Genomic DNA, 281,189 nt, shown 5'->3' with positions numbered 1-281,189 from the left:
TGAAGACCCTGCAGCTGATGATTCAATATCTTCCATGCTTCCGGCACCATTTTCTAAAGAAGAAGCCTTTGGAAGTGTGAAAGAAAATGGTATTTAATTAAGTTATGCGTTCAAAATGAAAATTTTAATTAAATTATAGTGTTGAAATTTGAAACATCACCATGGCAATTTCTTTTAGAATAAGAAAACTGGAAGCTATAATGCTTGAAGGAAGTGAAACAATGGCAGGATAATACTTCATATTCAATTAGTTATATAATAACGTGGTTCGCACCTATCAACCACGCTTTCTCCAATTTATAAGATACATTAAAATTAGATCCCTTCCAACTATTCACAAGAAACCAAGCCCTCTCGGGCAAAGGAATGATATCAAATTGCCCTGCCCTATATATAAATAGATAATAGAAGACTAAGAAAAAGACCTTCCAAAAATAATAAAATTGTTATGAGAAAAAAGTTATCTACAAAAAGAGATTCTTATATAACCAAGTTACTTTTAATTATCATCGTATAACATTTATAGTTCGGTAATGAACTGGTAATCAAACAATATTCCCCATCCTGTTGAGGTAAAAACAAAAAAGCATCAGCTGGGACATCAAGGATGACAACTTCAAGAAAGCAAACCATGCAGTATAATGAATCAATATATATATATATATTAGTCACAAAGCAGTTACTTCACCAACAATTTTCCATTTTCCCAATATTCCCATACCGTCTACAAAAACATAGCAGCTAATAAGATCAAATAATGACATTTCTTGGTTTACGCTCTACAAGATGCTCTTTTTTTTTTTTTTTTTTTTTTTTTTGGGTAAATTCTCTACAGATGCTTAACGTCAACATTTTTATTTAGGTTATGAGACCAAAAGGATAAAAGAACTTAAAATAAATATAGATAAGATCCCCTTTAAATTAAATAGTTAAAAAAGCAAACATAAATATCCAATCATGAATACATGTTAGAAAGCTTCCTCTTGTCAAAATTTGTCTATCCATTAATTACATCAACCCACATGGTAGCAAAATATGACGATATGATAAAACATTGAAATATGTTTAATTTGTTACATGATAATTGTACATTTATCAAGTCAATAACAAAGCAGCCTCATTTTAGTATTTTGAACTACATGAAACAGGTGCAATGTGCATGAGTTTCCAGCAAGAATAGGAGGATTTTTCTGACATATATATATGTATATATATAAGATAACCTCCGCTATGAAAACTCAAAGGCAAGGCAAAACATAGCAAGGTAATCTGTTATAGATCTATGTGAACCTATAATTTGTGGCAATGGATTACAACAAAATGCAATGGTATCGAGTCAGGTATTCAAAAATGACTTCTTTAAGTAGAGGTTATTTATTTCCTAAGCATTGAATAGTGAAACATCTCAAATTCAGATTTTCAAATTCTTCCCTTTTCTCACATTTTCTTAGGAAACAAACAGAGGCATATAATATAGAACTAAAAAAACAAGGAAATAAATTTAGCACATAACAAGGAGTACTAGCAAGTAACAAGTTAAATACCTGTTCTTTAGAAACCTCTTTTTGTTTCTCAACCAAGGCATCGATTAAGACAAGGTAAGAACACTCTTCAATAAAAACCCATCCATCTTTTCCATAAACCTGAAGCAAAGGAAAAAAAAAAAAAAAAAAAAAAACTTTTTTCATCCAAAACTCCAAAAAAAAAAATCTTGTGCTTTCCAAATAACAACTCAAGTGAAAAACCCACTTTCAAGAGTTCATTGATAGTTTGAGAAACCAATTTATCAGGAAACCCAAGGAGAGCCATGGCATCCAAGGCTGCATCTAAACGTCTATCACCCTTCTGCAAATAACAACACCCAAACAGAGAAAAAGAAAAAAAAAAATTTAAAAATTTAAAAAAGAGAAAAACAACTTGAAAATAAGTGTGCTCTGGAGAACAAGCAAAGAAAGAAACATGTGGGTCAAACAAAGAAAGATTCACAAAAATGGTAAAAGAAACTTTTGAAGAAGAGGAAACAACATGGGAATGGATGGGTAAGTGAAGGAAAAGCAAGGGAAAATGCAAGAAAAATGTATGAGCCTTATGCGAAATGACAATGCAGAAAATGCAAAAAGAAGTGTATTTTTAGGATTAAAACCCTGGTTCGTCGTCTTGGAGGCATGTAAAGGTGCTCTCTCTATAACTTATAGCTCTGGTTGAAGAAGAAGGAGAGGATTCTGAAAAGTTGGTGGGTCTGTGTTTTGCAGCTATTCTCAGAATGGAAAGGAAAGAAATAACGTTACCATAGTATTCATCATATTTCCTGTATGTCTCATACGTGTCAATACTTCATTGATAGAATATCTACCATAGGAAATTACAGTCTAACCCTTACTTTTCATAGAGTTCTTGAGTGTTACTCCTTTGAAAATAAAAATAAAAAATAAAAAATAGAAAGAAAAAAAGAAAAAGAAGAAGAAGAAGTTATGTTACCAAAATTGCATGAATCTCCTCTTACAAATAGAGCTTCCACTGCAAGTTATATATATCTGCCTGTTACAATATTTTTAAAATGGCACTTTTTATTTTAAACAGCATAATTTTTAAAATAAAAAGTATTTTAAAAAATCTTATATGACAAAAAGTAATTTTTTTTACTCAATTCAATATCACTCTTTATTTTTCAATTTTCAATAAACAATAATGATTTACTTTTCATTTTGTTTTCTTTTTCTTAGATTCTCTTCTTTTTAAAAAAAAAATAAAAAATAAAAAATAATATAAAATCAAGTATAATTATAATTATGCATTGGAAATTGTAAAATAATAAATAAATGTATTAAAAATTTTATATAATAAATGGGTTTGGCTTTTATATTTGAAAAGTTAAGTTCGTTCTTCATTCTAACTTTTCGGAATTTTGTTGAAATTATCAAAAATGAATATTACTTTTTAAAATAGAAAAAAAAAATATTCAATACACAATGTGTATACACCCCTTTTTTTAATAGGATCTTATCATAAATGTATACTAATAGTGTATTGAATAATCTCTTTTAAAATAGAAAAATATAAATTTTTAAAAAGCGTGCTAGAAGTGCTATTAGTAAGTATATTAAAAAAAAAGAAAGAAAAGAAATTATGTTTAAAATATTATTATAGAATTTGTTAACATGACATATAAATTACAGGCTTTTGAAATAAATAAGATATTTGTTTGTTACACATTTCTATTTATTCCAAAAAAAAAAAAAGGAAAAAAAACTATTTGTAACATCAAAAAAGTATAGATTACAAATTTAAGAAAATCTTATGTAATTTATCCATATATTTTGAGATTCCATATGCGAGAACAATGGAAAAACAATATTGGTTTTGGATGCAAAAGGTGGGGACTTTGGTGAACGGTTGTTCTTATTTTCTCCTTATCTAACCTTTTCTTTTCCCCTTTCTGTAAAATTATATTACTTCATGTTGTTCGTTTTTTACTGGTATTCTCTTTCTTGTAAGTGTTTAAAAGTATATCCACTAACCTTTCTTTCTCTTTTTTTTTTTTTTTTGGGTCTAAGAATATTTTGCTTTTTTCTTAAAATGTTGTTTTTGCATAGAAATATTGATTTACTTGTTTTTGCTTCAGGTAGGAAATATAAACGTAAGAGGTAGGTGAGGCCATTTTCTTTTTCTTTCTATGGAGACGACCTTAATTTATTTTCATATAAAAAAAAAATACACTTTAATTTGAGACGAGGAAAATTTCCTCTTGGCTTTATTTGTCCTATTTTCTTCAAAACAAAGAGTTAACTCTCCTTTTTAGGTCTTCAGTAGCCTTTTTAAATTCAAAATTTAAATTTAAGAGTCAACTTGACATTTAAATTGTAGAAAGCAAATTAATTTTTTAAGTTAAATTAATTAGTACTTTCATTTATTACTTAACATTTTCCTATACGCTATCTCTATACACTCATTTTTTATTTTACATATTACCGTGCACCTATATGTTAATTTAAAGAGTAGTGTTGGAATGATTAGGAAAATATCATTTTTACTTTTGCGAATTCTTTAAGCTACTTTTGATAAAGAAAATATATATTTTTTTAAAAATAAAAGTGTAAAATATTGTTATAGAATTTAAAAAGAGAAATTTTCTTTTGAGGAATCCATGAAGAGAGCTGAGCAATGAGGGTTATTTGGCCACAAAACGACTGTGGATCATCAGCAAAAAGGATGCATGGAGAAATCGAATATGGACCTATAAGTGATTTTACAAGTCGAGTGATGGCTCTTTTTGTAAGTTAGGAAAGTATTTTCTTATCCAAGTTTCACCATTTTGTTAGCATTTGAAAATTCATTAAAAAACGCAAAGATGATTTTAACATAATTCATGTGGGAAATATATATCTTGGGGGGGAAAAAAACAATTTACAGATGTTTAAATATAAAAGTAATACATTATACACCTAGGTCTAGGGATATTCAAATTATTTCTTTATTTTTGTCCAATAAAATACATATTACTTACTTGATTAATGGCAAAAGAAATAAGCCATCAATATTTATTATTTTTGAAACGATTTTTCTTTTTTTCTTTTTTTCTTGTTTTTTCTTTTTTTCCCTTAAAGAATAATGAAACCATTATTTCCTTTTACAAATATTGAAAGTTGAAATTTTTAATTTTTTTTGGAAATGTTTACTTGTTCAGAGCATTTTTAATGGTTTTGTTCATTGAAATTTATATGATAAGTGATTTAAAAAGTATTAATGCTTAGATAGTATGATTGCTATTAATTGATAATATCTATTTTAAATTCTTCTCCAATAAATTATATTTAAAATTTTAAATAGAATGAATTGATATGTTAAAAGAAAAGATAGCTAACACCATTTTTTTTGTTTTTTTTTTTTTTTTAATATAACCTCAATGGAGATTTTATACAGCAGTATTAAAAATGATGTTTTTAAAAAACTATTTATTAATATGATGTAACAAAGCGTTTTTCAAATAGATAGATCCAATAAACTAAATTAATCATTTGAGATGCTCTTAATGGATATAAAGCATTGTATAATAATATAATATCCACGTCTCTTTACTTGTTATTTTTATTACTTGTTTATTTTTTTTGAAATTATTGCGTGCATAAGCATAAGCCTGTTACAACTTGCAAACGATAAATTAGTCAAACTTCCGAATAGGATGTGAATGCCTTACTATTTCAATACAATTTTCATTACTTAGCAAACTTGTGGTACCGGGGATCTACAAACAAAAAACAAAAAAAAGAAGTTGTGGTACCGGGGAATTTTTTCGTTTTGTTTGTTTCTGTAGCAATTTCATTCGCAAATCAATCACAATGCTCATGCCCATGGCAATGGCATTCTTTTTTATTATTATTATTATTATTTTTTTTAATCACAAGTTGAGGAGGGATTTCTTACCCAAGTTTGATTTGAAAATGTATTCTCTGTAGTGCAACCATTGCCACCACTAGACAATGAGCATGTTTCGAGGCAAATTAAATGGAGCAAATTCAAGTCACCAAAACTACTTTAACATATCGGTTGTAATTGCCAAAGCAAATGTGCAATGTTTCCACAACTCGTAATTAAATAATGAATTTATTAGTTGTTGTTTAATTGCTTTATAGCCACAACGCATGGTATAAAACTTTACAATTTTAATTTAACTAAATTCTGACAATTATCATACTTCATAATTTCGAATAAAAATTTAAACACACAAGATATTTTTTCTCTTACTACATTCCTACACACAAAAAATAGCTTATAAGATCGTTCATCAATCCTTTTGCTATTTTTGTTCTAAAATTTTATAATTATTAATATAGTTCTTTTTGGTAAAAGAAATTGAGATTTAAAATGGAATTAGCTACATCATCAACCTAATATTTAATCTCACTGTCGATTATCAATGACATCCAAATGAATAAGTGGAATAACCAATAACTAGAAAAATATAAAAAAACTTAGCATTCACAGCCGATAGAATGAAACCTCAATTCACCACAGAAAAAAAAAAAGTAATTTTTTTGCATACACATGTAAAATGTCCTGCCTATCAACCATCATCTAGTTTCACAAAAGCCTTAAGCATACTTCCCTATGAACAACTAATTAGAATAGCCTAAAACAAAATTCTGATAATGTTTTTTATTACATTGGAAATCATAATCAAAATAATAAAGAAGAGAAAAAAGGAATAACCCAAGAAAAGGGGACAGCAAGGATAATTCATTTGGAACTGAACTCTTCTATAGTATTTCTTACCTTCTACATGCAGACATGAATCAGGAAACACGGCTGCTTCTGTTGCAAAAAAGGATCAATGGAAAAATCAACTCTCCAGCTCCAGTAGATTGATCATCGAATCTGAGAAGGAGAACATAGCAAACCAGAAGCATCCGCTCCAACAACTGCAAGATCACAAACAGTGCAGAGCTGTCCTTCCTGGCTTGGCACAAAACGTGAACTACAATATGGACATGATACATCCTTCTGCCCACGGTAAATTGGTACATATGTTGCTCCACAAATCACAAATGGGTTCCTGAAATCATAGTCCAGCTGAGAAGCATCAGTCATATTCCTCTCTGCAGCCTGCAGCACTTGTCTGGCTGTCCTTGCTTGGTTCTCATTGGTTGGGTTAGTCTCCAGAAGCCGCCTGGCAAAGTTAGCAGCAGTGGCCAGGTTCTTTGCCTTAAAACAAACGCTCATTGCATTTAGCAAGGCAAGCCTTAAGTGAGGCAGTTGAAGATTGCAATGCGTAAAATAAGCTGCAAGCTCCTGCTGGCGTACTGGATTATCTTTAATTTCCCTCCTCTTCAGCTCCATTTGCAAACCTAGCACATACTCTTTGACAATAATAACCAACTCCTTAACTTCATCAACTTCCCTCCTTGAGTCAACGACAACCAAAGGAATAGTATGTAAGATACTAATAAACAGCCGAAGACCTTCAGTAAACTTCCCAGCAGTTGTAGCCTTGTATCCAGCTTTGAGTTTCTCTTCCAACTGAGAGAAATTGAACACAAGAGCTGGCGGTCTCCTAACATTTGGGCTAGCAGATTCACTCCACCCTCGCTCAACAGCAAGTGTTATAACTGGAGTAGATGAAAATGCACGTAGATAGGTATGGCTTCCTGCCTGAAGATCAAGAAACATGGATTTCAAAGGAGCAAAGTTCTTTATTCCAAGTTGCCTATTCAGTAACCGCATTGCAGTTTCAAAATTGCCTGCAGCTGCATGTTCAGCAGCAAGAGATGATCTCTGGGTCCAAATCTGGCTTACAGGCATTCCAGGAGTTGGAGCAACAAAAACTGAGGACCGTGCATTGACAGAAGCCCTTGGAGTGTCTGCTTCAGGGGGAAGTTCCAAATCTTCAAGGTCCCAACCTCCCTCTTCCTCATTTTCTTCACCCCCTTCTCCATCTTCCAAAATTGCAGTAACATCCCCATTTTGCAAGTCATCCGCATCAACCATGTCCAACTCCTCACCCCAGTCACCATCAGCAGCCTCATACTCTTCATCTGCAGTACCCCTGCCAATGTTATCCAGACCACCATCAAATATGCCTTTCATTACTCTCAGAAGTGGCCAATCACCACCGCACATCACTGGAGTTGGGGGCATCAGAAGGGAAGGTACTTTCCCCTCAGGTAGAGATGGTAGATTATCACCCAACTCCGCAGCTAGCCTTTCAGCCTCCTCCTGCAGCCCATGAACTTTAGCTGTTATGTAAGCAAGTGGCAAGTGGCCAACATTCTCCAAGATCTTAACCCGTTCTCGCACATTACCAAGATACAGTGCATTGTGGAACTGGCCCATGACATCATTCTTAACCTCAGCAATTTTCAGCATCTTGGACAGCTTCTCCATATTACCCGTTACAAGATAAAGAAAGGACAACCTTTCAAAATTTTTGGTCTTCTGATAAGCATATTCCACGATACCTGCATTGCCTTGGCGAAGAGCCTCCACCCCCAGTCTATACCAGTGATCTTTCTCATCAATTGCCGTAGCTGATGCAACTGCTATTTGAATATTCCCACTCTCCAGTGCCAAATTGAAACGAGTTCTCTCATCTTTTACAAAATGAAGAGCAACTTCAGGGAAACCCTTTTGCTGCAGATAAGCAATCACTGCTTGTCCACAGAGTTGCGAGCTCTTTATCATGCTCATCACATGATCATATCTCTTCCTAAACAGGGAAAGCTTGAAAATGTATTCAGTAGCATCAACAACAATGGCCCTATTTTTCCCATCCCGATCCAAACAGAAGATAGTGTTTCCAGAAACCTTTGTAATGTATATTGGAACATCAAGGGTCCTGATTATGCCACCGTCTCCATTTGGGAGGCAGTATTTAATATGATTGAGAGTTGTGTAAATAAATACACCATTGTCATCCCAAGCACCACTCTTTACACGGATGGTCTCATGAAGAGTGCACTGGTGGACAAGCTTCTTGCTAGCAATGATAATAGCATGTTTGCTAAGCAAGGCAACACTTTCCATATCGTTTGACCAAACAACATATTTGATGAAGGGAGTTTGCAGATCACCAAGTACCATCCTCTGTTGGAGATCAAATATAACAACTCTGTCTTCTGCCCGGCACAGCAGATTACCAGTTCCAGCATAGAATATTGCATCGGCAGCAATAGGGAGCAAACTCTTCTTGACAACCTCATTATTCAGATTTTTAACCAAGACTTGGTTGCTGCTTTTGTCAAGAACAGCAAACCTATTACGAGCAACAAAAACAGCTGACCCTCCAATACCTCTCCTTGCGTCATGCACGCTATCACCCCTGCTAATGCTGTCCTTAGGTATGCAATACAACTCATAAGATCCTCCATCCACATCGGAGCATATAAGAACAGCATTTTCGGTAGGACTGTAAGAAAGGGTCCTAGGACTTTGATTTAAGCTAGTAGAACCAGGGCGTCGAATTTGAATAACTTGTGTATCCCTCTGATTTGAAAACTCATAGTACCGCAAAAATCGATCTTTAGCATAGAACAGACTATCCCCACTCACCGCAAAGGCTGGCCGTTCTCGCTCTAACTTGAAAACAATCATTCCACTGTCATGACCTGCAGCCAACAGATTCATCTCTGGATGAGATGCAAGAATCCAGAAGCGATCATGCTCTCTGCGGAAAGTTTGAATTCCAGTTCGCCTTGTTACATCCCACACACGGATGCTTTTGTCCTCCGAATTGGATACAATTATGTCCTGTTTGGCATGGAACATAACACATGACACATTATTCATGTGCCCTCTCAACGTATCCACTTCCCAAGCTTTAGTATCTGAAATTATACAAATAATTAACTTAATAACATTCCAAGTACATAGTAACAATGAAAAATATGTAGATGATAACAATAATAATATGGTTCGAAAACAGTTAAAGAAGGTTACCATTCATCCGCCATAATTTAACCTGGCGATCATCTGCTCCTGAGACAATCAGAGGCAGCGTGGGGTGGAATGCAGCCCAGTTGACACCTCGGTCATGACCCTCCAAGACATACTTAACAATAGCATCAACACCTCCAAAAAGATCTGTATTCATCTGACTTAGTCTCAGTATGTCATCAGCAGGAGAAACAGTCTTCTTTCGCAACGCACCAATATCCCAAACGCGTACAGTCTGATCCAGGGAGGCTGACACAACCAGGTCCTCTTTTGGGTGGAAGGTGGCACACATAACATAATGATTGTGGCCCGTCAAGACAGAAATACATGTGCGTGATTGCCAGTTCCATATGCGAATTGTCTGATCATCACTTGCACTAACGATCCAGGGGTACTCATGATGGAATTGCACAGTACGAATATAATCAAGGTGTCCAAGGAGTGTAAAAAGACACCTATGCATCTTGTAGTTCCAAACTTTAATCTTGTAGTCATCCCCTGTAGAAAACCAGGACTTTATTATTACATGAGCTTCACTTGTAGCCAGAAATAACTTCATTATATCATGTATTTTATTAAAACAGCAGCTACCTATAAGGCATGTACAATGCACACGCTGAATTGGAACACCTTCCCCATGAAAGCAACAGGCATAAACAATACTCCAATAGGATATTTTATATGCCAAGAAGATCTGATATATTGTCAATTTTATTTATATTCAAGCATTGAAATTCTTAATATACATACACTCGGACCTTTGTGTTAGTACTATTAAAAAAAATAATAATAAAACAAACAGAGATCATACTTATTGCATGGTACAATGCACACATTGTATTGGAATTCCCTCCCGTGTAAAAGCAACACAGGCATAGACGATACTCCAAATAGAATATTTTACATGCCAAGAAAATCTAATATAGTGTCAATTGATATATATTCAACCATTAAAATTCTTAAAATAGATACTCCCTCACCTTTGTGTTAGTATTATTGTTAAAAAATAAAAAATAAAAAATAAATAAAATAAAGTAAACAGAGGTCATACTTAGATCTGTAGGCTATAAGTTCCATCCCATAACTAGACTAAATATAATCTGGTTTCATTCAATTTCCCCGCCAATCATGATAAGGAATTGATAACTCTATTGAATTAAAATTAACCATTCAACTGTTAAGAAAATATATCATGGAAAACGTCCATTCTTCATTGACCAGGACTACAGAAAATAAATCCTCTGAGTTAGGTATATTTCATCCTCTTCTGTTCTTTTTCCCACCATGGAGGAAACAAAAAAAAAAAAATATATATATATATATACATATATATATATATAGACAAATTGTCATTTCTATCCTTCAATACAGCCCTCCATCCCCAAAAGAGAGCAGTAATCCAGATCCCTACAATTCTAACAAATCGAAAAAATCGAAAGGAAGAGAAAGTTCCGCATCCATTTTAGAATAAACGACTTAAACATAAGAGTTAGAAAACACATGGATCAATCAAAATTCAACAGTCACTAAAAATAACGTTCAGATTCACAGTTATAAATCGAAAGGGAAAGAATGTAAATAAAACGATAATAAAAAATTTGGGGAACGGCAATATGAATTCCTATTGCATAATTAAAAAAGCACAGAAAACAAAAAAGAATTTATGAAATTAGGCACCTCCAGATACAAATAGCGGCTGAGATTTGTGGAAATGGACGCCGCGGACAGGCCCATCATGCTCATCAAATCGATCAATCAGAGTACCCATCCGGTAGTCCCATAGCTGGATCACACCGCTATGAAGACTCGCAAGGATCCATGGCCGTTTACTGTGAAAGCTCAGTCCCTTCACTCTATTACTCTTAGTCTCGAACTTCGTCAACATCTTGGACCCCAAACACTGCATGATACAATACAATCCGAACGCATCAAAATCCCTCCCAAACAAATCCAACACAAAGCAAAGCTAAAACGGAACAAAAATCAATTGCAATCCACATGCTTCGCGAACAAAACCGCAGAAAAAATCTTTAAAATTCACAGTTTCAAATTCTCTTTTATCTTCGCAAACAGATATTCTCGCAGAACAGAAATGAAAAATATAAACAGATCTAAATCGATATGTGGCAATGGCAAACTTTTACCTCAGATCTGATCAGTATGTGAGGGGATCAAAAGGCTTGGTTTCGCATCCACAGTGCCAGTTCCAGATTAGAAGCTATGAGAGAGAAAATTTTTAGAAAGAGAAACTATTTAGAGAGAGAGAGAGAGAGAGAGAGAGAGAGGAAGGTGGATTGTGAAATAATCGGGGAGCGACCAAGAAATTTTGCTAATTTAACCAGGAAATTAGGAAATTTTCAGTCGCGGCATTTTTATTATATCTTTTATCTGTATTTTTAACCTGTCTAATTGTTTAAACATGACCGTTTGATTTGGTTTTGACGGTCGTGATAAGTCCGGTTTATGTCATAAAAGCAATAGGTATTCTTTTTTTTTTTCTCTTTCTTTTTTTGTTTTGGTTGATAAGGAAGAGCTAGTCTTAAATCTTAAGCAAGATTCCAAATCAAAAATGAAAAAAAAAAAAATGTTTTAAGCAAGATTCAGTTTTTTTTTTTTTTTCAGTTGTTTGTTAAATGGTTTGGAAAATTCTTTCCAAAAAAAAAACAAAAAATGGTTTGGAAATCTTTTGCACAAAACCTTATTTGTAATTTGTAGGTTGAAAAAATGCATTTCTTTTTCAATCATTGTGTTGTAATTATTAAAATAACTGTGAATTTTATTAGTAGAGAAAAATATATATATATTAAAAAAACCAAACCACCCCTTAACATTTATTTATTGTATTATCAAAGGTTTTTTTTTTTTTTCGGTTGAAATATTCACAAAATGTTTCCCTTGCCCCTGTGGTGACAAGATTGGTGAAGGTTTATTCTAGGAATTATCAGAGGCAACTTAAGCTAAGAAATCAGCTATAAGTTGTGAATTTGAGAGAGTGTACGACTTTTTTAAAAATTTAATTTTAATTTTATGTTTTTCTTTTTTGTTTTTTTTTTTTTAAAAGAAAAGAAAAGAAAAGAAAATTGTTTTCTTAAGAAACATTCAATTACCAGGCCCGCCATTGGCCCAGGGAATGGGCAGCTCAATTTTCTCTCTTCACCCATTACATAAAAAAAATAAAAAAATAGAACACTAAGCCCTTGGCCATGTTTTATAAAATAATTTACAATTATTTTATTTTAAAAGAATATAATTAGGTACCGATCGGTTATATTTACCAAAATATAAAAATCCCTTTGGTAAACATATTGTTTTTGTTTCTTTATACCCAAATTTATGCTTATCTCAAATATTTATTGGTGTTAAACAGTTAATTAGAAAGAGATAGAATTTATTAGACATATTAATTAACTATAAGTGAGTAAAAAATAATTTTAAAAAATTAAATTGAACACAATTTTAAATTATATTATTTTTTATTTTTTCCATGTATATAATTATTTGAGATATTCAATAAACTAATTAACACAAAAAAAACATTTTAAATAAATAAAATATACACAATCAGATAAAATAAATAAATAAATTCCAAAGGACACCTTTAAATTTTTCAGAATCAAACAAGTTCTTGCACACCCTTCTGAGATCCATAGCACAAAGGTCCAAAGTTTATTCAATTAACTTTCTAGCTATGAAATAATTAAATTTAAATAGTGACTACAATAAGGACACTGATGCTGGAAATACATGAAATAAATAATTAGACTATAAAACAAAATGTATGAATTCTGACTTAATAAGAATGGAAAACGAAAGAATTGACACTGCTCACATTTTTTCAACAAAAGGATATGAAAGGGTCATAACAGGATGTTCCACTATGCAAGATCTATACTACCTCACTATTACATGCTATTCACATCTGAAACTTCCTCAAATTTATCTTGGTGTTGACAGTTTAAAATGAAAGTTAGAAGGAAAAGCTAGCTGTTGTTTATCAATTATCAAGCAAAAGTATACAGAAATCAAACATTGTTTTTCAACTTGAGCAAAATCTACAGAATGTATCTTACAGTTTCAGGAGACATAGCAAGATAACCATCTAAACAAAGTGATCCTGATTATTTTCAAAAATTGAGCCATGCACATATATATTCGTCCTTGTGAATCAGAGCTGTGCTCGGTGACACATTAGCTTTTTCAACAGCAAAGGACAGAGATGATGGAGAAACTACAGAAAGAGAAGCAATATTTGAAAAACTTAAATTCAATTAAGTAGACAAAATTCTCTTTTAAGGAACAAGCGGATAAGTGGATGTTAAGCTTCACAGAATAATTGCTTTATTATATGAATTCATTCCCAATGCATAATAACTAGGAAGATGGCAATAAACCTTTTATTATGGTCTCAAGAAACTCCTCAGCCTTCAAGACCTACTCTCCTACAACAGAAATATATTATGATGCACAGTTTTTGACATGTCCAAATTAAGTGATAGAAAAAGCCATGAGAAAAAGACAATGAAAGTTATTCTGCAAAAATAACAAACAACAAATGGATATAAACAGTGCACAATTTCTAGCTACAAACACTTTCATTAAACAACTACCCAGACAGCCTTACCTAAATTCAATGTTTGTCCCAAAAAGACCAAATCATTTAATTGTATACATGTCCTAAGTAATATCTAAAAAACATACTTTTCTTTGCATAACTACTTTTAATGAGAACTTTGGAAGCATAGAGTTGCAAGACCTTTTTGCAACATCGCCTCCAATCCGGGTTATACCCCATCTTGTTTGGCCTCCAAATAACTAATAAAATAAATTATTGATTTTATCATTCATGATATTCTCAAATTTTCAATAGGTTATCAACTAGAGAGTGTTGTAAAGTACTAAAATAAATCTCTAAATTTCAATAGGTTATCAACTAGAGAGTGTTGTAAAGTACTAAAATAAAATAAATCAAGTTTGGAAGTAAGAAACAATAATGCGCTCAATACAAAAACCTGGGAAGCTGCAGGAATGATAAGCGAGGTCACAAAAGAGTGATATCCGATGCATGCATCAGAAAGCGTCAAGCAGCACTTGTGGTGCTTCAAGGTGCATCCTAACACATGATAGATGATGGTGATACATTGGTTGAATATGAAAGAGCCTGTGAATGGACATCTGTTTATTGACAAGAACGATAAGGACTACAATGTATGGTCACTTCAAAAACCATCAAATGACGTATTGAAACCTATACACAAGACGGAAAGCATGCAACAAATAAACTTGAAGCCAAAATTACAAGCATCAATTTACAGGAAATTTAGAATGCATTATAGCCAAAAAAACCAAAAAAAAAAAAAAAAAAAAAAAAAAAAAAATTCAAATGGACTCACTTCTCATAATTGTTCATTAACTCCTGCAAGAAACTCTTCATCTAATTGGCTTTCTTGCTTCCTGTGGATCACTTCCTATATAATGACAAGAAAAGGAAGTCTCAATTCAATTAATATTAAAAAATTAAGGAGCATATAAAATCTTTGGACAGCTTACTAAAATCACCAAAATAAATAAATTTTGAAAAAATCAGAGAAATTTTGAAAAAATCAGAGTATAAAGATTAAATATCATTTAACTCCAGACAGTCAACTACTTATATACACTACCCTTTAAATACGCATAGGTAGCATGATAAGTCACTTTTGAACCAAAATTGAAACCCCAGAAAAAGACCCAACTCAAGGACAGGGAAGGGTGGATTGTAAACACCTTTAATTTTAAGTACATGAGAGAATGTAATCCAAGGTAGCATGGAGAAGAAGGGAATAGAAACTTAAAAGCTGCCCAAAAACCCTATTGCAGTTTTCAGCAGACAATTGAAAGAAACACACTCTCTCTCCCCAATAGTTTAGGAACATCAGGATCTCTAGGTGGCCATGTAATTCCTCTATTTCATCAACTGCAGGTTTCAATCCCCTTGAGGATATCATTAGCTGAATCAGTTTTTTTCCTAAAGGGAAAGTACAAACAATAAGAAGTCAAATATCAATATAAAAAATAAAAAGAAAAAGAAAAAAGGAAAAAACAAACATATATATATGCTACGTACTCACATTCAAGAAAATCAAATAAAATTTCATGAAGTGTATACGTAGATGGGGAAGAGAGAGAGGTACGTTGGTCTTATGGACAAGGCAACCACTATGCTCATTACAGATATAGCTAATTCCTCATAATCTTTTTGAAAGATTACAACAGTAAAGCCAAGCAATTGCTAGACAAAGTAGGGCTCGGAAAGAGGTCAACCATAGAAAACAAATGATAACCTACGTAGAAAACCATTCTTTATCATCCTCTGATTCGCAGGTATCAGACCTTGCTGCTACTCTTATCACTCTTATCCAAAAGCCCCACATTTGCCAAAACATTTTCAACAACCAGCTTCTGAAGCAGTTCACAAGAGAAAACAACAATAAGAAACTGCTCAAAAATAATTCTTATGTGAAACTCAGTATAAGATACTTATCAGATTCATATTTTGCACTTTCAAAGTGAAAATGGCATTTTCACCAGTAAAATATAACATCAAACCACATAGCAGGATAGATAAAAGTGGACAATACTCTGCCTGAATTGACCAGTTAGAGAAATCATTTTAATACTACATTGGGTTACCATGAATTCTAACAGCTAAGTTGTTAAAAAGTGGATACAATCCAAGTACCCAACAATATCAAGCCAGCCCACAAGTGACTTTAGGTCAAAGTAAAAGAACAACAACAAGGAAATAGCACTTACTTCTATTGGATTTGCATCCTTTAACTTATATATCAATCAATCCATTTCTACAGTCTTTTTGAATGCTTTCTCAGCATCTGGACTGGCTGCACAGATCAAAGTTCTCCTGTTTTATTAAACCCAGAAACACAATTTTACTATAGAGGGCCACCTTGAACAGGGAAAAATTTTTAATACTCCCAGAGCACTGAGCCTTTAGAACTCCTACCTTTCATTTATTGACATGTGGCTGACACAAGGATGATATACACGTCAGATGGCTTCCTCAAAAACACCATTTAACTCCTCTGAACACCACCATTTCTTGTCTTTGCGTTCGCTAGTCCGCGACCTCCATTTAAGGTTTTTATTTTTATGTTTTTTTTTTGGGTGAATCCTCCATTGAAGTTCTTTTTTCTGTTTTATGGATCTCCATTGAATCCTCTCGATAAAGAAAAAAAAAAAAAGGACAAAATAGAAAATTACATAAAAGAAATTTAAAAAAAATATCAGAGGACAATTGCCGTTGATCTTGTTTACTAAAGTACTTTTCTTCCGTATTTAATCTGGAAGTGTACTTTTCTTCCCTGTTTTTTGTGTTGCCTTAAAACGAATCCCTTTTTTTTTTTTAATTTTTTTTACTGGTCTTTCACCGGCTCTTATGTGTTTAGTGTTATGTTGATGTGAGGAATCGATTTTTCCTGAATCCGTAAAAATTTGCAATTTAAGAGAACAACAAATGGTTGCATAGGCTAACAAGAGACGAGTACTCAGGAAATTCTTAGTACCCATCAAATTTATTTATGTTGTATTCTGATCTTTTATCTCTGTTGCAATGGAGAAGGTGGGAGTAGCAAACGCAGCATGGAAAGAAGACGGCGTTTAGCAGCGTTAAGGGTATCTTTTAGGAAGCCATCTGACGTGTAAATCATCCATGTGTCAGCCACATGTCAATGAATAAAAGGCAGGAGTTCTAGAGACTCAGTACTCCGGGAGTACTATAAATATTTCCCTTGAACAGATTCAAGAATAGTAAACCATAAATTTTGGAATAAATTATTTCAGCATCAAAAAAGCAAAAAAGTACCACATCTTATGGCTGTGAACAGTGAATGATCAGTACAGTTAATTCACCAATAGTCCCAACCAGCAATGGGCTATTGGAAAGCAATAAACCAGTAACAACACTCCTTTTCACACTATTTTGGGCGAAAATTCTGGTATGTGACATTTAAAATATATTATTATTATTATTATTATTTTTTAAATATTCAAGTTTGACAAAGCGACTTAGGGAATAGAAAATCCCATTACTATAAATCATTAATACTAGCTGGTCTCAACATGTCAACGTGGATTCAGTGTCTGACTATCAAAATCCACAGACTAATGTAGTTTGTAATGTAAACAAAAAGGACATAGAACAAGATAGAGACGATCAAATAATAACTCAAACAGAATACGGAAAAAAATAATAATACAAATAAAAAAATAAAATTGCTTGATTTTAAGGAAAATCAAAAGGACTTGCTAGTCCAACAAGCCCAGGATATACACGATGGAAATGGACCAAAACTCTTTTTTTATCTTTCTTTTTCGTATTATTTATTTTACTTTGTTTGATTTAATTACTTTTGTAAAGATATTAATCCTCTTTCACTTTTGCTTCCCACCTACAAATTAACTACATTTTAAAGTCAAAGAATGTATCACACACCGATCATCTTCTTAACGATAATTTTTTATTTTCTTGATTCTTCTTTGTTTTTTTCCTTTTTTTTGTTTTTGTTTTTGCATCCTTGAAAAAACTACAAATTACATGAAGAAAGATCAAAGCAGCCACGGACTGCAAACATAAAGAAACACCTAATATACAACAGAGAAGAAACACATAACAACAAAATATACCACGGAATATAACTACAAGACACCAAAATCTAACTTCAAGGTGGCAAACAACCTTCCAAGAGAATCTCTGTCTCGAAGTCTTGTGGCCAAACAGATGGACAAAAAACCAAATTCTGAAGGGAAGCAATTTTAGTCTTACACGCCTTGTGAGCAGCATGATTACAACTTTTTGAAATTCAATGAAATGTGCATGAAGAAACACCAGCAAGTACACCTCTGATTTTGTCCAGTAGTAGGATACTCTCCCAACATAAATTCAAAAAAAAAAAAAAAAAAAAAATCCCATTTGAGCCCTGAGATAACATTCGCCGCATCACCTTCATACACATTATTCATCCAAACAGCCCATGTAGTAGCATTCACCTAAGCTAACTCAGTAGAATAGGTTTCCAAACATTGAAACCATTGGCCGACAACCATTGATGATGCATTTGTAACGTTTTTAAACGTTTTCTTTATTGAATGATTTGGGTTAGTGGGGTTAGTGGGGAGTTAACGTGCTTTAAGTGGTTTTTACGTTTTGGAAAAAGTGAAAAAGAAAAAGAAAACAAAAGGTTTTTATTTTTTAATTAATTTTTGAAAAACCTCTCACTCTCCCTCATGTTTTTTTGAAAAAAAAATAAGACAAATGTGTTTTTCTTGCATATTATTTTTTCTGATATATTTTACATAGGAAGAGTAGAAAAGATTTAGTATACTAAAAGGTTCGAAAAGAAAGATTCGGAGGTGCTAAATCCGAGAGTTTTTCGATTCCGTTGTATTCTGGGAGACAACCGTCAGAAAAATATCTGCACCGATGGAACCGAAATTGTCTTAAGGACACTGTGGTATCACATGGGCCTCGGATCAATTTATTCTTCATACACAGATCAAAGCTAAAGGACTTTTAAATTGTATTTGTATTTATTTTGTCAATTTTTCATACTTTATTTGTATTTTATTCCATACAAATATTTATATATTATGCATATTCTAATATTTTTGTATTACAGCATTTCTGGCAATTGTTACTATTATTTTTTAATCTATTAAAAACTGTATAACATCATAAACCAAAAGACCTAAAAATAATAGTTTGATACTTATTGAGGAATTGTTTTTATATAATCATCGTTTCCCAATCAAGCATATAAATATTTTTCAACTCCAAATATATAAGTTGTCCTTATTAGCAAAAAAATTTTTTTTGTATAATATATAAGTTGTCCTTGAAATAATCATCAATTTTTTAAAAAGATTGATGGTAATTTTAGGATTTTTTAACCTGTGAAAAATGCAGGGGTTAAAAACCTTATAATTTTGGGATCTCAGCATATTCAATTGCATTACCATTTAGGCAATGTATGTCATTGTTATAATTTGGTAATATTCTCTACTTTGACTTCTCCAACAAGGACTATCAAAATCTAGCGACTGCATTTCATGGTAACGGACTCCCTTTTTTTTTTTTTCTAAAAAAAAAGAAAAAAAAAAGCAAAAAGGTAAATACAACCGACAATTTATCAATGAATCACATTTTATGATAGTTGACCTTATAATAGAAGAAATATAATTAAAAATTTGATATTGCTAATTTTTAACATTTTCCATTAGAGTGCTAATAATAAAATTTATCTATAAGAATCTACAGCTAATTTTTCTTTTTCTTTTTTATTTTTTTCCCTCATGATATAAAATAAACATAGAGCCCAAGTCATAGGATGGAATCCAGTAATTTAATAACAAAATAAAGAAGAGGAAGAAAAAAAGAAAAGAAAAGAAAAAAAGGATGCTTCACAATTCATACATGACACTTCCTCTCATACAATAATTATAAATATTATTATATGTTGTATATGGAAACATATATATTTACTAAAAAAAAATATGGAAACATATGTATAACATACATAAATATTTTATATAATGAAAGCCCGAGATCTTATAGTTGTGAGATTCGCCAAAATATATATATATCTCATACAATAATTATAAATATTATTATATGTTGTATATGGAAACATATATATTTACTAAAAAAAAATATGGAAACATATGTATAACATGCATAAATATTTTATATAATGAAAGCCCGAGACCTTATAGTTGTGAGATTCGCCAAAATATATATATATATATATATATATATATATTATAGGTGAGGTTCACATTGCACTTTAAAGGGCCATGAAACATTGCAATCGGTGCAAGGAGACTATAACTTTTTCAATACACATTGTCTGCAACGTAAGACACAACCTTCACCAGATTGGAATGCTACAAGACTCAATTATGGCTACTAATTACATGGAAAATAACCTTTTTTTTTTTCTTTTTTTTTTTAACATCAATATTCATCATCATAATCTTATTTAACATGTTTCAATTATTATTAAATCTTTCAACAATTACGTTTTGTTTTTTTTTTTTCGATGATCTCTTTCAACAATTACATAAGTATCATCAATTAATTATTTTATCAAATTATTTACGAGAAATATATCAGGTTTCATCCAAAAGTTCATTTAAAAAAAAAAAAATTTGATTACTGTTTTTTTATATTGAAAAGACTAATATATACATATATATATATAAATACAAAATCAGTTTTACCTGTTTAAGTTCGCCAAACATTTCAACCGAACCCAAATAAGAATCGACAATTTCCACGTATCAACAGCTTATAACACTTGAAAAGAACTAATATTTAATCTCACTGTCGATAATCAATGGCATCCAAATGAATAAGTGGAATAATCAATAACAGGAAATATAACAAAACTTATCATTCAAAGCCGATAGATTGAAATCTCAATTCACCACAGAGAAAAGCAAATTTTGCATACACATGTCCTGCCTATCAACCATCTTCTAATTTCACAAAGGCCTTAATCATTCTTCCCTATAAACAACTATTTAGCATAGCCTAAAACAAAATTCTGGTAATTTTTCTTATTACATTGGAAGTCATAATCAACTGATTAAAGAGGAGAAAAACGGAATAACCCAAGAAAAGGAGACAGCACTGACAATTCATTTGGAATCGAACTCTTTCTATGGTATTTCTTACCTTCTACATGCAGATTTGAATCAGTGAAAGAGATAGCTTCTGCTGCAAAAAGGACAAATGGCAAAATCAACTCTCCAGCTTCAGTAGATTGATCATCGAATCTGAGAAGGAGAACATAGTAAACCAGAAGCATCCGCTCCAACAACTGCAAGATCACAAACTCTGCAAAGCTGTCCTTCCTGGCTTGGCACAAACCGTGAACTGCAATATGGGCATGATACATCTTTCTGTCCTCGGTAAATTGGTACATACGTTGCTCCACAAATCACAAATGGGTTCCTAAAATCATAGTTCAGCTGAGAAGCATCGGTCATGTTCCTCTCTGCAGCCTGCAGCACTTGTCTAGCTGTCCTTGCTTGGTTCTCATTGGTTGGGTTAGTTTCCAGTAGCCGCCTGGCGAAGTTAGCGGCAGTGGCCAGGTTCTTTGCCTTGAAACAAACGCTCATTGCAGTTAGCAAGGCAAGCCTTAAGTGAGGCACTTGGAGATTGCAATGCGTAAAATAAGCTGCAAGCTCCTGCTGGCGTACTGGATTGTCTTTCATTTCCCTTCTCTTCAGCTCCATTTGCAAACCTAGCACATACTCTTTAACAATAATAACCAACTCCTTAACTTCATCAACTTCCCTCCTTGAGTCAACAACAACCAACGGAATAGTATGTAGAATACTAATAAACAGCCGAACACCTTCAGTAAGCTTCCCAGCGGTCGTAGCCTTGTAACCAGCTTTGAGTTTCTCTTCCAACTGAGAAAAATTGAACACAAGAGCTGGTGGCCCTCTCACATTTGGGCTAGCAGATTCACTCCATCCACGCTCAACAGCAAGTGATATCACTGGAGTAGAAGAAAATGCACGTAGATAGGTGTGGCTTCCCGAATGAAGATCAAGAAACATGGATTTCAAAGGACCAAAGTTTTTTATTCCAAGTTGCCTATTCAGCAGCCGCATTGCAGTGTCAAAATTGCCTGCAGCTGCATGTTCAGCAGCAAGAGATGACCTCTGGGTCCAAATCTGGCTTACAGGCATACCAGGAGTTGGAGCAACAAAAACTGAGGACCGTGCATTGACAGAAGCCTTTGGAGTGTCTGCTTCAGGGGGAAGTTCCAAATCTTCAAGGTCCCAACCTCCCTCTTCCTCATTTTCTTCCCCCACTTCTCCGTCTTCCAAAATTTCTGTAACATCCCCATTTTGTAAGCCATCCACATCAACCATGTCCAGCTCCTCACCCCAGTCACCATCAGCAGCCTCATACTCTTCATCTGCGGTACCCCTGGCATTGTTATCCAGACCACCATCAAATATGCCCTTCATTACTCTCAGAAGTGGCCAATCACCACCGCATATCACTGGAGTTGGGGGCATCAAAAGGGAGGGCACTTTCCCCTCTGGCAAAGATGGCAGATTATCACCCAATTCAGCAGCTAGCCTTTCAGCGTCCTCCTGCAGCCCATGAACTTTAGCTGTTATGTAAGCAAGCGGCAAGTGGCCAACATTCTCCAAGATCTTAACCCGCTCTCGTACATTACCCAGATAAAGTGCATTATGGAACTGACCCATGACATCGTTCTTAACCTCAGCAATTTTCAGCATCTTCGACAGCTTCTCTGTGTTACCAGTTATGAGATAAAGGAAGGATAACCTCTCAAAATTTTTGGTCTTCTGGTAAGCATATTCCACAATGCCTGCATTGCCTTGGCGAAGAGCCTCTACCCCCAGTCTATACCAGTGATCTTTCTCATCAATTGCTGTAGCTGATGCAACAGCTATTTGAATATTCCCGCTCTCAAGAGCCAAGTTAAAACGAGTTCTTTCATCTTTCACAAAATGTAAAGCAACTTCAGGGAACCCCTTCTGCTGCAGATAAGCAATTACTGCTTGCCCACAGAGTTGAGAATTCTTTATCATGCTCATCACATGGTCATATCTCTTCCTAAATAGAGACAGCTTAAAAATATATTCCGTAGCATCAATAACAATGGCCCTGTTTTTCCCATCCCGATCCAAGCAGAAGATAGTGTTTCCAGAAACCTTTGTAATGTATATAGGAACATCAAGGGTCCTAATTATGCCACCATCTCCATTTGGAAGGCAGTATTTAATATGATTGAGAGTTGTGTAAATGAATACACCATTGTCATCCCAAGCACCACTCTTTACACGGATGGTCTCATGAAGAGTGCACTGGTGGACAAGCTTCTTGCTAGCAATGATAATAGCATGTTTGCTAAGCAAAGCAACACTCTCCATATCGTTTGACCAAACCACATACTTGATGAAGGGAGTTTGCAGATCACCAAGTACCATCCTCTGTTGGAGATCAAATATAACAACCCTGTCTTCTGCCCTACACAGCAAATTACCAGTTCCTGCATAGAATATTGCATCAGCAGCAATCGGGAGCAAACTCTTCTTGACAACCTCATTATTCAGATTTTTAACCAAGATTTGATTGCTGCTTTTGTCAAGAACAGCAAACCTATTCCGAGCAACGAATACAGCTGACCCTGTACCTCTCCTTGCATCCTGAACACTATCACCCCTATTAATGCTGTCCTTAGGTATGCAATACAACTCATAAGATCCTCCATCCACATCTGAGCATATAAGAACAGCATTTTCAGTAGGACTGTAAGAAAGGGTCCTAGGACTTTGATTCAAGCTAGTAGAACCAGGGCGTCGAATTGGAATAACTTGTGTATCCCTTTGATTTGAAAACTCATAGTACCGCAAAAATCGATCTTTAGCATAGAACAGGCTATCACCACTCACTGCAAAGGCTGGCCGCTCTCGCTCTAACTTGAAAACAATCATTCCACTGTCATGACCTGCAGCCAACAGATTCATCTCCGGGTGAGATGCAAGAATCCAGAAACGATCATGCTCTCTGCGGAAAGTTTGAATTCCAGTTCGCCTTGTCACATCCCACACACGGATGCTTTTGTCCTCTGAATTGGATACAATTATGTCCTGTTTGGCATGGAACATAACACATGACACATTATTCATGTGTCCTCTCAATGTATCCACTTCCCAAGCTTTGGTATCTGAAAATGATACAAATAATTAACCTACTAATATTCCAAACACAAACAGTACCTATGAAAAATACATAGATGATAACAATAATAATATGGTACAAGAACAGTTAAAGATGGTTACCATTCATCCGCCATAATTTAACTTGGCGATCATCTGCTCCTGAGACAATCAGAGGCAGTGTGGGGTGGAATGCAGCCCAGTTGACACCTCGGTCATGACCCTCCAAGACATACTTAACGACAGCATCAACACCTCCAAAAAGATCTGTATTCATCTGACTAAGTCTCAGTATGTCATCAGCAGGAGACACAGTCTTCTTTCTCAGTGCACCAATATCCCACACACGAACAGTCTGATCAAGGGAGGCTGACACAACCAGGTCCTCTTTTGGGTGGAAGGTGGCACACATAACATAATGATTATGGCCCGTCAAGACAGAAATACATGTACGTGATTGCCAGTTCCATATGCGAATAGTCTGATCATCACTTGCACTAACAATCCATGGGTACTCGTGATGGAACTGCACAGTACGAATATAATCAAGGTGTCCAAGAAGTGTAAAGAGACACCTATGCATCTTGTAGTTCCAAACTTTAATTTTGTAGTCATCCCCTGTAGAAAACCCAGTTGTTTATTACTATATGAGTTTCACTTCTAGCCAGAAATAACTCCATTATATCACGAGTTTTATTATAACAGCTGCTACCTATAAGTCGTGAACAATGCACACACTGAATTGGAACCCACTCCTCATAAAAGCAACAAAAGGATAAAACAATACTCCTAATAGGATTTTGATATCATACAATGCTGATTTGATTAACATTCAAGCATTAGAATTCTTAAAATAAAAACTTTCAGAACATTCTAAAGAAAAAAAGATTAAAACAATAGTGATCATACTTAGATGATTAGATTTGTAGGGTATAAGCTACATCTCAGAACTAAGCTAAAAATTGTTTGGTTTGACTCAATTTCCTAAGCATTCATGATAAGCATAGATAACTCTACTGAAAATTAAAAACAACCAATCATTGGTTTGACTCAAAGTCCTAGTCAACCATGATAAGAGTTTATAACTCCACTGAAAATTAAAATTTACCATTCAATTGCTAAGATAAGATATCATGGAAAACATCCCCAGAAAGCAAGTTATATAAGATTTCATTGACTGAGATTTGAGAAAATAAATCCTTAATTAACTTTTCTCGGTGTATTTCATGTTCTGCTACGGGAAACAAAAAGGTAATAGATATAAACTGCCATATCCGTTTTTCAATACAGCTCTCCATCCCCAGACAGAGAGCATGAACCCAGATCCCTACAATTTTAACAAATCAAAAACAACATAACGTTGGTATCAATTTAGAACAAACGACTTAACCAGAACAGTCTAAAGACAGACGGATCAATCAAAATTCAACAGTCACTAAAATAGCGTTCAAATTCATAATTGTAAATGGAAAGCAAAGGAAATAAAAATGATACTAACAAATTTGACAAAAGGCAGCATGAATTCCAAATTGCGTAGCTCAAAAGCACAGAGAACAAAAAATAACATATCAAATGACGCACCTCCGGACACAAAGAGCGGTTGAGATTTGTGGAAATGAACGCCGCGAACAGGCCCATCATGCTCATCAAATCGATCAATCAGAGTCCCCATCCGGTAGTCCCATAGTTGGATCACACCGCTATGTAGACTCGCAAGGATCCATGGCCTCTTGCTGTGAAAGCTAAGTCCCTTCACTCTATTACTCTTAGTCTCGAACTTCGTCAACATCTTGGACCCCAAACACTGCATAATACAAAACAATCCGAAAGCATCAAAATCCTTCACAATACCCCCAAAAAAACAAAATCCAATCCAACACCCAAACGTAAAATCTTAAAAATCAAAATTCACACCGCACAAAAATCGATTGCAATCAACAAAATTCACTTCCAAATCAACAAATTCATTTGCAATCAACAAAATTCACTTAGCAATCTGCACGCTCCGCGAACAAAAGGCATCAAAATCTTAAAAATTCGCAGTTTCGAAATTCTCTGATTCTCTCAGACAGATTCTCTCAAATACAAAAAATGAGAAATAGAAACAGATCTAACTAGGAAATCTGGCAATGGCAAATTTACCTCAGATCTGATCAGTATGCGAAGGGATCAAAAGGCTTGGTATCGCATCCACAAAACCAGTTATATATGTATATGTGAGAGAAAATATTCAGAAAGAGAAATTTTTTTCAGAAAGTAAGAGAGAGATAGATCGGAGGAGGTGGAGAGCGAGAGAACGAGGCTTCCTGTTCCCTCTTAGATCTGGGCCTCGCGAAGTGTATCTGTGATCCTCTGGGCGAGAAAACAATTTGGACAGGGAGTGATAGGTAATTTGACAAATTAGGGAGGGTACGATAGAGAATTTGTAATTTTTCACTCGCTGGCACTTCTCTTGTATATTTGTTTGTATTTTTTCTTCTGTTTCATTGTTATAATGATGACCGTTCGATTGGTATTTGACGGATGTGAAAGTTTGGTTTTTATGTCATCAAAGTATGATGGAGATTTTTTTATTTTTTATTTTTTTGGTTTGGTGGGAAAATTAAAGATTTAGACTTAAATCTTGAAGCAAAAATTCCAATTCAAAAATGTAATAAGAAAAAAATTAAAATGTTAAAAGCAAATAAGTGTTCTTCTGTGGTTAAGATCTTCGTTTTACTTCTTTGTTAAATGGTTTGGCAAAGATTTTTCGAAACCTTATCGTCTAATTTATTGCCTGAAAAAATAATGCATTTCTTTTGGATCTAAAATTTCACCATTTTAGGGGGATGTATTCAATTTAGAATTTGAAAAATTTTAAAAGTTTTTTAAAGTTTTGAGGTATTCGATTTAGATTTTAAAGGAGTCCAAACAAATCTATTCAGATTTTGATGGATTTTATAAAAGTCTATTAAAATCTAGATGTATTCAATTAGGACTTTATAGAATTCTTTTAAAATCTAATGATATTCAAAAAGTCATTGATTTTAAAATACTTTAAAAAATAATGGATTTTAATGGATTTGAAAGGATTTTAACAGGGAAATTGTGAAGAAAATTGTCAATATGAAATCCACCTTTAAATCCAAAGATTTCATTGGATTCTTACAAAATCTTTATGGAGTCTGTAGAATTTCATAACAATCCATAAAATCCTTTAAAGTCTATAATTCATTTTAAATCCATCAAACTCTAAATTGAATACATCCCTCTTAGTGTGTGTGGCAATTATTAAAGTGTGAATCTTATTAATGGAGAAAAATTACAGGAAAACGTACGTTTATTCTTATATGCTCAAGAATTTTTTTTTTTTTAATTATTCTCAAAAAAAATTTCCCACCTTAACAATCACATGCTAAAATATTATTTTATTTTTCCATCAAAATATGTAATATAGATACATAGGTATAGATATATATAATTCTTAAAAAACCGATCTATTACTAGGCCTAGCTGACTATTGGCCAAGTGCATGGGCAGCTCAATTTAAAATCACTCCTGCCCAAATCCAATTACAGAAAATATCGATCAATAAGCCCTTGTTTGACTATTTTTCATAAATTATTCTTTGATTTAAAAATAATGAAAATAACTATTATATGCTTTTGAAATGATAATATCAATTTTTTAGTAGACGGTCAACCAAGTTCTTATACACCTTTCTGAGATCCAGAACGCAGTGAAGTGTAATAAATTAATCTCCAGCTATAAAATAGCAGAGTATAATTAAGTAGCCACTATATAGAGGACACTAATATTGGAAATACATGAAATATATAATGAGATTCCAATTTGTTGGTTCTGAAAAATAAGATAGAGAAATCTCATGTTGTATTTTGCATGCTAATAATGCATTATATACCAACTCCATTTCCATTCATGAATTACTTTATTGTTGTTGCTTGCCCTGAAGTACTTGGACAATCTCTTCCGCTCTTGATTCGATGCCTTTGAGATACTCTGTAAGAATACGCTGCTGGTAAGAACCGCCTTCCTGTATGTTTGAGAGAGAGAGAGAGAGAGAGGAAGAACAAACAGATTGTCAACATTTGATGACAGAAGCAGTCGAAACTACAATTGGCAAAGATCTAAAGAGAAAGGTACTGTCACACCGTTCGGATCAGAGTCCGCTCAATTCTTTTCTTAGTTACAGCATAGAAATCTTCTGGTGAAATTTCTCCTTTGCCAACTGTCATTCCATTGATCAAAAGCTTGTTCCATTTTTCCTCAGGAGCTGCAGCACAGAAACAACCTCTATGAGGCAGTAGATCCATCTAATTTGGAATGGAAGTTAGGAGGAAAAGCTGTTTATCAATTACTAAGCAAAAGCATGCAGAAGCCAAAAGCCTGCGTAAACTTTTTTGCAACATCAGCAAAATCCGGTTAACTAGAATTACAGGAAATACAGCAACAGAAAACAGCCTAAACTAAGTGATCTGATCATTTTGAAAAATTGAGTCATGTGCATATTTGTCATTGAGGTTCAGAGGTGTACTTATTAATACGTAAGATCTTACAACAACAAAGGATGGATATGATGGAGAAACCATAAAAAGAGTTCTTTCTCTGTAAAAGGAAAAAGTAAACAGTGACAGGAATCAACATTAATCGCCACAGAATAATTGCTTTATTATATAAATCCATTCTCAATGTATAATACAAAGAAAGATGGCATTAACCTTTTATTATGGTCTCAAGAAGCTCCTCAGCCTTCAAAACTTCCTCACCTACATCAGAAATGTTAAATGACGCAGAGTGTTTAAAAAGTTCATATTATGAGAAAAGAACAAGGGAAGTAATTCTACAAAAATGGCAAATAAACTGATATAAACAGTACAAGTCTTCTGGCTACAAAATGTAAAAGATCGTCACTAAAGAGACCATCATTAAACAAGTGCCTTACCCAAATTCAATTGTTGCCCGCAAAAGACCATATTATTAATTAGATACAAGTCATAAGTAATATCTAAGAAGTCAATAAGGATATACTAACCTTTCTTTGCATAACTACGTTTAGACAGAACCTTGGAAGCATAAAGTTGCAAGACCTTCTGCAACATGGCCTCCAATCCCGGTTTGTCCCCATCTTCTTTGGCCTGTAAATAACTAATAAAATAAATAATTGGTTTTGTTATACGTGAAAAATCTCAAATTTTGAATAGGTTATCATCAAGAGAATAATGCAAAGCACTAGAAGATTCAAATACATCAGGTTTGGACGCGAAAAACAATTATGGTTTCAATACAAAATCTGGAAAGCTGCAGGAATTATCAGTGAGGACATGGACAAGTTAACGTCCATGCCTGCAGTGGGAAAAGTCAAGCAGCACCTAGCATACTTCAAGGTGCAGCCTAACTCATTAGAGACAATGGTGATAAAATTAGTTGAATAAGAAATGGTTCGCGAATGAACTTTTATTTATTGACAACAAATACAATAACTATTATGTAATAGTATCACTTCAAAAAGCGAAAAATATTACGCTAGATAATTCAAACCTGTACAAGGAGAAGGCATGCAACAAATAAACTTTAAGCGAAATCTACAGGCATCCAGTGCTACATGGTTCAACCCAAAGGAAATTTAGAAAGCATTTTACGGGGGAAAAAAAAAGGCAATTAAACTTACTTGTCGTAATTGTGCATTAACTTCTGCAAGAAACCCTTCATCCAATTGCCCTTCTTGCTCCCTCCGGATTACTTCCTAAATCAGAAAAAGAAGTCTCAGTCTAATTAATATGACGCAATGCAACAATTTTTAATTTGGTACAACAAATAAGAGAGGTGCATATCCAATATTTGGGAGAACTTGCTCAAATTACCACCAAAAAAAAATTTAAGAAAAGCGGAGGAGTTTAGTGAAATAGCATTTCACTCCAGGACACTCAACAAGTAATATTATAACGTGTCACTAGCTGATACTCATCTGATACATGCAGGTACATATCCAATATTTGGGACAGCTCACTCAATTACCACCCTAAATAAAGTTATGACAAGCAGAGTAGTATAAAGATGAAAGAACATTTAACTCCAGACAGTCAACTACTTGTATTTTCATGGTTTGCTAGCAGATAGTAGCTCTCTCTTCTTTAATACATATAGGTTGCAACAATACGTCACCTTTAAGCCAAACTTTCAAACCCAGAAAAACACTTAACTCAAGGAGAGGGAAGAATAGATTGTAAACAACCTTAATTAGAAGAGAGAAAGTAATCTGAGGTGGCATGGGTAAAGGAATAAAAATTTAAAACTTCTCCAAAATCCCCAATGTAGTGTTCGACAGATGAATGAAAATAACACTCACTCTCTCCATTTGTTTAAGTGCTTCAGGATCTCTAGGTGGCCATGTAATTTCCTCTACTTCATCAACTACAGGGTTCAGAATCCCCTTGAGGATATCAGTAGCAGAATCAATTTTTTCCTACAGGAAACGTAAATAAAATAAGAAAGAAAATATTAAGAAAAAGAATAGTACATGCACATGGAAGAAAATCAAATAAAATTATCATTGTCTTTCTATGGATAAGAGAGAGAGAGGTACATTGGTCTTGTGGACAAGGCAATCCACTATGCTCATCACAGATATAGCTAATTCCTCATAATCTTTCTGAAAGATCACAACAATAAAGCCAAACAATTGTTAGAGAGAGTAGGAACTGGAAAGAGGTAAGTCCTAGAGAACAAATCAAAACCTAAGTTGAAAGCCATGCTTTATCATCTTCTGATTTGCAGGTATCAGCTCGTGCAGCTAGTCTAATCCAAAAGCCCTCGTTAAAAGCCAAAACATTTTCAACAACCAGCTTCTGAAGCTGTTCACAAGACCAAAAAAACAGTAAGAATTCCTCACAAATATTCAAATGTGAAACTCAATGTCAGATACTTATTATTAAACACTTTCAGGTGAAAATAGCTTCTTCTTCTTTTTTTTTCTTTTTTTACCAGAATATAAATCAAAACGCATAGCACAATGCATAAGCGTTGAAAATATTTTACCTAAATTGACCAGTTAGACAGTTATTTCAATTCTATGTTAAGTCAACAACAATTTTAAAAGCTTAAAGACACAACAAATAATCATGCGATTAAAAATAAGAGACTCAATGTCAAAGTAAAAGAACAACCAGAACGAAATAGCATAGCACAAATATGCTTACTTCTTTTGGATTTGCATCCCTCAACTTATCTATCAGTCGATCCACTTCAACAGTCTTTTTGAATGCTTCCTCAGCATCTTGACTGGCTGCACAGATCAAAGTTCTCCTGTTTTATTAAATCCAAAAACGCAACTTTACTATCGGTGGCTCCTTAAACATATTCAAGAATAAGCAAACCACAAATTTGGAATAAACTATATTCAGCATTAGAAAGCATACATCTTATGACTGAGAATAATGAATGATTAGTACCGGTTAATTTACCAACAGTCCCAACCACCAGTGGTTGATAAGAAATCAATAAACCAGTAAGAACAATCCTTTCTCGGATTAAAATTTTGGCATGTGAGTAGTTCAAAAATAAAAATTGATATAACAGTAACAAAGAAAGAAGAAAAGAAAAAGAAAAAAAAAAAAAAAAAGATCAAATCTCACGCCTGTCTATCGTTAGTACCATTCCAGCTTCAACAAGCCCAATCAAGTTAAAAGGCTTAGAAAAGCGACAATACCAACACACTCTATAACTATATGAACGGTCTGATATTTCTTGCACTAGGTTAAAAAAAAATTGGAGCAGAGAATTACCTTCTGTTTAAATCCTTCAAACTAGTTGAAGAAAACGGTCTCAGACCCATCACTCCATACATTCCAATGCCCCATCTCATGAGCAATGACCTAAACCCCCCAGGGCAATGAAACGACACCTGCACAAATAAAATCCTCCTCGCATAATTACTTTTATAAAAATCCATTAAAAACCATATTTCCCGTAGAATTCGACAATTTTTTCCATTCTTTTTTTTTTTTCCTCTTCATTTTCAATTTCTAAATTTTTCTAGGCATCCAAACAGTAAAAGTAAAAGACAAAAATGTTGAAGAAGAGTGTGCAGTAGAAGAAGGAAGAGTGGTGTACCTCGAGACGTGCATGAGAAGAAGATGAAGAGGTAGATAGAAGTGGAGGTGAGGAAGTTAATGGCATCGCCATAAACGTCTTAGCTGCCATTGGAGGCAACTGGCGGGAGAGGCCGAGCTACTGACCGTTCAATTTCCTACCAAATCTTTTCTTTTTCTTTTTTTATTTTTTATTTTTCTATTTTTCTGGGTTGGGTACGCAACGCTGAGGCTAGGGTCGTTTATGAAGGCAGCAGATTTGGGCCCCAGACCATTAAGCCCCACTGAATTCTATGTAACTTTTGGGCTTATATTCCTGTTTCCAGACTTCATAATCATTGGCCCAACAAGCCCATCTCTAACACAAAACTCTGTTTTTTTTCTTTTTTCTTTTTTCTCTTTTTCGTTTTTTTTTCTTTTTTTTTTTTTTTCCCCTTCCTTTGGTGGACTTAAATTACTTTTGAAGAGATACGAATCAATTTCGATTTTGCTTCCCACCTATAAATTGACCATTCTAAAGTCAAAGGATAAATATCACATTGATGGTCTTCTTAATAATTTTATTATTATTATTATTTGTGTATTAAAAACTGTGTAACATCATTAACTAAAAGACTTATAGTTTGATCCTCAGAAGTCAGGAGGAATTTGTTTACATAAATCACAGTTGCCTAATCAAGTACATAAAAATTTTCAATTCCAAATACATAAGCTATCATTGAAATTGATCATCTTTTTTAAAAAGATTAATGGTGGTTCAAGGATCTTCTGATTCTCTGAACCTATAAAACTGACGGGTTCAACTTCTAATTTTGGGATCAACTGAGCATACTTATTTATAAGAAAACAAAGCTAATTTTTCTTTCCTTTTCTTCTTCTTCTTATTATTATTATCAATGTTATTATATATATATATATTTATATATTTTGCGTCATGGATGGAATCTAGTAATTTAATAAGAAAGGAGAGGAGAGATATAGGAAAATAAAAATGATGTTTCATAATTCACATATGAATTTGCCAGTTGTGTTTCGGAACAATAATTCTGAGTGCAATTCCCACGTCTTCAACACAAAAAAAATATATATATATATATATAAATAAATAAATAAATAGGCCTAAAGTATCGTATTATATATCATATTATATACATATATATATATACATATATGTTCCGTATATATAAATTTTTAATCATTTATAATAATTTTTTATTTATTAAAAATTATCAATAGCATATCAATCTGAAGATCTCATTTAATATATATATATATATATATATATATATTAAACATATATATATATATATATATATATATCTTGACAGCCTGATATAATATAGAAGTGACAATGCATTTTAAATGACCACGTGACATAGATATCAGTGCAAGGATATACCTTTTACATACATATACCTTGTTTCCAATGTATGGAACCCTTACCTTTTTCACCATTACTAGAATCGCATTGATAACTGACGCAATAAATGCGTCGCACAAAATAAATAACGACGTATCGCACGGTGTCGCCTAACGTCTTGTCGCTAAATCTATAAGACAACAAGCGACGCATTATAAGAGTCGCATATCTTTAAGTTTTTAGCGACTCATATTTACTTTTAGCGACGCATTAATAGAGTCGTCTATTTAGCGACGCATTAATAGAGTTGACTATTTAGCGACGCATTATTAGAGTCACCTATTTAGCGACGCATTAAAATAGTTTACTATTTACCGACGCATTCGTAGAGTCGTCTATTTAGCGACGCATTAATAAAGTGACTATTTAGCGACGCATTAATAGAGTCGCCTATTTAGCGACGCATTAATAGAGTTGACTATTTAGCGACGCATTAGTAGAATTGCTTATTTAAAGACGCATTAATAGAGTCGCCTATTTGACGCATTAATAGAGTCGTCTATTTAACGTCGGATCGACACTTTTAGCAACGCATTATTTCTTAATGCGTCGCCCCTTTTTTTTTCAATTTTTTAAAATTTTGTGAAAAGTGATTAAAATAGTAAAAATATAAAAATAATTAAAATAAAAAAAAATGAAAACTAGCTTCATCCAAAATAAATAGAATACAAAAATTTTAAATAAATATTTTGTCATAACAAATTAATTATCAAATAAATTAAATATCATCTCATTGATATATTTTTACATAATTTGTAAGCTATTGTATTTTTCATAACAAATTTAATATTAATTAAACTTCCATGAATGCATATTCATTGAGATGGAAGTTGACCTCTTGTTGACGATATTACATCCTCATACTACATATGGAAACATTAAAAAAGTTATTAGCACTTATGCAAAATAAATAAAATATTAATCATTATTAAATTTGTAATTTAGTATAAATGAAAATTTAAAAAATATTACCATTGTTCTTAAGATTTGACGAATCACATTTCTCCCCTCACAGTCATTACAAACATAGTCACTCTCACATTCATCCTTATTATCATTTTCATCGACACTTGGCAACTATATGACAAATGGATTGTGAGCCATCTTTGTATCTCCAAGAACATCTTCTTCAACAACCGTACGATGTTGTGGTGAAGCTAAAACAATAGACCATCTTGATTCAAGTTAATCTTCAACACAAAATACTTGTTGAACTTAGCAAAATAATGTCAAGCAATATCACAAACATAATTTCTAAAAAAGCAAGATTAATAAAACCCAATGAACCTAAGCTGCAGTTAAAATGAAAAAAAAAAAAAAAAAAAACAACCCACCTCATGTCAAGAAAAAAGAAACTCACCTAAACGATGGAAATAAAGAAAGAAGAAAACCAAAAAATCATGAGGGCGACAAAGAGAAATCTAGCTTCTCGGCCGACGACAACGTAGGCAAATGAAAAATGAAACCTGGAATATCTCACTCTTCAAGTCTCTCTTAGATTGCTTCCAAATCTAATATCGATTAGGTGGTGTACTTGATGTAGTTTTAAAAAAGAAAAAATGGATTTAAAGGAGTGCGTAAAAATTTAAAAACGCGCCAAAAATTTTCAAAAAATGGCAAGAACGCGCATTTTCTCCCAATTGCATTTTTTTTCTTTGATTAATATTTTTATTTTTCAACTACAAATAAAAACTGAAAATATTTCTTAAAAATGCGAAGCAAAATATCGAAGATTGCTGTTTATTTTTCTGTTTTTCAAGTACACCTTTATTCTTTATAAAATTTGCATGTCTTTCAAAATTTTTATTTTTGTTAATTGAGAGAATAGGCGACGTATTCTCTTCAAGAAGGATCGTCTGTTCTTGAATTTTGGGATCAAGCGACGTATTATGGTTGAAAAGGGTCGCCTATTTCATTTTTTTATATTTTTTTTATAATTTTTAAATAATTTTTTAATTGTTCATCTACAAATATATTCATGTAGCAATCCAATGAAAATAAATTCCATTAATCTAAAAATAGAAAATAGTTTTGTCAATGCTCTTCTCAGTTATACATATATGTGTATAGATGAGACAAAATATCTCAAGACCTAATTTAAGATAGGGTACCGAATATAGAATTCTAATTTAACAAGCATTTATTGACCAATTTATCTAGATAAGTATGTTAAATGAGCTTAACTTTCATGTGTTTGTTGTCATTGATAGTTTACTTGTTTTTAAAAATTGAAACTCTATTAAATTGCTTTTTCTTAAAAAAAAATAAAAAATAATTGAAGGAACAGGCGACGCAATTCCATTAAAACACGTCGCCTATTCCATTTTCTTATTTTAATCTATAATTAGTTTTGTTGATTGGTCATCTACAACTTAAAAAAAAAAGAAAAACATATTTACAAAACTAAAAAATTACTAAAAATAACTTTCAAATTGAAAAAAAAGTTAAAAATTGGATGGGTGAAACGGCGACGTATTTGTTTAAAAATGCGTCGCCTTTTATTCTATTTAGCGACTGTTTCTTAAAAGACTGCGTCCCCTAAAACTATACTAGCTAGTTCTTATTGTATTATTTGGCCTGGTGGTGTGGTGATTTCTTGAGAGTGTAGGAGGTCTTGGGTTCAATTCTTGTTATGGCCCTATTTTGATTTTATTTTTTTAAAATGTTTAAACAAAAAAAATTGAAAAAAAAAAAAAGAACAGGGGACACATTTGTTGAAGAATGCGTCGCCTGTTCTTGTATTTGGCGACGCATTGTTTGAATAATGCGTCGCCTAACACTATGTTAATCAATTTTTGCGGTATCAGTACATATAAGTCATTTGGCCTGGTGGTGTGGTGATTTCTTGAGAGTGTAGGAGGTCCTAAGTTCAAATCTTGTTATAGCCAAAAAAAAAAAGAACAGGCCACACATTTGTTGAAGAATGCGTCGCCTGTTCATATATTGGCGACGCATTGTTTGAATAATGCGTCGCCTAACACTATGTTAATCAATTTTTGCGGTATCAGTACATATAAGTCATTTGGCCTGGTGGTGTGGTGATTTCTTGAGAGTGTAGGAGGTCCTAAGTTCAAATCTTGTTATAGCCCTATTTTGATTTTATTTTATTTTTAAATGTTTAAGCAAAAAAATTGAAAAAAAAAAAAGAACAGGCCACACATTTGTTGAAGAATGCGTCGCCTGTGAATAATGCGTCGCCTAACACTATATTAACCAATTTTTGCTGTATTAGTACATATAAGTGATTTAGCCTAGTGGTGTGGTGATTTCTTGAGAGTGTAAGAGATCCTGGGTTCAATTCTTGTTATGCTCCTATTTTGATTTTATTTTTTTTTAAATATTTAAACAAAAAAATTGAAAAAAAAAAAAAAGAACAGGCGTCGCCTATTCTTGTATTTGGCGACACATTGTTTCAATAATGCGTCGCCTAACACTATATTAACCAATTTTTGCTGTATTAGTACATATAAGTGATTTGGCCTAGTGGTGTGGTGATTTCTTGAGAGTATAGGAGGTCTTGGGTTCAATTATTGCTTTTATTTTTTTTTAAATGTTTATACAAAAAAATTGAAAAAAAAAAAAAAGAACAGGCGACGCATTTGTTGAGGAATGCGTCCTGTTCTTGTATTTGGCGACGCATTGTTGAAACAATGCGTCGCCTAACACTATATTAGCAAATTTTTGCTGTATTAGTACATATAAATGATTTGGCCTAGTGGTGTGGTAATTTCTTAAGAGTGTAGGAGGTCCTAGGTTCAATTCTTGTTATGGTCCTATTCTTGTATTTGGCGACGCATTGTTTCAATAATGCGTCGCCTAACACTATATTAACCAATTTTTGCTGTATTAGTACATATAAGTGATTTGGCCTAGTGGTGTGGTGATTTTTTGACAGTGTAGGAGGTCCTAGGTTCAATTCTTGTCATGGTCCTATTTTGATTTTATTTTTTTTAAATGTTTAAACAAACAAATTGAAAAAAAAAAAAAGAACAGGCGACGCATTTGTTGAGTAATGCGTCGCCTGTTCTTGTATTTGGCGACGCATTGTTTCAATAATGCGTCGCCTAACACTATATTAACCAATTTTTGCTGTATTAGTACATATAAGTGATTTGGCCTAGTGGTGTGGTGATTTCTTGAGAGTGTAGGAGGTCTTGGGTTCAATTTTTGTCATGATCCTATTTTGATTTTATTTTTTTTAAATGTTTAAACAAAAAAATTGAAAAAAAAAAAAGAACAGGCGACGCATTAATGCGTCGCCTGTTCTTGTATTTGGCGACGCATTGTTTCAATAATGCGTCGCCTAACACTATATTAACCAATTTTTGATATATTAGTACATATAAGTGATTTGGCCTAGTGGTTTGGTGATTTCTTGAGAGTGTAGGAGGTCCTGGGTTCAATTCTTGTCATGGTCCTATTTTGATTTTATTTTTTTTAAATGTTTAAACAAAAAAATAAAAAAGAACAGGCGACGCATTTGTTGAGTAATGTGTCGCCTGTTCTTGTATTTGGCGACGCATTGTTTCAATAATGCGTCGCCTAACACTATATTAACCAATTTTTGCTATATTAATACATATAAGTGATTTGGCCTAGTGGTGTGGTGATTTCTTGAGATAGTAGGAGGTCTTGTGTTCAATTCTTGTTATGGTCCTATTTTGATTTTATTTATTTTTAAATGTTTAAACAAAAAAATTGAAAAAAAAAAAAAAGAACAGGCGACGTGTTGAGGAATTGAAAAAAAAAGTTGAGGAATGCGTCGCCTGCATTGTTTCAATAATGCGTCGCCTAACACTATATTAACCAATGTTTGCTATATTAATACATATAAGTGATTTGGCCTAGTGGTGTGGTGATTTCTTGAGAGAGTAGGAGGTCTTGGGTTCAATTCTTGTCATGGTCTTATTTTTATTTTATTTTTTTAAATGTTTAAACAAAAAAATAATGCGTCGCCTAATACTATATTAACCAATTTTTGCTGTATTAGTACATATAAGTGATTTGGTCTAGTGGTGTGGTGATTTCTTGGGAGAGTAGGAGATCCTGGGTTCAATTCTTGTCATGGTCCTATTTTGATTTTATTTATTTTTAAATGTTTAAACAAAAAAATTTATTTATTTTTAAATGTTTAAACAAAAAAATTTTAAAAAAAAAGAAAGAACAGGCGACGCATTTGTTGAGGAATGCGTCGCCTGTTCTTGTAGTTGGCGACGCATTGTTTCAATAATGCGTCGTCTAACACTATATTACCCAATTTTTGTTGTACCAGTACATATAAGTCATTTGGCCTTGTGGTGTGGTGATTTCTTGAGAGTATAAGAGGTCCTGGGTTCAATTTTTGTTATGACCCTATTTTGATTTTATTTTTTTTTAAATATTTAAACAAAAAAATTGAAAAAAAAAAAGAACAGTATTTGTTGAAGAATGCGTCTATTTGGCGATGCATTGTTTGAATAATGCGTCATCTAACACTATATTAATCAATATTTGCTGTATTAGTGCATATAAGTGATTTGGCCTAGTGATGTGGTGATTTCTTGAGAGTATAGCAGATCCTGGGTTCAATTCTTGTTATTGTTCTATTTTGATTTTATTTTTTTAAAAATGTTTAAACAAAAAAATTGAAAGAAAAAAAAGAACAGGCGACGCATTTATTGAAGAATGCATTTGTTCTTGTATTTGGCGACATGCGTCGCCTAACACCATATTAACCAAGTTTTGGTGGATTAGTGCATATATGTCATATGGTCTGGTGGTATGGTGATTTTTTGAGAGAGTAGGAGGTCTGGGTTCAATTCTTGTTATGACCTTATTTTGATTTTATTTTTTTTTAAATGTTTAAACAAAAAAATTGGAAAAAAAAAAAAAACAAAAAAGAACAGGCGACGCATTCTGGCGACGCATTGTTTGAATAATGCGTCACCTAATACGATATTAACCAATTTTTGCTGGATCAGTATATATATGTCATATGGCCCAGTGGTGTGGTGATTTTTTGAGAGAGTAGGAGGTCCTGGGTTCAATTCTTGTTATGGCCCTATTTTGATTTTTTTTTTAAATGTTTAAACAAAAAAATTAAAAAAAAAAAAAAAGAACAGGCGACGCATTTTTTGAAGAATGGGTTGCCTGTTCTTGTATCGCTTGTTCTTGTATTTGGCGACGCATTGTTTAAATAATGCGTCGCCTAATACTATATTAACCAATATTTGCTATATCAATACATATAAGTCATTTGGCCTAGTGGTGTGGTGATTTCTTGAGAATGTAGAAGGTTCTGGGTTCAATTCTTGTTATGGTCCTATTTTGATTTTATTTTTTTTTTAAATGTTTGGATAAAAAAATTGAAAAAAAAAAAATAGGCGACGCATTTGTTGAAGAATGCGTCGCCTGTTCATCTATTTGGCGACGCATTCTTTAAGTAATTCGTCGCCTAACATTATATTAAGCAGTTTTTGTTGCATTTGTACATACAAGTTATTTGACTTGATGGTGTGGTGATTTCTTGAGAGTGTAAGAGGGTCTGGGTTCAATTCTTGTTATGGTCCTATTTTGATTTTATTAAAAAATCAAAAAAAAAAATTGTGAAGAGAGAACAGGCGAGGCACAATCTTATTGGTGCGTCGTTAACTATATATATATATATATATATATATATATATATATATATGTAAAAATCTCAGTTTTGGTGCACTAATATTTTTATTGACTGTTATTATTAAAATAAAATTAGATTGATTAAAAGATTTAAAAAAAATTAAGTGAAAAGAGAACAGGCGACGCACAATCTTACTAGTGGGTCGCCTGTTACACGTATAACAAAAAAGAAAAAAAAAAACCAACCTCAGTTATATTGCTCTAATATCTTTATGGGTTATTTGTTGTTAAATTAAAATTAGATTAATTAAAAGAACTAAAAAAAAAAAGTGGAGGAGAGAACAGGCGACGCACAATCTATATAGTACGTCGTATATTTATTGAATTTTTACTGACGCATTAACCTCAGAGTCGCGGTTTTGTTTTTTCAGACGTGTTTGTTTCGTAGCGTCGCTAAATGAGTGTTGCTAGATATCAATTTTCGCGTAGTGCACCAGATTGGAAACAAAATCCTCATGTTTCATGCAACATGAATAAATCATGGTTTTCTAATTCCATGGAAAATTACAATTTTTCCACATAAATATTCTTCTTCATCATCTTATTTTAACATGTTTCCATTATTTTTATTTCTTTCAAAAGTGACAAAAGTCTCATCAATTAATCATTTTCATCAAATTATTCATAACAAACGATGTCACATAAATTTGTTCAAAACAAATATTACAAGTTTCATCTTAATAAACATTTATGCAGGAGAGTCCAGTGTAAAAATGTTATCACACAAAGTAATCTTAAGTTTGAATTCAAACACCTTTAATATCATTAAAAAAAAATTATGATTTAGAAAAAAAAAAAAAAAAAAAAAAACCGAATCTTTCAGAATATGTATATACATATACAAAGAAAAAAATTTATATATATATATATAAAGAAAAGAATTTTTTTTAACAAATGACCAAACACATTAACTAAGTTATTCAACCACCTTTCAAACCCAAATTATCTTTCACGTGTTAATCAAACCCAATTTTTCTCCAAATGGATGGCCATAGCGTTATTGCACCCAAACCTTAGCAGTATTGCACGCAAACCACCCACTTAATATTGCGAAAAGAAGATGCGAACAATAGTTTATAGGGGCTGGAAAAGTTTTGGATAATTAGGATTCTCTTTATGCTCCCAAACCACAACCATGTGGAGAAAGTATTGGAACTATACAAAAAAACCAAGAATAGTAATAAAAAATATGGCCAATTTGTTCCTTCCTTTATATCCTTCATAAACCCCACCCTTTTTTGATGCCCACAACTTGCAAGTCTGTAATTATTCTTTATGTTCTTGATTTAGTCAAGATCATCCATATCTAGACCTGAAAAAAGTGATATTTGTCCTTTAGCAACATTGCTTATCTCTTTATGAGCAATCTTCTCAAACTTTCTTTCTTTTCCCAATATTTGATTAGAACGTGCTTTTAGTCAAATTGTATGACATAAGGCTAACAACCGTCTTGTTATTATATAGTTTTCCATATCTTTTTCCAATCCACATTGTTTGAGGCCCCCACTATCAGAAGCACAAAAACAATTCAATTGTCCCCGAATAAGAGAGCATTTTTGAAGCTAACAATATTGCTGGTATTAACAGCTAACATCGATGGTATTAACATTTTGGGCAGTGCTGTTTGATAATTGATGATACTAACACAACACTTTAAACCATGAGTATAATTTATTTAATTATTTTTATATTGGTGGTGGAAGGTTCCTACCTGAATTTATTATATGAGAAAATGATGGTTTTGCCATTAAATTTCTGTATTGGGATGGCCAGGAGTATTCTTTCTTCATTTTTATTTTTATTTTGGGTAAATTCTTCATTTTTTATTTAGATGTAGCATGGGGAGTCACATCATAATATTTATGTGAGATTTAAGAAAATTTATGCTTTTCTATGTAAAGATCATAAATATTAAATAAAGGTGCAATATCTTAAACAACCTTATTCTTTTGGTTTTGAAACCCAAAACATAGATGGTTAACTTTTCTTTCCTTCAACTGGGGACTTTTTTTGGTGAATACCTTAAATTGGGGTCTAAGAGCTAGCTTGCTTACCAAATAAATTTTCATTGGCGTGTCCTCAAATTAATTTGGGAGATGTGGGGACCAAAAAGTTTGATTGTGATGGCTTTTGTCACCTCCAAAAGTTCCTTTTATTAGTATGCTGTTTGACAATAATTGATGCTTAAGAGTATAAACAATCACAACAATAGATTTGTTTTTTTTTTTGGGTTAATAAACAATCACAATGATTTATGATTAACAATAAATATATATTCTCATTGGTTATTAGACTAGTGTCCCACCCCATTTATCTTTTACCTAAATTTGGGATTCAATATTAGACTAAAGGCTTATGCCCTAGCTGAGATTTGCATACATTTTAGACTCCTAAATTATAGGTTTGCGAATAACTTCTGGGATTATTTTTCTCTTTTTTGGTGATTATTCAAGAGATTTTTTGTTTTTTCTTAATTTTCCTTTCATGAAAAATAACTAAGAGAAGTTGGATTGCTTTCTTTCAATCTTTTTAATTCCATACCCTTTTTCTTACCAAAATAATCGACAAAGCTTGCCATTGGTTTGGACATTGACCATGACAGAATGCGGCTAATACAAGCTTTCTGTAAAATTAATATGGTTGAATGCTGTTTGGCAAGTTGGGAATTTTTGGATTCCTGTATCTGTCTTACTATTCTTTTTTCTTGGAACTTCTATTAGTTGTCTAGACATTAAGGGTTATTGGTTTGAAAATAAACTTCTTGTATTATTTTTCTCTTCTTAAGTAATTAATTAAGAGGTTCTTTTTTTAATCAAAATAATTAAGAGAAGTTGGATTGCTTTCTTTCAATCTTTTTTTAATTTCATACCCTTCTTCTTGCCACAATAATAGACAAAGCTCGCCACTGGTGACCATGACATAATGCAGCTGTTACATGCTTTCTGTGAAATTAATATAGTTGAATGGTGTTCAGTAAGCTGGGAATTTCTGGATTGCTGTATCGAGCTATCTTATTATTAAATGACATGCATAAATGTAAACAACAAGTATCGATGATAATTATAAAGTGTCACGAGCTTATATAGAATTTAGCTTGCTAGTCAGAAAGTTATTTTTTCAGCTTCTAAGGTTTTATTTAGCATAATTTTTGCTTTTTCAAAATGTTTATTAATAAAGATATTATTTATTAATTTTGTATCAGAAATGCTTTTGTAAATCATAAGTACTTCTTAAATATTATCCAAACATTTTTAAAAATAATTTTTAAATGTACTTTTGACTTTCTCGAACTTACGCAAATAAAATTTAAGTTGTGATTCTAAATTTGTCATGTCATATATAACTTTTACACCAACCCCTTTTAATAATATTCTACTTTTTGAAGAATATGCATTGCTACCAGATGGGGATTGTTATTTATCATTATCGATAATATATTAATGAGTTTAATAACATGAATTGGTTTCATATAAATCCATTTTGACATTTTAAAACAAACAATTTATATGAAAAAGTGAATATATAATAATAACTAAAAAATTTGTTACATGGATTAAGACATATGGGATTTACCAGTACTATTTACGTTTTTAAAAAATCATTATTTACTTCCTTTTAAATTTTTAAATTTATTCCTTTTAAATTTTTTGAAAGAGATTTATATGTCAATTTTTTTTTTTTTAAGTTTTTACTAGACAATTTTAACACTTAAAGAACTGTATTGTACAAAGTTATTTAATTATAATATATTGATTTTTAATTTTTCATTAGTGTTTAATTATTAAAATTAAATGATAAAAACTAACAAATAAGTGAGTTAATAGATATTAAAAAACTAAGAATAAATTGATGATAATTTTTTAAAAGCATAAAATTTAAATGAAATAAAATTAAAATTAAAAAGATGTAAACAAAATTTCTCATTTTCTCAAAAATATCGAATGCATGAAAACATATAAAATGACATCATTGGTATGTCATATATATTTCAACTGAAACATTTTTTTCTTTCGTTGAAATTTAAGTTAAAGCTTCTTAGTTTAAATGACCCTCTAAGTTTTAACCATCATAATCTTTAATTCATAATCATCTTTCTATCGAGTATAAGAGTATTCTATTACCAAAAAAAGAAAAAAAAACTATAAAATTACATTTAATATACAGAATAACAATTTTTTTATAAATAAAAATAATTGTTTATAGGAATAAAAATTAAAAAAAAAATTATTTATTTGATAAAAATATTAACTTAAAATTAAAATTTAATCTTCATAAATATTATTTCAAAAATATTCAAATTTAATTAAAAATTAAATTTTATATTTATTTATATATTATAATCAATATAAATCTAAATATATCATGATATTTCAAAATTTATTCGAATTAAAACATAAAAATAAAAATTTTGAAAAAAACATTATTATTCATATATATTTATTTCTATAAAAATAAATATTATGAAATTCAAAAACTAACCAAGTAAATAAATATTTTATTTCTGTTTTTCTTCCAAAAATCAAACGTGAAAAAAAAAAATTTAAAAAAGTACAGTATGATTAGTATGCTAAATCAAATTCGATTGTCAGATTGCATAATAAATACAAGAGAAAGAATTTGACAATTTAATACGTTAGCTCTGGTCTCTCATGAGCTGACACACTTCTCCATCAGCATCACACCCCTCTCATTTCTTGTATTATAATATTCAAGTTAGGAGAGCAAAAGGCTGAGAGGGTCAATAAATTGGCAGATAAATGCTTTCCCATCCCTACCATCTCCATCTTCCGACACTCTCCCAATAAGATGGAAATGCCATTTTGGATGAAATCTGAATATCTGTATATATATATATATATATTAGCGAATAAAAATAAAGCCCTGGTTGATTATGGTTCTCTCTTTCCCATAGAAAGAGAAAATACTTGAGAAGGAGAAAAAAAAGAAAAAGTGAAAAAAGCCACTGGCTTTCTCCTTTACACACAAAGTGTTAAAAAAATAAAAAATAAATAAAAACCCTACATCCTTAGCTGTTATCTTTGGTCCCCATAATGCTCAAAAACCCATAATCCTTTGTCTGCCTTTCCTACCCCACCACACCACCCCACCCCCCCCCTCCCTCGCTCGCTCACATAAAGTTACCAGAGTCTCCTTTCTATAACAATCAGAAAAAAATAATAGAGAGAGAAAGAGAGATCAGAGAGGGGGAAAAAAAAAGCAGAGAGAGAGAGTTTTTTTCTTTTTTCTTTTTTCTTTTTTTTTTTTGTTTTTTGTTTTTTGTTTTTTGTTTTTTCATTTTTGGTAGTGAAAACTAAGAAATGAAGATCCGGTGTGACGTGTGTGATAAAGAAGAAGCTTCAGTATTTTGCTGTGCTGATGAAGCAGCTCTTTGCAATGGTTGTGATCAACGTGTCCACCATGCAAACAAGCTTGCTAGCAAACACTCTCGTTTCTCTCTTCTCCACCCAACTTTCAAACAATCACCTCTCTGTGACATCTGTCAGGTTTTCTTTCTTTTTTTTTTTTTTTTTTTTTTTTTTTTTTTTGGCTTTCTCTAATCTTTTAAGACAATGAAATCTGGGTATAGTTTGTCTGTATCAATTGGAAAAAGGAAAAAAATCAATACTAAAGAATCTAACAGGCACTGAGTTTGGGGATCCATCACTGCAATTTTGAAAGATTTTGTTATGGGTCAATATGTTCATCAAGCTGTGTCAGGAGCATTAATTCTATCGCATTTACAAGCTCCATTAATTCTTCATAATGGATGGTATTGTAATTAACGACTTTGGGTTATGATACTTATGTTAAATTACTGTTTATAAGCTACTAGAAAGCGGGTTTAATATGTTTTTGTCTTTGGTTTGATGGAATATTCATTGTGGGGTTTTTATTTTTATTTTATTTATTTATTTATTTATTTATTTTTGTAGGAAAGAAGGGCATTCCTCTTTTGTCAAGAAGATAGAGCAATTCTATGCAGAGAATGTGACTTTCCAATTCACAAAGCCAATGAACACACACAGAAACACAACAGGTTTCTTCTCACAGGTGTTAAGCTTTCTGCTACTTCTTCTCTCTACTCTGCCTCCTCATCATCATCATCATCTGAAGCACCAGTCTTCAACACAAGTAGTTCACCCTCGTCCACGAAGAGACACAAAATGGTTTCTAATAGTGAAATTCTAAGCTCTCCATCGACTGAGAAAACAGTAATTCAATTATCTGCTAGTAGTGAAAATGGGTCATATTCAACAAGTAGCATATCTGAGTATTTGATGGAAACGCTTCCTGGGTGGCAAGTGGATGATTTCCTGGATCCTTCATTTGCTTCTAATGGTTTCTGTAAGGTTTAATTGCTAGACACTTTTAATACTAGAAAATTGTTGATTTGGTTAAAAGATTGTTTATTTATTTATTTATTTATTTTATGTTCACGAAGAAAGTATTTTTGTTTGATGTTTATTTCTGGGATTTGGTGCAGACTGATTATGTTATTTCATCAGAAGATTTGGCATTATGGGTACCTCAAGTTGATGTTTTTGATACAGCAAATAACCAAGAAAAGACATATCATCATATGGTGCTCAAACCAAATTGGGATGAGAATTCTTTCATTGTTCCTCAAATTAGCCCTCCATCTTTCAAGAAAACTAAGCATTTTCAGTAGAGAAACTAATGATTTTTACTGTTTGTGTTTTAACTTTTCAGCAAATTAATACTCTGTTTGTTGTACCATTTCTGGTATCAGGTAGCGAGGGACTGATTTGTTATTTGAGGCCAAAAAAAAAAACAAAAGGTTGTAATATATAGGTCTTCGTTTTGGAAGTAATTAAAATTGTGGACTAATTTTCAGATTTTTGTGGTGCAGTTTTATGTTTTTTCTTATTTCGAAAACTACAAATTATTGGGTAGTGGCAGCTTCAGATAATTTCCCATTTTTGATAGAAAATTATTTTGTCGAATATTTTCTTTGGTAAATTTCAAAATGAACCCTTTGTTTTTACAACTTTTGTTTAATTTGAACTCAATGGCATAACAACACCTAAGGATGGAAATTTTTTAATAAATTGATTTATATCTAATTAAACAGTTTATTTAGTAAAACTTTACTTGCGAGTGAAAAATAATTTATTAAATTTACCCTTTTAATAAAGGCTTTGACAGATTTATATTCATAGCAAATGATAGTTTCATTAAATGAGAGTCATAATGCGTATAAACTACGAATTGAGTCTTGACTAACGCTCGAAACAATATTAAGATATGAGGGGTGTAAGCTATAATCTTAAACAGTAGAGTCATATTTGTATAAAGTGCAAAAATAGATTGGATTTCACTATTGATTTTTCTTTTTTTTAATGATCAATGGACTATTGAAATTAACCATCCGCAATAGCCCAATTTCCTTGTCCCAAATTGGAACACTTGTACCAAAACTTTAATAAACATTATATGCTCTTTTCTTTTTTTCTTTTTTTTAATTTTAGGTGAACTCAAAAACTTTAAATGTTCATGGAAGTACATGAAAAATGTTAGAATTTGCGGTTCTAGAACATATATAATAAATTTCATAAATCATAAATTACTAACCTTCAAATGCAATCATTGATAAATTAAATATTTAATCCGGGTAAGTCAATAGGCTCATAAAAAGAGTTGGTCATCCAGTTCAATGAACCAACTGGGATCTTATAGAAAGTGTGTAACTAAGGACCCTATTACAAAATAATAAAGTAAGTCAGTCCCATTAATGGCATAAATATGCCTTGTAAGTGAGTAATTGATTATGCTAAATCTACAAATTATTTATTTATTTAACATTCTCTCACTTGGACTGCATAATCATCATCATATATAATCCAAACTCACTTACTGTAGAATCTCTCGAACCATAATACAATTTCATCTAAATATATAGCATACCGATAGGATACAACAATATACTGGATTAGGCAATAGAGATTCTTCTTCCAAAATATGATACCATTTCAACTAAGTACTTCGCATGCCATAAACTCAGTCTAGGTAGTAGAGATTTACCTAACTACTTGCAATCCTCCAACACACAATACCATTTCATCCGAGCACATTGTGTATTGACAGGATACAACAATATACCCAAACTAGATAGCAGAGACTCATCATAGTACTTGTGGATCAACATACATGTATACATAGACTAATAGTCTCAACAAACCTGTAAATATAAGGAGAAATAATATGTGTAATAAATCATCTCATAAATAAATAATAATCCACATACATCAATGTATTAAAATACTCAAAGAAATAAATAATATTCAACATGGATATTACTGCAGAAAATATAACAAACTTCCATTGACCCATAGCAGTCTTAACTGCCTAACTATCCCATATGGGACACATGCTCCTCAAATATGTCCACTGATAAGGCCTTAGTCAGTGGATTCGCCACCATGCTGTAAGTAGGCATGTGTACAATAATAATGAGGCCCTCTTCAACTTTCTCCTTAACCACAAAATACTTTACATCAATATACCTCGCACCAGGGGTACCTTTTAAATTATTGGAGAAAGACACTGCTGCAGTATTGTCACAATACATTATAATAGGCCTCTCAATGGAGTCAACCACTCCCAAATCATGAATAAAATTTCGAAATCAAACTGCATGACGAGTAGCCCATAACACGCCACATACTCTGCCTCCATAGTCGAAGATGCTGTCACAGATTGTTTGGCACTCCATCAAGACACAGCATCTCCTGCTATGATAAATATATATCCAATAGTAGATTTCTTATCATCCACACAGCCTTTATAATTTGCATCACTATAACCAACTACATCAAGCAAGTTGGTACGTCGATATGTCAACATATGATCTTTAGTACCCTAAAGATACCTTAAAACCTTCTTAACTGGTTGGTAATAAATAGGACCAGGATTGCTCATAAATCTACCAAGTACACCCACAGCAAAAGCTATATAAGGCTGTGTACAAACTTAAGCATACATCAAACTACCCACTGCTGAAGAATAGTGAACATTTCTCATCATCATCCTCTCTTTATCATTCTTAGGACATTGATTCTTAGAAAACCTTTCACCATTTGTGACCGGTACACTTCAAGGAGAACAATTATGCATATCAAATCTCTTAAGGATTCTATCAATATAGGCTCTCTGAGACAATTTCAACGCATAATTAGTCATATCTCAAACAATCTTGATGCCCAAAATAAAAGAAGCCTCACAAAGATCTTTCATATCAAAATGGTTGCACAACATCTGCTTTGTCTCAACCAACAGGTCAGTGTCATTAGTAGCCAAAAGTATGTCATCAACATACAATACCAGAAATATAAAATTGCTTCCACTGACCTTAATATATATGCATCTATCAACAACATTCTCCTTCAAGTCATTTTTTTTTAGAACCTCATCGAACTTTCGAAGCCTGCTTAAGACCAATTTTAACCTTACAAACCAAATTACCATTCCCTGTTTGCTGGAAGCCTACTGGTTGAATCATATATACATTCTTAAATAAATCACCATTCAGAAAAGCAATTCTTACATCCATCTTATGCAATTCTAGGTCAGAATGCATCACAATCGCCATAATGATTCTAAAAGAATCCTTTGTGAATACAGGAGAGAATGTCTCTGTATAATCAATTCTTTCCTTCTGACTAAATTCTTTGGCTACAAGTATAGCCTTATATCTCTCCACCTGACCATTGGAGTCCTTTTTAGTCTTAAAGACTCATTTGCATCCTATAGGTACCCACTAGTAACTCAACCAAATCCCAAACATCATTTGATGTCATGGATTTCATTTCATCTTCCATTGCATCCAACCAAAAATTTGAGTGCGAACTGCTTATGGCCTTCTCATAAGTGATAGGATCTGAATTATCACTTATGTCAAAATCATGCTCCTGCAAGTAAACCTCATAGTCATCAGGAATAGCTGACCTCTTAGTCCTTTATGGCCTTTTCAAAGGCATATCAGCATCCACAATAGCTGGAATATCCTATTCTTCAATAATGGATTCTTCCTGACAAACTACTGATTCATTAACTACTGGATTAATAACATCTCTATCAGGAACAACAACACTAGGAATGAATATATTTTCTTTTCTCAATTGAGGCTCCCTTGAACCACTACTATTATCAAACCAAAATCATCTTCAAAATAAACAGCCCTGTCTGATTCCACAATTCTGATAGTGTGAGAGAGATAAAAGAATCTTGAACTCCTAGATCCTATACAATAGCCAACGAAATATCCACTTATAGTTTTAGGATCCAACTTTTTAATTTGGGGATTATAAATCCTTACTTCAGCTTTACAACCTTATACTCAAAAATGGTGCAAATTAGGCTTTCTTCCTGACCACAACTCAAAAGGAGTTTTAGGAATGGATTTACTTGGAACTTGATTCAAAATATAAGCCGCCGACCTTAAAGATTTTCCTCACAAATAATCTGGCAAACTCAAATTTGCCAACATAGATCGCACCATATCCAATAAAGTGCGATTTCTCCTCTCAGCTATGCCATTCTACTGAGGAGTATCAGGTATTGTATTTTATGCATCAATGCCACATTCATGTAAATAAATTGCAAATGGCCCTGGGTTTCGTCCAGTCTCATCATATCTTCCATAAAATTCACCACCTCTGTCGGACCTCAAAACCTTTATTCTTTCATTCTTTTGAAACTCCATCTTTACCTTAAACTCCTTAAAAGCAACCAAAAAATCTAACTTCTCATGGATAAGCTCAACATGTCCATAACGAGAAAAATCAGCAATGAAGGTAATAAAATACCTATAATCATCCAAAACAATTGGTGTAAAAGGTCCACATATAACAGTATGGATTAATTCCAAAACATCTCCACACCTTGCTATCTTATCATTTCTAACCTTAGAAGGTAATTTCCCTTTTACACATTCAACACAAGTCGGCAAGTTGGAAAAATCAAGATTAGGAAGTATTCCATCCTTCACTAACATTTCCATTATGTGCCTCGAAATATGTCCTAAACGCTTATGCCATAACATTGAGGAATTATCATTAACTCTCGGACGTATAGAAGCAACAATAGGGGCAACAATAGAATTAACAGAATAATTAAGACTATTATTAAATAAATCAAGTCTATATAAATTGCCACATAAAGCTTCAAAACCAACAACTTTACTATTCCTATACATCTCAACTTTGTTATTTACAAACAAAAAACTAAAATCTTGATTATCTAAAAGTGAAATAGATAATAAATTCCTTCTTATTGAAGGTACATAAGAAACTTGATGTAACTCTAAAACATATCCAATGGCAAGCTTCAACTTGATTGATCCCATGATATCCACCTTCACTCTTGAGCTATCTCCTATATAAACATGCTCCTCAAGATTGGTTGGACCCCTTAGCCTTATCATTCCCTGCAATGAATTTGTAATATGAATTGTTGCTCCAGTATCAAACCACCAAATATTCATAGGCACATCAATAATATTGGTTTCAATCATTAAAATATTATCTTTCTTTTCTTGATTTCCCTTTAAATGCCAACAGTTAATCTTCTTGTGTGCAACTTTATTGCAATAGCTATACCTTCCATTGAAGTACTCTTTCCTTTCTCCTATGTGATGAGCTCCACCCCTTGGCCCTTTAGGCTTCATACCAGTAAATTTCTTCCTATTAGGCTTGAATCCTTGTCCAGCCTTTATTTTCTTTTGGAAAAACTTCTTGGACTTATCTACCTTATGTGATACTATAGCAACGGATCTCGACTTGCTTAGCTTAATATCATCCTCCTCTTTTACAAGAATAGCAGTCAATTCCTCCAAGCTACAACCTTCCTTCTTAGTATTCAAACTAGACCTTATGTTATCAAACTAAGATGGAAGACTCTTCATTATAGAATAGGTCAAGAACTCCTCTCCAATATCTATCTTAAGGTCCCTCAGCTTATTATAATAAAGAAAAAGTAATATAATATGGTCCCTTACGCCTTTAATTCCATCATACTTAGTATTATTCAAAAGGTCCAAATAATAATGATTCTCATTCATATCAAACTTGATAAATTTCTTTCCTATCTCTTCAATAAGTTCCTTTGTAGTTTCCACCTTTGGAATACTTGCATAAATTGATTCATCCATATAATTCTCCATCATCATCATGTAGCACTTATTAGAATGCCTACAATTTTCATCAGTTGGTATCTCTGGTGAATCTATCTCCAAAGTCAAATCCAATTTCATAAAGGTCAAATTCATAACTAACATCTTCTTCCACTTCTGATAGTTTGTCTCATCCAATTTCATCATGGCAGTCATAGGCAGAATATTCGGAGTGCTACTAACTGTAAAAATAGTAAACAAAACAAAGCATTTAATATATATAAAACAATAACTATTTTTCAACCCCTCAAAACAAAGCATAAAATCAATATCGATAGGCTCTTTATAGCACTAAAGATACCCTTTCACGAGCCAAGGACAGTCAATCAAATGCATTGAACTAAATCACCGACAGGGTAAATTAGAACCTGCGATTCGTGGTATTTAATCAATTTCTATTGCCATTCTAGACGTCATACAAAGCAACTAAAACCACCGACATGATAGCCTAATTACCCGTATAGACCCTGTTTAATAAGTGGGAGAAAAACAACATATTGGCAATTTCATGAAATAGGCAAATTTAAAACATCTCATCCATTATGCCAACATACATTATATTGGTACACATAATGCAGATAAAATAAGTCTCACGATAGATAAATACCTAAAATTTCATACTACTATACTAGCTAGGCACAAAGCCTTTTTAGAGAAAGCTAACACGATACAATTCACCAAGCATAGATATTTAATTTAATTCAAGAAAATTAGAATAGAATAATTAAACAAATAGATAAATAAATATATAACAAATTTTTTTTTTTTATAATAATGAACAATAGATGAATAAACAAATAAATAAATAAACAAACCAATTTTATTTATTTTTTTTTTTTGGGTATTTCGGCTGCTGGTGTCAGCAGAATGCACCATACGACCTGTCGTTCAGGTCTTCTTCTTCCCACAGCCCGATCACGGGTCCACCCGGTTTCCTGTTTAACGGGTCATGCCACCTACATCTCAACCTACCTGTAAATCACGATTTCCCCAACTCAATTTGAACCAAAACCCCAGAAAATTTAACACCTAAACAAGATGAAATTCGGCATTTAAACAAGTTTCATACCCTATTTCGAATTGTTTCAGCCCAAATTAACTCAAAAATTATAACATTTAATCCAGAAAGGAAAATACAACAAAACCCAGGTCTTAATTCGAACTAAAACAAAATTTACATAATTTGTGCATATGAACCCGACAACTAGTTAAAGGAAAATTTTCAATTTTTTTTTTTTTTTTAATGAAAAAGCAATCGGGCATGTATATACAGACTACATAATCTTGAATCTTATAATTTACACATGTATAGAAAATCAAGAAAAGAAAAGAAAAGAAAAATTAATGTGAAGCAATGTAAATCACATATTTGAGTTCTGGAACCACAGATTCATAAGGAGAAAAATAATTAAAAAATAATCATCGTGTAATCAATTTACACAATAAAAGACCAATGGCCGAATAAAACATATAGTAGCAATCCGAGTATAATCAAAATACAATGAAGACAAATTGGAAGGAAAATTTATTATGCATATTAACCAGATTCTGATACCAATTGTTAGAATTTGCGGATCTAGAACATACATAATAAATTCCATAAATCATAAATTACTAACATCCAAATGCAGTCATTGATAAATTAAATGTTTAATCTTGCAAAATAGAAAACAACGTAAAGTAGTGCCTATGGACATACTACTTTCAAATCATTTTCAGATCTCTGAAAACTATAATCTCAAAAATACTGTATATCATATATCTGTTTACTTGTCATAGATTTTTTTATAGTCTATGTAAGTCAGACTTATTCATTAATTTTTAATACACACAAAATAATAATAATTAAATAATATAATAATAATAGAAAAAATATGGATAAATCAATAGGCTTATAAAGACCCCCATAAATAATTAATTAATTATACTAAATTCACTAATTATTTTTTATTTAACAAAAAATACCAATAATGATCTACAATGTTAGGCTTCTGCCCTATTGTATACAAATCATTTCACCAACAGTGTACGAAAATACAAGGTTTTTTTTTTTTTGTGGTTGTTGTTAATGAAATACAAGTTAGAATAAGTATAAGAGAAAAACTATATTAAATATAGCCGACCTATACTCAAAAAACAAAAAAAATATAGCCGAGCTAGTTCGTTGTCAACCGACAGCCAATAATTTCGTAGTCTAAAATGTAAATGACGAAAATCGAACTGATTTTGAGTAATTAATTAATAAGTACTGCCACTTATCATCAACAGACATTTAGTAACATATTAATATTTTACTTTAAAATTTTAATTTGAAAAAACTAAACATTTTTATGGGAATTTAAATTGTCAGATACCATTTGAATTCATTGATAACTAAGTAATAATAAGTTTCTTAATTAATATATGAATAATTACCAAAACATTTAACAAATGATATATATATATATCAATATGTATTATTGATTGATATTTTTATATAATTTATATATAAATAAATATTTTTTAAAATTAAAATGAAAATTAAAAATTTTATTAAATATTACCATATTATTTATTATTTGGTAAACAAATTTAATAAATATTTAAGTAAACTAAATTTTACCCTTTATTTATATCTCTACTCAAAAATAAAAATTAAAAATTAAAAAAAGGTAAAAAGAAAAAGAAAGTACCCCCTGCAATCCTTAGGATTAACGAAAATTCAAAAAAAAAAAAAAAAATCATGTTTCGTCTATTCTTCTTTTCCATTTGTTCTCTTCAAGAATTTTTTTTCTTTTCCTATTTGCTACAACAAAATGGCATCAATTTCTGTTACAAGAAAAGCAGTTTGGTTCCAAGTACCAACCTGAAAAAGTGTAAAAGCGTGAGGATGTGAAACGTATCTTTTCATGAAAAGCACTTTCTAAAGCTTTTGCTTTAAAAGTATAAAACATAGATATGTCATGGCACATGGAATAATAGAAATGTTAACCAACTTGGGCATTGTCTTCCAAAAAATAATCACGAAAATAAAATTAATATATAATAGAGAAATAAAACACCTTGCAAAAGGAAATTGCATTGCTCCTTAAGCACAATTATATTGTTTCTATACACGGCAATGAACATAGGACCAATCACACATTCTGCTGCATCTTTAAAAAAAATAAAAGCAACATCTTGCGTCTAAGTTCCCAAATGTGATAGTTCCTTCTTTTTTTCCCTTCATTTTTTTCCCCCCACTTTCTCTATTTTTTTCATTTTTGTCCCTTATTGTACAACCTCTAGGGAAGAGGAACAAAATATTGATATACCTTTTACACAAATACATACAGGCAAACTAATGAAAGAATTTAATCTGCACCCACTTTTGCACAGAATATAAGAAACAAGTAAATGACGACAAACCCTGTGGAAAAAAAAAAAAAAGAAAAAAAAGAAATGTTAATATCTCACTAAATAGTATATACCCATAGAAGAAAGCAAGTGATCTTGGCTTAAGCAATTGTGTAAACCTTCGTTGGAGGGTGCAACTCAGCGTCAAGAGGTAAATGCAAAAAGCCTATCCGCAATCTTTGTGCGACAAATGGGACACTCAGAGCAAGCAAGTGAACAAGATTTACATACTGCAAAAGAACATAAAGGACCATTACCGCTATATAAAATGAAAATGGAGAGTAGTTAGTAACATTGTGCAAGCTCAAAAATAACTTACAACAAAAATGCCGACATGGCAGAAGAATTGCCGCAGTTGGTGACTCAAAACATACTTTACACACATGGGAATTAGCATCTCCGTTTGCTAGGTATTTTTGCTCCTTTTCCTTCATCTCTTGCATCCGAGCCTGAGAATAAGTGTAACATGTTCAAATCCTCTGGTAGTCCTCAACTTAAATGGTAGAGCAGCAAATTTTTTCCAACAAATGTTTTCTATGAGATAAAAAATAAATAAAAATAAAAAGATATTTTCTATAAAATCCTCATTCTCGTTGTTCTATTTTAGACATTATGGTTATAAACTTGAGCTTCCAATGCCAATTCCAGAGCTAATCCATTGAACATATTGCACAGCCTAGTCAATCATCAAAAAAAAAGAAAAGAAAAAACCAATTATGGGAAGACAAAAATCCCAAGCAAGAAAGGCAGACACTGTTTTGGTAACTCAGGACCTCATGAACTCGGCAAACAATATTTTGTAAATTTTACATAGCAATTGCCTTTTCACATCTTTTAGTATGCTTCCTGTTATATGTCCTCAAATCTACTAACATCTTACTGCATGTTCCCTTCAGCCTTGGAGCCTTGGTTTAGCTAAACTTCAAATAATTTTTCAAAAACAAATGGATCCTGGACTCAAATGAATGAAGGACTAAGAAACAATCTCAACAAAATAAAGTTAAAAGATATATGCAAAATATAGTGATACCTTAAGGCGGACAACAAGAGGTTCTTCTTTTGGAGGTTCATCAGTTGGTTCAGAAATATCTGAAATTTGCCTCTCCTTAGGAACTGTAGAACTGACAGTGTCATTCATTTTCAGTTCATTCATATTTTCTGATGCTTCGCTCGGTCTCTCATCACCATTCATCTCCGGAATAGCACCCTCTTTCTTCAACTTTGCAACAAGCACCCACATGTTTGCTAAATCATTCTCCAAAGCCTCCTCCCTTCTCTTTGCCTCTTCAACCTTTTTCCTGTATTCCTCTTCTACAAATTCCTTTTCAGCAAGGGCAGCCTCAAGAGCTGTCTCTCGCTGTTTCCTTGCCTGGAGTTCCATCTTTAAATCTTCTGGATCAAGATTCCACGATTCAAACTCATCACAAGGCATTCCTGATAATTCATTAACACGACCAGAGAGTCTCCCTTTCCTCCCAGGTCTCATTCCATCACCATACTTTCGGTTAACACCATTAACATTTTGTGCAATTGCATTTCTGGAATTGGCCAGCTCTCGAGCAGCCAACAATTCTTTTTCTAGTTTTGCATTCTGCAGTGAGAGCTTTGTCACTTCACCAGCCAAATTCTTCAACTCAACAGCTGCAGCAGAGGCTAGTTCCTTAGCATATGAAGCTTCTTCGGCCAGTTTTTGATTCTGGACTCCTAAACCACTATTTTCCTCGGAGAGTTGAACATGTTCCAGCTTTAATTTTTCATTCTCAATCTCCTGAAGAAAACAAACAAGAACATCAATTAATTCCAAAGGAGCATCCATGACATGCGAAAAAAGTCTTGCTTTCTAACACCTTAGCAATTAAAACAAACACCAAGCAAATGCAAATAAGTTTAGCAAAATAGTTGATACTAATCTTGCTTTGACAATGAAACCTTCATATACCAAAATTTACAAATAAATCATACTGCCATGGACCTGTTACATAATGAACCATAAAGACAAGGACTATAACATTCACATCAAAATATGAGGATGTTGAAGAAATAAAATCTTGTGTGAAGAATAAAATCTTGTGAAGAAACTTCATATTTATGCCACTATAAAATGCAACAGTTAATACTGATCCAGACTAAGCACCTGTGATTGTACTTTCTTTTTCAACTCTTCAGCATATTCCTCGGACATACATTGTTCAGATGACAGTGACTTATCACCACTTACTGAAGCCAAACGCTGCTCTAGTATATTTATTTTTTCTTGTAAATCCTTGTTCTCTGCACACTGCAAATAACCAAATTAACAAATAGCGTTAGTTTCAAAATCACACATGAATGATAATTTTTTTTCCCAAAGATTAAATCTTTATTTAACTAGTATTTTAGCGGCCTCTTTTATCAACAGCATCACCAAAGGCTTCAAAAGTATTGGATGCAACAAAATAAAATCGTATTAGACAAAACACCATAAGTAAAAGAATGGTATTTTGACCTTATTCTGCAGTTGCTCTTGGAGAATACGGTTGTCAGCGGATTTTATCTGCATGCAAAATTATGCTTAGAAAAATATTCCTATTGTTGCAGTATAATAGTAATTCTTTTATCTTAATAGCACATAAAAGAAGTGGTTTTTCCTACATATGTCCATCAAAGATTGCAACATAAATGATAACAAAGGACTCACCTCCAGCTCGAAACCCTTTTCATTACACTGGGTCATCAATCTTTTTACTGTCTGTAGCAACAACCAAAAGAAGTAAACATAAACCGACATATTTATATATGATATGACAATCAAACAACACTGCTTTTAAATCATGTAACAACAGAATTTAAATGAGCTATACAAACAAATTGGAACCATGTGATTGACAAAGAATTCAAAGCTACCTGCTGCATTTCTACCATAGATGCACTAGCAATTGATGCCTCACCACTTTCAACAATACGCTGCTCCAAAACCCTCATTTGCTTTCTTTTTTCTTGGATCTCACGTTCCAAATTCTGAATCTGTAATTGAGAAAGAGTAAATGTCAGATTAGTCATGAAGACATAATAATAAACATCTAAAGTGACTGCTGGAATTTAAAGATGTGGGATACAAAATAGAATATCACTAGTAGACACCTTAATAAGAATGATAAACAGGAAAGAGATAGAGAAAAAGAAAAAATAACTCTTATGGTAAATGAAGATAAACTGAAAATAGAAATTACTTAGAATATGCATACAACCACATTGATTTAAGTTAAGAAACAAGAATCAACATAAAGTTGACGAGACCAAGATGATGAGAATGTAGTTGAAAGAAGAAAGATATACTTGAGATTTCGAGCTATCCGGATCATTAGAAGATTGCTCCACCAATCGTTTCAAGGTGCTTGTGCTGAATGCAATCTCTCCAGCAAGCATCTTAACTTGTTCAACAAGAAGGTCTATATGATCAGACATTGACATCCCACCCTAAAATAAAATATGACAGTTAGAAAAACATCAAAATATAGATGAGAAGAATTTTAATTTTGGACACAAAGCGATTCAATAGAGATATACAGAACCCTAAAATGAGAAGCCACAGAAATTCCAAGAAGGGATTAGTACATGAACTTGCAGTTCCAAGACAAATGTACTAATGCAGAAGTTCCAAAAAATTCCAGCAAAAGGCATCTAGGATTTCTTGATTCAAGACTACCAAAAAATTACTCAAGAATACCAAAACAAAAAAAACAAAAAAAATTCCAGGAACTAGGAAGTAATTTTTCAAGAACACCTCCACATGATCTCTTGTAAACACATGAACAATCAAACAAAATTTTGTCTATGCGTATATCTCTGTTTGAGTGTGAGGGTGTATGTGTACAACTGTGTGCATATATGTGCATGAATGTGTGTGTGTGTGTGTGTGTGTGTGTGTGTGTGTGTGAGAGAGAGAGAGTGAAGACTAGGGAACTTGCTTAAAGGTAAGTAGTTTTCAGTAAAGTTCATTGGTAGAGCTTCAATAACAGGTAAAAACAAAACAAAGCAGAAGAATTATGACCAAGCTTATTTTTGTCTCATTATCCCAATCATAACAAGTCTCACCACAACACAATAGAAGTTTTTAATGGGATCTCACCACCAAGCTTACAACGAACACTACCTCTTGAAAACTAAAAAATAAATTCCCATCTCAATTGAATACAATTGAAATAATATTTTAGCAGCCACTTCAAACAAGAAACTAAAGAAATCTATACAACCCTTCATATGGATTGATGAAATAATGTTCTTAAACAAAAGACAAAAGTAACAAACATTTTGTCCTTAATAAGCAAGACTATTAGGCCATTGCATTTCCTAAAGAATTTAGGAAAAACAACTATTCATGATAACCCCACAGCAAAAGATAAATTCTATAAATAATAAAAAGATATGTACTTCACATATAAGCAATTAAAAACAACAACTATAGCAGGAACATACGGCAAGCAATTTTGAACCACTGATAAGTTCACCCGCTTGAGTTGAATCAGTAACGGTACTACTAGCTGGTGAGAGTTCTTCATTCCACCTGCTGGAAGATCTTCTATGCTTCAATTCATAAGATGGATCTGAGGCAGGACAAGGAGAGTCCAGATTCTCATTCTCAGCAAGTATGGAACTCTCACGGCTTCCATCCAGTTTCTGACAAAGAATAGGAATGAAATATTATTTCATATCATGTTTTCCACACTAGCAAACAAGTGGAGGTAGTCAAGTTTGGAAGAAAGTAAAAACCATTTACAAGAGAAATTAAAATCTGGAAAGAATTATAGAAAGCTAGAAAATAACTGGAATTACAAAGGTGAGGCAATTAAATTGTTACTTTGCTTAAACAAAGCAGCCAAGCAGTCACAAGTCAAATGTTTATCCATATGGATGTAAAAGATCACAAATCAAAATTAACTCCAAAAATCTTGAAAATAAAACTTCTACCATGTCTAATTTCCCTCAGTATGAATGAATATCAATTTTCTCACATGCCTAAACTAATTTTAAAGTTGGGAATCAAATTATAAAGCCCACAGTACTGCAAATAATGAACAGGGATCAAATAAAGTGCACTTGTTTTCTTGTAAATAATTGAAAAGGGAACTCACATCATCATCACCAACAGAATGACTCCGTTGGTGGCTGGGTATATCACTCAAACATCCTGGAATTGTATTCTTTGAAGAAACAAGAATGAGCTTTGTTAGCCTTTGAATTCTACTCATAAGAGCAGCCTTCGCTTCCTCTTCTTCCTCAAGTCTTGACTGCATTTTGAATTGACCTTCTTCCAACTATTTGCCAAATATAATAAACATGATGAGTAAATCTTAACCAGACTCATAACGTATCATGTCAAAACTACATCATATGAATAGAAAAACAAAACCTTCTGCCTTAAGGTCATAATCTCCTCATGACTGACACCAGCAAGCATACCCTTCCTTAGCTGATCAAGTTCTAGTTTAAGAGTAGAAATTTCTTTTTGATACTTCTTAATCAAAGACTTTTCATCAATTATCTGAAAAATATTCAAACAAGCAGAAAGAATGAGCATCAAGTTTTTTTATCAAAATAAACATTGCCTTTCAAAATCTATTCATATATTGAGCTAGAACCAAACCTTATTCCTTGATGCATATATTTCTACTCGTTTTGCCCTGCTTGCAAATTTCAATGTATTATGTGTTTCCTCCATGTTGCTTGATGCAGGAGTTACGGTGCATATAAGCTGGGAATATCATATAAGACAAAAAAGAAAGAAATTTAACGCCTCTTGTTGCAAAATGATTCAGCACATCAATTGACCAGGCAAATACCAAAGCTTAAATTAAACGAACTGTTCATTCTAATATCAAATTTCAATAGAAATAAAAATCATATACTTGTTTTCAATAACAATATAATGATTGTGACAAATCAACTTACTGAAACATGCCCATGCCCACTTAATGAAGATTGTAAAAGACGAGTAAGCTTAGAATCACGATATGGAACATGAGATGCCTTTCCCTCACTCAGTTTTCCTATCACCTTCACATTGCAACAACACAGGTAAATAAATCAACTTCTAAATGATTTTTAAATAAACAGAAATAATCATAAGATAAGGTCATCCAAACAAATGTCAGCCAAAAATGAAAATTATATTAAGCATAATGTTGCCAAGAGAAATCATTGAATCCGTAACTACATTTTCAAATAGTTATCAACACCTATGCCAAGAGAAATCATCGAATCCATAACTACATTTTCAAATAGTTATCAACACCTTTCATGCCTAGGCTTGATGTTCCATGGGGGGCAAAAAATAACAGTGATGAGATTATGTTATTGCCATTTTTAGTACATATTAAATTTTGAGGCACCTACAGTTCCAAGAGTAAGAAGACTCTTGTTTATGTAAGATCCTTCCTTTCTCCGTAGCCCAGTTGTTTCAGTTTTCGAGCTTTCAGATCCAGCTAGATCTATCAGATTCTGAAGAAAGATAAAAGCAATGATTCAGACAAGACTTGGACAGTATATGAACATTGCTAGAGTAAGAACATCACTTCATTTGAACCATACAAGTTGAGAGAAGATAACTCCATCATATTCGTCACCATGGGCACTACTTTCAATCATCTGCAAATACAGTGGCAGGTAAATGTCAGAGAGTAGGGCAGTATGTCAATTCACAAGTAACTAAATCAAAACAAGTACACATTAAAATGAAAACCAGCTATGTCCTGACTACTGTTCAATGTCTCAAAGTCATTAAAACTAGGTAAATACTTCAAATAATCTGTTTCAGAAAAATGAATAACAATTAAAGAATCTCCACCATTGTTCATTTATCATCAAAACTGGCAACAGGATAAAAAAGTAGAAAAGTGAAATTATCATCAACGATGCACATGCACTAGGGGGCTCTGCACATGCATACTTCTAAGCCTAAGAGATTAAAATTAGTCTTCTATATTGATGAAAGATAGATCCATAGTCTGAATCTAAGATTGATATGATCAAATTAACATAATTTATATGGACTGAATACAATTTCAGTAATAATAAATCAGGAAACAAAACCAACTCAATCAACGTAAAACCATAACTTGATAGTTGAGAGAAGAACAAATGCAGATACTATGTAAAATTCTAACCAGTGTGAAAATGGTGTGACTTCGGCTACTCAACAGATTAAAATTATTTGATCCCACATGACGATGCTCTGCATTATCAAACACCAATCAAAAAAATAAATACAAATATAAACCCATTGCCTAAAACTTTTGAATGTCCAACATTCTTAGAATATTATCATTGCAAACAAATTATCCTTCATGAAAATACCTTCCCCAGCAGCAATAAAAGAAAGTGCATGCCCAGGGGACAGAACAACTTCTTCCTTGATACCTTCAACATAAGTACCCTGATAGTGGAACACAATTATACCAACAAACCATAAATTCATCAAAGTTTTCAATTTAATACCATACTTGTCGATGTAAAATGAGGAAAAGATAATTACAAGTAAAAAAATTTCCTAATGGGTAACAAATCTTACATAGTGCCTAGTGTAGTCTATGTCATATTTGATAGGAAGTAGAATCCACAATTCCAAGTATATATTCACATTACAATAGTTTAGACTCATTATTCTAAGCAATGTATAAACCGGCAAGAGTGATAATCCCCATTACAGAAAACAAATGGTGATCTCATATTTCATTATGAATTGAATTAAATAAATTTATTTATATCCCTATCACCCTTAAAAGACCATTTTTTTCATCTCCTAACTCCATAGTACATCCTTAGCATCTATCAAACAGTAATCATGAAAACTAATTCTTTGAAAACAAACTCCATCAAAATTTTATAACAAATAAATTATACCTAACATTATAGTGAATCAAATTTAAAAAAAAAAAATCATAAAACATATTATTAAATCAATGAGATGCAAGCCACAATTTTTAAGTCCAAAAAAGCATAAGCTAATCTACAGGTGAAATAGGAAAAATAGAAGGAAGACAATAGAAAGCAAGTGAGCCATAAACAATAAATGATAACAGAAATAAGGCAACACAAAAAGATTGTATAAAAATTTTGATTAGAAGGTAAGATACAAACCTGTGCATCTTCTCTAACACGTAAATTTTGACCCGTCGGATCAAGCAAGTCATTTATCACCTGATATCAGAAGCATAACGCCAAATCAACTATATATCACACATGAAAGTAATTATTTTAACATATAACATTAGCAAAAGATACACTCCATATCCAAAAAGATAAAAAGAATGTGCCTCAGAGGAGTAAATTCTTATACCATTAGTGTTGTAACTGAACCAAAAAAAAAGCCACTTATATACCCAAGTTTCATATCATGAAGTTGATCTGCATAATACAACTAACCTCATTATAGATTTCAAGATATGACACGCGCAGTAAAAACTCTCTTCCTGGAGTCTGTCATGAGCAAGCAGATATTTGTTAGTCATGACAGCAGGCAACTTATGCTAGCTTGTTGTCAAAATTACCAAAGACAGAACAAAGCATCCATGACCAAGAGCAGAAAGTCAGTAACCAATAATAAATATTACAAGATACAAAATAAACAATACAAATTCCAAATCTTGTGCATAAATCTCTGGACCGTCAAATAAGTAGAAGTGCAATAAACCAAGTATTAAAATATAATTTCATATGGACAGTGGGAGTTCAGTCAATAAAGTAGAAAACTATTGCACTAAAAAGTAACACATTTTATATTTAAAATTATAATTTTACAAAAACGACTGGAACATGCTAAAGACAACTATACTTGTGTAAAATTCAAATGGCCAACAAAGAGGAGAAGAAAAGAAGATCATTAACACCCATATTATCCCAAATATAAAATTCAGATAAGCGCTCACATCTTGTATAATGCTGAATACATCCTTTATAGCCAATGGTATAATCCCCGGAGAATTTTGATCTCCCTGTGCAAATTACAAGAAGAAACAGGTCAATTCAACAGCATTAAACACATGCGTAGATATATGACAGATAAAATAACACTGAGAATTGGGGACAGAAACAAGATAAGCCATATAAAACCAAACCCCTAAAATTCCACATTTGGGGTTTTCTACATTGGCATTGGGCACATACATGCATAGTGTGTGTCTTCCCACTACTTGTCACACCATAAGCAAAAACCGTGCCTGCAATTGAGATAACAAATATATTAAATCCATTCCGTTTCACAATGTAATTATGGCCAAAACTAGAAATGAAATAAAATTACACATAGGAGTTTCCAATTCAGTTACTCAGGTTTACCTGTGGAATTAAGATAAAAAATTCTAGTTTACCAGATTTCCAACTAAATTGTTCAAATCTTGATTGCTATCTTTTACATTTTAAGAGATGAATTCATGAATTGGCCTCTATATTTCTACGAAAGGAATATTGAATACCATTGACACCCTCCATGGCAGCCTTTACTACAGGTTTAGCCGCTACCTCATATACGTCTTGAGAATTAGTATGCTGTCCAAAAACTTTATCTGCCACAACCAAAAAAATAAAAAAATAAACCAAAAAAATGAAAATTATAACTCCAAAATGCAAACCAATTCCAACAGCACATTAACTAGCCATTTGCATTTTAAGAGTTCGCCAAAACAAAAATTAGCTTCAAATTCAAATCACACAACTCCCAAATTCTAAAAGAAAACACACCAAATGCATAAGCCGTAGCAGGATTATACTCATTCCTCACAATCTTATCCCCGTCCGGGTACCACGCAATCTCATCTCCTCTCTGATACTCTCTGTCACTGCAACCACAAGTTCCCAAAAACAAAAACCGAACCATTCAATCACATTACCTGAAAATAAAACCACAGAAAACAAAACAGTACCAAATTCTCACAATCCCAAACCCCATAGATCTGATCCAACAACCCTTAGATCTACCATTACCTGAGAGGCCTAAACCGAATCGTCACCGATATGCTATCCCCCGACCTAGACGTATCCAACGGCTCCAACATCAGCTCTTCGGGAGCAAATCCCACCGGTGTGCGACCACCATAACCATGCGAACCATATTGCATTGAATCTGAACGACCTCGACTCGGCGTCATGGATCGGGACCCGAGTCCACCGCCCGAGTTGAAATACGAAGATGCAGAAGAGGAGCAGGAACGAGGCATTAGCCTGCCGTTCATAAACGAAGAAGACGAAGAAGTGGAAGAGTACGGCGTCGAAGGTTTCCGATGCGAGAACGGCGAGCTACTCCGTGCTCGAGACGACGATGCCATCTGAGTCGGTGACTCGGACGAAAACACTTCAAACAAATAGAAGAAGAAAAAGAGAAAGAAAAAGAAGAAGCAGAGAATGTGTCAGAGCTCACATGGTTTGGCACACAAAAGCGAACAACATCGTTTCCTTTTCTTTCTTTTTTTTTTTTTTTTTCTTCCTCTTCTATTTTTTAAAAAAAATTATAATTTTATTTGCTTCGAAGCTTTAAGCTACTCTCTCAGTCTCTATGAGAAAATGCAGAGAGATAGTGTCTGTGAATCTGTATGTGAGAGACGAAGCTAGTCGTTTCGTCTTCTTTAAGACAAAGAGACTTGCAGTCTTGCAGAGAGAGGGACTCAAAGCCCGTTTTGAGTGGTGTATGTGTGAGAGAGAAAGAGAGAGAGAGAGAGAGCGATGTCTTGTGATTGTTGAAGTTTGAATTTTTTTATTTTTTTTTTAGTTTTTTTTTATTCTTTAAAAAATTTGAGTTAAAAATGTTTCAAATTGAAATTACTGTGTGATGACGTGGAGGGTCTAGTTTAAATTTGGTGGAAGCACCCCGCGCATTAGCGATGGCGCTTTGAAAAATACGCGTGGAATTGAGCGGGAATAACTGCGGCCGCCGATTGGCCTAATTTTCTTTCACAAATAGTCGGTCTGAATATGATGATAAAACTGTGCGTTTTGTTCCGCTGCGAGTAGGTGACATTCTTTACTCCTCTCCTTTTGTCCCCACGTGTCCGTTCTGGGCTCTTTGGTAATTCAGCATGGGTCAATAGAGTAAAATGAATTCGCCTCAATTTGCCAATACATCCTCGACATCGCCGAGTCGATTAAGAAAACAAAAATCTTAAAAAGGGCGTTGAGCTTTGCGAGGTGGAAAAGCAACGTGTTGTTTGGCAGCGGAGGATGAAAAAGGCGACACGTCACATTGACTCGTGGGATTTCCGAATATAAAATCCAGTGGGTCCCATTCTTGTTGCCTTAAACATTTCGTTTCCAAATTAGTGGAATATGCATATAATTTGAATTCTTGTTTTGTGTGTTACTTGTCAGTCACTACTTTAAATGGAAGTATTTTTAAAAATCCAACTAATATTATTTAGTTGTTTCACGGATAAATTTTGAACTGCTCATTCTTTTTTTATTTTATTTTTTTGGGTAATAGAATTGCTCATTCTATATATCATTTATTGATGAGTAAATACTTAAATTTACTGTAACAAAAATTTGAAGTAATTAATTAATTTTAACCTTACCCTTCTATCAACTTTATCTGGAAAATAACAATGAAGGAAAACCTTATTGCTAAGCACTTCATCATTAATTGGATGGTGAGTGGGTGACAACCTAATTTATAAAGTTTATGTTTTCTTGAGCAAAAACATATGATATAATTATAGCTACCAATTCTATATCTACAACATTAGATTCTTTTTTGGTCTCTCTTTTTCTTTTTCTTTTTTGTGATGAAAAGATTCTTTTTTATTTTGTCTCATGTGTGGATATGTTATTTTATTTTGTTTTTGTTTTTATTTTGTCTTCATCTTATGGTTGATTTTTATCTTGTAATTCTATATTGTTTAATTAATTACGTGCAAATATGTTTTCAAAAACAAAAACTAATTATTTACAAAACCGTTATTAAAAATGCATTGTACGAATGTCAATGGTAATAAGATGCCGATAAATGATTCTAAATTTTTTTTTTAACATTTGAAAATTAAAATGTTAACCTTATAATGAGAACGTTTTATTTATTAACTATTGATTTAGGAAAACCAGTCACAAATCGGTTGGATTTTCTTTTTAGACATTGTTGGTCAATGACCAATAAAAATGAAGAACAATAATAGGGATATCGGTTAGTCTACTAACATGTGTGTCAAATGTTATTTGTTTATCTTTAGTTATAATTATTCTTCCAATAACTAAGTCATATTAATATTTCAACCAATAAAATAATAATACATGTACACTTAATTAAGAAGTTAGTAAACTTTTTGGTATCATAACATTGCTCTAAAATGAATTATGAATAAGAGCAACCGTAGCAATACCCAAAAAATAATTATTACTACCAATAAAAGCAATGCTAGATGTAACATGATATGATTGAGTTAAATAATGCCACATGCATATTTCATACATTTGATATATATATATATATATATATATATATATATATATATATATATATATATTTTGAAAGATCATTTAATAAATATTTTGATAGAGTTTGTGAATTACTTGGATTGAAAAAATATTATTTGTTACTGTTGTTAATAAAATCTACGTTGCAAATAACAGTTTAAATAAATTTTTTTGATAAATAAATAGTTATCAATTAAATAGTTTACTTTTTATTTTTACAGTTTTAATGTTAAAAAATAAAACAAAATAAAAATATGTCCCAACTAAAATATAGTCTCTTCAAAAATTATCAGCTACAATGGCAAATAATAAAATTTAGAATACTTGTATGTTACTCCACCTGATTACTCTTACAATCTTTTATATTTTCAACAAAAAATCATATATAAATTAATAACGGTTTTATAAGCTTTATTTTGCATGTCAACATACAATAAACTTATATACTTTTTATTATTTAAAAAAGAAACATTCATCGCTATTAGTATTATTATTATTATATTTTTTTATGACATTGAAGGTAAAAAAATTCGGATCATTATTTTTAAGAAAGCATTAATCAGTGGAGTTGCCCGTAGGCACAATAACAGCCACTAATTAATGGAGTCCCTGAGTAAACATTGAAAGGGTAACGACATGGCTCTATAGCATATAAAATAAAATGTGCATTCCAATTCACTTTTTGTGTTTTTTGGCTGAGCAGTTTCACTTATTTACCAGTCTCTCTCATGATAGTTACATAAAATTATTTATGAAGTTTCTCACTTTGCTGGATTATGTCTCAAGTTTTAATATTATTTAATACACAACACATGGTAAATGTTTAACAAAATTCATGAAGTCGATCAAAAATAATAATATATAAATATAAACGATGGGGTCCATAAATATCAAGTCTCATTATCATTTAAGTAGGAAAATATTAAATCAACAAAAATTGTATCAATACTATTAAAAGAATTTAATTTATTTATCACAAATTTAATTTATCCATGAATGTTATTTGACTTATATCCACACACACACACACACACGTAAAAATAAAATAAACATAATTCTATAACCAACAAAATAATTGAAAGTAATAAATTTGCCTTCACATCTACGATTTTTTTTTTTTTTTTGGGGTAATATCACATCTAAGCCTTTAATTGCGTAAACAAACAACAAATTCTTTAACGATAAATCAAGTAATCTACAACTTCAATAGTATTACTTGAAAAAAAATATATACATAAACAATAATTTCATTAAAGATAAGTCAGGTAATCAACAAATTCAATAGCTTTACTTGAATAGAAAAAATATATACATATGCAAAATCAAATAGTGCATAATCTTTTTTGTAACAATAATATTAATAATAACAAAGACCCAAAATTATTTTTTGGAAATGCTTGCCCAATTGAAAGAGACAAAATCAAAGATCAAGTTTACAGGACAAATTGAACGGTGGGGATGGAAGATATTCTCCCATGTGATGGGGTGGGATGTGGGGGTATCTTCACCTTCCTGACTTCACAAGCAGGACTAATGAAAGTGACGCCGAAGACAAGTCGTATTGATTTCGCGGTGGACCCATTTTCGTCTTTTTGTCATCCTCGACGGGCACATTTTTGATGCGGTGGTAATAATGGTATTCGAATCAGGAAAGGCGCGTGAAATAATACATAGAGTTGATTGATTGATCAACCACCGTATCTGCCTCTCGTGAATTTAATATCTGGCATACCACCTGACTTTTGCTCACGTACATGGTTATTAACATGCATCTATTTGCACTCGATCTAAAATAAATAAATAAATAAATAATTGAATTGTCCAGGAATTGTGAAATTGGTTTTTGGTTGCTGGCCTCTTTCGCCAACCACATGAATCACTTATTGTATTTTCTTACCTGACTTGATTTAAAAAAAATAAAAAAAACTCATTAAATATATAAGAACAGAAGTCTCTGGCAAATACCATGGCGTTGAAGAAACCCCTGAAATAGTCAACTTTCTTGCTAAATCAAATCATATTTGTTTCAATAGTTAGACCCTCATTGGCACAACTTGTGGAATACTAATTTTTTTTTTTTATTCTTTTAAACGTTTTTAGGCTCAAAAACAACTCATAAAAGCGTATTAGAAAGGATCTCATAATTTCTTATTAAGAAACAAAAGTTGTAACCAAATACAATACAATTAAAAGTTATTTCAAATAGGGTTTTAAACTTACATACTTCATTTGTAGTTTTTTTTTATCTTTTAAATATTTGTATTTTTTTATTCAGCTTTGTTAAACAATTTTATATTCCCCCCTTCTGTTGGTAATGGCACAACAATTCAGAATTATTGTTATTTCTCTGTGGAAATTAGAATAGGTCGACGAACAAATCAATTTGAAGTTGAATATTTTGAGAAAATGGCTTAAGTCATTTATATATTATATTTCGAGACTGTGAATAAACGAAGGTGGAGTAAGGCGGCTTCTGAATGTTCAATAATGGAGATTTTGTTTTTCAGGTTAAAAAAATAAAACATAACGTCAAAAATTTTGTTTATATCATCTTCGCTATATGCCGACATTTTGTTCTTAAAACAAATAATATATAGAAATAAACACCTATTTCAAGTTTTCAACGAATAAGCTCTTGAAATTTGTTTCTTAATTTATGTAAAAGATAAACTATTATATAATCCAATATTAACAAAAAAATAAAATAAATCTATTTAAATTTTTTTTACTATTTAAAATTGTTTTCAATCCGGCTCTGGAAGAGATAGTACAACAATAACAGATCATAATTTCACTGCCACATGTAACAGGTGAATTGGGTGATGCTTGATAATGTTTTGATTGGAGTGCATAGTTGGAACTTCGTAGTCATGTCTGTTATACGGATTCAAATCCATGAATGATTTTGTGATTTTTGTCCACTAAACAACGTGCATATGTTTTAATTTTTCACTTTTTCTTTTGTTACTAATTATAAAGTATGTATTCACCCCAAAAAAAAAAAATAAAAAAAATTATTTATGTAATTAAATATATAAAAATAATATTATTATATAATCTGTTTATATATTGTTTATATATGTATCCGTATTAAAATTGATAAAAAAAAAATATTAATTTTATTATTACATTATTACAATAAATTGATTTTTTTTTTTAAATATCGATTTTTGTACAGATCTATATGCTATAGGACAACATTTTAACCACGTCCTATATATATATATAAATATAAACAATTTTCATCTCACTTTTTCCTTTGGCATAACTTTTTTTTTTCCCTGCAATATCTTTAATGTGAGTTATAGTCATAGGTTGATCATTGACTCATGGTAATTATATGACATTGTTAATTACCAAAGATAACAACATTTTTTTATATGTATATATGTGTGTGTGTGTGTGTGAAATACAAGAAGAAATTAGTGGTTCATTTATATGTAATAGCTAGCCGACAATGGGGTCAAGGTTTTTATCAAAATTGAAAAAAGAAAAGAAAAGAATGTACAATGGGGTTCAAGGTTTGAATGGTGTATATTTCCATCATTTTTACTTGTCTTTTATTTTCGTTTTTTTTCTTATTATCTAATCAGCAAATATAGTTGAAGGAAACAATGAACCTTTTTTAAAAAACTTTTTGGAACCTCAAATTCCACCCAATGATTCAGATTTAGACCCTTAAATTCAGATAAAGAGAAAGGTAAGATGTCTTTGTGGGTCCTAAAACAACATAATCCCATAGATTGCTCTATTTTATCTGCCCAACCTACCATAAAAGAAAAGGAAAAAAAAAAAAAAAGGAAAAAGAAAAAAGAAAATTCAATTTACTCAAAAAAAAAAACGGAAGAAAGGCATGCCCATTTGCCAAGCTCTTTTTTGCTTTTTTTAAAAAAAAAAAAATTATTACTTTTTTTTACATTATCTGTTTTGCATCACTCAATTTCTGTTCCATGCAATTGCTATTCGGTATGTGCATGAGTGCAAGCCAAGGATACAAAAAAATGGCTGGGTCTCAGCACTTAATTGCTCCTAGTAAGGCCTTCTTGTTTGGCATATGTAGTGGGACTTTTCTTTTGATGCTTTTATGGTGGTCCTAGTGGATGGCTTGTGAGCTGTGATTGATACCAGAAGCTATTTAGCTATCACACCCCTCTACTTTGTGGTAGTATATTTAACAAGTGGATCACGTGCAACTGGGCCTATTTTTGGCAATTGCAACGTGGGTTCCACTCCAATCAGATTCCTTCCAATCATTTTATCTGGCTTGGTAAGCTTACAGGGAATTATGTGAAACACATTACCAAAAAAATAAAAGAATTATTTGAAACACTATGTAGGGAGCCCCAAGAAGAAAAACGAAACTCAATTCAGGCAGATTCCAATTCAGGCAAATAATAAACAAAGCAAAAAAAAAAAAGAAAAGAAAAGAAAAAAGAAGGTATTTGGGATTCTTATCCCAATCCCAATGATTTGTCAGCTTTGCTACATACATGCTTCAGATTATGTTATGGGCCTTCTGGCTTTAACAATGAGAAGACTATTTTGCCAAGTTGTATACTGGGCCTTATATTAACGGGCTTAAACCCAATGTTAGTCCGTTCACTGCTACCCTCACAATCTTCTTCCTTTTTGCATGGCATCCCTAACTTTAGCAAGGCTTTTTCGGGGCTTGTTTGGTAGTATGATACCGGGAGTCACTGTAAAAGAGTTTAAAGTCGTTTAGGTGTTTGTTAAAATTGTGAGGTTGATTATTTGAGAAATTTGACAATATAACAAGTTTTAGAATCAGATTTTAAGGTGAGCATTCGAAGGAAAGTTCTATCCATATAAAACATATCTGCTGCATTATAATATATATATATATATATATATATATATATATATATATATATATATTCATTTTAAAATTTGTTTTTGCTAGCTATACCAATAATTTTTACCTATTTTATCTTTAATTAAATTAAACGGATATGCACTACAATCCATAATTTTCTTTAAAAATAAAAAAATATATATCCCAACTTTTCAGATACTATATTCTAGAATTAGGGTTCTATATAAAATAATCTAATTATACGGCAATGCCCAACACCATGCCTACTCTTTTCTTCTTGTAACTTAACCCAACACCCAAGCAAAAATTTAATTGTGTAATTCAGTTAGAAAAGAAACGGAAGAAAAAAAAAAAAAAAAAATCATCTGCGAATGCTTGATTGGTATTATTTACTCTGTTGGTAAATTAATTAAACCATTTGGTAAGAGTTGGAATACTTAAAGTAAACATTCAAAAGCATCGAAAACGTAGATCCAACACACATAGGTCTCAATCAAGAACCCACAAAGCAGATGTTCAAATTTCTGCAGTATTAGGACCATACAGAGCCATCAAAATAGATTTTCAACTTCCATTGGTAAGCAATTTTTAAAAGCAAGAAAAACAGAATACATGAAGAACAACACCATTCTTTTGAGTTTTGGTGCATTAAATCTTTCGGAAATTTTATTGGCTAATCATATTGTCCACTTCCATTAATCAACAGAGATTCCGGCCTCATTCTTTCTTACCAATCCCATGAGACATGGTAAAAATGTTAAAAATTATATTAATAGACCGGTCAATAGGAGTATCTATTGTTTGTTATCCAAATAATTGTAAAAGACTTGGTCAATAGGAGGTCTACTACTTTATCTATGTCTTAGGAATCTATTGTGGCATGTTTTAGGAGTCTGTTATGAGCAGGAGTGGTCAGTCCACGTTTAAAACTAGTAGTGGTTTGTTGCTTTTTCTTAGCTTGTGTATTGCCTATTTAAAGACATTTAGTTTAATCAATTTATGCAAGAGGTTTTCATATGTCTCTTATTTCTTTCTATTATTTTTATTTTTAAAAGCTTGCATCAGTGGTATCAGAGCCAGTACGGTGAGTTGGAGAGTTTCAATAGTGAAAAGCTTTACTTGTCCATATCATACTTATTTCTTTGTTAATTGCAGCAGTAATAAATGGCCTCTGAAAATTTTGTACAACCATTATTTCTTCGTTTTGATGGTCATTATGATCATTGGAGCATGTTAATGGAAAATTTCCTTAGATCCAAAGAATACTGGCAGGTGGTTGATTCTAGTGTACCAGAACCAGTAGCCAGTGTTGTTCTAACAGAGGCACAAAAGACAGAGTTGGAAGGCCTGAGGCTAAAGGATTTGAAGGCAAAAAACTACTCATTCCAGGCAATTGATCGTGCTATCTTGGAGACAATTCTTAGCAAAGATACTTCCAAGCAAATATGGGATTCAATGAAGAAAAAATATCAAGGTTCATCAAGAGTGAAACGTGCACAACTTCAAGCTTTGAGAAAGGACTTTGAAACTCTACAAATGAAGTAACTAGTTACTGCTCAAAGACTATGGGAATAGCAAACAAGATGAGATTCCATGGTGAAAAAATGGAAGATGTGGCTATTGTTGAAAAAATCCTATGTTCATTAGCCTCAAGGTATCATTATATTGTTTGCTCCATTGAAGAATCTAAGGATATTGATACACTCTCACTTGATAAACTGCAAAGTTCTTTAATAGTTCATGAACAGAAGATAAACCGTAGCACAACCATAGATGAGCAAGCTTTAAAGGAATCTACTTATGCTCAGTCCGTTAACTCAAGAGGAAGGAGTAGAGGTAGAGGTAGAGGAAGGGGAGGTCAAACGAATAGAGATGGAAGCAGGCAATATTCAGAAGCTACTGATGATCAATCAATTGTTTATGGAAGAGGCAGAGGACGTGAATTTGACAAATCCAAAATAGAGTGTTACAGGTGCCATAAGTTCGGTCATTATCGTTCTGAGTGTGTTACGAAATTGGGAGAAAAACAAATAGCAACGAAAACAAAGAAAACGAAGAACAAACACACAATTTACGTGGAAACCCTTGACGGAAAAAACCACGGGCAGGGAGAAGCAAATCCAATATCGAAAGATTGGTACAAAGGTGAGCCAAATTTTGAGATACCCTAAAAATCCCCAATTACAGCCGAACAAAAATATATATATATATATAGTACGGAAGAAACCTTAAAATTGAACGGGTCCATATCGCGGGGGCGCTGCCCCCGCACCCCCGTCGGGCTCAGTGGTGGGCTACGGTCTCGGGCCTATAGGCCCGAGACCTCCGTTTCCACCACAGAGCCCCAAATTTTTCTCCAAAATTAGTTTCACCAAATAGGTCGCACCGCAAGCTTTTCGGGTCGGGTCAACAAGAATTCGGGTCACTAACTCTAACAATCTCCACCTTGACACGAATTCCATATAAGGAAAAAAAAAAAAAACATACAAAACTCCAATCTTCGATAAAAGTTGCCATCCTCTTCCATAAAAGCCCCTAAAGGCAAAGCTCAACAACAAACACCAACCAAGTCCAAGCAATGCTCAAACTTGGCTACTGGAAGTGCCTTGGTCATCATGTCAGCAGGATTATCATGAGTACTCACCTTGCTGACAACAATATCTCCACGAGCAATAACATCACGTACAAAATGATACCGAACATCTATATGTTTTGTCATCTCGTGAAACATCTGATTCTTAGTGAGATAGATAGCACTCTGACTATCACAATTGATGACCGTACTCTCCTGCTCAGAGCTCAACTCACCTATCAACGCCCTTAACCAAATAGCTTCTTTCACCGCTTCAGCTATAGCCATATATTCAGCTTCTGTAGTTGATAGTGCAACTGTTGCTTGCAAAACAAACTTCCAACTGATAGAAGTATCTCCAAGAGTAAATACATAACCAGTAGTGGACCTCCTTCTATCAAGGTCCCCAGCAAAATCTGCATCAACATATCCATTTACACCCTCCTTACTTCCACCAAACTCTAAACAAGTGTTAGTAGTGCCTCTCAAGTACCTTAGAATCCACTTGACAGCTTGCCAGTGTTGTTTGCCAGGATTAGCCATATACCGGCTCACAACACTAACAGCATGTGCAATGTCAGGACGGGTACACACCATAGCATACATCAAACTACCAACAGCACTAGAATAAGGAACATGTGACATATACTCAATATCTCTATCCGACTGTGGTGACATATCAGCAGACAATCTAAAATGAGTAGCTAATGGAGTACTTACAGGTTTAGCGTTCTTCATTCCAAAACGCTCCAGAACTTTCTCAACAAAAGATCTTTGAGTCAAGAAAAGTTTACCTGCAGATCTATCTCTCTCAATCTCCATACCAAGAATCTTCTTTGCCGCTCCCAAATCTTTCATCTCAAATTCACCACTCAATTCTGCTTTCAATCTGTTGATATCGGATTTCTTCTTGGCCACTATCAGCATATCATCAACATAAAGCAACAAATAGATAAATGAGCCATCTTCCAACTTCCTAAAATACACACAGCTATCATATTGGCTTCTAGAATAGCCATGGCTAACCATAAACCCATCAAACCGCTTGTACCACCGACGAGGGGATTGCTTCAAACCATACAAGGACCTTTTCAACAAACACACATGATCCTCTTTTCCTTCAACCTCGAAACCTTCGGGTTGCTGCATATAAATTGTCTCCTCAAGCTCACCATGCAAGAAAGCGGTCTTCACATCTAGTTGCTCCAACTCTAAATCATGCATAGCAACTAGCGCTAACAAAGCACGAATAGAAGTATGTTTAATGACAGGGGAAAATATATCATTAAAATCAACTCCCTGTACCTGTGAATACCCCTTCGCTACTAGACGTGCTTTGTACCTCGCATCTTCAACACCAGGAATGCCTTCTTTCTTTTTGTAGACCCACTTGCATCCCACAATCTTCTTACCCTCTGGAGGTAATGCCAACTCCCAAGTGTGGTTCTTATGAAGCGACTCCACCTCTTCCTGCATAGCAATTAACCACTTTGCAGAATCCTCACATGAAATGGCTTCATAATAGTTGCAAGGATCACTGGGACTCTCGATCTCCTGTGCTGCAACACAAGCAAAAGTGACATAGTCAGCTAAACTAGAGGGCTTCTTGATCTCCCTGCGAGGTCTATCCTTGGCAATCGAATGCTCCTGCACCTCCTCAATTCTCTCTTCTTCCACATGAGTGGGTGTCTCAAATGGGCCTGAAACTGAACCATTCTGTGAAGTACTTACTTCCTCCACCCTAAACTCCACCTGCTTTGGCATACTGTCTGAAACAACGAGCTCCTTTTTTGGATGCAGCATTGCCATCTCATCAAACACAACATCCCTGCTAATCACAACCTTAGATGACTTTGGATCAGGAAGCCAAACTCTGTATCCTTTTACACCCTGCGGGTAACCAAGAAATATGCCCTTCTTCGATCTAGGCTCAAGCTTACCATCATTAACATGAACATAGGCAGGGCATCCAAACACCTTCAAATCTAAATAATTAGCAGGTTTTCCAGACCATACCTCTTCAGGAGTCTTGCAATCGATTGCTGCCGATGGAGAACGATTCACCAAGTAGCAAGCTGTAGCAGCTGCTTCTGCCCAATTCCTGTGCTAACCCAGAATTCGACAACATGCATCGGATTTTCTCCATAAGAGTTCTGTTCATCCGCTCAGCCACACCATTTTGCTGCGGAGTTCGTCTAACTGTGAGATGTCTAACAATCCCTTCGTTTCTACAAAACTCATTGAAAACACCATCACAGAACTCCAATCCATTATCTGTACGAAGGCGCTTCACCCTTCTTTCCGTCTGCTTCTCTACCAAAGCTTTCCATTGCTTGAAGATAGCAAATACGTCATTCTTGTGCTTCAAAAAATATACCCAGACCTTCCTAGAGAAATCATCAATGAAGGTCAACATATATCTGCCACCACCCTTAGAAGCAGTACGTGCGGGTCCCCAAAGATCTGAATGAATGTAGTCTAGAGTACCTTTGGTTTTGTGAATTCCAGTACTGAAGCTAACTCTCTTCTGCTTCCCAAACACACAATGTTCACAAAACTCCAACTTCGAGATACTCCGATCACCAAGCAAACTCCGTTTGCTCAACATCGCCAAACCTTTTTCACTCATATGGCCCAATCTCATATGCCACAAACGAGTAACATCCGAATCTGACATGGACACTGAAACAGCAGCCGACCCCATTACCACAGAACCCTGTAGCCTGTATAATGTACCAACCAGGCTAGCTTTCATCACCACCAAAGCACCCTTCAGAACCCTCAAAACTCCACCTCCACCAGAAAAAGAACAACCAGACTTGTCCAAAGCAGATAAAGAAATTAAATTTTTAGACATATCTGGAACGTGACGTACCTCAGATAGTGTTCTGATAATTCCATCATGCATCTTCACCCTTACAGTTCCAATGCCGATGACACAGCAAGGATGATCATCTCCCATCAGCACAACACCTTTATCCACCGGAACATAAGAAGAGAACCAATCCCTATGGAGACAGATGTGAAACGAACAGGCTGAATCCAAAATCCATCCCTACTTGCCCGAACTATCCTCAGTCACTGAATAAACATCTCCATCTTCAATTTCCTCATGTGCGACACTGGCTTCGGCATGTTCCTTACTCTTTTCATTATTTTTATTCTGAAGCTTACGACATTCAGTTTTGATGTGCCCCTTTTTCTTACAGTAGTGACAAATAAGGTTTCTGAACCTTGACTTCGATCTTGGCCGACTACCACCATTGTTATTTTGATCTCTAGATGATGTTCTACCTCTAACAATCAAACCCTCTCCTCCGGAACTCCCAAAATTATTGTTATCCGAACTGCTGGTCAACTCCTTATCAAACAACTCCTTAGAATATAAAGAAGCTTTCACATCCTCCAATTTTAGGGTTTTATTACTGTAAATCAAAGTCTCCCTAAAATTTTTATACGATGGAGGTAAGGAACGCAGTAGCATTAGGGCCTGGTCTTCATCATCATATTTAATGTCCATGTTCGCCAGATCCAACAAAATAGTAGAAAAGTCATCTATGTATGTTTTAATAGATGTACCTTCAACCATAGAAAGGGTGTATAGACGGTGCTTCGCAATCAGTTTCGTTGTGAGATTCTTTGTGATGTACAAAGATTCCAACTTGTCCCATAAGTCCTTTGTTGTCTTCTGATCAAGGACCTCCCTCAAAACTTCATTGGACAAGCATAGCTGAATGGTGGATAGGGCACGCTCATCAACCTCGGCTTTCTTTTCGCCATCCCACGAAGACGGCATCTGCTCCTTGCCAACCAACGCCTTGTGTAAACCGTTCTGTGTCAAAATCGCCTTCATCTTGACTTGCCACATGGAGAAACTCATGTTGCGCTCAAATTTCTCAATGTCGAACTTTGTTGCCATGATCGAAAGAAAAAAAATTCCCAAATAGATCGACGCGGCTCTGATACCACTTGTTACGAAATTGGGAGAAAAACAAATAGCAACGAAAACAAAGAAAACGAAGAACAAACACACAATTTACGTGGAAACCCTTGACGGGAAAAACCACGGGCAGGGAGAAGCAAATCCAATATCGAAAGATTGGTACAAAGGTGAGCCAAATTTTGAGATACCCTAAAAACCCCCAATTACAGCCGAACAAAAATATATATATATATATATATATATATATATATAGTACGGAAGAAACCCTAAAATTGAACGGGCCCGAGACCTCCGCTTCCACCACAGAGCCCCAAATTTTTCTCCAAAATTAGTTTCACCAAATGGGTCGCACCGCGAGCTTTTCGGGTCGGGTCAACAAGAATTTGGGTCACTAACTCTAACAGAGTGTTATACAAGATTGCCAGCTGATACAGAAGAGAGGGAGAAGTCAAATTTTGTAGAAAATGAAGAAACAGAAGAAACATTATTGATGGCCAATCTTGAGCCAGATGTTTAGTATGTAGATACAGGCTGTAGTAACCACATGTGTGGAAGTAAGTCTTCTTTTTCTTCATTAAATGAAAATTTCCATACTGCTGTAAGTTTTGGTGATTGTTCTACTGTGAATGATATGGGAAAAGGAGACATTAAGATAAAGACCAAAAATGGTTTTGAAGAAATTATTTCTCAAGTATTCTATATTCATGATTTGAAAACTAATTTGTTAAGTGCTGGTCAGTTACAAGAAAAAGGTTATGTAATAACTCTAAATAAAGGTACTTGTAAAATATATAATCCTTCCAGAGGGACTATTGCTGTTGTTCAGATGAGTCAAAATAGGTTGTTTCCACTGCGAATCAAAAATCTACAAACTTGCTTAATGGCTAAAGAGAAAAATTCATCCTAGCTTTGGCATTTTTACTATGGTCATTTCAGCTTTAATGGATTAAAAACTCTCCAACAAAAGCATATGGTTGTAGGTCTTCCTTAAGTCTCAGATCCTAACCAAATTTGTGAGGATTATGTTGTTAGCAAACAACACAGAAACTCATTCCCTCAAGGAAAATTATGGAGAGCAAAGAATATATTGGAGATAGTTCACTCTGATATTTGCGGGCCCATAAATCGATCTTCAAATGGAGGTAAAAAATATTTAATCACTTTTATTAATGATTATAGTAAAAAAACTTGGGTATATTTTTTGCAGCAAAAATCAGAAGCTTTTAGTGCATTTAAAATCTTTAAGGCATATGTTGAAAAGGAAGCAGGAAAAGCCATTAAAACTCTTCATACTAATTGTGGTGGTGAATACTCGTCAACAGAATTTGAAACTTTTTGTGCTGAGCAAGGTATTCGAAAACAACTCACAGCGGCATATACACCTCAACAGAACGGTGTATCAGAACGAAAAAACATAACTATCCTCAACATGGTGAGAAGCTTGTTGATTAAAGGAACATTCTGAAGAATTTTTGGCCTGAAGCAGTAAATTGGAGTGTTCATGTATTAAACAGAAGTCCTACTTTTTCTGTTAAAAACATGACACTGGAGGAAGCTTGGAGTGGGCGAAAACCAGAAGTAGATCACTTTCGAATTTTTGGTTGCATTGCATTTGCACATGTTCCAAATGAGAAAAGGAAGAAGCTTGATGATAAAGGTGAAAAATGTGTCTTTATCGGGGTAAGTGAAGCATCCAAAGCATATAAATTGTTCAATCCACTCACAAAGAAGATAATTATCAGCAGAGATGTGATTTTTGATGAGGAAAATACATGGAATTAGAATGAAACTAATTCAAAGCAACAGCAGATTCCAGTTACTCTGATGAAGCTGAAGATATGAATGGACAGCAGGTGCAATCTGGTGAAACAGAAAATGGATTTGTTCAACAGCTACAATCTTCTAGTGAACATGAGACAACAAATGCTATGATTTGTGATCAGCCACACCAAAGAAAGAGACCAGCCTGGATGATAGATTATGTAAATGGAGATGACCTATCTGATGATGATTCAATTGCTCATTTTGCTTTATTTGCAGATTGTGATCTTGTCACTTTCAAAGAAGCTGTCAAAGATAGAAAATGGCAGAAAGCCATGGATGAGGAAATTAGATCAATTGAGAAAAAACAAGACATTGGAGTTGTGCTACCTTCCAAAAGGTCAAAAATCCATTGGTGTCAAATGGCTTTACAAAACTAAGCTCAACAAAGATGGTGAAATTGACAAGTTCAAAGCTAGGCTTGTTGCGAAAGGCTATAAGCAAGAATATGGTGCTGACTACAAGGAGGTGTTTGCTCCAGTTGCAAGGCTTGATACTATTAGAATGGTGCTATCTATCGCTGCCCAGAATTCTTGGCCTACCTATCAACTGGACGTGAAGTCAGCATTTTTGCATGGAGCATTGGAAGATGAAGTATATATTGATCAACCTCCTGGATTTGAGAAGCAAAGACATGAAAATCAGGTATACCGATTAAAGAAAGCATTATACGGACTGAAACATGCTCCTAGAACTTGGTACAGTTGTATGAATGCTTATTTTGATAAAGATGGTTTTCTTAAATGTCCTTATGAACACACACTTTATACAAAATTTGGAGATGATGAAAAGATGCTGATTGTGTGTTTATATGTTGATGATCTTATTTATACGGGTAATGATAGATATATGTTTGAAGATTTTAAGAAATCTATAATGAATGAATTCGAAATGACAGATTTGGGATTGATGCGTTACTTTCATGGCATCGAAGTGGTGCAATCATCTGTTGGGGTCTTTATTTCACAGAAAAAATGTACTCTGGAAATTTTAGACAGGTTCAAAATGAAGGATTGCAATTCAGTCTCGACTCCCACTGAACTTGGTTTAAAGCTTACAAGGAAAGAAATAGGTAGAATGATTGATGCTACTCTTTACAAGCAAATTGTTGGAAGTCTTATGTATTTGACATCAGCAAGACCAGATATTATGTATGCTGTGAGCTTAATTAGCAGATACATGAAGAATCCAACTCAAGCTCATCTTTTGGCAGCAAAGAGGATTTTTCACTACATAAAAGGTACAATAGATTTTGGAATTTTATATAAAAATGGTGGAAAGTTAAAATTGACAGGTTTTTCAGATAGTGATTATGCTGGAGACTTAGATGACAAAAAAAGTACATTTGGTTTTGTTTTTATGCTGAATTCTGGAGCTGTTACATGGTCATCCAAGAAGCAACCAATAGTGACTTTGTCAACTACTGAAGCAGAATTTGATGCAGCAACATCAAGTTCATGTCAAGTTATTTGGTTACGAAGAATACTAGAAACTTTACATAACCAACAACAAGGTCAAACTTTAATTTATTATGATAATGTTTCTGCAATTAAGCTTTCTAAAAATCCCAGATTGTATGGAAGGAGTAAGCATATTGATGTGAGGTATCACTTCTTGCGTGATTTATGTAAAGATGATGTTATTAATTTGGTGTTCTGTAAAAGTGAAGATCAGGTTGCAGATATTTTGACCAAGCCTCTCAAGTCTGCTGTTTTTGGGAAGTTTCGAAACATGCTTGGAGTTTGTTCTTTGAAGGATGCTATTTAAAGAATGGAGTACTGCAGAACATTAAAAGTTGTTTTCCTAAACTAATTTATGAAGATATCAGTTTAAGGAAGGGTGTTAAAAATTATGTTAATAGACCGATCAATAGGAGTATCTATTGTTTGTTATCCAAATAATTGTAAAAGACTTGGTCAATAGAAGGTCTACTATATTTATGTTTTAGGAGTTTGTTATGGGCAGGAGTGGTCAATCCACGTTTAAAGCTAGTAGTGGTTTTTGCTTTTTCTTAGCTTGTGTATTGCCTATTTAAAGGACTTTAGTTTAATCAATTTATGCAAGAGGTTTTATCTTTCATGTGTCTCTTATTTCTTTCTATTATTTTTATTTAAAAGCTTGCATCAAAAATCCCTCGTTTCTATATAAGAAGGAAAAACACGCAGCACATGTATCTAACGGTTTTTTTTTTTTTTAAATTTTTTTTAATACCTAAGTTTATTTAAGACATTTTATTCATAAATATTGTTGAAATACTAAAAAATTATTAAAATTGTAATGTACTAAAATCTGATTCTATATATGAATTTAAATACCTGAAATACTTTAATTAATTAATATAATACAAAATTCTGCTTACCTTTTATTCTATCAACCAATCATGCTCAAATTAAAACTCTTAATTAAAAACTTGAATAAAAATTCTAATATGAATCAATTACTTTAATATTTAAGTAAATGTAATATATATATATATATATATATATATATATATATATATATATATATATATATATATATATAAACAAATAATCTTTTGGCTGAAAAACAAAAAATAAAAAAAAATCATATATAACGCTTTCTGCCATTTTATTAATTTTTTTTTAAAAAAATATTTTAAGTTAAGTATTTTTAAAAAAGTATTGGTTTTTTTTTAAAATTTTTTTTTAAGTTTTGTAAGTTCGTAACATAACTACAATTAAAGTATTTTTTTTAAAATAACTTATATATACCATATTTATTTTAGTAATTGTAAAATTTATAGTAATTCAATTTAATAAAGTACCAAATATTTATATGTAATTTTTATATCTTACAGCACTTTTATTAATATAAGTTATCAAACACTTTATTAAATTTTTTTATAATCTAAGTATCACTAAATTAAGCCTAAACCACACACACACAAAAAAAAAAAAAGGGAATAAAAAACGTTTTTCTGCATATGCAGTTTAAAAATAAAATAAAATGAACAAAACAGCTTATAAACAAAGTTAAGTGAGTTGTTTATGAGTAATTTTATGCAATTCATATGTTGAGATGCATGAGTAGACTTGATTGAATTTTATAGTTGGAAGGCCAAAATATGCTATTTGAAGGTTAAAATGTAGGATAAAGATCTTAGGTCCCCTGTTTATATCCTTATTCTTGTCCATCAACATATAACATTATTTAAAAATATTAATATATAAATAAAATAATTCGGGTGACAATCTATCATTGAAAAAATAAATAAATCAAAGATAGCAATATATATATACATATGTATATATATATATCAATGTTAAAATATAGTTACTTTTTTATTAATTAATTAATCTTTAAAATCAGTTAATTTTAATATAGGATCTATTTCAATTAATTGTATTAGAAAAGGTTGAAAAAACAATAAATACAATATTGATTTATGTTATACAAAAACAATATTAAAATAAAATATAACATGAAAATTATAAGGCAAAAATAAATTGATCATTATATTAAATAAGTATTATATAGAAATAGATCATTAACAAAATAACATTATTCCTTGTTAATTTTTTTTTTTTCCCTTGGAAGTCTTTTTGGCCCTTTTCTTTTTGTCCACGACGAATACTTTATTATCATACTCCATTCCTTATAGAGGTGAAAAAAAAAAAATTGCTCCACTAGGATTTCATGGTCCACGTTCTCTTCTAATGTTGTCCATGATAAATTCATTATTCGGACTATCACTTTAGCTACAAAAGTTTTATTTATTTATTATTTTTTAAATTAGGTCATGACGCTGGGCAAGCCAGTGCTGCAGTTTGACAAGATCCGACTACTACTAAATTCATATACTCCTTGGATACAAGCCGTCTGCTGGAGGCATTCTACCAAACCTGCACATAGAAATCAATATGTTCTTGAATGCTTTAAACAACGGGTTTAATTAATTGTTTTTCGAATTTTTACATATATTTTGATAGAATACAAAAAAAATAAAAATTGAACAGACCTTAAATAATTGAAAAATGATATTTGTTACCGTTGATGAATATTACCAGTTAAATTCATATACAGTATTTCACTTTTTCATATTAAAGTTTAATCTTTTAAAAGTTAAAATTAATCTAAATATAATAAATTATTATTTAATAATGATATTCACATGAATGATATAAATACCAATGTTCAAATTAATTTAAATATAATTTATTAAATATTTTATTTTTCTTAGTCAAGTAATTAACCCAAGAAATTTTTTTTTTCAATGCAAAAATAATTATATATACAGCCCTACAAGCATCTAAATTACCAAAACACCCCATTGATTTTTAATATCTTCTTCTTCTTCTTCCCTAAAGTGAGCATCCATCGTTTCCAAAAAAATAAAATCAAGCAGTCACTCTACCAGTGTCAGAGGAACAACAACGATCTGCTGGTGATGGCCATAGGATCTCTAGCAAAATTCCAATGATACTCCAATGCCAGTCTATCTTTTTTTATTTATTTATTCTTTTTTAGGTTTTACGGACGTTTTATTTATTCATTTTTTGAAGGTGTGCTTGGCTCTTTCACTTGCTCAGACTTCATCCTTATTTAGTTAAACAATTTTTTCCCTGTACATATAAACAAATTAAATAATTTTTTGATGATTCTGTGAAATCGGTTTTTGAGCTTTTTTAGAGATATAAATGGGTGTTTAATTCTTATTTTCAAAGAGAAAGAGAGAGAGAGAGAGTTGGATGGTGGTGAATGTGAAAACTTTAAAAAATTGAAAACTTTAAGTTTCATTAATATATATATATATATATATATATATATATATATATAAAATAGAAAATTTTGGTATCAATGGCACCAAAAAACTATCAGTAACTTATTGGAGGTCCGATAGTAACCTCTGGCAGATTGGCATTCCTCCGGCGCATGGCTGTGTTCGGAGAAGAAGAAATTAAAATAAAAGCTAAAAATACGAAAAAATTCAATCGGAATGTTGTTATAATATAAATTTTTAGAAACTGTATAGAATTAGCTTTGCATTGTAATTATAATTTCTCTTAACCCCATTTGGAATCAACACATCATCTGTATCCTATATTTGGAATCAACGCACGTCTGTATCCTAAACAAGCTATGGACGTAATGGCTGCTATTAACGTTATTGTAATGGATCCATACAAAGATATCGAAGCAAAATTGAAGGAGGTCCAGCTTCATCATATCATTTTATTTATTTATTTATTTATATATATCCAGCTTCATCATATCATGCTTTTATTATTATTATTATTATTATTGGAGTTGATGAGTTAAAGCAAGTTTATACTCCTGCAAATTTTGATTGTGTTCCATTAGTTCAATCTTAAAATATAAAACTTACTTTTTCTCACCTTTATTTTCAACTCCCTTCTTTCTTTCCAATCTCCGCCGTTCAAATTCTATGTCATCCTCATTGTCGTTGTCGTTGAGAACCCGCCATTGGCGGATGAAGGATCGTCAAGCGGTCTTTGAATGCTTGATTTTTGTAGGAGAAAGTGGATGTTCCTTTGAGGCCTTTTTCTTATGGAGTGAATTGGATGATTTTGGTTTTTGGCGTAAATTTTATGTTGTTAGTTGTTATTTGATTCTTGTAATGCTATTTGAATGTTGATTAAAGAAACTTGGTATCAATATAATTATCAATGGTTGACAATATATAATTAATATAGGCGAAATTGAAGAACTTTGGCGCCCGGGAGGTGCCATGACTAAAATTTTGAATGTTAGATTTACATCCTTTGATTTTCTTAATTTGATGAGACTGAGAAAATGAATTTTTATATAAAACATGGATGTACCATGGATGGAAGAATATTCTTATTTCGTTGTTTATAAAATTCCTCACACCTTTGCCCTTTCCCAAGTCCAATTTTGTTCCTAGAACTTCTGTTCTAAGACCTGAATTTTGATTTAGTTATGATTAAATTTCTACACACCTGATTTGGTTAGTGCACTGAAGCTGACATTTTTATTGTGCGAGTAAAATTACTCGGTTACTGGACTGAAGTATATACATATATATATATATATATATATATATATATAGGTTTGACTCATTTTAATACCTAAGATCGAAAGTTAATTTGATGAAAAAAATTTTTATCTGGTACCTATCTTTGAAACACATGCTGAATGATACATATAGTCTTATGCGTACTTCATTGTTGTGCTACTTTAGTATAAACGCTTGCAAAAATGCATACAGAAACACATATAGTATAGCCTCCCACAATTAAATCATTATGCTACTTTGATTCTTATTTATCTTATATTCTTACAAAACATATTATATTGTCATTTCCCAATTATTTTGGCCTTGCCTGGATATATGTTAAACTCAGCACCATGTTTGGTTGATGACACTTTAATTTTGATTTTAGGTTTTAAATTTTAGCACTGGTCCACTGGAAGGATTATTGATAAAATAGCATTCGACAGCGAATTACCTCTATTGACCATGATCACATAGGCCATCTCATAGGATTCACTGGTGTATTTATATTACTTATATCATATTCAGTTCTTATCCTAATCATAGTTGTCAAACGTATATCCTAGTCTGTGAACATCATTATTAAATCATATAAAAGCTCTAAAACCTTTCTAGACAGTTAAAATTTCATTTTTTTGAGAAGAGAAGGTGATAATGTGTTTTGTTGACATTATTCCACTATCTATAACATTCACTAAAATAATAATGCAAGAATTATTAAAATATTTATTAAATAACATGATGGATGAAGTGAAAATATTTAATTATTTATTTTTTTAACTTATTTATATAGTTAAAAATTTACTTGTTTATATTTAGGTTATATAAATATCCTAATAAATAATATCTTAAAATATAAATAAAATCAGTACGTGTATAGTATTATTGCCACTGCATGGCTCAATGGCTCAATTTGGAAAAGGTAACATATTTATGATTTTCACTAGAATGCTAAAGAGAATGGGACTTCCAACTAAACGACACAAGTCGGCAAGTTGGAATTTGACCAGGCAGAGGTAAAATAATGGAATATATATTATTTAAGGGGGGAAGTCATGGTTTTAGAGTTTATGTTTTGTACGTACTCCTAAAAGAAAATAAATTTTTAACTAATGCAATTTGGAAAGAAGATGAGTACTTTTTTATGGATAGTCACCTCCTTAGGAAACATTAAGCTTCTCTTCCCCACAAAATCATAACCTAAAACATCTTATGCAATTTTAATATATAATACTAATTGTGATAATGATATACAAATGACCAAATACATATATATATATTGAAAAAAAAAAATCTAATTTTCAGGCAAAAATACAACGTAAAGAAAATGGGTATAAAGATATATAAATATACTGGTCTAGTTTCTATCGTTAAGACCACAAAAAAATAATAAATAAACAAAACGAATATTGTTTATTTGGTGAATGAAAAAAAAAAAAAAACTGATATTGTTACTGCATAGATATATTCCACTTGTTAGTATAGTTACAATGTTCACATTCTCGCATATAAGGTTTTGAATTTAACTAACTTTTAAATATAAAAATAAAAAATAAGGGTGGAATCCCCCCTATCGGTTATTAAATATACTTTTTCAGTTTTTTTTTTGGCCAAAAAAAAAAACTAATTTAATTAGTGAGATTTTTTTTTTGTGGATTTCAATATAATATAAATATTATCCAGTTGTTAATCTCAATTAAAAATATTTCATCTTAAAATATATAAATATTATTTCAATTCGATAATTTCAGCTTTTAATATAATATAGAAATATATATATATATCATTGAAGATATTCTTGCTAATGTCAATTTTTATTTTTTGGTAAAATATTGCTAATGTCAATTAGATATTACTAGAATTAGAAATTTCATTCCCAATGTTAATATTAATGTACTGTTTGGAATTTATTACTAAAATAGAGAGAAAGAGAGACTGAAAAATTCTTTTACACATTGGTTGTGCTCTTCAAAGAATTACTCCATTACCATTGGGAGGTTCCTCAAATCAGAGATGTGCTAGCCTGGGAGACTTTGAAAGGAGTTATTGGAGTTACAATGTGTATATATATATATATATATATATATGTTCGTCTGCTAGGTGAAGATGTTCTTTCCAATTGAAGCTTAATTTGGTTATAAACTTTTTATGTTGTTCTTTTGGTTTAGTTTCTAATCTCTGTAGTAAGCCACGTGATTTACATAAATTGTTACTTTCTGACTTGCTTAATAAAATTTTTAATTTCTATCCAAAAAACTAATAGTAATTAATATATATGTTAACAAAAATAGTCTTTTATCTCCCTGACACTGATTTTTTTTTTTTTTTTAGGTCCCTTAAATATAGGTTATATAAACAAATAACCGTAATAAGGACACCCATGCTGTGGCGCATTTACCGTGGGGTCCGACGGCAAGTGTTTTTGTTTTTTTTTTTTTTTTAAATGATTCTGTATGTGTAGAAATTTTAAGATAAAAAATCTTATAGATTATGAGATTTTACTAAGGTATACAAACCAATCGATCTTTACCAAAAATATACATATAGATACCAATAAAATATAACAATTAAAAAAAGGAAAGAAATTAAGAAAGATTGAGTCCTTTTGTGAGTTAGTTTTCGTTTAAGAAAATAATAAATAATTTACAACCCTAATCTTGTTTTTGCCTCCCATGCGTATGCATTCATTATTACCTACCCATCTTACCTCTCTCTCTCTGCTATTTAAAGGAAAAGCACCGTCCATTTCTTTTAGACACTTCGCAAATTCCCAATTCCATCGCTTTTCTCTTTTCTGTCTTCCTTGCGGCTCACCCTCCATACCTATTATATAGAGAGTAGGCTCCAGGACCTCCAGGCTATATTCTGGAATTCAATGATTTTGCGGGTTTCAAATTTAATCCCATTCTCAATCCTGATCAGTTCCTCTGTATGTGCTAGCTTACTCCCAAGAGCTGCAGGCTGACGATTTTTTTCCAGTCAACCACTTGGTACCAAGGCACGGGCATATATATATATATATGATTTTTCATTTTAAAAAATTGTTATTATTATTATTATTATTTTCTTCATTTTAAATCTTTATTATTATTATTATTTTTTTTGTGCGCGTGTTTCTACAGAAACCTCCTACTATTTCTGTGGAAAAAACAATAGCGATTCCACAAACGGCTGGTGTATCAGTACACAAACTTGAACTTTTTTTGTTTTTTTGTTTGGCTTAAATACACAAACTTGAACTTGATATAATGAGGAGAAATATTAAACATAAACATGATATTGTAATAGTGATAATTTAATATACCATAGCGGTGGTATTCCAGCTGGAGCATTCACCACTTTTGAAAAGAAAAACACCAGCGTCCTTGGTGATAACCAACTTGCTATCTACCAATAAGTTAATTATTCGCCGCTGAGACCGCCTAAAAATCCTTGCTCTGCTGCATGCCCTTTCTCTCAACCATTATAATATTTGTGTTTGTGTTTCTCTTTTCTGCGTTTCCTTTTTTTTTTTTTTTTTTTTTAAAGTGTAATCTTTGATTTCAATCACATGAGAACAAGGGCTATATTTTCAGTTCTTTTGATTTACTGATTTTTATCTCATTAATTTGGAAACAAACTATATAACATATTTATAGTATAGGCCTAATTAATTAATACTTTACAAAACTTAATAAGAATATTAAATCTGTCCAAATAATCCCTAACTCAAGAGGAGAGTGAATAAATGCTAACGAGGGAACAAAAGCCAAGGTAGATGAGGATATTTAACCTCAATGCCAATTAACCATACGCTGCTACGACAAATTAAAATATAAATTAACAAGGAAAATATAACAAATGCTGTCAATAGGATTTAAATATTTAACAACACACAATTAATGTATGCTGCCAAAACATTTAATAACATTGTAAATTTGTTGTTAAATACCTAAATGTATGCTGTCAATGTATTCTTTTAACAACATAAGCAATCTGCTATCATGCAACGCCATCCGAAAAATGCCCTAATCAGTCTGATTCACCAATGCACAAAGGAAATTAAAAATGGGATTTTCCCAATGATTTCTCGGCCTTCGGCATCAAATTCTGTTCTGGGCCTCCTGGGCTTTACAATATAAGACTCTCTTTTATAACCCAAGCATTATACTGGGCCTTATGGGATCCAAGTTTTATACTTCATTTTATATATTTTATAATTTTTAATTTTTTTGTGATAAATTTTCAAACATGCCATCAACGTGACCATGAGTGGAAAATCCACGCTCCATCCTCTTATCTAATACAGAGACTTTGAGACACAGCAAAGCACTGATAATACTGAAAGAGGAGTAATGATGGCGTCTCTTCACCATCCCACAAGCCCGTTTCTTTTTCCATGGCCTTCAAATGCTAATAATAAACATGGTCTTCTTCTTCTTCTTTTTCTTTATCTCTTTCTTTCTGTTTTTCACACATTCAAGGTTGTACTACTTCACATTCTTGATGGCTTTATCATAATTAGGAATACCAAAATCACAATTACTCACATTTTAGCCAGATTGGAATTGAACCATTTAATAGCTTTGAGGAATTAACATGCATGGTTTGGTACTGATGGTTCAGGGTTTTATATTTCAAGGAAGGCATTTCCAGAATCTGGATTAATGTATGGTGCTTCGAGCAAACCAATTCCAAGAGCAAAAAGAGCAAGACCCAGAAGTATGACTACCCTTTGCAGCAAAAAGGAAGACCCAAAAGTGGATCTTCCAGTTGGTGAGCGGCTTTATCTTGGGCTGGACTTTGGAACTTCCGGGGCAAGGTTTGCTCTCATTGACAAACAGGGGACAATTCATGCTGAGGGGAAGAGGGAATATCCTTTGTATCTGGTACCTTTTTTTTTTTTTTTTTTTGGTAACTTTTTATTTCTTAAGAATTAAAATAGAACATCAAGAATCACTTGGCATCAACTTGACAGATTAACTTAGGCAGCTCAAGGAGTTGTAGATTGAATTTTGTTTTAATGTAGAAGAAAATGACAGATTTTTCAAAAATTCAGTATCCCCAACTGAATGTTTTATGGCTCATTATTAGTACTCTACAATATTGGGCGGGGTTGTTTTTTAAAAAATTTGTGGGAATTTCTCTTGAGGGAAAACGTTTGGTTAAAAGGCCAAAGTAATTGAGAAGCTTGTGCAGAATTTTTTTTTTATTATGTTAAATCTACACGAGAATTCTGAACCTCAATTTCAGATGTCATGTCTCAAAGCTCAGATTGAATGAATAGTTTATATGCTGAGTGGTGCTTAATTATTTATGATCAGGGTAAATTGAGAAATTGAGAATTATTGTCCAAGTAATTGAGATTTGAGAAGTATGTTTTTGTTATCTAGAAAGAATGAAGAAACAATGGATTGGGCACGCTCGTGGAAAGATACGCTGTTCTTGCTGCTAGAAGATGTTCCATATTATCTCCGTGAACTTACAGCTTCCATTTCCATTGATGGGACTTCTGCAACTACTCTCATTGTCAACAGGTGGATGCCTTAGGATTTCGTTCTTGCTCTTTGTGTTTTACTTTCCTTGTCAAGTCTGCATTTCTATTGAATCTGAATTTGGTGCTGCAGCACCACAGGAGAACCATTATGGAAACCTTTCCTGTACAATGAGAGTTGCTCTGATGCTTTACCAACTGTTAAGTCTATTGCTCCTGAAAATCATACTGTCTGCTCTGGTTCCTCTACTCTGTGTAAGCTAATTTCATGGTGGAACCAAGAAGATTCAGATAAGAAATCTGCAATACTGTTGCATCAAGCAGATTGGTTGTTATGGCTTCTTCATGGAAAGCTTGGAGTGTCTGATTATAATAATGCTTTGAAGGTATTATATGATGATTCTTTTTCTGTTAGGATCTTATCTTTTATTTTCTTTTCTTTTCTTTCAGCGATCACTCATAAAATTGATGTGCTTAACTTGCATAATCATTTATTTTTGTGTGCATAGGTTGGGTATGATCCCGAGCTTGACGCCTATCCATCATGGTTGCTCTCTCAGCCATATTCACAACTTCTGCCTTCAGTCAAGGCTCCTGGAACTTCAATTGGTCATATAAAAGAGGATATTGGATCACAGTATGGTATGTTTTCGTTCAAAAAAGTGGAATGGTAATAAAGGCTATGAGTTAAAACTTAAAAGTTTTGTTTTTGGTTTACATGTTCTATAGATGCATAAGCAACACTGATAACTGAGAAGTACCGTAAATTGTTTGGAAGTTTTCTTTTGGGAATTGTTAATATTTTAAAAATTGTTTCAATTAAAAGAATTCATTGGATCGACATTGGTGTGTCTATTTGGTTAGTTTGCTTTTCTAACCTATATCTGAAAAGATGCCTTCCAATGGAATGGCAACTGACTTTTGAACCCACTAGGAACTTCTTGCATGAAAGAGCATGTGTTATACATAGTAAATTATGTGTTCTCAACCTATTATCATGGTAAGAATCTTGTCTTGCAAAGATTAGAACACATGTTGGTTTTAACAGCTCGAGTTCTTAGCTATTTGGAAGAGAGATAGTTGTAGAAATAAGTGCTAATGCAGACAGAAGAAACAAGTGTAATTTTCTCTCTTTGATTAGTTTTTGATCTTAAACAAACTGCAGGTTTTCCAAAAGATTGTCTGGTATGCACAGGAACCACTGATAGTATAGCAGCCTTTCTTGCAGCTCGTGCAACACAACCAGGGAAAGCTGTAAGCGTTCTTCTGGACTTGATAGTAGATACTTTGTTTGATGTGAGATGGCCAAGTTATGCATGACACATTGGAAGACTTGCATCAGGAAGTGTGTCATTTCTAGGGTTCACTTATAGCCTTAAATGTGCATTATAGCTCATTATTAATGCAAGAAGAATGTGAAGAATACAATAGATGAATAATGACTAGGCTTTTATCTGAATAATGTCTGTAATTTTTATAATTAGGTTACTTCTTTGGGTTCGACACTTGCCATTAAACTACTGAGCACTACTAGGATTGAGGATGCACGGTTTGGGGTGTATAGTCATCGCCTTGATGATAAGTGGCTTGTTGGAGGTGCTTCAAATACTGGTGGAGCCATTCTCAGACAAATTTTCACTGATGAGCAGTTGGTGGCACTAAGTGAAAAGATAAATCCTGTTGAAGCCTCTCCTCTAGATTATTATCCTCTTCAAACAGTTGGTGAGAGATTTCCAGTGGCAGATCCTAAGATGGCTCCTAGGTACTTAATTTATTACTTTTAATACTCCTTGTCTTAACCAGGACCATCACTTGTTTGTGACTAACTCTGAGTTATATTCTGGTTTTACATATGTGCTTGAATGTTACTCTATGAAAATGTGCTCACATTTTGCATCTTATTATACTTATAATATGGTTACATTTTTTTTGCTGCTGAGAAGATAATTTCTTCATGTTTAGTTTCTTTCCTGGAAGCCTAGCATGACCGTCTACTGCACATTGATTCATGAGATAAACTATAAATAAATCAGTTGGAACTTGGAACTAGGAAAGGCCTTGCAACTTTCACAAGATTACATGCTCAGAGCTTTGTCATTTTTGGTTTAGATGTCTCGTCCCTCACATAAGCAATTAATGAGGAAAAAAATTTGCAATTTTGAATTGTTTTAGATTTTGATGTATTCTGGCTGAATAATGCAATGTACCCAAAAGCAGACTTCCCTAGCATTATAGCTTGATCAAAGCAGTTCTCTTAGAGAAGAATCTTCATTTAGCATTGTATTTGTTATCAAGTTTGTGAAATATAAATCAAAATTATTTAGTTTTGAGTTCAAAGTCGGTGGCATTGTTGAGCTAAATAAACATTTTCGAGATCAATATGCTGAAAATGGGAGCATTTGTGAATCAATTTGAAAGCTACTCTTGCTATTTAGGTGACAACTAGAGTACTCTGCATAAAGTTTTATTGCTATGTGAGCTGAAACTGGTTTGTATGCTTACACTATAAACTTCCTGCCTGTTCAAATAACCATAATTCACAAATAATGCAAATAGCTACTCAAAAACAATAATTACTTTAACTCTTGCACAGGTTACAACCACGGCCAGAAAGTGATGTCGAGTTCTTGCATGGGATATTTGAATCGATTGCACGTATAGAGGTATCACGATGTCCTGACTGTTCAAACTTTTTGTTCCATGTAAAGCCTCATGAAATTAAACATTCTTGGCAATTGTATGACATTCAGGCAAAAGGTTACAGTTTGCTGAAGGAATTAGGAGCAACCCAAGTTGAAGAGGTATTCACGGCAGGAGGTGGTGCAAAAAATGAGAAGTGGACAAAGATAAGAGAGAGGGTACTTGGTTTACCGGTGAGTTGTGCAACTCAAACGGAGGCTGCCTATGGAGCTGCGCTATTAGCGTTGAAAGGTGCCCAACAAAACAAGTAATCTCAGCTGAGACTGAGAGCTGGTTATGCAAATGGACAATATTGCCTATGATCTCCATTTTTGGGAGTTGAAGGTTTAATTAACTAGAAAACCAAGATTTTTGAGTGAATTTGTACAAATTTAGTTTGTTAGTACAACATACACTGAATTTGTCAATATCAGCGGCCTGTAGACATTTTAGATCCATTGGTAGCAACAATCTATTAGAAATATAGGTGTCACGTATTTAAAATTAATATGCATTTGTGTTGTTGTGATATAAGATATGGTTGGGATTTACTTTAAATATAACAAATGGTAATGTAACATGTGGTAGCTGGGAGTTCTAATGTGTGGAGTGGTAAGTCCTGTGGTCAAGTGGGTGATGCAAGCCCACCATATTACAGGTTCGAGAAGAGGCAGGCTCCAAACAACCAGGAGTGGTATATAATACGAAATAATGTTTTTTATTATTCCCCATCAAGCCAATTCGTTGTTAGATAATAATCCATGCTCAAACCAAATCTGGTCCATCTACAAGCCAATATGTCGTTAGATAATAATCCATGCTCAAACCAAAATCTGATTCATCTACAAAATCTGGTCCTTTCCTTTTTTTCTTTTTTAAATCTCAATAACTAAACAGTAACATTCAGCTTTTGGTTTGCCAATAGATTTCATCTGGGAATATAAATATTTCAAAAATTAAAAAGTATGATATCGATTTTTCATCTGTACAAAAATGAACTGTTATATATATATATATACACATTTTCTTTTTCATGAATATATACGGTAATGTTGAATTGACTGTTCAATTGGGTCCTATCTCTTAAGGAAGAGTGGAATGGATCTGAATTAAATCTTTAGGAAAATCTGGGGCGATCCGAGGTGTCAGGTTTTGTAAAGTGATCTAAGAAGTGTGAGAAAGCTTCAGCATCAAGTGGGAGTTTCCGTACTCGCTTGAAACATTCGGCCGTCACACGCGGCAAATCAATATCCATGCATTAAATGCCCCCGCATCTACGTTATCATTACTAAAATCTTTTAACTCTCTCTCTCTCCCCGTCCTGTCTCTTATATTTAATGTTTTAGAATTTTCCATATTTAATTTCTTTTTAATGATGGTATATATATTTAAGCATCTCTATTTTTTATTTTTAAAAAATAAATTTTCGATAACAAAAAAACATCTTAAAAAATTTTTAAAAATAAAAAGCGGAACTTATAATATCACCCCCACACCACTTATTAAATTTATTTTTATATTGAATACAAAAATATAAAATAATAGTGGAGTGTGAGAAAGGTACATAAAAATATTTTTTTTTATTTGTGTTGATTATCATAAAATGATAGTAATGTATAAAATAAAATGTAATATGATATGTGAAAAAATTAAAAATTTAACTTTAGATAATCAAATTTACTTTTTATTTTAATTTGTAAATCTAAAAAAATTATGAGAAACTTAAAAGTAAAAGTTGGATCTCTATTTCGTAAATAATGAAATTAATAAAGAATTTGTTGGGGATACACCCTTGCGGCGATGGACGAGATGATGTTATCATTTTACTATCCACACGTTATAATTTAATAGATTGTCCAAACCATAATCAAAATCATAGCATGAAATTAATATTTATTATCTCAATAATAAATTTTATTATCAATAAAAAAAGTTATACTAATATTCAATAACACCAATGATAATAAATAATAAATTTTTATCGCTTATTCAATTATAACTGATATAACAATATATATTTAATTTAATTTTTACAAAAATAATAAATTAAATCAATTACTAATCATCATTTTTATTGAATAATTAGCAATTATTTATGAGAAAATTATCAATTAATTATTACAGATAACAAATCTAATATTCTAAAAATTGTAAAAATATAATTGAACTTTATTAATTAAAAATTCTAATTTTTACATTAAAAGTTATTTTAAAAAAATTGTATGTCATTATACAAGTATTAGAAATTTGAATGAGTTTATATTATTGTTGATATTTTAAAAAGATATGTTTAAAACCCTAAAAAAATAGAAACCCAAAATTATTGGTAGTTTTAGTAATATTAGTTAATTTTAAAAGGATAAAAATAAATGATATCAGCTATACTCAATGGCTAGGTTCTTGTAGCCCTATATATGTGGTATGCTAGGCATGGATGGTTTCCCCTCGGGAATCTAACCCTTAACTTATCATAAAGAATGCATCTATTAGTCAAAACTTTTTTTCCATAAAAAAAAAAAAAAGATCAAATTTTTTTTTCTTTTTTTTTTTTTTCTGAATGACTTCTTTTATTTTATTTTGGTGAACGACTTCTTTTACTTATATTTTGTATGCTAAGATTTTTTTTATATATATTATCCTAGGTTCGAGTTGATAGGGGTAAAAAAATAATAATCTCAAGCAATAAGGTTCTAAAAGAACATTTTTCACAACATTAGAAAACAAAAACATTTTCACGAAGAAAGTTTTCACTGAGTTTTTTATTTTATTATTAATAATGGATTATATTAAAGAGGCATCATCATCATCAAGCGTGGGAGAGCCATCGAGGCCTGTCTCAAGCCAAACAGAATCAGAACTACAATTCAACTGAGTTGGGTTGACAAAGAGAATAGTCTTGAACCCTCTCAGCTGCTACAAGAGCATTAAAAAAGGATGAAATTTCTATTTTATAAAACAAGGACAATATATCAAACGTCTCCAGAGGACAATCTATCCGAAATCTCAAATCCCAATCTGTTTTTATTTTTTATTTTTTTAATATCTCCAATGCCAATACATCTAAGGGGGAAGACATTCTTTTTATTTATTTAAATTTTTTTTTTTATAGAATGAATTTTTTATCACCTATATTTGATCAATTAATTAAGCACCTATAGAATTGGCCTTTTGAGTTTCGCATGTAAAAGGCATGACATATATATATATATATATTTATTTATTTAAAAAAAAGTATAATAATTGGAATTCGGAAATCTCATCCAAAGAAACAATAGAACTAGTCATATTAGATTTATCTGTCTAAAAGATTTTTTTTAAAAAAATAACATTAAAAATAGGATTTAAAACTATATACATATCATTTTTTTAGTGAATAAAATATATATATATATATATATATATATATATATATATATATATATATATATATATGTATATATAATTTTTTTCTACAGTTTGGACAGATAATACAGCTTGAAATTATTTATATTATGCAAGAACCGAAAAAAAAAAAAGGAAAGGAAAAGCACGAAGAAATTAGAAAGCTTGTGAGATTGAGCTGAGCGTCTAAAGCCACGAAGGAACTTGAATTAGATTTCATGATGCTACTGAAGGTGATGGTAGAATTCTCACGTAGGCAGAGCAAAGAAAGAGAAAGGATATATACTGGCCAAGAGCTATAATAAGCAATAAAAACAATCCTCAATCTTGTTCTCTACCCTTCTCTCTCTCTCTCTCTCTCTCTCTCTCTCTCTCTCTTTCTCTAACCCATATTTTAGTATTTTTTTTTTCCATGGCTGAATCGGAAGTTGCAAAGCTTTTGAACCCAGAAGCTCAAGAGTTCTTCCCTCAAAAGTCGACCCATTTGTCACATCCTCCTCCTCCTCCTCCTCCTCCTCCTTATCCTCATCTTCATTTTCCACCTCCACCTCCAGCAGTATCAAACCCATTCTTCTACTACACCACCACCACTACTAGTACTGCTCAATCTCCACCTTTTCACACTACTTTCTACTACACTACTAGTACTAGCACTGCTAGTTATGGCTTCCAAACTGAACCATCAATATCACTCCTTAGCCCACCGCAAGCTGAAGCTGATCATCATCTAATTAGAAACCAAAAATTGCTGAATGGACCAAAATGGGATAAAAATGGTGGGCCCGTCTGCAACAATATGAGTCGGTGTTTGTCCGGTCGAAGAGTTGGAAGAGATCAGGAGGTTCCTAGGGGTACTCATCAGATTAATAGAAGAATTAGGGAGCAGTTGAGGCACAACAAGCTGTTGATGAGGAGGGAAGTTGATGATGGTCATATTCATCATACTCGTAGTAGCTGGAAGTACAACAACAACGAGAACGATAATAGGAGGAATAATAAAGTGGAAACTTCCACTAATTGGAGTGTGGCTATTAAGAAGAAGAAAAACAAGTCTGAGGTTTTGCCTATGATTCGTGGTGGAAATTATACCACTCTTATGATCAGAAACATACCTAGCAAATACACGTATTTTATACATTTACCCTCCTTTTGTCTTCTTATTACTTTTACTGATTAATTTCTGGTTATTGGGGTTTGTTTCTTTTTCTGGTTTTAGATCTTTTTTAGTGCTGGGTTTGAGTGCATGTTGTGCTGTATATGCGTCTCTTGATCCGTTTTACCTTGCCTTTTTATTTTCTGGGTTTCAGATTAATTTTCTGATTCCGAAACACGTATGTTATGTTTGTGTGTGTTTTCATTATATATACACATTTAATTTTTTTTTTTTTTGTTTGAAGAAACCCTTGGTTCTCTTTCATGATGGTGATGGAGATTTTGAGCGCTTTGTTTGCTGATATATTTGCATTAATGGTCTTCCCTAGGATATATTATTTTCTCCCTTCTATTGTTAATTCCTAATAATTATTTATTTATTTTGTTGCCCAAGGATTTTATAAAGTAAATTAGCTTTCACTTTCGTCCTGATTTTTGTGTGCGCGTTTTTTTTTTTTTTTTTTAATTGAATATCATCAGTCGGCAAATGGTGTTGGATTTTCTGGACCATCATTGCATGATGGAGAATCGAAAGGTAGCGGCGGCACAAAAACTGGACGATGCGGCAGAAGAAGATGATCATCATCATCAAAACCTGTCAGCCTTTGATTTCTTGTACTTGCCAATGGATTTCAAGTAATTTATTAAACCCCATTTATCGCCAATGGTTTCCATTCTTGCATATTTTATATGCAAATTAATGTAAAATGTATATTCTGTTATACTAGCAGCTAGCTAGTTCAGCAAGTAATTAATAATAATGGGTAAGTTTGTTACTTTGTTAATATTGGCAGAAGTGGATTGAATAAGGGATACGCATTTGTGAACTTCACAAAGGCAGAGGCAGCTTGGAAGTTTTATGATACCAAGAACAATCAGACGTGGGACCATTTCCAGTCCTCCAAGATACGTGAAATAGCTAGAGCTAGACTCCAGGTACTAATTATATATATATATATATATATAAATATAGGTTCATGAGATGAGTAAATAATTAATTAGATTATTATATATATATTTGGTCATGTTGGTGGTTTGGTGGTGTTGCAATCAATCATATTCAGGGAAAGGTGGAATTGGTGAAGCACTTTGAGAAAATGGGATTTCCATGTGAATCAGAAGAAGTATTACCAGTATGCTATTGCCCAGCTAGAGACGGATCAAACAAATGGGTTAAACAAAGGACAGTTGGTAGAAGACTTGTCTGCATCGGCAGCAGCAGCGTGGAATTATTAGACAACAAGCAGGCTCAGCCAAAAGCTGCAGGAGAAGAGACCACCAAACTTGCAGCTGGTTACTCTTCTTCCATGATGACATGACACCCAACTTATCAAGCACCACCACCACAACAAGATATGTATATGGAAATACCTGATCATCTTGATGGCTTGCCTTGCCTTGGTGAACTTTTATTTTATGGTTTGGTGGGAAATATAATAATATAATATATATATATATATATATATATATATATATATAAGAAGAGGGGGTGGAACTTGGCACCTGATCAGCCAAATGATACCATTTAATCTTAAGGTTGGAAGAGGGCAGGTGGTGTGATCCACCCTTCTAATAGTAGTCCGGGGATATGGGGATTTTCTCTGTTTGGGAAAGATTGTAATGAATGGTGTTTACTGTTTAGTCACTATGCTACGTATGTATGTATGTTGTGACTTTTTGGAGTTATATATATATATATAAATGTTGAAATGAACGTCATTGGTATTTTCTCAATTTTATATATGGAGCAAATTGTCGGGAAAAAGGGCAAAAAAAGAAAAAGTACTTGGAAAACGAAATGACCGGGGTGTTGCGAGAATCGAACTCGCGACCTCTCGCACCCGAAGCGAGAATCATACCACTAGACCAAACACCCTGTTGGTCATGAGGACCAAATCCGTTACGTAATAAAATAATTCTATAATAATAAATAATACATAAGAGATAAAATGTGGCAGAAGCCATTTAAGGAGGCTTTGGAAAACGCAAAACAAAGAAAAATGGCGGCAGCGACGCCCTCATCGCATCTGCTGATCCAACATCTCCTCCACCGCCCTCCATCAAAGCCGTCAGCATCACCTCCTACTCCTTCTTCATTCTTTTCGTATTTTCTGAAACCCCAACTTGTCATCTCCGACTCTAACTCCATTAACCCTTCTTGCCAATCCCCACTCTGCTCTTTCCCTACAACTGGTAGTAATTCCACTGCTCCTATTTTTTCTTCTCTCCCTCGTTTCCCTTGTCGCTCTCATCTCTCCTCTAATTCTCTCACTCTCCCTCTCTCTCCTTCTCTCATCAATGCCTCCCACCAATCCTACTCTGTATCCTTAGAAAAAGAAGCCCAAGAACTTGAACTTGAAAATAAAGATCACGAGGAAGATGAAGAAGAAAAAGAAGAAGAAGAGGATGAGTTGGAAATTGAGGTTAAGAGCGAAAATTTGGACTCGGTAGAAGATTCCCATATGAGTTTGGATTCTTTGCGTCCGAACGGAAATGGGGTTAAACTTCCGAACCTTACTGTGAAGGAAAAGAAGGAGCTTGCCTCCTACGCTCATAGCTTGGGGAAGAAGCTCAAATGTCAGCTGGTTGGTAAATCTGGTGTCACTGCTAATGTTGCTACTTCTTTCATAGAGACCCTCGAAGCCAACGAGCTTCTCAAGGTAATTTTTATTTTTATTTTTTACTGCACTTTCATTTCTGATAATTTTAGTTGATTTCCTAATTTTTGAGTTTAGAGGAATTTGCTCTTTTTTTTTTTTTTTTTTTAATGGATTATTAAGTGGAGGATTTCAATTTCTGTGGAATGATCACTTGCATTGTAGTTGAGATGGAAATAAGATTTGAAAAATTATAACTTTGTTTTCATTTCCTACCTAGTGCTATGAAAAAAAATAAAAATAAAAATAAAATTGAAATCCAAATTATAATTTTTGTGAGCAGATTAAAATACACAGGACATGTCCTGGTGAGCTAGATGATGTGGTGAAGCAGTTGGAGGAATCAACCGGTTCGGTGGTTGTTGGTCAGATTGGCAGAGTAGTGATCCTTTATAGACCAAGCCTTAGTAAGTTGCAGGCCGAGGAGAAAAGAAGACAGGCTCGTAAGATTTTTGTGAGACGAAAGCTAAACTACAAATCATTAATGCCGGTAAGGAAGCAAAGGAGGCAAAAGTTCTTCCTGATTAGATCGCTTTGAGTTTTATTTATCTTATGGTACTTTTTTTGCAGAAAATTCTTGTTGCCTATTGATTTGGCTCTCTAATTGTGTTGGAAAATTTTCAGACAAAAGAAGCAAGACCGCGATTGTCTAGCCGTGGAAGAAGGGGAAGCAGCAGGGTTTAAATGACCCCTTCATGAGGGTAGCTACTTACTGTTACTACCTTTGCTAAAAATATGACCTTTCCTGAAGCTGCCCACGTATGGATATTTTAATTGGTAAGTTTTTTTCAAATTCGAATGGATGGTAGAGAACTTTATTTGATTGATAGAAGGATGGATATCTATATGTTCTAGGCTTCAAGAAAGAGTATTAATAGTGAGAAAAAAAAAAAAAAAGGGGGAACTTTTGGCTGGAGGGTAGGGGGTTGAAGGGAAGGGAATTAGAGGGAAAAAGTTGGCGAGGCTGAATCCTCCTGCTTATATGTTTTCGTTTCTTTCTCATATTCCAGGTTCGTAGAAAGCAGAAACTATCGCTTTACCGTAACTATTCAATATCATTCTGTTTCCTTGAATTGGCCGAAGTAGCATTAACTTGGAAACTAGAACTGTCTTATGTTCTTTAAATGCAGCATATTGGGGAACGCAAAGAGCAGTACAAACTTATGTATCTTAAATGCAATCGATACTTCATTGGTTTTCTATGATTTTTTTTGTCAACTAGTTTGAAATTGACTCAAAAGTCTCGTGAAATTTGTACATGACCTAGTTTTGTGATCAGATTATCTCAAATCATGATTAATAAGGGTTTTAATTGGTTGTGGAAGTTTAAGATAGGATCATATTAATTACATTTATTTATCCAATGAAAGCTGATAGTGGGAGATTTCATTTCTTGCTAATTCTATCAAGCTGAAAAAAGAAGAACATTTACATTGGAGAGGTTTTTTTTTTTTTTTTTGTTTTTTTTGGATAAGAATTTACGCTTGAGAGTTGATATTAAAGAAAAGAGAAAATCAGCAATAATTTAGATTTTATCTGCGTTCATAACAAATCTTTAAGATGGTACTGTTTTTTACCCACGGCCATTCTCCATGAGGCAAATTTGAGGAACAAAAATAGTACTACCGTAAAAGAAGAATCTTACAAGAGCTTCAACACACAAAGTGGTAGTATCAAGAAATTTGCTTACTCCATTCAGAGTTATAAGTTACAAATACATTCTTCTCAGGTACATAACGATTGCAACAAGTGATCTAACCAAGAACCGGCCTGCATTGTAATTCAAGGACTTAAATAGAGGGGATGCATACCTTATGCCTTAGTCTCGATGAGACATCAAAGAATAATGACAACCTAAATTTTATGTCTATTGACAAAACCACTAATAATTGGCAATGCCATTGTTATAAACACAAGTTTTCATCCTCACAAAGGTGCTTATAATACCATTTATCACAATTGTTCAAAACAGACTCCTAAGCTAAACCGCTTTTAGCTTTTCTAGCTTACACTGAGACATATCTTCAGAGTGTAATACACCATCAGGTGATAGAAGGCGTCGAAGAGAGAGGGAAAAACGAGCCTGAAAAATTAACAATTAAGATTAACCCAAAAAAACAAAAAAAGTGACTCAGTTGGATTTATAAAAATTTACATTTGCAGAAGATAGCAATGCGGGGGATGTGGGGCTTACCCATTGAAATCCAGCAAATGCATACCAGCAGACTGGCAAACCATAGCCTTTACTGCTCACAAACTGGTGATGAGAAAATAGGAATGTGATGTTTATACACAGCAAATAGACTAACTCTTAAAATAGACACCAGAAGATCAAGGTAATGGATCTCTACCATGAGCAGAAGTGACCCCAAACAAAAGATTCCAGTCATCGACAGACTTAGAAATTTTAGATCTCGTCCAGCCTGGAAAACAAAAAGAAATTCTCACTCTGGAGCAAATATTGTGCATGCTCTTTCTGCTATGCAGCCAAAATTATGAACAAGGCAAAGCAAGAAAGTTTACACATCAATCTGCACAAACTGATATATGCGAGATTGTGCATCTTCCTACACAAGTACTCCATGCAACATTGTGCATGTTATTGCTTTTTTACTTACAGTACCATGGCAGCAACCTGCGTAACAAGCTATAAACACGAATCTAAATGCCAAGCTCTGAGGCGCTTAGCATAACGCATAAAATGGTCTAAACAGGCTGAATCACAATGAGTACATCATAGACAAGACTTCCATCGAGTTTAGTATTTCACCAATTAATGATTAAGAATTCGGCAAAAAGGATGGAAAAAATACTAATTTCTAGGAAAATTTTAAGACGTTCACACTAGGACAAATCAAACATACCAGCAATGTTCCCTCGAGACTGTGGGTGGGGGGCGTCACAGATAAAGCAAGAAAGTACGGTATCAGAACTTTGTGCATCTGCATGGACATTTAAGAAAAATATGAAATTGAATCAGATATTCCAAATTACATGATTGTAAACAAAACATAGTGAAATAGAATATTTTCATTTTACCAAAATCAACTTTTACCACCCATAACTCAAAACTCACAAAAGAGAGTAACATCATAATTAAAATAAACATGATTTATCAACAAAACAGTAGAGATAAGGCATTCCACTCGATAGAAATAGCTAGACATACACAACTGTCTACTTCACATTTGAGGCCCTAGTTATCAGTTTCTAGACCTATCAAATGGAAAGACACTTGAAAAGAATTAGCTTGCAATTCCACTGATTGACAAATGAATATGGAGCAGAGTTATTATAAATTGCAGAGCATCTCAAATGTGGAAAAATTATGTATTATAACTTATAAGCAGTCATCATAAGCCACTTAAAATTATGGTATTGCTATTTTACTAGTTCAAAAAGAAAGAACCAACCTCATGTATGACCTCCTGATCAGGTGTAAAAATATTGGGGAACAACCAAGGAATACATGTTCCAATAATTCCCAGTGCTAAGCCTAGTATAGCCCCAATGATGACAAGTGATTTGAGCAGCATTCTGGCCTGTATGACATCTTAAAGTTTTCAAAATGATTTTGGTTAGAGAAATGTAGATATAGATCTGTCAAAGTGTCACATATCCATGAATATTTAGGACGGAGAACAGAGACGTAGCATATTTATTGCAACAGAAAACACAAGCAACCATTATGGTTTCAAATTAATGAGGGAGCAACTGATACAACCAGACAGTAACAACAGAATTTAAGAATTACAAACCTTTTCCAAACTACGGTTGACTCCATGTAACAACTCGGGCATAAATGATTGTGCTGTTTGAGAGAGAGGTTCACCCCATACAGTACACATGCATAATGTTTGAATCATGACCTAGGGGAAATGGTTATTCATAAATGAAAATGACCATAAGTTTTCTACATAAATAAGGCTAAGCAGAGAATGAAACAAACAATATTTTAAATGTGAGAAAGACACCTGATGAGCAGCCATGGTGTGGGTACCCATGGATGTAGCAACATAGGTAAGGAGAGAGTAAAAAGCCACCTAAATATTGAAATGTCTCAGATGCATAAAATTAATCAAAAGAAATGAGAAGTATCAATATAATTGGGGAAAATGTAACCTTTGATATCATCGTTACAAATACAGGAGCAGCGAGCTCAACTATTGTCAAAAGTTCTTTGGGTGAGGGAATAGAGAAGGCAAAAGCATTATATCCTTTCTTGTTCAGAGCGTCAATCATCATATATCCTGCTACAACCTAAACTCAAGTTTGTAAGTGGTGATACAAAATAGACAAAGTGATTACAGATTTAATTTGGATGTGTCTTTAGAATGCAAAACTAAAAATCTATGAAAAGCCAAAGCGTAATAATATAATATACTAAAGTTTATCCACGATACCTGTGATACCATTGTTGCCCATGCTGCACCAGCAATGCCATAGCCTAAATATCTACATAGTAGTATATCACCAACACCATTTATAACAGTAGCTGCTGCCAAAGCCTTTAAAGGTCCCCAGGAATCTTTCATGCCAAGACTGGGAAACAGAACGCAAGCATCAGAATATGAACTTGATGAAATAACAACTGTTCTTAGTCTAATTATAACTCAAATTAAAAAGTTTGTGTGACATAATTTCGCTATAATCAAATCATAATATGGATTTTGGTTTCTGAATAGCTAACTCGTATACTTATTGACTCATATTTGGTTAGATATGAAATGTTTATTTGGTGTGAAATTTTCTTATATTTGATGTGCATTTTCTTCTTCCACAGAAACTTTTTTAGAGATCTTTATCATACTTCCTTGAGAATTTGTTGGTGACTTCAAAGAAAGAGACCAAATAATATTTTTAACCAAAAATTATTTTTCTTCTTGAAACTTATAAAATATCTAATGCATAGGAAAAGATAAATAACCTCGCACTTTGAGCAACCAAACCAATAAGAACTGCAGGCCATGCCAAGCTTCGAATCTATCAACAGAAAATATTCTGTCCAATTAAAAAATTGCCTAAGCAAATAAAGCACAAGGGTATATCATGAAATCAAGTAGGATAAAGGATTCTATCATGGCCATAGAAGAAAATCAAGTAGAAGTACAAGCCATGACAAGCAGCGATACAAGCAAAGGATATATTACAACAACCAGGGAGAGAAAAGAATCCAAGTACCACAGTTAAAACTGGACAATCTTCAACTGGTGGACCTTCGATTTGATAAATTTGAACAATAATAATGAGTAGCAGATCAGTGGTGTCTTAATAAGATTACTCACAGTTTATCACAGGAATACATTCAAGCATACATGATTTCTCAAATGATTATCACCAAAGGAAATCTAACAAAAAATTAGAAAGTCGTGGCTTTTATAACATATCTATACTTCCTATCTGTTCATTGATTATATGGCTAACAAAAGTTTGAGAGAAAAAAAATCTTGCGATAGAGGAATCACAAAAAGAAGATAACACAATATGTATATGTATATATATATTTATATACACACACAAAAACAAATTTATATAATATACATATACAGATGGAAAAGTACCTGAACATATGTGTTTGATGCAGGTATAATATCTGCATTCTTTGCACCAGCAAAAGCTGAATAACAAAACAGAACATTCTTCAGTTATTGGAATTTCTTTGGAACTCTCCCCGCATCTAACTCTCATCATCTACTATGAAATATATTCAACTACCAACTAGCCAAACATAAGCACTCTATCTATCCAAAATATAAAAAGGCTAAAAATATATACTAGTCTTAATTACCAGTTAGTGCCCATGGACCCCAAATTCTTGTGAACAAAAGCATAACCGTGCCACAAGCCAATCCAAGAAACAGCAACATAGATATGTGATGTTGCACTTCATTTTTATCCTGCACAACACAAGATACTCAAAAAGTGCAACAGAGGTGAAGAGCATATGCAGATTAATGTATCAAATGATTTAACACCATACAATTCATAACCAAGTAAAGAAGGAAAAGAAGAGAAGCAATGATTGGTCGATGATTCAATAATGTTGTATGTTAGTAGCATACTAATAACAAATGTTGTACAAACATCACAAACAAACTAATTTTTTCCCACATTCATCATATAGTTCATGAGTTGTTTTAATGGGTTCGTAATGCCAATTTTCAACGGCTACATAAAAAAGCACAGAGATGGCTAGCACCAATCATTTTTTAAAACTCAGAGTTTCATCTGACACAGAACATGCAGAAATAATTCTAAGAAACTGAAAAAAAAAAAAAAAAAAAAAAAAAAAAAAAAAGAGAAATACACAGAAATAATCCTCCTTTTGTATTTTTTTCTTTTTTTTTTTAATTTTAATAAAAAAAAATGAAAGAAAAAAAAAATTCCTCTTGTGGCTGGTAAGACAAACTAACCCGTCTGGCAAGTGAAGTGGCAACCATATTGGAAGTTGCAATAGAAAGAAACATGAATGTGTAACTCATATAATCGCATAAAACTGTTCCAGGCCCTGCATTTACAAATTCAAATAAGAAAAGTAACAGAAAATTTTCTTTGCCAAAATCAGGAAAAACAAAAAGCTCAGATTCTTAATCAAAGCTAGAAATCTAACAAAAATTTCAAAGAATTACCTAAAGCGGCGAGCTCAATAGAGCTTCCCTGACCGATAACCGCCGTATCAATGAGACTCATCAGAGGTCCGCATATCCAAAGCCCCGTCGCAGGTCCTGTAAACACAGCAATCTCTTTCATCTGATTCCATATACTCTGATTCTCCAAGTCTTTTCTCTGCACTTCCACAACCAGTTCACCTTCCTCATTGTCTTCATTGAAGACCAAAGCAACGATGTTTTCATTCCCGCTGGAAATTCTAAAATCGTCTTGATCTTTTTCATGGCCAGGGCTAACGCAAGCCATTACAATCCTGAAACGACGGCGTTTGGTTGTGGAACAGCGTAAATTTGGGAGGCGAAGAGTGTTACAGAGGCGTGGTGGAGTAGCGGAAGAGAAAGACGAAGTATTGAGGTTGACGAAGGTTGGAGAAGACCGAGAGGGAGTGTAAAGGTGCCTAGGGTTTTTGAGGAAATGTGTGCGATTGTGAACCGTCGTTTGATTCATTTTCCCGGAAAATTGGAGCAGAGAAAATTCTGTCCCAAAAATCTAAAGAAGAAAGAGAATTTCAAATGGGAGAGACGGCACAGCAGACGTGGCGGAAGAGTCTGTGTGGTTTATATTTTTCAGATTTGAATTCGTGGAGCCACGTGGACGGTCGACGAGCTCTAACTCAACACTTCGTTTATCTTTTGCGCTCGTACCTTTTAAACTAAACATAATGTCACATTTGCCCCTTATGCTGTTTGTTGTTCTCTAATGATGTGTTTTCAACAGCTAAAATTTTATGAAAATTAATCATACAAAATTAATGCAATTTTATTGGAAAATTATTTACGTTGTTTTTCATTTCGTTTTGAATTGGTGTGTATATCTAATTTTTGCTAAATTTATTATATAAAATTGATAAATTGGACTAAAATGAACAAATACACAATAATTCACAGATAATATAATACTTTTTAAAGTTATTGGATAAAGCGTAAATATGTAATAGTTTAGTAAAATCAAGTATGTTCTACCCTTTTCAAAAACAATAATATATATATATATATATATATATATAACTCTTTCTAAAAGTTGTATAACTTCCATTAGCAGTTTTAATTTTCTTTGCAATTTCCCATAACATATTCTCAATTAAATTTTGTTACGATTTTAAATTGGTAACAACAGCAAGAGTATTGCTCAAAGTATGAAACAATATGATCAAGTGAAAAACATATTTGATGTGAATCTGAAACTAAGCAGCTTTGAGCTTCCCTTCGAGCTTTCCTTCAGACTTAAGTATGCCATTGGAAGAGAGAAGACCATTGAGTGCAAGGAAAAATCTACCCTCTAAAAAAAAAAAAAAAAAAAAAAGAAGGTATTTTCTTGGTGAATCTAGTGTAAAAGGGAGAGTATAAGCAAATATGAATGCTAATGAGATTTTTGTAAGTCCTACATATTGAAATGCAACAAGTGTCCACCAGCAACCTGCTAAACCATATCCTCTTCTGCTCACAACCTGACCAGAAAAAGAGGGGGAAAAATGTATAAAGCATTTGCCATTTATATTAATATCAGAGACATCGAGGAAATGGACCACAAAATAAGTAATCTCTACCAGCAGAAGAAGAACACCCATAGAAAAGCATCCGCTGAAACTCAAGCTAAGAAATTTAAGCGTTTTTCCAGCCTGCACAAGAACCATAGATCCTTCAATCAAAAGAAGCTTGGACTGTTAGGCTTATAGTGTGGCCGTGAATCTCATATATGGTAGTTCTTACATTTATTGTTCCCAAACTACATGTATGAGAAACAAAAAATGGCTTAACAACCTAAAAACTCCCATTCAGAGTTGCAAATCCGTACCAGCAATGTTCCTTCGAGGCTGTGAGCGCAGGGCGTTATGGATAATGACAGAAAGAACATGATCAATACTCCGTGCATCTGCATGAACACAAAGTTAAGAGTATGAAATATCAATGCTGCTTAAATTCCGAATTAAAAATATACAAATGGTTAAGAGTATGAAATATCAATGCTACTTAAATTCCGAATTAAAACTATACAAATGCATAAATATGACAAGTGCTAATTCCTTGTTAGTCTCATAATGCATCGATAATGGTGGTAGAGAAAGAGTATTCGTTTGTATAATCAAACCTGTTGTATGACTTTGAGATCCGGTGTAAAGAGATTGGGGAACAACGAAGGAATACACATCCCAATTGTGCTGATTGCCATTCCAAGTATAGCTCCAATAATCATAAGTGACTTTAGCAGCATTCGAGCCTGATTTCATTTATAATGCCTTTCAAACACTTCTATCAATAATAAATTTATATGAGCATAGACTTTGAGACTGAAAAGATCCAATGAGCGGTCATATAATATGCAAACCGTCCACCAACATTGTCAGACATATACCAAAAGACAAATAAAAACTTCTTGGAAGTTACATGTTTGCCTCGGTAATGTACACAGCAAAGGCACATTATGATGGTTGAAGCATTACACGAAAAACACCAACCTTCTCCAAGCTCTGGTTGGGTCCGTATAATTGCTCTGGCATAAATGACTGTGCTGTTTGAGAAAGAGGCTCACCCCATACCACGAACATGCCATACACTTGAATCATGACCTGTAGGAAATGGTACATATACAATATAATTGCCACAAATTCCTCAAAGATGGATTTACATCAAGTAACAATAACAGTGGGTTAAGGCAAACTAACCTGATGAGCAGCAATTATATGTGTACCCATAGCTGTAGCAAAATATATAACGAGGGAGTAGAATCCAACCTAAAACCTCAAAAGGCATCAGATATATCGATACATGTGCTCTTATATTAAAAGATTTTGCTATGGAGATAAAGTGAATGGTAAACCTTTGAGAACAATATTACAAACACTGGAGCAGCAACAGAAAATATATGCAGAAATTCGTTAGGTGATGGAATAGAGATTGAGAAAGCCCTATAACCTTTGTTGTTCAAAGCTTCAATCATCATGTAAGCTGTACCAACCTGGGAAGTATAGTTGTTAGTAGTGAGGATGAGCAAAATGTCCAGTGACTTGAATTTGGATTCACATAGCCAAGTCTTCATAAAAAGCATAGCCAAATTAAACCATGCTGCACCAACAATGCCAAAGTGTAACAATCTACACAGAACTAGATGGCCTATGCCATTCACCACACTTGCAACCGCCAGAGCCTTCAAAGGTCCCATGGAATCTTTCATACCAAGGCTGGGAATTAGAAAAGGAAACATAGAAATACATACATAAAAGAGTTATTTCCAATTCCATAAATTTTAGCAGTGCAAAACCTCGTAGTTACTAATGTCCTTATCAAGGCTAGCCTTCAAATATTTTCTTGGACAAACATTAAACATAGAGATCCACAAGAAAATTGTAAAATCCGATTGGCCAAAGCTTAAAATTGCCATATGTCCTAAAGTTAGAAAGAATAAACTAACTGGTATATGTACCCCTATCAATTGTAAAAGTGGTGCCTCCTGTAAATTGCAGCTCAATTTCAGCTACTTGAATGGCAGTTCATTACCTGTCTCTTCTTATGACTGAAAAGCGACTTTTTTTATTTTTATTTTTTGCAAACTTCCCTAAAATTTAAACTTCAAACTTCAAAGGTATTTCTTTTGGTCTTGAAACTTTCGGAACAATTAACTTTGAGATTGGTGATCCTGCCAGAGCATTTGGAGGAGTGTTTTGTTTTTGTTTTTTTATTTTCTTTTCCCCCTGTTCAGTTGTAAATTTGTTAGCATATAGAGCAAAGTTCTGACTCATAACATAACATACAAAATACAACATCACTATTATACAGATTTTTATGCAAGTCTAACAGGAATATGAAGTTATAGGTAAATAACAATTTATTAAAAAACGCCACTAATGTAACAAATAAGGTGATGATGCATAGAAACAAGACGGTATGTATGTAATTGTACACCTTGCGCTTTAAGCAACCGACCCAAAAAGAATTGCAGGCCATGCTAACCCCCGAATCTACCAACAAAAATATACAAAATTCATTGAGAAGTGGGAAAAAGTCATTCGAATAGTAGTTACGACACATTGTACAGCAATCATTCAAATATAAGTTACAACCCTCTCATGTGTTGGAATGGCAAGTTTTTAATTTTAAAAAGCTAACAGAAGAAGGATTTATGAAGATGAACCTGTACATATTTGCTGGCAGCAGGTACAATATGCACGTTCTTTGGCCACTAAAAGCTGAAAAGATATAGAGTTAACAGAAAACCATTAGCCAAGTTAAGGCCTCTGTTACTGATTTCAGGTAAAAATGTAAAGCGGTGAAAAATATCAAGAAGTACTCCATATTCCTAACATCAAACATGTGAATATATGACTATATCTAGTTATCTACCTCTCAAACTTACCAGTTAGAGCCCATGGACTCAGGAATTGTGTGAACAAAATCATCAAAAAGCCACATGCAAACCCAATAAAGAGCAAGATAGATATTTGATGTTGCACTTCTTTTTTATCCTGCAATAGCAGATACTCAGTTGATCACGATAAACAGCTAAAGAAACTGGTTTGCGAGATTAATACTGTGTAACAGCTTAAACAAACTAACTAACCTGTTTGGCGAGGGAAGTGGCAACAATATTTGAAGTAGCAATTGAAAGAAATGTGAACAAGTGGCTCATATTATCACAAAACACATTTCCTGGACCTGTTAAAACAAAATATCATCGATGTAATTATGGTTTGGCTAATTACAAGTAAACTATATTGTTAAGTTGCCACCTATCCCAAAGTTGTAAGCCCGTTGAAAGGGAGAAGAAATTAGGCCTTACACGTGCCAAACAATGCAAACAACAATTCAACCAAACCTAACACACAAATGGAAATGGAAATGGTGAACAACAATTTAAAAAAACCTGACACGAACAAATGGCAATGGGGTACAAGGATCGAAAACAAGATCTCTTGGTCCATGTGATTATGGTTTGGCTAATTATTGTTATGTTAAGTTGCCACCTATCCCAAAAGATATAGGCCTTATACATGCAAACAACAATTAAGAAGAAATTAGACCTTATATGTGCCAAATGATGCAAACAATAATTCAACCAAAACTAACATAAACAAATGGAAGTGGGAGTACCAATGGTCGAACACAAGACCTCTTGGTCATCAAGGCTACCATTACCATATTAAGTTGTCGCCTATTCCAAAAACTTAAACTGATAGGAAACAGACCTAACAATGTATATCAAGTTTATTTTCTAATATAGATCATTTCAAATGCTACTTGTACCAGTTACATATATAAATTAAGTAAAAAAAGAGAGAGAGTCCTATATACACCTGAAGCAGCAAGCTCAGTTGAACTTGCCTGGCCAATGATAGTTGTTGATATGAGACTCATCAATGGACCACAAATCCACAGCCCCATTGCGGGCCCCGAAAACATAAGAATCTCCTTCATTTGGTTCAAAATGCTTTGATTCACCAAATACTCCTCCCTCTTCGATCCCAAAGCCTCCACCACAACTTCCTCTTCTTCTTCGGAGGCAGAAACCGATCCACCGCCATAGCCATAACCTCTATTCCCTATAATATCTTCAGCATCCTCGCAGAGTTCTCGATCGTGGCCACTGCATTCAGTTACTAACAGATTCCGACGGACATTCTTCGCCGTGAAGTTACGCCAAAGCAGAAGAACTGCAAATTCTATTGGATGAGAGGTTAAAGAAGATCGGAGAGTGAGAGAAGCGCCAGAGATTGAGGTTTTGGATTCGAGTATGCGAATGGAGAGGTGGAATTGTGAGCTACATTCTTTTAGATGTTGAGAAAGTCAACGACAGCGGTTATAGAGTTAGACCATTTGATTTAAAAATTAGTTGGAGGCGCATAAGGCTCGGCTTGGCTTGGCGGCTGAGAAGACACTCTCTCTCTCTTTCTCAAAGACTCGAAGAACCGATTAACAGTAGAGATGACACGTACGGTGTTGAATCGTGTTCGTGTAGTCTTAAATTATAATTTTATTGTATTGTGTCATGTTCTTAGTTAAGTTAAATTTTTATACGAAAATAAATAATTTAAATTTATTTATTAAATTATAATATAATTCATTATTCGATCTGTTAATCCATCAAAAATATATATAAATTAAAAATTTTAAATTTGATTTAATTTTTAAATAATAAAAAAATATTTTTTTAAAAAATTCTACCAATAGACTTGTTGTGTCTAGATTTATTAAAAATGAAATTGAAAAAGAACAAAGTAATACATATTTAATAATAAAATAAATAATTTTAATATTAAAAAATTTGTATAATTATAGAAATATTTCTATTTAATGGATTTATAGTGTATTATCATATTTTATCTATTAAAATTGATTAATTTATTAAATTTTATTGGATAACATTGATATATATATATATATATATATATGAAACAATATCATCCAGAACTTATAACTTATTGTGTAGCTATATATTATGTTATGATAGGTTGTGAAATTTTACAGATTAATCAAGAGTGATTAGATGAAATGAGTAGTTTAAATTATAAAATATTTTTATTTGTGCATATCAAAATAAAATATTTTAAATAGTTTGTAAATTAGATAAATTTTGTTTTTACGCTGAATCCAAAACTGCGGTAGGTAGCTGTGTACGAATGTGGGGCCTGCTTCTCCTAAGCATGTGATACAGCTCACCCTATTCTCTTATGCCACCGTATCATTTCCAGTCGGACGATCTAAATTCGTCGTTATCTCTTGTATCGTGAAGTTGTAAGTTTTTGGTTTTTATTGGGTCGAGATTTTGGAATTTTGTAAAAATAGAGAACAAAACGTAACTGTATTTAATTAAACAAAAAAAGAAAAAAAAAAGACAATTACAGTTTGATTTTGGGTTGCCAACAAAAATGTTTTTGTACTTTGTACATCATTTATAGATTGGATTTATTTCAATGCATTTTAAATTTTAGTCTTATTTGATTTATTTATATTTAAAATAGTTTTGCATTTTGTATATGAACTAAATCATAATTTAAAATATTGAAATTTTTTGAGAAATTTGCTCAAAAATTTTATTTTTTAAATCATTGAAAACAAATTTAACTTTTAAATAGAATAGAATATCAATCGAAATTTTTTATATTTCTATACTTTACAATTTATATAAAAAAATTTATTATACTATATATATCAAATTCTTCACAGTTTGATTAAAAATCTATAATTTTTCTAAAAATTTCTAAAATTTTCAATTTTTATAAATTTTTATAAAAATTTTGGAAATATCTATTTTTTTGTTAAATTTTTTTATCAATATTATTAATATTTAGTAAATCTTTTTACTAAATTAATATTATTAATAGTTTTTTTATTTTTTAATTGTTTTCCAATAATTAGGCAAATAAAAAAAATTATATTTAACCAACAATGTCCAAAATTATATCAAACAAATCTACTTATCACATTCTTAGAGAAAATAGTATCATAAATTATAAATTTACGTGCATATTATTATTTCTTTATAATAATAAATTTAATATTTGTATAAATATTATAAAATTGATAAAGATTAGAACATAAATAAAAATTAAAATATAGAAATATATATTTTTTACAAACCAAAATTTAAAATTTCGACATTAATAATATTTAATACATATAAATTTAACTCTTAAATATTTATATTGATGATATATTAACAATTACATACAAAATTATCAAATAAATATATTTTTAATAATTACTTTTTATATTTCATATTTGAAAATGAAAATGAAAAATATACAAACAATTTTTAACAATACAAGAGTTCCTTATAATTTTGAAATAATATTTATAAAATATAATATAATTGTTATATATATTAATTAATAAATAATTTTATTAAATATGTTTTATTTTTTATTAATAATAATATAATTTTAACTATTAATGTTTATAAAAAAAATAATTAAGAGAAATATAATATCAATCCAATATTTTTGTAATTTTAATAATCAATTTAATAATTAGATAATTAAATAAACAAATTTTAAAATTTTAATAAAAAAATATTTTTTAAATAAATTTTCATCAATTTTCATAAATTTTTATTAATATTCAATAATTTATAATATTTTGATGAATATTTATATATTTTAAATTTTTAATATTTTTATCGATATCGAAATTTTGAATATTAAATTAAACAAATAATCAAAAAATAAATTTTTTTTTAGTTCAAATTGTTTGATCAATAACAATCCGTGAAACAAAGTTATTCACAAATATTATAAAAACAAGTATTATTGAAAAAGTTGATTAAGCCTGCTAGGTATAAAAGAAATTCAGCCAACCATGAATTTGACAAACTATGATGACAAAAGTTCTTTTAATTTTCCAACTATTAATATAAAAACAAATATTGTTGAAAAAGTTTTTTTTTTTTTGGTAATTATATTGTTGAAAAAGTTGACTACGCCTGGTAGCGATTAAAGAAATTCAGCGAACCAATAATTTGACAAATTATGTTGACAAACATTATTTTAATTTTTCAATAATTCCTGTCTTCAAACATTTCAACAAATTATGCGAGGAATTTACCATTTAACCGCCTAATTTGACAACAATTTTTTAATGTGAAACATATTTAAGTGGTCAATTTCAATTTAGTAATAAAATTATTGTGTTATTAAATGAAAATTCAGAACTCATGGAAAAATATTCAAAATATATGTGAAAAAAGAAAATCAGCTCAGTATTTAATATGCAAGCCCAACCAAATTAAATCTCCACAATTCGAGTTTATTTCTCCTCTGGAAAATTTTCAAAGAAAAATATGTTAAAACCAATCAAAATTAAGGAAGCAACTATCAGATTTCTTCAAACTCAGAGTGCCATATTAGACCCCAATTTTTGACTATAACACTCTGGACTAAAGAGTATGGAACGACTTGTCATCCATTAATCAATGTATATGTTCGTGATGTTGATAATCATATTCAACAAGTATAAAATCCAATAAGTTCACACAATTTGACAATCTATCTTTACAAGTTCACACAATTTGACAATCTATCGTTAAAAATCAAATGGTGCGGGCTTGACTGGGGAGCTCTTTTTGTACTACCAAACCAATAATATGAAATTATTGACTTATCATATATGTATATGTATTTGTTAGGAAAGAAAGATAGAAAATAGAATGGATAAAAGAATATACCAGAGGGTGATGGATAGAAAGGTATTTATACATGTACGTGCTATTTGATATAAAGAAATAATATATGAATAATATTTTTTTATAAAAAATATATATTATATGTATCAAGCTCTGCCAATGTTGTTTTCTTTATCCAGTAATAGTATTTTATTTTTCATCACAAGAGTTATAATGTTCTATATATTTTATATTTTGTTTGTCTTATGTAAATTTTTTTTACTATCCAAAGTTTTTGATAACCTATAGCTCCTAGCTCAGTATCGAATTTATCCAAAAAAGAAAAAACGCAAAGTTGCAACGGTAATTTAAGGCCAATAATATAATAAGGCTAGAGATATTACAAATAATATAATAATACTTAAATAAATTTGTGTTGGATTTTAATAATCTATTTAATACTCAATCAATCCATATTTAATTTGTACACATATTTTAAACATAAATATATATAAATTAAAATAATTTTTTAAATAAATTTGATAAATAATTTATGGTTCTAACTATCACTAATATAAAAAACACTTAATCGAGTGACATGAAGTGTGTAATTGGATAACTATCGTGCCACATCAATCAGCCTATAATGCATATTTATGATATAATAGTACTAGATTTTCCACTAATAGTCAACAAAATTAATATATAACATAATGATTCGCATAGTATCCAGTGATTTTTTTTTTCTTAAAAGAATAAACTAATATTTAGAGAAATTTAAAATTGCTACCTACCAAAAAGTCAGGCCTCGTTACCCAATAAATAAGTATTGATTTAGAAAGGAAAAAATCAATAAAAAAAAAAAATGACATTATGCCTTGGTCACTCAGTTGAACAGTTCAACAATATTTGTTGGTTCTAAAAATAAAATTAATAGAATATTAAAGCCTTATGGTAAAACAAAAAATAAAAAAATAAAAAAATAAAAAAAATGAACTTTGCTGACTTTTATTTTCTTTTTAATTGCGTGTATGTGCAGGTACAGTTTTGGTGGGAGTAAAATATAAGAAAGAGCACGTGGAAGTCGCGAGACATTGACGGCCACGTGAGTAAGCGAAAACGCAGTTCCACCGCACACGTGTTTCGATGACAGCAACTCCTGCCAATCTGGCATAATAAAGAAGTTTGGGTGCAAATACAATGTGGTTGGTGGGGGCATTTACTGTTGCTTGGGTAATTCAATATTGAAAACCATTGCTTCTGTATAAAATGATTGCCTCAACTCCAATGTCATAAAAATAATTGGGTAATGATATAAATTTATTAATTTATCATATTTAATTAATTAACATATTAATATAATTTATAAATTGATAAATAAATTCTAAAAAATATTATTAAATATTAATATGTATATTTTTTAGTAAATATGTTGGTATACTAGTCTATGTTCATAGAATTATTCAATTTTGTTTATCAAATAATAAAATAAAAGATTAGCTGTTGACAGAAAAATTAAATAGATCTATGGGAATAAAATCCAATAATATCATTGCTACATTATTTATTTGATAGTTAAACAAAATTTGATGAAAAAAAATTTACTAACCCAAGCTAAATATGCATGTGATCATACTTTTTTGAGATATTAATACAATAATCAAGATGTAAGATATTTTTTTGGAAGAGAAGATGTAAGATATTTGACAACTGCGACTTTGGAGCTATGATGTTAAACGAGTAAGACTTTAATTACATCAAACATGGATTTAAGTTGAAAAGATGAAACAAACAAGCCACCCATCATTTCATTCGATGGGTCACCATCTGTATTTAATGTATAGCAATAAATTCATTACATTAAAAAATTATTTTTATTTGCTGAAATTATTGTAAAAAAAAAGTTATTGTATTTGAAAATTAAATTCAAATCAAATCTCCCACTCAATTATCTAATTATTTCAAACTCCTAAATTTGGTTATTATTTTGCCTAATAGTACTAAGAATATTAAAAGTACACCTTCAAATTATAATGAGTTTAATGCTTAAAAAAAAACAAAAAAAAAAAGAAAACTCCTAGACACAGAAAAATTAACGTTGTAAAATCCAAAACAACCGTTTATAAATAATATGAATATATTGTATAAATATAATATTTATGAACGTGTATTTTTTTTTTTTGTATATATGTAAAAAAGGGCTGTAAGTATGGTCTGCATGCGGATAAGGAGTACGATTCCGGCCCTAACCACCTCCGATCTCCTATCTAAATAAGCAATTTCGCCCTGTTCATTGTTTTTATCAGGGAATTTTGGCCTTATTAAAGGTGTACCCTATGGAGATTGGATTAAATGGGGATTTTCACCTTCCCCACTCAGATCCAAACATTCACTAAAAAACAATCTACTCGGATTTCACACTCTTCTTTAAAAAAAACATAAGGCCCTCAATAAATTCTCACATGGCGTTCTGAAAAGAAATAAAAAAAAAAAAAAAAAAATCTCACATGACAAACTTAAAAAATAAAAACAATAATGAAAAAAAAAAAAAAAAGAATGCTAAAATTCCCACCATAAACTCAATTTGCAGTCCACAGCCAGACCCAAGTCGCTTTCAACTCTTGTTTTCGTTTTTTTATACATTAAATCTTATATAAAATAATAATTTATGATTCGCATCTTCAACGACTACCCTCAAATTTTTAATCTTTAATTTTTTTTTTAATATATTTATAATAATTCAAGAACGCCATATTGGACCAAGCTCGACACCCATCAAAATCATCTTTCACCCGCCTACAAAAACAATCACCCATCTTGGGAAATCTAGCGGTTGGCACTCTCTGACTGTGATTTTGGGATACTTTTTCTGATTTCAAATTTCTGATCTCTGTTTTTTTGTGTTCCAAAAAGGAAAAAAAAAAAAGAAAAAAAAGAAAAAAACAGAGCCCAGAAAGGAAAAAAAAAAAATGGGTAGTTTGGGGACGATGCTGAGGCACCCAGATGATTTTTACCCGCTTCTCAAGCTCAAGATTGCCGTCAGGCACGCCGGGAAGCAGATTCCTCCGGAGCCTCACTGGAGTTTCTGCTATAGCATGCTTCACAAAGTTTCTCGCAGTTTCGCACTCGTTATTCAACAGCTCGATACTGACCTCCGTAACGCTGTGAGTTTTTCCCCCATTTTTTATTTTTTATTTTTTTTTGTTCTTCTTTAAGAAAAGAAATTGTTTATGGTCTGAGAAATGGTTGTATAACGCTCAAAACTTTTTTTTTTTTTTTTTTCGTGGGATAAAGTTGTATGATTCAAAATTGTGCTGGTGTTTCTGTGTTTATAGTGTTTGTTTATGATTTTGAGAAAAAAAGGTTATTATGTGATTATGGTATTTTTCTGTTGTGGTTCTAATCATTTAATCCCATTTGGACCTTGTTTTTGGGTTGGTGGTGTGGAGCATATATTCTGATAGAGAAAATGATATATATCTATATATATTTACCAATATATATATATATATATATATTTTTTTTTTTTGGGGTTGGATCGAATAGGATCTTCTTATTGAGTTGCTTTCCGTTTTTATATTTTGTACTAGCAACTTATTATTTCTGAATTCATGTTGAATTTTGTGGTTTTGCAGGTATGCATATTTTATCTGGTTCTTCGAGCTCTCGACACTGTTGGTATGTTGCTATTATTTTTGATCTTTAAGTTTCGTCAACATTTTTTTTTGCTTGATTTGCATCTGCTAGATAAAATCAGGGTGTTTATTATCTTAGACCCCCTACGTTAAATAACTGGCCTTGGATTTTTATATTTCCCCCCAGTATGTAAGCTTGATATGCAGCTTATGTTTCTTTTTTTTTTTTTTTTTTTTTGTTTTTTTTTAAAGTATATTTTGGCTTTATAGATATTGTTGAGACCATTCCTAACAACTTAAGTTCGTGTGATGGTTAATTAATTCTTCAGCATAATACCAAAACCTTTTTTACTTTGAGGTTTCTGGTTCAGATTATGGGTTACCATTTCTGTGTATTTTTCTCATATTTTGCTTTAAGTTCTAATTTTAGTCTTATGAATAAACTCTCCGTCTTGATGTTGAGTAAGCTTCTGATTCATGGGTACTAGGGCAAGGCTATTTTTTATTTCTTTCAACATTTTTCTTGTATTTTATTTCTCCCTTGATGTCTTCCACCCAATCTATTGATGAACTTGATGTATTTCCAGTGATTTATATTGTTGTGATGGATTCTGTGCAGAGGATGATACAAGCATACCTGCCGATGTTAAGGTGCCTATCCTGAAAGCATTTCATCGCCACATATATGATCGTGACTGGCATTTCTCATGTGAGTGCTTTTGAGATCCCACAGACATCTTCTTCATATGTCTGTATGCACATTTTGGATCTTTTTCACGTATATCCTTAAACAACTAGCACTAAAAGATAAGTTCATCATATGCATTTGGGCTATTGATTCAAGTTATATTAATTTAATCTAAGTTTTCATTTTAAATCCTAAATTACTGCATTTCTTTTGGCATATGATAAAGGTTTGAGATGTAAGCAGAAATACCTCTCTCTCCCTCTCTCTCTCTCTCTCTCTCTCTCACACACACACACACGGAGCATCATTCTTCTTCATCTTAGCCTTTCAAAGTAATAACATTCATAGTCTGGTATTTGATGTTTCGGTTTTATTTATCAACGACCCTTTTTCCTTGTTTTATCATCAATTGCTACTTAAAGAATTAAACTTATCACTTCTTAAGAAAGAATATTCTGTTACTTTTTCAGCCATGGTTATATTTATATGGTACTTTGCATGCTAAGCTACTAACAAGAGTCTTAACCTGCTTGCCCATTTAATCTCCTTCTTGTCTTTAGGTGGTACAAAAGAATACAAAGTTCTCATGGACCAGATTCATCACGTATCAACCGCTTTTCTGGAACTTGGAGAAGGGTAATTTTCTGTCCTTTCATTTTTTTCCTAGGTAAAACTTATTAAAAGAATTAATATGTATAACATTGATATCTTTTTTTTTTTTTTTGTTTTTTTATTTTTTTTTAATACTTTAAATTCTGCAGTTATAAGGAGGCAATTGAGGATATTACCAAAAGAATGGGAGCAGGAATGGCAAAATTTATTTGCAAGGAGGTTTGTGATACATTTACTACAGGATTTAGGATGCATATTTTCTGATTTTTTTAATGTTTTGATGGTTTTATGTTTAGTTTGCTACTTTAAATTGATATGGCAATTTGTGTTACTGATTGAATAGAATTTAATATGCCTTCTCGAGGAAAACGAAAAAAGAAACAAAGTGGAGTATTTTATTTGTTTCAATATCCATCTTAACAGTTGGTGACAATATCCTCTTATGTTGCTTCAATAGTGTTTTAAAGTTTTTAAATAAACTAATTTGTGAAGGTTTTTTCAAGAATGGAATGCTTTCTAGACATGTTTGGATTTACTTTGGAAATTAAAATATGTGCTTTTTTATTATCTTTTTATCATAAAAGGAATCTGATTGTAGGTGACGCATAAAATGGCACATGCTGACAATGTTTAATCTTGATTTATTTCTTTAAGGTTGTAACTTTGTACTATGTAATATGTATTGATAAAACCAAATATTGGTAACTTTGTACTATGTATCAATAAAACCAAATATTGGCATCTAACTTGTTTATTGGTTTTATTATTGTATTTTTGTTTTTATTTATGACTGTATATTGGTAAAACTTTCCATTTCCTATTTTCTTATTAAGAAAATTATTTTCAAAACTTTATCCCAGATGTATTTTAAAGGATTTTAAAGCTACCTTAATACAACTATTTGGATCACAAAATAGATACATGCTATGTTAGTAGTATATTTAGTGATTTAGAAGTTTACTTGCTTCTTTAATTATCATGGTATAAAATATATTGCTCTACAATTTGTAATTTTGTTTTCTATGGTTTCTTGTGGTGGGTGTTCAATAGAATCTGACATGTCAAGCCATTGCAAAAATTAGTTGTGACTATACTTAGAAATAGTGAATGTATGTGGACAAGAGCTTAGTTGAAGCCTAGCCACTTTAGTTATTATATTTGAATCTTTTCACATGTCAAATTAAATCAATATTTTGACATATAATTATTCTTGTGCAAGTTTGATGTATTTTATTTCTGTGAAAACAAACGTTTATTATACCTTATCCAGTTATTTGTGCTTAGGATAGATGCAACTCCAATTTCTTGGACCATGTATGAGAACTTCTTGTGCATTTATAGTGTATTCTTGGTCTCAAGATAGTTGAAATGTTCATTTATATGATTTTTTCTACCTCATTTGACAGGTGGAAACAGTTGATGACTATGATGAATATTGCCACTATGTGGCAGGACTTGTGGGTCTAGGTTTGTCCAAGCTATTTCATGCCTCTGGTAAGGAGGATTTGGCTGGAGATGATATTTCAAATTCAATGGGCTTATTTCTTCAGGTATGCTGTATGAAATGTTTATTTTGTTTCAATTTAAAGTTTTGATGGGGAATATGATTCTAATGCTATGATCATTGGATCAAATAATTTCAGAAAACAAATATCATTAGAGATTATCTGGAGGACATTAATGAAATACCAAAGTCGCGCATGTTTTGGCCACGCCAGATTTGGAGTAAATATGTTAACAAACTTGAGGTATGTTTTTTCTGACTATGTGCTCAGTTCTGTTCATATCATAGAGAGCTTGAGTATATGCAACAATTTATGCAATACACATTTCTGAATTACATTTTATTTATTTTTTCTTTTTTCAATGATCTACGTCTCAGGACTTGAAAGATGAGGAAAACTCAGACAAGGCAGTGCAATGCTTGAATGACATGGTCACCAATGCTTTGATACATGTGGAAGATTGCTTGAAGTACATGTCTGCTTTAAGAGATCCAGCTATATTTCGATTTTGTGCCATTCCTCAGGTAGAGTATGTTCTCCAGATAATCCTTAAAACTGGAACCGTCTCTTACTCAATATACATAAATATATAATATATATATGTATGTATATGTACATGTAGTTAAGTGCCTTTTAATTTATTAGATCCAAGGTAAGTTTTTGGTGATAAAATTAAACTGTTCTAACTATAGCTTATTGAATAATATTTTCTATTCATTTTCATAAATAAAATGGACTAAAGAGTAAAAAAATCATAAGAATGACAGAAATTTATAGAGTAAAAAAGCGTAAGAATGACCAGAAAGTTATCATTCTAATTTGTAAAATAACCAGACTGGTTTATGTTTGATCTTGTATTCTAATAATCGATAGATGACCTTTAGTAGACTGGGAAAAAGGATGTAAATTGGCTAATTACAAATTCAACCTTTTATTTTTATTTTTTATGTTTTTAGCCTGTGTAAGTTCTACTTGTTTTGTATTAATGTAAATATTTAATCTTATAGTATGTCAAATATTAAAAGATAATTTTAAAACATATATAGTTCTAAATGTAAAATAAATTCAGGTTTTAGTCAAAAGATAATATCAATTCAATGGAAAATGTGTTCTTCTTTGAAAAATAGGAGTTTAAATCCTTCAAAAGTTTCAATTTTAATAAAGTGGGACACATGAACCAAGCTGAGATGAGCTCCTTGATGCCTTGAGTTTGAATAATGGGTCTCTTTTTCATTTCAACTTTTGGATTTCAAAACTTGAATATTTTCTAGTTTTAGCAAGTCATAGCAGGGGCTGTTCATTTGATTATAAACTTTTGTAGTAATATGTTTGTCTAGGCGTCCACTATTTAACAAAGCTACTGGTACTCTGATTTTGTTGTGTGCAGTTACATCTAAGTTTTTTATGCCCATTGTAAATCAAGGAACTTCTTTGTGGAATTTGAATCTCATTTGGCATGTTCTGTTTTACCAGGTTATGGCAATTGGTACATTAGCAATGTGCTACAATAACATTGAAGTCTTCAGAGGTGTAGTGAAGATGAGGCGTGGTAAGATTTCAATAAATATGTGTGTGTTTGTGTGTGCGCTTGTGCATATGCATGTGTTTGTGGATAGGAAGAGTGAACTATAATGTCATGTAAGATTTGAAGCCCTTAAATGTACATGTAGACTTGTGCATGATAATTTATATTTCATTTAGATATTCTGTATATGAGATACATAATTTTTTTTTTTTTTTTGTTTGGTGATGACTTTGGATAGAATATGAGAAAATATGTTCATTCTACTTTGTTACTGAAGACCATCTACTGACTTGTGCTTATGTTTTCTAGGTCTTACTGCAAAAGTCATTGACCGAACTAGGACAATGGCTGATGTCTATCGTGCTTTCTATGATTTTGCTACTATGCTAAAGTCCAAGGTATGTTGCTCGCATCAGTTCTGAACATATTAGTAACTTGCACTGCAGCTGCTTTTGTTTATAGGAAATTATTCACGCTTGAGTTCAAGTGCTGTACTGGTTCTTCACCCTCCACATCAATTGCATCACTTACTACTTTACTTTATTTAGCATTCTGGTTTCTTATTCTTAGTTAAATGGAAGTGATTATCAATTTAATTATTAACATCCCAATAAAGCCTCGAGCCTATCCAATTGGGGATGGGTCTGGTACATAGAAAAACTAACTGCAGTTGGAAAAAATCCCATTAACCATGTAAAGTGGTTCATGTAGGAATCCATAACGACCAGGGTTTGGACTGTCTTGTGAACTACTAACCAATCTCGCTTTGTCTCTCTCTCTCGGATACTAAACAATTTTCGTCATACAAGTCATGCTACAATTTTTTTAGATGTTTTGACATATTATTGATCTGATATTGACCATTGCAGGTGGACATGAATGATCCTAATGCAAAGAAAACATTGAGTAGGCTGGAAATAGCACAGAAAGCTTGCAAGGATTCTGGTGTTCTAAGTACAAGGTATTTCACCATTGTAGTTGTCCTTCTCCACAGGGTATATTTTTGTTAATTGCATTGGCTCATGCATTTTTTATTCGCCAATCTTTCCAGAAAATCATACATACTCAAGAATCAGTCGAGATACAATCCAGCGCTGGTGAGTTTTTGAGTTTTTGCTGATTTAATAAAAATGACGTTAATATTAAAAGATGATTTTACTAATCCATCTCTAATTTACATTGCAGATTGCCTTATTGTTCATTATATTGGCTATTATTTTTGCTTATCTTTCTGCCAACCGATCAAATAACTAGGGTAAGTTTCATATGCAAAACACTAATATTCAGTCTGAAATTCATAAAATCTGTAAGAAAAAGAACCAATAATTCCTGCCTCAATATTTTCATGTTTTTTATGTGCAGAGTTGTGGCCTTCATGAACTTCCATTTCAGTATAAGTGGCTGATTGCACAAGTACATGCCACATGCCATGGAAAACTGTTGTTTTTTTTTTTTTTCAATCATACACTGTTAAACAAAATGCTTGTTTGAATGTATAATCTAATGTAAGCAACGTATAAAAGTGCCGAATCCTATTCAGTATTACTCCATATACTAATGCTTTCCAATTTGGTTGTTATGGAGCTAACAGTGTGTGTTTTAGCTGTAATACCATCCTAACTATGCAAGTTTATAATTTCTTTTCCCATGTGTATTTCCCAATATATAGACATGTATGCTCTTCTTTTCAGAAAATTCTTTCTTTATTTTGTTCAAGTGGGAAAATCCCTGAGCCGTAGTGTGAATTGAGCTTTAGGATTAATTTGCTACATGGATCACACTCCCAACATGGTGTAAATGTACTATAAGTAATTTTTGATCAAATGCAGTTGGACGAAAACCCTTGTAACATGCATGGGTCTCTTCTCTCTCTCTTTTTTTTTTTTTTTTTTTTTTATAAAAAATTTTGTATTGGATTTTTGGCCAATGTTTCTAAAAAACAAATATATTCCTTTTGTCAGTATAACCCGCACGAAAACTGCTTTTTTATATTTTTTTTTTGTCTTTTCTTCATTGTTTATAAAAGATAGTTATAATTACCTCAGGACCCCTTGAGTTATTGCTTATATCAAGTAGCTCCCTTTGGTTTACAAAATGTCAACAACACCCCTTACAGTCAACTTTCATCCATGCAACAGTTATTCTCGCTCCTATTTGGCATGGATAAAGTATAAATATACCCTTATATTTCAAGTAACAATTTTAAAACATAGAATAAATCAATAAATAAATTCATAAATGAATATGCTTTTAATAGATCAATTTAAATAAATAATAATTAAAAATATCTAAAAAAATTTCTAATTTTCTTGTTTTTGCCTTACGTGCATGAATAATAAATTTTAAAATTTTTAAAATTAATAATAACATAATAAGAAAAATATGTTTATCAATATTTCTTTTTATTTAATCCTAATGTTTATCCAACACATTAATTTTTTTTTTTGAAAAGAAAAACTCAATAAAATAAAATAAATAATTATCTGCAATTATAAATCCAAAAAATTAGTTGTAAAATAAATTTTCCGAACCCTGATTACAAATTGTCAAAATGAAAAAGAAAACAATGCCCTCAGCTCTCATCTCTGAACACATGGGTGGAAAAGCTCAATTCCAACTTCTAAGTATCACTTGAAGACTTTATGCAAAAATCCCACTCAATTGATCTATTTTTAAGAAACAGAATTTCCAAACTTCCAATCCAATTTCCAAACAATCCAAGATGGTAAAAGACAATCCAATTATATTTGGTCATAAACTATAAAGGTTGGATGAACTTTATCGTTAACATTAAACATCATCTTCTTCCCCTAGCACATTTCCATGGCAAACCAAAACTAAATTTCCCAACTTTCTTTTTCCTTTTTTTTTCTTTTCTTTCTTTTCAACCAACTCTTTCTATTCTAAAACAAATCCCTAAAATTCAAAATTTTGAAGGAACTTTGAAAAAGGATAACAGGCTATTATTAGCAAACCCAATTTACGACTTTGAAATCTTTAATTTCAATTTTGCATTTGTCCCAAAAAAAAGAAAAAAATGTGCATGTTGCACGTTATCAAGGCCATCTAATTTTCTGTATTAGTTTTCCTTTCAATTAGAGTACGCAATTAACAATTTGCCTAAAAGTAACATAGAACAAAGTAACAATAGTAGGAAGGTGATATGATATTATTAAAACATAAGGGAGTAAGTTAATATATTTCCCAACTCTAGGGGTGTAAATAATATTAACCCTAAAAGATAATGATTCAAAATTGACATATTTCTAGTTGGTTATTATCGAATTAACATTAAGAGAAATTCTAGTTGCACTATCAAATGAACTTTATACAATTTTATTATAGATTTATATTTTATATTCAAAAAAATTTTAGTCGCACAATCAAACAAATTCTATACAATCCCATTGTAGATTTTTATTTTTATTCCTATTTAACTTTATTATTAAAGATATTTACTAATTAAACATATTTGTATTCAAAAATATAGAATTAAATATTTCAAATATGTTCAGAAATACATGATTAAATATCGTAAATATATTTAGAAGTATACGATCGAACATTTTTATATATGAATATTTTATATGTATTAAAAAATATATGATAAATATCTCATATCAAACAAATATATTAAGAGACGTCCACATTATACGTGTTAATAATCAATACGATGAATATCTCTTATCAGACAAAGATATTAGGAGGCATCCACGTTATAATGGTATCTAACGCATTTTTTAACAATATATATATACATTAACTTTAACTTGTGTATCGACAATTTAAAAATTTATGAATATTTGTATTATAGAAATTTATATTTATATATATTTGGGCTTCTAAATGCGTGTCGCTCTTTTTTCTTTTCAGCAAGACCAAGTCTCTTTCAACATCACCACTTACAAGGTTGTTTCAAAAATAAAAAACAAATCACTCAAAAGGTGACTTTATGTCCATCAAAAAATAAAGAAAAAGGTCGACTTTATGGTCCCAAAAAAAATAAATATTGTAAGCTTTGTCTAAGTGCCAAGATATTCATCACTTTCAAATTTCAATGTCATACTAAAAAGTCCGTTTGGAGACATCCCATTAAATTGGAACTGTTCAACGTCGTTCTAAAGGGATACTTGAGCCTGTCATGCCATATGATAATACACGAGGACTAACTAACTGCTTTCTATTTTTCGAATTAGGAGTTAAATCTTTATAATTATTTACGAACACAATCATTCAATTTCGTTTTTAATTGTTATACATCTCTCGGTTTCATACTTGTAAAAACACAACCTTTTATACATATATACTTTTTTGCGCTTGTTATATACATATATATATATATATATGTTCTTTATAAACTGTTCTGAAAATTACATATATTTATTTATTGCTCCTAGTATCCTCGAATACCTTTATTATGCATTTATTATGCTCGTAGACAAACATCATGTAACGTGTTTAAAAGGAAAGTAACTAATACGTGTTAATTTCAAGCCCCAAAAAAATAATAAATAATAATAATAATAATACTTGTTAATAACAAATGTGACAAAATATTAAAATCAGAAATGACGTTTCGCAATTTATCATGAAAAAAAAAAAAAAAAAAAAGACACACACACACACACACACACACACACACACACAAAAACGGAGAAGCTCACAAGATTCTCACTTTTTCCACTTCCTAAGACAACGAAAGAAAAAAATCCAGATTTTATTTCTAAATCAATATAAAATAATACTTATTAGATAAAGAAAGGAGTAGACAAGTAGACAAATAGTTGTCTTGAGAATGGCTAGATTGAAGATGAAACCAAACTTTTCATCATAGGAAGAACTCGTTAACCAGCAACAATACAAAACAATCGACCAAATAATAATAATAATAATAATAATAATAATAATAATAATAATAATAACTTGACAGAACACAGAGCATCCACAGCTTATCAAATTCTGGATCAAAGAGCAAGGAATTGAGAAGGGTCCTTCATTATCAAAAAATACATGAATTAAAGGACTCAAATTTATCATCACAACCTTGCAATGGAGTAGAAGTAAATAATAAGCACCAACCGGCCATCATATATCAATCAATAGAGACGCAGAAATCTTTGCTTGCACCTATATCACATGGAAAGGTAGGATACACATTCTTCTACATGAAAAAAAGCAGCCGCTTCACCTCCTAGTATATTAATAGTAAGGCGTACACAAACAAAAATCCTCTCCTCAGAAGCCAAATCACAAGAAAAAAGTTTAGAACACTTCAGCCACCTTGCTTGCAAGAACCCGGTCCCTTCTTTCCACGTACCCATACGGAAACCAACCGGCTTTCCCTTTGCATTCACCTTCAGCCCAACCATTGTTTGTTACCTGTCAAGAGTATGATATGTAAATATACACAAGGAACAAAACAACATTTAGCATCGTCAATGGTAAAGTAAGAGCACTCAATAACATATGAAATTCAAAAACCGAAATATCCTTTGTTCAAGAGAAAGTATCGTCTGGTATACCACGCACTTCACAATTCAAAATTTAGAAACTCAAATAAAAGTCTCAAAAGCAGTTCACTTAAAAATGCAACCATGGCACACAGATCTTGCATTCGAGTGAACACACAATATTGTTTTCTTTGTTATTCTTATATCATGTAGCTCAAGGTAAGCTTCTCTGGATCACGCATGAGATATGTAAATATGATTTTGATATGTAACAAAAACAAACAATTATACAATTTAGATAATTTTCTTTGTATTATAATCAGGTTTCTTTATTTATTTATTATTATTATTATTATCCCTTTCTTTTTCCTGCAGTCAAATCCTGGTCACCCATGGTTCTAACTGAAAAGAAAATAGCAGTGCAATTAAATTAATATTCAATATAGTTTGTAAACCTTTCGAACAACAACATAGTCACCAACTGACAAATTCAGCTCCACCTCAGATTCAGCTTTATATGAATGCATGACCTACATAAAAATAAATTTATGCATCATATATTGTGAAACCAAAAGAAGTAAGCTCTTAGAAAGAATGCTACAGAACATGAGTGAGAAGTAGGTACATAAACTACTGATTCCTGACCTCTCCTAAAAAGTAATCGGCGCCATCTGTGGATCCATTATGTGTTTCAGAAGCATATACACCATTAACTTCTTCATAAGATGGAGGTGGTGGCATGGTGTTGCCAATAGAGGGGCTAGGAGGTGCTTCAATTCGTTGTCTTTCTGATAGCATCTATGAACAATGACAAATATTATACAATTCATTAAATCAATGAAGACAACAATCAAAAAACGTTTTAAGTCATCTAACAGACAACAATAACAAGAGAAATATGGTAAAATAGTTATGAGAAAACGAGATAGTAGCATTATTTCATACCTCGCTTTCAAGTTGATCTAGTATTTGAAGGACCCTCTGATGGTAGTTACGCTCCGCTTCCACCTTCCATCGATCACAGAATTAGAGGGATAAATTTTCGGATATGACCACTTAATATATTGAGATGAATTTATCTAAATTTAAACTACAACAGACAGTAGTGAACTTGTACTACCATTGCAATTAGTCGCTGAAGAGTAAGTCTCTGTTGCTGAGCTTCAACAGCAGCCATTGCTGCACCAGCTTCCTTCCCCAATATTGCCATGTTTGACTTTAGGTCTTGTAGCTTTGCTTCTGCAGCTTCCAGTTTCATAGCATTCTCAGCATTGCCGGGTGTTTCCCGCACTTTTGCTTGGCGTTTTGAAACTTCAATGGCCTGTCTAGGTTTAAGAAAATGGGTAACTACAGGGTAGTAAGAGAATCTTATTTGATAATTTAGTTTAACTATTATCTGGCCATTGTTTAAAAGGATTACTACATATGGCATGGAAAAAGGGGTCAGACATTGTGCACTCTTCAGTCCTCAGTGAACACAAAAAATTGAGAAATTAAAACACAAATAAAATTTGGGAGGGAGCTAAATAAACAGGGATAAAACTTAGACTAACCAAAAGTTATATAAAATAGTTTTGTTCAAAAATACCTGAGCTTCAGCTTCTTGACGCATTCTGTCATAACGTTGAGCAAGATGCCGTGCATCCTCCAATGGAGCTCCCATTACCATTGCTCTTAATGGCTCTGCTACCTAATAATTGAAGCCTTAACATCACATCATAAACATTGTTGATAACCATTGACAGATTGATAGCAAGTGTCAAAGACACTAGTTCACCTTAAGATAAAAAGTAAAAGCAAGAGTAATTAAGCAAAAAAGTAATGCAACAAATCCACCATGGAAAGGGAGTATATCAGCTAAAAGCTCCTACCCTCCCGCTCCCCCAAAAAAACCAGTCAATAATAATTTAGCCATGACACACATAATAATAAATTATAAATTAGATATATGTTCATGTATAGCACCCACAAAATACTTATGAACCCTAAGCTTTCTGCCCTGCAAAACCGACCTATACACACAACAAATAAGAAAATATGTCAAACCTGTGTGCCAAGAGCTTTCAACATATTCCCCCTCTCCTTTTCCATCTGAGCACGAGCTCTGCTATAATTTAATGCAGCTCTTGATAATGTGCTACCACTAGTACAAGTATTTTCTGCACCGTATTTCCGGCTATCTTCTGACAACTTGGTTCCTATCAAACAAGATAAGATACAGAAACAGAATAACAGGGTTTAGATGCTAGACAACCATCAAAGTTGAACTACAACAAAAATCACAATATAGCTGCAATATCTCACCAATTTCAACTTGTTTGGAGCCAGTAACAATATATCCTTCTACTCCACGAACAATGTCCCTTTGATAATGCTAACACATTAAAAAAAAATACTTATGAGTCGACGAAAATATATTGTAATGAAATTAGAGATAAAATAGAGAATAATTTGGAACCTTTCCAGCACGTGTTGACATGTAAAGCTTTTCAAGTCTTTGATGCTGCTGGAGTTCTGCCTCATCAGTAACTAAATTATCTGAGCCTCCATAACCTCCAGCCCCGAACTGTTTGAGAACAGCCTAAAGCATCAACCAATGTAATCACATCACAACTCTTGTTTTCAGCAAAAGAAGGGAAAATAATAATAATAATAATAATAAATAAATAAAAAATTGTGACTGCAAAAACGTAATTCATTGGATTGAAATTAATAGCTCTTGCAAAACAATATCATATGATTGCAAATTACTTTGCAGCTACGCACTAACCTGCTCCTATGAGCTCTAACCCTAGAAGAAGCAACGACCCAATAGGCAAATTTTGTTCCTTTAGCAAACCAATCAGTTTATAAATCCATTATAAACCAATTAACAATTTGTTCAATCAAAAATACCACATAAAGCAATCAGATTCTTAAGCCACTTATGTATTGTCTTCCGCTTCAAATTTGTAAAAACCGAAAATTACAGATGTTTTTCCTTCACAAAGAAAAAAGAAAAAAGAAAAAAAAAAACAATTTAGTAGAGGAATTTTCTCGGATCAACACAAAATTCATCGTACAATGTGAAACAGTCCATAAGCACACACTGAATTCAAGCAATTTCGAATAAAAAATCAAAAACCAAACAAAATTTCTAGCTGAAATAACAAAGAATCGGAAACCCAAGGCAACGAAAAAAAAAAAAAAAAAAAAAGAAGAAAATTTAAGTTAAAGATTGGGAAAAAGGTGTCTGACAATCAAACGGATCTATTTCTTGTTAGATGCAGAAAGAGATGGATCTAGTGAGAAAGAACTAGGGTTTGAAGGAGTAGAGAGAGAGAGAGAGAGAGAGAGAGAAAGTACCTGTTGTTGCCTAGCGACCTGTTCGCGAAGCCTTGTGGCTTGCTTTCTGATAGCCTCCATTCACAAAACAAAGCCACAAAAAGGAAGATGAATCCCCCGAAAGCTTCAATCTTTGAACAAAAACCAGCGAAGGATTTTGGCTCAGAGAGGGAAAGAGAGAAACTAAGAGAAAGAAAGGTTTTGGGGCTCCTTTTTTTCAAATGAGGTAGGTTTCTTCCTACTTGGAAGAGTCGTTTGAGCTCAGGTCCCAAGTCCCAACGTGCAGAGACATTTTCAGACTTTGATTTTGTTCTTCGGAAAGTCCAAAGAGGACAACCCAAAAAATTATTTAAAAAAAAAAAAAAATTCAAATTTTTTAAAAAAAATTCTACAAGCTGCGTGCTATCATTAGAATGCTTCCATAGAAAGTCTATGCACTGTTTGTGATCTATTATCTATTTTTTATTTTATTCATTTATGTTTTTTAATTTAACGTTCTGATTTTTCGTTTCAAAAAAGGAAAGAAATTTATTTTTAAGATTCTCCTCTTTTATATACATAATTATTATTATTTTTCGTAAGTCATAACTTGAATTTGATCCATCTAGAATATCTTTTAGAAATTAAAAAAAAAAATTTTGATTATCGTTTTTATTGTTCTATCTATTACTTTCAAATTTTACAACAGTATATATATATATATATATATATATATTTTTTTTCCCAATTTTGCAACCTTTACGATAAAATTTTATTCGTAAATTCAATCAATCAGCGTCGAACTAGAATCAAACTTAGAACTTTCATGATCTTCAACCAAATCCTATTAAAAAAGCTGGTAACAAATAAGACAATTAATTAACATCAGCTTGGATTGGTTTATTTACTTTTATTGTTTTCCTTTTGCGCATTAATCAACATTTGCTACCCATGGACTTTGCTATTCTTTATCATTTAAAAAAAATAAAATAACAAGAGAGAGAGAGAGAGAGAGAGAAATTAGTGAATCTTGTGAGCCAAGTCAATGTGCAATCATAACCTTCCTTGTTATTTGTTTGGTTCAAATTTTGCGGGTACAAGTACAACATCAATGCTAGCATATATATATTTATTTAATTGCGTTATAGAAGTGGAAAAGCAGCTTATTTACAGAAATCACATATGTGTACCATTTTTATGGCTAATAAAAATCATATGTATATTTTTGTTTGATATCGAAATATAGATTCATGTGACGAAGTGCCTAGTTAGATGGTCGAGGGCCATTACCTGTGCCTCAGTTGTGCAGCTTCGAGTCACTGGGGGAATTGGGCATAGGGGAAAGCAAAAAGAAAAACAAATATAGATCCATGTAAGGACAACTTTATTATATTTACTATAGTATAGATTTGCCTCTTAAAAATTTTTAATTACCCCATCCAAATAATTTATAATTATGATTACAAAGGAGAGCTTTCCAAACAAGTAATATGTATAGCTAGCTCCCAAAAAAGCCAGCTAGGTGGGTACAAAATTGGGTCAAACATATAATAGTACTATATCGTTAAGATCTCTAATCTTTTTGGTCCGAGGAAAAAGAAAAGTTCTTCAAAAGAAAAGACTCTTAATTTGGTTAATGAAACATTTGGAATGAACTTTGCCAAAATATTGGAGTTCAATTCCAATATCACTGATGTATAACCTAGCTAGGCCCAATAAAAAGCCAGCCATGTATATTAACTTGCATTTTACGCCATCGTTATAAAGCCTTATGGGAATCTATAATTCGTCTCTCTTTTCCATCAAAATGGAGAAAATATATCATATATGAACTTGTTAATTCAGCTTGTTGATTGCATATCAAATTTGCAAATCTTGTAGCTAGGTGGGGGTTGATAACAAAGTTCTATCTTGGTCCCATTACTCTGCAATTGTCTTTGTTCCTTCCACCTCTCTGCTTCCAGCAATGTGAGAGAGAAATATTATCGGATTTTTTGTTTCTTAAATCATTTGTGTTTGAGTAATTTGGTTTTAATTAGTTTTTCTTGTTCTGAAAATTGAGATAAATTTTGCTTAATATCCAGGTCTCTGTCTTGTTGGCAGGTCCATATCGTATGTAGAGGAGAAAAAAAGACATGATGAGCCACAGCTGATTTCTGAGTCCCACCACCATTTATTCTCTCGCATTATATACTTAAAATATACATTATATAGAATCTGTCTTATAGGAAAATTCTTGATTTAATTAAATATATTATATTTTAGATATATTTTCTGTAAACGTAGGTCGGGGTTATTTTTGGTAGCTGGCAGTAAAAGTGAATGTGATTTTTTTTTTTCTTTTTTCCAGCTACGTAAGTATTTGTACAAATTTTTAAATTCTTTTGAGGATTTTTTTTTTAAAGGTTCGTGTTTATAATTTTAAAATAAAGTTGAACAAATCGATAGATAAATTTTTTTTTTTGGAATAATAATTATCCTTTATAAACCAATAGACGGAATTTTAGAAACTTAAAAATAGAACATAAAATGGTAGAATACATTAGTTATTATTCTCCTACAATGAAAGGAGGCAATACGTGCATGACAAGACCAAGCGTAACGCTTTTTTCTTTTTGATATTTTATTTTATTTTTCACTTAGTATAACAAATTCTATTTAAGATTAAACTTCAAAACAAGTCATCTGGTGGGTGTTCACGAAATAATACAATATATACCATTCAAACTAAGATTCATCCTTTGGAGTATGCAGCCTCACATTCCTAGTGATCTCAATTTGTCAGCTGTGAAAAAGATGCAATATCATTCTAGGAAACGCAAAGGTAATTAAACCCAAGTTCCTCTGGTGTTTCTGGATTTTTCTCCTCCTAATCTTTCCTACGTGTCTCTTGGCCTCAACAACTCAGAATTCGATTATGGTATTGACTCACATAAGATTAAGGTTGATGTTTCCGGGAGCTACTTGATCAACTCCCTCTAGTCAACAAGCTTAGGTTGGATTTGGATTTTGGAACGCCTGGTTGGTATTTTAATTGATTATATATAAATATGTTTCATCCCCATTTTATTTATTATTTAAAAATAATTAAGTGTACTAATTTCCTTTTAATTTGTGTAATTACTAACTAGGTATTTGGGGATATTGTGGAAAGAAATGACATAAACCAGCAATTTCATCAATTGTCTAATCGTTAGCATTTGGAGATATCAATAAACTGTGGAAATGGCAAAGCCAAAATTTTCCTGTGGCTTGGTGCTTGGTAAACGCAGCTCCATACTTGCATACTTTGTCGATCTTTGTCAGTGCTCTAACTATTTATAATATGAAAATTTCTATGATAAGACTGGTTTTATGGTAAAATCAATAATAATGGGCCCTAAAATATATAATACGCTCCATAATTATATATAACATGAGCTATAAATGTGTAATTTCCACCATAAAATGAATAACATATTTATGAACCATATTACATACTTTATGAATCATTATATATAATGTAACATTACATTTGATATATAAAATACAATGAATTATGTGTATATATAATTATTAGCATGTTTGTAGATGAAGATAATAATAATATTTTATATTAATTTGGATTACAAAACATTTTTTACACATAAAAGTTAGAAGAGTTTGCTTATTAACTTTATAAAAATAATGCTAACTTTCTTAAATCTTAAGAAACTGTTTTTTTTTTCTTTTTTCTTTTTTTTTTTTAACTAAAATTATTGTTGCGATAGACTTGGCAGCTCTCCTTCTTAGAAAAATCATCTAAAAGGGCAGCATGTTTTTCCCTCGACTTGTCGACCTTGAGGTATTATATACTACTTCGATACTAATAGTTTAGATAAAACGTAATAATAAATGAATAAAGAAACAAACAAAACATGTTATTGTATTTATTTTTCTATCATATATATATATATATATATATTGGTGTGTGTGTGTTTTGTAACAGTGGAAGGATAGATATTCCTAACAAAGTGAAAGCCAAGTAGCCAACATTAGACATTCACATAAATATCTTAAAGTTGTGGAGTTGTTTTGTTTTGCTTGTATAAAAGTCAAGTGGAGCTTATCTTGTATTTAATTGAGATTGCTGTTTCACTCGAGAAAATAATCATTCATATTCGTATTCCTTGGCATTATTGGGAAGATGATAACGTGATGTTCTGTGATCAAAATAACAGCACTGAAAGAAGTTTAGCTTGTGCCCAGCTATTACAAATCCAAATATGTCCTGAAATTGATGTAATTATAATTTAACATGAACGCATTATTAATATAAAAAAATATGAATGTATTATTAACTAATTTTTTTTTTTTTAAGTCAAGGTGATTATTATTTTTATTTTTTTCTGTTTTGTTTTTGTTTTAGAAACAATTTGATTGGTAACCAAATGTGTTTACATTATTTATGCATCGGTTGAAAAGGGTTGAACTTCTTGATCATGCACAAACCGTATAAATATTCATTGGATTGAAATATTTTAGTAAACGTTTTCTTTTTCTCTTTTTCTTTCTCTTTTTTTTCGGCAAACCTTTATTTAATAAGTAATACAGGTCGGTAAAAATTAAAATTCAAATCAATAATTAATCTAGATCTAAGGACAGGATATAGTATTTTGACTTCATAATCAATAGGTATTGCCGTCGAGCTAACGTTTGTTTCAGTCATATGGTTGGCAAATGATCTAAAATATATATATTGGAAATTACAAATTTTCTATATCCAAGAAATATATACCGATTCAATTCTGAAAATTAGAGACCTTCCCCTTCTTAATGATCAACTTATATGACGAGACCTACTTTGTAGTTGGTCTTTCTTGCCGGTTTTTATCTTCTTGGCCATTTCTGTAAAAAGAAAAAGAAAAAGAAAAAAAAAAAGATGGAAAATAAAGGGACAATATGTAAGTTTTCAAGGCGAAACGAGAATAGATGACAAAATGTTCCTTAATAATAATGATACAATCAATCCATTGTGCTTGGGCATGGTTAAACAGGTTTGGCGCTTGCTTAAATATCCTGATTCAATGGCTGCAAGGGTATGGAAGATCAAGACTCCTTTTCTTTTTACTTCTTTAAAAGAATTTACTTTTGGTTCTTTTACTGATATTTGTTCATTAGTGTTGCTCAAGGTCTGTTCTATATATTGAGGTTGAGCGTTTCTCTTTGGTTGCATGGGCAATCTGGGGTCAAAGGAATTCTTTTATATATTCATCATCAAGTTCTTTATGGCCATTCGTCCCTAAAAGCTCCCAAAAGAGCCACCTTGGTGGGTACAAAATTGGGTTAAACATATATATAATGGTATTATCTCCTTCTGATCTCTAATCTTTTTGGTCCAAGGACAAAAAATAATTATTCAAAAGAAAGACTCTTAATTAGGTTATGATAGATTTGGAATGAACTTTGCCAAAATACCTAATCTTGGTTTATTGCTTTGTATATGTTATTGTTGGCTTATTTTTGTTTTGGATGAGCTTTATGTGGGTGAAATTCGATTGAGAGTCTTATTTCAGTACTGAAAAACCCTTATCTCTTTATACCTCTTAACTAAAATGATTAGATCATCTTGGGGAGATGGTAGACACTAGGCCTAGAAAGAATGACATACCTTCATTATTATCTCGTGTCGGCCACACTAGGTTGAGAAGGCTAGAAAGAAGAGCATATTTTCATTATTATTAATTTTTATGGCATTTTAGGTAAAAACAATGGAAATGTGTTTTATCTTAACACATACAAAGAGACCCGCCAATAGTGAACCTACTAGAGATGTTTAGACTTAGTTTTTTATCTTCTATCTCCCATCTATCTATTTTCTTTAGTTATTCACTAAAGCAATTATGATCTGGAATTTTGTTCCCTAAACGTCATAGAATAAGGTAAGACATCCATTTTCAATAAGATCAAATCTTTTAAGTCATGATGGACTCCTCTGAAAAACATTGGCGCGTGTAAACGATATGGCCAGAACTTGATCCAACAGTTCTACCAATTATTGAGGAGTCTAGATGACTTACCAATTATATTATGCCTCGTGGAAAGCTAGTACTATTATGTATTTCTCTGTTTATAAGTCAATGTTATGGACTCATTGGCTTCCTGTCAATTTATGCACATTCTATGGGTCAAGTTATGCTCATCTCTTCTTTTCTTTAGCTTCTGTTGAATTGCATTTGATTATATCTAATTGATTATGCTGGCAGCCTATCTACTTGAAAGAGATTCTTGAAAATGGTACTCTTTCCTGTGGTTAATAAAGTATGCCCTGTTTTGGATGATGTACTAATTGTCTAGAATTTCTTAAATGGTGTTTGAACAAAACTCACTTTAATGCATAGATTGATTATAGAAATATCCATTCCAGTGAACTCTTTCACATTTTTGTGTGGTGAACTATAGAACATATTCTGCAATATTATCTCTTAAGTAGGCTTAATCATACTGGAATTCAATGTGATAGTGATAATAATATCTTGTGTGTCAGGGGAGGTATTGTTCATTGGTATGTTAACAAGCTAATTGATATCTTGTGAAAAATTACAAGGCTCAAGTTCAACATTTTACACCAATTTAGTTCTTGAATTATGGCTGAAGCTGAGAAACTAACTAGAGATATATTAGTGGTGTAAGAATAAGGAAAAAAAGTTCAAAAAAAAAAAAAAAAAAGAAGGATAATTCTAACAATGCGGATCAACACTGTCCTGCTACTGCATCATGGACATATTTTAAACAATGCAATGAATACATATGTCAACACTGTCCCCCTCAAAATTTTGTTTTGTTTTGCTTTTTTATTTTTTTTTTGGTGGGTGAAAGATTTCACTTTTTGGGCTTGCAGTGATGTTCTTATTAAGTTGGAGGATTCTGAAACTCCATCTTGCCCACTTACATTGATTGAGGCTGGTCTAAGAATCAGGGTTTTCAGGTAACATTTCACCATAAACAGTTGTGAGACAATAGGTCTGATATATTATCCAATAGATTAGAATGTTTTATATTATTATAGTATATTGCTTTCAACTTTATAATTTACCGCTGTATGCACACTGTTGACTTTATATTTCGCTACTTTATTTTTAGCGTATATGATTGATAGTTTCAATGTCCCTTTGGCTTCCTATGGCCAGTGGCAATGTTTTTTCAGGTTGGTACAGGTGCCCATATTATCAACCAGTGTAGCCTATGGTGTGGGTTTTTATGGCAGTTTCTAGCAACCTGAGGCAAGCAGATTTTATGAAAATGCTTGTGATCTACCCCACCCAAGATTCCCAGGAAATACTGTAAATTTCAACTCCATTTGCTAATTGTATGCCTAGGACATGATTATCATTTAATGACTGATTTAGACTAAAAAGAAGCTTTTGATGCAATATATATATTTATATATATATATCATAAGCAAATCACACTAACTATTTTGTAATAGAAATTATCATCCTCAACATTTGCAAATTATATGAGTTGAAAAAAAGACTTTCAGATTTTCTGGCAAAAACAATATTCATTAGTAGTTGCGCTTTGGTTATAATGTATGTTCTGGCCATCTACTCGGTAAGTACTAAAACTTGCTGTAATAATTGAACAACGAATTTTAGAACCTTTGCTTCACCAACACAAGCATAAAGTTGTGGAATTTGGGGAGCAATTTCAAATAAGATAATTATGTGAATGTCTTATTTTGGAATAAACGCAAGTCTTTGAAATTTTGCTTTCCAATTCGATGAAAGTTGATTTAGAGCTTCAGAGTATTGAGGATTTTCTGGAGAAAGCTGCTAACTTTTTTCCCATAGAAAAATCGAACCGCGAAAAAATGATAATCAGAAAAAGAACCATAGCCAAATCCTCCATTACCCATTCTTGCTCCATGAAATTCGAATCCACCGGAGTTCAAACCATCCTTCTCAGCCTCACCAGAGAACCCAGCGCACCTTCTCCGAGTCTGCACCATCCTCTACCAGCAACAGAACTTGCCCGAGTCACGACTCCATTCGAACTCAATTCATGCGATTTCCAACTCACCCACGAATTTTTCCTCCAGGTCTGCAACAACTACCCCTTTTCATGGAGACCCGTCTACTGCTTCTTCAACTTCATCCAAACCCACCCGCATTTCGTCTACACCACGGTTTCATTCAACAAGATAGTCGACGTGATCGAAAATCCCAAATCATCGACCTCTTCTGGGAAGTACACTCCACAATATTTGGGCAACCCCTACAACGCTGTTTTGTCACCTAAAAGGCCATTTTTTGTCGCCTTACCAAGTTTAGGTGACAAAATCAGTTTGTTTTATGTTTGCTATGATAGATCCATCACAAAATTTATTTGTGACAAACATTTTACTTGGTCAAAAAAGAGCATCTAATTGCGAGAAAAAAAAATTTCATCATAGATTAGAATTTTACCGTGACATCAATTTTGGTCATGTAAAGCATATTTTTTTGTCATTGTTCACATAAATTTTGTCACCAATACATATGTATAAGCTGGTCAAAATATTATTTGTCACTTAAACTATCAATGGCACATCTAATTTATCACTTAAAACATCAGTGACAATCTGATTTGTCATTGAACCATTTCAGTGACAAATAAACAACTTTTTATTAGATATTGGTAATTGATTACAATATCATTAATTATTATTTACAAATATAACATGACACTTTTCAAAACCAATTAACATAAAAGAATAATACTTTATTAAACAATTATCTTGTACTATAAAATTCACTAGACAGCGACTAATACCATATAATATGTACCAAATACAATAAGATTACATTAAAAGAAAAAATATAGACAAAAAGCAGTTTGTAATTCTAGGTAAAAATAAATATATATACAAGATTGCTGCCTATACCCACTAAATCTTTACAATCTCCATCTTCCAATGCATTTCATTAATATATTCTCTAAGGATCCTATGTAATAAAAAAAAAACATGAATCATTTAGTAAAAAACCAATGTAATTAGCAAAATAGTAAATAACAAGCTCAAGACTTCTTAAGTTCCTATAAGTTGTCAATCCTTAACCTGCCAAGTATTCCAACCTCTTCTTCAATTCCCCCAGCCTCCCAACCACTACTTCCAAATCTACCAATCATTAGTTACATGAGAATCAGTAATAATTACACTATCAGAGTATAAAATGCCATCAATTTTTAGAACAATTTTTCAAAAGCAATAAGAACAATTCTTAGCAGTAAAATCTCCAATTAAAAACTAGGATAGGAAAAGAAAATTTTTAACTTCTTTTCTGCAACTACTGGCATACCAGAGGAGGACAAATGTTTCATTGAACTTACTCTTTTCAAGGCATTTGGCGGGGAAAAAAAACACAACTGAAGTATAAAGTAAGCTTAGGCATTTACCTTGTCTTTGATTAGGAATTCTTTTCTCTTTTTCCAACCATGATAACTTTTCTGTATGTGTACAGCTGCAGCATGAGCTTGTCCATAACTTGGTCCAGCTTAGCTCGTCTTGGCAGCCCAAAGAGATAGAGCATGCTCATATGACCATCCAAACCCGTCATTACCCAAATCAATGACTGCATCCTGAACATTACATGTATGCAATCAGCAGCTCGTGTAGCATCAATTGTATTTTAATGAGTATAAACATGTGCAGCATCATTTATGCTTCTTCAAAAAAATATGGCCGTCGAGTGTTGCATCAATTGTAATAAATAAATAAATAAATAAGTGTTAATAAATATTGCATTTTAATGTGCCAATTGTCAGTTAGGATATACACGGAAAACACATCATATAATTTGACATCTTCCAATCTTGAGTTCAATGTATTATCATATCAATAACCGAATTACAAATCCAGTTTAAAGGAATTTAAACTGTGTAAACTGTCACAACCCCTATCCACAGAGGGCATATTAGAAAAGGATTGGATTTTCCACTAGGATTCACAAATTATTGGTTCCTAAAGTTCTTCTTTACCAAAAACAATAAAAAATGTAATAACTTTTAATAACATTAACTAAGAAGGAATTGTGTTGGTTTGCCATTTAGATCAAATCAAATCTCTAGAAAAGAATACAACTTAAATAATCAAAACTTAAGAAGCATTTAATAATGGAATAGCAGAATCACAGGAGAACATCCTCATGAACATAAACATATTACTTGAGCAATTCCACAAGTAGATATTAATATGTAAATATTAATAGGATAAATGAGTTCCATGCTTAAGTGAAACAGATATGCAATGATAAGAATCAGTACTCGGAATATACCTTTTTATAGCAGATGGGGCTTTATTTTTCTTTTATTGGCTTCTTACAATGTCCTTTTGCTGGTCTGGTCAACAGATGAAGAAAAACAATCTCATTTTGCAAATGGGAGAATTTCAAATGAATTCATTAAAGCTAATATTCAACATTATTAATTGGAGGGAGGCATTAATGATTATCAACATTCCACATCAGTAAGACAAGAAATGATAATAATGCCAATATTCTTTCCAGATGAATGCTAATATTAAAGCTCAAAGGAGATTTGTTCACCAAATGATTAGAGTTTAAATCCATGCGGTCATCCTCAGTCTTCACCAGTGGAGTCCAAAGACATAAACCAACCAAAGTCAAGGAATTTCCATACAGGTTTGCAAATTTTTACTTATCCATTACACTTGGAACATATCACATTCCACGAAAGTGAGAGCTTATTTGAGGTTCCAAAGTAAAGGTCTTCCAATGAAACATTTAGAGGGTGCACTACATCATCCCAACTCCTCTGCCTCGGTCCACCTCTGCTACTACCTGATTATAAAACGAGGTATGCTCATCTTAGTCAATTTTTCTTCTTATTTTACGACTATATACACAATAGAAACAGAAAGAAGAATTCATTGAATTACAACCTCCAAAAGCACTGGCATTGCAGAAAGATTGGAAGATGTCAAATGGGTCATGGCCTCCACCGCAACCACCCTTTCCATCCTTGAACGATAATGGACAAATTATATACCATAATGAATCTTGTGAAGAGATTAACAAGTTTGCAAGCTTACTTTGCTCAATGGTGGTCGCCGGTGACCGTAAACTTCGCCTGAAAGTTGCTATCAAATTGGGTTCCTTCGTACTTTGCAAACGAACAAATTTTGAGCCAATAGGAGCTTCCATTCGAGCTCAAGAATTCCACTAATGGTGGAAAAGGTCGGCCCTAAGATCTGAGAACCATTGATTTTCGGTGATCAGACTGAAATACTGATCGCCCAAGTCCAGCTCTTCCCTGGCGCGTAGGATAGTCTTGGAGTATTCTCTCCGTGGTTCAATCACTGGTAGACTGGGCTTGGTGGCTGTGACAGCGGTGTGGTGGATCAGCGTCGAGATTGGAACGATTTTCTGGTGGAAATTCGGCCTGCGTGGGTTTTGTAAAGCATCGGGGCTACTGGCTGGAGAAGAAGAGAGCTTTATTGAAGGGGGTGTCTCTCTTTTCTTTTTATATTTATATTTAAAACAGTTACAAAGCATGTTTGTCACCATTGTCATCAAATAAATTCAAAAGAAATTTCCCTCCAAATTGTAAAAGGCAATTAGTTACAAAAATAGGTTACAAAGTAAGAATTTATCACCAATGAAATGATCCAATCACTAAATGTGACAAAGAAAATTTTTGTCATTAATTTCCTATATAAAGTGATAAATTTTCATTTGTCATTAACATTTTTGTAGCGGTTGTCCATATTTGTGATAAAATTTTGTGACGAAACAAAAATTTGTCACATACTTAAACTTGAAAACAAAATAGATGGCAATTTTTATTTTTGTCATGAAATGTGTATGTTAAGTGACAAATTTATATTTGTCAACGAGAATTTTGTAGCGGTTGCCCAAATTTTTTGTAGTGGTACTTCACGAGATGGGACATCATCGTTTGGTGGACGATCAGACTTTCAAGATAGCGTTGAAGACGTTGGCCAAAGCTAGGGAGTTGAAGAAATGCGTGGAGTTTTTCCACTCCATGAATGCTTATGGATTAGGATACAGTTTGCAGACCTTGAACAGGGTCGTCCAGACGCTCTGTGAATGTAAAAAGATTGGATGAAGCCTGATGGGTTTACTTGCAGGTATTTGATAAAGGGTATGTGGGTGATCTGATTGAAGCTTCGAAAGTTTGGAATTTAATGGTGGACGAAGGGTTTGAACCGGATATCGAAGCTGCTGAGAAAATGGTGGACAACTTTTTCAAAGATAAATCGATACGACGAGGCTATGAAACTTTTCCAGGCGATGACTTGTGATAAGCTGGATGTGTAAAAGGGGCAAGATTGTTCAAGCCCACCTGAGGTTTGAAGAAATGCACAAGAGAGGGATTGAAGGTGATACTTTGACATTAGGGTCGTTGCTTCATGGGCTTCTAGCAAGAGGCAGAGTCAATGAAGTTTACGAGGTTTTCGAGAGGCTTGAGAAACCAGGTATAAATATATACCACGGTTTGATCAAAAGGCTTCTGAGATTGAGAAGAGCCGGTGAAGCAACACAAGTAATCAGAAGGATGATAAAGAAAGGATGTGACCAACTTGTGAATTTTGATACTATTTTTTTTGGTGTCTTCTTGAGGTTGGGAAATCATTAGAAGCCACCAAGTATGTTGAGAGAACAACGAAAAGTGGACTTGAGGTACCTAGATTTGATTACAGTAAATTTTTGCATTATTACGCAACTAAGGAAGGTGTTCTAATGTTTGAAGAGCTAGGGAAGAAATTAAGAGAGGTTGGGTTGGTTGATTTGGCTGCTATTTTTGGGAGATATGGTGAAAAGGTGGCAAACAGGGAAATTCTTTTACATGAAAAAGAGAGAGATTCTTTTACACAAAGCTTAGGAAGTAGATTTTTTGATATTGAAATAACTTTTTGTGAATACTCCTGAACGCAGGAAAACATACAAATCTATGGAATTTTAACAATTCCTCTTGGCATTACCACAATATCACTTAATTGTATGTTATTTTTGTTTCTTTTATTAAATTGTATATTTTTGTTTCAATTTTATTTAATTCATCACATCTAATTGGATGAACTCGAAAATATTAAAAATCCTTCCCATGACAACTCTCTTTTACATTAGTTAGGATATGTTTGGAAATGCCTTTTATAGGCAATTATTTTTGTAGCATTTTTATTAATAAGTGCTTTCAAAACATCTAATTGGATGAACTCGAAAATATTAAAGATCCTTCCCATGACAACTCTCTTTTACATTAGTTAGGATATGTTTGGAAATACCTTTTATAAGCAATTACTTTTGTAGCACTTTTAGTAATAAGTGCTTTCATAAAATAAGTGATAATAAATATTTTTTTATAAGCTTACGTAGTATTGCTTTATTGGCTGTCCTCACCACCCGCAATACTTGTGTTTACTGTAAGCTGATTTGGGATTTTCTGCAAGAATTGCCTGGTATTAGAATTCGAATTTTTGCACAGAGTCAACCAGTCAAAAGATCTATTATTGGTGTCACTGGTTGTAGTATGGAGAAGTTCCATATGTTTAGCTTGTCGATAATTAATACAGGAATTTGGCAGAGTCCAAGAGTTTCAAAGAAGATACCATATTGTTGGAAAGGAATGATAGCAATTAGTTAAATGGTTGTTGTGTTGTTGTGTTGTATATCTTTAACCTTAGCTGAAGGTTCTAAATTAATACTGTTAAGTTGTAACTATCTGTAACAACTGATTTATATTTCGTTTGTACTGTATTTAATCTTTAACAACTAATTAGTTAAAGGTTCTAAGATATCTTTTCCATATCGTTGTGTTGATCTTTGTAAAGAATATTCCTTACAATATGCAAAATAATTCAATGGCTCTATATTTTTTAAAAATCATAAATGTATCATAAATATATATTGAATTTATCTCGAATTTGTTTTAAAGAAATTTTATATCGAATTTGGACTTTAAATTTGACAGAACTTTAAAATTTATTTTTACATAACATTAAAATATACAAAAACCAACATTAAAATATATAGAAACCAATTTAAGAAGGATGTACTTTTACCATCGAATGTGGATTTAATGGTAGTATTATCATGACAAATTTTTTATAAAGTATTAAGGTGAATAAACAGAGGAATATTTTATCTTGGAGGTTATGAATTTTTTTGTCGTAGTATACTGGGTTTTCTTGTGTTTATGGGGCTGCTCATGTTTTAGCTCAATATGGAACGGTAGTTTCTGATTTTCTTACTATTTGGTTCCAGCAACGGCATCAAAAGAACCTTTGACAAAGATTTTCATTTTTCTAAAATATAAATTTTTGTAGATTTGTTTCTAATACAATATATAAGGTGAGACGGCAGATGACAACTTTATGGACAACAGCCCGGATAGACATATCAACGATGTTATTTATATATTAGTCATTAGATGGTAATTCGTGTTTATTTTTATAATCTTTAACTATTCATTGTCAAATTAATAGACAATATAACACTATTTTATAATTAAATTTTTTTTAAAAATAACTGAACTCAAATTAGATGGGTTATTTTCCATAGTGTTAAAGAAACAAGCATTGAAGAAAAACAACAAAAGAAAGATCCAAAAATAAAATAGAGGAGGTGTTATTTTCCGTAGTTAGTGTTAAAGAAACAAGCATGGTAGAAAAACAAAGAAAGATCCAACAATAGAGGAGGTGAACGTCAGGATAATAACAAGTGAATAGTACCTCTATTGAATTCAGTTGTATTCATAGTGTTAAAAGAAACGATCGTACTGACAAAGCATTGAAGAAAAACAACCGAGGAGGTGGAAGTCAGGATAATAACAAGTAGATAGTGCCTCTATTGAATTCAGTTGAGTTCTATACTTTATTGTTCCACCTTTTCAGTTACATATTTAATTAGAGGAGGATGTCTAAGATAATAAATTTCATTAAAACCTTCTCAAATTCCACGTTTTAAAAAATAATAAGTAATTTTTTTAGTTTTCTATATTTATCATAACAGATTTTTTCTTATTTATTGGTCAAATGAGATTGATAATTATTATTTCGTAAAAATATAATTTTGATTTTTGATTGTTAAAATTAGCAAATGGATTTGAATAATCGGTAAAAATTATCAAATAAGTTGTTTTGATCGATAAAGAAAATTAAAAAAAAAAATAGTCATGATTTTCAAGTATAAGGTTTTAAATGTAATTCATTCAAAACTGAAAGATTTAAATAAATTCATTTCTAAATAATCAATTACGCGATAACACATAAATTGAGACAACGATAATTATTTATTTATTTATTTACTTCTCGTAAGAAATTCTATTAGAGTTTAACATGAATATCCGTACTTATAAAAGTCTCTCCCGTTCTCACTCTTGATTTGTCAGCTGCGAAAATGACGCAATATTTTGCAAACCCAAGGTAATCAAACCAAATTTCTTTTTCCAAATTGAATAAAAAATATTTTAAAAAATACCATTTTTTTTCTTGCGATTTAATTTGGCAAGAGAAATATATAATTAAAATTTTGTTAATGTTAAATAATTAGGAGGACCTAGCCCTGGTCAATAAATTACCGTCGGATGGATTATACCTTTTGTTGCCAATGAAAGAAGATGCAAAAACTACAGTGGAGAATTTCTCGACGATGGAAAAGGCTATAGAAGGAGACGATCCGGATTACGCCTGGGTTGGTATTTTATGAAAACAGCAACAACAATATATATCCGGTGGTGACTATAAAAACCACCCAAAAATAAAAAGTGCATGAAGTGGGTGGATAAAGTACTGAAATTGCAAGCACCGTTGTTGCCTCGAATGGTTCATGCCGTAATGCTGCATGGTATAGGATTACGACTTGATGCCTATGATATTATTAAGAAACATCCTTTCTATTTAACAAAAAAATTAAAATTGCACAATGCATGCACCAACTCCCGAGGAATTCACAACTGGTTTCCAACTGCGTCACGAGCACTATGAGCAAAAAAAGTGAACAAATGGATCGAATTTGCTGCCAAAAACCTAGTCCAAAAACTCAAGTTGGAACTTTAAGCATGGTGATGGCAAACTCAAGTGTGGATTTTTCTTGTACGTCGAGCTTGTCTAATATTCTTGTCAAATTTTTAAATAGAATTGTAAAATTTAAAATCTAATACTATAATAAATTTCTATTGATTTCAAAAATTTAAACTATTAAAAAGTGAGTTTATCTAAAAGCTGCACAATCGGAGTTTATGTTGGTATAGGATGAGAGGATGTTATTGGAGTAGAGTAGGCATGTGAGTGACATAGACTAGGGGTGGGCTCGATGTGAGTTGGTTCAGTTTTATGGATTTTTTTCAAACCGAATCAACCAATTCGGTTTGGACTGGATACAAACCGAACCGAACCGAATCGCATGTGCAACCCGAAAATCGATCGAACCGACCATCCTTGATCAGTTTGGGTTAGGTTCGTGGTTTCGGCCTCAGCCCAAATTGTATATATATTTTGAATTATGTATCTTTTTGGACTAAAATTGTATAAAGTTTTTTTTTTTTTTAGGCCTTTTTAATCATCCATCTATATTTTGAATTAGATATATTTTTCAAGTTATTTTCTAAATTAAATAATTTTAACATACATCCACCTAAACAAATATACCAAATAAGTTAACTATTAAGCATCAAACATATTAAATAATATAACATAAAATCATACAATTACAATACAAATCTACAACTACTAACTTTTTGGCTTATAAAATGTTAATAAAAATAACTTTTAATAATTTTTTTTTATAATTATATAATATATTTATATATAATATAAAAGTAAAATAAAATGTTAGTTTAATTGATAATCGGTTTGGTTTGGATTGGATTGGATAAAATTTCATCCAACCGCAACCCGAACCTACTGTTTCAGTTTTTTTATATATTTAACCGAACTAAATTGATTAATGAGTTAAAATCAACCCAAACCAAATCAAATATGTCGGTTTGGTCGGTCTAGTTCGATTTTTGCCCGCCCCTAACATAGACATAGGATGAGAGGATGTTATTGGAGCAGAGCAGGTGTGTGAGTGACATAGACGTTGCATACTTGGTTTCTAACTCTCCTTTTCTTGAATTTCTATGTTAAGAGATAACTGCTTGGAGCATCTCCAATAGTTCTCTGTTCATTTAAAAATTATTTGCCACATAGATAAGATTTTTAAAAAATATTCTCTAATAATTCTGTGTATTAGTTCTGTCAAGCTGTTGTGGCAACAAAAAAAATAGAAACTGTGAAGGACACTGTCTATTTCTGGAAGTTATGTTAGACATTCTGAGTCAATATTTTATTTATTTTTATTGATTTTTGTTAAAAGAAAAAAAACTTCTACATGAGTTTTTGATTTTTTTAATTAAATATAATTTTAAAATAAAAAAATATATATTAGCATTTCAGGACATTCTAAACAGAATCCATTGGAAAAAAAAATTACCTAAAATATTATCTATTAAATAATATAGATTCCAATAAAAAAAATCATTGGAGATGCTATAGTCTGAAATTTAATAATTTCACATGCCCCCAATTTGAAATATTTGGAGATATATACGCGGGTGTTCTGGCATGCAATGCCCCAAAATATCTGTACCAAATCTTAACCACTCGATCATATGTGGTTGTCATCGTAGACCTTCCAAACCTTTCCAATTCATGATTACTTGCACCGAATCTTCAACGGCTTCGATTTTGTGGAGTAGTGGGGAGTCGAATTCCTTTGATGTTTCTGGATTTTCCTCCTCCTCCTCATCTCCTCCACGTGTCTCTTGGACTCAGAAACACAAAATTAATTGGTACGGGCTCTCATGAGATCGAGTTTGGCTGTTTCCCGGAGCTACTTGGTCAATTCTCTCTGGTCAACAGACTTGGGTTGGATTTGGAAAAAAATGGTTGGTATATTTAATTTATTTTATATGTTACATCCCCATTTTTTTAAAATATTATTAATACTAATTATATGTGTTTAATTTTAATGTGGGTAACTTACTAGGTGTTTGGGATACTGTAAAAAACGAAAATTGGCATAAACCAGCAATTCCATCGATTGACTAATCTTGAGCATCCGGAGATGCAAATAAACTGTCCATTTGAGAAAGCCAAATCTTTTCTTTGGCTTTGTCCTTTGGTAAACGTAGTTCCACTTGCGTACTTTGTCGATCAACCTAATTAAGTGCCCTAACTATTAGTATTAATGCGTGCGTGTATATATATATATATATGATCATACACATTACATTATATTCCATGTATAAAGATGCTACATACATAAATTATATATATTAATTTGAATTGCAAAACATTTTTTGTTATTGTTTTTAAATGCAATGTTGGTGAAAAGAATAAAATAAAATAAAAAAATAAAATAAAAATAAAGAAGAAAGAAAGGAAGAAAGAAAGAAAAAAGAAAAGTCAATAGCTTTCATGAGTTGCTCGCCCAAAAAGGTAGAAGAGTTTGTTTGGTAACTTTATAAAAATAATGCTTACTTTCGTTTTAACCGAAATTATTGTGATATGACCTTGTGGCTGCTCTCCTACCTAGAAAATTCATCTAAAAGGTTCAGCCTGTATAAACATGGACTTATCGAAGTATTCATATACTAATTTTTTTCTTTAGTTATTATTTATATACTACTTTTATACTAGCTAATAGTTTAGGTAAAAACCATGTTACTCTGTGATACTATGATTGTATCTATTTTACTATCATTTTTTGTGTCTCGTATCAAAGTGAAGGTCAACATTAGACATTCACATTAATATCTTAAAAGTTGTAAAGTTATTTGGTTTTACTGGTTTTAAAAGTTAAGCGAAGCTTATTGTGTATTTAGTTGAGAAGCTACTTCACTACTTGAGAAACTGATCATTGTCGTTTGCATTCCATGGCATTATTTTGGAAAATGTCAATTTGATGTTCTTTGACCAAAATAGAATCATTTGAAAAAAAATCGTCGAATTTGTGCCGAGTTACTAAAAGCTCAAATATGTTCAGAGATTGATGTAATTGTAATTTAATATAACTCATTATTAATATAAAAAATATGCCTATCTATTATTAACTTTATTTTCCTTTTTTATTTTTTTATCAAGGTGATACCTATTTTTATTTTTCAGTACTTTTTTTTTTTCTTTTATGTTTTGCTTTGGTTTTAGAAACAGTTTGATTGGTAATCAATGTGATTACATTATTTATGCATCGCTCAAAAGGGTTGGACTTCTTGATCATGCACAAACTATATGTATTCTCTGGATTGTTTATCATATTGTTGGTAATTGAGAATATTGGAATTTTTATACCGATCCAATTCTGAAAACTACAGGGCCTTCCTCTTCTTAAATCTTAATCAACTTGTATGACGAGAAATAGTTTTCTACTTGGTCTTCTTGCCGGTTTTTATTTTATCTGCCTTTTTTGAAAAAAAAATTTTTAAAAAAAAGGGAAATAAAGAGAAAATATGTAAGTTTTCCTAGCAAAATGAGAATATATGACAAATGTTCCTTAGTAATAATGATATAATCAATCCATTGTGCTTGGGCATGGTTAAACTCATCATTGGAAGCCATTCTTCCTCAAAAAGTTCCCCAAAAAGCCAGCTTGCTAGGTACAAAATTTGGTCAAACGTATAATAGTACTATGTCCTTATGATCTGTAATCTTTTTGGTCCAAGGACAGACCAAAAAACAAAACAAAAAAAACCAAAAAAAAAAAAAAAATTAAAAGGAGGACTTAATTTGGAATGAACTTTACCGAAATATATTGTACTTTAATTCCAATATCACATTACTTTCTTTTTTTAATTCAAATATCACTACACTGATGTATAAACTAGACCAATAAAAGGCCATAATTAGATGTAAATATAAATATAACCTGCATTTTTAAGTCATCATTATAGAGGGTCAAGGGAAGCCTATGATGCATCTCACTTTTCCATCAAAATGAAGAAGATACATGCACTTAAAAAATTTAGTTTGTTGATTGCATATCACTGCACTGATCACATTCATACAGAAATGGTCATAGTGTTCATTAAGTTGGTTCATGGCGCACTCATGTACAGAGTTTATTCTTCTCAGATCCATATTATTCTCTCCACCACCACTCCACTGTCTTTTCCCTTCTCTTCCCTTTCCCACATTCTCTCTCTCCTCCAACTTTTGGTACAGGAAGCTCATTGTTTTGCAATGACACAAAACCTCTATCATTAATGTTATGCAACTGGTTTTACTATTGAACAATAGTGGAGTGGAGCAGGTAATTAGACAGAGTGGGTCCCCGTGTGTTTACACAAACAACAAAATTTACAAAACCCAGCATGCTAAATTTTTCTAGTACACATATAAAAGCCAAAGAGAGCTTCTTTTCAAATCTGTTATTCAATAATATTTCAGTTCTCAATGGCTTCTCCACTGATTTTTTCCATGTTGTATCTTGGCCTCGTTACTCTGCAACTTTCTTTGTTCCACCTCTCTGCTTCCAGCAATGTGAGAGTCATATATTATCGGAGTTTGTTTCTTGAATCTTTTGTATTTGATCAATTTGTTTTTATGGTTTTTTACTGTTTTGCAAATTTGAGATAAAAATAAATAAATAATTGCTTAATTTCTTGGGATCTGTGTCTTAGCAGGTTCATATTGTGTATATGGGAGAAAAAAGACATGATGAGCCAGAGCTGGTTTCTGAGTCCCACCATCATATTCTCTCTCATGTACTCGGAAGGTTCACGTTTCTCACAGTCCTTACTTGTTTCAGTATAAACAAAACAACAAGGAAAATATAATTGTTTTGGTTGTATGGATTAGGAAAACACCAAAAGTTGGTACATATTTTCTCTGATAACTTAAAAGTTTGGACCTTTTGGTAACTGAGTAAAAGTGAATGTTACTTTGTTCTTAAATTTCCGCGTTTCTCTATTTGTATTGCTGAAGACGACTCCCTTTTTGTTTGTTTTTTTGTTTTTTTTGATCATTCACACGGTTCGGGACAACCTTTGGCAAGACTCCTCGTTCAAAGGCTTAAAATCCACAAACCCAAAACTTTCTCTTTTTCTCTTCAGCCATCCTTGATTTTCCTGACGGCAGGGGACATGTTTTTCTTCACGCTTGGTTCCACCATTCAGAAACTTCTATATATATATATATATATACACACACACACACATGTAACTCCATCAAAATTCAGCTTATATATATATATACACACACACACACATGTAACTCCATCAAAATTCAGCTTATATATATATACACACACACACACATGTAACTCCATCAAAATTCCGAATTAACAATCTCAAATTAAGACCACAAAACCATATACTTGATTTGATGCTTTTGGATGGTAGAACCAAGCATGAAGAAGAACATTTTACTTCTTCCTTGGAGTCCGGAGAAGCAAAAAGTTTTCAGAACCAACAGTTCACAGAAGCTCAATTCAAAAACCCCAAAATTAAATCCCGGAATGGCCTATTTTCTATGGCACCTCCCCATTATTCAATCTTAAGCATTTATTTTCTGCAAAATTTACTAGCATCAAATGCATTTTTTACCATAACTTTTTAAAAGGGTGTTGAAATTTCCGACTGACAGCAAAGAAGCCGCGGAGGAATCAATTATCTACAGCTACAAGCATGGCTTCTCAGGGTTTGCTGCTGTCCTGACTCAGACTCAAGCTAAGCATATTGCAGGTGTTACAATGGTGGTATCAACTCTGTTTTTTTCTTATGTCAGATTTGGCTCTTTGCAAACAACAACTTCCAGCTAATATTTACCCTTTGTTGCATTAATCTTAATGCAGATTTCCCTGGAGTGGTTAATGTGATTCCCAATAGGATTTTTAGTTTATGCACCACTAGAAGTTGGGATTTCCTGCAAGTAAGGCCCGATATTAGAAATGGAATTCTTGCACAAAGTCGATCAGGCAGTGGGTCTATTATTGGTATCATGGACACTGGTTAGTATGGAAACGTTTTCTATGCTTGGCTACCAGATTTCTACGATCACACTTTCATTGTGCTCATGTTTGTAATACAGGAATTTGGCCCGAGTCCGAGAGCTTCAAAGATGATGGTATGGGAGAGATCCCATCTCGTTGGAGAGGAATATGCCAAGATGGAGAACAATTCAATCGCTCCCATTGTAACAGGTTCATTTTATATTTGGTAACAATGTAGTAGTACATTGTTGCTTCATTGCTATCCAAAAATAGCTAGTTATCTCTCTAATGTTTTTACTTAAGGATCATTTTGAAAATCCCTCACTTGTTTAGCCAATCATTTTTCAAATTTATATTTGGGTTGGAGCTAAAATTTGACAGAACTTTGTACTTTATCTTCACATTTTATTGAAAAAAAATTTCATGTATAAAGAACCATCTGAAAAGTCCGTAAATTTTCTATATACTTTCCACATTTGTTTCATGTAATATTTATCTAGAAAAACTTAACTTTATTTGAGTCGGAATGGACGTATTGTTCTTATGTGGGATGTTTATGCAGATAGCTATCTTCAACCATAGAACTATCATATAGGAATATATTTAACTGCATAGAGTCCCCTTTTCTCTATACATTGAGAGGTTACTTTACCATATGGTTTCTTGTGTGAATCATAGAGGAATGCATTGTCATTGGGACAGGAAAATAATTGGCGCACGATGGTATATCAAAGGATATGAAGCTGAATTCGGGAAGCTAAATCGAAGTGATGGGGTTGAATTTCTATCTCCCCGAGATGCTAGTGGCCATGGTACTCATACATCATCCACTGCTGCTGGGGCTTTAATAGAAAATGCAAGTTTTATGGGACTGGCTGGCGGTGTGGCAAGAGGTGGTGCTCCATCTGCTTGGTTAGCTATCTATAAAGTCTGTTGGTCCACTGGTGGCTGCAGCTCTGCTGATCTGCTTGCTGCATTTGACGATGCAATCTCTGATGGTGTTGATGTAGTCTCGCTATCTCTAGGTTCTCCGCCTCCACTTCCTTCTTATGCCGAAGATGTTGTGTCTATTGGTTCTTTCCATGCTGTAACCAAAGGAATCTCAGTGGTATGCTCAGGAGGAAATTCCGGTCCTTATCCTCAAAGTGTCATAAATACTGCTCCATGGATTTTAACTGTTGCAGCCAGCACCATTGATAGAGCTTTCCCTACTGTAATTACCTTGGGAAACAATCAAAGTCTTGTGGTACTTCCTCACTTCCTTCAGCTCTGCTTGATCCTCATTGACATGCAGTACCCTAAACATTTGCATTACCATATTGAGGTTGATGAGAATCTGCTTCATCTATAGCTCACCTTCAAAAGGAAGCAATTATTAAAGTTATAATGCAATTACTATCAAGATTTACTGGTATTTATTATCTAGTTTCTTTTCAAACCAGATGAGGAATTATAATGCAAATTATGACCTATTTCTTGATCTTTTATCTGAGACTTGTTTTTAGCTGTTCTGTTGAGATGTGAGTTTGGTCCTGTAGCACCTTTCAAGAATATGATTACTTCCTCATGCTTCATTGTGATACGGAGTTACTGTTTATATATCTAAGCTGCTAATATAAATTGATAAATGTATGCAATAGAAACCTGTCATTAAAATTAACTTTCTTAAACAGGGACATGCTGTTTATACAGGGATGGATGTCAACAAGTATTTCCCACTGGTTTATGGAGAAGACATTGCGTCCATTAATGCAGACGAAGACACGGCTAGGTATAATACCTTTTTATTCCATCTTGTAAAGCTTGAACTATGTATGAGGCTCTTTTCATAGAATGGCCGGTGCAAATCCTAATAGTCTGCTATTTTAACAGAAGCTGTGATTCAGGATCTCTAAATGAGACTTTAGCAAGAGGAAAGGTTGTTCTTTGTTTTCAATCTCGATCACAAAGGTCAGCTACCGTTGCAGCTAGTACTGTATTGAGTGTTAACGGTACAGGTCTAATATTTGCAAAGGTGCCAACCAAGGATGTTTCTTTGTCCTGGAGTCTTCCTTGTGTCCAAATTGATTTTACAATTGGGACATATCTGCTTACATACATGGAGGCAACCAGGTATTCTTGCAAAGCGTCTTGTTTTCCTGATTGCATCAATTTCTGTCACTCCTCCACTGTTTATTTTCGTGTCGATGTGTCCGTTGTTGCAGCACCAGATCACTGCATTTAGAATTCAGTTCCATACAGTTCTTGATAACACTATAAAGTTGAGGTTTTTTGGTGTTATGCTTTTTTGTCCATTCCTTGAACTGTTGTACTTAAGAGACTAATTTGCTTTACCAAAAGGCTTTTACCGGGAGGGTCAAATTTTCTCTCAAATGCATAAGATATTTTCTGGATTTGGAACTGATAGAATGATCAGTTTATTTTATCAACATCGGAGTTGAAATCACATGCATTAGTCAGCCTCTCTCTACCTTTCTTAAAGGAGATAGAGAAGAAAAATTTTGCAACTTCACACACCACCAGCCCAATTGCTAACCAGTGCCACTATCCTAGACAGCAACTGAGAGTTCCTAATGAAACTGTTATCCACAGAAATCCTGTAGTCAAGTTTGGTCCAACAAGAACAGCACTGGGACAACAGATATCCCCAGAAGTTGCATTCTTCTCTTCCCGAGGACCCAGTTCACTCTCTCCGACTGTTTTGAAGGTAAATTTATTCTACTTGTTTATCATAAAGCTTACATATTCTTGCAATATATATATATATATATATGCGCTAAGATCAACATCTTGGATTTACTGTTCTTGTGCAGCCTGATATTGCTGCTCCTGGTGTTAATATTTTAGCTTCATGGTCTCCGGCTTCTTCGCCGTTGTATTATGATGCACCTGGAACAAAACAACTTCAACTCAAGTTCAAACTCGAATCAGGAACTTCCATGTCCTGTCCTCATATTTCTGCTGTGGTGGCTCTTCTTAAAACTATCCATCCAGATTGGAGCCCAGCTGCAATAAACTCAGCATTAATCACAACAGGTGAAATAGAAATATTGCTAAATTACAAAATTTTTTCTCAGCTTAACAAACACCCTTCACCAAACTCGTTTTCCACTTCTTACAATGAAATATGAGTCAGCTTGATACACATTGTTAAACCTGTTTCCTATTAGCTTAAGCTTTTTCATAAATATGGTAACTTAGCATTTTAATATTTCAAACAGCTTCTTTGGAGGATGCATATGATCAAAGTATTGTAGCTGAAGGAGCTCCTCACAAGCAAGCTGATCCTTTTGACTATGGAGGTGGTCACGTCAATCCCAACAAAGCCATATCTCCTGGTCTTGTTTATGATTCTGGAGTCTCAGATTATGTTCAATTTCTTTGCTCTATGGGCTATAATGACACTGCCACTAGCTTAGTTGCTGGAACTCCAACAAAATGCCTTAAATCAACCAACTTTCTTGTAAATCTTAATCTGCCTTCTATCACCATTCCTGATCTAAAGCAGAGGTTGACAGTAACAAGAACAGTAAGAAATGTTGGCCCTGAAAACTCTGTCTACATTGCGCGGATTCAGACCCCAGCTGGAGTTTCTGTGAGAGTTAAGCCGAAGATTCTGCGGTTTAATTTGACTGTAAAGGTGCTGAATTTCAATGTAGTGTTTCGTTCACATCTAAGAATTCAAGGAAGATACTCTTTTGGAAATTTGTTTTGGGAAGATGGTTTTCACGTAGTGAGGATTCCTTTGATTGTTAGGACTATCATTGAGGATTTTTATGCAGAGACATGATGGAAATTGACTATAACATGGCTTGGTTTTGCATGGAATATCTACTTATTTTATGAGAAATCAAGAGGAAACAGAATTATTGAAGTTTCTTTTTATTTTCTTGTTTTATGTTTTTCGTTTTTCTTCTGCTAATCAGCAATATTATATAAGTTGTTCTTTACCGGGAAAAAAAAAAAAATGAAGTATTATATAAGTTGTGGTTTAAAACTTGGACACACAAAAATCCATTTAATAAAAGAGACAAAATTATCTTCCACAATTTCATATGGAAAAGTAACAGAGCAAAAAATTTGGAGAAAGAAAAATTATGTAGGTTTGTTTTAGTTTTCTCCACCAACTTTTTTTGGTCAATAACTAGTATTTAAAAATAAAAAAAATAAAAATAAAAAAACAGTTTTCCTTTAGAGGATATTAAACAAACAAATCTTATGGTGGTATTCATTCAAAGTTTTTCATTTTTTGAAGAAATTAATTTAACTAGTAAATGTTTAATTAGATGGATCTTTTTAAATTGGAAATTAACGAAAAGTACAGGTGCTAGCATGCACAGAGTTTTTCATTGGAAATTGGTTCATTTCAAAAAGCAAAACAGTATCTAATAAGACATTCAGAATTCAGTGCATACGTTTTTTTTTTTTTTTTTTTTTTTTTTTTTTTTTGGGATAGAAATTCAGTGCATGCATTGTGTCAGTGCTTAGATAACCGGAATATATGAGTTTTTGTTCCATCTTCCAAATTGCAAACAAGTCGCTGAAGTAATTCACCAAAAAAATATATATATGTCGCTGAAGTTGAAGAAAAATAAATATTTCTCATAATTCCTGCTACAATTTCCCCCCCCCCCCCCTACCCTTCACTTATATGGGATATTCATATACATTATTTTTTAAAAATATATATATATATATATATAAATATATATATTCTATTAACTATTGCTTAACCAGTCAAAATGCTTTGTTGAAAAATAACTTATTAATATAGAAAGACTCTTTAAGAGTAGAGGTTTTTATTTTTTTCTTTTCTGTTCTTATTTGACTAATGACTATGAAAGGAGTGTGAATATTAATATTTCGAACCGAACTTCATATATGTTTAACCGGCTTTGATACAAACCAATAAATTGAAAATTAAAACTATTTTTTTCCCCCCTTTTTTATGCTGCCGAGCTCCTCCAAATGGATCAAACCCATTATAATCTTTTATGTTCACCCAAATGGATCAAATCCTTTCTTTCTTTCTTTTTTATTTATTTATTTTAATTTTTTTTGGTGAATATAGAATCCTTTCTTGTTGGATTCACAGAATCCTACTTTGGATTAAAGACAAAGGAATTGGCCGTCTAGTGGGTCATTGTCATTTGAATAGGATTTTTTTCTCAAATTTAAGTGAAACGTTAGGTAAAATTAGGACCTAACACCCTAAGTTTTGATGCCAACCCTGCTAAAAATAATAGTTGTTAGGTTGTGCATCAACTTTTTGGGTTGACATTTGGCTGAGCTTCTACTTATCACATAACCACTGCTCATTTTTGTTTGCTTAGCTTTTGGATCATGCTTCCAATCCACAGGCTATAACCAAATACTAATAAATTACAATGCTTGTCTTTAAAATTTTACATTAAAGATCCCAAATCAAAATGGATGAGAAAATTTTTGGTCAATGCCAAATTAAATTGTATGTTAAAAATTATATAAATATATTATTTTTTTTCTTAATAAGACAAATAAAAATCTTCCTACATCAATTATTTGTGAATTAAATTCCTTACAACCATATCAGAACTATCAGAGTTGTATTCAAAATAATTTAAAAAATGTTGGCCATATATATAATTTATAACTCTAAAAGTCTCCGATACCATGTGCTGGGTGTTTCATTTTAAATACCAAAGTCCAAAATAGGCATGTTATTCTCGTCTAAGTTAGTTTATACACACATATATTGAAGAAGTTCTTGATTCTCATTTATAATAAATAATTCCAGTTTCTGTCTTAGTCCAAAATTTCGTGTCAATAAGTCTATGCTTTGAAGCTATAATGAAATTGTCTCATTTGACGTTCATATTCCACATATAAATTAAAATCAACTTTAATTAGTCCAAAAAACTCAAATAGTGATTAAAACTAACGTTCATAAAACTAGTCATCGAACTTTAGGCCTATAAAATTACATAGCAGTCCTGCTTGAGTTTTTATTATTTAAAATTTTCTTATTTTATTTATGCAAAACAACATGAAGTTGCCGAACTTGAACTGAAAAGTCAAATACAAGCCGGGCCGTCCCTGATCACAATGCTGTCCAATCACCTCGAAAACAACACGTTATTTTCAAAATAATTTTGACGTTTACTTCCATGCGTGGATAAAATGGGAATAAAAAAACACTCACACAACCGTTATGAGAGTGAATTTGTATAACTAATTACATATAATTAAACCATCATTGATTATTCTTTAAAATCTATATACTTTATGCAGCTAACAAAAATTATTTAAGTTTTTCCCAGCTTTTTGCATTATTATAGATTTTTTTTAAAATTTATTTATTGGCATAATATGCCCTCAAAAAGAAGAAAAATATTTATTGTGTAATTGCTCTTCCTAATTAAACATTCAATTATTATTTTAAATAATTCATTTATATAGTCAAATTTAAATTAAATTTTTAATAATTAAATTATGTTTTTCGACTTTAAATTATATAAGTTGATATTTAAAATTATATTTATTAATTATTAAATTTTTATTTAATTATTTTTTAAATTTTAAATATAATTGAATGATTAATAAATAAAAAAAGTTGATATTAGAATTATTGAACTGTTCTGATATGAACCTCTGATTCCTCACCTATAATACTTTAACAAAGTACAAATTTAAAGGTGGTTCCATTTATATGTATGTATTGCACGTGATTATTAGACATAAGCGATAGAGAAGAGGTATGCTTTTATCCAAAAAATAAAAAAAATAGAGAAGAAGTGTGGTGTGATTTGATTGGAAAGGTGGGACCAGTCCTAGCGAAGGAATCATGCAAGTGACTGCAGCACAACATAGAGGTGTCATATTATATCATGGCTCTGATGTTTAGTGGTATGATATTATTCCCATTCAAATGTCCCCTCCATGTCCACACTCACTATTTGTATAATTATTTGATTTAAAATATTAAATACTTTGTCTAAGCTTAGCTTTTTAATCTCGCACGGTTGCACCATAACATAACCAACCCTCCACATTAAATACTTTGAAATCAATCTTTTTTCCTTCCCCTATATTATTCAAAATTCAAATTTTCATTATCTCTTACCCATAACCTTTTTTAATTTAAAATATTTTATACAAGAAAAAAAATAATATAAAAAAATGCCAGCTGTAAATATGCTAATTCCAGATGCAACGCGCTCGACATGTTTGACGTTGGTGGTGGAGCACTCGGTGGCTAACACTTTCTTATTTACCACATAAATCAGCAATCTCATTTATATTTATTTTTATCCTACGCTCGTAAATAGTACGTGACAAACACCTATAGATTTTCAACCGTACGATGTAAAAGTTAGTTTCTAAGAAATTTATCGACACGCGTGGATTACACTCTCTTGAATTAGGATTAAACAAGCGGGAAAAGTCTTATTGCGTAATCAACCAAAAGGAGGCGCGCGATTAACGCGGACAAGCGATACCAATCTCGTAAATATTGTCAAATTTTGATGGTAAAAAACAAAAAAAAAAAAGAAAAAAAAAATTTGCAACCAAAAAAAATGATTGCGGTTTCGAGGGTCGTTCCTGAGAATGCAAATAAAATAAAATAAAATGGTTGTTTTTTATTTTTGAATAATAGTAGAGCCAAAAATCCCAATCCCCAATACACTGTCACAGTTTTTTTTCTTTTTTTTCTTTTTTTTTTAATTTTTCCAAAAGACACGGCCATAATCCCAGCCGTGGATTAAAAATCCAAGTCGTTTTCAAATGCTTAAAAATTTGTACGTGGAACTAAATCCATATTAGTAAAAGTTATACCGCGACGTTTATATAGTGACAGTGCATGTGAGGGTAACGTTAAGTTTTTGTTAGAAAAAATTTGGGGAGGGGTCGGAATCCATATAAGCCATTTTGGCCATATGGGTCAAGGAAATAAAAATCTTGGTTGGGTTTGTGGATTTGGTACAAATTTGCCAACTGGCTTACCCAAAGACGACCCAGAATGGTCAACCACTTTGCACGACCAAATGTCACACGCATCGTAACCCCCTCGTTCCAATAAATTTTTTTTAAAATTATTATTATTATTATTATTATTTTATTTTTTGGGTTTTTGAATTTGTTCCTTTACCTATCAAAATCTAAATATGTAAATAAATAGAAAGAGAGATAAAAAGATAAAACCAATAACTCAGCACCAGTTTCGCCCACGAACCAGCCTTCATTTCAGTGCTCCAAACCAACCAATTCTGACCCCTCCATACTTTTCTATTATCTTCATCTTCTACCTTTTTCTCCTCCTCCTTCTTCTTCTTCTTCTTCTTCTTCATTGTTATCAGGTAAATATCAAAATAAATAGTGAAAATTAAGAGACAATACTGAAATTGAGAATTATTTTTTTTTGTTCTTTGGATTTATGTTTGTTTTGAATTCTGATAATTGAAATTTGGATATAGAACCCGGAAAAAAAAAATGGAGGGTATGGAAGCAATAGCTTTGAAACCAAGTTTGCGTCGGGAATTACACCAGCAAGTATTTTTTGAGGAGTTTTACGGTGCCACCGGAATTACCTGCGTTTCAACCGAGGATTTCTCGGTGGATGACCTTCTTGACCTTCCTAATGGAGAATTCGAAGATGGGTCTTACGAAGAAGAGGAAGAGAAAGACTCTGTTTCTTTGGATGAAAATTCCAACTCTAGTAATTTCTCAACCGCCGGTGACTCTGAGTCGCCTCTGACCAGCGAGCTCGCCGTTCCGGTAACTTTTCTTATATGAAATACCCACCTAAAAGAAAAAAAAAATAAAATAAAAAGAAATATTTTATTTTTCTCGGTTCAATTTTGTGATTTTTTTATGGGGAATAATGAGAAAATTTAAAATGATTTTTGAACAGGATGATGATATAGCAGAGCTTGAATGGGTTTCTCATTTTGTTGACGATTCTCTCTCAGACCTTCCTCTTCTATACCCAGTTGGAAAACAGAGAAGCGAGACTTGTACAGAGGACCGGTCTGTAAAAAAACCTAGACTAACTGAACCAAACCCTCCTTTGTGTTTCCCATCAGTTCCGGTCAAAGCCAGAACAAAACGGTCCAGGCCAACAGGTCGAACATGGTCAAGAGGAAACTCGCTCGCTGAGTCATCTTCTTCGTCCTCTTCGTCTCTCTCTTCTGGGTTTTCCTCAACACCAACTCTTATCTTCGCCAGCACAGTCCAAAACATGGAATTCTTCCAAAACTTCGAAAAACCGGCACCCAAAAAGCAAAAGAAAAAACCGGCGGTTCAAACCAACGGGTCGAGTGGTGGAACAATACAGTCTCAGCGTCGGTGCAGCCATTGTCAGGTTCAGAAAACCCCACAGTGGAGAACCGGTCCACTCGGAGCCAAAACGCTTTGTAATGCATGTGGGGTCCGGTACAAATCCGGTCGGCTTTTCCCAGAGTATAGACCGGCTTGTAGTCCGACGTTTTCTGGCGAGTTACACTCCAATAGTCACCGGAAGGTGTTGGAAATGAGGAAGAGAAAGGAAACGGCCGAAACCAAATCCGAACTGACCCAAGAAATGGCCGAAATCAAATCCGAACTGACCCAAATGATTCCCAGTTTTTGATGATATATATTTATTTTTTTTAGAATTAAAATTTTTAGGTGCTTGTGAACCGGTTTTTTCACCGGTTCGACTTGTACATTTTTCGACCCGTGGTACCAGTAGTAGTCAGTGACTTTTCAGTCGTGTAACACAGCTTGTAGGGAGGTTTTTATTATTTTTATTTTTATAGTTTTTATATATTTTATTGAAGTTTGTAGGTCGTTTTTTTAGTACACCAGAAATTTGTTCTGCAGGTTTTTAGAGAGGTTTTAATCATAATTAGCATTTTTTATTCTTATAATATTTATTATATTATTTTATTTGAATATTCATTGAATTGTTCAAAATTGCTCAGCGGGGTTTCAACGTTTCGTTGGAAAAATCAATGCAGAGAGAATGAATGGGTGGTGGAAATTTTTGATTGGGGCAGGGAGGCAGGGAACAGGCAGATGAGATTGGTGAAATATCTTAATCAGGTGGGTGCCCCTAGTGGTCTGGACTGATAAATGACAAGTCAACTTGAATGACCTCTTTTTTTATTTATTTATTTTTTTGAATGAGTGAGTGCTTGTTCATCCATTGCTTTGCGCATTACACATACATCCACATTGCCTTTATTGGTATCTTAGTTGGATACTCATTGCTAACAACCACCACCACAAAAGCTAACATGGAATGGAATCTCCATTCTTGTCCATGCTAATTATTCTCTATCATTCTTTTTTATTGTTATAGTTTTAATTCTTAGACTGCACATGATTAGGGTTTAATGTTTAAAGAATTGCATTGTGCTTTGAGTTTCTAGAAGTAAATTTTGTCGAGAATTTCATAAAAGTTTTTTGTTTAAAATATATATATATATATATATCAGAAGTATTGGAATTCAAATTAGGAATCACTTTTGGGAAACATATGAATATTATGAAAGGTTTAGAGTTGATTTTTAATTAATTTTTTGATAGATATTTAATATTGGGAATACTTCAGGATGATAAATAAATTGTTAAAAGTTGTTTTTCAAGGAAAAAGGAAAAAAAAAAAAAATCTATGACTTGCGTTGGACAACCTTCCCGCTCTCTCTATGGATTTAAGGGGATTTGAAATTAAGATATGATATTTCAAAATTCTTATCATAAAAAATTAAATAAAATAAAAATAAAAATGATAAAGGGTTGCTTTTTAATACTAATAAAATGGCAACTATGAATTGGGAGATTTGGTTGGAAACTCCCAAGAGAAACTTCAAGGGTACAAGAAAGGTTATGTTTGGTTTGGAGCTGCAAATGGGAAATCTAATTTGTACCAAGTCAGCCTATAATATGCTTGATTAAGATAATGACATTTCTTTGGTCGTTGGAAGCTTCCCCGATAAAGACCTTTTATCTGGTCAATTAAAAGACTGGTTCATTCCCAAATTTGAAATGGAGTAAGAATTCCAACATCCTAATGTTTTTCCTTTTCTAGATATATATATATATATATATATATATATATGTATGTATATACTTATAAGTAAGGTTAAACATAAAATGACCTTTATTTGTATATTAATTTCAAAAGTGGGCATGTTATTGTTTTTCGAAAGTGGCCGGGATTGGGATTTGGATTAGTCAGATTCTAGGCTGGCGCTGTGGCGCTTGAGCTAACAGCCAGTCCTTATTTCCTTTTGCTTGTGGAAAAGAAAATCCAAGTCCATCAAAAATTACCCTTTTTCAAAAACTTTACAGAATAAGAAGAAAATGAAACTTAAAAAAAAAAAATAATAATAATAATAAAAAAAAAGCATATTTTTCTCGCTATTACAATTAGTAAACTTCCATAAACCCCAACCGTAGACTTTTTCTTTTTTTTTTTTCTTTCTTTCTTTCTTTTTGACCTTTTGGTAATATCCCATTTTCCTAGACTAAAATGATAATTTAAGAGAAATTTGTTAAAATTATCTCAAAATTATATCTAAAAGCACATCCAACCTATTCCAATTATTGGCCTTATCCTTTTGAATTTTATAGAGCCAACCACTAAAGTTTACATTCCGATATAATCTCCAGAATAAAAAGTGAAAAGAAAGAGAGTTTAACTTTTCAGTCAAAAAAAAACAGAGAGTTTAACTTTTCGGATGTACGAAAATAAAGAATTCCATTGGAATTATCTGAAACACTTCCCTCTTTCTTTTACATATTTTTTTGAAATCAATTTCCCTCTATATTTTTACTTTCATTAAGGATGCTGTTTAGTTTAAGGAAAATAATCGGAGAGGCTCTAATTTGATATGTTCTACGACGTTGTATTAAGTTTATCCATAATGGATAATATAAGAAATAAAGAAAAAATTACTTTATTTCTTCATATTAACAAATAAAGAAAGATAAAAAAAATAAATATAAAGAACAATTGCAATATTTTTTTGGCAAATAAATAATTGGACAAAAAAATTTACACATTGTTTATGCTCTGTGAATTATGATCATTTTAATGTCTAAAATTACATTTTTCAATATTTAGTTCCATCCGAAATTTCAAAAATACTAGTGTCACCAAATATTTTCACAAAATTTTATTTAACAAATAATGTGCCATAATATTATTAAATTTACTCTCCATGAATCTAAGTTCAGTGTTTTTGTAGACCACTAATCTCCTACCACATTCTTTTTATTGTTTTCAGATCTTCTCTTATTACATTATTTGATAGTATTGCATAAATTTTCCATAGTTATACATGCTTTTAAGCCTAAACACACACATACACACAAAAAGAAGGAAAGAAAGAAAGGGAGAAGAAAAAAAAAAAAAAAAAAAAAAAAAAGAAGAAGAAGAAGAAGAAGGGGAATGAGCAATTGAAAATGTGTTAAAAAGAAGCCCAAACAAGAAAGAATAACAAAAGCATAATTCCTATTTCCAAGACCCAATAAGGATCCAATTTATAATTTATGCACGATGCCTGGCAAGTAAACAATGGAATAATTCAGCCCAAAGGAAAAAAAATGGAATATATATGTATATATATGCATAGAAGATTTTTTTCGGTTAGTGATCATGGTTATTATTATTATTAAATGGAATATATGGTAGAAGATCTTACTATAAATTAATTATTTTTTCTCTCTCGACTATTTTTTTAGTAGTTTAAAAAGATTTCCTTAAAAAAAAAAAATTATAAAGAATTATCAAGCCTGCATTACGGTCCTCCAAAAAAGAATAAAAATAAAAATAAAAACTTGAAATATGGTTAAAAGCCTAAAATACAGTGTTTTGGATTGTATTTATTGGACTGCCAAACATATTTTTAGCTAAAAAAAGAAAAATCAAACATATAAGTTATATGGATATGGATCTCATAGCAAAAAAGAAGGTATATATATATATATATATGAATCAATTTATAATAATGCAATACGATCTCTCACGTAATGAAATGAATAGCTTAACCAAAATTACAAATTGGTAATATTTTTTGAATTTACCCTTTAATAAATGCCCAAAATGTAATTTCCGTTATTTTTTTTATTTGGTGTGATATTGCCGTACGATGTCTTAAATAAAATAGCGATACACGTGTACGTTTTTCTCTTTTTATGAATGATAAAAAGCATGAATTACCATTTCTAGACCCATTACCCGATTACTAACCCAATCTAAATAGAAGAAGCAAAGGTTCCCATAAATAAAGAATCTATTTTTTCCCCAAAAAAATTTAATTCTTCCAAATGAAGCATATTTTTCAAAGAAAAAAAAAACAAGGATCTTTTATTTTTAGATATATATCAAATTAAAGGATGGTACGTATTAAGCACAAATTTTAATTGAAGCAGGTACATCCTCATCCGTGTTTTGGTGTGGCTTATCCCATGGATGATGAAAATCTGGAAACCGGAGCCATCTGTCTGGAAGCCGGATATCTTATTCCACATATGAGGCCGAATTAAAGGCAAACCTGATTTGGATTGTAAACATATCCCTTTAGATGATACTCCACCGGATATATATATATATATATATATATCAGAATTGTTGGAATTAAATTAGGAATAACTTTTGGGGAACAAAGGAATTTTATGAAAGGTTAAGAGTTGATTGTTAATGAATTTTTTTAATAGATATTTAATATTGGGAATACTTCAGGATGATAAATAAATTGTTAAAAGTTGTTTTTTAAGGCGAAAAAGAAAATCTATAACTTTCTCCCGCTCTCTCTATGGATTTAAGGGGATTTGAAATTAAGATATGATATTTCAAAATTCTTATCATAAAAAATTATATAAATAAATAAAAAATAAAAACGATTAAGGGTTGTCTATGAATACAAGTAAAATGGCAACAAGAATTGGGAGATTTGGTTGGAAACTCCGAAGACAAATTAACTTCAAGGATAAAAGAAAGGCTCTGTTTGGTTTGGAGCTGTAAATCTAATTCGTACCAAGTCATCCTATAATATGATTGATTAAGATAATGACATTTCTTTGGTTATTGGAAGCTTCCCCACTAGAAGATAAAGACCTTTTATCTGGTCAATCAAAAGACTTTGGTAGATTAACGCCATAACAAGCTCAAAAACAAGCCCAAAATCAAAATCGAATCGGTGCTCCCTAGGCTAAAACAATACCAATTTAGCTTCATTATAGAGTTTTTCCTTGATGGAGAAGGCTTCGTGTTACTAATCTCCTTTGCACGTGAATTGTTACTTTTATCCTTTCGCATAAGCAATTCAAACGGCCAAATATTTATTAAAAAAAAAAGAAAAAAAGAAAAAGCTAAAATGGAGTATAACTAAAGTCATATTTCATTATCTAAACTAAAATGTATATGAAAAATAAATCAATGATAACAATTTTGATAAATCAGCTTTGGAGCCATTATGATCACTAATGATGAAAAACAAACTCATGGCAGCTTATTAAATCAATGACGAAGCCATTTGTGATTGTCAACAGTGACATAAATAGTGTGTGTTTTTTCTTTTTTCTTCTTTCTTTTTTTGTAGTTTTAATCAAACTCTCCGCCCTACAAATCAAATTCTTGCCATTTTGTTTAAACACTTAATATATTTTATATGAAAAAAATAAATAATATTTTATATGCCAATCAAATGCAAGATAAGAAGTTAGAGCTAGAAGATGAAATGGCTTGTATAAAAAGTTTAATTAATGGTTTCATTAAAAATTAGGTAATATTACAGTCTATTAAACTAATTATATTTTGTATTATTTATAATCTATTTTACATGATTATTGTTAGTAATGAATATACGATCAAACTTATAGTTTTATAGACTAACAAGTCATTTTTTGTTTCAGTTTTTGGAAGAATCTATGAAGTAAAAAGAAGATGCTATTTTGGTTATACAAGATTCAATATTGTTTGACAATAGAATTTCACTAGATACACTAGGTATCTTCTTCATTTTTTTGATTTTTATTTTTATTTTTTGGTGGTGAGCTAGATATACTAAGTACTTTATAAATATTTTTTTGTGTCATTTTCAATAATAAATTAATATAACATCTTGTGACATTTTTAATTGTCAATATTTATTTTTATATGTCAATTTCAAATGTTACTAAACCAAATAACTAGTTTTATCTAGTGACATTTTATATCTTTTAATGAGATTTTAAAATGTCAATAATAATTTTTTTAATAATGCTTATTATTATAACTTTTAGTTACATTGGTATCCATGATAATTGCTATGAGTGTCACTAGTTTATTAAATATACTAAAGTGGTCATTTTGTGATATTTTCAAATGTCATTGTATTATAATTTTTAAAATGTTAATCAACATTTTGAAATGCTATGAATCAATTTAATATAACACTTTCAAATGACAAAAAATGAATCATATTTACAATACCTATCACTGTATTGATCATTGCATTTAAAAATGTTATGAAATCTAGTTGACATAACATTTTCAAACATATTAAATGTATTTAATATTACATTTTCAAGTGCTATGAAATCTACCAAACATAGTATTTAGAATTGATATTAAATTAAATTAACATAGCACTTACAAATGTTATTAATATATTAATCAGAATGTTTATAATCGCTATTAAAATAGCATAATAACATAGGACAAATGCTATTAAATGATTATTTATAGCATTTAGTATAGCATTTCAAAAATGTTATAAGAAGTAAGATTTTTTATAGTATGGACTGTCATAGCATTTCTGAAAATTTAATAATATATCTTTTATAATATTAATCACATATTATAAAAACAATACACGTTGTAGTGTATCCAGCATCAACATCAATTTATACATTGTGTTGATCATAGCATTTAAAACTGTTATAAAATCTATTTGACATAGCATTTTCAAATATTATAAAATGTACTTAACATCACGTTTGCAAGTGTTATGAAATTTACCAAACATAGCATTTAGAATTGCTATTAAATTAAATTAATATAGCACTTACAAATGCACCTTCTGCAGTTGCTCAAATAAATGCATAAGCTATTGGAATATTTTAAAATATGAGACACAAGATAATATATCACAAACAGGAAATAGATGAAGACGAAAGAGGGATAAAAAGAAAGCTCATAAAGTAGATTATTAAATTGACAAGAAACATGCCACAATTTTTAAGGCTACAACAGGTATAAGATAATTAACATAGGAGGAAGGCAAAAGAAAGCGAGAAAGAAACCAGAATTTTTAGTACTTGTATATATTCTTCAGCATTTGGTTTGCGACCTCCTTGCCCTCCACTACCTCCTCATCCTCCACGCATTACTACTCTTCCTATATATCCCTGTCCTCCTCTCCCAATGTATGGATGTTCTCTTTTTACATATCCACGTCCTCTTCCTCTTAGTCCTCCCCCTGGTCCTTGTCCTCCTCCTCCGTCATTGATGTAATCACCATTGCTTTTTGCATCATAAGGATGTTGCTTAAAGGGGTCCTCCACAATCGCAAATTCTTGTAGATTTGGCATTACTTTTTGTCCTCAATCAGCTGCTCCAAGATGGTTTATAAATCATCTGAGTATTGGACATGAATTGCCATTGTATATCCAATGACCTTCATTGTCAACCGTATTATAGACATAATGTCAGGACCCGTCCAAAATTCCTCACCGGAACCCTAGACAAGCCCTGATCCCAGGGAAATACCACCGAACCTTCCAACGGAAAATCCTGCAGTACCTCCCCTAAGGGTAGGACTAACCAAAATTTTCCTGCACTAAAAACACACTTCTAAAAACATCCCCTTATTCCTCCCACGTTACTACAATATAATTCCACAAATTTACAGCACTTCAAATGAATAACAGTAATCCAGTGCAGTATTTAATAACGACATGTCCAATACAGTATACAGAGCATTATACAATTAAATGTGGAATTAATACGATGACAGATAAAGAAGCAATACAAGATGAAGAGGAAAAAGGGAAGAAATACTTCTTGGACTTTCGGCAACGAACTGAGACGCTGGGCTCGCTCCGAACGATCAACGTCTCCCAACCTGGACCTAGGGGAAAGAAATTTAAAAATGTGAGATGCTAATCATCTCAGTGAGTGACCCTATCTACTGAATACTTTTAATATTAATAATATAACAAATAAGAGAATTTAATTTAATACCGACAATTAAATAGATAAATAATTAATAAACAATTGAAAGTAATAATTTCTCGCAAAACCCTCACTATTCACTCCGTTGGAAATGTTTCCCTTTTAAAACATTTTCATAAAACCCGTTATTCATATTTTCCAAAACCCAAGAGATCAATTAATTTAATAAACAATAGATAATAGCCCAAATATAAATAAAATGTAATAAGATATAATAAACAATTTTTATATACTTTGGGGTTTGAAATTTCCATCCGAAAATTTATACTTGATGCACCACACCATATACCAGTGATACCCTCCGATACCCAGCGTCCCAAGCACCGACTGGCAGGAGATTAAAGAGAGAAACTTGCATACAGCACTTTGGCGTCTCGACAGTACCGCTGCTGAAACCGTCATCCCGGCCAAGGAGGGGGGTGGTTGATGCGCAATATATAAGACTTGCCTGCCCTCGGTCCAATGGCAACTCACGGGAGACATAATACTTGCGTGCTAACCACATATACACCGGAACACCAATACTGAATGAGTGCGTCTAAAATAATTATTAAATTAATTATAACCGTACCAATTTTCCAAAAATTACCGTGGAAAATATACCAGTTTTCAAATTTATCATCCCACATATTTTCCTTTAACATACCCGGTACGAAACCATCGATAACAATATAAAAATAATTTTTCTCGTAACACGAGGTCCAACAAATAATATTCCACGGGCATAATTATAAAATTTAAACCACCAATTAAACAAATATTTTTCTTAAAATATTTAAACCAATTATGCCCAAAAAATAATATTAAAATTACATATGATTTATTACTGAAAATACCTTACTCATGCGTAATAAATAAAATTAAATCACAATAAATAATAATTTTCCACAATTATAATTAAATTGCACCACATGAGCATAATTTCAAATATCAATTAAACACCAATTAAATATAATTAATTGCCCAAAATATTTTTAAAGGTGGGTCACTCACCTGAAACACGCAATTAAACCATGATCCACCATAGGATCGATTCTACAATGCACACGTGTTCCTAGAACACAATTCACACACAGCCAAATAAATTAATATTTTATTCGGGTAAATAATACTCGATATCCGGGGGATTAAACGCAAATGTTAACCAAAATTGACAAATTATATGTTTATGGAAAGCTTGTGAGATGAGGATCACATTACCGACCTCCATTGAGCTCAATTCAACCGGCGGTGGCCGGAATTTGGCTGGAAAGTTTCGGCCGAGTTTAAACTTGAGGGATCTCTCAAACGGTGGGGATTTTGGGCAATCTAACCCCGGAAATGGACTCAAAGGGGTCGAAAATGGTGGGATAGAGGTATGGGTCGAGCTGGGTTGGCCGGAAAACACAAGAAAAGAGGAGAGAGAAAATTTCCGACCGGCGGCTTCTCCTGCCCGATCTGGGCGCGTCCGGTGACCGTGAAATTTTGCTGCCGAGCTCGCCTTCGTCCCCCGCTCATCTCTGGCCGGCGCGTGTAGCAAGGTGGTGGCCGGAAACAAAGAAACGGCGACAGCCCGAGAGGAAGAAGGAAAGGAAAGGAAGAAGAAGGAGGAAGAAGAAGAAGAAGAAGGCTCGGGGTGGCTGGCATTTTTCCCACGTGGGGGAAAAGAAAAAATAGAAAATATATTAAAAATAATAATAAGATAATATGATATTAAACATGGTTGACATGTGACATCTCAACATGGTGACACATGATCACATTTATTAAGTAACACTTGGCACATTGTTACACGTTTAAAAATAATATTAAAATAATACAATATTTGAAAAACTCCACAGGTCCATAACTTTCAAACCACATGTCCAAATCGGACGTGCCGCTAGTCTATGGACTCGTATCGACGAGCACTTTACAACCATGCATGAGTTAAAGCTCAAATTTGCATGAATAAAAAGTCAACTCCGGTACCCCTTGACAGTTTGGACCTCAACTTGTTTTGCCCATTTCAAACCGTAGCTCCGTTTTCGACGTGCTACTAGTCTACTAACTCGTGCCAACGTGTACTTCGTAACGGTACCTCAGTCAACCTAGAATTCCATCCAAGTCAAAAAGTCAACTTTTGACCCTTCGGTTAACGGTCAACGGTCAACCTCGGTCAAAGTTGAAAAATTTCTGTTGTACTTTGGGACGGGATGTTACACATAATCAGGAACATTCAACAATTGTGCAAGCTCCTCCATTAAATCAGCTTGTGGTTGAGTGTTGGCATGCTGGGTGCTCCATGGCTGCCAACACTGTATCGTCATCCCTTTTATCATGTGTAGTGTCAATAGCTTTAATATAACACTTTCAAATGATGTAAAATGTATCTAATATTACATTTACAATATCTACCATTGTATTGGTCATAGCATTTAAAAATGTTTTGAAATCTCTTTGACATAGAATTTTCAAATATTATAAAATGTATTTAACATTACATTTGCAAGTGTTATGAAATCTAACAAACATAGCATTTAGAATTGCTATTAAATTAAATTAATATAGCACTTTCAAATGCTATTAATATATTAATCATAATGTTTATAATTGCTATTAAAATAACATAATAATATAGGACAAAATGCTATTAAATGATCATTTATAACATTTAGCATAACACTTTAAAAATGCTATAAAAAAGTAAAATTTTTTATAACGTAGACTGTTATAGCATTTCTGAAAATGTAATAATATATATTTTATAATGCTATAAAAAAGTAAGATTTTTTATAGTCATAGTATTTCTGAAAATGTAATAATATATATTTTATAGCATTAATCACATGTTATAGACATAATCAGGAACATTCAACAATTGTGCAAGCTCCTCCATTAAATCAACTTGTGGCTCAGTGTTGGGCTCCTAGATCACACTGCAACATCATCTCTTGCATCATCATCCCTTTCATCATGTGTAGTGTCCATAACTTTATTCCATCCGATGGCAAAATTGCACTAGGATAGTTCTCCCACAAGTATCGTCTCATTATCCTCAACAAACGCCTTCTGATTTGGTCAAGCAGCGACATATCTTCCACAAGTATTATCTCATTATCCTCAACAAAAGCCTTCTACTTTGGTAAAGCAGCGACATATCTTCTTCATACTATGTCAGGATTAGCTGCAGTCAAGTATTCACCTCATTAAAACGATAATCATCTGGATTGCCCTATTGATTTCCCAGTTGCCTCAAACATCTCCTAAAAAATTCTAAGCAATGTGCACGCTTAGATTCTTCGATGTAGCAAAAGAGAAAGTCGTTGAAGATATTTGCCACATGCATCAATGACAGTGCCATTGTGCCTGAAATTAAAACCAAAAATACAAATAAAGAACATGCAGATATTTATTTAAAATATTTCATCTGCTTGTTTATGCTGAGATATTGTCATAGATAAATTATTAAATTCTTCTCTTTTGCAATAGATTCAAATAAGTTTTCATGTTAATATGCATTTTTTTTTTTGTTTAACATTATTTTAATTAAGAATAAGTACATTTTATATCTTATTCTTATCTTACATCAGGTTATATGTTCTTCCATTGCATCTAGATCCAATTCCAAGGTAATTGATCATTTTGTTGGAATGGGATTTTCTGAAAAGATGGTAGCTAGAGCAGTTAATGAAAATGGTAAGATATACTCTTATTTTAAGCTTAGATTTTAGCTTTGCATTTTTGGTTTAAGAGCTTTTGCTTAAAACTTGATAGGAGAAGAGAATGAAGAAGGAACGTTGGAAACCCTTTTAAGATGCTCTGTAAGCCATTCTATTGTTTTCCTATAAGCAGCTCTCACTGTTTATCCAATGATGAAACTGACTTCATGTATGTCAACATATTCTAACATAGAAGAATGAAGAAGGAATACTGGAAGCTCTTCTACGTTGAAAATGAATAGTTGAAAATGGATTAAAAGAAGCCCAAGCAAGAAAGAATGACAAAAGCTTAATTCCAATTTCCTAGACCCAATAACGATCCAATTTGTAACTCATGCACGGTGTCTCGCAAGTAAAGAATGGAATAACTTGGCCCCAAAAAAAAAAAGGAACAAATATGTACATATCCATAGAAGATTTTTTCGGGTTAGTGATCATGGTTATTATTATTTATTAATATTATTAAATGGAATATATGGTAGAAGATCTTCTTATAAATTAATTATTCTTTCTCTCTTGACAGTATTTTTAAGAGTTTAAAAAGCTTTCCTTTAAAAAAAATAATAATAATATTTATAAAGAACTATCAAACCCTGCAATACGGTCTTTCAGAAAAGAAAAGACAAAAAAAAAAAAAAAAAAAAAAGAGGCTAAAAGGGGTTTGGGATTGTATTTATTGGACTACCAAATATATGTTCCCTAATTTCATTATTACTCAATCAAACATATAAATTATATGGATATGGATCTCACAGCAAAAAAGAAGGTATACATACATACGGATCAGCCTATAGTGCAACACGTTCTCTCACGTGACGAAATAAATAGCTTGACCAAAATTACACATCGGTAATCTTTTTTGAGTTAACCCTCTAATTAATGCCCAAAATTTAATTTCCATTATTTTTTATTTGGTGTGATATTTCCGTACGATGTCTTAAATAAAATAGAGGTCATTTTCTTTTTTATTTCTTTTATTTTTATTTTTATGAAAGATACGTACAACCTGGACATAACAAAGTGAGTTTTCTAAAAAAGCATTAATTACCATTTCTAGACCCATTACCCGATTACTAACCCAATCTACATACAAAAAGCAAAGGTTCCCATAAATAAAGACGGATAAAAATCTATTTTTCCCAAAAATGAAATTTAATTCTTCCTAATGATGCATTGTTTTCCCAAAAAAAAAAAAAAAGGTAAAGATCTTCTATTTTTAGATACATATGAAATTAAAGGAGGTAAAGATCTTCTATTTTTAGATATATATGGAATTAAAGGATGGTATGTATTAAGCACAAATTTTAGTTGAAGCAGGTATATCCTTATTCGTGTTTGGTGTGGCTTATCCCATGGATAATGAAATCTGGAAACCGGAGCCATCCGCCTAGAAGCCGAATATCTTATTCCACGTATAAGGCTGAATTAAGGCAAATTAACCTGATTTGGATTATAAACATATCACTATACATGATACTCCACCCGGTAATCTCTTTTTTCAAAAAAAAAAAAAAAAAAAAAAATTGGTTATTGCCTCTTTCCTGAAGCAGCAAATTTTCGCCCTCTTCTCATAGTATAATATGTCTGCTTTTTTATTTTTTATTTGTATTTTTTTTTTGAAATGTAAAATATTGTTTTCTTCAACGACGATTATCACTGTCTGCTCAGCTGACAAAGATATATCTAAATCTTGATTCCAAAAACAGAGCCCATGTATCCAAACTCCATACCAAAAAGTTCAGCCCTTTTTTTACATTATATGTACGTATTGGGAAACCTTTTCGTGGGACTATGAAATTCTACATGTTTTGGAGTTGTTGTTGGAATTGATAGCTAGCTCTAATGGGCTTCATAGTTATTACAGCAATTAGTCGTGCCAAATTAACGAGTTCAATTTTATATAAATTACAATATCCATGCATGTGTGGTAGGTAAGCAGATGGTAAACCAGTTTTACCAATGAATACCGGCGGTTCTGATGAACAAACTAATTAAAACTTGGCACATGAATATGGATGCTTCAGAACCAATTGTCCATAAAGTACTGTATATTGTCATATAGGTCTAATGTGTGTATATATATATATATATATGAGTTTGGCACTATGTTAGTTCCACTACCTAATACACACATTCATTTCATTATTCTAACCAAACGTTAATACAACACTTTGATATGTACCACGTATTCATTTTGACTCAATTTAGTTTATTTTCAAATCGTTTCCCACAAATTATAATATCCGCCAATCTTCAAATGTTTCACTTGTTTGAATACTTTAAAGTAAGCATGAGTGATGTCATAATCTCAAAGGACAAACTTTTTATGTCTAAAGGTAGTTCGATCAGAAAAAAATAAAAACTATATATATATATATATATTTACTATTATGAACGATATCTCCTACTTTATAATGGAGCCAAGGTATTCGATTATATTAATTTAAATAATTTATAGCATAAATTATATACAACTGGATTCCAAATACCTAGAATATGTGAACTGATCATCATAACAGTATAAGGATTGCATATATATATATATACATATATGTATATGTATATATATAGTTTTAAACTTGAAAATAAGTTGGTTTTTAATCATTTTAATGATTGAAAATTTGATATTATTAAGTTACACTGTATAACTTTATAATTTTGACAACTCTATATGATTGAATTTAATGATCTTTAAGTTTTAAACTTGAAGCTACTTTCATTTTAATCAGATTATATATATATATATATATATATATAGAGCATGGGAACAATAATTTATTGGGAATATATTAACATATTAAAATGTTAAAAGTGTCATATTAATTAATAATTTAACACTAAAATCTTCATAGATGAAAATTATATACTTGATATATTAGCACTTAAAGATATTAACATTGTTACCTCCTAAACTATATCCACTTTTGCACTTTGCATCTGAACAATATGTTCAGGTATTTTACACCCTAAACTAAGTTGAGCCTTACACTATTAGTCCCTTTTACGATTTCCGTTTAATGCACTAACAAATTTATCACATACTATGCACGTAAGCATAAACTATGGGTATTTGTTGTCTTTTTTCATTTTTTCTTGTTTTTTTTTTTTTTTTTTTTTTTTTTTTTTTTTGTTTGTTTTCAATTGTCTCATCATTTTTGCCTCTTCAAACACCAACATCGAACTCTCCCCTTTCTCCTTTTTCATGCACGAGGATGGGCCCAAGTGTGAAACCAATCTTAACACGACCCTCCAATTCCAATTCCTATGCAATCTCAACTGTTGAAATCGATTGGACCCATTTTCCACAGTCATCGATTGCAATCCCCTGTATTTTTTTTTTTTTAAGATGCTAAATACTTTCAATTTTCTTAATTAATGGTTAGAAATTAGTTTCTCTTTCTCGGACCTATGTTTGTGCTATTTTAAAAATTTATTAATATGACATATTTATTTTCGCAAGATTATATTACCTCTCTCTCTCTCTCTCTCTCTCTCTCTCTCTCTCTCTCTCTCTCTCTCTCTCTCTCTCTCTCTCTCTCTCTCTTTTGGGGGGGGGTGGGGGGGGGGTTGTGGGACCGATCCAACTAACTTGTTAATTTTAAGATATCATTTTAAAGATTTTGTACTTTATAGTGTCTTAACCTAATTAACTGAAACAAATTATATTTCTTCTACCCAATTAACATTCTATAATCTACAAATTCTACAATAAATAAACTGAAACAGTTCTCTCCCTGTATATTAGTTTCATAATTTTAGCTTTTTACATTTTCAATTGCTTCTAAACAAGAAAAATTGGTAAATTGATTTTAATGTTGTTGCAATTTTTGTTAATATTGATTATTTGTAATTATGATTAGTTTTTGTATAACTGCAGTTATGCATTGTTTTATTTTAAATATATAAAATGAGTTGAACGGCTATGATAAAGTTATATATATATATATATATATATATTTGTTATAGGTGAAATTATCCTAATACAAAAAATGAGAGGAAGGTGATTTCCTAAATGTCTAATATGATGATTCGCTCATTGACTTAAGCAAGATAAGACGACTTCTTTAGTATCTAGCAAAACGACAGGCTTAATGGTCTTTGTAAAATGACTAGCTAGTCAATTTCAATTAAAATATTTAGGTCAGTGCCAAATGACTATCTTTAAAGAAAACTACAAATGACTATCTTTAAAGACCAAGTCTAACATCGAAGAAGTAAACATGAAGTACAAAGAGATAATGGAATATAGGGCCACAAATTTATCATGTAATTGATTTCTTAGATAACAAGAGGTTGAGATAAGTTAAATGCAACAAAAACAACACTTTCCTCCTTTTACGTAATAGAAGGGCTATGTCCTCCACGTCCACATAATGAGAAGGATTAAAGAAGTTTGAAAGCATAAATCATATAATATTATATTTGCAAAAGCGTCAATAGTAGAAATTTTTTTTCTTGAGTCTTTCTTATTAAATCCTTGAGTTCTCTTAAAGTTGTTTTGGTTGTTTGGGTAGAACCAAATTTTGCCCATAACAATATATATATATATATATATATAGATATACAGATAGATAGATAGATAGATATAATTTATATAACTTTCATTATAATTGAATTATATTATTCTTAAAAGAAAAAAATCAAATGTCAACTAAATATATATATAACCAAATATATACGTATATATATATATATATATATTGTTAGTTTACCAAATATATATATATAGATTATTAAATCCTTTTTTTAACTCTTGAACTCCCCCGGCTGCTACATCTGCCATTGGGAATAGGATAGTTAGGCAATAACAGACATAATACGTTAAAAGTGGTGTGGCGTGTGTGAGGAGTGCTTGACTAGGAGCATTTGGCAGTAAAACTAATACAAATTTGTTTCTTCCACTAACCCTAACCCAAAAATAAATAAATAAATTGAAATTAAAAAAAAAGATGATGTAATTATGAGGTCATTATATAACTTCCAAAAAAAAAGAAAAAAAATAAGAAAAGGATGATAACTAAAGCAATTTTTCGGCAAATGGTGAGCAAGTATGAAAAGAAATGAGATGGGGCAGCGAGGTGGTGTTTGCAAACTTTTATATAATGTATATGTGTATATACAAAAAGGAAAAATAAAAAAATAAAAAGGCCATGCAAAAAATATTCAACTCAATCTCTAAAGTTGGCAACAATTTAATCTCTATTATTTTGTCTTTTAATCTATGGTTGTTATTTACCTTGTTAAGAAACCCACCAAATCAAATTTTTATCCACCCCAAAAATCTTTATAAAATCCGACCTTACCAACCGACTAACAATTCGCCCAAAAACTCACTTCTCTCTATAGAACCATGGAAGCCCTCCTCCAATCTCTACAATCTTCACCATTTTCACTGCTTTTCATACCTCTATTCCTCACCTTCATCCTCATCTTCCGCACCCGTGGGAAGCTTCCATACCCACCGGGCCCAAAAGGGTTGCCGATAATAGGCAACATGAGGATGATGGATCAGCTGACCCACCGTGGGCTGGCGGAGCAGGCCAAGAAGTACGGCGGGCTGTTCCATCTCCGACTCGGTGTGCTCCACATGGTGGTGGTTTCAACTCCCAAAATGGCGCGTGAGGTTCTCCAAGTTCAAGACGGCGTGTTCTCTAACCGACCGGCTAACGTGGCGATCTCCTATCTGACGTACGACCGTGCTGACATGGCGTTCGCCAACTACGGCCCGTTTTGGCGGCAGATGAGGAAGGTCTGCGTTATGAAACTGTTTAGTCGGAGACGGGCCGAGTCTTGGGCTTCGGTGAGGGAAGAGGTGGACGATACGGTGCGTACGGTGGCTGCGAAGATCGGATCGGCGGTGAATATTGGAGAGCTGGTATTCGCTTTGACGAGGAATATAACGTATAAGGCGGCGTTTGGATCGAGCTCGCATGAAGGACAGGATGAATTCGTGACGATTTTACAAGAATTCTCGAAGCTTTTCGGCGCGTTCAATATTGCGGATTTTATTCCGTGGTTGGGTTGGCTTCATGCACAGGAATTCAACCGGAGGATGGAAAGAGCACGTAAGTCTTTGGATGTGTTTATTGATAAGATTATCAGTGACCACATGGAGAAGAAGAAGATGAAGAAGAATAAGACCAACGATGCAGATGCAGAGACGGATATGGTAGATGAATTAATTGCTTTCCTTCCTGATAATGTTGATCAGGACTCCCAGTCCACGTTTACACTCACCAGAGACAACATCAAAGCCATCGTCATGGTACGACAAAAAAAAGGAAAAAAATCATAACTAAAAAATATATTATATATATAATTGGGGTTAATATATGTGATTTACAGGAATTTTTGATTTAGGCTTTTCAATTTTCAAACATAATGATTTTGGTTTTTAAATTTTTTTATTTATTGTATGTTAGTTTAATATCCAATTTTGCTTAAACAAATTTGGGAACTATTCTACTTTTTTTTTTTTAACTGATCAATATCTTTTTAAATAAAATTATTACCAATTTATTTGGTTAAATTTAGAGTTTAAATCACTATTAGTTGAAAGTTCAAAACCTAAATGGTTAAATGCCAAATTTTACAAATTAAAAATATTAAAATGCAATTAATTCTATATAATTATAATTATTTTTTATTTTCACCATTGGTGGATAGGTGAATAGGTTGCTGCTGTTCTAAAATTTTACTTAATAATTATCAATGATAATAATCATTATTGAAATGATAAATATTAATTGATCACATAATTATAGTACATTATTTTCATTATAAAAATATAAATATTTTAAATAATTATTAAAATTATCAAATGACATGAATTTATTGATAATGACTGTCCATCCAACAAATAACATTTTTTTAAAATACGATATGCGAAGGTAAATGTTTTGGGTTGTTACATGGGTTTATTGGGGTCACTTTTTTTTTTTTTTTTTTTGGCTGTCCTTATTGGGGTCATTGCAGCAAATAATTTTTTTCTTTTTAATTTGATAAATATATATACATATCGTATGTACATTGCAGGATGTGATGTTTGGTGGGACCGAAACAGTGGCTTCAGTGATAGAGTGGGCCATGGCGGAACTAATGAAGAGCACAGAGGATTTAAAGAAGGTTCAACAAGAGCTCACAGATGTCGTGGGGATTCACAGAAAAGTCAACGAATCCGATCTTGAAAAGCTAACGTACCTTAAATGCTCAGTCAAAGAAACACTTCGTCTCCACCCTCCGATCCCTCTGCTCCTCCACGAGACCTCCGACCACAGTGTCGTCGCCGGGTACTCCATCCCTTCCGGCTCACGAGTCTGGATCAACGCGTGGGCCATTGGACGCGGCAAGGAGTCGTGGGAAGATCCCGAGGAGTTCAAACCCTCGAGATTCCTAAACGACGCCGCACCCGACTTCAAAGGGAGCGACTTCGAGTTCATTCCATTCGGGTCGGGTCGGAGATCGTGCCCGGGTATGCAGCTGGGGCTTTACGCGGTGGAGATGTGCCTGGCTCATCTTCTGCATAGTTTTAAGTGGGAGTTGCCGGAGGGAATGAAGCCCGGTGAGCTTGACATGAACGATATGTTCGGACTCACTGCTCCTAGAGCCGTACGACTGGTTGCCGTGCCCAACTACAGGTTGACCTGCCCGCTGTAAAGTAGAATCTTGGTCGATGGGCATTTGGATAAGTGTTTCTTTTTTTCCTTTTTTTTTTTTGGGGGGTAAATTTGGATAGTTGTTGCTTTCTTTTTAATTTTTATTTATGTCTTTATGTTTTTGGTTAATTAAGGCACATTTGTAGCTAAGATTTGGCATATGATTTTCCTTATGTAGGCTTGGTGTCTTGAAATTATTTTGTTTTTTTTTGGGGGGGGGGGGGGGGGGGGGGGGGGTGGGGTGGGTTGGGGCGCGTCGGGAGAAACATTACATATATATAAGAAAATTTTGGGAAATTGGGGGACATTAATTTTATTTTATTGTCTTAATAACAAGATATTAGATGATCAAAATTGTCGCTCAAGCTTAATATTGATATTGAGTGTCAAGTTTGATCATTAATTATTATTATTATTATTATTATGATATAATTATTTATTTTTATGATACTTGAAGGATGTTTCTCACATAACTTTCGTTCTATTGCTATGGGATACACCACTAGGTTTTATGCTTGTGGGAACCGATTAGAAAGTTTACGCGCCAGTTTTTACTTTTTTTTTTTTTTTTTTTTTTTTTTGCTTGAACCAGTTTTTACTATTTTTGATATATTGGCGCACTAGATTTTATTATTATTAACAACAAAAAAGGGTTTTTACAAATGTCATTTTTTTGGGGACAAAACGTTTACATGTGTCATCTAATAAGAGGAATAATTCACGGATAAAATGTTAAAATGCTAGCTAATTTGGTAAGGCATCTTAGCAATTTTTATTATACGATCGTGTTTTCCAATTTCATTGCCATATATATATATATATATATATCAATGGTGTTTTCCAATATTATTGCCACATATAATTCCTCAAACTAGGGCAGTATTCCTTTTAAGTAATCAATGACAACTCACACATATTACTCTTTTTTCTTTTTTTCTTTCCTTAATTTAACAAATTGTTAAATATCTTTGATATCGAAGATGATAGATTCGAATTACGGTTATTGTCTTAAGAGGCAATGATTTTCACCACCGAACTGTCCAATCACTCCAATTCACATCATCTTTACTCCCTCCATAGGCATGCTCTTTATTAGCTAGGCTTAGGCACCGACATATATAGAACAATTATGGGATGAAATATTTTTTTCCAAATATATATATGATGCGAATACAAAAGAAAGATAAAACAAATTACTTCCATACGTGTCGAATTGAGCTGGTAGAAAATCCCCAGTGAGGCCACAACATGTACAAATTTCGAATAAATTGAACCTTTTTAGCTGCATAATGACTATGATGCTTCTGTTATCCTCGTCATCTTTTACAAAACAGCACGAATTGCATTGCGCCAATTCAAAGGCAATGAAATATAAGTTCTGACAACTCACAAGGACAATTGAGAACCCATGGATTTTAGACCTTGGCTTTTTATCTGATTGCCAAAGCTCTCACTCATGGTCACTATCAAAGTTCAGTACGCATGGATTTCAAAAGCGATGCTCGTGGATTAGTTGAGGTCTATTGTGCTTTCATATACGTCGTCCACCCTTTGCTGGAGATAACCGTTTGACCAAAATTTTTAATGTGTATATATATATATATATATATATTTATATATCTCTTAATTTTTTATAAGAGGACATAGTCATCCTACCAATGTTGAGTGTAGTATATGCTGTTCAAATTCTTTTCTGTTTTTATGTTTTATGATTATAGTCAATCTGATTTTTTATTTATTTTTTTAAATTGTACACATTCAAAATTTTAAATTACTATATATACATATATAGAATTTTTATATAAGAACATCCACATTTTGCTAAAATGTAATATCACATATTATTTATTACCAGATTACATGCAATCATTACGTCTGTGAAATTATAAGTGTATGCATTCTAATGAAGTGGTGGATATCCTCGTTAAACAATTTTCCTTACTCTATATATATATATATATATATATAATAATTTATAGATCATGAGGATAGACATTTGATTTTTTTTTTAATTCTTTTTTTGGGTCAAGAGAATAGACATTTAAATATGTATATTTTTTAGAATAGACTTTATGCATGTAAAATTATTTAGTTTGTTTCTAACAAACTAAATGTTTCATTTTTTATGGCTCTAACACTGATAATTATATATACATGAAAAAACTGATAGTTATACATACATGGAAAATTTGATAATATTTTTTCTTTTTGAAAAACAAAAAAAAACGGAGAAGTAGAAATTCATTTATCACGTACAAGTACAAATAGATCGTCCAGTACTCAAAAGAAAAAAAACTTTTAAAAAATAAATCTTAGGTAAGCTTTTTTTCTTTAAAAAAATGTCCATTTATTTATATAAATAAGAACCAAAAAAATTATTTTTATAAATAATATATTTATTTATACATTTTGTTCCCTACTCGCTTATAATTTTGTACACATTAATAAATAAATGAAAAAAAGAAAAGAAAAAGGACAATGGGCTCGTTGATTAGGTGCCTATTACAATTGCCGTAACATAAGGGGACGAGTTTGCAAATAAAATACAGTTGGTGTGTGGTTTAGCAAACCCTTATAATTGACTTCTAAAAAGCCCCAAGCCTCCATCTCCTTCGCTAAGCCTCTTGCTCTAGTGCCGCTTTTGCTTCCGCAACTCTGCTCCCTCTCGTCCGATCCGATGGTACGCAATCCGAGTTGGTTCCCATTTTGCCTAAAACTTTGGCTTCTCTCTCTAACGCTCTGTTTGGGTTTCATGGTTTCAGGCTCCGAAGAAGGATAAAGCTCCTCCACCATCCTCCAAGCCCGCCAAATCTGGCGGTGGCAAGCAGAAGAAGAAGGCACTCACTCATATTAAACCCTTTTTTTTCTTTTAATTTTTTTTTCTCAACTTTTAAACTTCCTATTTTTGGGAATAATATTTGATAAGAATTCTAACTGGGTTTTTTTTATGTAAATGTTGCAGAAGTGGAGCAAGGGAAAGCAGAAGGAGAAGGTGAACAACATGGTGCTTTTCGACCAGGCCACCTACGACAAGCTCCTCAGTGAGGCCCCTAAGTACAAGCTCATCACTCCTTCTATCCTTTCCGACCGTTTGAGGGTAACCCTTTTCCTCTATTTCTCTCTGTTTCTGGTATTTCTGATGTTTATATGTAGTTTGGTTGTTTATAGTTTATGAGCCTTTATATGCATCTGTATGTAAGATTCAAAATTTTTGAATATCATCAACTTGGTAGCCTTCCCATTTTTATTCTTTCTTAAAAAGAAAAAAAATGGTTCTGATTTTTTCTTGGAAGTGTACTTTATTTAGGTTAAAATCATATTCTTCACAAATGCTTATTAAAATCGTAAAAAATGTTAGAACCTTGTTGAGATTAATTACATTGTTGTTGCTGACTAAAAATTTAAATTTCCATCATAAAGAGGTTCTGTAATATGCAATTTTCTGTTTTCCAACCTGCATGTTTTTGTTTATATGCAAAACTTAAATATGAGCTTGAGTTATGGGGCTGAGAATATGGACTTGTTCTGCCACATCATTCAAACTTTCTCTTTAGGTGAGTTCCAGTAGGGGTATGTACTGTTAGGAAAGGCGATTAAATTGGAAGTTTCAGGACCTTATTAAGTCATTGTTATTTGCATGATGAAATATCTTGCATTGATTGTAAGGTTGCCATCGTGTTAAGATTTCCCTTTGACTAAATTATTATATCTTGCTGTTTGAAGATAATTTTAACTTGTTTTTCTGATTAGATCTCAACTCTGTATCTATTGATAATTAGTCTCTTTTTAGTTACAATTAAAGCTTTTGGTTCAGCTTTAACTTCATTGCCTGGAAGATTTGCTTCTAGTTTAAAGATATGGGCAAATGATGTTCATATGAGCAAAAAATAGCTTAACACTGTTCTCTTTCTGATTAACTTGAAAATGCGTAGTTATGATTTCTGCATGATTGATCTTGGTCTACTCTATTATTTGGGAGATTGCAAATACTACCCTGAATGTTCTGTTTATATACTTGAGACATATGTGGTGATTGCCATGGAAATATAGGTTTTGCGTTTTCCATTGCCAAACAGCTATCATTTCCTTTGTCATGTTTATATTCTCCTACCATTATTATCCCCTTTTTCCACCGAGAAGTTAGATAAGACTATCAACTTTTTCTGTTTCTGTCAAGTGATTTATTTCATGTTTAATTTACAATTCTACTATTTAGGGATTTTTATTCTTCGCCTAAATTTCATTTGTATTTCTCCCACCTTACAGATTAGTGGATCACTAGCAAGGAAGGCAATAAGGGAATTGATGGCAAGAGGTTCGATCAGGATGGTAGCTGCCCATGCAAGCCAGCAGATTTACACAAGGGCAACAAACACCTAGATGTCCTATTTTCCATGCTCGTTTAATTTTAATTAGTATAACTGAGATCGACTGCTATTATCATTTCCATGTTATAAAGTTTGTACTTTCAGTTAGAATGCTGATATTAGCACTTTTTATTATCATTTCCATGTTATAAAGTTTGTACTTTCAGTTAGAATGCTGATATTAGTACTTTTTATTATCATTGCCATCTTACAAATTTCTTTATCGTGGATTTCTGATGAAATTTATTGTTTGACTATGTGAAAGTCACGTAGAATTACATGAATCGCGTTAACCTAATCCTGAATAGCTCATGAATTAGTGAAGTGTATTATCAAAAAACAATTTTTGAGTGCATATGCAAGAGAGAACGTCTTAAATTTCTCTAGAGAAGATTTGTTCTTCCTTTTCTGATGAAAGTAAATTCGCAAGTTATAGACACCTAGGGCTATGTGCATAACAGCTGCTTTTCTCATCAATACTCTAACAATATGCTACAGACTTTCAAGAAAACTACAGCAATTAAATCTAAATTAATTAAAAAAAAATTTAAAAGGGAGAAAAAAGAACTTTTGATTACAACAAAATTAAACTTGCAGAAGCATGAATTTTTTTTTTTTTTATAACAAATTCTAATTTGGTTACAGATGACCATTTATTAGCATGCATTCTCCCAAGTAAAAATGTAAAACTGGATATAACGTCTTTAATTTCAAACAAAACCAACCTGTATCACAAACGCTTTTCAATTTTCATTTTCTTTTAACTTTTTGATGCAGTCTTTCCCCAAGTTTTTATTTTTTTTTTAGTTTTTATTTATTTTTTTTTTTGGTGAGTAGTCTTTCCCCAAGTTTGTTTACGGTTGTAGGTGCAAAAATATACAGAAGATTATTTTCAATAAAGCACATCCATGTATCATATATCTTCTGCATTGCTCTCAAATATGGCAAAAGAATATAATTTGTTCAATGAAATTACAGCAACCGACGGTCCTTGCCCCAAAGGCATCTGGATGACAACTGTTCTAACTAGTCAGAGTGTGTCTATGAGACAAAAATGACTATCAATTGTTAAGGCATCAAATTGCCATGAAAAAAGTGTCTAGGCTTCTCATCTCAAATCACCTCAAATCGTCAAAGTACAAGCTACTACAACAAAATACGGATTACAGCAAGACCAACTGCAGATATAGAGACAAGAGTACCTATGCAGTACTTTATAACATCATATTTAGAAGCTTCCACATGGGCTCTTAATGCATGAATTTCCTGGAAGCAAAAAAAAAAAAGAAAAAGAATAACAAGTTAACAACCAAAATGTCATAGGTAATACACTTAAACCAACAAATTCAGAAGAACAATAATTGTACTCACCCGATCAAGTTTGTTTGTGAGGTTGGTCGTTTCAGCATTTTGATTTGCCAATTCATCACGTATGCGCCTGCAATTGGACATAGTGATAACTACATTTTACCCGAAGACAATACATCCAACTTAGACAATGAATAATAAATATAAATTAAAGTTTGCATATCATTACCCTCTTTCAAGATTTAAATCCAAACGTTGTCCTGCAGTGACCCTGTCAAGCTCATACCTATAACAACAGCAAAAAAATAAAAAAATGGTACTCACTATGAAAAATTTACAAGTTCTCTACATGTTAGAAGCCACTAATATACTAAAATAATATTCTCTTAAAATAAAAAAAAAAACCTCAATTCACTGCGCATCTTCTCAATATCACCATGAAGCTTCTCTGTCTCACGTTGCAACATAGAAAAATTATGCTCCTACATCCAGAAATACGTGAGGTTTACTAAGAAAGGTTGTCAAATAAAAAAATGTATATGATAGCATCATGTAGAATCTTGTTGTATGATATTATGTAATAATGGAAACTAAAAACAGAAATGCTTTAAGCCTTATAATGAGAATTAATTATTAGGCTGAAAGAGGACAAAAACAGCCATTTTAAACAATATACAAGTCTATGACACATGAACTTCAGCATAATTCAATGCATTCTAGAATATATTGCAACATGTAAAATTGTGAGTATGCTAAGTATATCCGTTCCAACATCCTAAAATCTTCCTCATCTTGTTTTACTCCATTCTTATCAGGGAATTTAAGCAGATAAATTTCACAATTGCACACAAACTTCTACATTTGCAAATGCCTCATGCATTAACACCATTATTACCTGTAAACTTTTTACTTCGGATTTGAAGTTTGACAGATTTGATTTTTGAATCATCTCAGACTGCAATAAAAAATCAATATATATATATATATATATTTAAACGAATTCCATATTGATAAAAATCGAAACTTTTAAAACAAAATTAATACAGAAAAAACATCAAACACCATGCGTGCGTGCGAAATTTTCAAAATTGAAACAACCTTCTGCATCTCTGCTTTGGAAACAAAAGAAGTAGCCACATTTTGCAAGCTATCGTTCAGAACCTCCGTGATAGCACCGGTTATTGCCTCGGCCTGTTTGGATGGCAGACCTTGCGCTTCCAAACTTCGCACCTAAATTATAATTCAAAGCATCATAAAATTCCAATCATAAAATTCTAAAAAAAAGAAAAATCACAATCCAAAGAGCAAATTAATTACTACCAGGGCTAAGGTATCGACAAGAAAAGCATGATTTCCATTAGGTTTTGTGAGCTGAGAAAGCTGCCTGCAGAAATCATTCGAAGACGAAAGGATTCGAAGCTTGTCAAACCAGAGTAGCCTACCTGAACTACCCGCTGATTGAACCACGCGATTGCAAAGCGCCATCAATTTTTCTTCCTATTTTCAAAGACGATGACGACCAAATATAGCTGAGATGCTGCAACAATACGGCGATTGATTGACTGGTTATGGCGGAAAGTTTAATTGCTTTAACAGATGGGATGGAGTACTCTTCAAGGAAATAATAATAATAACAAATAAATAAATAAATGAGATTTTTTTTCCTATTTAATTTATTATCATAATATATATCATTTGTAAATCGAATAATTTTTGCTTAAAATTCTTTTTTTTGGGTCTGTTATACAGCATATGATTAAAACAATATTAGTTTTTTGCTTTAATTTTTTTTTTTTAAGAATATGAATTGTAAATAACAAAATAAGATTGAAGTTATCAGTATTTAATAATAATCATCCCAAATAATTTGTTCTATAGCTCTATTGTCTCTCTCCCCTTTTTCGTTTCTTTCTTGCATAATTTTAATCAATATTTTAAATAACTTTGTATTTAGGTTCGTAAAAACACGGTGAGATTAAACAAAATTGTGTACTTGTATAATATACTTGTTTAATTTTTAATATAATTTTAAAAAATATATGTATATATATATAATACCATTGGGCAAAATCAAAAAGACTAACCTTGAATGTGTGTCATGGTCGAACAAAGTAAAAGAGAGTGAATTTATTTTATTGTTGTTAATTGTTTTTAAAGACAATGAATATTGAAATTAGTATTAGTTGATTTTTAGGGTAAATATATTTTTATTCCGCCAACAGCTATCAGACTTTCTTTTTTTTTTTTTTTTTTTTAACTATTGTGTCACACTGCAAGATTTCTCAAATTGCTTTCAAAATTAATGTTTTAATGTCATTGTAATCAAATCAATATTTTTGATGGATAAGTTTAAGAACATTAATCTTGTCCAACTCGTGTAACATTGTCTGAAAATAATTTTATTAGGTTTTATTTTATTATTTGAGGTGTGATCAACTATTTGGCCTAATTCATTAAAAAAAAAAATTTTATTATTAGACTGAAATGATACAAGATGATAGTGATAATATTTTATATTTTGGGGTGAATGAAAACACTTCATAAATTAATAGTGCTGGTGTTGTCTTAAGAGAATGTACAAATGGACAAAACTCCATATTTGTTGACCCCTTAAAAATGAATCAATGTTTGAAATTTTATTTTATTTTATTTATTTATTTATTTTTTTGTGAATAATCAATGTTTGAAAGTTATGATTTATGAACAACTGAGAAAACATATTAATTTGTGGCATTTTGGAAACTGTTTATTTCTTTTATTTTTTTAATTATTTTTTATAACAATTTGCAATTCTTTCCCTTATGCTATCACTTTGAGACAAAAAGCAAGAGAATTTTAACGAAGATGTTTACAGAATAAAAAAGTATCAAACTTTTTTTTAAGTGTTATCCCAAATCAAAAGGCAAAGGCAAAAATGAGATTACTCCATAGCAGGAGTTAAGGGATGATAAATCTTGCTATAGATCACTACTGGTATTAGGACCAAAAAACTAAAATGGTTACCAAGATATCGAATCCTACCAACAACTTCTTGGATAATGGTCATACCAAAATGAAAGCCATGTCTACTTCCTAATTCATCGAACTTCTAAGGATTTAGATGCATAAGTAGAGTCATATCAAAATCTTAAATATAAGATGAAAAAGCAATATTAATAAACAAACTATTTTCTATGTATGTTAAACTACTAACCATCTGGTTCACCTCTTAAAATTGCTCGATCCTACCTCGAAGTGATATGGCACTTTGAAAATATGTTTGGTATGGTTGCTAGCTAGGATTAAAATTGTTAATAAGATTTGAAGCAAACAAAAATTTGTTAATAAGATTGATAAGCCTAAGATTCTATTTTGATAATACAACATTAACTATTAAAAAAAAAAAAAAATCAAGGATGATTAAAGTAAAATCCCAAGATTAGTATGGCAGTATAATCCACTTCAAATGTAATGTGGATCATGTATTTTTTTTTTTTTTTGGGTGTAATTGTGGATTATGAACAAAAACTCTTTATTCCTATATAATTGTAAAAGAAGATAGGAATGGATAAGAGCTAGCTAGAGCCAGCAAAGAAATCTGGCCCAGAAAAAAAAAAAAAAAAAAAAAAAAACATAGAATGAATGGGCTTTTAATGGGAACAAAACGGCACCGTATGGGTCCATGTGAGGCTTCCGACTTTTTAAACCAGAAGAAGCAGCTCACGCCGTGCGTCGCATCGCACTCTACGCTGAGCTATACAGCTTACTCTTCGCCCACGGATCCAATTTTCACACCGCGACGCTATCTGTTTGTAAATCTTTCCTATTACTCACTCGCCGTTCGAAAGCCACGCTTCGAGTACCATCGTGCAGAGTACGCTCTTCTTCTCCATTTTCTTCTTTGTCTGCCTTTCCTTTTGTATCAGATTTTCTAGGGTTAGGGCTACTTTTCCCTCAGTTCCCCCTCCTCCCCCCCCCCCCCCCCCCCTTTTGTTCTGGTTCGTAAATTTGTTTATTGGTTGCTTCAGCTTATTTAGTGCATATTGATTTTCTATGTATTATTGGGTTTTCTTTGTCTTAGATTCGGTGATTTGATGTTTTAAGGGTTTTCTTTATCCTGACGAAATTAATATGTATCTCAGCGTTTTTGTGTGGTTATGTAATATTGTTGTATTTATGCGAGCGCTTTTATATACATGAATTTGTATTTATGTATTTGTAATGTCTGTATAATTTTGCGTGTGTAATAGCGAACAAAGAATCTTAACAGAAGAAACAGCTGTTTAAGTGTGCTGAGGGAAAATGAGGAAGTGAAAAATGGGGGACCTGATTTTGAATAAATAAGATCATGAAGGTATTGAAAACTAGAATGTCAAGGCACTTTATTGTCCAAAAGTATTCTTGTATTATGCAATAGCAATGAGAAAAGCTTACCCAGTGACACTGATTGGAACGTGTTTGTATATTGGGAATGATATGAGCTAAAAGTTTCCATTGTTAGTTTAGCAATAGATGGTCGTAGGAAGACTAGGTGTTACGGACGCTTAACTTTTGTTGACATGCCATATCACCTGTAATGGGATGACTACTGGAAACTCCAAGTAAATGTTAAAAGTCTTTGTAAAACTAGCAGATCCATAATACGGGCACCTATTTGTAATTTTTGCACCACATCTGAATCTAAGTAGTGATGGTGCATTGTAGTGATACCACAATTCTAGTTGCAAGAAGCAAATGTTGAAACCTTCATTATTGATATGAAAACTGTACAGTCATTAGTGGACCTGTAAGCTTACAATGTTTTAACTTATTCTAATTTTTTATTCAAATACACATGCATGCTCATTTGTGACATTTGCAATACTTACATGCATGATCTTTGCACTGGTAGATGCACTAATTCCATATAGAATTGCTACTTAATTGTTTTCCTCTTTTGGGGATGTTGGGTGGGGATTAGGATGCCATGTAATATGTTCTTAATTGTAATTCATCAGACCTAACATGTATAAATCTAGGTATTACTTATCAAACCTTAAACACACCACCCACCCCCACCCCCCCCCGCAAAAAAAAAAAGGGTCTTGGTTTTTTTATTTTAATTCGTTTTAATTTTCATTTATTTGAGACAGTGTTGTTTCCATACGATGGTATCCTGGATCAAATAGTTCTAACATTGGCATAATTTTTACCATGGCAAGAGTAATGTTGAAAATTTTAGAAGCATTGGAACGTTATTTTCCTATTAGCAATTGATTTGTTGTTGTTGTGGGCAAATGTAGAAGGAAATATCTGAAGGAAAAATGAAGAGTTTGTTGCATTATGGAAAGGGAGGTGGTATGGTATAGGTTGTCAGAGGCACTTAATCTATTCAGTTGTGAATGATGATAGAGTGGATAATTATAGGAAAGGGAATGTAATTCCTTATAAGTATACATGTATAATCTGCATGTATGTATACATATATATATATATATACATGTTACTAGATAAAAGAAATTCCACTTTCAGGTGCTTTAGTGGTTCAATGATAGTTTGTAGTCGTCTGAAATATTATATAGCTCTTTGAGGGCTGCCAACTGTAAACAATGAATCTCAGCTGAAATATGTGATGAAAATTGCATGGAGAGTTCTTCTGGCTGCATTATTTTTACAATGGTGAGACTTAATGATGCAGTATGATATCATCTCTCCTTGCTCCCCTACTTTTTTTGAACCATGCCTTTTAATTTTCCAAAATTTCGTTTGCCTTTTTCTTATATTTGTTGGAAAATATCCATCCTACTACCTACTGACCCACAATCACAACATTTTTTTGTGTTGTCAAATAAGAAACCGGTCCCACTTTGTTATCCTTGTATTTCTATGTTTTACTGATTTAGGCTGCTGTTTGATGTAGAAATCTGCTTAAGATGATTAGTTAAGAAGATGGAGTCTGCTTAGAGTGTTATGTGTATCTATGTAAGCTTGAGTTGTAGGGAATGTTGATTCTTTGTCAAGGGTGCTTGACCTTTTATATGAAGGATGTGGTTGAAGAACTGGGTAATTGAAACCTGGGAGCTGAGTACAGTGGTATTTATCTGTTCTGAGATGGATTGTTTATTGAAATTATTTTTATTCTTGTTGGGTTTGGTGTTTTCTGTTATGGAGGGAAAGTAAGGGTTTGGTTTGACTCATCGATATGACCTTGGGTGTGTGGTTGTAATGTTGGTGTGGTTGTAATGTTGGTGTGGTTGTAATGTTGGTGTGGTTATAATGTGGACAGGGAGGAGACTGCTGCCGTGTGGTGTTGGTGGTAGTGGTGGTGTTGTTTCACAGATCAGTGGTGGTTGGTGTTAGTAAGGATAAATTTGAACATGAGTTCAGACAGCAGGAGCCGAAGCCGGAGCAGGAGCAGGAGCCCTCTGGATCGTAAGATCCGTTCTGATCGTTTTTCCTATCGTGATGCACCTTACAGAAGGGATGTACGTCGGAGTTTCAGGTTTTCTGATCATTGAACATTTATTTATCTTTTTCGTTTGTCTTTAAACGAGGGTCAGTGAAGAGAAAGTTCACCCCCACCCACCCCCCGCCAAAAAAAAAAAAAAAAAAAAAAAAAGGTGAAGAGTAGGTGATTTTTTACTTTGATTGTTGTGAAATCTGACCATAACTCATGTGGTAAGAAAGAGCCTTTCTTTGAACACCCTTGGGTACTCTCATACATTCATATTTCATAATTTTGCTTGTGCATAGTAATTGTATTATACTCTCCTTCATCGATCCATTGTTTGGTAGTTATGTAAATGTGTGAATGCCACTTTAATTCCATAGTTAAATGATAGTCATCTTCAGTAGTGTTCCTTCCCCAAAAAAAATGGTGCATATGATAGTTGTGATATTATGTTATTATTGTATTCAAATTTTTATTTCTGTTAAAAACTGTTAGCACTGCTGATAAAGATTGATATTCTACATGTATTGGTTCAGCATATTTTTTATTTACTTATTTGATGTCTTTGGTTCTTGATGATAACTTGTGTCAGAGACTTGGGACATTATCTTAATTTTTTGTGTTTTCTCATTTTATTTTTATTTTAATGATTATGTCTATTTATGAAAATGAGAAAAATGATGTCTGCCTTTTGGTTATCTTATATCCAATTTTTAGTCAAACTTAGAGTACTTTTTTATTTAAAAAATACTTCCTTTAATGATGTTTTAATTCGTAATATTCTTTCTTCATTAGAACCATACTAACTATGGTGACTGAATTTGCATTTTTCTTCAGGGCCTGAAATTTGAAATCACATTTTCTTTATCAACATTAACTGTGCTGTGATTTTTTGCCAGAGGAGACAATCTATGCAAGAATTGCAAACGACCAGGACATTTTGCTAGAGACTGCCCTAATGTGGCAATTTGCCATAATTGTGGTCTTCCTGGGTTAGTATACTCATTTTTCCTGTTCTCGCTAATGGAAACATGTGTCCCACTTTTAGAGTTGCGATCTGAAAGATACACATGGTTGCTTCAGGTTATGCAAAGTAGTTTTGGGAAATGAACTTCAAGGTTACACATTATTATATTAGGATCAGATCCAAAAGTGGTCTTCCATTTTGGTGTGCACATGGATCACTTTTTGATTTGATAAAGTTTGATCTAGCATGTTAGCTGCTCTATATGTTTTCTTAAATAATAGTATAAAAAGAAGGGAAAATTTTTATGCTTTTACCATTGGGAAATTGTATTGCATTTCCTTGAACTAGATGGAATGAAAAATGAGTGATTGCTTATCCCTGGCCTCCACTTTGCATGCTACCACTGCTATTGTTATCTATTTACGAGCTTAGCCTTCCCTAGCTTTATCCCTGCCTTTATACACTATTCAGCTTTATCCCTGCATTTACACGCTATTTTATCCATTCTGAACAGCTTAACAAGTGTACACGTTTTTGCCCTACTTAAGTTCATACAACAGCAAGTAGCATGAATACTACCAAATTCATGTCTCTTAGATCCTCTTTTTGTTGTGACTGACGAGAAGGATGAGTAGTTTAAGCAATACTGAAGCTTCAGTCTGTCTATTATCTAGTATATATTGGCAAAATGGTTTTGGCTGGGGTCTCCTTACTCAATGCACTTAGATGTACCTCATTTTTAGCAGTATTTCTGCAAGATAGGATGATGAATCAAAGTGGGAGAAGCAAAACATATTGAGATTTTGAAGTTTTGGACTTGATAGACTCTTCAGAATCCTCAGTCTTGATCTGTATTTAAATGAACAATACTTCATATGGAATATGGCATATAAGTTCACTTTTAATAGCATGGTTCCTTTGTGATGGGGGATGATAATCTCCATTATCTAAACATTTTAATTTTTGTAACGCGATTTTTCATGTGGCTAATGTAGTTTTAAAATTTTTTATTTGCCTTATTGCGTAGTTCTAATATTATGTGTTCAATTATTTGTAGACACATTGCTTCAGAATGCACCACAAAGTCGCTGTGTTGGAACTGCCGAGAACCTGGTCACATGGCCAGCAACTGCCCTAACGAGGGCATCTGCCACACCTGTGGTAAGGCTGGACATCGTGCCAGAGAGTGCACAGCTCCCCCACTGCCACCTGGGGACTTGAGGCTGTGCAACAACTGCTATAAGCAGGGTCATATTGCGGCAGATTGTACTAATGAGAAGGCATGTAACAACTGTAGGAAGACTGGTCACCTGGCTCGTGATTGCCCGAATGATCCTATCTGCAACATGTGCAATGTATCTGGGCATGTTGCTAGACAGTGTCCCAAAGGCAACATTTTAGAACGGGGAGGCGGAGGAGGAGGTGGAGTTAGGGGTAGTGGTTACAGAGATATTGTATGTAGGAATTGCCAACAGCTGGGTCATATGAGCAGGGATTGCATGGGCCCCTTAATGATTTGTCACAACTGTGGTGGACGAGGACATCTTGCATACGAGTGCCCATCTGGTAGGTTTATGGATCGCTATCCCCGGAGGTACTGATAAAATGGCAAATCATGTAACTGCCTTATTTTGTTGTTATGGTCTTTGTTTGAGCAGCAGGCATTGGCTTATATTTTTCTAGATTGATTGAAAAAGTTGAAACTCCACAAACTATGAGATGCCAGACTGGGTCCTTTTTTGGCAGACTATCGTTTATGTTTTTGAATATTTGTTTTCAATTAGGGATGTAATAATCCAGTATTATTGTGCTTGTTTTTGGAGTAGAAATAAGAATTTGCTATTCTAGTAACATGATCATGCTTGCTACCTATCCGGTGTTGGTTCAGAGGATATATGGAGGGTTGATGACCGATGAGAGAGAGGTGCGAGGCTTAATATAATGACATCTTTTAACTGGTTAGCTTTGCTATGGAATTGCTACCATTAATTGTTACATCAGGGATCATATTAAAACCATGTAAAGAATGTTGTCAACAAGAAGAAAAAGATTGCTAAAACCTCCAAGTTCATTATGTAAAGAGCCGATTACCAAACTAACAAGAACGCAACCCGGACCCAAAAAAAAAAAAGGAGAACCATGACTATTCGTCCAAGCAGTTTTGGTTTGCTTTCTAAATAGAGCCAAATTATAGAGGGTAAAGAGTAATAATTAATACCAAATTTATCTAAATGACAACAAATGAAGTGAATACATTATTAGTTGAAATATGAATGAAAGTGAAATTCAATATAAATCAATTAACTATTGTTATATTTGCTATTTTGGTAAAAATATATGTATAGTTGATGATTTTTTTTTTTTTGGTACTTTTAGATTTAAATTTTATTTTTTATTTTTCCCTTGTATTTTCTTCGTTAATTTATTTTTAATAAATTGGTACCAAAAAAGATTTTTTTTTTGGGGATAAAAAGAGGAAAGAAAATGAGAAAATGCAAACTGCACAGGCGAGGCCAGGCCTGGCCTAAACAAGTCAATGAAAGCCCAAAACGGAAGAGAAAGAGGCCCAGAGGGAATAATGAGATTTTGTCGTTTTGGTCAGCCGTTGATGAGCCCCTTCTCGTAACGCAGACGCTCTTCCTCTCTGCGTAATCAAATCTCTCTCCCTTCGTTCTCTCTGTCTCTCTCTCTCTCTATACAGTGCACACATTTCGACTAACGAGAAAACGAGATAATTCCAGCTTAAAACCCTAGCTTTCTCAATTCTAGGGTTTTCCGCTCCTAATTTCCAATTCTTTTTCTTCTTCTTCTTTTATTTTATTTTATTTTTATCGCTTATGGATGGAAAGCGAGGAAGAAGAATCTTCAACTGTCAATAAACCTTCTCCGATACTCGAATACAACGCCACCACCACCATGCCTCATGCTCAGGACGAGGTCTTCCACAGCGAACCGCATTACGAGCCCTTCACGGCGCCGGAATCGTTGGAGCCGCAACTCGTCGGAGGTGGTAAGTCACCATCACCGCCACCAGCCACAGCGGATGTCGATGGGGATGTGATCGATGCAGAGGAGAGCAAAGTGGTTGAGGAGGATAAGGACGTCCAAACAGAGGAGAATAAGGAGGTAAGTGACGACCAAGCAGTGGAGAATATGGAGGTAAAAGCAGAGGAGAACAAAGAGTTAAGCGGCGTCCAAACAGAGGAGACGAAGGATGTGGCTGACGTGCCGGAGGAGGAGAAGGTCGTGGCTGACTTGTCAGAGGAGAAGGAGGTTGTGGCTGACGTGTCAGGGGAATTGGCCTCGGCTGAGGAGGAGGTTACTGCTGCTGAAGCAGAGGAGGGTATGGCCGTCGTGGCCGATGTGGGTGGGAACATGGCGGCGACTGACGTGGTGGAGGATACGGTTGCGGCAGAAGAGAAAGAGAAGGGGTCAGAGGAGGCCGAGGTTGCAGATTTGGCTGATAAAGCGGTGGAAATAGAGGTGGCTGATGAAGCGGTGGGAAGAGAGGTGGGTGACGCGGGTGGTCAGTCGGGGGAGGAGGAGAGGGATGTGGTTCAATCTGCTGAGGAGAATACGGAAGTGGTGACGGAGAAGGGTGATGTAACTGACATTGTGGAGGAGAATGAGAAACCGGAAGACAGGGAAGTTGTAGATGAGGCTGTGGCTGACTTGGGGAAGGAGCCGGATGTTTCTAATGTGACCGAGAAACCGGAACTGGATGAGGAGGCTTTGACTAACATTGCTGGAGAGACGGATTTGGCTGGCCAGGTAGAGGAAATGGAGGTGGCAGATGAGACTGCTGAGGGACCGGATACGGAGACAGAGGTAGAGGGGAAGGGAGAGGGAGAGGATGGAGATGACAGTGGCATGGCTGACGAAGCCATGGAGACTGAAACCGCGGAGGAGGCTGATGTAATGGAGGAGACCACGGAGGCAGAGGAGACAGAGGCTGCAGACGAGGCTGAAGGGATGGAGGTGGTGAGTCGGGTGGGCAGTGGTGGTGGGAAGAGGAAGCGTGGGAGGAATCTTAAAGCTCCGGTAAGAGCCCCTTCAAGGAAGAAGGGGGAAGAGGACGTCTGTTTCATTTGTTTTGATGGGGGTGAGCTTGTGCTTTGTGACCGGAGGTCAGGCTTCCACGGGCATTTTCTCTCGGGATTTATTTGATGTGTTGTGTCAATACTTTCCTTCTTTCTTCTAGATGTTTTCTAACTTTGATTCTTTTTGGGTGTATTCAGGGGATGTCCTAAAGCTTACCATCCTTCATGTGTTAATCGTGATGAGGCATTCTTTCGAGCTAAGGGTCGTTGGAATTGTGGTAAAATTTACTGTTTTGGGCTCTAGTTATCCCTTTAAGTTGATGAACTAGACGGGTTTTCATTTCACTTTCTATTTTTTATTCTATTACTTGTTTACTTTTTAGTTATTATTGGTATGTCGATGAGTGTTTTTTGATCCTTGGGACCTTGAGTACTAAAAGTAGAAATCATTAGCTGCAGTACCAGTACTTGGGTTTACTTCTGTGATGTTCTTAAAATTAAATTTTATGTATTTCCAACTGTATTATATTTCTTGTTTCCTTTGTTGGTGAAAAATAATGTGAGTTGTATCTAGAGGCTGTAGTATTAACAAAGATCCTTAGAACCTTCATTTAATAATACAATTGGAACTCTGAAAAATTCTTCTTCCCGTCCCTTTTACTTTTGTTGCTTTTGCACTTTTTTAAGTTTTCAAGTTCATTGAGTACTTTTATGTGCTTCCAGTGATTCAAGAAATGCTAGGGTTTCCAGGCAATTCTTAAATAGGAACAGCATTCATATTATATTATTGCAACTGGTTCCTGGAACTTCAGTTTTCTCCCTTTTCTTTTGTGATTTTTTCATAGTTTTCATGTATGCTTTACCAAATTTAGCTATTTTGTGAATGCTGGCGTTGTTTATTGTGAGGTTGCAGGCACGAATCCTGTTTTCATTATTTCCCATTAAAATGTGTTATTTTTGCTCTGGTTATTTTGGATTTCATGCCTGGCTTTCATTCTTTTATCATCTACCCTATTCTTTTGAGTTGCCTAATTGTATCTAATTAAACATTGTGTTCTTCATGTGCTAAGGTTGGCATCTGTGTAGCAACTGTGAGAAGAATGCATATTACATGTGTTATACGTGTACCTTTTCCTTGTGCAAGGGGTGCATCAAAGATGCTGTCATATTCTGTGTTCGGGAAAACAAGGGCTTCTGTGAGACATGTATGAAAACTGTGATGTTGATAGAAAAGAATGAGCAAGGAAACAAGGACATGGTATGTGTGTTGATCTTTGTTTTTCTGTCTATATTTCAAAAATGCATTTGACTTATCCTTTATAGTTTTTACTGTAGAAGGAGAATGATTAGATGGTCATGTTGTTTGTTTTGTTTCTTTTAGCATGAATTTAAATGAAGCAAAGGCATCTATAAATTTGTATCCTTCAATGGCTTAATATTTTACTTTCAAAATTCTGATTATGAGATTGGAAATTATCAGTATGTCTTTGTTACTATTTCGACATTCACCCTTTTAAGTGAACATTAGACTGCTTGGGCATGAGGAGATGTATGTTTGCAACATTAGTTGTAACATACCTTCACTGTCACTTTTGATGTTTCTAATTAAGGCCAAAAAAAAAAAAAAAGCCATTAACATTAACCGATTTTTGTTGATGCAAAGGCTAAAAGTAGACAGTGTTCCAAAACATAAGATTGGAGAAGGAGAGAGAGAGAGAGAGAGAGATAGAGAAGAGGGGGGGGGGGGGGATGGAAAAATTATAACATTAAAATTACAATTTAATGCCTGTTGATCTATCATTCCTCCTTCTAGTCTAATGCATCTTGTAGTCCATTTTGAATTACTTTTAAAATTTTGGCATTCATTACAGGAATTTCTTTGTTTTACTTATTTATTTGAAATCTATATAGTTACTTTTCAAAGTCTGCATATCTTTTTGCATCAAGTTCACGGTGAACATCCCACTTATGTCCTTTACTTGTTCTTTGCGCATACATAGGACCAAATAGATTTTGATGACAAAAGTAGCTGGGAGTATCTCTTCAAGGATTACTGGATAGACTTAAAAGAGAGGCTATCGCTCACTCTTAATGATCTTGTTGAGGCAAAGAACCCTTGGAAAGGATCTGATCCACATGCTTATAAGCAGGAGTCACCTGATGAACCTTTTGACGCAAATAATGATGGAGGCTCAGGTTCAGATGGTTCTATGGGTAATTTTGAACCAAGTAACTCTAAAAGAAGAAAGGCCAAGAAACGGTTGAAATCCCGTGGGAGGGGCAAGGATTCCCGAAGCACAATAACAGCTACTGTTGCTGAAGGGCCTTCTGTAGATGACAGTGGTGGTTGGGCATCAAAAGAACTACTGGAGTTTGTTATGCACATGAGAAATGGTGACAAATCTGTTGTATCTCAGTTTGATGTGCAGGCGCTTTTGCTAGAATATATAAAGAGAAACAAACTCCGTGATCCTCGCCGGAAGAGTCAGATAATTTGTGACTCAAGGCTTGAGAATCTATTTGGGAAACCACGTGTTGGTCATTTTGAAATGTTAAAGCTTCTTGAATCCCACTTTCTTATAAAAGAGGATTCTCAGGTTGACGATCTTCAGGGAAGTGTTGTTGATACTGAAGCTAGTAATTTGGAAGTTGATGGGAACTCTGATGCTTTGTCGAGGGCTGGGAAGGACAAGAGGCGTAAAATGCGTAAAAAGGGTGATGAAAAAGGGCGCCAATCTAATCTTGATGATTATGCTGCCATTGACAACCACAACATTAATTTAATTTATTTAAGACGTAATTTGGTTGAGGATCTACTTGAAGATACAGAAAACTTTCATGACAAAGTTGTTGGTTCTTTTGCAAGAATTAGGATTTCAGGTAGTAGTCAAAAGCAAGATTTGTACAGGCTGGTGCAAGTTGTAGGTAAATATCTCAATTAATATATTTTATTCTACTTTTTGACTTGGGCATATATTGAATGAAGTAACAGAAGTAAGCTTTTGGTGCCTTTTTAATTGAATTTTTTGTTCAGGTACATGCAAAGCTTCTGAGCCATATAAAGTCGGTAAAAGGATGACAGACACCTTGCTAGAGATTTTAAACTTAAACAAGACAGAGATCATATCCATTGATATTATCTCAAATCAAGAGTTCACTGAGGTGACATATCTACTAAGAGATTTCCAGTCTCTGTTTACTTTTTAGATGTTTGTGTTAGGAGAGTGGGAATCATTGTGATGGTCCTTTTTTAGCTATATGATTTCTTTTTAACAATTTTTTTTGGGTTAAAAAATGACATTAATGTGGGTAAAGAAGATTCCAATCCAGTTTTAAAATGGAAATAAGGTAGCATTTAAAAGTCGAACAATAATTGCAATGCGCACAAGATAATGTCCTGTCTTGTCATTCAACATGCCTGTTTAATAGGCTTTCTCCTTTTTGGTCTGTCCAGCTTTAAAATGGAAATAAGGTAGCATTGAAAAGTCGAACAATAATTGCAATGCACACAAGATAATGTCCTGTCTTGTCATTCAACATGCCTGTTTAGTAGGCTTTCTCCTTTTTGATCTGCAGCAAAGCAAATATTGTGGTGTTGGGCTTTGTCTTCAAATTTATTCATGTATGATTTTAATGCGTTTTTTTTTTTAATTTTTTGGTTGACCATCTCTTGGTTTGTATTAATGATGTCCTGTCTTGGCATTCAACATGCTTGTTTAATTGGCTTTCTCCTTTTTAATCTGCAGCACAGTAAATATTGTGGCGTTGATTTTTGTCTTCAAATTTATTCATGTGTGATTTTAATGAGGGTATTTTTCATTTGTTTTATTTTTGTTGACCACATCTCTTGGTTTGTATTGTTAGGATGAGTGCAAACGACTGCGTCAGAGCATAAAATGTGGACTTATCAACCGGCTGACTGTGGTAATTTTATATTATAAGTTCACTTTTATATGTTGATTAATGGGTATTAAGACTTGTTTATGAGAGAATAAGTGTTATCTTGTAGGGTGACATTCAAGAGAAAGCAATGGCGCTTCAAGCTGTCAGGGTGAAAGACGTATGTTTCTTGCTTCTGTTATCATATTGTTCATGCCCACATTCAATGTATTATTAGGGTCTGGGTCCAGGCAAGTGTTTGATATTCTTGAGGAATATCCTTTATAAAAACAAGTATAGAACATGCACTAAAAATTGGAAAAGCTATTCTTGTAATTAAGTGCTCGTGGTTGATCAGTTGAAATATGCTGCTAGGAGTCAATGTTGTCCTAACATAAAATTTCAGGTATAATCTTACCATAATAGTAACATAGGTTTCACCACCATTGTTACATAATGGTGGAATTCTGCAACTTGGTCTATGGTGTTCTCAATATGCTCGTTGTCCAACTGTTTAAGAAGCTTTTTTTCATTTTTTATTTTAGACCTTAGTGATAGGGTTATGGTTTGTTTTTGTGGAGAGGCAAGGAACAGGTTCAAGTTGGCTGCTTCAAGTGAGCTGTGAAAGCAACATGAGTAGTTAGGTTATTGGGTGTTTGATTATTATTAATTAAGATTGATCTGGTTAGAATATTAAAGGTATGATTAATGTTTTAAGTAGGATTTAATTCTGACTATGAGGAATATACAATTTTGGGAAATAAATCGATTTTCATATTGTTTATGTTGATTTATTGTGATGATATCTTTTGATTTTATGTTCAAGTCTTCTGATTTTTATTTTACATTTCAATGTTTCTTTATTGCAGTGGTTAGAGACGGAGATTGTGCGGCTTAGCCATCTTCGTGATCGAGCCAGTGAGACAGGCCGTAGGAAGGAATATCCTTTTTTCTAAGTTTATTTACAATTTACAATTTACAATTTTGTTTTACATGTTCCTTCAAGTTATCTGGCCGCCCTTTTATATTTTTACTTTTTCATGCATGACAACTCATGTGGAACATATACTTTGCCTTGCCATACCTGCGTCACTGCCGATCATCTTATAATAATCATTTGTCATTCATATTTTAAATGAAAAATAGGAACAAAAAACAAGAACATTAACATTACTACATGAGTTATTTAGTAACTTATGGGAAAGGAAAAAATAAAAAAAAGGAAAGATGATTTTGTAGGGATGAAATTGAAGGAACCAGTACCTGTTTGTTTTTTCAATAATTTTCATTTGAAAAATCTTTGTATATTTGTATGCCACTTTGTGATGGAGAATGTATGTTTGTTTTTAAAGAAATGGTATTATCCTTGACCGACTTCCACGCTTCGAGAATGTGTAGAGAAGTTGCAGCTTTTGAAGGCACCTGAGGAGCGACAGCGTAGGTTGGAAGAAATTCCAGAAATACATGCGGACCCTAATATGGATCCTAGTTATGAGTCTGAAGAGGAGGAAGAAGAAACTGATGATAAAAAACAAGGTATGTCTTATGAAATTTATGCCATTTATATCCTCTTGTTCATTTCTCTCATGTTACTTAATCATTCAGTAATAACATTACTTCAATTCACCCAGAGAGCTTCTTGAGGCCGAGAGGCTCCGGATTTGGCAGGAGGGGGAGGGAGCCAATTTCTCCACGAAAAGGTGGACCTGTTTCAAGTGATCCCTGGAGTGGGACAAGGAATTATTCCAACATGGGTCGGGAATTAAGCAGGAACTTTTCTAGTAGGGGGTTCTCTAATAAAGTGGAGGATACAGCTGGAACTGGTGAGATAGTAAATGATTCATGGAATCATGGGAGAGAGACAGAATTACAGCAAACAAGCAGCTGGGACAAGCACAAAGTTTCTAGTTCTGAAACTGTCTCCAGGAGTACACAGTCTGTGGTAATATCTGAATCGTTTCCAACGGTTGTTTCAGAAACCTTGGGGACACCTCTCTCTACAGGGGCTGCTCAGTCTGCAGAAAAATTCAATGAAGCAGAAAAAATATGGCATTACAAGGATCCATCTGGAAAAGTCCAGGGACCATTTTCCATCACTCAGCTGCGCAAATGGAGTACCACTGGTTATTTCCCTGCTGAACTGAGAATTTGGAAAGCTACTGAGAAACAAGAAGATTCTATACTTTTGACTGATGCATTAGTTGGAAAGTTCCAGAAGGATCCCTCATCACTGGACGGCGGTTTTTCCAAGGCTCAGATAGTGCATAATTCACTTCCCTCGCCTTCAAGTTCTGCGAAGCCTGAAGGAGCAGTCTTACAGAGGGGGACAGAAGTCCAAGTTGGTGGAGAAAGTTGGAGAATGCAAACTGAAACAAATTCTTCAACAGGCAAGGTGGCTCCTACATCAGTGGAGGTCCCAAGATACTCCGTGGATGGGTGGGGTTCAACAAATCTGCCTTCACCGACCCCATCGCAAACTCCCATGGGTTCGACAAAGGTGCAAACTTTTGAAAATAAATGGTCTGCCAATAGTGTACAAGCAGCTAGTTCTCTCTTGGGAGGCAGTGGAGGGCCGCAACCCTCTGTTGTAGTTCCTCAGGAGACTGTAACATCAGCACCCAAGCCAGATAAGATTATACCTACAGGCTCAATGAATGCTATTCAAATGCCTTCTCTTCCAATAATGTCAGCACCCGTTTTAAATGATGCGTCAATAAATCATGGTGCTGATCTTAAAAATGTTGTCTCAAATCTACAGAGTTTGGTGCAGTCTGTGACTGGTTATAATCCTCCTGTTGAGAAGCAAGGATGGGGATCTGGTTCTGTTCCAAAACCAGAAATGATAACATCAGGCTCAATACCTGGGAGTGAATCCCAACCCTGGGTGGTTGCTCATGCGCAGAAAGTGGAAACAAGTAATCCCACTATTATGCCTGCACAACCTCCTGCCCACGGTCACTGGAGTGATGGTCCATCTGTTCAAGCACCTTCTCCTATGTATAATGGGGGAAATTTTCCTTCGACTGGTTTTTCAAGTGTTCCTCCATCTGATCCTTGGAGACCTGTAGTTTCAAGTAATCAGTCAAACATTCACCCTCCAGCTCCATCTCCTTGGGGCATGGGTACTGCAGATAATCAAACCGCTGTGCCGAATCAAAATACTGGCTGGGGGCCAAAGGCAGCAAATCCAAACATGGGCTGGGGAGGGCCAGTATGGGGAGCTTCTGGTCAGGGTCCAGCGATAGGAAATGCAAATCCAGGATGGGTAGCACACGGTCAAGGCCTACAGGCTAGTAATCCAATTTCAGGTTGGGGTCCACCAGGACAAGGACAACCACCTATGAATGCGAATCAAGGCTGGGGTGCTCCTGGTCAAGGGCCACCACCAGGAAATCCAAATCCGGGTTGGGGCGCACCAACAGGGAACCAAGGGAAATGGGGAAGCGAACGGAATCATAATGCAGATAGATACTCAAATCAGAGGGATAGAGGATCTCACGGTGGGGATTCTGGTTATGGTGGGGGTAATAAACCTTGGAACAGGCAGTCATCGTTTGGTAATGGAGGGGGAGGGGGAGGTTCTTCAAGGCCTCCGTTTAAGGGACAGAGAGTTTGCAAGTATCATGAGAGTGGTCATTGCAAGAAGGGTGCTTCTTGTGATTATATGCACACTTGAGAGGTTTTAGTTTTAACATATCCATAGCAATAGCATCAGCCAGCAGAGGAAGAGCACTTGATACTGTACAGTTTATTCCCCATTGGAGAGTTTTGACATGTATAAGCATTTTTTCTTTTCTATTTATTTGTAGAACAAAGTGCAGTCTTCTAGTAGTCGGCGACCTCACTTCTTTTTGCTCTGCTCTCTCTCTCTCTCCCCCCTCCCTCTCTCTCTCTCTCTCTCTCTCTGATATATATATATATATATATATTATGGTAATTTAAGGGTTTCAGCATGTGTTGGAATTTGTGGAAAGGATGGGTATGTTGATGTTGCTGCTTGTAAGGGTCCTTTTGGTCTTAGTCAACAGCCGTTAAAACATATTACCTTTATTCAGACAGGATGCTTTTATGCTTTTTGGATCAAATAAACGGCATCCTAGTTTTCATACATATTTGTGACACAAAATTCATAATATATTTCATTATTTTGTATATGAATACAAGGAAAAAAATCTAATAGGGAATTCTTGACGGTATTACATTTCTTTATGAATTACTATTAATTTCTCTCTCTCTCTCTCTCTCATTCTCTCTCTCGCTTTTCCATAAATTGAATGCCCATTGGCCACCAATCCTTTTATTTTGTTATTCGCTAAACTGAACGCCCATCGGGCTAGTTATGTTGCCAGCCAAGAGGAGGGCGGTGCTAGTTCCTACTTCCTATACCCCAAAGATTATTATAACATCAGCCGACACCTCCAATGTATTTACCCCGTCTCCTTGGAGAAAATGCTCCCATAAGGTGTGAATGCGTTTTACATTGATCTGGATTTATGAATCCACTTCATTTTAAATGTTTTATTTATTTATTATGTATCTAATATCTATCAAAGATAAATATTATTTTATGCTTTATTATTTCTTCTAATTTGCTCTAGATTTTTAAAAATTACAGTCATTTTATATTATTAGACCAAATAATGCAGTAAATAATATATTAATATAATAATAATTAATTAACTAGATTTCAATTATTTGGTAAATAAATTTGATACACTAATGTGCTGTCACTTGCATTATTGTGTATATAAAAAGTAGTTTTGCAATTCATGAAGTTGAGTGTAATAATAGACAAAAGATTAACTAACCCAAACAAATACAAACAACAACTAATTGATAATATATATATATATATATAAGCTTTAAATTTATGATTTTTTTTTTTTGGTAGAATTAAAATTTATGATATTGTTAGTGTTAAAAAAGGGAAAAAAATATTTACCGTTATAAGAAAAAAAGAAAGTAAATATAAATAAATAAAAAAGGGAATATATATAAACTTTTTTATTTTAATAAAAGAGGGAATATTATTCTGCAAAATTCACCAAAGGCAGTGCCGCAGTAGCCGCATGAACAAAAATGTGGAAGAGAAGGTAACAACAAAACAAAGAAATCAAAAGGGCTGCTTTAACCAGAAAATCGAATTTGATAGCGGAAGTAAAACCATGGAAACAGGCAAAGAAAACGCAGACGGTGAAACCCAAAATCAGAACCCTCTTCCTAATCCTAATATTCCTAATCCTCCTACAACTAATCCTAATCGGAGCAGTAACAGAGGAGGAGGATCCATGGGAAAGTCCTGCAAGGGTTGCCTCTATTACTCCTCTATTCAGAAATCCAAGTCCAAGAACCCCACCTGCGTTGGCTTCTCTAGAACCCTCCAACAAGGTTCGCTATCCACCCAAATCTAACAGATTGATAATATGATTTTTCTAAGCATGTGTTTTAATTGTTAACTGTACCTATTCAGCGTTCCCTCTTATTTTTTATTGTAACTTTTTACAGAGTTGGATTGAATCTGAATGTTTGCTTTTTTTGTAAAAGAGAAAATAGTAAAAAACTGTCATTGAATATTTTTTCATCGTTGGTTTTGGTTTTCATTCTCATTCGTGTGTATTGGTTTCAACTTTGTTGTTGGTTGAGAATTTATTAATTTTCGGAATTAATTTCGAAAAGAAGCTAAAAAAAAGGAAGCTTTTTATATTATTTGTTTGGTAGGTAGGAATCTTTTCTAGCTTAGACACTGTTCAATCTTTCTGCTGCTGAATCCTTTTTTTATTTTTTATTTTTTTTCTGGGAATTAGCTCTCTGTCCACAAATTAATAGAAATAGGTTATGATTTGATAGTCTCGTCTTGGTTTTTATCTCTTCTATTTACGGAAGACATTAGTCAGTGGATTCTGAACAGATACTGAATCTATATTGACATGGTGCGTGGAGATATCTCTGTCTTGACCGTGAAATTTTTGTTAATATGTTGTTTTATTTGTACATACCAATTCTTAAAGTTTTGGTTCCATTTAGAGAGCCTATGGGATTTAACATCTAAGTAGTTCTGTGGTTTATGTATTTAATATGTCATATGGGGACATATTGGAGCAACTCCACCTGGATTAGCTTATACAAGCCAAATGGTTTATAATTGTTCAAGCATGTATCCATCATTAAATGTCCATGGCGATATCTAGTAGTCGTGGGTGTACACTATGGTTGTAGTAGAGGGTATATCTTCTTCTTCAATAATTCCATGGTTTTATTCATATCTGTTTAATTACCAGCAATAAATGTACCTGTTTAAGCTTACACAAAATATGTGCTGATTTTTGAGGTGCATTACCAGTTCCCAGCTACATTGTGGGGGAAACTGAACTGGAAGCTTCTAAAGAGGGCCGCAGTCTTACAGATTTCAAGTATGCTTGCATAGGATACTCGGTATTCTTGAATAAGAAAGATTCTTCAAATGATCCACAGAATAAACAAGCGGAGTTGCCATTTTGTGTTGGTCTTGAGGTGCAATATCCTGATATTTCATTTTATGTTTAGTCCCTTTCCTATATGTAAAAGTCCTTCACGTCTTGTTTTGCTTTTGGCTACTGCTTAAAATATTTCTGGAAAAATATCTGAATTATAAACGAACTATCTGATGCTGTTTTGCCTTGATATTATTATTTTCAACCAAATGTATGTGGAGGAAAGCTGCCACTTTGGTGCAAAGGGACTTTTAAATCAGATTTCAGCATTATTTATAAAACTAGTAGCATTATTTTCCCAGTCTATTGAAGTTGTAATTTTTTCATTGTCATAATCCATGGTCTGTTGTCTTCTAGTGATTGCATAGCATGACATTGCTAACTGTTTTTGTCAGGTATTGCTGGATAAAAGGCCTGTAAACCATGATGCTGCCCATGCTAATAAAAGTGAAGGTAATTGAATGGCTTTGTTTTTCCTTTTGTTGGTTGGAGATGTCAATTAATCTTTGATCATATGTTAATCTGATTTTCTTGATTCTCCGTCACTTGCATTGAATCTAGGAAGACTTATTCTTGCTTTGAATTGCCTTTTTCTTTATTTGTTTTGTTGGATATGTCAATTAATCTTTGATCATATGTTAATCTGATTTTCTTGATAGCTCTGTCTCTTGCTTTGAATCTAGGAGGAATTGCTCTTCTCTTCTGTGTTTTTCAATTTCTGATAAGATGTTTGGTCGATCACCTTGAACTCCTATTCTGCAAATGCAGTTGTAGCTTAAAAGGCCATATAATTGACTTAGTAAATTAAATGATGTTTAATATTTCAACAACCAGAAATACTAGTAGTTCGATGGAATTCATTAAGTTATAAATTATTTGGTAATTCCTCTGCTAGCCGTCCCTATATTCTTTCGAGCATGCTCACTGACTACGTTTTAAATTATCCAATCCTGTCTATAATCTTCTGTCTTCATTACTTCCTCTCGCATGTATACCTATCCAATATTAGAGAGAAAGTATTAGGTAACTGTCTTCATTTCCTTTATAGTCTACTCATGAAATAAAATCTTAGTAGATTCTTACTTGTCTGTTAATTCAACCGTAACATGGCCAATCATGTTTTTTTTTGTTGTTTTCATGACAATGTTCAGAATTTCTGATATCCATGGAATCTGGAAGCTCTGTTGTTCAGGGGACCAATGAAATTTAATTTAGAGTTTTGTGTGGTGTTTGAAAGCAGTGTTATTTATCTTATTTCACATATTTAACGGAGAAATTTCTGTTTGAAAATGTAGAGTTGCAGGGGTTGCATAGGAATTTGTTGTTTGATATATATATGCCTGCCTGTCGCTTATGCATTCTTAGTCAATTCTATGCATTTGGACTTTGGAATACTGATAATTGAGAAGTGTTTGAGGTTTCTTGTATCATGAGACTTGTACAGGAGCTCACAATTCTATATGTTTTTTTCTTTAGAAAAAGTCCGAACATTTCCTCAACCTCGAACCTATAAACCTCCTCATCCAACAGGAGATGAGTACCTAAACAGGCAAGGCTGAATTCTTATTTGAAAGGAAATTAGGAACTGGAAGATCTACATATTTCAGTGAAGTTAATGCTTGCATATATGCAGGTTTAAGAGGAATGCAGGCCTAGTAGCTTCAGGTGTGGCTAGGAATGTGAACAGAGTGTGCAACTATGTGAAAGAGAGTTTGGATGACATTCTATACCCATACAGGAGGCGGCCGAAGTGAACAGTGTTGTTAGCAGCTTCAGTGTATACTTGAGAGAGAAAGAAAATGCGCCAGTGCCAGGGGTTGGCATTTTGCAGTAGGTTCGTGAATTCTAACCAAGCTGTTTTCTATGGCTCTCTCTTCTTGTATCAGGTAATAAAAGCTACTGATGGGTAGAGGGAGGGTATCTTTCACTGATTTTTGTAGCAAAATGCACTTGTTATGTTTCCATTATGTAATGGTTTTATTTGTTTTGTAGCGAAATCAAATGGGATGCTTGATGTTTAATAGGGAATTATTGAGTTGATAAATTTTCAATCAATGACATGAGATGTTATTCTCAATTTCAAAAAGAAATTTCAAATGTAATTATTATTATAAGTCTTCAATACCTTTTATTAAAGGCCTGTTTGGTAGAGTTTTTTTGGGGCTTAAAAGTTTTATTTGAGGGTCAAAAGTTTTTTTATAAAAAAAATAGAGGTGTTTGACAAAAGTCAATAAGTATTTATTGATTAAAAAATAAATTTTTTTAAATTGTTTTAGAAAAGCTTAAAAAAAAATTATTTTATATGAAAATTTAATGGATATTTAATGTAGTTTTTTTATTTACAACCAAACATTTATTAGTTTTTTAATAAAAAAAATTTTTCAAAAAAATTTATTATACAAAATTCTATATATTAAAATTTTATTTTTATCAGCCCTAGATAGTGTATTGCTAGCATTAGTGTAATTTCTTATCGACATTTAATAAAGTAAACAAATATTGATTATGGGCCAAAATTGACCAACTCTACATATGTATCTCAATCTGCTTATGTTTTGGAGGAAACTTCTAGGTCCAACAAAGTAAGAAAACAATATGGGTCGGCCCAGTATGTTTCAGTTTATATATAGACTGGAGCAAAACCAATTGTTCCATCGTTGGACCAATTGACTGCCAAACAATCTCAAACTTAAAGACTTTGGAACAAAAGAGCTTCTATACATGCTTATGAACGATTCGGCCTGTTTGGTAGAAAAAAAAAAGTATTAAAGAAAATGAAAGTGATTTAAGAGAATTATTTTTTTTAATTTAATTTTTCAAAAGTAAATATTTTGAGATTTTTTTTTATAAGTTTGGTTAATAATAGGATAATATAGAATTTATTAGTAACTAAATAAATTTATGTATTAAAATTAAATAATAAAATTGTATTTAAAAAATAAATAAAAATTAATTGTTTTAGAAAAGTTTAGAATGATAATTATTTGATTTGAGATGATCAATTTTTTATAATAGTTTTTATATTGTGAGATTTATTTTTTATTAGATCTCACAAATTTTTCTTTTTAAAAATCATTCAAAATTTTTTTTTAACTTTTTAAAAAATTTCATATTTCTATTAACTTTGTTGTTATCCAAACATCTTTAAAAAAAAAAAAAAAAATGAGAGAGAGAAACCAAGTGGAAATATGAACTATGCTTGTTGGTCAAAGAGCTTCAGAGATTCATATGTCAATCTGGTAACTATGGAACTTGAAATTGGATTGTTTTCTTGCCGGAAAAATCAATCTCAGAAAGCACAGCTTAACTTGTAACTAAGGCAAAGCGAGGTACCTTCAATGAAATTGAGCAAAGATTCACACTCAATGCCCCCTTTTTTTTTTTTTTTTTTTTTTTCACCTGCCGAAACTTAAAAAAGCTGTGCTTGCTTGTCCAAAAAGTATCGGCCCCTAACAGTTACATATACAGTTAAAGAGAGAGAGAGAGAGAGTACCTACCCACACATACAGTTGGGTTGATGCACAGTTTATCCAAAGTTAAAAAAAAATAAAATAAAAACGTCGGGCTGATGCGCATAGAGTTACAAAAGCAGCTAAAATAAATCGATTTTTATCAATTAAAGTACAAATTAATTATATGTTCGATATGACTAAAATGAATGGCATTACAAGACAAAATTGACCAATTCATCCTCTTTGGAAATACAATTACAAGGGCATGATACAAACAGAATGATGCTGAATTTGAATATTTATGCTCTAATCTTAAAAGAAAATAAAATCTTTCATAATTTTTTAAATTTCTTTTATATATATATATAGAGAGAGAGAGAGTGTCATAGATTCATAGACAAATTAAGTAATCCTTAATTAAAGTATGTAGCGAGATAAATAAAGAAGCATATTGTGTGTGGTCAATTATTAAAAAGAACAAAGGAAACAAGAACTTTATTATATATTGAAGTTATCCTGAAAAGGAAAAAAAAAAACATGTGGTCAGGCGGTGAAGGCCGCTTTATAGGAATCGCTATCAGGCCGCAGGTCAGCTGCCCTACGTTCACTCTCGCTCAGAGCCGACCATTTTTTTTGGATGCTATTTTTATAAGCCACTTCAAAATCTGGCATCATATAATATATATATATATATATATTAATCAAAATAAATGTATGCTATTTTGCAAACCCCCTCAATTTATTAAAAAAATAATTAAAAAAAAAAAAAAAAAACACCCCTTCAATATCTGTGATCATATATTATTCAAAATAAATGTCTGATTTTTTTTGTTTACCCAAAAAAATAATAATAATAAATGTCTGCTATAGTTTGCACAGATTCTCGCAGCCAATAAATTTATTTAACGCTTTAACTTTTTATATTTAAAAAAAAAGTCTGCTATGAAAATACTCGAATGGTAACAGCAACATTGTTTCGGATGATAATCCGAATTCCTCTATTTTCGATATTAAAAGAAATATATTTAAATTCACATACAAATATATATATATATATATATAAATGGATAAACATTTCTGACCTTGGCTCATACTTTTAAATGGGAGACCACGATGACCCACTTCTTTATTTCTTTTACTTGTGTTATTTTGGCTAATATGATCTTTCGAACCAATATGTGATATATTTATATGTAGTTGTTTAATTAAATTATAATGAATTTGATCTTTTTATGTTTAAATGCTCTTTATCTTCTAAAAATAAGCAAAATTACAAAGCTACAATCACACTTTATTCTCTCTCTTTCCGTTTATAGAACCTCAAAATTTTCCGAGGCCGTGAAATTCATATCTTTATACAGTGACGATATTATATCCATAACTTTGCAATGAAGCAATTTTATCGTTCCAAAAGATATATATATATATATATATATAGAACCTAATGCCAAACCTACTTCTTTGTCAAGCGCCACTAAATTTCTAGTCCAACTTTGTGCAAATTAATTGTATTCCACATGCTGTAGAAAAATGTAGTTCTTCTCAGTTGGCAAATAGCGAGCGCAAAAAAGCACCGCCTTTGTTGAGCTGCCTTAGGCAAGGAGATAAGAATCTTATCTTATTTTATGATTTATTATATTATATTTTTAGCTTTAGATAGTATTTTTAGCATAATAATTTTATGCTTACATATGCATAAAATAAAAAAAATCATTCTGTTAAGGCCGTGTTCGGTTTGCCTGTATTTTGGTTACCCCTTAATGACTTGAAATCCATTTATTCGATGACAGAGTAATATAAGTCCCACATAATGACTTTACGAACAAAATTTAATGAGTTCGTATTAATACTAAAACATATATTTATGATCCATATATACTAATTATTATGCTTTAGTTGGGCAGCTCTCATTTTCTAAGGCATCTGTGGTCGTTTAAATGCGTACGTGTTGACTATAACATTTCATTAATTGCCATATAAAACATTTTCTCTTACTTCTAAATCAATCTCATTAAAAAGTGAGTTTAAACCAATGGCAAAACCACTGTTTTATGAGCCACTGTTTAAGAACAAAATTCATAATTAGAATCTTTAAGCCCCCAATATAATTTTTTTTTTTAAAAAAAAACAAACTTAAATGCCAGAACAAAACAAAAAAAGGCTATTATACAAACATCCAAAAGCTCCAAGTACAAAACTTAGTTCTCACACTATTTTTAAGTGCATAGTGAATGGTAAAGAAAGAGAGTCCTCAAACAAACTTTTTAAAGCTTATATAAAAACATATAGAATTAGAACAAAACATCCTTCACACTCTCAATCCTTTTTCTCTCTAATAAATCCATCAAGAGGGACCCATTAAAAAACCCAAAAGTAAAAAAGCCTCATCACTCTCTCAAAAACACACACACACACACAAAAACATAAACACAAGTATAGCATTTGCCCTCTTCCCGTTTTACTCCATCGCATGTGACTTCACTGACACTTCTACTCACTGTCGGCGCTTGCACGCACTCTCCGATCCCCCACCCCCTCTTTCCCTCTCTTTCTTCCCCGTGACACCACCTCCCACTATATATATATATATATATATATGTAAATTATTATAAGCACCCAACAAACCAATTCAAACACAACACTCCCAAAACATCTTCAAAACAATAAAAATAGAAAATGAGACTGTGTGCCCTTCATTTTCTTGGCGCCACTTTATTCGCTGTGGTGGTGATTCTCAAACTCCCAGGTTTCGTTTCGAGCTCCGACCATGACTACAGAGACGCATTGTCGAAGGCAATTCAGTTTTTCGAAGGCCAGAGGTCGGGGTTCTTACCGCAGGACCAGCGGCTGAGTTGGCGTGCCAATTCAGGACTCAGCGACGGCTGGACTTACAACACGGACTTGACCGGCGGTTACTACGACGCCGGAGACAACGTGAAGTTCGGATTCCCGATGGCTTTCACGACGACAATGTTGGCTTGGAGTGTGATTGAGTTCGGGGATTCGATGCCGGGCGGAGAGCTGAGGAATGCTCTGGTGGCCATCCGTTGGGCCACCGATTACTTGCTCAAGACAGTGGCTCAGCCAAATCGGATATTCGTGCAGGTATATACAGATTATAATGCAATTGTGTGTTTTATTAATTTTTCTTTTTGTGTGGATTGGTTGGTTGTGGGGTTTAATGGGTGAGCGAGTGTTTTAAATGGCTTTTTAGTTCAACTAATCCCACAATCGGATAAAATGGGAAATGTGGTTCTCTGCGCTCTGCATTTGTTCACAGCGTTGTTGGGTATTGGGTATTGACTCTTTTGGTCCGCCCACGCACTGTTCTTTTTTTTTTTTTTCACCGACAATATGTTTGTCTGCTCACTCTCATCGCTTTTTGAGTCTTAATTTGGTCTTCGAATACAAGATTGAGAATTGCCCTTCTTTATTTCATTTTTTACACATACATGCACCTCAGAACCATATTACCTATCCAAATATATGCAATTTTATAGTCACACACACAATCATTGCAACTACCGCATTTTCATGTCAAAACAAATAAGCTATTGTTCTCTCAAATAATGTTCAAATTTCATACCCTTGTCCATGCTTTCTTTCATAAGGATTTCAATTTTTTTCCCCCCTTTTAGATACGCAGAATAATATGTGACAATTAATCAAATACGATTAGTATTTGACTGCTCATATCATATGGTTGTTAAGAAAAGGTTGAAAAAGTAAATGTTCTTTACTTTTTCCGAGTTGTCGCAATGATGTTAACATAGACCAACTGCTCGTTTCTCTTATTGTATATATCTCTGTTTGGTTAAACAATAAAATAGCAGATAGTAAGTAAGTCATAAGTGTCACCCACCTCATTTCCGTGACATACCTGTAAATTTTTCCTCTTACTTTTATTTATTTATTAATATATGGAAACTTTAGTTTAGAATTAAGATTTAAAAAAAAAACAAAAAAAGAAAAAGAAAAAGAAAAAAGAAGACTTAGAAATCATGTTTTAGAGTCAAAAAATGGAGCCCCATAAGAGTGAGTGAACCTACTGTCTCCTATTTCGTACCCTTAATCAACAAATCATATGCATGGGTGGACCATACCGCTTTTCACCTTAAAGTCCGTGAGTTTGCATGGGTCTTTGAAACTTGTCTTCATCAACCCCCTCGGTCTGTCTCTTGTAGATAAGCCCCCTCCATTATATATAAAATACTCCTCCTCCAGTGGGTTAAGAATGGGCCCCACGTGGCTCAATGTCACTCATCCAAGATGACTTGTCGTTTCTGATGAATAGCAATTTTACATTTTCGCCACTAATCTATGCTTATTTTTTTTGGTTTCATGGCACAGGTTGGTGACCCAAACGCAGACCACAATTGCTGGGAAAGACCGGAAGATATGGACACAATCAGGACCGTATATGCCGTGGACGCACCCAATCCGGCTTCAGAAGTTGCCGGCGAGACTGCAGCGGCACTTGCAGCCGCATCGATGGCGTTTAAGTCGTCGGACCCGGGATACTCGGATACTTTATTAAGAAACGCCGTGAAGGCCTTTGAATTTGCGGATACTTATAGAGGGGCTTACAGTGACAACTCGGATATCAGAAGTGGTGTCTGCCCATTTTATTGTGATTTTGATGGTTACCAGGCAAGCCAAGACCAAAAAAAAAAAAAAAAAAAAAAAAAAACCTTTATCATTAAAATTAGACATATAATTAAACCACTAAATATTGTAATTAAATTGGTGTTTAATGCCATTATAGGACGAGTTACTATGGGGAGCAGCTTGGCTAAGGAGGGCTACTCAGGATGGTTCATTCCACGATTACATAACAAACAATGGCAAAACTCTTGGCGCCGAAGAGAGTATCAATGAATTTGGCTGGGACAATAAGCATGCTGGCTTAAATGTTTTGGTCTCTAAGGTCAGTCTAATATTTTCCTACATATAAAAACTATTATACTATGTATAATTTTAAAAATGTCACATATTAATTTTGGTGAGCTAAAAATTGGGAGACAATTCAATTTTAAATTTTTGCAATAGGAAGTAATAGAAAACAACATGTACGATCTCCAATCCTACAAAGCATCAGCCGACAGCTTCATGTGCACATTGATACCCGAATCATCATCGTCCCACATCGAGTACACACCGGCAGGTCTCATTTACAAACCCGGCGGTAGCAACCTCCAGCACGTGACATCCATCACGTTCCTGCTCTTGGTGTACGCCAATTACTTAGCCAAAACGTCGCAGTCTCTCAACTGTGGCAACATAAACGTTGGGCCGAGCTGGCTCCGTCAACAGGCCAAGAAACAGGTGGATTATATCCTCGGCGACAACCCGATGGGCCTGTCTTATATGGTCGGGTACGGTGACCGTTATCCGCAAAGAATCCACCACCGTGGATCGTCTTTGCCGTCCATCAAAGACCACCCTCAGTTCATTGCTTGTAAAGAAGGCTCGGTGTATTTCAACTCTACGGGTCCCAATCCCAATGTTTTGGTTGGAGCACTTGTGGGTGGACCTGGGGAAGATGACGTGTACGATGATGATCGTGTTGATTTTAGGAAGTCCGAGCCTACGACTTATATTAATGCGCCGTTTGTTGGAGTGCTTGCATATTTTGTTGCTAATCCCAACCCAAATTAGAACCCCCAAATTTTTTTTTTAAAAAAAAGGTACAGAATTGAAAGTGATATACACCTCATTTTTGTATATATATTTCCCAAAAAAAAAAAATTCCAATAACCTACTGGACGGAGAAAAAAAGAAAAAATTGTAGTCTCTCGTCTTGGGCAAAGAGGGAAGAGGCTTATTCTTGTTAATTGTTTTGAATTACTGTGGTAAAAAATGTTTTTGGGAGTTGCGAAAAGCTTGTTGTAACTTTCTTTTTTTAATACAAGAAAAATAATGAAAGAGCAGTTGTTTGTGTGTGAATTATTGACGATGTTGGGTTAAAGGGTTTGTGTTGATTTGTTTAAAGTTTATATAAGTTTGCTGATTGATATATATATATATATACTTTTTGTTATTATGTTCGATTTTTATAGCAGAGCATCAATGACAAATTTTTTTTTTTTCCAATAAATGACATATATTTTGATAAATTTTTAATCCATTAGACAAAATATTGCACGTGCAGCCCAAATTAAGGGGATTCGGCAATTTAGAAGTAAATAAATAAAGATGGAAGAACACATTAATGATGCAATTTTTTTCTTTTTTTCTTCTTTTTTTGTGTGTTTTGGTCATCAAAATTAAACAATCGTTAATAAAATCCAAAAATGGATGTTTGTCTTTGATTTAGGAGATTATGGATCTCCTAAATTAATGCGCTTTGAGAAAATTCTCTTGGGTCTCCTCGTGAAGGCACGGGTCTTGTCCTTGTTAAAGAGAATGGCGGTGGCTTTCAAGGTTCCCAAAAAAAAGAATGAAATTTTCATCTTAATTCCACATTTGTGCAAATATAATGTTGTTTTTAATTCTTAAAAAATTACTATGATATTTTGTATCTAACCGTAAAATGCTGTTTATTGGATGCACATGCTCCACTCTAGTCACATCGCATCTTGACAAAAACAAAACACTATCTTTTTTGTGTTTTTTTCTTTTTTCTTTTTCTTTTTCTTTTTTTTTCCCCCTTTTTTTGGTGAATAAAACACATTATCTTTTTTCAATCTCCCGTTCCTTTCCTTTTTATTTTTAATTTTATCCATTCTCTTGTCGTTAATTAATACAATATATTTTTGTTATATTTTTTTGTTATTTATAAATTATTTGAAATTCTATATTTATTTTCCAATTTTACCCATCACAACGAAAGGAGCACATTTTATGAAACAAAACAAAAATAACTAACAGTCTAGCATACCCTTACCGCTCCTCTCTTTTTAAAAGGCAAAAAAAGGAATTGCATTTGCACCTTCAAGGATAAAATTGTTATAACATACAATAATGTTAAAAATATCAAATTATTTACCAAATAATATTAGAAGTATCAAAATATTTATTAACTAACATAATAATATTTTATTAATTTATGTTAAATTTCTTTATTCCAAAATTCACTTGTACAAATTAAATTTATACCGATCTTTCAACTATCATTTACCATTTTGATAAACAGTTTGACCCATGTTACACTAATGATTAGGAAATATGTAAAACGACCAACATATTTGGAGTAGTTAAAGGTTGATTTTACTTTTGAGCTACCAAAATTTATGTTGCACCTAAAATCAGCTACTATCTCTGTTGCCACCAACCACATTAATTGGTTCCATGAGGTCCGGCACCGTAGGGATCCGTATTACATGCCATTCTATTAATTAAGTGCACACTTTTAATTTTCTTTTTCTTTTTCTTTTTTTCTAGTTTTGAGAATATTCATTTATTAAATTCGTGTCTACAATCAAAATGGCAATATAATTTAAATATATATATAATAATTTTAGGGTACAGATTATATTATAATTGAAATTAAAAAAAAATCAATTTAATTATGTATATATATACAATAAAATCAAAAAAAATTTCTTAAATTATCAATTTTGATATACCAAATTATCAACACCATAAAATTTCTTTATATATACGTGGAGAGTGGAGCATGGAGTGTGGAGTGTGGCTGAAGAGCTTTGGTAATGGTTTTCCGGATGGACCTGGGTCCAATGAGACAGAAACCCAAAGCAAATTAAATTTTGAAATAAAAGGTTGGCCTGTGGGAACTGAACCATGACCCGGTTGGTGATGTAGTTAGTTGGTGGGGCCCAACTTCGGCAATTCGGATCTAAAATTATAGAGTGCTTCTTTTTGGCGCGGAAATTCCATTTTGCGCTGCATTCTCATGTGAAATTACCAAAAATCCTTTGAATTTTGTCTTTCCTTTTAAATATTTATTACCTTTTAAAAATTTATTTACTTTAGGATTATTCATTCTTCCTCAATATAGATTAGAAAATCCCTTCCTCAATGGGGCAGTAAAAATGGCGACCTCCCAGCAGGGAGATCCCTGCAACTTGGTGTTTCCATTGATGGTCAGTCAAGCAAGTTCTTCATATGTTTCTTTTCTGCAAAACTTTGCAATTTATTGTTGCTTGGTCTAGTACTTTAATTTTGTAATGCTGTTTTTTTATTTAATATTTATTTTGTATATGTTGGTTTTGGAAAATTGATTAAAAAAATCAATAAATTACCATTGAGTATTTGCTGTTTTACAACAATTTTTTCTTTTTTTCTTTTTTTCAGCCTTGAAGCCTGTTTTTCGTTTGATTGACTGCAAACCCGTTCGCTCTCCACCATGCATTTGAGTGGCAAAGCAAAGAATAAATAAATAAAATAGGAGATGATAATGAGGGAAAGAGGAATTGGAAAAGAAAATCATCATTGCAGAACTTAGAGGTGTATAAAAAAAATCGCTGGGGTTAGAGGTGTACAAAAAAAATCATCCGACCAATGAAATCGATTGATCCAATCCAATTTAATTTGTTTGGATTGGTTTTTCTAGCGTAATTAGATTGGATTAGTTTTAAAAATGAAAAATCAACTATCATTTTGATTTGGTATAATTTCTAAAATAAAAATTGAATGAAATCAATCTAAACAATTAAATAAATTAATAGTATAAATAATAAAATTATATATATTTAAATTTTATATTATTATCCGTAATTTTATTGGTCGATACAATTGTAATATGTTATATAAAACTCTAATTTATGTTGTTTTTTGTTTTAATATTTATGTATTTTTTATTTTATTTTATACATTCTATCCATATTAGAAAAATATATATTTTATATAATGAAAAAAGTCAAAAATCAAAGTTATTTACAAAGTCCAAAAATTTTTAAAAACAAAAAAAATCTATTTTTTTTTTTAAAGTTCAAATCTAAAATTAATTATCCAAACCAATTACAGATTGAATATCGAATCGGTTTAAATTAAAAAAACAAAATTAATTATTAATTATATTGAATTAATTATTTACAAATTAGGTTGGTTTATAACCAATGAAAACCCTAGCACAAGTAATTCAAAGTTCTCAATGAACACAAAAAGTCATGTTGGAAGAGTTCGTAGAAATATAAATTTGCTGTATGGAAACAGAGCAATTATTTTAATTGCGTAAAAGTGAAATATAAAAAGGGAAGTTGGTCAAATTGATTGTTATTTATGAAAAAATGACGACCTCCCAACAAGGCCATCAAACACCCAGCGAAGCATGGCTGCTACAAGATGAGTTAGATACAACTGCTTTATGGGGAAAATAAAACGCCAGAAAAATTGTCGGGTAAAAAGAAGCACCTAATGTAAGGGTTGGGCCAAAGAGATCGTATAATCGAGCCCAAACGAAGTTTGTTATTGACAATGAATTTACGAAAGTACTTGCACAAACGATGAGAAACAAACAAAAAGGCACTTCCCTACTTCAATAAGAGGGAATTCCAGACCATTTAAAACCCCTTCCATAGACAATATTAATAAAAATAAAAACAAATCACTCTTTTTGTTCAATCAATGAACACTGCAAAACATGAGAGGAAAAAAATAAATAAAATAATAATTAAAAAAAATTTGTTGATTGATGAAGACAAACCACTTTGCATTATTGATCAACCTGTAACCATATTAACCAATTTATCTGGGATTCAAACATGTAACATGACACTAATACAACTTGAATGACGTCCATTTGTCACACTGATCTTAATGCATCATAAATGTAACAATGATTTCATTGCATTAGGACTTGAAGACGATGAAATGTTTGAATAAATAAGATTTGATACGAATACAAACATCAATTCCGTTGTAGTCTAGTTGGTTAGGATATTCGGCTCTCACCCGAAAGACCCGGGTTCAAGTCCCGGCAACGGAAATTAAATTTTTATTATTTTGGGTTTCTTTTTTGAAAATTTTCCAGATTTCCTTTTTAGTGCGCTTGCGCTAAGGGTCAGAGCACATATAAGCCGTTTCTTCAACATTTGTTCATTCGTTTCCCTCCCACTAGACTTTCTGGGAGCTTTCCCATCTCTCAGCAATTTTCATCACGAGCTGCTGTTTTGAATCTCAACCGTATCTGCGAAATTAGGCCTTTTTGGCTTCCACAAAGGTGATAAGAGTCTTCCTTTTTCTTTCTTTCTGTATCTATCCCTAAATTTATTGTTTGAGGAGGCTTAGGGTTTTACTTCGAGTGTTCTTTTTATATATTTTTTATTTTTTATTTTTCAAAAATAAAAAATAAAAAATTCAATGGAACAAACCCTTAAACTTCATGACCTTTTTTCCTTCCCTCTCTTTGGATTATCTTCGCTTGTTTTGTTTGTTTGTTTGGATTGAAGCTCATTGATTTCCTTTATGTTTTCCGATTTAGTTGTTATATATGCATAAATGTCAGATTTTTCTTATCTTTAATGGGTTCTTTGTTTAATTATTATCATTAAAGGGGTTGCTTTAATATTTGTAACTGGTGGTACAGGCATTTTTGATGGTTGTCTAATTGTTGTGGGGAAGCTCAAGGTCCGTTTTGCGGCTGTTTTCTAAGAAATTGTTGGCAATGATTTTGGTTGCCTACTTGCTCGGCAACCTAATTTTTGTTTATTTGCCAACTCGATCATATGTTCTTTGATAATGTTGAATGGTTGGGACGTCAGGTCTTACTTGTTACTGAGGGAACAAAATTACTTTGCTTCTAATCACTTTGACTCAAAAGATTCCCTCTACCCAACAACCTGTTTAGCCAAAATGTTCTGTGTACTCAACCATATATTCTTAAACACTGTACATGCTGTCGTCTGCTGGGCCCTGAATCTGGCTGCCTGATTATATAGCTTATCTTCCAGTGTTTTTACTTGAGTAAATGAGTAGTATGAAAGAAATCTCCTAGGTCTATTTGTTGAACTCTGCATTTCATGGTGAGGAATGTTATGTTGTTCTGTATTAGGTAGTTGTTTTCAACAAATTGATATCAGTTAAGGAGCATTCATGTCAAAAGGGAATATGAATTTAGTCTCGAAGCTTGTTTTTTATGAACTTGTATAAATTTCATGTCACGCATATACCCTTTTGTATTTGCTAACTGATAGTTGTTAAGTTTGTTTCAACATACTGACAATGTCCCATGCATGTAGCCATGGCTGTGGAAGATGAAGTGATGGAAGGCATCGTGTCTTCTTTGGAGTCCAATCAGAAAGGAGAAACTCTTTCAGTAGAAGATGTGGTCTGGGCGGATTCATGCCTGGTAAAAGAATCTGAAATTCCTGACAGTGATTGGAATTCTATAAAAGATGCCTTGCTAGATATTCTAACTTCTGAAGCTGGATTGCTTAACTCTTCTGCATCTGTTAGTGATGATCCTAATGTTGAAAATGACATTGAGATGCCTACTTCTACTGAGGTGGAAAAGGCTGAACTGTTTCTGAGATCTGGAGCAGAAACCGAAGCATCTTCGGTAAGAACTCCTATTGATCTTCTCCCGATTAACGAAGAATCAGGAACAAATAGTGAAAATATTGCAATCAAGAAGTACCTTAATGATTTTCAGTCATTAGCTTTCGTGGGAAATCCATTTCTTCCAACTTACAGTGATGGCATGAAGGAATCTGAAACTACTGAGCTAGGCACTGATTCGAGTTCTTCATTATATGATACTGAGCCTACAACAGATGATATATTCAGGGTCTGGGATTTGGACGTTCCAGCAGAGGAAGATGAGCTTGCTAAGCAGTTGAAAAAGGCCCTTGAAGAAAGTTCCCATCTATCAAAATCATCAACGTTGGATGAGTCTGTTACATGGAAAGATCACAGAGAAGAGTCGATTGATGATGTAATTACTGGAATTGCTGACCTATCTTTGAAACAAAGTTCTAGTTGAAAAGTTCATTGTATATATTGTTTTGGAATCTGTGCCCTTTGAATAGATATCCTTTCGCTAACAATTGGCTATCTGTGGACGATTAGATCATTGTTTGGTCGAGACAATGACGGTGTATTTAGATGCATCATGTACGAGTTGGATTGTGATTAAATAACATCCTTTCAGGGCGTAAAAAACTTCGTTAATTTTATTATTCTCTTTTCCTCGTTGGATCGTCAATGTGGCATTCTTGTTTGTTGAATATTTTTGTTGATGCTTTTGGGAGAACTAAGTTTGAAACTCATTGTAGTTTAACATCTAACTAAAACAGATGGAGTGAATTCTAAAATTAGAATCTAGTTACTGCAAAACAATAAGGACGAACCTCAACCATTGATTGACATTTTCCAATTTTGTCTGCTTTGCTTTTGCCAATTGGTGTAGCGTAGGCCATTGAGCGGGCCTACCTATGATATGCATACATGGGTGAAAAACTACGACTTATCACGTGGACCAGCTGACCTGGCATGATGTCTATCGTTGACATGGAGATTAAAAATCTCCCACAAATCCAATGATTAAACCAGAGCCGTTGGTCACTAAAGAAGCCAAAAACACTAAACAAGAGAGATTACAGCCTCATACTTACTTTCCAGAGGAATCTCCCATCTAGTGAATATGATGCATTTGTCTGTTACCTTAACAGGAAGGGGAAAAAATTGAAGGAAAAAAAAAATCCTGCTTGGGTTTCAAACACCATATTTTCCATAAATTTTTTTTTTACGAGGTGAGAAAAAAACCCCATGTCTGAACCACGTATGCAAGATGCCAAGTCAGCAAGTTATCATCCACTTGGCAAATGATGACTGGCAAGCGCACAACAGCCTCAAGTTAGACATCTTTTTTTTGATAATACAAGTACTAGGCAATTATAAATACAGAGTGAAATGCATTTTGTGGTAAAGAGGCAGCAAGGTAGCCTGGTCGAGGAGATAAGGTAGCATAGTTCTTTTAAGTTAGGGGTTGCTACCCTTTGCGAAATTTAAGAAAAAATGGCATCGGCATCTCTCCTTAAGTCCTCCCCAGTTCTTGACAAGTCCGAGTGGGTGAAGGGCCAGAGCCTCCGCCAGCCTTCTGTCTCATATGTTCGCTGCCACCCCACCTCCCCTTCTGCTCTCAACGTGCGTGCCAGCTCCTATGCTGATGAGCTTGTCAAAACTGCGGTATGTGAAACTATGCATTTTATTTATAGATATATTTTGTTTAAGGATATATATATATATATATATTATAGTTTACATGTGACTATGAACAATTAAGTTCTACCTTCCTGACTAGACCATATGTTTGATAGAAGAAAACATAGTGTTTTTTGGCTTGTTATTAGTGACCATTTCTAGCATGAATATAATGTTGAAGAAAATGATTGATGTTTAATTTGGTTTTTGGGGGCGGTGTAGAAATCCATTGCATCACCAGGGCGTGGAATTTTGGCCATGGATGAGTCAAATGCAACCTGTGGGAAGCGTCTAGCATCAATTGGACTAGAGAACACCGAGGCTAACCGCCAAGCTTACCGTACTCTCCTTGTGTCTGCTCCTGGACTTGGACAATACATCTCTGGTGCCATCCTTTTTGAGGAAACTCTCTACCAATCCACCGTCGATGGTAAAAAGATAGTAGACGTGCTGGTTGGGCAAAACATCATCCCTGGTATCAAAGTTGACAAGGTATCTATCTCTCTCTCTCTCTCTTTGAGCTATAACCTGTTAATGCTATATCTTTCTGTTTTGTCTGGAATAGTTAAAAGAAGTGAAAAACGCAGTAAGAACCATTATTTGCATTTCTAAACTTGCCAAATTTAATAATCTCACATGCTTGGTTACTTTTTGTTTTCACTGAGAAAGAGAAAAAAAAAAAAAATAGCGAATTCAAGCTTCTTTAACGCCTCTCTTGTCTTTGAATGTTTTGTGTATGATACCATGTTTTGATGGAAGCATACGTATATTATAATTGACATGTATGCTGTTTCGATGGTGATGAAAACAAACAGGGTTTGGTGCCTCTAGCCGGTTCCAACGATGAATCATGGTGCCAAGGTCTTGATGGCCTTGCTTCCCGCTCTGCTGCTTACTACCAACAGGGAGCTCGTTTCGCCAAATGGTATCATAAATCTAATCCTTTGTTTTTGAATATATTTTAAACTCTCACATCCATTGGAGGACATTGAACTGATTGTGTTGGTTTACTAGGCGTACCGTTGTGAGCATTCCCAATGGTCCATCTGCTCTGGCTGTGAAGGAAGCAGCTTGGGGTCTTGCCCGCTATGCTGCCATTTCTCAAGTAAGAGAATTAATTTTGACCACTCATAAAGTTTCTTAGATTGTTTAACATTCAGCCATTTTTGCCACTTTCTAAGGAAAATAAATAAATAAATAAAGGGTGAAATTCTTCTATCTAGGATTATATTACTAAGTGATTAATATCTTTGGGTTATTTAATTGTTTAGGACAACGGATTGGTCCCAATTGTGGAGCCAGAAATCTTGCTTGATGGTGATCATGGAATTGAGAGGACTTTTGAAGTGGCACAGAAGGTTTGGGCTGAGGTTTTCTTCTACCTCGCCGAAAACAACGTCTTCTTTGAGGGTATCCTCCTCAAGCCCAGCATGGTCACTCCAGGAGCTGAGTGCAAGGACAGAGCCACCCCTGCACAAGTTGCCGACTACACCCTCAAGCTCCTCCACAGAAGAATCCCCCCAGCTGTCCCTGGAATCATGGCAAGTGTCCTAAAAAAACCAGCCCAACAAATTCTATGCTATACCAATTACTCTTATTGTAATAATCACTAACATCATTGTTGTTTGTGAGCAGTTTTTGTCTGGTGGGCAATCTGAGGTTGAAGCAACCTTGAACTTGAACGCCATGAACCAAGGTCCGAACCCATGGCACGTGTCGTTCTCATATGCTAGAGCTCTTCAGAACACTTGCCTGAAGAAGTGGGGTGGCAGACCAGAGAATGTGAAGGAAGCTCAGGAAGCACTGCTCCTCCGTGCCAAGAACAACTCCCTTGCACAGCTAGGCAAATACACCGGTGACGGAGAGTCAGAAGAGGCAAAGAAAGAATTGTTCGTCAAGGGCTATGTGTACTAAGCAGTACTAGTTTGTCTCTGTGTGTGTGTGTGAAAGAGAGAAAGCTATAGATGGATATGAGAAGAAGATGATGGAAAACAATATTGAAAACTTGTAATGCTTTTTTTTATAACCATGGAGACTATTTTTGTTGATGATGATTACATGTACTTTGTAGCAACTTGATAAACTTCTTGGTAATGAGTTAGTTTGGTGTGTACTGTTAGAAATTGCGACTTGAAATATGCTTGATTTTGCTTTTGAAACTCCAAAATTTCGAGTGATTAGAAATTATCTCCAGCCTTTTCCCACCTAATTCGGAACAAATGGTTTACTCTCAATTCCTCTAACTAGTTCCACGGAAAGCCAAATCAACATCCTTCTTAAAGTAAGGTTTCTTACTGGATGGGCTTAAACTGAGCTTTTCTACTTTGAAATTTTATTTTAGAAAGTTCTGTCATCAGGTAATTGCTAGCTCGGCAAAGATTTTAAATCCTCTCATCATAAATTCGTAATACACAAGGCACTTTGAAGAACAAATATTCATCTGCCAAAATGGGTCACCAAAAAAATGGAAGCTAAGTTGTTTTCTATGTGGCTGTCTGTTCTTGGGTCAACTAATGAAAGCTATTGATTCCGACAAACCCACCCCACTAAAAGAGATCTGTAAGTCTTTGAAGAAGTGTCCCAGATTGTTCGGGACGAAAGGAAAAAGTTTTGGTTAAATAGAAAAACGACTGATTCATTTTATTTGTAACTCTCAAGTTACTGTGGTGATTTTCACTCATACTTGGACTTGTTATGAAATTTCATGGGATTTTAGAGAATAATCCAACATCTCCATTGCTAAATTTAGCATTTTACTCCATGTGTCTCTAATAGGGCATGCTAAATTTTGGAAATGCCAAATTTGGCATTGCCATTTTTTTGCATCGAATCCCACAAAAACAAAGTACATTAAATATTATAATTTTATTTTTGATTGGTGAAAAATGAACATCACAATATAGTGAAATTTATAATTTGGAAATGCTATTTTTAACATTTGTGTTGAAAAGCCTATACCAAAATTTAACATTGTCATTTTGCATAACTCATGTTAATTTCAAAATGGATCAAAATGACATTTATCATTGCATATGCTCTCACAATTTAATAAAACTTATTACTTGGCAATTAGAGAACCTATATTAAAATTTGGCATTGATAATTGATATTTATCATTGAAAATCTCAAATACATCCGCTTGGGACCACTGATGATAGTTACTAAATCTTGAGTTCAAACCGTGCGTTAAAATCCTCTTTCCAAATTTATCCCCAAAAAAAACTATTTAAATGCAAAAATACCATCACCTTTTAAGTCCGATGATTATTAGTATACAGAATGGAATATTAATCTTCGGTCGTCATTTTACATATGGAGGCACTATGAAAATCAAAATTTAGATCTCCAAGTTACATTCATCGACAACGTCCCATGGCAAATTTTGTAATAACAGTAGAGCTTGTGACCAGAACCATTAGAAGGTAATTTCTTAACTATTCATTTTCTATTTAACCTTGATGGAAATGCCATCAAATTACAAGCAGGGACCAACATTAACATCTTTATTTTAATTGGAGACTTTCAGAAAACTAACAATTTAGGTCAAATTTTATAACAAGCTAACTGTTGTTGGTACAGTGGTAAAATCTCTCTTCATCTAATCAACTTTGCACAAGGAATGAAAGAGACAGAACGTGAAAATTAAAAACCTAAGAGAAATGTGTGAAGAAGAACGGAAGCCATTAATTTTGTTAAGTGGAAAGATGGTACAGAAATTTTTTTGCCATCACCATCTGCAGCCACAAATGAAAAGGAACAAAATGATCGTTAAATTTCCCAGAAAATGAATGCTATTTGATGAAGGAGTTATATTTATGCAAATAGAAAAAGGCTTGAAGAATATTCTCAACAAACAAAATACAGATTTACGATTCCAATTCAATATATAGCTTATTAAAATCCTCCATAAGATAATTCCTTTTCTTTTCCGGGACAACTCCATAAGATAATTCAGTTAATACGTAACCTTATATAAAGTTTATTACCACTAGAAATCTGCTTATTTAGCTGTTCTTTTTTCTTACGAGATATTTTTTCAAAGTTTTAGAACGAGAGCACTTCTGTGATTGCTAAGTTTGTTGCAGACAGACTTAACCGCCCATCAATAGGGTTTTTGGGTAATGCTATGCAATTGGACTCCATTTTGGTCTTCTAAAAGGTTTTACTTGAATATTACTATTTCCATATTTTAATTTAAAACCTATAACATTACCATATTACATATGGACTCATGTCTAGCATCAATCAGGAAAATAGTTGAAAATATTTTATAAATTTTCAGAAACCAAGAGATGTAGCAGAATTTTAGTTGTTAAAGAAAACGAAATCCACATGCTTCAGCTTATGCTACCAAGTGCAGACAAATTAAAAAGTGACACATTACTTCGTAATTGGATACCAAATGTTGGTAAATTACATCAATGACTCCAATATTATTGAATCTGAATTCTGAAGGACCATATACAGGTTGTATTTTTCTGCATTTACTTTTTCAAACAAGTTTTGTACCTATATCAGTTTATTCCAGCCATAATTGAGCTACTTCAAGTCTTATCAAATATCTAAATGCTTGGACAGCTACAAACTTAACCTACCTCAAACAACCTAAATCCAACAACCAGTCACTTTACTATATCTCATGTAATGCTCAGGGGCACTATTGACAGCCTTCAATAATAAAGCAACTTCGACCAACCTCAAACGTTTAATGTATAAATGTACTTCTATACTAGGTGGAAAGCTTTGACTCTGATACCAGTCCGGAACTACTACAGAAAAACCAGATAAAATGCAATCCTACATACTTTTCCAATATAACACCGCTGCTCCAAACTTCTTACTTCTTAGGGTTTCCAAACAAGTAAATTGATGCATAGCGACCCAATTTCAAAACACAATGCTACAAATTTTATAGTATTTTGAAAGCAGCAAGCATTATGGTTCCGTTAATGTACAGAAGGAAGTCATCTAACAATAATCTGAAATTTTCTTTTTACTTGGATCTGAGTCTTAATATACCAAAAACAAAGCTAGCACAGCATCATCCTAAAATTTAAATAATGATTTAAACTTCATATCGGAAAAAACAAGAGAAAGTAAAAAATAAATCTGGATGGTGAGACTTTAGAATGTACCTCTTATCATTTTTCAGGCTCTCTTTTAAATGATCCAACAGGAACCACACTTGCAGATTCATGATTACTGCCACTCAAAACGTCCATACCCTGTTCCTAAAACATTAAATGCAGCAAGATTCTTATTGAGTTCTTATAACTAGAGCATTAAATACGGTACTTGATATTGAAACGAAATTCAGATGGCAACCTTTTTATAACAAAATATTTCCCTCTCCTATTACGAATCTAACAAAGTTGACATTACAGAAACAAATACCTGGTTAGTTGAAGCTTGCCCATGAATTCTTTGGGGCCTGGCATTAAGATCAATCAATTTGTTCTCCATCTTGCCATCACTATTGATGTTATTGTCTAGAACTGGAACAGGGGAGACGCTGTGATTCTGCTGATTCTCTCTAGCTGTGAACTTACTAGGCTGAATTCGGTCCCTTCTTACATCATTAGAATCAAGAGGTTGTAGCCCTAGCTCTTCTAAATGGCCAGGCTTATCACCTGGAAACTACAGAAGAATTCACAGGGAAGAGAAGTCAGGAAGCCTCAAAAAGAGAGACAAAACCTGAACCAATACTGTCTAGAAGAGAGAAAAACCTCAACTCTCTGCCGGAGTAGGAGATATCTACCATGGGTTCTCTTACCACCAACATGTACAACCATGTCGCATTGAAGGCAAAGGGAAGTACCATCTATCTCACAGTAAAAGAAGGCTACATACATTTCCAAATGATGAAAAGGATTCAATCACCCAAATAAATAAATTTAAAATAGTTTTGTGTCAACATAATAAATATATTTATCCTTGAAATGTATTCATTAGGATTTTCTTCTATTTGCTCAAGGTGAAAGTATGAATGTTAAAAGCTGCATACCGGGTGCATTTTCACAAATGTCACAACGGGGAACATCACTGGGGTCAGCCAGACCAACTCGTACATGTCTGCTGGCAAGTTTGTTACACATGTGGACCTGCAACTCCAACAGAAGAAAGGTTAACAAAATAACCCCTATAATAATATAGTTTCAAAGCAATGAAGATTTAGAATTTACTTAAATAGACAAATTCTTCTTTTTCTTTGACACGATTTATAGTCCATACAATGCAATAACATTTTAAAAACATTTTAGATGAGCTGTACAATGCATATGTGATATGTGATTTAGTAGAACAAACAGCTAGAAGGTAGGGATCCCTATATGACTGCTTCTGACATTTACCTTGACCAGTACATTTTGTCACTTTCTTAGACTCTACGCTAACATTCCATTAACATCCCACCAATAATTTCAGAACAAATAGTCACAGATGATAACTATGGCGGCAGAAAATTTGATACTTAAAATACACAAGTTTGAAATTCATGTGGCTCTAAATGATTTCTAGAACCCAGTTATAAGACGTAGTGCCAATTATGATTTCTAAAAAGTTTTCAAACAACAGCAGCATTTCCACAATAAAAGACAGTGAAGAGGAAGAAATATATCAGGCTGGTGACTGGTACGACCATTACCAAATACAAAATCAGTGAATGCGCTCAACTAATCAATCGACTTTAATTAATTGCATTTTAACGACAGATAATAATTCAATAAAAACACAGCACAGCTTCAGTAGCAAATTAACCAAACAAAAACCACAGCAAATATACTTATCCTTTATGAGATATTTATCAACAATGAATATTTTAATCCACAAAATCCAAAATAAATATATCAAAAGGACTTGAAAATTCGAAATTTCTAGGTAAAAATAATAATAATCCGAAGTCGATGTCTCCATCAAAGACCAAACGGAAATTCCAAAGATAAATCAATAAAATTTAGGAGAAAAAAAATTAACAAAAAAATAAAATAAAAAAAACCTTATCGTCGCAAGAACGGCAAAGAGAGGCCTCGTCTGCGGCGCAAAAGAGGATCGCAGCGGCGCTCTCGCAGACGTCGCAAAGCGTTCGCATTCTTTGTTGTGAAAACTTTCACTCCCCTCCTTCTCATTCCTCCTTCCTCTGCTTCAACGCCGCCATACTTACACACAGACAGAAATATAGAAAGAAAAATCGATGAAAAAAGAGGAAAAGAAAAATGGAAGTGAAAACAAAAAAACAAAAAAACCCAAACAGAGTCAAAAGAATATCGGACTCCGCGCTCTCTCTCTCTCTCTCTCTATTTTTCTCAGGAGCAGAAGCAGAAAGAAAGAAGAAGAAGAAGAGAATTAAAATTAAAAAAGAGCAGAGCAGCAGCATCATGAAGTTATGATGTTGAGTGACGCGCTGGTGTCTATGAGATCTTGAGTACTCGCGATCTTTGAGCGACACCTGGCATTGAGTTTCTGGTTCTAAATTTTCATACCATAAATGGAATTCCTGTGTGGACGCCCTCTGGGAATGCTACAGTATGGCCCCACTTTATTACTTAAATCAGTTCCACTTTCACCCGGCACGCCACACTATAAGCTTTTCATTTTTTTAATATTTACCCTAATAAATCATTGTTAAATATACCAAATAAATATATTAAAAAATATATAAAAACAATAATATATTAATAAATAAAATATTATCTAATGATTTTTAATATATGTTTTGGTATATTTAATTGATATCTTAATATTATTCTCACTTATTTTTTTTACGTTGATTTTTTTTTTTTTAATAAATTTTCAATCCGTTGATTTAAGTTTTAACCCAACGGTTTGCAACAAAATAAACCAAACCATACCAGAAACTAGCTGAGATAAACTATTTCCAATGGCTATAATATCAAAGGATATTTTTATAGTATTTTTTTTTTTAATGCAATTCAAAATTTTATTTATTTTTATTTTTTTAACATTGTTGTTGACCTGGAAATTTATGATTTGAACATGTATATTTCATTGTATTATATATATATTTGAACGGTATATGTATTTTTCCTTCAAATATTGAAATTGTTTATTTGGTTGACAGAAACTCCAAGATGGTGGAAGTCAAGTTGGTGAAAGATATATTACCAAAAAAAAAAAAAAAGTTGGTGAAAGATAGCTAATACCGTGGGTGGGTGTTTTTGTGTGCGAACTGCAAAGAGAGGAAAAAAGATATAAAAGGGTTTGTTCGTATAGTTGGGATATTGACCTCTTTGGTAATAATAAACGTTCTTATTTCGTAAATTTCTTGTTAAAAAAATTCTATCAAATAAAGATAATTATACATATTATATGTCCAATTTTCATAATTAAGATAATTATGCAATAAATAAGCTCCTTATCTGACAAATCAGAATTGCTCTTCTAAAAAATACTTGGTTAAAGATATATATGACATGATATGTTAAGTTTTTTTCACTCGGATATTGTACTTAATTTATTGTTTGATTTGATATACTTTGAAATAAAATTGGCCAAAACTATGATTCAAAATTTTTGTCTAACATTTCAAGTGGCCCAATTTTTGTACGAAGCATTATCCATTTGGTATAACCCCAAATCTATCTCAAATGTTATATATTAGGTTTGGAAGGTTTTCTCCTTGTTTTGTAGATGTACGGGAATTGGGACAACAACCAAACATTTGCAGTGTACTCCCATCCCAACAACTCAATATTTAGTTCTAAAGTACATCAAATACAACAGAGGAATATATATATATATGTACCCTTTACTGAATAACAGTTTCATTGCATAAAATACAAAAAGCCTCCAAAAAGAAAAGGATTACAACCTGAGGCCAAGACTTAGCGCATATATATATATATATTCTATAGAAAAAAAGATTTTTTTTGTTATAAAAAATTTATCTCTTCAAACATTAAAAAAAGTTTACATCATATGCTATTACAATATGAAACCTTCTAAAATAATAATAAAATTTATCAATATTTGAACAGATCTTTTAAATCAACAAATATAATGGTTGATATGAAACCTTCAAAACAATAATGAAATTTTTTAAAATTAAAATTAAAATTTTTAAATCAATAAATATAATGGTTGAGCAATTTTCTTCCATTAAATTATTATTTTTGATGATTCAAAACCTAGCTTGTCAATGCCGAAAACATGCACAACGTCAATGGGAAAAAAATGTAGACAACAATTGTCAAAATCAAAAGACAAAACACTAGAGAGAGCTTTCTTGGCAACAATATCTGCCAAACCATTAGAAAATCTGGCATTCCAAGAAGAATACAAAAGGGAATATGCTATTTCTTGCTCCACGCAGCCCATATACCATGACAAAGGGAAATCTTACGGAAATGGCAGTAAAATATCATTCAACAACGATCATGGTTTATCAAAGCTTTGGCAATTTCATTAGTTTTTTGGTTTCCTTTTTCTCCCACTTGACATAATCAAGGTGCAAATTGCTACGTTAAATTCTTGATACATGACAGTGTTAATTTCAATCCTTAATAATTTCATGACATTGCTTATTTATTTTTATATTATATATATATATATGTTCCGTTTTATTTGAGTTTCATTAGGTTGATCTATCGGCTATCCCTCAAAAATTGGAGCAATAAATGTTTCCCTCTGGAGGCAAGAGATGCATATTGTGTGCAATATAGCTCATCCGTGATGAATTACTGTTTTAAGTAATCAAAATAATCTCTTCTGATCTCTCGTTGTCTCTTTTATTGTCCCGATTTGAAAATATTACAATATTTGGAAGACTAATTTTGATCTTTATTACTTAGGTTTTTGTGCCACAATTTAACCAATTGTTTCCATTAAAGTCTATCTATTTATATGAGAGATTTTCCCCAAAAAATAATATATGAGAAGTACATAGAAAGTAAGCTACATATCTAATTGTCTCCACTTAGAGGCTAATTACCAGACCTTGAAAATAAAATGTATCCAAATCAACAACTTCTTATAATTAATAGAATCAGACTGAATATATAGATGATGAAATTGAGTAGCTTGTTTTGGATGCTTTTTGATTTCGTGTTTAGTATATTATATATTGGATGCTTTTTGATTTCGTGTTTAGTATATTATATAGAGTTGTTGATAGGTATTATTTTAAAACCATAAACATACACAAAGTTAATTAATGCAATAAAATCGCAGGGGTGGGTCCATGAGATTCCACGAGGCCAAAAGCAAATCATGGTAACATAATTATTCTTGCGTGAGAGAAGAAGAAAAATGGCACAAAAAGTCAAGAATTTTGGTTGTAAAACAGGTTATCCACTCTGTCGTAGCCACATATACAATGAAAGCTCAGTCCACCCCATTCTCAGCCACTAATCTCGTATATAACTTTTCTTTTCTTTTTTTTGTTTTCTGGTAATAATCCCGGATCTGCCTTGCCCCACTTTTCCTCTTCTGTCTAGTGTCTGCAATTACAATTTCAATTTATTGGTTTTGTCTCTTTTTTTTTTTTTTTTTTTTTTTTATGTCTATTGTTTTAATCACTTAAGAGCTACTCAAACTCAATTATTGCTTGATTATTTTGCAAATTCTGTCACCAGCTTAAACTATTGACCTCATATCACATATAATAAATAAAACTAGAAAATTCTAATTGAATTATATTATACAATAATAAAAAAAATTACATCTACTTCTCTTATCTTTTGTGATTTCCGCAAATATTCCTCTAAATCCTGTTTCTGTTGCAATCATATTTATTCTGTACACTATTTTTCAAAGCTTCTAAAAGTAAATTGAGACCAAAAGTATGAAAAGGACAAAAGTAATTGAATAATTGAATATAATATTTTATTTATTTATATATATATATATATATATATATATATAATTTTTTTTTTTAATTTACTGAATCTGTTCCAAAGGAGAGATATCTAACAAGAAAATATTAATTTTCCTTCAATCAATACCCAGATTGATGAAGATAATCCTATGTTTGATTAAGATATTCCAAGTTGGGATGGACAAGTTTATGGATCTCATGCTTTCTGTTTCAAAAGTTTTTGCTCTTTAGGGGCTAATTTACTTTTCTGTGTTTGGCAAGGGTAACAGGATAAGCTCGTTAACCGAACAATGACAGAGACTGAAAGAAACAATTGAAAATGTTGTGAACATGGAGCGAGAATTTCCTATAGCATGAGCGGGCTCTGTTTACGATCCAATTGAACTCTATACACTCCCCCCATATCAAATTACCAAAGGCCCAACGTGGGGGATTGTATAAAGTTCGATTCAATTAAACCTTCCAAACGAATTGGGTCCAAATAACCTAAACTTCTTGGGCCAACGATATGAGCCTTGTTTCATTGCCCATTTTGATTTTTTTTTGTTTGTATTTTTTGCGCTTTTTTTTTTTTTTTTTTTTAACCCATATATATTGGGAAGTTTTATTTTAAGTTTTTTTTTTAGGGACATATCAAATTACTGGGTCATTTCTTTATAAAGAAAACATAAATTTTATAATAGGAGCTGTCCCTTTTGGACACATACGTCTTTCTTGTATTGATACCCAATGAAATCAGACAATAAAGTCACACTAGCCTATGTTTCTATTGGGTTCTGAACTAAGTCCACTCTGTAACAAAATTGGATTTTAATCATAAAACTTATTATAAAATTCTGGTTTATCAGTTTTCTTCCTCCTTGTCATCACAAAAGAGATTAAGAGGGTTTAGAATTTAGGTAATATTTTATGGCCACTAATAAGAAAAAGCCCATTGCCCAATTTTCAACTCTTTTTGAGTCATAGGAAATCTAAGTAACTAAAACATAAAATTGAGAAGCACTTTGGGCTTTTTCTTATTTCCTATTTTAAGTGGAGGAAAAGATGATTGAATTGAGACAAGTTTTAATCAAACCAGCGTTTTATGTGGCAAAATCTTGGCTATTAAAATAATCTTTAAAATGTATTAGTCTAAAACCATAATGCATCATCATCATAATTGTGACAGTGTCTTTTGAAAAGAATGGGCAACTACTTCCTTTTGCTCCCTCTCTGAAATAGTTTTCAATCGTGGCTTGCTCATAATGGCTATAAAATGGATCAAGCACCATTCTTTTGTCTCAATAGTGGAAAAAATATGATAAAAAAATAAAAAATAAATACTCACAGTTTGGATTCTTTAGCATGTCTACTTTCTTTCTTTATTTATTTATTTTTTTTTGGCCTTTTTTTAATTTAGACATAGGTAAAAACAAATAATGCTTGACATATATAAGATTTATGTTATTAGGTTTCTTGTTGGAAAAAAAAAATGCTTTGTATATAACCGAATAAAAAAAAAAAAAAAGATAATTTTATCTGAAGCTATGATTCTCTCATGTACTTTGTTATGTTGCTTCTACCTTGGTCTTAAAGCAACAGATATTCTAAGACAAATAATATTAAGAAGCTACTGTGGTGATTTTTCACTTTATCATTTGATCTTACCTTTAAATTTCACTTTTATATTTGGATTTGTTAGGAAATTTTATGGGATTTTACTATTTTGAGAATCTTACTTTGCCTACAATTCAAACCATGGAACTAGAAATCAACAATTAAATGAATAAATGGTTGGTAAATTCTTGTAGGAGGTTGTAATCTTGAGTTGGGTTGAAGACTTTAAATCTTGTTTATTGTATCCTTGAACATATAAAAAACAAATTAATAAATAACATAATCACGTTACTTTTTCAAGGGAAAAAAAACAAGAAAGGAAAAAATATATATATATATATATATTTATATATATATCATTAGTGGTCCATGAATGTAGTGCCCAACAACAATTATTCATTACATTGATAATTTCTTAATGGTTCTGGAAGTTGACCAAAAACCATGACATACTTTTTTTTGAACTTTTGAAGTTTTACCATTAGGAAGGCCACAAAAGTAGACTCACTAAGGCTTGGCAGTGAAAATGGAAAAAGACCAATGAAGAAGATGCTTGCTTGAGAAGTGGGTAATCAAGGGTCCTTACGCTTTGAATTTAAAGGCTCCTATTGAACTTTTTTCCAATGTTGCTGTCTAGATCAAGTGCCATATATATGAAAAAAGAATAATATTAACGATTAAAAAAAAATTATATATAACTATTGTATAAATGATATGGTGCAACGAACAATTCATAATAGAACACTTAATAATTTTTTAATATTTATATATATATTGTTTTTATAATATATGACATTATATGTGATTATAGATAATTAAATTTACATAATACATAATTAATGAATATTGTATAAAATAACAGGTGATGTGGTATTTTTTTATATATATAAATGTATAGAAAATTTTATATTATGTACAATTATTGTATAAATGATGTGTTATAGTAGACCATCTATAATAAAACACTCGATAAATATTTTTTAAGATTTATATGTTTTATTTTTATGTACGTGATGTTATATGTTATTATAGATAAGTGAATTTACATGGTATATGATTAATAAACATTGTACATGATAACAAATAACGTATCCAAGTTTACTATATATATGTGTGTGTGTGTGGGTGTGTCTATATATATGAATATGAGTAGCTAAGATTAAACCATATTTGAATACTGAGAAAAAGAGATTGATTATTTCTCTGAAATCTCTCAATGGTATTGGATTAGTAATGTTCGGATACTAAGTAACATGTGGACAATATAGTTCAGTTAACAACATTCTTATCCTTTGACACCACAGAATTAGCCTTTTTGGTTTTAATGAAAGAATTGCATGCATGTACTTTTCTGGAGTGTGGACCTCGTTTGCCCATCTCTCCCTCTCCTTTGGTAGAGAGTGAACCCAACAATGATTAAAGCTAAAATATGGCCTGGTACACCTTCTTCTTTTTTCCCTTTTCTTTTTACATTTTTATCACCTTGTTTAAGTTAATGTAGTTTGTATTATTTAATAATAATCTTGTTTTGAAGTTCACCTAAAAAAAGAAATTATAACCATGTTTTGAGACTGTATATTGATTATTAGGTTCTAACATTCTTGTAACCACTTGATACATCGTCAATCTACTGTTAGCTTCTGAATTATGGACTTTTGTTGTGGATTGCACACTTTCAAGATTGAAGAAATAAAAAATTTTCCTTTTATGTTATTTTTTTTATAATAAAATCCCAAAAACATATTTTTGGTTGATAATAATATTATTAAATATATTTTTGGTTTGATATTTGAGAATGAGATGGGGCCAGCTTAATGATGGGTAGGCGTGCAATCTAAAGCGGTGTCTTTGACTCCATCAACAATTTGTTTTTTATTGATATCATTATTATTATTTTTTTGAACAAATATTGCAACCTCTTAACAGTCTAATCCATACATGTGTCAGCACTTGTTGTTCTTCAGATCATACCATCAAAGTGGAGATAGGAATACTCCTGAATTTGACCAACAAAAGGGTGTCATTTTTTTTTTTAATAAAAAATACCAAGTTTTTTGTTTAGAAACTAAATTCAATCATTAAAAAATATAATTTTTATCAATTAGTTAGTATAGAAAAACAATTATAAAGGAATAGTTGACATTCTTTGTCAAATAAATATAGCATAGCCAAATATTTGTTTTATGGGGATATTGATGTGCATCCCATAACAAATTCTTTTTCGGTTTGGTTATTTAATATATGGCAATCAGTACGACAAAAAGGTTGAAAAAGGTTTTTAGTTGTGGCCTTTTTTTCTTTTTCATTTTTTAATGCTTCCTTGGCAAATCCCATTATAGTTGGAGCCTTCCTGCCTGATGAGAGGATGGTGGTTAGCCTGTCCGACAAACTGGCTCCAGTAGTTTTTATATTTTTTGACCTTCTATCTTCTTTAGACTTTTTTCATTTGCTTGTTACACATCCTTGGACACCCTAGAAAAAATCCAATCCGTGATTCACGCTCTCTATTGTAACTATATGTTATTATTAATGCTATTTATATTGATAATTTATAAATGCTCTAAAAAAAAAAAATGAATACATAACCATTATTTTACTATGATATAGAACCATTTTGATTGTTTTAAGTTTGATGAGGAAAGACTATTATTATATGGACAAAAATCAATTTTTATAATTTGTAGATAGGTTTTCAGTCTTCATTTTTAAGTATCTATTCTTGTTATAAAAATAATATATTGTAAAATAATTGTTTAATTTTTGTTTTGTTTTTTTTTTTTTCTTGTTTTTGATTCAACAATAACTTTATGTGATTGATTTTTAATTATAGAATCAAGTGGTATACTACTTTATTGGCTGATACTATCGAGATAGGAAATAAGTTATTTATTATTTTACCCTTCGTTCGTGCTGCCAAAGGTGATGATGGTAATGATTATTGATTAAAGTTAATTAAATGGTGTTACAGCAAAAAGGTTGACAAAGGAGTCCTACTCTATTTTCCTCCTCTTCCTTTTTTTTTTTTTTTTTTTTCAACTCTATTTTTATTTTGATATCAATAGTTTTCACTCTACAGCCGAATAAATTTGTAAATGAAATTTAAAAGAAAAATGATAAATTAGCAAAACTTAGTTTACTCAATTTAGCAGTCAGCAAAGGATATTTTATTACAATTTTTTTTTCTTTTTTGGTCAACATTTTTTTTTAAATACAATTAATTGATCTTTAATCTCCATTACTTTTTATAATAACTAATTAATTAGTAATTTAGTATTGTCCATTGTTCCCTAAAAAACAAAAAAAGGTATTGTCCAAAAAATGAACAAAGTCACAAACCGACACGTGCTTTGAAATTCAGCTACTTGTCGGTGACCTAATAGTGGCTTTCAGCCTAACTTTACTCTAAAAAAATATTAAACTTTATTTATTCATTTATTTATTTTTGCTAAAAAATATTAAACTTTATTATGAGATTAATTCTGCACATATATAATCAAAACGCAAACGTGCCATATTCATCAAAAAAAAAAAAAAAAAAACAATTAGCCATGTTCACCAGGGAAACAAAAAAAAAAAAAAAAAAAACGGCAAATGTCTCATTGGTTATGCTATCAGCGGTTCATTTATTTATTAAATAAATTTATTTCAAACATTTACCTGCCAAAAACCAATGTTTATTTTCTGGTTCCAAATTTTTTTTTTGCCCTTTTTCAAATAGCGTGAGATTTTTAAAAGCTTTTTTTTTTTAAATATATATATATATATTTTTTTTTAAAACATGCAACCGAAGCAAAATTTGACTGACAGCCCAACCACAACAGAAGGTAACAAAATTTAAATGTTGAGATGTTATCTATTAACTACTTGTCTCTATCAGACCATCAATGACTTAAGATATGTCAATAATAATAATTATTCGTTAAACAATAATTATTTTGTATAAAAAGCAAATATACAACTTAAGAGTATACAATTACGAGCACGTTTGATACGCCAGATATTAATTTAGCTATGTTTCATATATTTTTAAATAAATAAATAATTATTTGAAAAAATTAATAATTTTTTATTTGAAAGGATATTTTTTCTTTTTAAAAGCTTTAAATTGCTATTTTTATATTCTTACATAGATAAATTAAAATATATATTTTATCATATTTGTAATATAGTTAAATTTAAAAAATGTATCATCTTTAAAAAATATATAAATAAATATAAATATTAATTTTAATCAAATTTGATATTTTTAAAAATTGAATTTTAAATTGAATTTTTATATTACCAAATATATAAATAGTAATAATAATAATATTATTATTATTATAAATAGCTATTTTCATTAAAATGGAAATAAGTAAATTGAATATGTATTTTTTTTAACACAAATTTATTTATTGCATGATAATGATTTATATATTTGTTGTTGGGAATAAAAAAGTAATTATAGAGGATAATTAAAGTTTTAAGATATTTTAAAATTTATTCAGAAAAAACAAAAGCTATTTTTACAAATCTATTAGTAATGGAAACTTATGTTTTTTTCTTAAGCTAATGGAAATTTATGTAAAGCAATCATATCTAAAAAAAAAAAAAAAGGAAAAAAATATGCTACTTAATTATTTTCCATCTTAATTTGTTTTTGCTTGTGTTATTTACAAAAGACATGTTCTATAAAGAATGTTTGGTCTTGAAACTAAACCAAATATAAGTTTTTGATTTTGCTTGTATTATTGACAAACACATATTTATATAGAATGTTTGCTCTTAAACTAAACCAACTAACATTAATATTTAGAAAATGGGCTAAATGAGAAAAAAAAGAAAAAAGAAAAAGAAAGGAAAAAAAAAAAGTATATGTTTTTCATCAACATTATTATTACTCCACCATGTCAGGGCTTTCCAAACATTGAAAAATTTTCCACCGTATTTTTGTTTTTTTATGTAATTCAATCATTTTCTTTAATTTTATTTTTAAATTTCTTAAACAGCACGTAAACAGTTTTTATTGATCAACAATAATAAGTAAACAATGGGAATATATATTGAAATAATTTGATATTTATATTTGATAATAACATTTAACTTTAAAACAAACGGTCTAAATTGAACAATTTGTAATATCATTATCCTGTCACATTTCTTATTCAATGCTTAATTGTCTTTTTCCCAAAAAAAAAAAAAAAAAGAAAAACGGTCTGTAAATTTATATATATTATTCATAAGATACTACAATTTAGATTTTTTTATATTAATGGCACTATATAATTTAGATTTTTCTGCATATCTGCTTTTCTGTAGGAAACTTTAGAGGGAAAAAAAAATAAAAAAAAAAAAGAGAGAGAGATTCTTTGCTTCTTTTGCGCTGCAAAATACTTTAATTATTCCAACTTTCACATGGTTATTATTATTATTATTATTTTTAACTAAGCATTAATAAATTACAGAGAACCAGAGTCCACCTTAAAATCCGGACCGCTGACTCAAAAAGGTCCTTATTCCTAGCCCTTGGATGCTCAAACCTTACTCAAAGATCGAACCGACTACATGGTGATTCGGCTAAACGGTTAAAACAAAGAAAAAAAAAAAAAAAAAAGAAGAAAAACACCGAACCACCTGATTTAAAACTCTAATCCAAGTGGAGCAATCACAAGCCCTCGCTGAATCTATTTCATTTTTTCACGTGATCTTCTCCAAGCTTTATGAACAGAAAGCAAAGGGGGTAAAATGGTAAATGTGGCCCACCTCTTCCGGAACTCCCATAGCAGAGAGAACTCAGAAAGTTCAACGACGTTGACGCCACACCAGATTTGCAAAGGAGGAGGACCCTTTGGTCCATTCCCACCACGTAGAGAGAGAGAGAGAGAGAGAGAGAGAGAGAGAGAGAGAGAGAGGGACGGAGGAGCGGAGGAGAGAGAGAGAGACAGGTTCGTGTTAGGACCAACCGTTCCTTTTATTTCTTTAGTGTGTTTGAGATCGTGGGCTGTATAATTTCGCCGATTTTTACTGTTGCATAAGTTTCCGTACAGTTTTAATTTTTCTTATTCCTCACATTTCTCTCTCTCTCTCTCTCTCTCTCTCTCTCTCTCTCTCTCGTTCTATTTCACGCTTAGTAAGTTTCTTTCATCAGTATTTTTCGCTTCGACGTTGGACTTTTAAGCTACGTCTGGCTGATTTTTTCTTCCTTCTTCTTCTTCTTCTGTGTGACACTGAAGCTCGTGGCAAGTTTGCTTAGCTCAGTGAAATTAGTTTTTTTTTTTTTTTTGGCTTTTTTCTAATTTAACTTTCTGGGTATTTTGGAAAATCAGGTGGCTTAACTCGAAAAGTTTGGAAGATCTACCGGCTGTCATTGATTCAACTATTCCAGGTGTAAGATTGAACCCAGGAAAAAATAAATAAATAAATAAAGGATTTTTGAACGTGCATTTTAGTAAAAATTTGATGGGAAACAGAGAGATTTTCGTGTGGATTTTTAAGGCTCTGTGACAGTTGAATATCTGGGCGTATCTGGGTTTTTGAAGTAATGAACCGTTAAGGAGTTGTTTTTTAGTAGCAACTTTCAAATGCTTGAAATTCGGGGGGTTTTTATTTAATTATGGAAAATCGTAATAAATCATTTGGTTTTCGATATCTGTGTTGCAGAGTACGGAGACTCCGAAGAAGACAAAGCAAAATGGCAGTATAATGTTTTCAGACTGGCTCTCTACAAGGTCTAAACGACGGCGTTTTCAGGAGAATATCCATCAGCAGCTCTGACGGTAGAGCTCAGTAATCTGAACTACATTATTCAGGGATTGGCTTAACGGTTTTTCGTGAAAAAGACATAAAATTTTGAAGGTAAAAAATTTCTGGGGTTTGCCTACTCGTCAACAACTTTAAGCTCTTGTATATAAAAACGTTAATGTGTGTGTGTGTGTGTGTGTGAGAGAGAGAGAGAGAGAGAGAGAGAGAGAGAGAAGAAAACGATGGTCTGGTAGATTGGGGGTCCATTTATCCGCGATACTCCCGACTTCCCCATTGATATATTTGTGGAAATCTCTTTGCTTCGTCTTCAAGCATAGTGGGTGACCACTGCAGGAAGTTTTCTGTTCTGACATTACCGTTTTGTCATTGTTTAAGGGAAGACTGAAAACCCCCCCCCCAAAAAAAAAAAAAAAAAAAAAAACGTATTTTTATACTTTTTCACTTAAATATGAAGCTTGGAACGAAAGAATAATCGAGAATGCAGAGTTTTGTAATCGTAACAAACCCGTATTTATTTTTACTTTGGTTTTTTATCTCTTGGGTGGTGGTTGGATTATACCCACGATTAGCTTGTGGTTGCAGATGTATAAGACGTGATTGGTATCTTGGCTTTTTTAATAGTATTTTGTTTTCTTTTATTTATTTACTTATTTTTATAAGGTTTGTTGGATTAAAGCTATGGCTTTAGCTTGTTGTTGCGGGTGTGACCCATAATTAGCAGTCCCTTGTCTTTCCTTTGCTTTTTCTGGGTGGTTGAATAATACCATGATTAGCATATTGTTGCAGATAATCTGGTAGTGAAGGGCATGATTTGTTTTGGCGAATGCAACAACCTTGCCTTTAACGTTTAAACCGTCTTGCACTTTGGGAAAGAAAGAGCTAATGTAAGTACTGAGCTACTTGATTGATTTTCCCGTTTAAGAAATCTGAGTTCTTATTTTTGATTAAATTGGTAGTAGAGCTGAACATTTGGTGAAAAGTGAGATAATGGGGGCAATTAGTGGGGAAGAGTTAATGAAGTGGGAGAAGATGCAAGTAGCAAGTGGTCGAGAGGAGAAGATTCTTGTTTTGGTGAGGTTGAGACCTTTGAGTGAAAAGGAGATTGCATCCAGTGAGGTAGCAGATTGGGAATGCATCAATGAAAACACCGTCTTGTACCGGAACACTCTGCGAGAGGGATCTACATTTCCAAATGCCTATACATTTGGTAAGCGATGCTTATCTGTAACCTTGTGCATTCATTAGAGACCTTGTTTGAAATCTGAAAGTATGGTGGGCGATCCTTTGATTTGGATCAGCATAAACTTTAGACTATTCAGTCTGCTTTATACCTGTTATTAAAAAGGCAGAGAAAGAAACTTAAGTAATTTTATGGGTGATGTCCAAAGAAGAGTCTTTTTATGACTAAAATTGCTGTTGTTGAATACTTGAATCGGGTGGATTTCATAATTATAATTTGTTTCTGTGTTGTTTATGTATTTTACTTCTGAGTTTTTTAAGTCCCAGTTGATCTGTATATCTTGTAATAAATCTGAAACCTTTTCATGTCCTTGCAATTGTTTATCTGACTAGAAGATCAATTTTTAAAAATTCATTTTAGATTTTTCCAATGTGTCCATTTACTTTTGTAATGGGAAAAGATTAATACAGATTTTTGACTTAATTAATGCTTCATCTCTTTATATTTTTTTTTTCCATTTTTGGACATAGACAGAGTATTTCGTGGTGACTGCTTCACTAGGCAGGTTTATGAAGAAGGGGCCAGAGAAATTGCTCTTTCAGTTGTCAGTGGTATCAACTGTGAGTATAAATATTCATGTCTCTGCTGTTTTATAATTCCTTCTTCTTTAGAATGACTACTGGAAAATTTACAGCAACCTTTTTTTTTTTTCTTCATAAAATTTTTCAGCAAGTATTTTTGCATATGGGCAAACAAGCAGTGGGAAAACTTACACCATGAATGGTATAACTGAGTATTCAGTGGCGGATATATTTGACTATATACATAGGGTACTAAAAATGACTAGTCTTTTAATGTCTTTGTTCCATCTTAACAATTTACAATTTACAATTACCAGTTACATGTTTTTAAATTGACTTGAAGATTTATGTTGTTATTCATATTATTACAGCATGAGGAAAGAGCTTTTGTTGTGAAGTTCTCTGCTATTGAGATATACAATGAAGCTGTTAGAGACCTCCTGAGCACAGATAATACTCCGCTTAGGCTATTAGATGATCCTGATGTGCGTAGTCAATTTCTTCTAGTTCTCTCATGTATTTATTATTTTTCCATTATGTTTATGTTTTGCTTGATATGTAAATGAATTTCTTTTGAATTTTCTTGTGATCATCAGCGGGGTACTGTTGTGGAGAAACTCACAGAGGAAATTTTGAGGGATTGGAGCCATTTGAAGGAGCTTCTTTCTACTTGTGAAGGTAAAGCATTTCATAAATCCTTATTTTCCATTACATTTTACATTTTTATTTTTATTTTATTTTTATTATTTTTTTATGTATTATTACAGCTCAAAGACAGATAGGAGAGACCTCATTGAATGAGAAAAGCTCCAGATCACATCAGATTATTAAACTGGTACTCCACCATCCTGAATCTCGTTGGATTATAACATTCATTTTTAATACTTGGTGCTTTAATATTTCATTTAGTTCATCACCTCCTGCCACCCCTTTATTCTTCTTCTTCTTCTACTTCTTTTAATAAAATAAATGGTTTCAACCTTGCAGTCGATTGAAAGTTCTGCTCGTGAATTCTTAGGCAAAGACAAGTCGACCACCCTTGCAGCTAGTGTGGTATAGATCAACTAATTTCCTTTTGGATGTCTGATTCAACTGATAAAAAATTCCATACTCATTTTATTAGATGAATTTTTACACCACCCCCCTCCCCCCCCCCCCCCCCCCCCCCCCCCCCGCCCAAAAAAAGAAAAAAAAAGAAAAAAAAAGTGATTTTGAAATTCTAAGGCTAGGAATGTTTGCAGAATTTTATTGATTTGGCTGGAAGTGAGAGAGCATCTCAGGCACTATCAGCTGGGACAAGGTTGAAAGAAGGTTGCCACATAAATCGCAGTTTACTAACACTTGGGACTGTTATTCGCAAGCTGAGGTTGTGAAATCCAACCTTTCTTTTGTGACATTCGCCATTTCTAGTTCAATCATACAGCCTGATATTTATGTGATAAATGGTTACTTGTTGCAGGTTGTGTTGTTGGATTAATATGATTGTGGTTACATTCCAGTTAAAAGACAGACTAACATTATGGGGGGGGGGGGGGGGGGGGGGGTGGAGGGACAGGGACCTCGTTTTTCACATTTGTCTGTAATTATTTTGGAATGTCGAAATGAGTTTGAGTTATTAGTGGTGATAGTTAAGATTGATGGCCTAAACTTACTAAAAATACCTTAACTTGGTTAATGGCTTATAATTAGGGGGATATTATGGATGTTAGCCACTTAAATTGATCATTAAATGTGCATTCTAACTTCAATGTGAACATTAAGGGCAGTGACTAAAAAAGGTTGCTTTGTTTACTTCTATTGGTAAGGTGTATGTTTGCTTCATAGAATTTATCGACTCTGCAGAATATTGAACTGCTTTTCATATTACTAATATAATGAATGTTATTCTTCTATTTTACTTTCACTCGTGCCTTTTTCTTTCCTAGTTGCTGTTAATCACTTCTGTGATTCAAGTGCAATTGTGTCTGGTTACGTCATTTCTAGCGTCTAAATCTTGTATATGATTTAATGCAGTAAAGGAAGACAGGGACACATCAATTACAGAGATTCTAAGCTGACACGAATACTGCAGCCTGCCTTGGGTGGCAATGCGAGAACTGCCATCATTTGCACTTTGAGCCCTGCAAGAAGCCATGTTGAACAAACTAGAAACACCCTTTTGTTTGCTTGTTGTGCTAAAGAAGTGACGACAAAAGCACAGGTCAATGTAGTCATGTCTGACAAGGCCTTGGTCAAACATTTGCAAAAGGAGCTGGCTCGATTAGAGAGTGAGTTGAGAACTCCTGGCCCCACTTCTTCAAGTTTCGATTATGGAGCATTGCTTAGAAAGAAAGATCTTCAGATAGAAAAGGTTAGAATTTTCCACTTACGCTTGTCTCATAATATATCACATATGTTATTTGGATAATTTTATCTATGCTTCTCTGAATGCAACAAGTGATCATTTTTATGACTCAACGAAATGTGAAAAAGATTGAGGAATGGGTGAAGTACCACCAAAAATGATTCATAAATTTCTTAGGAAATATTCGGAGAAACAGTTTTGTAATGTTTTATAGGGATCTGCCAAGTAGAGATCATTATGTTTTTCTTTTTAGGGAAAATATCATCAACCTCACAGAGGTTTTACAAAAATGCATTTGCCAAGCCAGGGTGGATCAATTTGGCAGCATGGATTAGTCATATTTTAATTTAGAGTGATAAAGCACACACTAATATGCACAGACAGACATAATGTCTTTGGTTTTTTTGGGCCCATCCAATTAACGTGATCTTATGGAAAGGGTCTGACATTTTCATTTAATCTCTGAATTGGAATAGCTAATACTCAAATTGCATGGAATCCAATTTAAATGAATTTAAACCAGGAGATATAGTGCAGAGAGGTACGTAGTAAAGAAATTGACAAGCCACATTCAGGCTAAATATAATCATTTGGTCTGCCTATCATGCAGATGGAGAAGGAAATTAGAGAGCTTACTAAGCAACGTGATCTGGCTCAATCTCGGGTGGAGGATTTACTACGGATGGTCGGAAATGATCAAGATTCAAGACAAGTACACGTTACTGCCTCATCTCTGTGGAGTTTCTTTCTGTTTTATGGATTATATTCCCTCAAAATTTTATTTTCCTTCTTTTTCAGGATACAGAAAACCATCCTAAATGGCAGGCAGGGGATGCATGGGAAGATGAAGGTTCAGTGTCAGAGTCATCTAGCGTGGCTGATCGTCCTCGTCCTCGTCCAAATGGTGTCAGAAAGTTCAACAATCCCCATTATGATGACAGAGACAGTGAGAGTAGTCCTGTGGAGGACAACAAAGGTGATTATCTGTCTGATGGTACGTCTTCAACACTTTCACTTGGAAAGAAGTTTGTGCGATCTAATTCAATCCAAAGCCAAGAGGACAGTGCGGTTGGAGCTGCTGAATATTCTGATGAATACTGCAAGGAGGTTCAGTGTGTTGAGATGGAAGAGTCAAGTAGGGACAAGAACTCAGAATCTCTTGCCTTACCAGCTGGTGGATATGAAGGAACATTGGCTTTGACATTGTCTGGGAATACAGATGTAACAGGTGAAGGAATGATGTCAACTTCAGTGAATGGAGATAGAGAAGTAAGTCATCTGCAAAATGGTTTTGCATGTGGCGCATTGGAGCAAAGACTTCATGATGTACAAATGACTATTGACTCTCTAGCCAGTCCTTGCCCTGAAGAAACATCTCCACATGCTTCAGCAGTAGATATGTCAACCTCTAGGAGCTTTAGTTTAACTAGAAGCTGGAGTTGTAGAGCTAATCTGTTGACTGGCTCATCTTCTCCTGATAAAGTTGAGAGAACCCCATCTAGCGGGTTTGAGAAAGGCTTTCCCGGAAGACCAGAAGGTTTTGGAAGGAAGTTTCCTCCATTAACTTTTGGTTCCAATGCTACAATGTTGTCAAGAAATGATTCTCAATCTTCTCTTGGGAGTGCGTGCATGGATGAGCTAAGAGAAAACAGTGTTAAAACTGGAGATGAGGATATTACTAGCATCCAGACATTTGTTGCAGGCATGAAAGAAATGGCCAAGTTTGAGTATGAAAAGAAACTTGTCGATGGCAAGGTAAGATTTGCTATTTTCTTTTCAAATTCTTGCAGGATAGTGTATCAATTTATGTTCCTGATCTGGTTTTGTGGAATCTATTTCTTTGTCAAAAATAATCTTTAACTAATTATTGGCTCATTTCCCTAAAAATGATGAATTCATGAGCATGTGAAAATTGAATTTGCTCTGATTATGTTGATATTGACACTTACAAAGTTTGTTACTTTCATACCAACAAATATTGGGAATTTGTTGAACTTGTCATACCAATTATGCGATGTTTGGTCATTCATCTTTAATTGTGATGAATGATGCATTTTGGTGACCATAGTAGTGCGTATTATTGTAAGATAGATATATTATTACCAGGTAGATATAACATGTGACTGAAATAATGCATTTCTGTAAACGTCTCAGCAGTGTGTTCTTGTAGCTCATCAAATACATGTACTTTCTTTACAAATTGTTCACAAAGTGGACATTGCTACAGTAAAATGTCTGCCCTTGACGTGTTGCGTCGTTGTTTGCATGCTAGATACAAGAGACAGGGACAAAAGCAGATAATATTGGGAAGAATGTGAAGGACACTGGAGTGGATCCAATGCTGGAAGCGCTGGAAACTCCTCTTAATTGGCCTTTGGAATTCGAGAGACAGCAGAAGATAATACTTGATCTTTGGCAAACTTGCTATGTATCATTGGTCCACAGAACCTATTTCTTCCTTCTCTTTAAAGGTGATCCATCAGATTCCATTTACATGGAGGTAGAGGTTAGGAGACTATCTTTTCTTACAGAAACATATTCTCGTGGAAATCAAGCTGTAGAAGATGGTCGAACTCCCACTTTAGCTTCAAGGTTATCTATCTCTCTCTCTCCGTCCCCTCCCCCCCCCCCCCCCCCCCCCCCAAAACTACAAACATATAATTATATATATGTATAACAAGAATATATATATATATATATATATATATATATATATATATATTTATGTATATATCCTTCAATTTTGAAGTAAAATGCTGAACTGGAAGTTTTAAATTAAGCGAATTCTTATATGGTTATATGGATATATCTTTTAATGTCGCTTTATTTTTCAGTTAAAGAAGGTCAAGTTGATTTTACACCTTTGCTTCCATGCAACATGTGTTCGTCTCTCTTTTCTTGCAATATTTTGATCTCTGTCAACATAAAATTAATTCTGATCTACACTGAAATCTTTAACTGGAGACAGCATGAAAGCTCTTCGTCGTGAGAGAGCGGTGCTGGCAAGGCTGATGCAGAAAAGGTTTTCAGAAGAAGAGAGAAAGAGGCTCTTCCAGAAGTGGGATATTCCATTGGACTCAAAGAGGAGGAGGCTACAGCTAGCAAACCGTTTATGGAGTAACATACAGGATATGAACCATGTCCGGGGGAGCGCAGCAGTTGTTGCGAAGTTGATCAGATTCGTGGAGCAGGGACAGGCCCTCAAGGAGATGTTTGGACTTAGTTTCACACCTCCACGGATGAAGCGTAGATCATTTGGCTGGAAAAATAGCTCGGCATCTCTTTTATAAGCTTCTTTTGTGCCAAAAACAAACAAAAGCGTAGAAGAGGTTTGTGAAACTCGATCTGCCATATAGCATTCTTTTGCTGCAATGAAATGGGAGTAGGTTGGTTGTGATTGTAACAATAACATTACAAACTGCAACAAGTCTTAATTGGTCACTAGAGGTTCCAAAGCTTGTATTTTTGTAATGGGGTTTTATGCGTATTGCTTCGATTTTAATGAAATATGATCTATGATCTCTCTTTCTCTAAAATGAGTATTTATATAATTGGTTTCTGATGTAGTAAATGTGATAGTGATACTGTAGAAGCAGAGAGATTATGGTCCAAAGATAACCAAACCTCTATTTCGATTCGTTCCCGAATCCAAGTTCCAAACTTCCTTTGAAATTTCAATGAGAATGTGTTGATTCACTCTACTTGCCTCTTTGTTTTATTTCACGGAACATCAAAATGATGCTCATGGCGTTTTATTTATTTATAAAATGAAAATATATACAGATAAAACCACTCCAATGGATTCTCAAATCTCAACTTAAAGTCACGAAAATAGGAAAAAAAATTACATAACATCATCAATCTTGACCCCCCCCCAAAAAAAAAAAAAAAAAAAAAAAAGAAGGAAATGAAAAGAAAAAAACTAATGATAGGCGTTTAGAAGATATATTCTTGGTAAATATTTATATAACAAAAATACTAGAAGTATCAAATAAATTTATTAAAATTTATACAAATAACGTGTATATTTTATTGTTTTATGTTTAGTTATATTTATTTTTCAAAAGTAAACTAATTTATAACTAAATTATATTAAAATATTAACAAATAAAATATTGATTCATAACATTTAATAAACCTTTTTATAATTTATTTGACATCTCTATCATTATTCTTTATTAATATGTTAATACAAATTTTTCCTTGGACAAATATCAGTTATTATTTTAATATAATGATACCTCAATTACTAAAATATTTATTAAATTTATTTTATTCATTTGGTAAATGTTTATTATTGTTACTTGTAGAATCATTATAATTTCTCCATTTTTTTTATTAGTGCTGATTTTAGGATGATAATTATTATTATTGTTATAATTTTTTTATCATAGAAAATAGTTAGGAGTAAAACCATTAATAAGTAAGTAGCTGGAAGGTCATAATAATAAGATGTTAAAGGCTTCTAAGAGCATATTTTGAGATAACTAGTAAAATTTAAAAATATTTTTCAACAAAATTTTCTATTTATATTTTTTATTTTTTTAAAAATATTTATTATTTTACTTGCATTTTCTCTTTTTTATATAATTTATCTATTTTTTAAATATTACAATAGTAACATAGGAACACGTGCTATATTCAATTAAATTTATATAATATTTAAATAAAAAATTATTTTAACTATTTTGAAGAACCAAACAAATTTTTACATTAAAAAATTAAAATAAAAAATCTATTAAAATTATTTTTTAAATATTATTTTTTTAAAATAAAAAATATGATACATCTAAAAAATTATTTGGTACATTTTAAGAGCTCAAAAATTAAGCTAATTACGAATAGAATAATGATATTGAGAGGAGACGGTGCGTTCTGGTTGAGCGAAACTAATACTAACGACGACGTTTAAAATGTGAGCCTGGTCAATTAAAATTACAATATTTGGGGGTTCCCTTGAAAGTGTAGCAGAGCGAAGAATCTAGAGAGAGAGAGAGAGAGAGAGAGATGAGCGCATTGTCGACAGCGGGATATGTAGCTCGGAGAGCAGCTCAGAAGGAGAGGGTTAGGATCCTATACCGCCGAGCCCTCCAAGACACTCTCAACTGGGCCGTCCATCGCCACCTCTTTTATCAAGATGTACTCTCTCTCTCTCTCTCTCTCTCTCTCTCTCTTTTTTTTTTTTTTTTGGCTCTTTCATAGTTCTCGTTTTCCCATTTCTGATCCTCCTGTTTCCAGGCTTCCGAATTGCGCGAGAAGTTCGAAGCTAACAAGCACGTGGTTCGCCCTTCTCAACTCCTTGGTGTTTTTTTTTTTTTTTTTTTTTAATTCGTTTTTGTTTTTCATGCCATTTTAGTTTTGTAATTAGTAGATTTTTGGGTCATTTTTTCTGATTTCCCTCTCCCTATTACAATGATTTTTTTTTTCTTGAAGGATAATGTAAAACCAATCTAAATTACGAATCTGATTAATCAAGATATGAAGGGATTTGAGTTGGGTATTGGTCTATGAGGAAGAATTTGTTGATATATAGATTTTTGATTTTTGATTTTTATTTATTTTTATGCATAGACCATCACTTACTAATATATGTTTGAGTTTTCAAAATATAGTTTTCATAAAAAGATGTTGACTTTGTTGTGCATTGGTTTGAAAATGGGGAATTTGGATAATTTGTTGTTGCACCAAATGTAGCACGTTTGAGAAAACCTCATATACAATAGAAATAAAATGAAATTTTGAAAATTGAAACAATGCAGTCAGTTGAATTTGGTTTTGATCACCTATTATGATAATAGTTGTGGTCAAACTCTAATTTCAATATCCCTGATTCTTAGCTTTCAAGAATTTCTCATCTGAAAGTATTCAACTTTCGATCCCAGTAAATTCAAAGATTGTCTAAATTTTTTTTTATTTGTTTGCTATACGGTGAATATTATGGAGTTTCTTCGATGGTATACAGGAAGACCTTGATACAATTGATAGAATGATAGATGATGCTGAAGCAAAGTATAATAAGTGGCGTCACCCTGATCCATATATTGGTAAGTCCTATTTTAGACTCTTGATAATATAAACGTGTTTTACGAATGATTAATGCCAATTTCATACAATTTACACTTGGTCGTGGAAACCAAGTAACCCTAAAAATTTGGATGGTGCTGGCTTCTAATGTTTATATTTCTTTCATGCTTGAAAGGAGTCCATATGCTCAACAGTATCAATGGTTGTACAGCTAATTAACTAGTGGCTCTTGATGTGTCAAAACTACAAGGTTTCTTGGGGTGCAATTATTCAGGTTTTGTTCATAATGAAAAGCCTGTGTCTGAAAATGTACGTTGGGTAGTAGACTAGTTTACAGAGAGGTGAATGACTTTAAATGGCATCGTCAAAATTGGATTATCCTTTGACTTATATTGTTTCCAATGCCTGTCTCGAACTCTTTTAAGTCTTCTATACTTAATTAGCGTCCATTGGATTAATAAGCTGCCTAAACTTCTAGGGTTTAATTAGGATATTGAACTTTTTTTATCAATATTATTTCAACATGATTATAGTGTATTAAATCTTCATGACAGAGTAGTTTTCCAACCCCCACCCTTCTCTCTCTCTCTCTCTCTATATATATATATATATATCGATGTATCAATGAAATGCTTTTATTAGCTGTCTATGCTTCATATATACTTTAATAAACATAGTAGAATTGGCATATGCACATTAAGTTACTTGTGCATATTGATAATAGTTTATTTGTTTTGTGCAGTTCCTTGGTTTCCTGGTGGGTCCAAGTTTTGTCGAAACCCACTTCCCCCTCAGGTTAACTTTTCTAATAGTTTGTTGCTTGTTGAATCATTAAGCTCTTTTTTGTTTCTACTTGTTTACTTCATTTTAAAGTTATGACATAGAATCTTTTGCTGTCGCTCACTTTGTACCTATATGTATATATAGAAGAGCGATTTTAAGCATCCCTTTCCATTTTAAAGAATTCAAATGAAAATAGACAGAAATGTTAGAATTCGGCCACCTTTTGTTTTCTTCAGGAGAAGGAAATTAAGGGTTTTTTGTTTCTACTTGTTTACGTAATTTAAAGGATTGATGTAGAATCTTTTGCCGTCAAATCACTTTTTATTCACTTGTTCACATTCTACCTTTATGTTTATATAGAAGAGTGTTGATAAGAATCTGTTTCCATTTTAAAGAACTCTACTTAAAATTTGGCCATCTTTTCTTATCCCTTTTTTTTTTTCTTTTTTGTTTCCTTTTTTTTCCCCTTCAGGAAAAATAAGTTTTTAAGTCGTGGGTAAGAAATTGAACCCATGAGAGTATTTTGTTATTATAATATATCTGATAATTGGTGGAGATCAAGATGGAAAGTTTAAAACTTATTTTAGGCGTAGATTTACAAAATAATACATTATATATTTTGGGAATTTATTTAATTATGTTGGGTTAATTGTTTTCTAGTTCAGTTTTATTCCTTGTTTACAGTTATTTCCTTTTCTAGATTTATTGTGTTTTTATAAAATATGGTTCTTACAACACTAGGAGATAGACTTTCAGTGATATTGAATGAATTGAAGATTATGGTTTTCTCTACTGTTTTCTAAGTTTATTGTTCCTTGCTTCTTCCTGCATCAATAATGTTGTTTGTTCATGCTTTTTCTTCCTGGATTGTGACACAGCTACCAAGTGCTGCATTAGGTGCATTCATGTCAAGCTTCATCTTTTACTTCACTGTTTCTGATCACATTTTGGTATTTTGTGATTGATGCAGGTTGAGATAGTATTTGACTATGGCAAAGAAGATAATGACTAAAAATCCACATATTCTCCATGGAAATAATAAAGGTTAGCAATGTACTTTGTGCTTAACGTCTGGGCAACCTGCTAATATATTTACATTTGGATGCTCTGATGATTGGCTGTTAGAATCACTAAATAGTGTGTTTACATGACTACATCTCCCTCTTATATGTGTTGGTTTTAGTATTTAAATTACTATACATAGTGGATTAAATAAAAAAAGGTGAGAGAAAATTAATAAGGTTTGTAAAACAGTGCTAGGTTTGTATTTTATGATTTGTGAGGGGCATCCCATGTAAAATAGGGTTTCCTTTTTGCTACTCATCGCTCAGAAGCATTTGAAAGTTGTAGTGGTAAATGAACACGTAGCAAATATCAGACATGGGGTTCTCACTTCCTGCTTGTCCTTTAATACCTTATTTTCTTTTTCTTGGTTTAACAAATTAATTATTTTTGATTTATATAATTTTGACGGATGCAGTTTATGATGATCGGTGCTGATGTTGAAGAGGCCAGCATCTTTGATGTGTTTCTAAGCAAATTGTTTGTAAAACCCTCAAAAGTGGCTTGAGATGCCACCGTTTTATGTGTTTGGTTTTTTCTTAGATGGATCTTTTTGCTATAAAGATAAAGAAACAGTGACTTGACTTTAAACTGGACGACTTTGTTCTATCCAAATAACGTGCTATCTTTTTTATTTAAGTATTGAATTATTCTGTACAAGAAAATAAACAATATAGATACATAAAACATTAGGAAGTAATTAAAATAGATGCATTAGGAAATAAACAAATTTGGAAAATTTGATTGGTTGTTTCTATTGTTTACTTTTCTTTTTTAGTTTTAAATTAAAATAAAACTAATTGACAATTTTTACATCAGCAATGCAGATGATGATCATATCTAAAATATTCACATCTCTAATTCTATATACCAAAAAGAAGAACTAGTTTCTATGGATCTCCCACTCTTCTAAGTTATGTGAATGTGCTTCACTATTTATTATGCTCGTTATCTAATAATTTCTAAATCATAAAATGTTATTTATGATTGTTGAGGATAGGAATACCAATAATATGGTTGCTAAAATGAGGTGGATCTATCGTCCACCATTATTGATAATAATCAGCAAAAAAGCTAATAACGAAAGGTCTTGATTTTTTTTTTTTCGGTAAAAGAAATAATATTATAATTTTATGATTATATGTTATCTGTTACTTATTTTTATTTTTAATTTGTGGCTAACGCGGGCATCTAATAATCCCTCTATCCTACCCTGGTTGACAAGGAAAGGGAGTACCTCACTTCCCTTTACCAATTAGACTAACCATTATGGAGTTTTAATCATTTTATAATATCTGCTCGATCAAATTCCAAATCAACTAAATTTAATTTACTGCCAATCGACTTCACCATTCAATAACAACATTTTAACAACCAAAAAAAAAAAAATATATATATATATATATATAATAATAAAATTAAAAAAAAAAAACATTTTTTGTGCTACTCTGAAATCCATAAAATATATGACAGAAAAAGAAGGAAAGAAAAAATTTTTGTGCTACACTTTGAAAATCATTTTCAATATAAAAGAGGAAGAAACAAAGGAGAAACACTTTGCGGTTGTTGGATCATGCTTAAAACGAGCGAAAGAGAGATGGGCTAGCCTTTAAATTCGTTGGCTCACACTCCATTGATGATCTCATGGCCTATTATAGGGAAAATCCCACCTGGCACCTGGGCTTGAGCCGATTAGGATCATCATCATAAATACCAAAATTGAAGGGAAAGAGATGTGGATTTACACGTTCTAAAAATTTGCACTTGGACTATGACTACTTTGCATCATGAAATAAGTCCTCCATTCTCATAATGCTAACATTTTAGCCTCCTTTCCCTTCATCAGCTGTCTCTGATTCTCAGTTTGTTGAATCAAATTCCCATAATTTTCTCTCTCTCTGAAAATCTACCGCTACAATGGAGGATGAAGCGGTAAAGGTGGTGAAGAAGATGGCTAATCGTGATGCTACCTTGCATGCAACGGGTTTGCGAATATTTACTCCTGTCATTGCCATGGTTATACTCTTATGGATCATATATTCTGGTTTTGAAGTTGCAACTGAAACTCAGATTGACAGTAATGCTAACAGTAGTACCTGGGGTTTTCATGTTGGGGTCATAACTCTACTCTTCGGATGCTTGTTCCTGGCACTTGGTATTCCTATACTCATTAACTTGTTTATCAAATTATCAGAACAGTTGCAGAAGCAGGAGGAAACTGGCATCTACCAAGGAGGTAATACCCAAGTCTGTTTAGCTTAGTGATTAGCTCTGCACATTTTCCTAGTAGACGAGAGCAACTTCAGGGTTTTTATAACGAGATAAAATTTTTGGTTCTGGAAACGAAACTAGTCAGAATATTTATGCTTTGTTGCTTAACTTCTAAGAATGACATGGTTCTCTTTTGCTCCCGATACCCTTACTATATTGCCCCCTTTGCATCTCTGCTTGCTTCATATATTAGTTTCTTGTTTACGACAAAAGCATCTCTGCTTCATATATCAGTTTCTTGTTTACGACAAAAAGAAAAATATTTCAATAAATGTCATCTCACTAAAGTTGGTAATTTGGCAGCTGATGAGAAGAAATCAAGATCAACGGTCATCATTCGCATCTTTGTAATTCTGATCACAATGTGTGTGTTAGCATGGGCTACTTACACTGGATTTAGGCTTGCAACTGAACCACAGAGAGATGGTAAATATTATCCCCTTGCATTTCCAATCGGGGTGGTCACTATCTTGTTTGGTCTGGTCTATGGTATCATTGGGCTGGGGATAGTTGGAGATCTAGCAATATGTCTGATAGCACAGTTGATGCCCAAAGAGAGAAAGGGAATCATTATTCATCAAGATCGCAGCAACACAGATGATAAAAGTGTCGTTTGAAACTGCTACAAATTAAATTACATCTTGTATCTAATTGTTCTGCCATACCTGATTCAGTAGGATATTCAGATCCTTTCAGTTTCAGACTATTCGTACTTTCTTAATAAAGCAGCAAAGCATATCTACATGGAATTCAAATGCAATAAGTTTTGGTTTTGCACACCATCTCTCCATAATGGATGTAAATGAATGACTGTTAAAGAAAATATACTTGTTCCCTCCTCATTGCCCACAATCACAAGAAAATGGGAAGTCCAAGGTTGGTGCTAAAAAATTTCCATCTTTGCTTTCAAAAATCAAATGTACTATTTGCTATTTATTCTCATCAAAAGAATAACTATCAGTAGCTAGAGCATATAATATGAAACCATTTACCGTAATCTAAACAAAATCACGAGCTTTCAGCAAATCAAAGTTACACCCAACTAATTCAGCAAATTTTTTTCCTGCCTAATTGACAAGACATCTAGAGCTATAATCAAGCTGAGTACGCCACCATAACAATGAAAAAATGCTAATAATTCCGAGCAGTAAAGTCTTATTATTATCCATGCGAATCGTCATCAGCTTACACAGTTTGTGATGAATAGCAAAACTTCATAACAATATATGCTCTGATTCATAATAATGTTTGGCATTCTAGAAACGTAGCAGCTACTGAAACTGCAGAAGCATGATTACGCCTAAACCAGTACAGAAAGCTCATTCAGGTAGACATTTAGCACTTTTTATCAGCTAAACCATCCAATTAACTCTACCCTTTATGACCCTTCCATCCAAACTTGAATTCCTCATTACCGAAAAACTTCCTCACAGCTTCAATTATTCGAACCAATTACCCGGAACAACAATCATTTTCAACTGTGTAGTCTTAAGGCGTGGTGGAGCAGAGAAAAACTCCAACATTGAGTTATTATCATTTCAAAAATGGCAACCAACAAAAATGATTACTTTTTCTATTCTGCCTACATTTTTGCATTCAACCATCAAACGCATACCCAAATTTTTTTTTTAATTAAAAAAAAAAAGGCAGAGACTTTATAAATAAAATTCCCATGTAAATTTTAAACTGAAAGTATACAAATTATGCCCATTAAACCCCTAAACCGCTGCTCCACGAAAAATCAAAAAGAAAGATTACATAAAGGAGAGCTAAAAAGCTCATAGGGGTTTTGGATGAAGAAGAGGAACAAAAAAAAAAAAAAAAAAAAGAAGAAGACAAATTTAGATGAGCTTGAAAGGGAGTGGCCAAGGGGTGGACCTGGGGACCTCAACTTTGTCCTTGATGCGCTGTATCATCTTCTCCTTCTTAGGCCTCGAGTTTCCGAACGATCCTTTGAATCTCTTACCCTTCTTGGTCTTCTTGTCTCCTCGCCCAAACTGTACTGGAAACTGCATCCCTGCCATCGATATTGCTGCTGCCGATGACGACACTGACGGTGATAACGCTGAAAATTTCGAAATCGCCGGTCGTTCCGCCATCAGCAATCGCTTTGCTACAGCTTCGCACACCTTGGTCGCCATTTTCAGAAACTCTTGCTGGACTAGGGTTTTTCCAGAATAATTAATTTTAATATTTCGCTTGATGTCTTTTATCTCACTCTCTCCGAGAGACCTTACTAGAGCTCAAAATTACTTATCACGAAAAGACAAAATTGTCCTCAAAGCTGCAGCTGATTTTTTTCTTTTTGCGTATTATTTATGTATAATTGTCTGTAACACTAATAAAGAGTGGATAATTATGCTTTGTTAGATCAAAAGAAAGTAGATTGTATAAGAACAAGGGAAAAAAAAAAAAAAAAAGCTTAAATAAGGTTCAATTTTCTACTGTTAATTTTTTTAAAGTATAATGAAGGATTGAAAAAAAAAAAAAAGTATAATGAGGGATCAATTTATTTTATATACTTTTTAATTTAATTTTTCTGACAAAAAAGCAAGATTTGTTTAGTTGTCAACCCAAATCATGTACATCTTAAAAATAAAAAATAAAAAATCATGTATAATTAACTACATTAGTAAACTTATGTAGAATCTGGTCTGAGGTACAAATTTTGTATAGTTCGAATTATGCAAAACAAGACACATGAATGAAGTTTTAGCAACCCATAAAAGTTTTATCTTGATAAGCAATTTTCATTTTCTTTTAACAAAAAAGCAAAATTCCAGTTTAAAAGCTGTATGGTAATCAAAAGAAAAAGAAAAAAAAAAAATGATAGAAGCTTTATAAACAGATCTGATCATTGATAGTTAATACTGTTTTTCATTTTTAATAGGATAAAAGTTTTAAATTAAGAATTCTATCAGTCACCAAATTAACTCGAGTCAAGCCAATGGAAGTACAGTGAAATGTTTTTAATGTACATGTTGGTGAAAAAAGGACAACTCTTTGTGTTTTGGTTGCAAGTATTTGAGAACCCAAAAGAAAATGGGTGATGGAAATGGCTCCTATGTTGATGTGGCTCCAAATCAAGCACGACTAGACTTTCTCCAATTCCAGGTAGATTATCATGCACTGCTGCTTTTTTCCTCCTCTCACTTTCATGACCAATTAAGACGCCATTTTTCTCTTTTGGAAGAATTATTAGAGCTTCAATATCTTTCAGCTTTACTCTTTCAATGGTTTTCTGCAAAGCCACTCCTTTCTCGTGGACCCACACCATCTCTACCTTTCTTCACGTTCCTCAACCACTGTCCGTGAGTACCCATCTCTCAAGTTCTTCTTTTTTTTTCTTCTATCCCACTTAGCTCCTTGTTTCCCACTTCGTTTCTAAACAGTGTTATTTATTATTGGTGCAGGGTTTTGAGACCAAGAGACTAAGGGTTTGGTGTGGCTCTGATCAGAACAAGAAGGTCTGTACATTTCAAATTGGGGAATATTTTTATCTCCAAAACATCGTTAAATTTTTCAAGCTTAAGTTTTTGTATCATGTTACATTGCCTTGTGTTGTTGTTCTTTACAAATGGATTTTCACTGTGAATTGGATGCTTCTTCTCTGATGGTCATTATGTTGCCATTGTACACCACCATTCTCTAGCTGTTATATATAGTGTCTTTCGGTTTTTGGTACACTTGACATGTGTATTATATTGACCGTTTAGCATAGGGATGCTATCCGGTCTATGATTGTGGCTGTGCGGTTTTACTAGATATTTCTGATAATAAATCATGGGGTTATGTGTATATGCTCTTTTCCTTGTTGGCTTTTACTTGGTTTTATACCTTCTAAAAATTGTGAGATGAGCGGAGGATTTCTTTGTTGTTATCTAGTTTGCCTTGCTTCCATGGAGGTTTATCGACTCTTTGTATGTTGTTGCAGGATCAGATGATCATATCAATAACTGGAGCTACAGGATTTGTAGGCAGAAGATTGGTGCAAAGGCTGTCTACAGGTTATGCTCACTCCATCTAGTTATACTTCCAGAATCTTAAAAATCCTATATACTCAACATTAATTTCGGTCCATACAGGATTTACATGATTTGTTTTCAATGGTATTCTTGAGGATGACTTGATATTTTCCCCATGATGAATCATAGTATGAAGGCTATTTCTAGATGCATCTAAGTAAGACAGCCATCTAGTTTGGGATATGCATTCTTTGTCTGTGATGGCCTTTGTACCTGTCGTTCCTTGCATGGCCCTCTTACTATCATTGTCGATAGGTCAAAGCACTTATCATGTTTAACATTCAAACCCCTATATATTTTATCCCAAATGTAGTTTCATGGTCAAATGCATTGTACATGGTAAGTAGTATTTCACAAAACTCATTACGCAAATAGGTTAACACTTTTCAATGTGAAGATAAGCATAGAGTGTAGAAACCCAGACCAATTGAATTAAAGTTTGAACGGGACTAGTAGCCTGATTCTCACGGTAAGACTGAATAGATGTGTGATGACTGAATAGCTGTGTGATACTTACTGTGTCTATACAATCAAAACTAAGAACCAGATGTTTCATTTGTTCACTTGTTTTTCTGCATATGAAAGCTACACTAACTTAGACTTTCTGTCTCCCAACGCAGATAATCACAATGTTCGTGTATTGACAAGGTCTAGATCTAAGGCTGAGTTAATTTTTCCTGGTAAGAAGGTAATAGATGCTAATGTTATTTGCCAGAATGCTTGAATTTGGATCATATTGCAAAGATGTTTAATAAGAGAAACTGTCCCCTTTGCTGTGCCCTTCTTCCCACTTCTCCTCCAAAGAATAAGAGAAAAAAGCAAGGGAAGAGACTCATGAAATTTTATTTCCTTACAAGAAATGTTTAATTTTTCTTTGGAAGACGTATGTTTAGTTTTTGAACTATTCCCTGGTATTTGTAGTCAAGGACTTTCCAGGTATCGTGATCGCAGAGGAGCCAGAATGGAAAGGGTGCATTCAAGGATCACATGGTGTTGTAAATTTGGCTGGAATGCCCATAAGTACAAGATGGTCTTCTGAGGTTAACATTGCATGTTCATTAAACCTCCTATTTCATGTTCTCATAGATATGTGTGATTCTTACCATGTTTTGCAAACTATGATTTTTTGAATATTGTGGTAAATGTATTACAACTATGATACTAACTGGATTATCGTTTTATCTCTGAATTACTTCAGTTCAGTACAGTACTTTTCAATGAATTAAAGAATAGACATAGTGTATTGTCTACTCTTTTTGGATGTCGTGGTCAGATTGTTGTACAGAAAATACTGTTATTATAATTTTACATACTTCGGTCCAGTTAGTGGTGTGTCGCTAAGGAGTAAAAAATGGAGAGTGTATAATCCATTCCTAAAGCCAGTACAGTTTTTAATTTCTTAATTATGTTGTAGATAAAGAAGGAGATCAAGCAAAGCAGGATTAGAGTCACCTCAAAGGTAAATTTTCATACCCAATACCAATACGGTGCCTGCTACACTTCAGATGAGATCTAGTTTTGATTTTTGGTGAAAAGACTATCAGTTATGCAAACAGTAAACTTTATCATTTCTGTTTCACTATTTAACTATTTTGACTGATTCTGAAGATTGTAGGACTGATAAATGATACACCGGATACAGTTCGGCCCAAAGTTTTGGTTAGTGCAACAGCTGTCGGTTACTATGGTACGTTACTAGCACAAAATTTCCTTTTTTAATTTTAATTTTTGTATTTTTCTCTATTAACTGTTAATGGATACATATCCTTTTTTATTGTTAATGTATAACTTCGGCGGTCTTTAGAACTTAACTTGTTAGGCCATTTGTAAGAGTTTTAGATACTTCATAGGGATGAATTCTTATTATTAGGATCACTAGTTTCTCAGGAAGCATTTGGATGTCCCTGTAGCATCCTTTTATGTTTCTCATCATTTATGGGAATTATATCTAGGTGCCTCATTTTAGAATAGCCTTTCAAAGAATTTTCAACCAAATAACCACCTACTTAATAGATTTTACTTGTTCTTCTCTAGCATTTCTTTTTGCTAATCCGTACTGTGCTCCTTTAGAACTATAATCTAGTACTCATTATTTCCTTTTATAATTTGTACTGCACACAATTTCCTCCTTTATCTTTTTCCTCTTTATCTTTGTAATACTCAGGTACTAGTGAGACACAAATATTTGATGAACAAAGTCCATCGGGAAATGATTATTTGGCTGAGGTACATAAATATTATTCTCTTAATTACGATTAATTTATGGTAAGATTTTGGATTAAATGTATTAAGTTTTTCTATCAGGTTGTATGCAATGCCGAGTCTTTTGAATTTCCACCAACATTGTATGGTTAATAGCAATGTTGCAAGATCTTAGATCCATATGAAATTAAAAACTTTCAAATTTTTCTCCAGTTAGTGGGACTAAAATTCCAGTGGTTTTGCTGAATATTATCGAAGTTAATTTTTCTGCTTTCAACTCTCTGCGTCTGAGATAAACAAGACGTGATCAATATCCCTATAAACAGCTTCCCGAGTAAAATTGTACAAAATTTGAATATCTGCATCAACTTTGAAATCATGAAACACAATCTGAGTTATTTCATGCTTTGTGTAACATTGTTAGCAAACATGATCCTCTTTTTTCACTCGCATGTAAGTCTTTGCAGGTTTGTAGAGAATGGGAAGCAGAAGCCCTCAAAGTAAATAAGGATGTTAGATTAGCTCTTATTCGCATTGGAGTTGTTCTTGGTAAAGATGGTGGTGCTTTAGGTATAACTAATTTTCAGAACTCTTGCTTAGATGATGATACTCATGACTTCCAAACCCTTAATTAGGACTTGAGTTCTGCAGTTCATTTAGATAGTCAACTGAATTTTACATTTGGACCATTCTTGTTAGGCTCTTAAGCTATTTAATTTGGTCCGTACGACAGGATGAACTTACAAGCTCGTTACTAAGCTTCTTTTTATTTTTCTACCTCTGCAGCTAAAATGGTCCCTCTCTTCAAGGTGTTTGCCGGTGGACCTTTGGGCTCTGGAAACCAATGGTATTGTATTCTAAACCAGTAAATCTCCGCAAGATGTTACTGTTCGACCTTCTATGCCATTTTTTCCTCCATAACTTTGAATTATTGATTGTTTTCATAGTTTTGTAGGTTTTCATGGATTCATCTGGATGACATAGTGAACCTAATATATGAAGCTCTATCCAATCCATCTTATAAAGGTAAAGCTTTGATTTTATTTCAGTTGATAAAAAACATAACTAGGCAATTTCATTGTTTGACTTGTAGATTGAATACATCATCTCTCATGCACATCTTTGTATATGTGAATAATTGTACCGACCAGTTGAACTGAGAGTTTGTTAAACCAAAATGTCAGGAGTTATCAATGGAACTGCACCAAATCCTGTTAGACTGGCAGAAATGTGTGAACATTTGGGAAATGTCTTGGGTAGGCCTTCATGGCTTCCTGTACCAGACTTTGCACTCAAAGCAGTCCTCGGAGAAGGTGCTACTGTGGTAAGGATTTTCTCAATCTTGCTCCATTCTTTCTGCATATCCCATTTTGCGAAAATGCTTGTTTTTTTGATCAATGTAGGTTCTTGACGGGCAAAGGGTTCTTCCAGCTAGAGCAAAGGAGTTAGGTTTCCCTTTCAAATATTCTTACATAAAAGATGCATTGAGAGCCATTCTATCATAGAAGATGTATGATACGCGACAGAGACTACATTCTCATGCTCTTCATTCTTTTAGTTAGAGAAGGTGCAGAGCTCCTCCTAATGCTGGATTAAACATACAGAATATGACCTTTGTATTCAGATTATATGGGATTGAGGAGTGCATTGAGACAACTTTTAGCCAAAAAAAACAAAAAAAGTAATTGGTGAACAACTTTTTTATTACAAGTTTTTTTATATTATGATAATATTAATTACATGTCTCAAAAGTTGATTTTGAATATATTCAAGTTGGACCACTATATTTGGCTATCATGAGAGTATCCTCCATGTCCCGGTGAATCTTATATTAGATTCTGAAAACCAAAAATTACTTATCGGAAAGGGGAGTGCATGGTTGTTTCGATAATAACTTCTCGTTTTCTTTGGGAACCAAGGAGATAAGCATATCGTTTTATGCCAGGATTTCACATTTTTCTTAAAAGGCTTTTGATGCCTTTAGGAGTTGCTCTATTGAACTGAGAACAGTAAACTTAAGCCTTAACAATAAACCAGGAATGTCCAGACAGACATGAAGCACGTTGACAGCACAAGGATTCACAATGCAGCAACCAGTTTCCCAAAATAACGTGAGGTTTAATCATTGCAATATCGAAGATGGGGAGCAAGAGCAGCATTAAAAACAAAATTGAAGAAGAAAAATTAACACTATCAACGACGTCTTGAATGTAAAGGACCCACACACGAAAAGAGTAACAACGTTGAACAGAGGCATTATATTTTTATCTTCATCATAGAACCTACCGTTATGACAGTTGATTATACAACACCCAAGATCACTAACATAATTCTTTTGTGTCAACCCCAACCTGATCCCAACAAGGAAAGATCAAAGAGCACAAGATAACTTAAAATGTCATTGACTGTTTTATGATTTTCAATCAACCCCTTAATGAATATTTTTTCCCTGAAAAAGGCTGGAACTTTGGCTCTTCTTTCTTTGCAGACGGCTCTTGTTTAGTCTCTTTTGCAGCTTCCTGCAGCATTATAGAAACAAAACAGCAGATTTAGTGTCAACAATTTTGTGATAAGTGGGGGGCTATGTAACAGTTGGCACATGAATAAACAAAAGTACCTTCTGTGATCCCTTTGCCGTACGATTTGCATTTGATCCAAACACCAGCTTCCCCTGAGCAGAAGTGGATTGGGAACTAGACCCAGTAGATGGCTGACCCTTTCCGTTGGCATTTGCAGGTTGCTTGTCTTTGGACCCTGAAGATGAAACTGGTGCAGGCTCATATTTCAAAGGCTTCCCATCCAAGCGCCTTCCAACTCCAGTAAAGGGGTTAAATTTAGGTTCATTCTCAGCAAGAGCTTCTTCAACTGCAAGGGGGAAGAAGAGCAGATTTGTGTCTTAAAAGATATGAAAATACGGTTTCACAACAGCAAAGCTCCTTATTCCCCTAGATATTTTATAATGAAACTGTCATATATAAGTACATCAAGATTATAGATATATCAGAAAGCAGAATCCGCAATATCATGCAGTTTCTGTCTAGTTAAAAGAATCCCTCTTCACCATCTCGCTTTATACTTCAAACTTCCAGTCATCCAGGCAGAAAGATAAACATATCCCAGAATCTAATTTTCATCATCAATATATTTCAAATGCTAACCATCAAAAAATAAAAACATTCAGAAAGTAGCATAAACAAAACAAGTGGTCCAGCAAAACATCTGGCCAGAAAAATTAAGTAGATAGAATATCACAGGAATTTTCACTAGTTAGTATCGGATAGGCTTTTACATACATACTGAAAAGAAAACTCCTTTTTACTTTTTGAGTGGGGAAAGACAATTAAAATTAATGTAGAATACATAACAATTGACTAGTTTTAAAAAATATATTATGGATAGAAATATCACTATGAAAAATCGGATCAGTAATTCACATCAACTAGGATAGAAAATATGGACCTTGAGCAGAACCCTTGTTAGCAGCTGCAACAGGCCTTTCAGGTTCCTTGTAGTCCAAGGGAGGTGCAAAGTCCACCTCACAGTCTGTCTCGATTATACTTATAGCATTAGAAGGCTTTGTCTCTATAATATCTATATAATACTTTTTGTTATTATATGCCACCATAATACTATCCCCAGTGGTCAAACAGGAATAATTTCTCAGTGTAGTTTCTAAGCTGCATGACAAAAGAAAGTATAATTGAGATGTCAAATGCCACATTTGTCATAGAATTACTAAATTACATCTGATATTATAAGAGAGCTTTGAGACAAATGCCTTTTTAAGGATTCCCCTCAAACACCAGTAATTAAATTGAGACATCAACACTGATACATTTTTGGATAGGAGAATAGCAAAAGATACTACAATTAGTCGGTCAGATAACATTTAAGCTTCCTTCACAGCTACTAACACAAGAATAAAAGACTCACATAGCTTTTGGGTTTGAAATATCCAGAAAGTCTTTTGTATGTGGTTGCAATTTGACATATGTTCCCTTTGGAAGAGTAACATTTTTCACTTGCACAATGTCTCCTTCTTGTAACAGCATATTCTCCATCATCTATAAACAATTTACAAAGTAAAAACCACAAATTTAATGATTAGAAGACATCTTTTTCCAGGCATCCACATAGAGATGGAGTCCTACCCAATAAGGCATATAGATCATCCCTTCTTCTGCAATGAACTCCAATACCCCACAATGAGACACCCGCTCTGCAGCACGATTCCGGAGCTCAAACAGCATTGGATAATCAATATGTAGAGAAGCTGCAGGGTTAAACTAGATTGAATCATTACATTAATCAGAAGTAGGAAAAACTGTGATAGCAAAGGGTTATACTAAAACAACTAACCAAGGCGGTCAAGAGCTGAGGGAGGCATTATAACTGAATCAACAAAACCAAATTAAGGATCAGGAGTGCGCAAGAACATCAAGATCTAAAGAATAAAAGTGACATGGAGTGGAAAGCTTACTCTTATCACCACTTTCCAATTGTGGCTGCAGAATAGATTGATGAACTTTAATCAGAATAGTGATAGTATACCAACTTCTAACATTACAAATAGGAAAAAGCAAGATTTGGCTGCCCGAGGGGCATATCAATATTTATTTTCCCCACATGACCAGAAGAAGTAAGGGGGTCTAGCAGATCAATGCCAAGATATGCCAGGGAATCATATATAATTTGAACTAACACAATAGGTGAAACATTACGCAAGATTGGCTTTAGTAAATAGTCTTTACCATATTGCTCATATTACAACTTTAATATCAATGGCATACAAAGTCAAAGTCTACCCTGCACCCTAATTAGAAATATTATATATATATATATATATAAATAACAATAACGGTAAGCGATAAGCAGTTATAAAAGAAATGTGCACTCAAAAGGTTTTTTTACAGCTGAAACATATGAGAAGTCTATTAATAGATGAAAGCATTCCAACCTTCTCAATAAAGGATGCAGGGTAACACCGATATGTCTGCTCAAATGATGTTCCATGATATCCATATCCATCAAAAAACTGCAATGTCAAAGACCAATTCAATAAAAAAGGTTACAATTATATTTGCACTACAGTTATTAGAATTATTTTTAAAATTGTTGCATCTCTCAAACGTAATTAGAGCACCAACTCCTTAAGCTAAGGTAGCTCTCTTGTGTGACTTGGTTTATGCTTGGTGTCCTTTCAACATATTTACATATCAGAAAGAGAAATAAATTCCTCAACCTCTTCCATATACATCTATAGGTGGAGAGAATGCGTACACTGTTTTCCAGTTGACAGTACTAACAGATTTCTTTATCTCTATCGATTGTTTTTCTTTTTTTCCCAAAAAAAAGTAATAAAACTATAAATGCCTGTCAAATGCATAAACAGTTCTGATGAGAGGGAAAAAAAACTTAAATGTAAATTACCTAGGTAACAATTTGTAATGGTAGGTCAATATAACCGACTATCAGAAAAAAATTGTTATGACACAACGAATCCAGGATCACTTTTGGCAACAGATATCTCAACGACATACAAACATACAAGACATTCTCGAAAAATCAGAAAAATAACTAGTCATAACAACCAATTGACATCAAGTGATTAATGGCTGAAAAAAATAACAACCCAATAAAAATTAAGAACTATGCCATAAAACTTACCATTTTAAACCGTTTATAATGTTGTCACACCAGATAACCAACCTTCCAAAGCTCCCTACAAGAGACGAAAACTTAAAGGGCTCAAATACTCAATACATAATTTGATAATTAACTATTAGAATCAACGATTGTCTCTTTTACTCGCCTTTAACTTCAAATGCATAATATTAATATATTCAAACTAGTATGCCAAGAGACTCGCAGAAAGATTAAAACCTTTCCCATATATTGCCGAATAGCCAAAAACATAATAAACCCTTACCCAAAAAAAATCTCAAATCCCACAGTATTTTCTTACTTCTTTTCTTTACTTTTTTTTTTCCCCCTTTAAAAACAAAGGCTTATCCAAGTTAACAGATTGTAAATAAAGCAAAAACAAATTAGGTCTGATACGGTTAAAACACTAAGAACCTATAATCAAAATTTTAAGGCATATGCTTGTAGAAAACTGAAACCAAATTACACGACCTAATACAAGCATTAAAGTTGTAACCAAATTTATATAAAACCCAATTCGAGTTTTTTTTTTTTTTTTAATAGAAAAAGGAAAAAAACTTGGACAGCAAGACAAAGAGGATTAAACTTTAGACTTCCTTCTCCAATCTCTCATTTTTTTCGCAACCAAACAATCAAAAAAATATTGAAGGCTATCAAATGCCCGAAATTGTTTTCAGATCGTAAAATGAAAATGAGATTGAATCATAATACCGGATTTTGGAGAGAGAGACAGAGAGGAAAAGGGAAGCTTCTGTTCTGGTGAGTGATCTCTGAGGAGACAAAAACTTGTTGGAATTGTATATTACGGAACTGGAGGAAATTAAGCGCTTACGCAGAGAATATAACAAGCTAAGCTAAGATGCGCCTTGGTGAGTATTATGCACGCCATCTGGTTATTCGCCACGTTGCCCACCTCTACTGGTGAATAGTGAGTGGGCTTTGAATCTTCTGGGCTGGTCCTCCACTTTTTTTTTTTTTTTTTTTTTTCAAAATGGTCCACCACCCTTGAAGACCCAATTACGTTTCCTCATACATGGAATAAATTTCTTAATTTTTTAAAATTGTTTTAGTATTTATGCATAATATAAATGAAAGTATTTCAATTTCTATTTTAAAGCTTTAAATTATATTCGAAGAAATATAAGAAGTGATTGAATTTTTATTTTTTTTGTAACTTCCTTAAACATAAAAAATAATTAAGTTACTATTAAAATAAGTGATGACATAGATTTCTTTTATAATTTAGAAATTAAAATAAAAAACACGATATAATTTAAGAATTAAAATAAAAAATGCAATTTTATCTACATCATATTTTCAATTATACACCTAGTTCCCTCTCCACCTCACCCTTATTACGTGGGTGAAATAACTATCCTATCCCCTCCTCACACCATCCTTTAGTCATCCTGCCTTTACCATGGGAGCGAGATATATCATCATCAACCTCGAATTGATATGGTTTTTTATTTTTTCATATTTTTCCCTATTTGATTAATTAATTAGTTATTTATTATTGATTTTTTTTTTAAGTTTTATTTTCCATGTGATTTATTTAATACATTTCTATTTCCATGAAGATCTTCAAATTGAAATACACTTTCTTTCATGGGTGAGAAGCTTCAAAAGGTAGACATTGGCAAAAAGGGTTAAGAAGCATCATCTTAATTACTTTGTATGAAGGTGGTCTGGTAGAAAGAAAGCAAATTTCGCAAACATGGATTAAGTAAACCCACCCATGACTCACTCCCTCCGTATATTTTTCTCTCCCCCGCTCTAGATATAATATGAGAGACAAAGAAATCCCTCTCTAGGTCCATCAATAAAGAGGGGTATAATAGATAATTCACTAGATTGAATGGATGAACGGTGGGCAAAATATCTGTTTTAAAATGATGGGGTATTTGTTCGCTTTCTGAAAAAGTCATAGGGATAGACATGGATTGGATTGATTCGGTTTTGAACCGAAATACAATCCAATCTACACATATTAATTTTTATAATATACAATCCAAATTAAACAATTAAAACGTTAAATCTAAACCAAACCAAACTATTTATAATCGATTTGGATTAGATTGGTTGATCGGTTTTAAACTTACTAATTTATAAATATATAATAGAAATAAAAAAATTTCCAAATATAAAATATAAATAATAAATTATAATTATCCAAACATAAAATATAATTAGAATAATACAACATAGTCTACAATGGCAAATAAAGAAGAAAATGTAGCAAATGATACACATCATGCACTTATCAAATAGCAAGCATTAATGTCATCATCTCACTACTACAAAATCAAATTAAAATTGTTAGAACAAATAATGTAAAATAATACATTCATCAAAATTTATTCACTCAAAATTCGATTTAGGATTTGGGGTTGTAAAAAATATATATATATTAAAAATTAATATATAAAAATGGAAAAAAAAAGTTAAAAATCAATATATAAAAATGAAAAAAAGAAAAGATATATAATTTTTTAATTATATAATATATTATTTGGATTGAATTAGATTAAATTGGATTAGATTTATATTTCAAATCCACAACCAATGCAATCCATATAATTTATAATATTTTGAACCCAATCTAATTCAATTGATATAAAAATCCAATCAAAACCATTAAAAATAGATTGGATTGGACGGGTTAGATTGGATTTTGCCCATTCCTAGAAAAAGGCATGGACAATCTTGGTTTTCCCCCCATTTATTTTTATTAAAAAATAATAAAAATTAAAATAAATACGTAAATTATAAAAAAAAAAGGTGTAACACGAAGAATGGGCTCTGGCACTGGCATGGTCCAATAAATGCGGTGTTCTTAAATCTGGGCCTAAGATCATTTGGCCCATGCTCCATAACTGCTTAACAGATGGGGGCCTAAGATCATTCGGCCCACGCTCCTTAGCAGATGGGTTTTTATATATATATATATATATATATAAATATAGATATGAAAATATAAATATTGAGGATTTGAGGATTCCAACTCCAAGATAAAACTAATATTGAAAAAGCTGTTACAGCATAAATATTCCAGAAAGATCAACTCCAAAGGTGGCAAAGCTCATCAATCGTTCCAATCCAAAAAGAATCTTCATTAGAGAAGGAAACAATTACTATTTCAGAAATTGTTCATCCTGCATGTGTTGATCATAATGCATAGGCATAAAAGTAAATCTTCAGACATAGAAGCAATTTTCTTTGACTTGTGTAAACTGGTATAAATCTTAGGTATGAGAATCATATATAGTTTCATTTGCTCAATGACCCACTAAAGATTATGCCAAAATATTAGCAGAGCATTCGACAAAATGCCAAATGGTGGACTGTAATAATCATCTGGCATAAAGCCTAGCCAACAGAATAACTTTCCAAATAAGCATGAAGATAATCTCATCTACATTGTCCCCATGTAGTCACATGATTAATGTTCCAGCAAAACATAAATTACCCCTGCATGCAGAGTCGTTTTCTATTGTAAGCCAGTTCACATGAACCGCTTCAGTACAGCAAGGGATAACAAAATTGTACAGAGTGTCATCATATAACAAAAGCTTCTATTTAAAACAGACCTCTTGCAGACACCAGACAATCCAAACAACCGAGTCGAGGTGTAAAGCAAGATTCTTAAATGAGGTCCAAAAGCACAGCCATTATTAAGCCCTTGAGCTCACACACCGAACCCCATTTAAGCAAAGATGATAGCTTCTTCAGGAGCATGCTTGTCATCTAAACAGATCAAAACAATGCAAATCAACTCAGAAAGAAGAATTAATATCAAGGCTAATATACATTTTGTGACGAATAAATTGGCGATAATCGCTTAATGACAGTACTCTAGGAAATAAAAGTAAGCCATGGTGAACTCCAATCACTGCAGCCTCAGAAGTAAAATTACCCCTTCGATAATCATTTTGTGAGCATCCTGAATCAGATGACCCACCAAAACAGAAGATAGATATTATTGCATATCTTTGGTTAATCACCTGCTCTTTAAAATACAAAATGACAATATTTAAATCTAGTGGAAAGAAGAATCTGACTTCAAAGTGAAACACCATATAAGAGAATTCGAATCTAGTAGACATTGACCAGTTCAAATCATTAATTTATGTGGATAATTCAACCATGAATTCACAGTTAAACCATCGAAATAAATTATAAAGAGGGAAATTGTTTTCATTCAATTATTAAATAACTTTGGAATTGTAGTCATTCTATTATTAATTAACTTTATTTTTTTTTTTGATGGTGAAAAGTCGATGATCCCCAACAAAACAAAGAAAATCTAGACCCAACCCAACAACCAAAAGAAAGGGGAAAATATGGAAAAAACTAAATCCACGCGGACTCCCTGCGTGAAATGTCAAAACTACAGGTTTCTCTATCAAACTTAATTACGAACTTTAGAAACCAATAACGGCACGATACAAAATATCATGGAGGATCTATTATTATGTTCCTCAGAGGTTCCATGTGCACATTCCAGGATAATATCTCCATATAACCACTAGAATATCAAACCCATTTCCAAATCTAATGCCATTTCTACAGAAAGTAAAGAACAAATATATTCATCCACGAGTTTTGTTCCCCAATATGGGGCAATTGTTTTTAGATTCTGCTTTAAAGAATCAATATTCAGTTTGTTTTCTACTTTCTAAACAAGCTTGACAGCTAAAATTAAAAATCTACCTCCAAATTAAAGTCGCTCTTTCCTTTATTCCATGTCAATTGAAAAGCCTTATAATAATAATTCATCTTTTCTTTTACTATTCTACCAAACCGCAGCTTAAAATCTTTGAACTCGTTATTAGAGCCATTCAATTGAACTAGTCCCACTTGCTTTATTCATTTTCTCATATATGCAATTTGCTTCATTTTATGAGTACTGAAAAACATTCAAATTTCTAGAGTCTAAACTTTGTGTGATTCGCAAGTCATAGCCACCCATCTTCACATCCTATATCCAAAGCATGACACCAAATCTTGTCCACGAGATGTCTTGAGGCTACACAAGCTCATAAAATTGTGGTTAGCAAATACCATTTAAAAGAACCCCATGAACTCCATTGAGCATCATATCTCTTCAAGCTTTTAAGATATGTGAAAACTCAGGATACTATACATAATGGATATAAATATATTACAATTATACCAAATAAATTTGAAGTTCGACCTACGTTTCACAAGCTTGCTCACCATAAAAGACAAAATATAAAAGAGACAGACCCCACAATCCATAATTTCAGAATCTCCTAGTCCAGCCTTTTCAACGAAAGGCTGACTCATTGCTATTTCTTTTTTAGAACAGCTAAATTAAATCGAACAAAATCAACATATAGAAAAGGCCCTACTACACCGGATCAAATTTGAATAAAGGAAAAAAGCAATCAATTTCAAAGAGCCACACATCAATACCATGTTGTAGATGGGTAGTATTTGACCATTAACTTTATATAACATGCATCTAGCACGAAAAGTAAGCAAAGTAGAACAAAGTCAAGTATATTTAAAATTAAGATCTGACAAGTTTTACTAAAAGATATAGAAAGAAGGAAACAAGATCCCGAATTTACAAAAGGGTGGATTCGGTTCCGATCCCCTCTTTTTTCCCAGAAAATGCAAAGGACTCTAGTCCTACCTCTTACATCCTTTGCTCTTAGATAAAGTAGGACATCATTTAACAAAGAAAGTGAAAAACAATTAAAAATCAACAAGACGACCCTAGGGCAACAAACCAGCCATTAAAAAGGAGACAGGGAATGCTTAATAGACTAAAAACTCAAGCACAACAGTAAGACCACTGCTCATCCTCACCAGCAGCAGAATCAGCAGCAGCATTGAATTCATCCTCACTGCAGTAGTGAAAGCCACTGTTATTGATAGCAGTCAAGCAGCAAGATGAAGGCGCGGTAAGGTAGGGCATGTTGTGGAAGAAGCTAGCAAGGCTGCTGGCTAGAGCTGCGTTGGCCATGCCATCGTCTTCCTGACCATACTCCTCTGCCCTGTGCTTCAGCGTCTCGAACATGAGCTCGGGCTCATGCTGCATCACTCGGAGGAC

The 281,189-nt window shown here is 32.8% G+C and overlaps 30 protein-coding genes, 2 non-coding genes and 3 pseudogenes across 56 annotated transcripts in view; 20 read left to right on the top strand and 15 right to left on the bottom strand.

Annotated features, from left to right (window-relative positions):
• Positions 1 to 2,262, bottom strand: part of LOC107426530 (uncharacterized) — a 3,186-nt gene extending 924 nt beyond the window's left edge. The window contains exons 1-4 of the mRNA XM_016036726.4: positions 2,144 to 2,262; positions 1,750 to 1,845; positions 1,545 to 1,643; positions 1 to 66 (exon numbers count right to left, since the gene is read on the bottom strand). The exon at positions 1 to 66 is cut by the window's left edge and continues 130 nt beyond it. Coding sequence (XP_015892212.2) covers positions 1 to 66; positions 1,545 to 1,643; positions 1,750 to 1,845; positions 2,144 to 2,167 — 285 coding nt within the window. The 5' untranslated portion in view covers positions 2,168 to 2,262. The remainder of the gene's footprint in view (positions 67 to 1,544; positions 1,644 to 1,749; positions 1,846 to 2,143) is intronic.
• A 3,684-nt stretch (positions 2,263 to 5,946) lies between these two features.
• Positions 5,947 to 11,753, bottom strand: LOC107426670 (coatomer subunit alpha-1). Its single transcript, XM_016036911.4, has 4 exons — positions 11,571 to 11,753; positions 11,104 to 11,326; positions 9,430 to 9,924; positions 5,947 to 9,317 (listed from the first exon to the last, which is right to left on the bottom strand). The coding sequence occupies exons 2-4, from the start codon at positions 11,309 to 11,311 to the stop codon at positions 6,364 to 6,366; spliced, it is 3,657 nt and encodes a 1,218-aa protein (XP_015892397.1). The 5' UTR covers positions 11,312 to 11,326; positions 11,571 to 11,753; the 3' UTR covers positions 5,947 to 6,363.
• Positions 11,754 to 13,550: 1,797 nt separating this feature from the next.
• LOC132805449 (uncharacterized) lies at positions 13,551 to 16,496 on the bottom strand (annotated as a pseudogene).
• A 4,349-nt stretch (positions 16,497 to 20,845) lies between these two features.
• LOC107426672 (coatomer subunit alpha-1) lies at positions 20,846 to 26,539 on the bottom strand. The gene is made up of 4 exons (XM_016036912.4): positions 26,332 to 26,539; positions 25,771 to 25,993; positions 24,313 to 24,807; positions 20,846 to 24,197 (listed from the first exon to the last, which is right to left on the bottom strand). The coding sequence occupies exons 2-4, from the start codon at positions 25,976 to 25,978 to the stop codon at positions 21,247 to 21,249; spliced, it is 3,654 nt and encodes a 1,217-aa protein (XP_015892398.1). The 5' UTR covers positions 25,979 to 25,993; positions 26,332 to 26,539; the 3' UTR covers positions 20,846 to 21,246.
• Positions 26,540 to 27,887: 1,348 nt separating this feature from the next.
• On the bottom strand, positions 27,888 to 32,496 carry LOC107426673 (uncharacterized). 2 transcript variants are annotated; one of them, XM_016036913.3, is made up of 11 exons: positions 32,299 to 32,494; positions 31,971 to 32,089; positions 31,386 to 31,491; positions 30,942 to 31,040; positions 30,773 to 30,838; positions 30,536 to 30,652; positions 29,858 to 29,932; positions 29,222 to 29,324; positions 28,908 to 28,955; positions 28,341 to 28,462; positions 27,888 to 28,222 (listed from the first exon to the last, which is right to left on the bottom strand). In XM_016036913.3, exons 1-11 carry the CDS (start codon positions 32,386 to 32,388, stop codon positions 28,118 to 28,120), a joined length of 1,050 nt encoding a protein of 349 aa, XP_015892399.1. In that variant the 5' UTR covers positions 32,389 to 32,494; the 3' UTR covers positions 27,888 to 28,117. The 2 variants fall into 2 exon arrangements, with proteins under 2 accessions (XP_015892399.1, XP_024932754.2); XM_025076986.3 differs by lacking the exons at positions 27,888 to 28,222; positions 28,341 to 28,462 and adding an exon at positions 28,469 to 28,794 and having other exon boundaries at positions 32,299 to 32,496.
• A 12,438-nt stretch (positions 32,497 to 44,934) lies between these two features.
• LOC107426654 (B-box zinc finger protein 20) lies at positions 44,935 to 47,210 on the top strand. 2 transcript variants are annotated; one of them, XM_016036893.4, is made up of 3 exons: positions 44,935 to 45,857; positions 46,287 to 46,698; positions 46,838 to 46,977. In XM_016036893.4, the coding sequence occupies exons 1-3, from the start codon at positions 45,672 to 45,674 to the stop codon at positions 46,840 to 46,842; spliced, it is 603 nt and encodes a 200-aa protein (XP_015892379.1). In that variant the 5' UTR covers positions 44,935 to 45,671; the 3' UTR covers positions 46,843 to 46,977. The 2 variants fall into 2 exon arrangements, with proteins under 2 accessions (XP_015892379.1, XP_015892377.1); XM_016036891.4 differs by having other exon boundaries at positions 44,936 to 45,857; positions 46,287 to 46,703; positions 46,838 to 47,210.
• An 8,375-nt stretch (positions 47,211 to 55,585) lies between these two features.
• LOC107426786 (kinesin-like protein KIN-7D, mitochondrial) lies at positions 55,586 to 66,623 on the bottom strand. The gene is made up of 25 exons (XM_016037067.4): positions 65,876 to 66,623; positions 65,633 to 65,730; positions 65,368 to 65,457; positions 65,060 to 65,112; positions 64,822 to 64,887; positions 64,319 to 64,372; positions 64,034 to 64,093; positions 63,251 to 63,329; positions 63,061 to 63,128; positions 62,486 to 62,542; positions 62,291 to 62,395; positions 61,847 to 61,951; positions 61,542 to 61,649; positions 61,308 to 61,439; positions 61,030 to 61,212; positions 60,374 to 60,574; positions 59,234 to 59,374; positions 58,802 to 58,921; positions 58,596 to 58,646; positions 58,404 to 58,451; positions 58,053 to 58,196; positions 56,949 to 57,686; positions 56,238 to 56,367; positions 56,038 to 56,148; positions 55,586 to 55,931 (listed from the first exon to the last, which is right to left on the bottom strand). The coding sequence occupies exons 1-24, from the start codon at positions 66,214 to 66,216 to the stop codon at positions 56,063 to 56,065; spliced, it is 3,258 nt and encodes a 1,085-aa protein (XP_015892553.3). The 5' UTR covers positions 66,217 to 66,623; the 3' UTR covers positions 55,586 to 55,931; positions 56,038 to 56,062.
• Positions 66,624 to 91,743: 25,120 nt separating this feature from the next.
• Positions 91,744 to 96,206, top strand: LOC107426625 (D-ribulose kinase). 3 transcript variants are annotated; one of them, XM_016036854.4, is made up of 9 exons: positions 91,744 to 91,925; positions 92,124 to 92,386; positions 92,895 to 93,034; positions 93,125 to 93,377; positions 93,501 to 93,633; positions 94,157 to 94,245; positions 94,476 to 94,753; positions 95,585 to 95,654; positions 95,742 to 96,206. In XM_016036854.4, the coding sequence occupies exons 1-9, from the start codon at positions 91,853 to 91,855 to the stop codon at positions 95,940 to 95,942; spliced, it is 1,500 nt and encodes a 499-aa protein (XP_015892340.3). In that variant the 5' UTR covers positions 91,744 to 91,852; the 3' UTR covers positions 95,943 to 96,206. The 3 variants fall into 3 exon arrangements, with proteins under 3 accessions (XP_015892340.3, XP_015892341.1, XP_048317718.1); XM_016036855.4 differs by lacking the exon at positions 91,744 to 91,925 and having other exon boundaries at positions 92,247 to 92,386; positions 92,891 to 93,034; XM_048461761.2 differs by lacking the exon at positions 91,744 to 91,925 and having other exon boundaries at positions 92,248 to 92,386; positions 92,822 to 93,034.
• A 3,257-nt stretch (positions 96,207 to 99,463) lies between these two features.
• LOC112492748 (protein MEI2-like 1) lies at positions 99,464 to 101,522 on the top strand. The gene is made up of 4 exons (XM_025076950.3): positions 99,464 to 100,176; positions 100,684 to 100,839; positions 100,998 to 101,139; positions 101,268 to 101,522. Exons 1-4 carry the CDS (start codon positions 99,464 to 99,466, stop codon positions 101,520 to 101,522), a joined length of 1,266 nt encoding a protein of 421 aa, XP_024932718.3.
• Positions 101,523 to 102,007: 485 nt separating this feature from the next.
• On the bottom strand, positions 102,008 to 102,079 carry TRNAP-CGG (transfer RNA proline (anticodon CGG)). The gene has a single exon. It is a non-coding gene; the product is annotated as a tRNA-Pro (tRNA).
• A 70-nt stretch (positions 102,080 to 102,149) lies between these two features.
• Positions 102,150 to 104,065, top strand: LOC107426574 (uncharacterized). Of its 2 annotated transcripts, XM_060820344.1 has the most exons (4): positions 102,151 to 102,863; positions 103,144 to 103,350; positions 103,485 to 103,637; positions 103,871 to 104,065. In XM_060820344.1, the coding sequence occupies exons 1-3, from the start codon at positions 102,153 to 102,155 to the stop codon at positions 103,542 to 103,544; spliced, it is 978 nt and encodes a 325-aa protein (XP_060676327.1). In that variant the 5' UTR covers positions 102,151 to 102,152; the 3' UTR covers positions 103,545 to 103,637; positions 103,871 to 104,065. The 2 variants fall into 2 exon arrangements, with proteins under 2 accessions (XP_048336511.2, XP_060676327.1); XM_048480554.2 differs by lacking the exon at positions 103,871 to 104,065 and having other exon boundaries at positions 102,150 to 102,863; positions 103,431 to 103,852.
• Positions 103,870 to 110,257, bottom strand: LOC107426563 (protein DETOXIFICATION 46, chloroplastic). Its single transcript, XM_016036778.4, has 14 exons — positions 109,490 to 110,257; positions 109,274 to 109,368; positions 108,649 to 108,757; positions 108,422 to 108,477; positions 107,788 to 107,843; positions 107,264 to 107,402; positions 106,983 to 107,120; positions 106,835 to 106,903; positions 106,619 to 106,729; positions 106,274 to 106,402; positions 105,725 to 105,802; positions 105,212 to 105,283; positions 105,055 to 105,117; positions 103,870 to 104,943 (listed from the first exon to the last, which is right to left on the bottom strand). Exons 1-14 carry the CDS (start codon positions 109,974 to 109,976, stop codon positions 104,842 to 104,844), a joined length of 1,704 nt encoding a protein of 567 aa, XP_015892264.1. The 5' UTR covers positions 109,977 to 110,257; the 3' UTR covers positions 103,870 to 104,841.
• A 268-nt stretch (positions 110,258 to 110,525) lies between these two features.
• On the bottom strand, positions 110,526 to 115,306 carry LOC107426590 (protein DETOXIFICATION 46, chloroplastic-like; annotated as a pseudogene).
• A 5,952-nt stretch (positions 115,307 to 121,258) lies between these two features.
• LOC107426708 (squalene synthase 2) lies at positions 121,259 to 128,230 on the top strand. Its single transcript, XM_016036954.4, has 14 exons — positions 121,259 to 121,783; positions 122,255 to 122,297; positions 122,874 to 122,963; positions 123,503 to 123,578; positions 123,704 to 123,773; positions 124,961 to 125,104; positions 125,198 to 125,302; positions 125,437 to 125,583; positions 126,533 to 126,608; positions 126,894 to 126,982; positions 127,454 to 127,545; positions 127,636 to 127,681; positions 127,770 to 127,839; positions 127,947 to 128,230. The coding sequence occupies exons 1-13, from the start codon at positions 121,589 to 121,591 to the stop codon at positions 127,836 to 127,838; spliced, it is 1,242 nt and encodes a 413-aa protein (XP_015892440.2). The 5' UTR covers positions 121,259 to 121,588; the 3' UTR covers position 127,839; positions 127,947 to 128,230.
• A 3,231-nt stretch (positions 128,231 to 131,461) lies between these two features.
• Positions 131,462 to 135,805, bottom strand: LOC107426550 (SH3 domain-containing protein 2). Its single transcript, XM_016036756.4, has 10 exons — positions 135,380 to 135,805; positions 134,493 to 134,615; positions 134,339 to 134,408; positions 134,081 to 134,232; positions 133,623 to 133,724; positions 133,155 to 133,355; positions 132,980 to 133,042; positions 132,680 to 132,832; positions 132,490 to 132,564; positions 131,462 to 131,963 (listed from the first exon to the last, which is right to left on the bottom strand). Exons 1-10 carry the CDS (start codon positions 135,437 to 135,439, stop codon positions 131,847 to 131,849), a joined length of 1,116 nt encoding a protein of 371 aa, XP_015892242.1. The 5' UTR covers positions 135,440 to 135,805; the 3' UTR covers positions 131,462 to 131,846.
• Positions 135,806 to 143,078: 7,273 nt separating this feature from the next.
• LOC107426529 (putative pentatricopeptide repeat-containing protein At1g26500) lies at positions 143,079 to 148,248 on the top strand (annotated as a pseudogene).
• A 7,440-nt stretch (positions 148,249 to 155,688) lies between these two features.
• Positions 155,689 to 161,174, top strand: LOC107426615 (subtilisin-like protease SBT3.9). 3 transcript variants are annotated; one of them, XM_016036841.4, is made up of 11 exons: positions 155,689 to 155,840; positions 155,984 to 156,075; positions 156,945 to 157,042; positions 157,153 to 157,308; positions 157,389 to 157,500; positions 157,993 to 158,536; positions 158,964 to 159,061; positions 159,163 to 159,402; positions 159,883 to 159,997; positions 160,104 to 160,326; positions 160,512 to 161,174. In XM_016036841.4, exons 1-11 carry the CDS (start codon positions 155,754 to 155,756, stop codon positions 161,078 to 161,080), a joined length of 2,334 nt encoding a protein of 777 aa, XP_015892327.1. In that variant the 5' UTR covers positions 155,689 to 155,753; the 3' UTR covers positions 161,081 to 161,174. The 3 variants fall into 3 exon arrangements, with proteins under 3 accessions (XP_015892327.1, XP_048336221.1, XP_048336220.1); XM_048480264.2 differs by lacking the exon at positions 155,689 to 155,840 and having other exon boundaries at positions 156,051 to 156,075; positions 156,945 to 157,053; positions 160,512 to 161,173; XM_048480263.2 differs by lacking the exon at positions 155,689 to 155,840 and having other exon boundaries at positions 156,051 to 156,075; positions 156,945 to 157,056; positions 160,512 to 161,173.
• Positions 161,175 to 165,431: 4,257 nt separating this feature from the next.
• LOC107426787 (GATA transcription factor 5) lies at positions 165,432 to 167,202 on the top strand. The gene is made up of 3 exons (XM_016037068.4): positions 165,432 to 165,626; positions 165,744 to 166,044; positions 166,181 to 167,202. Exons 2-3 carry the CDS (start codon positions 165,760 to 165,762, stop codon positions 166,895 to 166,897), a joined length of 1,002 nt encoding a protein of 333 aa, XP_015892554.1. The 5' UTR covers positions 165,432 to 165,626; positions 165,744 to 165,759; the 3' UTR covers positions 166,898 to 167,202.
• A 16,094-nt stretch (positions 167,203 to 183,296) lies between these two features.
• Positions 183,297 to 185,955, top strand: LOC107426594 (cytochrome P450 84A1). The gene is made up of 2 exons (XM_016036816.4): positions 183,297 to 184,417; positions 185,188 to 185,955. Exons 1-2 carry the CDS (start codon positions 183,503 to 183,505, stop codon positions 185,806 to 185,808), a joined length of 1,536 nt encoding a protein of 511 aa, XP_015892302.3. The 5' UTR covers positions 183,297 to 183,502; the 3' UTR covers positions 185,809 to 185,955.
• Positions 185,956 to 188,336: 2,381 nt separating this feature from the next.
• Positions 188,337 to 190,374, top strand: LOC107426601 (small ribosomal subunit protein eS25). Its single transcript, XM_016036827.4, has 4 exons — positions 188,337 to 188,487; positions 188,570 to 188,644; positions 188,770 to 188,904; positions 190,074 to 190,374. Exons 1-4 carry the CDS (start codon positions 188,485 to 188,487, stop codon positions 190,185 to 190,187), a joined length of 327 nt encoding a protein of 108 aa, XP_015892313.1. The 5' UTR covers positions 188,337 to 188,484; the 3' UTR covers positions 190,188 to 190,374.
• A 711-nt stretch (positions 190,375 to 191,085) lies between these two features.
• On the bottom strand, positions 191,086 to 193,141 carry LOC107426621 (protein FMP32, mitochondrial). 2 transcript variants are annotated; one of them, XM_016036848.4, is made up of 7 exons: positions 192,803 to 193,128; positions 192,581 to 192,712; positions 192,378 to 192,437; positions 191,888 to 191,964; positions 191,712 to 191,768; positions 191,546 to 191,612; positions 191,086 to 191,440 (listed from the first exon to the last, which is right to left on the bottom strand). In XM_016036848.4, the coding sequence occupies exons 1-7, from the start codon at positions 192,965 to 192,967 to the stop codon at positions 191,321 to 191,323; spliced, it is 678 nt and encodes a 225-aa protein (XP_015892334.1). In that variant the 5' UTR covers positions 192,968 to 193,128; the 3' UTR covers positions 191,086 to 191,320. The 2 variants fall into 2 exon arrangements, with proteins under 2 accessions (XP_015892334.1, XP_015892335.1); XM_016036849.4 differs by lacking the exon at positions 192,378 to 192,437 and having other exon boundaries at positions 192,803 to 193,141.
• Positions 193,142 to 195,084: 1,943 nt separating this feature from the next.
• Positions 195,085 to 200,711, top strand: LOC107426695 (zinc finger protein GIS2). 5 transcript variants are annotated; one of them, XM_048480889.2, is made up of 4 exons: positions 195,116 to 195,335; positions 197,612 to 197,942; positions 198,791 to 198,883; positions 199,916 to 200,711. In XM_048480889.2, exons 2-4 carry the CDS (start codon positions 197,818 to 197,820, stop codon positions 200,457 to 200,459), a joined length of 762 nt encoding a protein of 253 aa, XP_048336846.1. In that variant the 5' UTR covers positions 195,116 to 195,335; positions 197,612 to 197,817; the 3' UTR covers positions 200,460 to 200,711. The 5 variants fall into 5 exon arrangements, with proteins under 5 accessions (XP_015892422.1, XP_015892423.1, XP_048336846.1 ...); XM_016036938.4 differs by having other exon boundaries at positions 195,119 to 195,335; positions 197,727 to 197,942; XM_048480890.2 differs by lacking the exon at positions 195,116 to 195,335 and adding an exon at positions 197,361 to 197,533 and having other exon boundaries at positions 197,727 to 197,942.
• Positions 200,712 to 201,483: 772 nt separating this feature from the next.
• On the top strand, positions 201,484 to 210,629 carry LOC107426694 (zinc finger CCCH domain-containing protein 19). The gene is made up of 10 exons (XM_016036934.4): positions 201,484 to 202,985; positions 203,097 to 203,176; positions 203,969 to 204,156; positions 204,899 to 205,823; positions 205,933 to 206,060; positions 206,763 to 206,822; positions 206,908 to 206,958; positions 207,647 to 207,717; positions 208,159 to 208,313; positions 208,409 to 210,629. Exons 1-10 carry the CDS (start codon positions 201,700 to 201,702, stop codon positions 210,451 to 210,453), a joined length of 4,989 nt encoding a protein of 1,662 aa, XP_015892420.3. The 5' UTR covers positions 201,484 to 201,699; the 3' UTR covers positions 210,454 to 210,629.
• A 1,160-nt stretch (positions 210,630 to 211,789) lies between these two features.
• LOC107426696 (uncharacterized) lies at positions 211,790 to 215,337 on the top strand. Of its 2 annotated transcripts, none has more exons than XM_048481193.2 (5): positions 211,790 to 212,165; positions 213,106 to 213,287; positions 213,643 to 213,700; positions 214,724 to 214,796; positions 214,881 to 215,337. In XM_048481193.2, exons 1-5 carry the CDS (start codon positions 211,847 to 211,849, stop codon positions 214,999 to 215,001), a joined length of 753 nt encoding a protein of 250 aa, XP_048337150.1. In that variant the 5' UTR covers positions 211,790 to 211,846; the 3' UTR covers positions 215,002 to 215,337. The 2 variants fall into 2 exon arrangements, with proteins under 2 accessions (XP_048337150.1, XP_015892425.1); XM_016036939.4 differs by having other exon boundaries at positions 211,794 to 212,165; positions 213,118 to 213,287.
• A 3,664-nt stretch (positions 215,338 to 219,001) lies between these two features.
• LOC107426474 (endoglucanase 24) lies at positions 219,002 to 222,645 on the top strand. The gene is made up of 4 exons (XM_016036674.4): positions 219,002 to 219,804; positions 221,050 to 221,349; positions 221,465 to 221,626; positions 221,749 to 222,645. Exons 1-4 carry the CDS (start codon positions 219,376 to 219,378, stop codon positions 222,355 to 222,357), a joined length of 1,500 nt encoding a protein of 499 aa, XP_015892160.3. The 5' UTR covers positions 219,002 to 219,375; the 3' UTR covers positions 222,358 to 222,645.
• Positions 222,646 to 226,515: 3,870 nt separating this feature from the next.
• TRNAE-CUC (transfer RNA glutamic acid (anticodon CUC)) lies at positions 226,516 to 226,588 on the top strand. The gene has a single exon. It is a non-coding gene; the product is annotated as a tRNA-Glu (tRNA).
• A 35-nt stretch (positions 226,589 to 226,623) lies between these two features.
• LOC107426603 (uncharacterized) lies at positions 226,624 to 228,779 on the top strand. 3 transcript variants are annotated; one of them, XM_048480782.2, is made up of 3 exons: positions 226,624 to 226,822; positions 227,189 to 227,229; positions 227,841 to 228,779. In XM_048480782.2, exon 3 carries the CDS (start codon positions 227,843 to 227,845, stop codon positions 228,581 to 228,583), a length of 741 nt encoding a protein of 246 aa, XP_048336739.1. In that variant the 5' UTR covers positions 226,624 to 226,822; positions 227,189 to 227,229; positions 227,841 to 227,842; the 3' UTR covers positions 228,584 to 228,779. The 3 variants fall into 3 exon arrangements, with proteins under 3 accessions (XP_048336739.1, XP_015892315.1, XP_048336738.1); XM_016036829.4 differs by lacking the exon at positions 227,189 to 227,229 and having other exon boundaries at positions 226,629 to 226,822; XM_048480781.2 differs by lacking the exons at positions 226,624 to 226,822; positions 227,189 to 227,229 and having other exon boundaries at positions 227,831 to 228,779.
• A 736-nt stretch (positions 228,780 to 229,515) lies between these two features.
• LOC107426784 (fructose-bisphosphate aldolase 1, chloroplastic) lies at positions 229,516 to 231,926 on the top strand. The gene is made up of 6 exons (XM_016037066.4): positions 229,516 to 229,788; positions 230,026 to 230,295; positions 230,619 to 230,728; positions 230,818 to 230,908; positions 231,075 to 231,344; positions 231,439 to 231,926. The coding sequence occupies exons 1-6, from the start codon at positions 229,618 to 229,620 to the stop codon at positions 231,715 to 231,717; spliced, it is 1,191 nt and encodes a 396-aa protein (XP_015892552.1). The 5' UTR covers positions 229,516 to 229,617; the 3' UTR covers positions 231,718 to 231,926.
• A 1,361-nt stretch (positions 231,927 to 233,287) lies between these two features.
• LOC107426593 (B-box zinc finger protein 19) lies at positions 233,288 to 237,127 on the bottom strand. Of its 2 annotated transcripts, none has more exons than XM_016036815.4 (6): positions 236,798 to 237,127; positions 235,808 to 235,904; positions 235,530 to 235,645; positions 235,198 to 235,440; positions 234,939 to 235,028; positions 233,288 to 233,537 (listed from the first exon to the last, which is right to left on the bottom strand). In XM_016036815.4, exons 1-5 carry the CDS (start codon positions 236,888 to 236,890, stop codon positions 234,945 to 234,947), a joined length of 633 nt encoding a protein of 210 aa, XP_015892301.1. In that variant the 5' UTR covers positions 236,891 to 237,127; the 3' UTR covers positions 233,288 to 233,537; positions 234,939 to 234,944. The 2 variants fall into 2 exon arrangements, with proteins under 2 accessions (XP_015892301.1, XP_015892300.1); XM_016036814.4 differs by having other exon boundaries at positions 234,939 to 235,034; positions 236,798 to 237,125.
• A 10,801-nt stretch (positions 237,128 to 247,928) lies between these two features.
• LOC107426777 (kinesin-like protein KIN-7E) lies at positions 247,929 to 256,627 on the top strand. Of its 5 annotated transcripts, none has more exons than XM_016037051.4 (17): positions 247,929 to 248,154; positions 248,536 to 248,594; positions 248,870 to 249,064; positions 249,758 to 249,855; positions 249,928 to 250,178; positions 250,682 to 250,771; positions 250,881 to 250,981; positions 251,104 to 251,217; positions 251,329 to 251,410; positions 251,500 to 251,567; positions 251,720 to 251,785; positions 251,974 to 252,098; positions 252,746 to 253,082; positions 253,687 to 253,788; positions 253,875 to 254,831; positions 255,349 to 255,668; positions 256,045 to 256,627. In XM_016037051.4, exons 5-17 carry the CDS (start codon positions 249,959 to 249,961, stop codon positions 256,364 to 256,366), a joined length of 2,904 nt encoding a protein of 967 aa, XP_015892537.3. In that variant the 5' UTR covers positions 247,929 to 248,154; positions 248,536 to 248,594; positions 248,870 to 249,064; positions 249,758 to 249,855; positions 249,928 to 249,958; the 3' UTR covers positions 256,367 to 256,627. The 5 variants fall into 5 exon arrangements, with proteins under 5 accessions (XP_015892537.3, XP_015892539.3, XP_024933192.3 ...); XM_016037053.4 differs by having other exon boundaries at positions 249,745 to 249,855; positions 249,931 to 250,178; XM_025077424.3 differs by having other exon boundaries at positions 249,745 to 249,855.
• Positions 256,628 to 258,024: 1,397 nt separating this feature from the next.
• Positions 258,025 to 265,056, top strand: LOC107426573 (NADH dehydrogenase [ubiquinone] 1 beta subcomplex subunit 9). Of its 2 annotated transcripts, XM_016036793.4 has the most exons (6): positions 258,025 to 258,215; positions 258,315 to 258,356; positions 259,039 to 259,120; positions 259,843 to 259,895; positions 260,854 to 260,927; positions 261,364 to 261,584. In XM_016036793.4, exons 1-5 carry the CDS (start codon positions 258,084 to 258,086, stop codon positions 260,893 to 260,895), a joined length of 351 nt encoding a protein of 116 aa, XP_015892279.1. In that variant the 5' UTR covers positions 258,025 to 258,083; the 3' UTR covers positions 260,896 to 260,927; positions 261,364 to 261,584. The 2 variants fall into 2 exon arrangements, with proteins under 2 accessions (XP_015892279.1, XP_060667566.1); XM_060811583.1 differs by lacking the exons at positions 258,025 to 258,215; positions 258,315 to 258,356; positions 259,039 to 259,120; positions 259,843 to 259,895 and adding exons at positions 259,907 to 260,379; positions 263,520 to 265,056 and having other exon boundaries at positions 261,364 to 263,181.
• LOC125424348 (small ribosomal subunit protein bTHXm) lies at positions 265,013 to 265,539 on the bottom strand. The gene has a single exon (XM_048481544.2). The coding sequence runs from the start codon at positions 265,355 to 265,357 to the stop codon at positions 265,058 to 265,060; it is 300 nt and encodes a 99-aa protein (XP_048337501.2). The 5' UTR covers positions 265,358 to 265,539; the 3' UTR covers positions 265,013 to 265,057.
• Positions 265,540 to 266,133: 594 nt separating this feature from the next.
• On the top strand, positions 266,134 to 271,225 carry LOC107426780 (epimerase family protein SDR39U1 homolog, chloroplastic). Of its 3 annotated transcripts, none has more exons than XM_060811581.1 (14): positions 266,134 to 266,330; positions 266,410 to 266,527; positions 266,630 to 266,683; positions 267,151 to 267,223; positions 267,862 to 267,921; positions 268,163 to 268,281; positions 268,656 to 268,700; positions 268,850 to 268,928; positions 269,406 to 269,467; positions 269,911 to 270,013; positions 270,230 to 270,290; positions 270,399 to 270,469; positions 270,628 to 270,767; positions 270,847 to 271,225. In XM_060811581.1, exons 2-14 carry the CDS (start codon positions 266,450 to 266,452, stop codon positions 270,946 to 270,948), a joined length of 1,047 nt encoding a protein of 348 aa, XP_060667564.1. In that variant the 5' UTR covers positions 266,134 to 266,330; positions 266,410 to 266,449; the 3' UTR covers positions 270,949 to 271,225. The 3 variants fall into 3 exon arrangements, with proteins under 3 accessions (XP_060667564.1, XP_015892547.1, XP_060667565.1); XM_016037061.4 differs by having other exon boundaries at positions 266,135 to 266,330; positions 266,437 to 266,527; XM_060811582.1 differs by having other exon boundaries at positions 266,140 to 266,330; positions 266,466 to 266,527.
• A 450-nt stretch (positions 271,226 to 271,675) lies between these two features.
• On the bottom strand, positions 271,676 to 275,969 carry LOC107426781 (uncharacterized). Of its 2 annotated transcripts, XM_016037063.4 has the most exons (10): positions 275,819 to 275,969; positions 275,111 to 275,165; positions 274,401 to 274,478; positions 273,924 to 273,948; positions 273,803 to 273,835; positions 273,595 to 273,716; positions 273,377 to 273,507; positions 272,903 to 273,120; positions 272,061 to 272,308; positions 271,676 to 271,962 (listed from the first exon to the last, which is right to left on the bottom strand). In XM_016037063.4, exons 2-10 carry the CDS (start codon positions 275,111 to 275,113, stop codon positions 271,867 to 271,869), a joined length of 954 nt encoding a protein of 317 aa, XP_015892549.1. In that variant the 5' UTR covers positions 275,114 to 275,165; positions 275,819 to 275,969; the 3' UTR covers positions 271,676 to 271,866. The 2 variants fall into 2 exon arrangements, with proteins under 2 accessions (XP_015892549.1, XP_048337500.1); XM_048481543.1 differs by lacking the exon at positions 273,924 to 273,948.
• A 4,648-nt stretch (positions 275,970 to 280,617) lies between these two features.
• Positions 280,618 to 281,189, bottom strand: part of LOC107426702 (arginine decarboxylase) — a 3,163-nt gene continuing 2,591 nt past the window's right edge. The window contains exon 1 of the mRNA XM_016036945.4: positions 280,618 to 281,189. This exon is cut by the window's right edge and continues 2,591 nt beyond it. Within this exon, the coding sequence (XP_015892431.3) occupies positions 280,911 to 281,189 (279 nt within the window). The 3' untranslated portion in view covers positions 280,618 to 280,910.

This window comes from Ziziphus jujuba, chromosome 9 (genome assembly GCF_031755915.1).
Source record: "Ziziphus jujuba cultivar Dongzao chromosome 9, ASM3175591v1".
Lineage (NCBI taxonomy): Eukaryota > Viridiplantae > Streptophyta > Magnoliopsida > Rosales > Rhamnaceae > Ziziphus > Ziziphus jujuba.
The sequence above is the reverse complement of the archived record's forward strand: the minus strand, read 5'-3'. Positions and strand labels throughout refer to the sequence as shown.

What these genes read in the sequence shown, in the direction of transcription:
- LOC107426670 (XM_016036911.4), bottom strand. Translation starts at nt 11,311, where the DNA reads ATGTTGACGAAGTTCGAGACTAAGAGTAATAGAGTGAAGGGACTGAGC. An exon ending in GCCGCTATTTGTATCTGGAG is followed by an intron (nt 9,925 to 11,103) that starts GTGCCTAATTTC and finishes GGTTTTCTACAG; the next exon opens with GGGATGACTACAAGATTAAA. An exon ending in TAAATTATGGCGGATGAATG is followed by an intron (nt 9,318 to 9,429) that starts GTAACCTTCTTT and finishes GTATAATTTCAG; the next exon opens with ATACTAAAGCTTGGGAAGTG.
- LOC107426672 (XM_016036912.4), bottom strand. Translation starts at nt 25,978, where the DNA reads ATGTTGACGAAGTTCGAGACTAAGAGTAATAGAGTGAAGGGACTTAGC. An exon ending in ACCGCTCTTTGTGTCCGGAG is followed by an intron (nt 24,808 to 25,770) that starts GTGCGTCATTTG and finishes GGTTTTCTACAG; the next exon opens with GGGATGACTACAAAATTAAA. An exon ending in TAAATTATGGCGGATGAATG is followed by an intron (nt 24,198 to 24,312) that starts GTAACCATCTTT and finishes TATCATTTTCAG; the next exon opens with ATACCAAAGCTTGGGAAGTG.
- LOC107426673 (XM_016036913.3), bottom strand. Translation starts at nt 32,388, where the DNA reads ATGGCAGCTAAGACGTTTATGGCGATGCCATTAACTTCCTCACCTCCA. An exon ending in TCTTGAGACCATAATAAAAG is followed by an intron (nt 28,463 to 28,907) that starts GTTAATGCCATC and finishes TCTGTGCTGCAG; the next exon opens with CTCCTGAGGAAAAATGGAAC. An exon ending in AGCGGACTCTGATCCGAACG is followed by an intron (nt 28,223 to 28,340) that starts GTGTGACAGTAC and finishes TCAAACATACAG; the next exon opens with GAAGGCGGTTCTTACCAGCA.
- LOC107426654 (XM_016036891.4), top strand. Translation starts at nt 45,672, where the DNA reads ATGAAGATCCGGTGTGACGTGTGTGATAAAGAAGAAGCTTCAGTATTT. An exon ending in CTCTCTGTGACATCTGTCAG is followed by an intron (nt 45,858 to 46,286) that starts GTTTTCTTTCTT and finishes TTATTTTTGTAG; the next exon opens with GAAAGAAGGGCATTCCTCTT. An exon ending in CTTCTAATGGTTTCTGTAAG is followed by an intron (nt 46,704 to 46,837) that starts GTTTAATTGCTA and finishes GATTTGGTGCAG; the next exon opens with ACTGATTATGTTATTTCATC.
- LOC107426786 (XM_016037067.4), bottom strand. Translation starts at nt 66,216, where the DNA reads ATGGCATCGTCGTCTCGAGCACGGAGTAGCTCGCCGTTCTCGCATCGG. An exon ending in GAGTTATCTTCTCTCAACTT is followed by an intron (nt 62,396 to 62,485) that starts GTATGGTTCAAA and finishes ATCTTTCTTCAG; the next exon opens with AATCTGATAGATCTAGCTGG. An exon ending in TTATGACCTTAAGGCAGAAG is followed by an intron (nt 61,213 to 61,307) that starts GTTTTGTTTTTC and finishes TTTGGCAAATAG; the next exon opens with TTGGAAGAAGGTCAATTCAA.
- LOC107426625 (XM_016036854.4), top strand. Translation starts at nt 91,853, where the DNA reads ATGATGGCGTCTCTTCACCATCCCACAAGCCCGTTTCTTTTTCCATGG. An exon ending in GATCCTAAGATGGCTCCTAG is followed by an intron (nt 94,754 to 95,584) that starts GTACTTAATTTA and finishes ACTCTTGCACAG; the next exon opens with GTTACAACCACGGCCAGAAA. An exon ending in AATCGATTGCACGTATAGAG is followed by an intron (nt 95,655 to 95,741) that starts GTATCACGATGT and finishes TATGACATTCAG; the next exon opens with GCAAAAGGTTACAGTTTGCT.
- LOC112492748 (XM_025076950.3), top strand. Translation starts at nt 99,464, where the DNA reads ATGGCTGAATCGGAAGTTGCAAAGCTTTTGAACCCAGAAGCTCAAGAG. An exon ending in AACATACCTAGCAAATACAC is followed by an intron (nt 100,177 to 100,683) that starts GTATTTTATACA and finishes GAATATCATCAG; the next exon opens with TCGGCAAATGGTGTTGGATT. An exon ending in TAGCTAGAGCTAGACTCCAG is followed by an intron (nt 101,140 to 101,267) that starts GTACTAATTATA and finishes AATCATATTCAG; the next exon opens with GGAAAGGTGGAATTGGTGAA.
- LOC107426574 (XM_060820344.1), top strand. Translation starts at nt 102,153, where the DNA reads ATGTGGCAGAAGCCATTTAAGGAGGCTTTGGAAAACGCAAAACAAAGA. An exon ending in AAGCCAACGAGCTTCTCAAG is followed by an intron (nt 102,864 to 103,143) that starts GTAATTTTTATT and finishes TTTTGTGAGCAG; the next exon opens with ATTAAAATACACAGGACATG. An exon ending in ACTACAAATCATTAATGCCG is followed by an intron (nt 103,351 to 103,484) that starts GTAAGGAAGCAA and finishes GAAAATTTTCAG; the next exon opens with ACAAAAGAAGCAAGACCGCG.
- LOC107426563 (XM_016036778.4), bottom strand. Translation starts at nt 109,976, where the DNA reads ATGAATCAAACGACGGTTCACAATCGCACACATTTCCTCAAAAACCCT. An exon ending in GTCTCGAGGGAACATTGCTG is followed by an intron (nt 105,284 to 105,724) that starts GTATGTTTGATT and finishes TTTGTTTTCCAG; the next exon opens with GCTGGACGAGATCTAAAATT. An exon ending in CATTTGCTGGATTTCAATGG is followed by an intron (nt 104,944 to 105,054) that starts GTAAGCCCCACA and finishes TTAATTTTTCAG; the next exon opens with GCTCGTTTTTCCCTCTCTCT.
- LOC107426708 (XM_016036954.4), top strand. Translation starts at nt 121,589, where the DNA reads ATGGGTAGTTTGGGGACGATGCTGAGGCACCCAGATGATTTTTACCCG. An exon ending in CAAAATTTATTTGCAAGGAG is followed by an intron (nt 123,774 to 124,960) that starts GTTTGTGATACA and finishes CTCATTTGACAG; the next exon opens with GTGGAAACAGTTGATGACTA. An exon ending in CTACTATGCTAAAGTCCAAG is followed by an intron (nt 126,983 to 127,453) that starts GTATGTTGCTCG and finishes TGACCATTGCAG; the next exon opens with GTGGACATGAATGATCCTAA.
- LOC107426550 (XM_016036756.4), bottom strand. Translation starts at nt 135,439, where the DNA reads ATGGAGGCTATCAGAAAGCAAGCCACAAGGCTTCGCGAACAGGTCGCT. An exon ending in CTCCAAACAAGTTGAAATTG is followed by an intron (nt 134,233 to 134,338) that starts GTGAGATATTGC and finishes CTTGTTTGATAG; the next exon opens with GAACCAAGTTGTCAGAAGAT. An exon ending in CCGATTACTTTTTAGGAGAG is followed by an intron (nt 132,565 to 132,679) that starts GTCAGGAATCAG and finishes ATTTTTATGTAG; the next exon opens with GTCATGCATTCATATAAAGC.
- LOC107426615 (XM_016036841.4), top strand. Translation starts at nt 155,754, where the DNA reads ATGGCTTCTCCACTGATTTTTTCCATGTTGTATCTTGGCCTCGTTACT. An exon ending in GAAACAATCAAAGTCTTGTG is followed by an intron (nt 158,537 to 158,963) that starts GTACTTCCTCAC and finishes TTTCTTAAACAG; the next exon opens with GGACATGCTGTTTATACAGG. An exon ending in TCTCTCCGACTGTTTTGAAG is followed by an intron (nt 159,998 to 160,103) that starts GTAAATTTATTC and finishes GTTCTTGTGCAG; the next exon opens with CCTGATATTGCTGCTCCTGG.
- LOC107426787 (XM_016037068.4), top strand. Translation starts at nt 165,760, where the DNA reads ATGGAGGGTATGGAAGCAATAGCTTTGAAACCAAGTTTGCGTCGGGAA. An exon ending in CCAGCGAGCTCGCCGTTCCG is followed by an intron (nt 166,045 to 166,180) that starts GTAACTTTTCTT and finishes ATTTTTGAACAG; the next exon opens with GATGATGATATAGCAGAGCT.
- LOC107426594 (XM_016036816.4), top strand. Translation starts at nt 183,503, where the DNA reads ATGGAAGCCCTCCTCCAATCTCTACAATCTTCACCATTTTCACTGCTT. An exon ending in ACATCAAAGCCATCGTCATG is followed by an intron (nt 184,418 to 185,187) that starts GTACGACAAAAA and finishes TGTACATTGCAG; the next exon opens with GATGTGATGTTTGGTGGGAC.
- LOC107426601 (XM_016036827.4), top strand. An exon ending in GTGGCAAGCAGAAGAAGAAG is followed by an intron (nt 188,645 to 188,769) that starts GCACTCACTCAT and finishes TAAATGTTGCAG; the next exon opens with AAGTGGAGCAAGGGAAAGCA. An exon ending in TCCTTTCCGACCGTTTGAGG is followed by an intron (nt 188,905 to 190,073) that starts GTAACCCTTTTC and finishes CCCACCTTACAG; the next exon opens with ATTAGTGGATCACTAGCAAG.
- LOC107426621 (XM_016036848.4), bottom strand. Translation starts at nt 192,967, where the DNA reads ATGGCGCTTTGCAATCGCGTGGTTCAATCAGCGGGTAGTTCAGGTAGG. An exon ending in CCGAAGTAAAAAGTTTACAG is followed by an intron (nt 191,965 to 192,377) that starts GTAATAATGGTG and finishes TTCTGGATGTAG; the next exon opens with GAGCATAATTTTTCTATGTT. An exon ending in GATTTAAATCTTGAAAGAGG is followed by an intron (nt 191,613 to 191,711) that starts GTAATGATATGC and finishes GTCCAATTGCAG; the next exon opens with GCGCATACGTGATGAATTGG.
- LOC107426695 (XM_016036936.4), top strand. Translation starts at nt 195,100, where the DNA reads ATGAATGGGCTTTTAATGGGAACAAAACGGCACCGTATGGGTCCATGT. An exon ending in TTCGAGTACCATCGTGCAGA is followed by an intron (nt 195,336 to 198,790) that starts GTACGCTCTTCT and finishes ATTTTTTGCCAG; the next exon opens with AGGAGACAATCTATGCAAGA. An exon ending in CATAATTGTGGTCTTCCTGG is followed by an intron (nt 198,884 to 199,915) that starts GTTAGTATACTC and finishes AATTATTTGTAG; the next exon opens with ACACATTGCTTCAGAATGCA.
- LOC107426694 (XM_016036934.4), top strand. Translation starts at nt 201,700, where the DNA reads ATGGAAAGCGAGGAAGAAGAATCTTCAACTGTCAATAAACCTTCTCCG. An exon ending in TAAGGGTCGTTGGAATTGTG is followed by an intron (nt 203,177 to 203,968) that starts GTAAAATTTACT and finishes TCATGTGCTAAG; the next exon opens with GTTGGCATCTGTGTAGCAAC. An exon ending in AACTGATGATAAAAAACAAG is followed by an intron (nt 208,314 to 208,408) that starts GTATGTCTTATG and finishes CAATTCACCCAG; the next exon opens with AGAGCTTCTTGAGGCCGAGA.
- LOC107426696 (XM_048481193.2), top strand. Translation starts at nt 211,847, where the DNA reads ATGAACAAAAATGTGGAAGAGAAGGTAACAACAAAACAAAGAAATCAA. An exon ending in CTCTAGAACCCTCCAACAAG is followed by an intron (nt 212,166 to 213,105) that starts GTTCGCTATCCA and finishes CTGATTTTTGAG; the next exon opens with GTGCATTACCAGTTCCCAGC. An exon ending in GGAGATGAGTACCTAAACAG is followed by an intron (nt 214,797 to 214,880) that starts GCAAGGCTGAAT and finishes GCATATATGCAG; the next exon opens with GTTTAAGAGGAATGCAGGCC.
- LOC107426474 (XM_016036674.4), top strand. Translation starts at nt 219,376, where the DNA reads ATGAGACTGTGTGCCCTTCATTTTCTTGGCGCCACTTTATTCGCTGTG. An exon ending in GTGATTTTGATGGTTACCAG is followed by an intron (nt 221,350 to 221,464) that starts GCAAGCCAAGAC and finishes ATGCCATTATAG; the next exon opens with GACGAGTTACTATGGGGAGC. An exon ending in TAAATGTTTTGGTCTCTAAG is followed by an intron (nt 221,627 to 221,748) that starts GTCAGTCTAATA and finishes TTTTTGCAATAG; the next exon opens with GAAGTAATAGAAAACAACAT.
- LOC107426603 (XM_048480781.2), top strand. Translation starts at nt 227,831, where the DNA reads ATGCATGTAGCCATGGCTGTGGAAGATGAAGTGATGGAAGGCATCGTG.
- LOC107426784 (XM_016037066.4), top strand. Translation starts at nt 229,618, where the DNA reads ATGGCATCGGCATCTCTCCTTAAGTCCTCCCCAGTTCTTGACAAGTCC. An exon ending in ATGAGCTTGTCAAAACTGCG is followed by an intron (nt 229,789 to 230,025) that starts GTATGTGAAACT and finishes GGGGCGGTGTAG; the next exon opens with AAATCCATTGCATCACCAGG. An exon ending in GCTATGCTGCCATTTCTCAA is followed by an intron (nt 230,909 to 231,074) that starts GTAAGAGAATTA and finishes TTAATTGTTTAG; the next exon opens with GACAACGGATTGGTCCCAAT.
- LOC107426593 (XM_016036814.4), bottom strand. Translation starts at nt 236,890, where the DNA reads ATGCGAACGCTTTGCGACGTCTGCGAGAGCGCCGCTGCGATCCTCTTT. An exon ending in GCCGTTCTTGCGACGATAAG is followed by an intron (nt 235,905 to 236,797) that starts GTTTTTTTTATT and finishes TTGGAGTTGCAG; the next exon opens with GTCCACATGTGTAACAAACT. An exon ending in CATTTGTGAAAATGCACCCG is followed by an intron (nt 235,646 to 235,807) that starts GTATGCAGCTTT and finishes AAATGTATGTAG; the next exon opens with CCTTCTTTTACTGTGAGATA.
- LOC107426777 (XM_016037051.4), top strand. Translation starts at nt 249,959, where the DNA reads ATGGGGGCAATTAGTGGGGAAGAGTTAATGAAGTGGGAGAAGATGCAA. An exon ending in GCTTCTTTCTACTTGTGAAG is followed by an intron (nt 251,411 to 251,499) that starts GTAAAGCATTTC and finishes GTATTATTACAG; the next exon opens with CTCAAAGACAGATAGGAGAG. An exon ending in AAGATCTTCAGATAGAAAAG is followed by an intron (nt 253,083 to 253,686) that starts GTTAGAATTTTC and finishes CCTATCATGCAG; the next exon opens with ATGGAGAAGGAAATTAGAGA.
- LOC107426573 (XM_060811583.1), top strand. Translation starts at nt 262,863, where the DNA reads ATGGAGGATGAAGCGGTAAAGGTGGTGAAGAAGATGGCTAATCGTGAT. An exon ending in AACTGGCATCTACCAAGGAG is followed by an intron (nt 263,182 to 263,519) that starts GTAATACCCAAG and finishes GTAATTTGGCAG; the next exon opens with CTGATGAGAAGAAATCAAGA.
- LOC125424348 (XM_048481544.2), bottom strand. Translation starts at nt 265,357, where the DNA reads ATGGCGACCAAGGTGTGCGAAGCTGTAGCAAAGCGATTGCTGATGGCG.
- LOC107426780 (XM_060811581.1), top strand. Translation starts at nt 266,450, where the DNA reads ATGGTTTTCTGCAAAGCCACTCCTTTCTCGTGGACCCACACCATCTCT. An exon ending in AACAGCTGTCGGTTACTATG is followed by an intron (nt 268,929 to 269,405) that starts GTACGTTACTAG and finishes TGTAATACTCAG; the next exon opens with GTACTAGTGAGACACAAATA. An exon ending in GAAATGATTATTTGGCTGAG is followed by an intron (nt 269,468 to 269,910) that starts GTACATAAATAT and finishes AAGTCTTTGCAG; the next exon opens with GTTTGTAGAGAATGGGAAGC.
- LOC107426781 (XM_016037063.4), bottom strand. An exon ending in CTGCATCCTTTATTGAGAAG is followed by an intron (nt 273,949 to 274,400) that starts GTTGGAATGCTT and finishes TCTATTCTGCAG; the next exon opens with CCACAATTGGAAAGTGGTGA. An exon ending in TGATCTATATGCCTTATTGG is followed by an intron (nt 273,508 to 273,594) that starts GTAGGACTCCAT and finishes AATTGTTTATAG; the next exon opens with ATGATGGAGAATATGCTGTT.